Here is a 248,934-nt window from a genome sequence, read left to right on the forward strand (position 1 = left end):
TACGATTTGGGAGAGTGTCCTATCCAGAATGCACCCATAATCTCTTCCTCTCGAGTCATAGCCACTGAGTTCTGGGACGTAGATGTGGACACCCGCCAGGCTCTGTAGAGGGAGCCCGCGCCCACTACCTGTCCTCCTGAGCATATCTATGTTCCCATGGGGATAAGGGATTGACTGCTGACCTGGGCGCACACAGTTGTCGTTTCTGGACATCCAGGTATTTCTTGCATCCCCCAATCTATCTCTGAGAAGTATTGGTGGCCTAACTTGGCTCAGGACGTTAGTCGCTACGTCAACTCCTGTTCTGTATATGCTCAAACCAAATCCCCCTGGCACACTCCAGCAGGGAAACTCCTTCCCCTTCCCGTGCCTCAGCGTCCCTGGTCTCATCTATCCATTGACTTTGTCACTGATCTCCCCTCTGAAGGTTTCACTACCATTTTGGTGGTTGTGGATATATTTTCTAAATCCTGTCGTTTCATCGCTCTCTCTGGTCTCCCTACCGCTCTCCAGGTCTGAGGCACTATTCCAGCAGGTCTTCTGGCATTATTGCCTTGTGGAGGACATCGTCTCAGACCGTGGCCCTAAATTCACCACACGGGTATGGAGAGCCTTTATGGAGAAGCTAAGGGTCACGGTCAGCCTCACTTCAGGGTACAGGCCTCAGTCCAACGTGTAGGTGGAGAGGATGAACCAGGAACTGGGGAGGGTCATGAGGAATCACTGCAAGGACCGGTATGGAGAGTGGGCCCGATTCCTTCCATGGGTGGAGTACGTGCAGAATTCGTTACATCACTCCTCCACCGAAGCTCCTGCGGTTGATGAGTGGTTCAGGCGCACAGAAGAAGTGTGGAGCAAGGATCACGTGAGACTCCAGCACGCCGTCCACCGTCAGAAGGAGCAGACAGACCGCCACCGCAGTGAGACTCCTGTGTTCCATCCTGGGGATTGTGTCTGGCTCTCTACCAGGAACCTTCCAATCCGCCTGACCTGCAAGAAGCTGAGCCCCTGTGCCGTCAGATCCCTACTGGACTCCCGACGTCGTGGGGGTCGGCTCCAGTACCTGCTAGACTAGGAGGGCTATGGCCCAGAGCAACAGTGTTGGGTTCCGGTGGAGGACTTTCTGGATCCCAATATCATCTGTGATTTCCATCTTTGCCAACCAGACCGGCCCGATACTCGTCCTCGGGGCCGTCTCTCTGCGCGGCGTCATCCTATGGCTGGAGCCGGGGGGGGGGTTACTGTCACGTCTAATCCCAATCCTGCCCTCCAGCATTCGACGTTGCCGGTTTGCTAACAACCGGTCCTCAAAACCATCATTACGCACACCTGGCATTCATCATTACACGCACCTGCGCTTCATCATTAGGCACACCTGGGCTCCATTACCTCCCCTTTATTTGGCACTCCCTTAGGTTCTTTCCCCAGGCAGTATTGTTTCTGTTGTTCATGTCTAGACCCTACTCCTACGTTGTATCGTTTCATGTTTGTTATATTAAACTTACCACCTGCTTCTCGACTCCCAACGTCTACGTTACAATACTGTATACTCGTTGTTGGGACTGGCATGCGGTCCGTGGGTGGCTTTTGACAATTTATTTGGATTTCTCATGTCTTACTCATTGTTAGAAAAAAGTTTGGTCCAAATCAGATGTTAGGTACTATATTTATTGAACATTATAATAATCCTATAAATTAAAATGGCCAATTTGGGTACAATCAATTAGCTTAATTTCTCAGATCTAATTATATTTCAACAAAATAATGTTTCAGGAATGATAATATTATCTGTTTCTAATGACCGAAACAATTTCAGAACAATGTGTGATTGGTGGGTGTCATGGCTTGCTGAAATTACATGGAACGACCCAGCACACAAGCACACATCAAAGTCCTTAAAAAAAAATGTTTAATTGGGCACAAAAATCCACATTTTGCAATGGCCGTCCCAGTCTCTGGACTTAACTCATTGAAACCTGTGGTTTGAACTGAAGAGGGCAGTTCATAAGCGCAGATGAAGGATATCAAAGATCTAGAAGGATTCTGTTTGAAGAAATGGTCTAACATCCTTCCCAATGTGTTCTCCAACTCATAAAACATTAGAAAAAGGGTCAGTGCCGTTATCCTCACAAGGTGAGGTATTGAAAAGTACTGAAAACAGGGGTGTCAAAAAAATTTACCCCTTACTTTTGAGAAAAAATATTATTACTTGTTAAACAAAATATTTCTCTGAGCAATTGTATTAGTATAAAATATCATTCCCCTTTATTTTGCATACTTAGCTCACTATTTGAATAATTTATTTTATATAGTCATTTTTGCTAATCTTTATCAAGGATGTCAATAATTTCAAACTCCACTGTATATATGAAAGTTTGTCTTTGGTTCTTAAATTAAATCATTGTTAGAACAGGGATGGCTTTGGTTCTCAGTTAAAGTGTTGAGAAATCATTTTTAAAATGAAATATAAATGTCATATATCAAACTGTTAATTCAATTACATTGCGATCACTGACAATAAAAATAATAACTATGTCAATGGCATTACGCAAATCCAACTAAATCTTTCTGAACAAATTATGCAACCAAATAGACATAGCGGCCTTGATTAGAGGGGATTACATGGGGCCAGTCCAACCCAGGTAGCTAAGCCTTCACTTCCTCCCTGAGAGAGAGAGAGGCCTGACCTCTGGGATTCAATCCAACCAACCATAACAATGTTTAAACAGTGTCTCTGTTTACCTACTACTACCCATGCACACTCTGTATTCTGGAAGTATCTACCTGTGAGGGTCTCTACCCGGGCTGGTAGTGGTGGTAGTATGTTTTTAACGTAAAACCTGTCATTTTATTTGAACATGGGAAACATAACTAATGCCCTTAAAGGAAGTATAGCTGTCTTCAGACTCAAGCCATCTATCAGCCCAGCCAGCAGAGCTGACCGTTATGTGTGGCCACTCAGGGCGTATACTCCAACCCTGGCTAATCACCTCATCAAGTGGTCACACCCGGCAATTTGAGGCCAAAGAGGCGCAAAACCAGCATGACTGTTGTTATCAAGTAGCCCTGTTTGCATCTTAAGCTTAACAACAAGCCCCAAGTTATGTTGTTTTCCTTCAGGGGGAGATGGTTATTGCATCTCTCACAGAACTAAGCAAATGAGAGGTTGTATGGGAAGCGCTTTCTCTTGTGTTAGAGTAGAAGAGGACTCCTTATTTTAGATTATTTAATTTATTGATACCATGGAGAAGACTGTTTCTTTGAATTGACAATTGCGCATTGAAAATAGAAACAAAGTCTCTTGGGGCTGTTTTGAATCAATAGCGAGAGTGGAAGGTTTGCATGCATATATAATACGTCATCCACACAACTGAAAGGTTGCTGGTTTGAATCCCCGAGCCGACTAGGTGAAAAATCTGTTGATGTACCCTTGCCCAAGGCACATAACACTAGTGTTGCTCTGGATAAGAGGGTCTGCTAAATGGCGAAAATGTAAAAAATGTTCAAAGAAGTATGTCATGAATCTTGCATGAGGGCAAATTAGTTAGTATTGTATAATGACTGTTTCAACCAACAGGTATGTTCTGTTTTTTTATTGTAGATAAGTGGCACCTGGAACTTTTCCCAAATACTGTGATATCATGAATGTAATTTAGCTCTGGCAAATCCTGACCAAGGTGGCCCAGATCCTAGGCATAAACATCCAACATAATCCTGATAATGTCAACGGCCTGTTCTGTGTTTCTGCTCCCCAAATACAAGTATATGATATGATCAATAACCCTAACTGTTTTACTGGACTTTTTTGTACAATTTAATGGCCCAAATATATCACTTTGCTCAGACACGTTCAGCAACTCTTGGCATGATCTTATCCCAACTCTTATGCTAACATCACTCTTATGAAATATAACTCATATGTCAACATTCTATAACATCACTAGTCATAGTGACTCATGAGATACATGGTGGTAAAACGTGCATAGCGTACTGGGAGGCCTTTCCACTCTGTCAGTGAGTTTCATAACAGTGAGTTTCTTCCTGAGCGGGAATCCTATAGATTACTCTTCTTAACCAGAATCTCAGATTAGCCACGGACAATTTTAAAAACATAGCGATGCATTCACAGATTTCACAACACACTGTGTGCCCTTAGGCCCCTACTCCACAACTACCACATATCTACAGTACAAAATCCATGTGTACGTGTGTGAATAGTGCATATGTTATCGTGTGTGTGTGTATGCATGTGTCTGTGCCTATGTTTGTGTTGCTTCACAGTCCCTGCTGTTCCATAAGGTGCTTTTTAATCTGTTTTTTAAATATAATTTTACTGCTTGCATGAGTTACTTGATGTGGAATAGAGTCTGTTCTGTTCTTGGGGATTGTGAAGAGACCTCTGGTAGCATGTCTTGTGGGGTATGCATGGGTGTCCGAGCTGTGCACCAGTAGTTTAAACAGACAGCTCGGGGCATTCAACATGTCAATGCCTCTCATAAATACAAGTAGTGGTATTTGGTATTTAATTAGGATCCCCATTAGCTGTTGCAAAAGCAGCAGCTACTCTTCCTGGGGTCCATACAAAACATGAAACATAATACAAAATGACATAATACAGAACATCATTAGACAAGAACAGCTCAAGGACAGAACTACATACATTTTTAAAAGGGCACACGTAGCCTACATATCAATGCACACACACAAACTATCTAGGTCAAATAGGGGAGAGGCGTTGTGCCGCGAGGTGTTGCTTTATCTGTTTTTTGAAACCAGGTTTGCTGTTTATTTTAGCAGTATGAGATGGAAGGAAGTTCCATGAGATAAGGGCTCTATATAATACTGTACATTTTCTTGAATTTTCTCTGGATTTGGGGACTATGAAAAGACCCCTGGTGGCATGTCTGGTGGGATAAGTGTGTGTGTCAGAGCTGTGTGTAAGTTGACTATGCAAACAATTTGGGATTTTCAACACATTAATGTTTCTTATAAAAAGAAGTGATGCAGTCAGTCTCTAATCAACTCTTAGCCAAGAGAGACTGGAATGCATAGTGTTAATATTAGTCCTCTGATTACAATTAAGAGAAAAACGTGCCACTCTGTTCTGGGCCAGCTGCAGTTTAACTAGGTCTTTACTTGCAGCACTGGACAATAATCAAAATTAGACAAAACTAGTGCTGTTAAGAAGGTAGAGCAGCGCTTTATTAAGGACAGACTTCTCACCATTTTAGCTACTGTTGTATCAATATGTTTTGACCATGACAGTTTACAATCAAGGGTAAATCTAAGCAGTTTAGTCACCTCAACTTGCTCAATTTCCACATGATATTACAAGATTTATTTGAGGTTTAGGGTTTAGTGAATGATTTGTCCCAAATACAATGCTTTTAGTTTTAGAAATATTTAGGATTAACTTATTCCTTGCCACCCACTCTGAAACTAACTGCAACTCTCTTCTAACCCCCCCTTAAAAGATTTAGATGCACTATTGTAAAGTGGTTGTTCCACTGGATATTATAAGGTGAATGCACCAATTTGTAAGTCGCTCTGGATAAGAGCGTCTGCTAAATGACTTAAATGTAAATGTAAATGTAAGTGTTGCAGTCATTTCAGTCGCTGTAGTAGTTGGCATGTATAGTGTTGAGTCATCCGCATACATAGACACTCTGGCTTTACTCAAAGCCAGTGGCAATTCATTAGTAAAGATTGAAAAAAGTAATGGGCCTAGACAGCTGCCATGGGGAATTCCTGGTTCTACCTGGATTGTGTTGGAGAGGCTTCCATTAAAGAACACCCTCTGTGTTCTGTTAGACAGGTAACTCTTTATCCACAATATAGCAGGGAGTGTAAAGCCATAACACATAAGTTTTGCCAGCAGCAGACTTTGATCGATAATGTCAAAAACTGCACTGAAGTCTAACATAACAGCCCCCACAACCTTTTTATCATCAATTTCTCTCAGCCAATCATCAGTCATTTGGGTAAGTGCTGTGCTTGTTGAATGTAATTCTCTATAAGCATGCTGAAAGTTTGCTATTTTACAGTAAACAAATTGACAACATTGTATCTGGTCCAACACCATTTTTTCCAAAAGTTTACTAAGGGTTGGTAACAGGCTGATTGGTCAGCTATTTGGGCCAGTAAAGGGGGCTTTTCTATTCTTAGGTAGCGTAATGACTTTTGCTTCCCTCCAAGCCTGGGGGCACACACATTCTAGTAGGCTTAAATTTCAAATATGGCAAATAGGAGTGGCAATATCGTCCGCTATTATCCTCAGTAATTTTCCATCCAAGTTGTCAGACCCTGGAGGCTTGTCATTGTCGATAGACAACAACAACAAAAATTCACCTCTTCCACTCTAACTTTACGGAATTTAAAGTTACAATGCTTGTCTTTCATAATTTGGTCAGATATACTGGGATGTGTAGTGTCAGCATTTGTTGTTGGCATATCATGCATACATTTGCTAACCTTGCCAATGAAAAAAATCATTAAAGTAGTTGGCAATATCAGTTGGTTTTGTGATGAATGAGCAATCTGATTCAATGAGTGATAGAGCTGAGTTTGCCTTTTTCCCAAAATGTAAATTAAGGTGCCATTCCTTTTGCCTCATCCCTCTCAATCATACAAGTTTTCAATTCCTCACCAATCCACGGGGATTTAACAGTTTTTACAGTCATTTTCTTAAATCGGTGCATGCTTATTAGCAACTGGAATAAGCAATTTCATAAATGTGTCAAGTGCGGTGACTGTTTGCTCCTCATTACACACCACGGACCAACAGATATTCAATACATCAATTACATAGGAATCACTACAAAACTTATTGTCTGACGTCTTATACAATATATTAAGCTCAGCCTTTGGAACTTTGGTTTTCCTAGATATGGCTGCTATATTGTGATCACTACATCTGATGGATCTGGATACTGCTTTCAAGTAAATTTCTGCAGCATTAGTAAAGATGTGAGCAATACATGTTGATGATTTCATTCCTGTGCAAACTACCCTGGTAGGTTGACTGATAACCTGAACCAGGTTGCACGCACTGGTTACAGTTTGAAGCTTTTTCTTGAGTGGGCAGCTTGATGAAAGCCAGTAATAATTAAAATCACCCAGATCTCACATACAGTAGAAGTCATAAGTTTACATACTCTTAGGTTGGAGTCATCAAAACTCGTTTTTCAACCACTCCACAAATTTCTTGTTAACAAACTATAGTTTTGGCAAGTCGGTTAGGACATCTACTTTGTGCATGACACAAGTGATTTTTCCAACAATTGTTTACCGACAGATTATTTCACTTATAATTCAGTGTATGACAAATCCAGTGGGTCAGAAGTTTACATACACTAAGTTGACTGAACCTTTAAACAGCTTGGAAAATTCCAGAAAATGATGTCATGGCTTTAGAAGCTTCTGATAGGCTAATTGACATAATTTGAGTCAATTGGAGGTGTACCTGTGGATGTATTTCAAGGCCTACCTTCAAACTCAGAACCTCTTTGCTTGACATCATGAGAAAATCAAAAGAAATCAGCCAAGACCTCAGAAAAGAAGTTGTAGACCTCCACAAGTCTGGTTCATTCTTGGGAGCAATTTCCAAATGCCTGAAGGTACCACGTTCATCTGTACAAACAATAGTACGCAAGTATAAACACCATGGGACCACGCAGCCATCATACCGCTCAGGAAGGAGACACGTTCTGTCTCCTAGAGATGAACGTACTTTGGTGCGAAAAGTGCAAATCAATCCCAGAACAACAGCAAAGGACCTTGTGAAGATGCTGGAGGAAACAGGTACAAAAGTATCTATATCCACAGTAAAACGAGTCCTATATCGACATAACCCGAAAAGCCGCTCAGCATGGAAGAAGCCACTGCTCCAAAACCACCATAAAAGAGCCAGACTACGGTTTGCAACTGCACATGGGGACAAAGATTTGGAGAAATGTCCTCTAGTCTGATGGAACAAAATAGAACTGTTTGGCCATAATGACCATCGTTATGTTTGGAGGAAAAAGGGGAGGCTTGCAAGCTAAAGAACACCCTCCCAACCGTGAAGCACGGGGGTGGCAGCATCATGTTGTGGGGGTGCTTTGCTGCAGGAGGGACTGGTGCACTTCACAAAATAGATGGCATCATGAGGAAGGGAAATTATGTGGATATATTGAAGCAACATCTCAAGACATCAGTCAGGAAGTTAAAGCTTGGTCGCAAATGGGTCTTTCAAATGGACAATGACCCCAAGCATACTTCCAAAGTTGTGGCAAAATGGCTTAAGGACAACAAAGTCAAGGTATTGGAGTGGCCATCACAAAGCCTTGACCTCAATCCTATAGAAAATTTGTGGGCAGAACTGAAAAAGCGTGTGCGAGTAAGGAGGCCTAGAAACCTGACTCAGTTACACCAGCTCTGTCAGGAGGAATGGGCAAAAATTCACCCAACATGTGGGAAGCTTGTGGAAGGCTACCCAAAACGTTTGACCCAAGTTAAACAATTTAAAGGCAATGCTACCAAATACTAAATGAGTGTATGTAAACTTCTAACCCACTGGGAATGTGATGAAAGAAATAAAAGCTGAAATAAATCATTCTCTCTACTATTATTCTGACATTTCACATTCTTAAAATAAAGTGGCGATCCTAACTGACCTAAGACAGGGAATGTTTGCTAGGATTAAATGCCAGGAATTTGTGAAAAACTGAGTTTAAATGTATTTGGCTAAGGTGTATGTAAACTTCCGACTTCAACTGTACATTATCAAGCATTTCACACCTGTTATCCAGATACTTGCACTTGGTGATCTATAGCAGTTTATCACCAGAATGGGCTTTAGGTGAGCCAGATGAACCTGAAGCCATATTACCTGCCTTTAGGTAACAGACTGTATCTGTTGACAGTAGGTGCACTTGATTCAGCAGCCCTAGTGCCAGGAAGGCTATGTTTCCAATTTTAACCATTTAATGTGTCTGAAGGTAGAATTCTACCTACCCGGAAGGCCCATAGAACAAATCAAGTGTACCTATTCGCCTATCTCTGGCCAATTAGATAGCTCAGATCATCATGTCTACACAGTTTCCTCATGCAATAGACTGGGAAATGAAGCCTGGAACGCACATCAAAGTTGATAATGTGAGATTTCAAAACTTTTAAAAACCCTGACTACAGAGTGACTCAACAAATACAGCAACGAGCTGCTATTTGTATGAGTAAGTTCATGTTTAAGTTGTTATTCAGCACTGTCAACACTTCAACAGTTTTATAAGCCATAAAATGTGTGTGTTTCAAAAAATCTTGCATCGTTATTATTGGCGGCTTGTGTATTTTTTAATATCGAATATTTCACTTTCTCTGGTCATAGGAGTAACAAAATGAATTGGTGCATGATGCAGAAGAATTGCAGTGCGACTTAAGTTTGCCATCAGCTGGAAGACTGTCCCATTTTCTCAGTGGAGGGAGGGAGGGAGCAGTGGTGGTTCTAGACCATTTCAAATGGGGGGGCCAAGCTGGGGCCAGTTGTACTGTTAGAGGGGCCAGTTACAATAGATGTTATTGTTGTCATATCGTTTTGCATGTGGTACGATACTGTTGTGTTCCGCCTAAAGCCGTCCCTCTAGAAAATGTGTGGGTTAAATTAGTGTTCCGCGTTGCCACTGTCTAATAATGGATGTAAAAAAAGAACGATACCAAAAATTAGTTATGTAAAAATGATTTCATACTCCACATTTAGGGGGGCCAAAAGGGGGTCCAAAATTGTTGTCACAGGGGCACCCCCTGGCCCCCCTCCCCAGAACCGCTAGTGGGAGGGAGGGAGAGAGGAGGGATGGTGAGTACGGTGAGAGGCAGCCTCGCTGCTGTTCCCTCCCTCCCCTCAGACGGACCATCAGATGCAGGCCATCAGTCCAGTAAAAAAAAGTTTGGAAAACACCTACTCATTCAAGTAGCCACCATTTGCCTTGATGACAGCTTTGCACACTCTTGGCATTCTCTCAACCAGCTTCACCTGGAATGCTTTTCCAACAGTCTTGAAGGAGTTCCCACATATGCTGAGCACTTGTTGGCTGCCTATCCTTCACTCTGCGGGCCAACTCATCCCAAACCATCTCAATTGGGTTGAGGTCGGGTGATTGTGGAGGCCAGGTCATCTGACGCAGCACCCCATTACTCTCCTTCTTGGTCAAATAGCCCTTACACAGTCTGAAGGTGTGATGGGTCATTGTCCTGTTGAAAAGCAAATGATAGTCCCACTAAGCTTAAACGAAATGGGATGGCGTATCGCTGCAGAATGGTGTGGTAGCCATGCTGGTTAAGTGTGCCTTGAATTCTAAATAAATCACAGACAGTGTCACCAGCAAAGCACCCCCACACCATCACACCTCCTTCTCCATGCTTCACGGTGGGAACCACACATGTGGAGATCATCCATTCATCTACTCTGCGTCTCACAAAGACACGACTGTTGGAACCAAAAATCGCAAATTTGGACTCATCAGACCAAAAGACAGATTTCCACCAGTCTAATGTCCAAATCCTTCTGTTTCTTGTCCCACGCAAGTCTCTTCTTCTTATTGGTGTCCTTTAGTAGTGGTTTATTTGCAGCAATTCGACCATGAAGGCCTGATTCACGCAGTCTCCTCTAAACAGTTGATGTTGAGATGAGTCTGTTACTTGAACTCTGTGAAGCATTTACTGGGGCTGCAATCTGAGGTGCAGTTAACTCTAATGAACTTACCCTCTGCAGCAGCGGTAACTCCAGGTCTTCCTTTCCTGTGGCGGTCCTCATGAGAGTCTGATTCATCATAGCGCTTGATGATTTTTGCGACTGCACTTGAAGAAACTTTCAAAGTTCTTGAAATGTTCCGGATTGACTGACCTTCATGTCTAAAAGTAATGATGGACTGTCATTTCTATTTGCTTAATTGAGCTGTTCTACAACACAACTGATTGGATCAAACGCATTAAGAAGGAAAGAAATTCCACAGATGAACTTTTAACTTGGTTTCTCAAATTATTCCCTCGCCTGGTTCTCCAACTACTTCTCTGATAGAGTTCAATGTGTCAAATCGGATGGCCTGTTGTCCGGGCCTCTGGCAGTCTCTATGGGGGTGCCACAGGATTCAATTCTTGGGCTAACTATTTTCTTTGTATACATCAATGATGTCGCTCTTGTTGCTGGTGAGTCTCTGATCCACCTCTACGCAGACGATACCATTCTGTATACTTCTGGCCCTTCTTTGGACACTGTGTTAACAACCCTCCAGACGAGCTTCAATGCCATACAACTCTCCTTCCGTGGCCTCCAACTGCTCTTAAATACAAGTAAAACTAAATGCATGCTCTTCAACTGCTCGCAGCCTGCCCCTGCCCGCCCATCCAGCATCACTACTCTGGACGGTTCTGACTTAGAATATGTGGACAACTACAAATACCTAGGTGTCTGGTTAGACTGTAATCTCTCCTTCCAGACTCACATCAAACATCTCCAATCCAAAGTTAAATCTAGAATTGGCTTCCTATTTCGCAACAAAGCATCCTTCACTCATGCTGCCAAACATACCCTCGTAAAACTGACCATCCTACCGATCCTCGACTTCGGCGATGTCATTTACAAAATAGCCTCCAATACCCTACTCAATAAACTGGATGCAGTCTATCACAGTGCCATCCGTTTTGTCACCAAAGCCCCATATACTACCCACCATTGCGACCTGTACACTCTCGTTGGCTTGCCCTCGCTTCATACTCGTTGCCAAACCCACTGGCTCCAGGTCATCTACAAGACCCTGCTAGGTAAAGTCCCCCCATATCTCAGCTCACTGGTCACCATAGCAGCACACACCTGTAGCACGCGCTCCATCAGGTATATCTCTCTGGTCACCCCCAAAGCCAATTCCTCCTTTGGCCATCTCTCCTTCCAGTTCTCTGCTGCCAATGACTGGAACGAACTACAAAAATCTCTGAAACTGAAAACACTTATCTCCCTCACTAGCTTTAATTACCAGCTGTCAGAGCAGCTCACAGATCACTGCACCTGTACATAGCCCATCTATAATTTAGCCCAAACAACTACCTCTTCCCCTGCTGTATTTATTTTGCTCCTTTGCACCCCATTATTTCTATTTCTACTTTGCACTTTCTTCCACTACAAATCTACCATTCCAGTGTTTTACTTGCTATATTGTATTTACTTTGCCACCATGGCCTTTTTTTGCCTTTACCTCCCTTATCTCACCTCATTTGCTCACATTGTATATAGACTTATTTTTCTACTGTATTATTGACTGTATGTTTGTTTTACTCCATGTGTAACTCTGTGTTGTTGTATGTGTCGAACTGCTTTGCATTATCTTGGACAGGTCGCAATTGTAAATGAGAACTTGTTCTCAACTTGCCTACCTGGTTAAATAAAGGTGAAATAAATCAAAATAAAAGATGTGTGCCATTCAGAGGGTGAATGGGCAAGACAAAATATTTAAGTACCATTGAACAGGATATGGTAGTATCTGTCAGGCTACCGGTTTGTGTCAAGAATGGCAATGCTGGTGGGTTTTTCATGCACAAACAGTTTCCCGTGTGTATCAAGAATGGTCCACCACTCAATGGACTTCCAGCAACACAATATTAGGAAGGTGTTCTTAATGTTTTTTATTAAGTGTGTATAGTTCCATATTCAGGAAAATAACCCTGATTGTTTCACAATATGTGATGTGAGCAATCAACACAGTGTTACTATGACAGATGGATTGTGTCATAGACTAGACAGGTCAAACAAAATGAGAGACTTTTAAAGAGTTTACCTTGAGGGGTGCAACAACTGTGTGATATAATCTTAAAACAAAACATTCTCTCTGAAAGATAAAGGATGTATCTTCCCTGTACTTTCGTAATGTGATTATTCCTATTTTCTTTGTTTAGTTTAGACCATTGAGATGGGTAGAGCAGCAGCCAGTTGTTTACGATTCATGAGGCCCCCCTTACAAGGGCCGAGCAAGCGCCCACCAGATTACTTCCTGTACTCCTACACATGGGGGAGACTGAACATTTTGTGAGTTTTATAACTAATCTCATGCTATAAAAAAAATCCCATGAGGCTGATAGAAAATGTTGCCGTTTTAAAGCTAATTTCCTGTTATTCTAAACATTTTGCCAGTGGCAGCATCATCGTACGAATGCGAAACGTTGGGAGATGTAAATCATCATAAAAGCGGAGCCTTTTACAACTTTCAAATTACACAAAAGCTATTGTTACCTGGCTGAGAGATGGAGAGAGGAAGAGTTAGGGAGACGCTTCCACAGCCATTACAAAATTATACATTTTGTAGCTACTTAGCCTGCTATCTGAGTTGGTCATATTCTTGTTATTATCATATCGAATAATGCCTAAAGTTTCTGTTTTGAAAATGGCATCCACCAGCAATTCTGACCACATTTTCAAAGGATAGGATTACAGTTTTCCGTGTCTTTTAAATCACTGCAATATGTTTTGACAGTGTTCTCAAAACAATTGTAAGTGTTATTCTCGCTTTGCTTCTCATGTAAAGGATTACATAAAACAATATATCCCACCGGTTGTTACATGAATTGAGTGCGGGGTGATTTACAATGTTGATGGTATTGGGGTATATACAATGTGTCGTAACCATATAATGGACCAATGACGTTTCACCAAGTAACGACACGTGCTTATGTGTGCGGCGATGCGTCTCTGAAATTGAATTCATCAACTGAACAGCAAGATACCTGCCTTTTAATTGTATTTTTCCTAACAGTTAGAAGTTCATTTGGCCATTTAAACGGAGTAGGACATTTGCAAACCTCCGATGAAGGATTTGTGCTGCCAACAATGTTTTACAGACCGCCTTCTTGCTGTGTTTTGAGGAGGCGTAGCTAGCGAAGTTAACGTTATGTCACAGATTGGAGGTTTGGTTATGTCAGCCACCTAACGTTAGGCACATGGGAAATGGGCATTACGGTGCTGTAATGCAGAATCGGTATATATAGGTTGACAAAATGGGAAGTCTTCATACGAGCTATTTTGACGTTAGTCACCAGCTTGGTGCGTGTTCTATTCGGCTCTCGCGGAATACGGCCTACTAGCTCTTCTCTTGGAAAACAACACGGGTCTTTCACAATGGCACATGTAAAAGAGTCTGAATTATTTTTCTGATGAGTAAGGAGTGTTTTTGTCCGATTATCAGCTAAGTTGTCAACACTGCTAGCTAGCTAGCTATACGTTTATAGTCCGAGACGAAAATGGAGACGGGAATCCAAGCTCATCAGTTTGTCCACGCGTTATCCAGCCCCAGAGCAGCGGGTATATGCACTGAAATGCTCGAGGTGGCAGCGGAAGCAACCCGGGCAGGTGACTACGACCTTGCCGCGGAAATCTATAGCTCTCAGCTGGTGGACCTCCAGCATCCAGACCGGGGCATCTGTTTGCTCAAAGCTGACGCTCTTGCCCAGGCCGGGCGGATAGCGGAGGCGCTTGACTCGTACTGCACCGCGGCCAACATTGGCAAACTTCGGCCGGACGAATTGCAGCTTTTGGTTGTAAACATAGCACGGACTCTTCGCGAGAAGGAGCTAAACATTCATGGGAAGGCAACGAGTTGTCATAAAAGTGGGAATGGAGACGATGGTGTTGAGGGCGATACAGAGGCATTTGAGGACGAACCCCTGGACTTGTTTTCGTGCCGCCTTTGTAGGTGTTTACTGTCCGAACCAACCACCATGGAGTGCGGCCATACGTTTTGCAAACATTGTTTAGAAAAAGAATCTGTCAAAGACTGCATACAATGCAAACATAAACTGAACAAAAAAGACGTACAGATCCTACCCATTGGGCTTAGAGTAAATGTCATCCTCAGTAGTTTGTTGGATAAATGGTTCGACTCTGAAAGTAAAGCCAGGAGGCATTGGATAGAAGGTGAGGTCTCACAGAAGAAGAACGACTACTCAGATGCTTTGGAGAAGTACAACAAAGCCTTAGAACTGGGTAAGATAATGTAACATTTACAGTTGGGATAAGCAATTGTCTGATTCTTATGTTTTAGAACAGATTATGTATTTTATGTAACCCCTTTACCGATTTAAAACCAGATAGATCTGGTAGACCAGATGACCTACTTCACTATTTCACATCGTGTCACCGATAGGGGGCGACACTGCACTGCATCTTTCGAAGCAATTATTTCATAAACCCAGTAGTCCCCACTCCCCGATTACCTAACCCACATTTCTACTCCGACTCCGAGTCTCATACCCCATGGATTGATATATTCATTACATAATGGTTGTGCTGTTACATTAAAATTGACTGAACTCCATTCAGTCTTTCCCTCACCAGCTATCATTTTACCAACATACTCCATGTGTTTCTTATTTAGGGAAGCTGCCAGGATTTAGGTCACTCCCTCCTCCTTTCTACCTTTGAAACACCCGATCAGCGTTGAGCAGTTCACTCCCCATAGATATGGACAGGAGTTGTTTTCCCCAACTGTGTGACCCGAGTTTGACCAAGAAAAACTCAGGCCCCTAATTAGCCCCTTAGAAAAAAACTTGTGTCCTGACCCTTAATACAGAGAGAGCATTGAGTCACAGTCAGGAGTGAGAGTGAGCCAGCATCAGTGTGATTAAGTCCTTTGGCGTTTCTGTGGAGGCTGGCCACACAGCAGCTCTGACTGACTCCATTCTTTCTGCTTTAATGTCAGCTACTGACCCGGTTGTGTAAATTGGGGCACAGCGGAGTCATGTCATCCACAGAGATTAGCCAAAAATAGGCAATCATTAATCAGAATGTTGACCTTTTCTCCCCTCCCCACTAGCCAGAAGGGCGATACATGCTATTGTAGGCCTAATTCCCAGCACAGATTGTGCATGGGAGATTACAGTGCAATATTCTAATTGAAGGAAAATGTTTTCTTCTGTTTGCACATGATAAAAGCATTTGGTTTTCTGACTCACTGTAGGATTGTCTGTGCATTTACAGGCTGGCTGCCTGCCCAGTAGCAAATGTCATACTGTGATTAACATCCAACGTCACAACAATGTACCTGTTTGAAAAGGTGTAAACTACATTTTCTCATTCTGCTTGTTCTCTCTGTTGTGCAGCGCCATCTGTAGGTCGGCTACTGGGACAGCGTGCTGAGCTGCACTTAGAGAGTAAGAACTACAGCCAGGCCATCCAGGATGCAGAGAGCCTGTGTAGACTCAACCCTCTCTGGCCAAAGGTGAGAGAAATAGATATGCAACTCAATCTACTCAGCAGAGTATAGACCACTAGATGGTCTCTGTATATGTGGGCCTAAAATATTCATGTCTCTCTCTAGTTATTCACATTTGACATTTTAGTCATTTAGCAGAGGCTCTTAACCCTAATTGCTCCTGTAAGTCGCTCTGGATAAGTGCCTTGCTCATGGGCACATCAACATATTTTGTACTTAGCCGACTCGGGGATTCGAACCAGCAACCTTTTGGTTACTGACACAACGCTCTTAACCGCTAGGCTACCTGCTGCGGTTATGTAATGAACACCAACTACCTCTCCACAGCCACAGGCTGACCCAGCTAACACCCAACACATTATACATGCTTAGGACTGTGTAGCTATGTATGTGTTAAAGTATGATTTGGAGGCTGCTGTGTGTGTGTTCACAGGTGATATAGGATGCTACACGCTTGTGTGCATGTTAATATGCAAATTACCACTGCTGACAGAGAGAACAGAAACCCAGGCACTGTGAATAGGGAAGAGCTTATCTTGACCTGATTGAAGAGCTCCTGGATGTTATGACAATAATTACCAAGTTGGGGATTTAATTCCCATGTTTTGCCGTTTTTAAAAAGTTTTTTTAAATTGTTTAGGAAGGGCACTAACAATACGTTATCAGTGTTTTGAATATATACTTCAGCGGTATAATTGAAATGCCAATAGAGGAGTTCCTATTCTCTTTTTGTGTGTCCCTACTCAAAATGTTTTTCCTCTCGCTGTGTTTTCCCAGGCCCACTACATCAAGGCCTCAGCCCTGAGTAAACTCAACCGCAACGATGAGGCCTTAAAGGAGTACTTCATGTGTGTGGCACTGAAACCTGATTGGATGATGGTGAAGCTGGAAGCCCAGAAGGTAATACACAATTTTACCCCCCCTTCAATTCAGCATTCCTGTTGAAGCTAGTTCAAAAATGTAAGAAGTTTCACTCTTTTGTCCATTTTATTTCCATTAGACAGGATCAACCACAAACATAATGCCCTTAATGTCACATCACAATAGTATAAAAAAATCACAGTACAATTGCTATGGTACTAATGCAGTATCACTATGTACGATATGACAGTGTAAATCTGGCTCTATGCTTACCAGACAGGATTAGTTTGGTTTTAAATCCTGCTCCACAATAGGTGATGACGCAATGCCCCCATTCCAGCTGTCTTAGCTGGGGAGCTATGCCAACCCTATCCACTGCTGTCACTGTGGCCTGTTTTAGTATCTCCACTGCTGTTACATATTCACTGCAATATGTACTGTCACTATGACAAGACCATCTGTTCAGTATGTGAGCCATGTCCTTTATTTCCACTGTCACATATTCCCTTTACACTATGGATACTATTTCAACTTCCAAGTTTTTATTGGCACTTGCACAAGTACAATAAAACACCTTTCTTACAGAGAGAGTATTGAGGCAAGTCAGGAAGGAGAGCGAGCCAGCGTCAGAGGGTGATTAAGAGTTATAAGCTACTTATGAGTGCTATGACATTGTATGAGCGTACTTACTGACAGTGTGTGTTCTCTGTTTTTGTAGGTGCTTAGTGAGCTGTTCTCGTCAGTGTTTGAGAAGGATGGTCAGCCCACTCCCATACATCCTCTACAGGGTGGTCCCTCCACTCGCCTCCTCAAGCCCCCTGCCCTGTACGGCTCTCTAAACCCCTTCACCACGCCACAGAGGCCTGGCTGCACCTTACAGGTCAGTACGTTCATACATACATGCGCGTGCACACACACATTTACACTCCCACACACCTATTTCTCATAGTAACCCCTCTCCTTTTCCATTCTCCAGGACTTAGAGTTCAGAGTGAGTAAGAGTTCTTTGTGCGATGGTCCCTCAGACTCCAAACATCCCCTGTCCCCCAGCAGTGAAGCTGAGAAGCCCTTGCTAGAAGACGCCAAGAGCCTGGCCAGTGTCCTGGCTGCCCAGCCTGCCCCCCCAGGCAGCCTCAAGAGACGACACAGTGGGGACGGCCTAGCCTTCAGCCCTCCCTCCAAACTTCTCAGACCAGATGAAGCCTGCTCCTCCACTCACCTTCCTGTTGCTTCCCTCTGGGGAAGGACGGTGTCCTCAGACCTGCTCGACAGTAGAGATATGGAGTGCTCCCTCTGTATGAGGTAAGAGGACCATCAACCAACCACCACACAATTATATCTTTACGGTTAGCTACTCAGGATGTTTGATTTTCAGTCAATAGTGATAATTACCTCTACTGATAAAGCTCCTGTTATTGTGTTGATTCTTCCAGGCTGTTCTTTGAGCCTGTTTCCACCCCCTGTGGACACACCTTCTGCCTCAAGTGTCTAGAGCGCTGTCTGGACCACAACCCCAACTGCCCTCTCTGCAAAGAGAACCTCTCCGAGGTGTGTGTATATATATATATATATACACATACACACACACACACACACAGAGGAAGTAGCTGTGCTCTATATGTGTATGGAAGGCTTAGGGCAGAGCTGGTGATTATGAAAATTATGGCTGTAATTTCTGTCTTGTGTGATAAAGATTTAGTGTGACAAAAACAAAGTTGGCACAAAGCTTCCTCTGACACAGGTATTAAGCTAGGATATTGGACCAATATAAAATGTAAAGAAAAATGCACAAAAGACATGGATGATCCAATCAAATGTAAATGTCCTATTCCACTGTAATTCCAGTATCTGGCCACTAGAGGGTTCAACAAGACCCTGCTGATGGAGGAAGTGCTGCAGCGTTACCTGGGAGATGAGCTGGCGGAGAGGAAGAAGATCCACGAGGAGGAGATGAAGGAACTGGCAAAGTGAGTCACAGATTTCATCATTTTACTTAGCCATTGACTTAATGGTAAATTAATCCTGTAGTCCTGCTTTCTATGCTAATCACTGACCAATCTCGTGTCCCTCCTTACACCCTAGCTTGAACCAGGAAGTGCCGATCTTTGTGTGCACCATGGCCTTCCCCACCATCCCCTGTCCACTGCACATCTTCGAACCGCGCTACCGCCTCATGATCCGCCGCTCCATGGAGACCGGCACCAAACAGTTTGGCATGTGCATCGCTGACGAGTTGAAGGGTTTTGCTGATTACGGCTGCATGCTGGAGGTCCGGGACGTCAAGTTTTTTCCTGACGGGAGGTCTGTGGTCGACACCATCGGTGTGTCCCGCTTCAAAGTACTGAGCCACGGCCAGAGAGACGGATACAACACGGCCAAGATCGAGTACCTGGAGGATAAGAAGGTGTGTACTGGCAAACGCTGTGTGTGAGGAAGGTCATGTATGTGGATACAAAAAGTGCGTTATAGATATTCGTATCCTCAGTTTTGTAAGTTTGGTGTGATTAGAGTGTGTGTGTGCTAACTGTTTTATATTGTGTGTGGTCAGGTGGAGGGCCAGGAGTTAGTGGAGCTGCAGAAGCTTTATGTCTCTGTGTATGACCAGGCCAGCGGCTGGTTCACCTCCCTTAAAGACAACATGAAGAGTCAGATAATCAGCCACTTTGGACACCTACCCGGGAAGGACCCTGACCCACAGGTACGACACTAACCTAAACATCTCTCTTCACACACACACACACACACACACACACACACACACACACACACGTCTGTCTTGGTGAGACTCACGCACTCATGTCATATAGTGATTGAGTGTGTTGCTGTTATCAAGTTGACTTCCTCCCTCTCCCTCCAGGGTAATCCCAGTGGTCCAGCGTGGGCTTGGTGGCTGTTGGCTGTGCTGCCTCTTGACAACCGTGCCCAGCTCACCATCCTGGCCATGCCCTCCCTCAAGGACCGCCTCATTGCCATCCGCAGGGTCCTGATCTTCGTCACGCGCAAGAGACCCCGATGACCGCTCAGCCACCACCACAACCACTTAGACCATGCATGGTCATTCACTCAATCAGTAAACCCACTCAGCTTTCATATGAGGGAAATGCCTTTGACTCCTTTACAAATGGCACTCTCTGAATCTGAAGACATTGGGTTGGATTGTAGAGGGTGGGATAGGGAGGTCATTGTTTCTGGTTACCCATCCATCCACCTATCAATGTCCAGTTCACCTGTCCTCTGTCACAAGAACTCACTGGAATTATGGACTTCTGTCACGCTATCTCTCAACTTCTTATGTCCCCTCTCTCAAGGGAGGGAATAAGAGAGCGCAAAAATCAGACTGGTGACTGTCATGATGTGCCAGAACTTGGCTGACCATTTTAACGGTGTTGGGTCCACAATGTGACTTGGTGTACTTTTTTCTTTTTTTTAAAGAAAAATAAAGACCTGTCAAGTAACCAATGGCGAATGTATTGGGTTGTCTTCAGTTTGGGTGTTATGTTTCTGTTTAATCCCTGCTGACTATGGTGAGACTCATATAAAACCCAGAGTGATAGAAACCTCCAAATGGAGTAGAAGGTGTACATATGAGAATCTGCTCCTGCTTAAATGGCCTCTTCATTTCTACATGGCTGGGGAAATGGATGCAAAACCAGAAGTTTTGCATCTAGCCCAGTCATATGTACAGTTGGAAGTTTACATACACCTTAGCCAAATACATTTAAACTCAGTTTTTCACAATTCTTGACATTTAATCCTAGTAAAAATTCCCTGTCTTAGGTCAGTTAGGATCACCACTTTATTTTAAGAATGTGAAATGTCAGAATGATAGAATGATGTATTTCTTTCATCACATTCCCAGTGGGTCAGAAGATTACATACACTCAATTAGTATTTGGTAGCATTGCCTTTAAATTGTTTAACTTGGGTCAAATGTTTCAGGTAGCCTTCCACAAGCTTCCCACAATAAGTTGGGTGAATTTTGACCCATTCCTCCTGACAGAGCTGGTGTAACTGAGTCAGGTTTGTAGGCCTCCTTGCTCGCACATACTTTTTCAGTTCTGCCCACACATTTTCTATAGGAGTGAGGTCAGGGCTTTGTGATGGCCACTCCAATACCTTGACTTTGTTGTCCTTAAGCCATTTTGCCACAACTTTGGAAGTATGCTTGGGGTCATTGTCCACTTGGAAAACCCATTTGCGACCAAGCTTTAACTTCCCGACTGATGTCTTGATGTTTCTTAAATATATTCACAATCTTCCTCCATGTATTTTGTGACGTGCACCAGTCCCACCTGCAGCAAAGCACCCACCACAACATGATGCTGCCACCCGGTTGGGATGGTGTTCTTCGGCTTGCAAGCATCCCTTTTTCCTCCAAACATAACGATGGTCATTATGGCCAAACAGTTCTATTTGTTTCATCAGACCAGTGGACATTTCTCCAAAAAGTACGATCTTTGTCCCCATGTGCAGTTGCAAACCGTAGTCTGGCTTTTTTATGGCGGTTTTGGAGCAGTGGCTTCTTCCTTGCTGAGCGGCCTTTCAGGTTATGTCGATTATAGGACTCGTTTTACTGTGGCTATAGATACTTTTGTACCTGTTTCCTCCAGCATCTTCACAAGGTCCTTTGCTGCTGTTCTGGGATTGATTTGCACTTTTTGCACCAAAGTATGTTCATCTCTAGGAGACAGAACGCATCTCCTTCCTGAGCGGTATGACAGCTGCGTGGTTCCATGGTGTTTATACTTGCGTACTATTGTTTATACGGATGAACATTGTACCTTCAGGCGTTTGGAAATTGCTCCCAAGGATTATTGACTTGTGGAGGTATACAATTTTTCTTCTGAGGTCTTGGCTGATATCTTTTTATTTTCCCATGATGTCAAGCAAAGAGGCACTGAGTTTGAAGGTAGGCACTGAAATACATCCACAGGTACACCTCCAATTGACTCAAATGATGTCAATTAGCCTATCAGAAGCTTCTAAAGCCATGACATTTTCTGGGATTTTCCAAGCTGTTTAAAGGCACAGTCAATTTAGTGTATGTAAACTTCTGACCCACTGGAATTGTGAAATAATCTGTAAACAATTGTCCTAACCGACTTGCCAAAACTAGTTAGTTAACAAGAAATTTGTGGAGTGGTTGAAAAAAGAGTTTTAATGACTCCAACCTAAGTGTATTTAAACTTCCGACTTCAACTGTATGTGCCTCAATAATAGTGGTAAAGTTATAATCGCGCATGTCAAAGAAATGCTAAAGAGTCCTAAAATTGGTTTAAATGTAGATTGAAGAGATTTGGGGTGAAACTCATATTGACATTTTTGGAAACTTTCAGTAAAATAGACATGTGTTTCTCCACTGTAATTTGACATTGTTTATGAACATACTTTTGTATGTAGAGACCTATTAAAATTAGTGGATTAAGCTATTTCAGGGGTGTAGAGAGCAGCGCTGGGGTCTTGAGGTTGCTAGTGGAGGGACCACCCTGCAGAGGATGTATGGGAGTGGGCTAGCGAGGGTGTATAAAATCAAGCACACAGCCATGCAATATCCATAGACAAACATTGGTAGTAGAATGGCCTTACTGAAGATCTCTGTGACTTTCAACATGGCACCGTCATAGGATACCACCTTTTTAACAAGTCCGTCAAATGTCTTCCCTGCTAGAGCTGCCCCATTCAACTGTAAGTGCTGTTATTGTGAAGTGGAAAAGTATAGGAGCAACAACGGCTCAGCCGTGAAGTAGTAGGCTACACAAGCTCACAGAACCAGACCGTTGAGTGCTGAAGCCTGTACAAATAGTCTGTCCTCGGTTGCAACATTCACTACCGAGTTCCAAACTGCCTCTGGAAGCAACGTCAGCACAATAACTGTTAGTCGGGAGCTGAATGAAATGGGTTTTCATGGCTGAGCAGCCGCACACAAGCCTAAGATCACCATGCGCAATGCCAAGCGTCGGCTGGAGTGGCGTAAAGCTCGCCGCCATTGTAGTCTGGAGCAGTGGAAACGCGTTCTCTGGTATGATGCTTCACCATCGCAGTCTGATGGACGAATCTGGATTTGGTGGATGCCAGGAGAACACTACCTGCCCGACTGCCTAGTGCCAACAGTAATGTTTGGTGGAGGAAGAATAATAGTCTGGGGCTGTTTTTCATGGTTCGGGCTAGTCCCCCTTAGTTCCAGTGAAGGGAAATCTTAACGCTACGGCATATGACATTCTAGAGCAGGGGTGGGCTACTCCAGTCCTCAGAGGCCTGATAGGGGTCGAGAAAAAGTGTGACACCAAACAAACACAGAAGATGAATCAAATTGCATTCCAAACTGAATATCACGATTAGGTGATTATTGGAGTCAGGTGTGTTAGCTGAGGCTGGGGCAAAACTGTGACACCAATCAGGCCGTTGAGGACTGGAATTGCCTCCCCTGTTCTAGACAATTCTGTGCTTCTAACTTTGTGGCAACAGTTTGGGGAATGCCCTTTCCTGTTTCAGCATGATAATGCCCCCGTGCACAAAGCGAGGTCCATATGGATTTTTTGTTGTTATGAGATCAGTGTGGAAGAACTTGACTGGCCTGCACAGAGCCCTGACCTCAACTTCATCGAACACCTTTGGGATGAATTGGAACGCCGACTGCGAGCCAGGCCTAATCTCCCGATCTCACTAACGCTCTTGTGCTGAATGGAAGCAAGTCCCCACAGCAATGTTCCAACATCTAGTACAAAGCCTTCCCGGAAGAGTGGAGGCTGTTCTAGCAGCAAAGGGGGGGACCAACTTCATATTAATGCCCATGATTTTGGAATGAGATGTTCGAGCAGGTGTACACATACCTTTGGTCATATAGTGTATCATAGTTTAATGTAATCAAACTATGATAATCCAAATGATAGTCCAAAGCAACGATAATGTACTGTACGTGTATAATTATTTTGTTTCACCTTGATCTGTTTGAAACATAACTCATTTTTGGGTGGTGATATGACATGCTGTATTCCCCATGTATATTTGTAAAAGTAGCTGCATCAATTTTGTATCTGGAATAATAAAACACTCATGTTCAGATATGTCTGAAGTGTATTTTGTTTCTGATTGTTTTGCTTGAAGTGGTCAAAAGATTAATTGTCGGCATATCATTGTGATGTTATCTGCACAGGAAGCTGAACCAACTAAGTCACAGTAGAGATAATGGATTGAGAGCATGTTTTGCAGAGACAAACACAGAGCACATTACATGCAAATTACTCTCATTGAGGAAAATAAGTCTCCTATAATATTTATTCAGATCTTTGTAGAATATCCCCAATTTTAGCACCTGTAGGTATAATTGTATTTTATATTACTTGATAAAATATTGAATTTGGCCTTTACTACTATTTTACACGTTGAATAACACTTTCATAAATGGCAAAACAGACAAGTCAAATAAATGATAAGGAATAAGGTTTCGAAGTGTTTACTATATCTAGGAGATGTAAGAAAGGTCAGGATATATATATATACTGCTCCAAAAAATAAAGGGAACACTTAAACAACACAATGTAACTCCAAGTCAATCACACTTCTGTGAAATCAAACTGTCCACTTAGGAAGCAACACTGATTGACAATACATTTCACATGCTGTTGTGCAAATGGAATAGACAACAGGTGGAAATTATAGGCAATTAGCAAGACACCCCCAATAAAGGAGTGGTTCTGCAGGTGGGAACCACAGACCACTTCTCAGTTCCTATGCTTCCTGGCTGATGTTTTGGTCACTTTTGAATGCTGGCGGTGCTTTCACTCTAGTGGTAGCATGAGACGGAGTCTACAACCCACACAAGTGGCTCAGGTAGTGCAGCTCATCCAGGATGACACATCAATGTGAGCTGTGGCAAGAAGGTTTGCTGTGTCTGTCAGCGTAGTGTCCAGAGCATGGAGGCGCTACCAGGAGACAAGCCAGTACATCAGGAGACGTGGAGGAGGCCGTAGGAGGGCAACAACCCAGCAGCAGGACCGCTACCTCCGCCTTTGTGCAAGGAGGAGCAGGAGAAGCACTGCCAGAGACCTGCAAAATGACCTCCAGCAGGCCACAAATGTGCATGTGTCTGCTCAAACGGTCAGAAACAGACTCCATGAGGGTGATATGAGGGCCCGACGTCCACAGGTGGGGGTTGTGCTTACAGCCCAACACTGTGCAGGACGTTTGGCATTTGCAAGAGAACACCAAGATTGGCAAATTCGCCACTGGCGCCCTGTGCTCTTCACAGATGAAAGCAGGTTCACACTGAGCACGTGACAGACGTGACAGAGTCTGGAGACGCCGTGGAAAACGTTCTGCTGCCTGCAACATCCTCCAGCATGACCGGTTTGGGGGTGGGTCAGTCATGGTGTAGGGTGGCATTTCTTTGGGGGGGCCGCACAGCCCTCCATGTGCTCGCCAGAGGTAGCCTGACTGTCATTAGGTACCGAGATGAGATCCTCAGACCCCTTGTGAGACCATATGCTGGTGCGGTTGGCCCTGGGTTCCTCCTAATGCAAGACAATGCTAGACCTCATGTGGCTGGAGTGTGTCAGCAGTTCCTGCAAGAGGAAGGCATTGATGCTATGGACTGGCCCGCCCGTTCCCCAGACCTGAATCCAATTGAGCACATCTGGGACATCATGTCTCGCTCCATCCACCAATGCCAAGTTGCACCACAGACTGTCCAGGAGTTGGCGGATGCTTTAGTCCAGGTCTGGGAGGAGATCCCTCAGGAGACCATCCGCCACCTCATCAGGAGCATGCCCAGGCGTTGTAGGGAGGTCATACAGGCACGTGGAGGCCACACACATACTGAGCCTCATTTTGACTTGTTTTAAGGACATTACATCAAAGTTGGATCAGCCTGTAGTGTGGTTTTCCACTTTAATTTTGAGTGTGACTCCAAATCCAGACCTCCATGGGTTGATAAATTGGATTTCCATTGATTATTTTTGTGTAATTTTGTTGTCAGCACATTCAACTATGTAAAGAAAAAAGTATTTGATAAGATTATTTCTTTCATTCAGATCTAGGATGTGTTTATTTATCCCTTTATTTTTTTATATATATATATATATATATATATATATATATATATATATATATATATATATATATATATATATATATTTAACCCCTTTTTTTGTGGGGGGTGCAAAAATACTTCCATTCATTTTTGGTACTGGTACTGGGTTACCTTCATACTAGTCCCGTGACACCTGTGGGGGTCATAGAGCAAAACGGAGAACACCATCTTGTTTGTGAGAGTGGTATAGTAGTTTGGATGCTACAGACGTTTTCGTGAGAAGACCGATTTTCGGGATGTCTCTAAAAGGCGCTGCATGGTCTGACGTCTGCGTTGGCCGTGCAGTATTTACGGTGATATGGCCTCTGCAAGAGTCAGGGCATTCATACGTATTGTGCTTAGAGCTGTTGTGGAGGAAGTTCTCAAGGAAGTGAGTGGGCCTCCTGCCCTCACCTACCTTCAACCAATCATGTCAGTATGGAGCCCTCCGCATTGTTACAAAATTTGAGAGGCGCACAGCGATGCGGTACGGAGGTCAATTTGGCCTCTGGATGCCTCCGGGGGCTCCGACCACATTTACAGATCAAGCTTAAATTGTCTTTTAGTCTGACAAACAATGCTGTAGCTCTGCCTTTTTCCACTGCAGATGCGCAAGGCCGACATAGGCGGTTGTGACAGACATTTTGTATTATGTTAATTAGATTTAATGATTAAATAAAAAATCTTCTGTTTTGAAACTCTGATCTTCTGACATAATCTGCTGCTACCTTTGGCTTGTCCCTCTTAAATATCTGTTTTTATAACATGTTTGCTTGGTGTTGTCTGTTTATCCTGGAAGGGTTTATGAAATGTTATTTTCTGGCCTTGATGTGGACCCTCTGCTTTTACAGGCAAAGAATTTTACACCAAGGTTTCTGTGCCAATGCACCACACTGTTGACATAAGAGTGTAAAAGCACCAGCAAATCAGCTCCAAGTGATTTTAATTTGAGAAATCTGTTCCAAATTATTCCCACACAGAGAGACATACAGTAGGCTATGTGATCGTATACAAATGTAAGCAAGGTTTGAAATGATTATGTTTTAGTCAAATATAGTGCTGAGCGATTAACCAACATTTTTGGGGGGTTATTAAACAACTAATTGACCAACATCGGTTCAATTACTTGAATTCCATTTAGGTCGGGTTTTGTGAGCCCAACGCGCCGTTTCTCTAGAGAGAAATCAAATCATTCAAAAGAGAAATCAACTCTAGAGCTATGTGGGACGTTGGGCTGAAGGGAGTTGTAGTTTTCATTAAACAAATATTCAACCTAGTTCAGCACAGAAATGTGGTAATTAACTACAATGACCATAATCCACTGCTCCATTTCCCCCGGCTCGGCTACGTGTCAGAGGAAAAGGCGAGGCTAAAGGTTTCTCTCTCTACAACATCTGTCCAAGATAATCCCAATTCGTCTCTATTGTTTTATTTTGGGTCTAAACTTGTTGCCTGCCTTCCTGCCAACGACTCCCATACAGCCCCTCAGTGGAGGTGTCATAATACCCATAAAACCTAGTGGTCAAACAGGGAAATTGTTCCAAATTGTTTTTCCACCATTCATTTTTCCCATAGGGGATTTTTAGAAACTCTTCAAATAAGGGCTGTGCTTTATGTAGGCAGAGCCCCACTTGTTTTGAGCCTCACATATTTTAGCAAGGCTTGCCTGTTTTACATGTTATTTTGGCATTAACACGTGTCACAAATCACTTTGCAAACAATGTAAAATATATATATATATATCATTGAGTTAATAAAGCTGCAAGGCAGCTCCAAAAGGCAGCTCCAAAATGCAGGTGTTTCAGCCTAGCTCAGTGCTTTCTGTGGTGGTGGGGCAAGCCAGAAGAAAATACAGAGCATTGTGCTGTGATTGGCTCAGTGTTCTGTCACTCATGGAGACAATACATCACTGCCAAGTCTAAGGGTAGTGCTCGAACATTCAAGCCCGTTGAGTGCTGCCATAGAGATATATTAGAAGTGCCCATCCAAGAAGGCTCAAGGTCATTGGCCACAGATGACAACAAATCATGTTATATGTATAGTAGCTTTGATTGGACTGATCATGTTAACATCATACTTTCAAAATCTTAGCTAGCAGTCATCATCATCAATCAAGTTGACAATCTACTGGCAAATCCTTTTTAATCCTTGTCATATGAAGAGAAATAATGAAGAGAAATTATAGATGTATCGGTGCTCATTGGCCATTGGCTCATCGGCCAAGTTGGAAATTGCAAATTCAACAATGAGTGGTTTGGAAGGAATCAGTGGCTAACTGTAAGCATTGCAAAGCAATCATTAGCCTGCTATTCAGTAGAGTGGCTGTGTGTTCCCAAGATTAAGGTTCTCTTTTCCAAGTTTAAAATGATAAACATTCAACATTGGCCATGCTGTCAATGAAGCATGATTGCTCGAAACAACTGTTAACTCTGAACTGCAAAATCTGACTTTAGTGAGTTCAAGACAACTGGGAATGTTTTGAACTTTTATCCAACTCGGAATTGTGAACTCGGGCCTCTTTGTAGAGCTACGACCTGAAGATCACTGACGTAATCATGATTCAACCTTTTTCTTCCAGTTCCCAGTTGTCTTGAAAGCACCATAAATCCAGAGAATGCTAGACTTTGATGACAAAGTTTGCCCACAAACGACCGCCACGCCACCTTCCTGTTCAAGTGGGCACAGCACAACAAGGTGAGTCCAAAAATGTATTGTATTCTGCTGCATAAATTATGTATTATGCCAGGGAGATATGTGTACTGTAGCTAAGAAAGTAATACTAAGTGTATGTTGTGTTTTAAGTTGTTAGTAGCCCATGTGCCTCACCTTAATTATTTGGTATATTTTCACCTCTTAATTTCGCCTAATGTTCTGACTTGGTGGTGCACACGTAGCCTATAACCTATTTTTGAGAAATGTAATCATCTAATATTGTAAGAGCTTTCATTGGCTGCTTATATGCCACCTTTATTTATCCTATGATTCTGACATGGAGTACAGGAATAACACTGTAAGAACGGCACATGTTCTGAATTCTATCGCTATACATTTCAAAAGTGATGAACAAATAGTTATATTGACTACGTCCGTCCTATCTCGCTCATTAATGTCTTAATTGAAATTACAGATTGCCTCTAATCCGCTTGTCGTCCCCTTATGCCAGTTTGTACATCTCAATTGTCAGTAGAAACCACATTTTTTTAAGCAAGTCAGCCATATCAGTTATGTTTTTTTAAAAGGCATTAAATGAGGCTGAATGAACAGTTTCGATGCCAGACAAGGCTCCGCTGATAGCCAGGTGTAGCAGTGGTAAGATGTTGGGACTGCTGTTGGGACTCTGCTATTGGGACAGCTGTATGTAGGCCCTAACAGTTTGTGGGCATCGTTTGCCACCGTTATAGTGCAATTAATTTAGTGTTGTGGCTTTGCTGGCATGCATCCCACATTATTATTTTTTTGCTCCACCAAGATTTACATGCTAAAATCGCCACTGGTAAGTCCATACAAAGCTCAGACCTTGGTTAGAAAATACATAATAAAAACTATAGATTGACTCCCAATGATGTACAGTGGCTTGCGAAAGTATTCACCCCCCTTGGCATTGACCCCCCTTGGTATCTAGCCACTGGGATTTTTGCCCATTCTTCAAGGCAAAACTGCTCCAGCTCCTTCAAGTTGGATAGGTTCCGCTGGTGTACAGCATGTCATACCACAGATTCTCAATTGGATTGAGGTCTGGGCTTTGACTAGGCCATTCCAAGACATTTAAATGTTTCCCCTTAAATCACTTGAGTGTTGCTTTCAGCAATATGCTTAGGGTCATTGTCCTGCTGGAAGGTGAACCTCTGTCCCAGTCTCAAATCTCTGGAAGACAAACAGGTTTCCCTCAAGAATTTCCCTGTATTTAGCACCATCCATTATTCCTTCAATTCTGACCAGTTTCCCAGTCCCTGCCGATGAAAAACATTCCCACAGCATGATGCTGCCATCACCATGCTTCACTGTGGGGATGGTGTTCTCGGGATGATGAGAGGTGTTGGGTTTGCGCCAGACATAGCGTTTTTCTTGATGGACAAAGTACCTTCATCTGACCAGAGTACCTTCTTCCATATGTTTGGGGAGTCTCCCACATGCCTTTTGGCCGAACACCAAACGTGCTTGCTTATTTGTTTCTTTAAGCAATGGCTTTTTTTCTGGCTATTCTTCCATAAAGCCCAGCTCTGTGGAGTGTACGGCTTAAAGTGGTCCTATGGACAGATACTCCAATCTCCACTGTGGAGCTTTTCAGCTCTTTCAGGGTTATCGTTGGTCTCTTTGTTGCCTCTCTGATTAATGCCCTCCTTGCCTGGTCCGTGAGTTTTGGTGGAAGGCCCTCTCTTGGCAGGTTTGTTGTGGTGCCATATTCCTTCCATTTTTTAATAATGGATTTAATGGTGCTCTGTGGGATGTTCAAAGTTTTGTATATTTTTTTATAACCCAACCCTGATCTGTACTTCTCCACAGCTTTGTCCCTGACCTGTTTGGAGAGCTCCTTGGTCTTCATGGTGCCGCTTGCTTGGTGGTGCCCCTTGCTTAGTGGTGTTGCAGACCCTGGGGCCTTTCAGAACAGGTGTATATATACTGAGATCATGTGACACTTAAATAAAGTCCACCTGTGTGCAATATAACTAATTATGTGACTTCTGAAGGTAATTGGTTGCACCAGATCTTTTTAGGGACTTCATAACAAAGGGGGTGAATACATGTAACACACGCACCACTTTCCGTTTTTAATTGTTTAGAATTTTTTTAAACAAGTAATTTTTTTTCATTTCACTTGACCAATTTTGACTACTTTGTGTATGTCCATTACATGAAATTCAAATAAAAATCAATTTAAATTACAGGTTGTAATGCAACAAAATAGGGAAAACGCCAAGGGGGATGAGTACTTTTGCATGGCACTGTATTCGGCCCAGGAGCTTTCCTGCTCAGGTACACCTACATGAATATGAAGACTACAGTAAAGGGAGATGGATCATTTATTTTCCATAAGTCTTTTAGATTTAGCTCCAGTCACACTTCTGTTTTTGGGTAAAGATTATATGAGCAGGTCATTATGAACAACTTTAGCATTTTAGCTAATTAGCTACTATGCAACTACATAGCATGTTAGCTAACCCATCTCCTAACCCTTTCACCTAATTCCCAACCCTAAACTTAACCCCTAGCCTAGCTAACGGTAGCGTTAGTCACCTAGCCACCTTGTTAACTTTAGCCACAACAAATTGGAATTTGTTACATATCATACATTTTTGCAAATTTCAGAACAGATTGTACAAATTGAAATTCGTTACATATTGTAAGAATTGCAATATGTAACATATCATACGAAATGGATGATGGTCATAAACAAATGAATATATACCATATGAAACATAACATATCATACCAATTGAAGTGCCCCGGCTTTCCAGAGCCCTATATTCTCCTTTAACTGTGTGTTTTCTCCTTTCTAACCTCTAACCGTGTCTCTGTGTGCAGTATCCTGTGAGGCCCAGAAAGTCAGTGCTCAGATGGAGTGCGGTAGCAATGCTGGCCTGGTGGCATGGGAACAATGAGAGCTCAGGCGGCTCCCGAGTGGCGCAGCGGTCTAAGACACTGCATATCGGTGCAAGAGGCGTCACTACAGACCTGGTTTGATTCCAGGCTGTATCACAACCGGCCGTGATTGGGAGTCCCATAGGGCGTCGCCCGGGTTAGGGCTTGGCCGGGGTAGGCCGTCATTGTAATTAAGAATTTGTTCTTAACTGACTTACCTAGTTAAATAAAATATTTAATAAAAAAATGTCTTCCTACCTGGTGCGTGCAGTTGGCCCAGACTGCCACTGGACCCATTGTGACAGCAACTCCACCAGCTGCAGTATACCCAGCATGCACTGTGGTCAGCACCACAACCTGACAGTCACAGCCCAGGTGTTCGTAATGTTTTGTACACAGTGTATAGTTAGTCTGCAATGTGGCTGTTGCTGGGCAGTGACGTTGAGCTCTTAGCTGTTGGTAGCCTGCAGTAATGTTGTTTGACCACCGGGTGGTAGTGGAGACTTACAGTAGATGAGTCACTCAGTGTGGTGATTGTTGGGGCACTGAGTTCACAGACACTCAGACAGACAGACAGACTCCTCATGTTCTCCCTTTGTGACAACAACAACAGACAGAACACACCTGTCTGCCTTTGATGGTCACCTAGATGCTGAGCACAGATGTCAATATAAGGCCTTGATCCATGAGGTGAATATGTTGATTCAGAACCGTAATATATTTCCCAATAGATCGATCGAAGTAATTTAATATTTTTCCAAATTTCATGTGCTGTGTTAGTCTGTGTTTACATCAATCAGCTTGAGAATGTATAGCCTACAGCTATCTGCGTGTATGGTTTATCTGTACATGTTTATACATGGTTTAAGGTATATCTGACGGAAGGAACAGGTTTGAGGATGTCTCTGTAAAGTAATTTTTGCCATGTAATGTCGTAGAGTTGTTTTTGTTATGGTAGGTGACTTAACTAAGTCATCATCCAGCTGGAACTCCAGGTCTTTGCTGATCCTGTCGCAGCCCTTACGAGTTTGTAAAACACACTCAAGCACTCAGGTGTGCGCACACACACACACACACACACACTTGTGGTGCATGACAGTACAGAAGCCTGGAACTGTATCATCGTATCACATGATGCTTGAACCAACAGATCCCGTGAGATATTATGTTTGTTGGCATCTCATTTCATTTAGATTATCTTTTTGTAATAAACCTATCCCCTGGAGGTGCGTGAAATTGGCTGAGGCTTTTGAGTTACACACACACATCCTGTATATTCTCCCCTCCTGTATATTCTCCCCTCAAACACCATACACATCTTATCTGTAAATATGAAACTAGTTGTGTAACTGGGTTGTACCGGAATTACAACGCAGACACGAGGAGTATTTGCATAGTAATTTGAGTATTGTCACAACATTGTTTTCTAGACCAGAGTAACTGAGGTACTGTCTACTCAGCAGGAGTATAAGATGGGTTGCATTTGTTTAGAAGGGTGTCCAAAATGTTATCCTTGTCTCTAGTGTATATTATGGGGTAAAGGGCCACGGAAAACTCTTCATATCGTTCACCTGCCCATAAAACCCCTCCCTCCCTCCCTCCCTCTTCCTCACCTCAGTGCAGACCATCTGTGAAAGTGTGTGATTGTGTCTGGAGTGCTGTGGTAGCTGGATGGGTCCTGAACAAACATTGTCTTTTTGCCCACACCTGCCGCCTATATATTGTATGCAAACGGTTTTGCTTTTCTCTGTGGCCGGAGGAGGAAGCAGTGTTTGTGTGTGTACAAGCACAGTGTGACAGGTATCAGACACCACAGGTTGTAAAGGTGGTTAACTGTAATACTGAATAAACAGGAAGAATTGAATGGCTCTGCTTTTGCACTTCCAAGTCTTTACCTCCCTCTTCAATGTGTCTGCTCTTGTTTTCCACTTTTGCGCCCGAGGCAAGTAGGCAAACACGCACGCACTCACACACACACACACACACACACACACACACACACACACACACACACACACACACACACACACACACACACACACACACACACACACACACCCTGAGGTGAATCTCTTCTGTTTACCCAACCAGCTCTAGTGTGTAGGGGGAGGTATGAGGTTGTTAGGACAGACAATATTTAAATATTCTGTTTGGATGCTCAAATATTGAACTTTACTCTACTTTTATAGACTGCAATGGTTAATGAGAGATTTTGTTTTGGGCATATTTGGATCTGCTTACATGAGAGAAATCACACAGACTGAGTGATGAGGAAATGTTTAGGAACCGAGGAACTGTTTACTTCCCATATTGCCAAATTAGATTCTGTGAGGGAATGCAATTTGGAAAGTGATATCATTGTAATGTATAGGGTGTTGGCATTAAAGAAACGTACATTACATACACTGAGTGTACAAAACATTAAGAACACCTGCTCTTTCCATGACACAGACCAGGTGAATCCAGGTAAATGCTATGATCCCTTACTGATGTCACCAGTTAAATCCACTTCAATCAGTGTAGATCAGGGTTAGGCAACCCTAGTCAAGTTTTTAACCGACCTAGAAGACCAGGTGTGTTGAATTTAGGCAATCACTGAACTGATCAATTAGCTCAGTTGGTCAGGTGTGCTGCCTAGTTGGAACACAATCCTGCAGTATCTGTGGCACTCCAGGAACAGGGTTGCCTACCGCTGGTGTAGATCAAGGGGAGGAGACAGGTTAAAGAAATGTTTTCAAGCCTTGAGACATGGATTGTGGATGTGTGACATTTACAGGGTGAATGGGCAAGAAAAAAGATTCAAGTGCCTTTGAACGGGGTATGGTAGTAGGTGCCAGGGACACTGGTTTGGTGTCAAGAACTGCAACACTGCTGGGTTGTTCACACTCAACAGTTTCCTGTGTGTATCAAGAATGGCCCACATCCAGCTAACTTGACACAACTGTGGGGAGCGTTGGAGTCAACATGGACCAGCATCCCCCTTGGAACGCTTTCGACACCTTGTAGAGTTCATGCCCAGACAAGTTTTTAGGCTGTTCTCAGGGCAAAAGGGTGTGCAACTCAATATTAGGAAGGTGTTTGTAATGTTTTGTGCACTCAGTGTATATGAGATAGAGTAACAACTGACTGCAATATGAGTGGTATTACAGTGCAGTGCAGATGCAGAATAAAATGCTCTTATGTTACAATAAGGCCCTTTTGACTGAGGTGAACTAATCATAAAGGCCATGTGATGCCAGAGAAATATAATTCACATTCAACAAAAGAGCAGGGATAGATGCTCTATAGAACATGGTGAAAAGGAAATGTATTGAATAGAATTACTGTGAAAATATACAAAACTGTTCAAAAGTTTGGGGTCACTTAGAAATGTCCTTGTTTTTTAAAGAAAAACACATTGTTTGTCCATTAAAATAACATCAAATTGATCAGAAATACAGTGTAGACATTGTTAATGTTGTAAATGACTATTGTAGCTGGAAACGGCTGATTTTTTTAAATGGAATATCTACATAGGCATACAGTACAGAGGCCCATTATCAGCAACCATCACTCCTGTTTTCCAATGGCACGTTGTGTTAGCTAATCCAAGTTTATCGTTTTAAAAGGCTAATTGATCATTAGAAAACCCTTTTGCAATTATGTTAGCACAGCTGAAAACTGTTGTCCTGATTAAAGACGCTGGAGCATCAGCATTTGTGGGTTCAATTACAGGCTCAAAATGGCAAGAAACAAAGAACTTTCTTCTGAAACTCGTCAGTCTATTCTTGTTCTGAGAAATGAAGGCAATTCCATGTGAGAAATTGCCAAGAAACTGAAGATCTCGTACAACGCTGTGTACTACTCCCTTCACAGAACAGCGCAAATGGTCTCTAACCAGAATAGAAAGAGGAGTGGGAGGCTCCGGTGCACAACTGAGCAAGAGGACAAGTACATTAGCGTGTCTAGTTTGAGAAACAGACGCCGCACAGTCAACTGGCAGCTTCATTAAATAGTGCCTGCAAAACAGCAGTCTCAACGTCAACAGTGAAGAGGCGACTCTGGGATGCATTAACAATGTCTACACTGTATTTCTGATCAGTTTGATGTTATTTAATGGACAAAAATGTGCTTTCTTTCAAAAACAAGGACATTTCTAAGTGACCCCAAACTTTTGAACGGTAGTGTATATACTCAGAGACTTGTCCCGAAGCCACTCCTGCATTGTCTTGACTGTGTGCTTTGGGTTGTTGTCCTGTTGGAAGGTGAACTTTCACCCCAGTCTGAGGTCCTGAGTGCTCTGGAGCAGGTTTTAATCAAGGATCGCTCTGTACTTTACTGCATTCATCTTTCCGTTGATCCTGACTAGTCTCCCAGTCCCTGCCGCTGAAAAACATCCCAACTGCATGATTCTGCCACCACCTTGCTTAACAGTAGGGATGGTGCCAGATTTCCCCCAGACGTGATGCTTGGCATTCAGGCCAAAGAGTTCAATTTCAGTTTCATCAGACCAGAGAATCTTGTTTCTCATGGTTAGAGTCCTTTAGGTGCCTTTTAGCAAACTCATAGGGGGCTGTTATGTGCCTTTTACTGAGGAGTGGCTTCCGTCTGGCCACACTACCATAAAGACCTGAAGACCTGAACTCTGGAGCTCTGTCAGAGTGACTATCGGGTTCTTGGTCACCTCCCTGACCAAGGCCCTTCTCCCCCGATTGCTCAGTTTGGCCGGGCGGCCAGCTCTAGAGACTTGGTGTTTTCAAACTGCTTCAATTTAAGAATGTCACTGTGTTCTTGGGGACCTTAAATGCTGCAGAAATGTTTTGGTACCCTTCCTCAGATCTGTGCCTCGACACAATCCTGTCTCGGAGCTCTACGGACAATTCCTTCGACCTCATGGTTTTTGCTCTGACATGCACTGTCAAATGTGGGACCTTATATAGAGAGGTGTGTGCCTTTCCAAATCATGTCCAATCAATTAAATTTACCACAGAATGATCAATGGAAACAGGATGCACCTGAGCTCAATTTTTATTTGTAATAAATTTGCTAACATTTCTAAAAAACAGTTTTCACCTTGTTATTATGGGCTATTGTGAGTAGATTGATGAAGATTTTATTTTATTTAATCCATTTTAGAATAAGGCTGTAATGTAACAAAATGTGGAAAAAGGGAAGGGGTCTGAATACTTTCCGAATGCATTGTACATACTTCCATGTACATACTTCCACTGTCATATATTTCTTCCCACAGTCCAGGGCCTCAGCGGCCCGCTCAGACAATACCCAGCAGTCAGACGTACGTATAGCAGTAAATAATGTACATGTCCTATTTCTGGCAGCTAGAAGAACTGTGACATTGCCACATTGTAAAGACAGCTGTGGCCGGAAGAAATAGGGAACCATTTTAATGATGGCAACAAGATAAACACATTTACAAACTTTAGTACTGTGATGTTGATGGTGGGACAGCATGACTAACCTAGTTCTTCAGCAGCAATGACTGCTGTTATATACAGGATAATTTGGGGCCTTCATGGGCCTGTCTTAGTTGAGTCATGGGGCATGGATAGGAAACTGATCCCCACAAAGAGCACCTTGCTTTGGGACACAGCCTGGACAAACAGCCTGCTCACTGACATTTCAGTCATTGCGTATGACATGAAAAGAGTTTGCAAAAAAGTCTGCTGATATTCAGTGGTGTTGGAAGCAATGGGATAGAACCCAACAACAATACCAGGGTTGACAGCAGTGGTGAAATATTTATCACTGCTTCCATTTCACATGCTCTAATTAACTGTTCATCTGACATAGAGAGCTGGAGGTTGGCGACATTCACCACGTTACTGTGTTGCCTACAGCACAGGCCTCAGAGAAAGATGGAGGGTGTTTTCATAGATTTATAAAGAAGGTTTGTCCAGCTTTTGTTGGTTAAGTCAATGTTTTGAGAGGATGTATTGATTCAGTACAATTCAGCCGTTTAGCTGATCTACCACTGTAAACATTGTCTGCACTAAAGCTACAAAACGTCCTTTTTAGGAATTACAGGCTATTTGTCATTGTTAAAGACTAATGAGTTAACTGACCGAAAGCCTTATCTAACAAACTGACAGACAGCAGAAAGAAGAGAGAGCCCTTGCAAGCACATAAACACATTTTGGCTACACCTTACAGTAATATAGTAAACAGTTTATTTATCCATCATAAACATGAATAAATCCAAAAGGTGACACTGATCTCCACTTCAATCCCTCTCCCACCAATACAATTTGATTAACAGACCCAGGGTCAAATAAAGATTGTGTACTTGCATGGATGTGGTTTTATGAAGACTACAGGAAAACAACAATGCTCAAAAAGTCATTATTATGAGTTTAGCAGCAGGGTACACGAATTCAGCATGTTTGGATTAATTTCTGATGGGGAGCTCTTCACTATTATTCTCTCCATCCACTCCCCCCTGCACCTGCAGCGTCTTTCTCTCGGTCTATCTGTCTCTCAAACACTGACTGATTCTGCTTCCTGTGTTGGTGAGGCTTTAGAGTGGAGTGAGTGGGAGAGCGAGAACGAGAGATAAAGCTCTTAAATTGAATTGAGAGCGAGAGAGGGGCAGGGCGGAGAATTGAGAGGAGCAAGCTCACTGCCAACCGTGGTAGCGCAATATGGAGTAATCGCGTCCGCTCGACAACGACGGGAGTAGTTTACAAAGAAAAACCCGCTTTTGATCGACATTACATTAGTAAGGAATAAGATAACAATTTCAATTATGAGATTACGGCATTGCATATAGACAATTGACTTGAAGAGACTAAAATAGACGTTGCAATTTCTATTTATTATTGAAAAATGGCGAACGAGTCTCCAGCTAAAAGTCTAGTGGACATAGACCTTGCCGCTTTGCGGGTGAGTGTAATGCATGTTATGCGGATTTGTGTTATTTGCTGTTCAAATCCTTGTATTGCAATTTTATTGACGCCACCATGGGATAAACCCTGGTAAAATGTGTCACAAATAGTATGTGTTGTTCTTGTTGTGGATACCGTTAGATGGCTGAGTTCCTATCATTCTTTTGTTTGTAATGCTCTGGGATATGAGGCAATTCGGTCGAAACCACCTGATTTAACGGGTTGTAACGTGGCCCATACTAAACCATCCCTCTCTCACAAACAGTTATTTGGTAAATGTTAACCATTTGATCATTTAATTTTATAGGACCCAGCTGGTATTTTCGAACTGGTGGAAGTGGTCGGCAATGGTACCTATGGACAAGTATACAAGGTTTGTTTGGATTTTCATATTCCATATAGGCTATATACTCGAAATAGGCGGAAACTAGCTCAAACATGTATTTTTCTCCCTGCTCAAGAGAAGCTGCAATTATAGACCGTTGGACCAGTGCGGACTGGATTAGTAATGCGCTGAGATGTAAAGGCCAACCTATATAACTGTTCCTTTTATTTTCTTAACGATTTTTTCGTGTGTTTTATTGTGTTAGGACTTACCAACTGTTCGTTTATTTATCCGTCAACAACATGTAAGCCAAACCAGACCCTCATTTTCCTGCCAATGCTTAGGCTATCATACGCGCCTGACAAACTTCTCCCGTTGCGCTACTGGGTGTGCACGTTTGCGCATTCTAGTTAGGCCTACTGTATACTCAGATCCGATGCCGTGATAGGCAAATTGACATGCCACTGTAATAACAGTCGACTAGCTCAGCATGGGATTCGATGTGGAGGAGATTGCGCCTACAGTATCCAGCTACCGTCACCCCTTCCCCATGTCACTGGAGAATGGTTAGAGCAGCCTACCTACATCACATCCTGTTGTTTTGAAGCTGCTGTTACCTTGTAGAAAGAGAGAATATGTCCAGACTTGTTCAAAATAGACGACTTGCATCACCCAGTTGTCGCCTGATTTTATTGGTCACATGGATTCCAATGGAAGACTATTAGACCTGGGTCAAATATATTGTTTGAAAACTTTCAAATAGCCAATTTGATTATGATTTAGCTTGCCTGGTAGCATATGCAATGGGATAGTCTCAAAAGTGCCAACTCAAAGCCAAATAAATTGCGCTATATAGATTATGTAATTAATTACATATGTCAAATACATAAACTTATTTCACATAAAACGATCTGTAAAACTAACATTTGGACAAAAGAGTCCTCCGTGGGTGGAAACACTCCAACAAACACATGGATTCACAGTGTACACTACTACACCCTACTGTATACAATGACCGGGCTGACCAGGACTGGAAACACTCCAACAAACACATGGATTCACAGTGTACACTACTACACCCTACTGTATACAATGACCGGGCTGACCAGGACTGGAAACACTCCAACAAACACATGGATTCACAGTGTACACTACTACACCCTACTGTATACAATGACCGGGCTGACCAGGACTGGAAACACTCCAACAAACACATGGATTCACAGTGTACACTACTACACCCTACTGTATACAATGACCGGGCTGACCAGGACTAGAAACACTCCAACAAACACATGGATTCACAGTGTACACTACTACACCCTACTGTATACAATGACCGGGCTGACCAGGACTGGAAACACTCCAACAAACACATGGATTCACAGTGTACACTACTACACCCTACTGTATACAATGACCTGGCTGACCAGGACTGGATCAGTGCAGATCACACAGGGGCCTAGTGATGAACTGAGTCAGTCGATATCCAGTGATACAGTGATCCAAGCTGACCTCCATCAGCTCTACATAGCTGTTCAGCAGGGTATGATAGAAACATGTAATAATCAGAGGACAAGTCAGAGGTTCAGTGTGAGGATACACAGTGGTGTGTATTCATGGACGCCAACGGAAGCCAGGTGTCCCAAAAATATCTATCTTTTGTCTCTCATACATTTTCAAGAGGCTGAATGTATCTCACTGGAGAAAGCATCCCTCTGTCTCACTATGTTTTTTTTTAACAGGTAAGTTGACTGAGAACACATTGTCATTTACAGCAACAACTTGGGGAACAGTTACAGAGGGATGAATGAGCCAATTGTAAGCTGGGGATGATTAGGTTACCATGATGGTCAGATTGGGAATTTAGCCAGGACACCAGGGTTAACACCCCTACTCTTACAGTAAATGCCATGGGATTTTTAACAACCACAGAGTCAGTCCACCGTTTAACATCCCCCTACACAGGGCAATGGGATATTTAATTTAGACCAGAGGAAAGGGTGCCTCCTACTGGCCCTCCAACACCACTTCCAGCAGAATCTGGTCTCCCATCCAGGGACCAACCCTGCTTAGCTTCAGAAGCAAGCCAGCAGTGGGATGCAGGGTGGTATGCTGCTGGCGAAGGCTAGCTGTGTAGCATATCTATCTGATGTCTGGTCAGAAAGAGTGTGACATTGTTGCCACCCGTATCATTGAATGCATGGGAAGCCAGCGAGCATTTGGCATCCCTTGATTAAAATAATAGCCAATTAGCGTTGAGCTAAACTGAGTGAGCTCAGCTGTGAATGGTCCTGGCGCACCCCAAAAAAATGATCAAGGGAAGCCAGTTTGGGTTTGGCTTCAGACCAATCACAAGCCAAATGTCATTATTGCGGAAAACAAAAATTAATTTGTTGCATTTCAATGTGTTGTTGTCCTCTGGTGGCTAGCTGGCTAAAATCGTCCCTTTTTCTAAATTAGCCATGGATGGAGATAGGGATTTGGATTTGTGATTTTACTTAATTCTCCGTACTGGCTAATGATTATAATGGCGATTCTGATCAACCGTAAATTCATACATTGTGCCCCTGGCCTGAGAGGATGGAAGATCAACATGTAGCTAGATATAGTATGCTAATGTTATCTAGCTGGCCTGGCACATCGTTGCCCATGAAAGGAAGTTAGTCTAGTGAGCAAGTATTTTAGCCAGGTAGTCTAGGACAAAAAAAACTAAAAGCGTGTACTGTATGACCGAGTGATAGACCGTTTAGGCAACATGAAAGAGGGGAATGGTATTGGCGTATCTCTACATGTAGAGTGAGTCAACATGTTTTTTCTACTTACACACACACAGAAATCAGTACCATGGACAGCCACATCATATTTCGCTTACATTGATGGGACTAAATCGTTTTTGCTATCTTTTAGTTGCCATTGTATTAGACTAAGCATAGGTGATTAGATGTTGAAATGGTGCCGGAATAGTGGAAGCAGCTCCCGTTTTCTTTGTGACTTGCGGTAACTCTCCATGGTTCTAAATCAATAGTTGATTAGTAGTCTGAAAATTTGTCAAAAACATTACTTTGCTTGACCATGCCTATGGCATGTAACTGTTTGTTACATGCAATATGTTTTGTGGACTTCACCGGACAGATGTTGCTCTCCGGTTTTGTGATGAAAGAAATGTGTGGTTGAATTTATTCTGTCACGGTTTTCTTATTGTCTCGGCCTTTAGGCCTATATATCACGGTGTCCAGGCATATGAACTAACAGGTTATAGAGCAAACAACCCAATTATCACAACACAGGTTGTAATATATGCCTTTTCTTCTGCATTGGCTTCCCCGGTGATTTTACCCACACACAGCTACTGAAGATACAGGCCCCTCCTCCCTCCAGGAATCTACAGAATGTCAACATCAAGATACAACCAAGATTTTTCTGTAGTGTGTCATTATCTTGATTCTGTCTAAAACCATCCACTCTGCATTTGGGTGTGTGCTGACAGATTGTCTTCCTTTTAGGGACTGTTGCAGATATTCTCTGTACATAAATCTAAAAACATACATTCTGTAGCAGCCATTTTCTCTTGAACAGATGATATTCTTGACTGAATCAACTTGTTTTATATGAAATAATTTCACCATGAGTAGCTAGCTACAATGTCTTCTTAGATCTGGGGACTGGCACATAAACAATTTGCTATATATAAATAACTAGGCATAAAGAAATGTTGCATCAAATCATATTGTTTAGGGACTGCCAACGTTATGAAGGCTGCCGGTGGATTAAGCCTACTCGGTCATTAAAATAGAGAGTTTCCCATATCCCACATTCATTTAGTGCCTCAGTCTTGGTGTGTGTTTGGGGTTTGCATATGTTTTGATCTACAGCTGTGTGTGTTTGTGTTAGGATCTGCATGTGTATATTCGATCTACAGCCCTTTTTGATTGGTCATCATATTCAGACGTGCTAATGCCTTTTTTTGTAGCTGTGTGGACAGCAGCTGTTGTGGTGGAGAGAGAGATTTCCCTCAGATTACACAGACCCACAAAGAAAACAAATCCAATTTTGATAAACTCCCAAATCCAGTTTTGATAAATTCCCATGTCTATTAGTTGAAATACCACAGTGTGCAATCACAGCAGGAATATTTGTGACCTGTTGCCACAAGAAAAGGGCAACCAGTGAAGCACAAACACCATTGTAAATACAAACTACACTTAGTATGCAACACATTACGAAAATGACAGACTGACCAGGTGAGTCCAGGTGAAAGCTATGATCCCTTATTGATGTCAATTGTTAAATTCACTTCAATCAGTGTAGATGAAGGGGAGGAGACAGGTTAAATAAGGATTTTTAAGCCTTGAGACAATTGAGACATGGATTGTGTGTGTGCCATTCATAGGGTGAATGGGCAAGACAAAAGATTTAAGTGCCTTTAAAAGGGGTATGGAAGTAGGTGCCAGGCACACCAGTTTGTGTCAAGAACTGCAACGCTGATGGGTTTTTCATGCTGAATAGTTTCTTGTGTGTATCAACAATGGTCCACCACCCAAAGGACATCCAGCCAACTTGACACAACTGTGGGAAGCATTGGAGTCAACATAGAGAGAGAATCTCATAATCAAAGGTGTTTTTGTTTAGAGCAGGAGTTGTAATGGGACATTCTGCATGCATGTCTCACACCCTCTAGTCCTAAAAACATCCTACCCACACTGTCAGTCAACGAGTAAGTCTAGCATTTCCCCCGTGGGGGTAAATATTTTAACCCAATTATAACCCCTGATAATAACTGTCTGGTCCACTCTACAACTGGTCAACGGTTCAGTTAATTCTAGTTAGTCTGACATGGTTATTTTCAAGGAACTTGATATTGTTTGCTTGGTCATCAGCTTTGCTGTAGAGAGCTGGTGGATGTTAGTCAGACGTGAGGAAGTATCAAAATGGCAGAAGTCATCATGTAATGATGAGAAGTTGGTGGCTTGAGCGGTGTACGGTGTATACCGGGGTATTTGGAAATAGCCACGGGATGGTTTTTCCTTACCGTCTATACCGTTGAAATGATTTCTTTGAAGTTTTTCAATACATTTGGATATTTATAGATATTTTTTTTCAACTTGTGCAATGCGTTAGGAGATAAAGTAGATTGTGTTTTTCATTTCACCTGTCACATTATTTCACATTATGAAGCTTACGTAGTTACCCAGAACAGCTGAACCAGTCAGGTGATTGTAAATAGCACAACGGGAGAAGGGTTTTAGTTTTATATTGAAAGTCAAGTGTTTTTTTGCTTCTATAGAGTGATTAGGGACATGCAACTATAGTTTTCCTTAACAGAAAATACATTAGTGCAACACGTTCAGAAAATTGATGAATTTTCATCAGATGACAACAGAAGTGTATTTGACTGCCAGCCACACAAGTAAATGAGCTTACAATGAAAAAGCAAGGTCTTTCTTCTAATGTTTAGACCTGTCATATAAAGCCAGATATATTTCCTAATGTTTTTCTTAAAGTTAATCTTGCATTTTACTGGAGAAAAATGGTCTGGCTTCACCGAGAGGAGAAAAGTAGCTAGACATCAGTCAGAGTGCTGTCAGCTGATAGAATGCCGTTCGTGAATTCTCATCTGAGTTTAGAAGTGAAACTGAAGCACAAAAATTGTCTGATGCTGAGCAGAAATTACAATAAGAAGCATTTTAGATCTGCGTTTACAAAACGCAGCAAGATATTTCTCGGCCGTCTGCTCCTCCCTCTTCTTCGAGCAGAGCATGTCCAAACTCACCAAAGTCTTCGGTTAGCTCCTCCCTATAAATGTCTAACTTTATGAGCTGGATTGCCTGTCTTTGCAATTAGTTTATTTTTGTTTGTGCTTATTTAGCTAGCAGCCTCCATGGAAATGTTCTATTACTTGTGCAAATTTTGTTAGCATTCTGGTAATAGATGCCCAGTGGTATTTTTAGCGTTTTTGGCGCCCCCTTGTGTACCAAGTCGGTAAAACAGTAAATCCCGGGGTGACAGAAGGACGGTATGACGATATGAAAATCTGGATACTACCAAACCCCACACTGTTTGATGCAATGTCAATCTGAAGTTCCATTTTGGACACAGAGAAAGATGTCGAATGAGTCTGATTGCTTATTTGAGCTGGCTCAAACGCATTAAGAAGGAAAGAAATTCCACAAATTAACTTTTAACAAGGCACACCTGTTTAATTGAAATGCATTCCAGCTGACTACCTCATTAAGCTGGTTGAGAGAATGCCAAGAGTGTGCAAAGCTGTCATCAAGGCAAAGGGTGGCTACTTTGAAGAATCTCAAATATAAAATATATATTGATTTGTTTAACAATTTTTGGTTACTACATTATTCCATATGTGTTATTTCATAGTTTTGATGTCTTCAGTATTATTCTACAATGTAGAAAATAGTAAAAATAAAGAAAAATCCTTGAATGAGTAGGTGTGTCCAAACTTTTGACTGGTACTGTATGTGCCTCACCCATACCTATGCATAACACATTCCTTTATGGCTGCACCTAAAAATCAGCTCCTGTAGCTATCATTAAGTTTACAAGGGACATCTTTGGATCATGGCGGAAGGAAGGTTCTGTGTCAGTCCATCTTTTCCATTCGTTTGAAGCACCTAGGCATGGTTGGCTGAGCTTTCTTTTTGAACTCTGGCTTCTTCTTCTCCTTCTCTCTCCGGGACCGAGGGCTTTTATCAGGTGGATGTTTGGGTTGGGCATCAATACCTTACATCAGAGTAAATACTGGCAAAGACGGAGAGACAGCGTTGCAGCACTTTACAGATGGGCCAGGGGGAATTTTGGCTTGGCTCTGCAGGAGCTGGCTGCTTTAGAGATCTCCCCCTGCCCTGACCCTCCACCACCTCCTCCTCCATCTGCCCTAGGTTTACAAGAGATGAGAGAGAATAAAGATGAGAGAGCGAGTGAGGAACAGGGTTATGGTCCATGGTGGGAGGTGTGATGCGGTGCAGTGTCCATGTAGTTTGTAGTGGGCACCTACACTTACTTACAGTAGCTTAAACGTACTAGAAGCCTGGCAAGAAGTATGGCCTGATTTTTCACCTGACTTTCATTTCCACCCTCTGCTGATTCAAACCATCATCCCTGCTGGTGTCTTTAAAAAAACTGAAGGAAAGTGTACATTTAACACTGGATTGCTCCTTCTCACAGTAATGTCAGGCACACCAGTCCATGGCATTAGCTACCACCTAATTAAAACACTGTTTGTGGTTAACACCTAGTTTCCCCTCATTACCTGCTCCAGGTGTAGGTCCTTCATGAACATACCGACATTCTACCCAGATGAAGTCACTGCTACTGCGAACTGAAACGCTGGCTCGACTCTCCCTAAACAAGAGTTTAATAGAGAGACTGCAGTTGTCCTTTCCTTCCCAGAGCCCGGCCACCCAAGCACATGGGCTCGGCCTAATGCTTAGCCCCCTGGCAGCTTGCTGTGAATGGTGGAAAAAGCTGCAAAACATACAGCAGTCCACCTCTTTCCTCTCCCTCTGCTCTGGCAGTAGTGGATAAGCCCTCATTGTGGAATGCAAGGCCTGGGCTGTGTCCATGAGAATTAAGAGGGGGGGGGGGGGGGGGGGGGGGTGAAGAGGGAGCGAGAGAGAGACCTGGCTTTTGGCCCCAGATTGACTTGACACCCCTCTGACTGCCCTCAGGGTCAGGTGGCTGGCTGGCCCATTATCCAGCCATGCATAGCCATGTCTAATTGGCAGCTTATGGCCATGATGTGACTGGTCGGCAACTTTACCCCCTCATTTAGATCTTGTCCATTTACCTCCTCCCCCTTTTTAACTTGTCACCCTGATTATTAAGCTAGCTTTAGTCCTTCCATCTACCCAGCTAGCCCCCAGTGCGCCATGCCCACCCAAATGAAGACGCAGTGACGGGAGTTGAGACCTGATCAATAAGGGCTAAGTGTTGTTCTTCGCTTGCGTGCCTCAAACAAAATACAATCATCACAAGCACCAGCTGCTTGTTTGTCCTGATCGCCTTCAGACTCATTAATTTCCAAACCATAAGCATCTTTATGTCCCCTGTGAAGAGACAGATTGTTATACAATGCACTCAGTATGTGTTCATGCTCTGTTATAGGGCGGCCCAATGGCTAAAACATTCAGACAATGGGGTAAATAGACAGCCATTCTAGCTCCCAGAGACAGTGACAGCACTGATCTTTTTGAGTGCATTTCTGTGAAAACACTATTTCCTCTGTGTGGGTTTGACAGCTCACTGGATACTTTCTTCACAGATACAACTTTGAAGTCCACAATGCTATTTTGCAAGGCTTGCATTGTTTCATTGGTCTGAAGAAGACATTACAGTATTATGTCTATGTAGTGTGTAGAGAACAAGTGTGCTATGCTGGCTTTTAGGTCTTTCAAAATGAGGCTGCAGCTCTATCCCTAAAGAGGGTTATTTTTATTTTATTTTTTAATTTCACCATTATTTAACCAGGTAGGCTAGTTGAGAACAAGTTCTCATTTACAACTGCGACCTGGCCAAGATAAAGCGTAGCAAGTCGACACAAACAACAGAGTTACACATGGAATAAACAAAACATACGGTCAATAATACAGTAGAACAAAAGAAAACAAAAAGTCTATATACAGTGAGTGCAAATGAGGTAAGTTAAGGCAATAAATATGCCATGGTGGCGAAGTAATTACAATATAGCAATTAAACACTGGTATGGTAGATGTGCAGAAGATGAATGTGCAAGTAGAGATACTGGGGTGCAAAGGAGCAAGATAAATAAATAAATAAATACTGTATGGGAATGAGGTAGGTAGATAGATGGGCTGTTTACAGATGGGCTATGTACAGGTGCAGTGATCTGTGAGCTGCTCTGACAGCTGGTGCTTAAAGCTAGTGAGGGAGATATGAGTCTCCAGCTTCAGAGATTTTTGCAGTTCGTTCCAGTCATTGGCAGCAGAGAACTGGAAGGAAAGGCGGCCAAAGGAAGAATTGGCTTTGGGGGTGACCAGTGAGATATACCTGCTGGAGTGCGTGCTACGAGTGGGTGCTGCTATGGTGACCAGTGAGCTGAGATAAGGCGGGGCTTTACCTAGCAGAGATTTGTAGATAACCTGTAGCCAGTGGGTTTGGCGACGAGTATGAAGCGAGGGCCAGCCAACGAGAGCGTACAGGTCGCAATGGTGGGTAGTGTATGGGGCTTTGGTGACAAAACGGATGGCACTGTGATAGACTGCATCCAGTTTGTTGAGTAGAGTGTTGGAGGCTTTTTATAGATGACATCACCGAAGTCGAGGATCGGTAGGATGGTCAGTTTTACGAGGGTGTGTTTGGCAGCATGAGTGAAGGATGCTTTGTTGCGATATAGGAAGCCGATTCTAGATTTAATTTTGGATTGGAGATGCTTAATGTGAGTCTGGAAGGAGAGTTTACAGTCTAACCAGACACCCAGGTATTTGTAGTTGTCCACATATTCTAAGTCAGAACCGTCCAGAGTAGTGATGTGGACGGGTGAGCAGGTGCGGGCAGTGATCGATTGAAAAGCACGCATTTAGTTTTACCTGCGTTTAAGAGCAGTTGGAGGCCACGGAAGGAGAGTTGTATGGCATTGAAGCTCGTCTGGAGGTTAGTTAACACAGTGTCCAAAGAGGGGCCAGAAGTATACAGAATGGTGTCGTCTGCGTAGAGGTGGATCAGAGAATCACCAGCAGCAAGAGCAACATCATTGATGTATACAGAGAAGAGAGTAAGCCCGAGAATTGAACCCTGTGGCACCCCCATAGAGACTGCCAGAGGTCCGGACAACAAGCCCTCTGATTTGACACACTGAACTCTATCAGAGAAGTAGTTGGTGAATCAGGCGAGGCAATCATTTGAGAAACCAAGGCTGTCGAGTCTGCCAATAAGGATGTGGTGATTGACAGAGTCGAAAGCCTTGGCCAGGTCGATGAATACGGCTGCACAGTAATGTCTCTTATCGATGGCGGTTATGATGTCATTTAGGACCTTGAGCGTAGCTGAGGTGCACCCATGACCAGCTCTGAAACCAGATTGCATAGCGGAGAAGGTACGGTGGGATTCGAAATGGTCGGTAATCTGTTTGTTAACTTGACTTTCGAAGACCTTAGAAAGGCAGGGTAGGATAGATATAGGCCTGTAGCAGTTTGGGTCTAGAGTGTCACCCCCTTTGAAGAGGGGGATGACCGCGGCAGCTTTCCAATCTTTGGGAATCTCAGACGATACGAAAGAGAGGTTGAACAGGCAAGTAATAGGGGTTGCAACAATTTTGGCAGAAAAATGTAGCTAGACATGCAGGAGTCTTTTCTTAGTTATTCTATCTAAACCAAGAAGGAGACCAGTAGATGGCTATGAGTCATAGATCTACACAGGAACGCACCCACGTCCAATGGCACACATGTCATGTCACTGTCAGTTCATCAGTCATGCGTGTTCGATGTGTCCTGATAGGTGTCCCGTGGTGTGGGGTAGTAGGTTTAGCTTAGTCAGATGTCGCTCTCCGTCTCCCCCTCTCTCTCTCTCTTTCTTCCTCTTTCTTGCTCTCTCGCTCGCCTGGCTGTATTGATTCTAAACAGAGAGCCTGGTGCTAACTGGCCTCACAGACAACAGCTCATTCATTCTGCTATCTATTTCTGACCTCCTTCTGACTGATAAGGCCTAGAGAAGAAGGCCTCTCTGTTCCACACCAAAATGTCCGTTGTGGACGGCCAGCTGCCATCAGATCCGTGTGTACCGGACAGACAGAAGGGCAACTGTGAGCGGGCGGGCTCTGGAGAAACCCCACAATGCTACACTCTGCCTGAGAGGGGTTTAGACACAAGGAGATAGTATGACTGTCTTAAGTATTCTGTCTATTAGTGTAGTCAATCAAGCAAGGTCCGATGAATGGTGGTACTAGCAGATTAGGATGAGAGACATTGTCTTGTGGCTTCTGGCTGCAAGACATTCACTAGCTCTTAGGTATATATCTTCAGGTTCTGTGTCTTGAAAGGTCTGACTCGGTGTGTTGTGTTTGTTCTTAATGACAGTTGTGGCTTGTCTGAGCCTTTAGGGTTTAGCATGCTACTGTATGGGAGGCCATCTGGACTGGGTATAGGGGATATAAGGATGGGGGGGGGGGGGCAGGCTGAGGCACTCTGTCTGATCTGTGTGGGCACAAGGTTTTAGGGAGAGATTGGGGAATGTAGCATAAAAAGAATACAAAAAACAGCAGGTGTCCATTGGAATAGCTTATGGAATAGCTTACTCTCAGTAGTGAGACTGTTGGTATATCAGGCTGTATTCACTTTAGTTTAGGGGTATCAAACATATGGCCTGCAGGCCAGTGGTTTGAGTAATTAAATAACTTTATACTTTAAAATGACAAAAACCAAATTCAACTGTGTAAAAATGTTAATGGACCTGCAGTCATACAGTTTATGTCCAGCTCGCTAATAATCATCTAAATGACATCTAGAGAGTCGGGGAACATCATAAAAAAGGACTATCTTTTGCAAATTTTGATGGCGAGGAAATTTCAGTGTGGCCTTCCGGCCCTCATTGAAGACCAGATGCGGCCCCTGAGACAAAATGTGTTTGACACCCCTGCTGTAATGTTGTACCTCACTCTTCTTTGTTTTAATGGCTTTTTGTATTGCATAAAAGTTGTATCTCCTCCAAACACATTTCTGACCATGGCCCTATTGTCTTCCATTTCGATTTAACCTTAAATGTATCTATCAGTTTGTATCAGTGTGTTTATTTATACAAAGTTTAATTTGTCTTATTTTGAAGTTTTTCTTCACTTAAACTCCCCCCCCACTTCCCACACACACTCACTTAACACACACTTCCATGCAATCTCCATATGTCCCTGATTCTTATAATGGCTGTTTTTCTTCATTGGGGGCTGCCTCTTTCCTTTCACTCCCTTCCCCTCCACTTTCAGGGCCAGGCAGCTGGTTAGACTGACTGACTGGCTGGTTGAACTGAATGACTGGCTGACTGAATGACTGTGGGCCTCATTAAGGTTGTTTTAATCTGATTCACAACGCTTGAGTGCTGCCCAAGTCACCTGACTAGAACACAGGTCACCTGACTAGAACCTAGGCCTGTGATTGGAGCAGAGCACCAGAGCACTTCCTCCTGTAGCTGGGCAGACTCTCTAAACTCCCGAGAGAATGTGTACTTCAAACGCACAAATGCACACAAAGATACGTCCTCATAGTCTATCTAACACATGCGTACTTCCACACACTGATGGAGATTCAGAGTTGAACCCGGACGTGCTACCTCTCCCAGACCTGCTGTTTTCAACTCTCTAGAGACAGCAGGAGCAGTAGAGATACACTGAACGATCAGCTATGAAAAGCCAACTGAAATTTACTCCTGAGGTGCTGACCTGTTGCACCCTCGACAACCACTGTGATTATTATTATTTGACCCTGCTGGTCATCTATGAACATTTGAACATCTTGGCCATGTTATAATCTCCACCCGGCACAGCCAGAAGAGGACTGGCCACCCCTCATAGCCTGGTTCCTCTCTAGGTTTCTTCCTAGGTTCCTGCCTTTCTAGGGAGTTTTTCCTAGCCATCGTGCTTCTACACCTGCATTGCTTGCTGTTTGGGGTTTTAGGCTGAGTTTCTGTAAAGCACTTTGAGATATCAGCTGATGTAAGAAGGGCTTTATAAATACATTTGATTTGAACACTGACACTTTCGCATGCACTGACTGTACACATACACAGGCTTGTGTTGAGACACTGACTTTCACTTTCTCTCTCCCGTATCACATTTAAATTATTTGAATACCCTGAGGAACACACACATACAGTACCAGTCAAAAGTTTGGACACACCTACTTATTCAAGGGGTTTTCTTTATTTTTACTAGTTTCTACATTGTAGAATGAGAGTGAATATGTCAAAACTATGAAATAACACATATGGAATTGTGTAGTAACCAAAAAAGTGGTAAACAAATCAAAATATATTTGAGATTCTTTAAAGTAGCCACCCTTTGCCTTCATGACAGCTTTACACTCTTGGCATTCTCTCAACCAGCTTCATGAGGAATGCTTTTCCAACAGTCTTGAAGGAGTCCCCACATATGCTGAGCACTTGTTGACTGCTTTTCCTTCACTCTGCGGTCAAACTCATCCCAAACCATCTCAATTGGGTTGAGGTCGGGTGTCACGTCCTGACCAGTAAAGAGGTTATTTGTTATTGTAGTTTGGTCAGGACGTGGCAGGGGATGTTTGTTTAATGTGTTTCGGGTTTTGTTGGGCAATGTTCTATGTTAGTCTATTTCTATGTATGTCTAGTTTATCTATTTCTATGCTTAGTTTATTGGGTTGACCTTCAATTGGAGGCAGCTGTTCCTCGTTGCCTCTAATTGAAGGTCCTATTTAGTAGGGGTGTTTTTTCATGGGTTTTTGTGGGTAGTTGTTCCGTGGTTAGCATTTAGCCTGACAGGACTGTCTTCGTCGTCATTGTTTGTTATTTTGTTTTGTGTTCACGTTCCTTCTAATAAAGAAGATGAGTTTCCACATTCCCGCTGCATTTTGGTCTAATCCTTACGACGAGCGTGACATCGGGTGATTGTGGAGGCCAGGTCATCTGATGCAGCACTCCATCACTCTCCATCTTGGTCAAATAGCCCTTACAGTGGTTCCTCCTTTAAAAGTTGCAAACTTACACCGCAGGACTTAGAGGTAATTTGTGGTTTAGTACGGTGCCCTGCGTCACCACTTCATTGCGCCAGACCAGCGCAAGGGGGAGTTAGAGCACTGATTATGCTTTTGGGGCCTACTGTGTCTCTGACAATGAATGGGCGACATAAACCTAAATAGAAACTGACAATTGTGCATGACTTCTGTATTACTTACTAAAACTGTTGTTACACTAAGGTTTTTATAATTTTATTTTGTTAGGATTATTTTGCTCTTACTGTAGTACTGTAGCCCACTCCTGACCAGTCACGTTGTACAGCGCCTGAGTCGGTCTAAGACACTTCATAGCAGTGCAAGCTGTGTTGCTACAGATTCTGGTTCAGTATCAGTATTTTCACATCCGGATAAAAAACGTACCCGATTTACTCTGGTTATTACTACTGCCCAGAAACTAGAATATGCATATAATTGTTTGATTTGGATAGAAAACACCCTAAAGTTTCTAAAACTGTTTGAATGGTGTCTGTGTGTATAACAGAACTCATATGGCAGGCCAAAACCTGAGAAGATTCTGTAAAGGAAGTACACTGTCTGACCATTTCTTGGCCTTCTTTGTCATCTCTATCCAAAACAGAGGATCTCTGCTGTAACGTGACACTTTCTAAGGCTCCCATAGGCTCTCAGAAGGCGCCAGAACATTGAATGATGACTTTGCAGCCCCTGCCTGAAAAACGGTAGCGCATTTGGATAGTGGTAGATCTGAGAACAATGAGACGGTGTGCGCATGCACGTGAAGAGGCCATTTTACATTTTCAGTCTTTGAATGAAAAAGATGTCTCCCGGTCGGAATATTATCGCTATTTTACGAGAAAAATTGCATAAAAATTGATTTTAAACAGCGTTTGACATGCTTCGAAGTACGGTAATGGAATATTTTGAAATGTTTTGTCACGATACGCGTCCGCGCGTCACCGTTCGGATAGTGTCTTGAACGCAAGAACAAAACAGAGGATATTTGAACATAACTATGGATTATTTTGAACCAAACAACATTTGTGGATGAAGTAGAAGTCCTGGGAGTGCATTCTGACGAAGAACAGCAAAGGTAATCAAATTTTTCTTATAGTAAATCTGAGTTTGGTGAGTACCAAACTTGATGGGTGTCAAAATAGCTAGCCCATGATGGCGAGCTATCTACTCAGAATATTGCAAAATGTGCTTTTGCCGAAAAGCTATTTTAAAATCTGACACCACGATTGCATAAAGGAGTTCTGTATCTATAATTCTTAAAATAATTGTTATGTTTTTTGTGAACGTTTATCGTGAGTAATTTAGTAAATTCACCGGAAGTTTTCGGTATGTTTGCTAGTTCTGAACGTCACATGCTAATGTTAAAAGCTGTTTTTTGATATAAATATGAACTTGATTGAACAAAACATGCATGTATTGTATAACATAATGTCCTAGGAGTGTCATCTGATGAAGATCATCAAAGGTTAGTGCTGCATTTAGCTGTGGTTTTGGTTTTTGTGACATTATATGCTAGCTTGAAAAATGGGTGTGTGATTATTTCTGGCTGGGTACTCTCCTGACATAATCTAATGTTTTGCTTTCGTTGTAAAGCCTTTTTGAAATCGGACAATGTGGTTAGATTAACGAGAGTCTTGTCTTTAAAATGGTGTAAAATAGTCATATGTTTGAGAAATTGAAGTAATAGTATTTCTAAGGTATTTGAATATCGCGCAACTCGATTCCACTGGCTGTTGACTAGGTGGGACGATTTCGTCCCACATACCCTAGAGAGGTTTAAAGAACAAATTCTTATTTTCAAGGACAGCCTACTCCTTCCTCCCCTTCGGGGAATTGAACCCCGGTCTCCCGCAGGACACTGGATTCTTTAGCTAAATAGCCCAGTACTCTACTCCCGACCATCACGTTGTACAGCGCCATATTTTCCGTTCCATCCTAATGGAAACCCAGAGGGTTTTTCGTTTTCCTTGGAAAAGAAACACCATAATATTAATCAAATTAATCCCAAACTAAAATTATAAAAGTAATTGGAAAGGTAGATACAAATTATTTGTGACATTGTGGTTACAATAAAGAATGTAAACAAGGTGCTGTGTTTTTATTTACGGTAGTGATGGACAGCTGGTGGCATTTTGAAAACAGGTTTTCAAACACTTGTGGCCAGATTAGCAGGACAATAGACTCTTTATAACCCGGCTACTGTAGGTGTGAACATCCCCCTACCTGCAATGTATTCAATGCTTAAGTACTCTGAAGTGTTACATTTCCAACTCAAAACAGCAGTAGAGTATTTCTTCATCAACATCTTTATGCTTTCGTTAATAAAATAATGATAAAAAATACTCTTTCAAACTGCTGATATTTATTTAGTTATGGATCCATAACAAATTTACTATGGGAATAAATATCAGTGAATTACAGAAATATTGGAACAAAGTTGTCTAATGAAGGTAAACAAATTGTTGCTTACTGGAAAATACTCTTTCAAACACACGGTCACGTTGTACAGTGCCATTATGGCTATTAGCAGAGCTATATTTTGGCCTTTATGGGAGACGCACAATTGGCCCAGCGTTTCTCTCCCTCTAAAAACAGAAAAATATTTTTTCCTCTACAAATATTATTTTGGCATTTATTCAGATTGCAATTGCTCTCTTCCATTTTTTTGAAGACGAAATAACCTCCAAAATATCATTATATATTATCAAGTTGATGACAGTCATATAGTCAGCACCTACATAAAGCTGAGTGACTCACTCACTCATGGCTTTGGATCAAAATAAATACATACCAACATTCTTTCTGATAGTCTTTAACCTCTCTGGGCTAGGTGGGACTACTCAACAGCCAGTTGAATCCTGTGGCGCGTTATTCAAATACCTTAGAAATGCTATTACCTCAATTTCTCAAACATATGACTATTTTACACCATTTTAAAGACAAGACTCTCGTTAATCTAACCACACTGTCCGATTTCAAAAAGGCTTTACAACGAAAGCAAAACATTAGATTATGTCAGCAGAGTACCCAGCCAGAAATAATCAGACACCCATTTTTCAAGCTAGCATATAATGTCACATAAACCCAAACCACAGCTAAATGCAGCACTAACCTTTGATGATCTTCATCAGATGACAATATTAGGACATTATGTTATACAATACATGCATGTTTGTTCAATCAAGTTCATATTTATATCAAAAACAGCTTTTTACATTAGCAGGTGACTAGCATTCCCACCGAACACTTCCGGTGAATTTACTAAATTACTCATGATAAACGTTCACAAAAAACATAACAATTATTTTAAGAATTATAGATACAGAACTCCTATATGCACTCGCTATGTCCGATTTTAAAATAGCTTTTCGGTAAAAGCACATTTTGCAATATTCTAAGTAGATAGCCCGGCATCACAGGGCTAGCTATTTAGACACCCAGCAAGTTTAGCACTCACCAAAGTCAGATTTACTATAAGAAAAATGTTATTACCTTTGCTGTTCTTCGTCAGAATGCACTCCCAGGACTTCTACTTCAATAACAAATGTTGGTTTGGTCCCAAATAATCCATTGTTATATCCAAATTGTTCGTGCGTTCAAGACACTATCCGAAAGGGTAAATAAGGGTGACGAGCACGATGCATTTCGTGACAAAAAAATTCTAAATATTCCATTACCGTACTTCGAAGCATGTCAACCGCTGTTTAAAATCAATTTTTATGCCATTTTTCTCATAAAAAAGCGATAATATTCCGACCGGGAAATAGTTTTTTAGAACAAAGAGAGCGAAAGTAAAAGCAATGGATCACCTCATGCACGAGCCTCAGTCTGATGGCCCTCTGATAGAGCACTTGCCAAAAGCGCTAATGTGTTTCAGCCTGGGGCTGGAATTACATCATTCAGCTTTTTCCCGGGTTCTGAGAGCCTATGGGAGCCGTAGGAACTGTCACGTTACAGCAAAGATCCTAAATGTTCAATAAACAGAGGCAAGAAGCCCAAGGAATGGTCAGAGAGGGTACTTCCTGTTTGGAATCTTCTCAGGTTTTTGCCTGCCATATGAGTTCTGTTATACTCACAGACACCATTCAAACAGTTTTAGAAACTTTAGGGTGTTTTCTATCCAAAGCTAATAATTATATGCATATTCTAGTTTCTGGGCAGGAGTAGTAACCAGATTAAATCGGGTACGTTTTTTATCCAGCCGTGCAAATACTGCCCCCTATCCCCAACAGGTTAATAAAGAAATGTCTTAGTTATCCTGACCTGGACACCATGTATAGTATTATAATAGCCAATTATGGGCTATTAGCAGGACAATATACCTTTACCAACACCTCTCTATTTTGATACTTTGCTCTGGAATGGATGGGCATTGCTACAGATGCAGGTACGATACCCGTGCCGGCCATGAAGGCCTGACCCATGAGGTGGCTTTTGGTTTGAATTTAGAATCCTCCAATCCTCTATATGTAATTATTAGCGGAGAGTCATGTCATTTTTTTACGATATACTGTAGACCTACCGTAGGCGACATGAGTCTCACTAGTGTTGAGTAATGTGCTGTTAAAAGTGGTGTAGGTCTTATTTATTTAAAGAGCATATTGAAGTTAGAAGCATTAGGATTTTAGCGCTGCTCTGAGACGAGCATGGGGACTGGTCTTGATAAATCAATGAGATTTTATTTTCACTTAATCTCCGTTTGGGTATTGGTTAGACTAGAATTTGAAAAATAGGGTGCAGAAATGTAATGCTCTTAGTGTAAACTTTATTTAACGAGACAAGTCAGTTAACAACAAATTCTTATTTACAAGGACAGCCTACTCCTTCCTCTCTATCGGGGAATTGAACCCGGTCTCCTGCGGGCCCTGCCCACACGAAACAAGGATTCTTTAGCTAAATAGCCCAGTACTGTACTCCTGACCGTCACGTTGTACAGCGCCGTATTCACCTAGTCTGTGCCTCACAATGACACAGCGGTTGGAACCAAAAATCTCAAATTTGGACTCATCAGACTAAAGGACAGATTTCCACAGGTCTAATGTCCATTGCTAGTGTTTCTTGGCCCAAGCAAGTCTCTTCATATTTGTGTCCTTTAGCAGTGGTTTCTTTGCAGCAAATCGATCATGAAGGCCTGATTCACGCAGTCTCCTCTAAACAGTTGATGTTGAGATGTGTCTGTTACTTGAACTCTGTAAAGCATTTATTTGGGTTGCAATCTGAGGTGCAGTTAACTCTAATGAACTTGTCCTCTGCAGCAGAGGTAACTCTTGGTCTTCCTTTCCTGTGGCGGTCCTAATCAGAGCCAGTTTCATCATAGCACTTGATGGTTTTTGCGACTGCACTTGAAGAAACTTTCAAAGTTCTTGACATTTTCCGCATTAACTGACCTTCATGTCATAAAGTAATGATGGATTATAATTTCTCTTTGCTTATTTGAGCTGTTCTTGCCATAATATGGACTTGGTCTTTTGCCAAATAGCGCTATCTTCTGTATACCACCCCTACCGTGTCACAACACAACTGATTGGCTCAAACAAATTCACTTATAACAACGCACACCTGTTTATTGAAATGCATTCCAAGTGACTACCTCATGAAGCGCTGGTTGAGAGAATGCCAAGCGTGTGCAAAGCTGTCATCAAGGCAAAGGGTGGCTACTTTGAAGAATCTCAAATATTAAATATATTTTGATTTGTTTAACACCTTTTTGGTTACTACATGATTCGATGAGTAGGTGTGTCCAAACATTTGATTGGTAGTGTGTGTATATGCACATATACACAACCAACACACACTCACCACCCTGTTTGCTACAGTGGAGGTGAATAGTGAAAGCCTTGTCTCATTGTAGTTGTGGATGCAGCCGTGGGCATTTTGACAAAAGGCACGAGAAGGGCAGCCTCGTTCTCTCTCCTCCTCCTCTCCTGTCTGTGCCAACTCTTTGCTCTGAGCTGGAAGACTCATTAGCAAGGTGTTCTACATGCCAACACTGCCTTTAACAAGACGGAAAGAACTGATGCAATCCTCTCCCGCCAGCGAGCTTATATACAGCACTGGGACCCCCTTCCCAAGTGTACTGCTAAGGTATTGAACTGACTTCACAAAGACCTTCCCCCTCTCTCCACAAAAGCCTTGCAGTTCCGACTAAGTTTGTCTCAGTTGCACAGGTGTATTCATTGAGGGGAAGTGGGTGGTAGGTTAGGGGGGGTGCGGTATAGTTGTCATGGCGATGAGTTGCCATGGTTTTGTCTCAGGGTTCTGGACAGTATGGTACTTCATTTAAACTCTGGTTCCCTGGTGTGTGTGTGTGTGTGTGTGTGTGTGTGTGTGTGTGTGTGTGTGTGTGTGTGTGTGTGTGTGTGTGTGTGTGTGTGTGTGTGTGTGTGTGTGTAAAGGGTCATCTGTTTCCAGTTCCACACAGCGATTCTCAGTGTAGTGAAAGTCAGGCTTTAACTGACTTGGTGACCTCTCCACCCCCTCTTCCCCAAAAACAAAAGCACACTTTCACCCTTCACCACATACTGTAGGGCAAGTCCAGACAAAGAGGAGGGCTAGCACGTGCTCCCCTCGTCTCTCTTTCTGCAGGTAAGCTCATCTGATGCCTGTCATGCTTAGCCCATATCAGTTTCATGTGGAGCAGGGCCGTACCCTGAGGAAACAGGGAGGTAGAGGGGTTTAGGCAGGTCTTTAATAGCTGGGCTCAGGACCAGCTGGCAGATGATGGGATGGGAGGGCAGGAGAGAGCCCTGGGTGGTGTAATAGAGAGAAGATGGACCAGGGTATTTTTGGATAGAAGTGTGTTACTGGTGGTTAATCCCTAGCTCTACTGAATGAATGGCCATGAAGGTGCCCCAAGACTTCTGTCTTGCTGGCTTTTAGTTTTCACCTATCTCTCTGGCTCTCTCTGATCTCGTCTGTCTCTTGCACTCTTTCTTTCTAAATCCCCATCCCCATTTCTCTCTCCCTTCCCTCCTCCCTTTCTTCTCTCATCCCTACATAGGGTTAGCTGTGCCACATGTGTAAGTTATGTGCCAGACAGTGGTGGGTTAAGGCTGAGGGTGAGCGTCCTGCCTTAAATCAATTGGCCTACTTTTGCACTGCACTCAGCTCAGGGGCTGTGACTGGTGTGTGCTTTAGGGATGGGCATTTGACATTTTTAAAACACAAGGCCCACACTAGGAAAAAAAATGTGTGCATTTGTCTATACGCCAACAGTGCACAACAATGCCTAATTTGTCATAACCATTACAGATATCAAATCCTAATTGCTAAATTGCAATATATGTACAGTTGAAGTCAGAAGTTTACATACACTTAGGTTGGAGTCATTAAAACTTGTTTTTCAACCACTCCACAAATTTCTTGTTAACAAACTATAGTTTTGGTAAGTCGCTTAGGACATCTACTGTGTGCATGACACAAGTAATTTTTCCAACAATTGTTTACAGACAGATTATTTCACTTATAACTCACTGTATCACAATTCCAGTGGGTCAGAAGGTTACATACACTAAGTTGACTGTGCCTTTAAACAACTTGGAAAATTCCCGAAAATGATGTAATGGCTTTAGAAGCTTCTGATAGGCTAATTGACCATTTGATTAAATTGGAGGTGTACCTGTGGATGTATTTCAAGGCCTACCTTCAAACTCAGTGCCTCTTTGCTTGACATCATGGAATAATCAAAAGAAATCAGCCAAGACCTCAGAAAAGAAATTGTAGACCTCCACAAGTCTGGTTCATCCTTGGGAGCAATTTCCAAATGCCTAAAGGTATCACGTTCATCTGTACAAACAATAGTATGCAAGTATAAACACCATGGGACCACGCAGCCGTCATACCACTCAGGAAGGAGACGCGTACTGTCTCCTAGAGATGAATGTACTTTGGTGCGAAAAGTACAAATCAATCCAAAAACAACAGCAAAGGACCTTGTGAAGATGCTGGAGGAAACAGGTACAAAAGTATCTATATCCACAGTAAAACGAGTCCTATATCAACATAACCTGAAAGGCCGCTCAGCAAGGAAGAAGCCACTGCTCCAAAACCACCATAAAAAAAGCCAGACTACGGTTTGCAACTGCACATGGGGACAAAGATTGTACTTTTTGGAGAAATGTCCTCTGATCTGATGAAACAAAAATAGAACTGTTTGGCCATAATGACCATCATTATGTTTGGAGGAAAAAGGGGGAGGCTTGCAAGCCCGAAGAACACCATCCCAGCTGTGAAGCACGGGGGTGGCAGCATCATGTTGTGGGGGTGCTTTGCTGCAGGAGGGACTGGTGCACTTCACAAAATAGATGGCTTCATGAGGAAGGAAAATTATGTAGATATATTGAAGCAACATCTCAAGACATCAGTCAGGAAGTTAAAGCTTGGTCGCAAATGGGTCTTCCAAATGGACAATGACCCCAAGCGTACTTCCAAAGTTGAGGCAAAATGGCTTAAGGACAACAAAGTCAAGGTATTGGAGTGGCCATCAGAAAGCCCTGAGCTCAATCCTATAGAACATTTGTGGGCAGAACTAAAAAAGCGTGTGCGAACAAGGAGGCCTACAAACCTCACTCAGTTACACTAGCTCTGTCAGGAGGAATGGGCCAATATTCACCCAACTTATTGTGGGAAGCTTGTGGAAGGCTACCCGAAACAGTTGACCCAAATTAAACAATTTAAAGGCAATGCTACCAAATACTAATTGAGTGTATGTAAACTTCTGACCCACGGAATGTGATGAAAGAAATACAAGCTGAAATAGATCATTCTCTCTACTATTATTCTGACATTTCACATTCTTAAAATAAAGTGGTGATCCTAACTGACCTAAAACAGGGAATTTTTTCTAGGATTAAATGTCATGAATTGTGAAAAACTGAGTTTAAATGCATTTGGCTAAGCTGTATGTAAACTTCCGACTTCAACTGTATGTACTGTATATTCAGTCAATGAAAAAGCCAATGCCTTTCAAGATGAATTTATCTAACCCGTAATATCAACTGGTTATATTATATTATGGAACTCAATCTTCAGAAAGGCAGTAACCTCAGCAGTGGTGCTTGCTTGAAGAAGCCTATGGCTGTGCAGTGGCATAGCCTTGTTTTGTTAATTTAACAGACAACACACTGTTATTTCCCAAGCCCTTATCACAGCCAGACCAACCTATTTTATTGTAAAAACATGATGTAATATAGAACAGAATATTTTTTCAAATGATAAAAGTTGCAAGTGTGAAGTGACGCGCGTCTGGAACAGTTATTCTCAAAGAGTGATCATTTGAAACTGGGCTCAATTGGGCAAGTTAATATAAAAACATTGCAGGGTTACAAATGAAAATCGGTCTTTTCGCCATACAGAGGTTTGATCTAGATTATTCTGCCATCTTGTTTTTTATGTTCTGAGTGGATGAACAGCTCCACATTGAACAGTGCATGGTGATGAATCACAGCCAGGACATCTGTTTGGTGAGAAGGACTATGCTTAATGATTCTGATGAAAATACGCTCTTTGTCAAACTAATGTTTTAGCATGTTTTCAGTGTGTAACCCGTCTAGCTAGCCTAGGCTAACCAATTGTAAATGGCATTAGCAGTTCGAAAAGTAGCATCTCATCCCTAATCTGCGTGTGTGCCGTGCACACACATATTTGTAGGTCAGACTGATAAGAAGACATACGGACAGACTGACAGTGCATGTCTTCAGAATGACATGATACAAGCCACCATATTGTGTGTGCACATACATTAGGTGGCTCACGTGATGTCGTGTGAGAAGGTGACTTTATCTCGTTGGTATTGACTTGAGGTGTTAGAAGAAACTCTTCAGATGACCAACTGTGTTAGCTGATGTTATTCATTAGTTCCACAGGTTCACTTTTTCCATACACACACACACACACACACACACACAAACACAATCCCACTTATGAATGAGGAAAAATCAGACCCCAGATTGTGACACTAAAGGGTGGGTCAGGGATGTTACTCAACAACAGTAATGCATCACAGTAAAATATTCTGTTCATCACTGTGGTGTGTGTGTGTGTTTGTGGCGTGTGTGCATGAGTGTATGTGTGTCAAGTGGAAAAAGCATCAATGGTAGTCAACAACAGTACACAACACATAAATGCCTTGGATGCACGGAAGATCTGTGTACTCATAAAACTCTCCCTCTCTCGCTCTCCCTTATTCCCTCTCTTTCATCATCCCTCCTAGGGCTGGGGATGAGACGATATGTATTGTGCATATCGGATATGCATTGCGTCTCCCGATTTTATATGTACTGAGATTGCAATTATTGCAATTTGATGTTCGAAACATTTTGCTCACTATATATCTTCTGCAGAGAGGAGAGAGAGCAACAGAAAAGTCAGGGAAATAACAGTGCTGAAAACATGTTGGCTCACTTTAAAAAGAGAACAAGGTATAGGATGAAAAATACTGGAGTTTTGGTGCCAGTACAGCCGACTAGCCCTAGCTAACGCTACCTACAGTAGTAAAAAATATGATACATGTATGAAATATATATAACAAATCGATACTTGGAGTCAAATATCGATATAATATCCTCCAAAAATATTGCGATATGTAACTATATCAATGTTTTCCCCATCACTACTACCTCCCTTCCCCTTCTTCCTACTTGGTAAATATCTCAGTCTCTCTGTGAAGGCCTCATTCTTTCTTTTATTATCATGGCATCGCTCTGCACTGTAATCATTTTGTAATTGCTCTCTCCCTCCCTCTTTCTCACTCTCTTTTTCTTCCTGACTAACACCCACCATCCCCTCCATATGATTAAAACAAGCCCTTGGCAACCATGGTCCCATGGCAACTTGTGAGGCAGACAGGTATAGCTGCTATATTAGGCCGCTCCGAGCTAGTGAATCAGCTGATCTGTGTCAGGCCCAGTAGGAAAGTGTTAATGGCTTCAGTGGTGTTAATGGCAAAGTCTTGCCGAGCTCTATCTCTCTTATGAGTGCTGTTGTGCACAGTTGCTTTGGGACAATTTATGAGCTTGGGCCTCACAAGCCCACAGTGCTTTATAGGGGAGTTTGTTTGTTTTTGTACCGGCAGTGGTCCATTGCTGAGAATCAGGTTACCCCCCTAAAAATCACAATAATGTAATACTCTGGCGAGGCAGTAACAGATTGCGTAAAATAAAGCTATTTATCATGTCGTGCTGATTTGGCTCCTATTCTGTCTGCTCTCCTGCTGACTAGTGGCTAATGCTGTCCTTAAAAACACCTTCCAACCACCAATCTGTTTTACCATCAGCAGTTTTCTTCCCTTCCATACCATTATAATCACAGCCAAACTTCTCTCTCCTTGTGGACTGTAGCTCAGGCCTATTTTTAGGAAGGATTTGTTATTTTCTTCTGTCGTCTCATGCAAAGCATTCTGGGAGGATAAAGCATAGGGGGGCATCATAATGGAGAACAGATAGATGGAGGAGTGGGAATTGAGGACAGACCGAGGCTGATGATGCTGATGAGGATGCAAGGGAGAGGCAAGTTTACCTTAACAGAACCCTACGACAGGGTTTACAGACTGTTGCCTGGATGGGCATATGGTTAAATGTTTTATTTTTCCCTCTCTCCCTTTTTCTTCTCCCATCTCTCTATTGTCTTCTCTATCCTCTATTGTAATCCCCACTCTCGTTCTCCTAGCCATCTAAATAAATGATCCCCTGTTTCCTGAATGTGTAGCCTAAATGACAGAAGGTTTTGTCAGACCAGATGCAGGAGGCTGGGAGCTCATTAACCCCAGCGCTGCTGGTATCTGGCAGACTGGCACGTGAAGGGTTAAACTGCTCTCTCTGTCTGCCTCTCCTCTCGCTGTGGATTAACAGCTATTTTTGTAGCTCAGCAGGGCTGCATTGTGGGTTAGTATGTGTTTCAGGCAGAGGCAGGGGGCTGCAGTCATATGTGATCTGGTTAGTGGTTCAGGGTGAGGCCTCCACGGCGCTAGGCTAGCCCAGGAATCAGAGTTTTGCGCTAACAGCCCTTCACAGCCTCCAACTGTTTGCTCAGTTTAAGAGCGTTCAACATTCAAATCCATCTTTCTGCTGAGTCCTCCAACCACGATAACACGCATACGGTCTTTCATAGGCATACACACTATTAATACACAGGCATATTTTGTTTTAGTACACACACACACACACACACACACACACACACACACACACACACACACACACACACACACACTAGAGCTGGTATGATAAACTGAAAAGTATCGACAAGTGACCATACGATCACTTATTACAGGCATTTTGCTGATATCGTTCATAAGAAATGTGAAGTTTGACATGAAATAAGGTTGACAATCTGGGAGATTGTTAATGGGACAATTGATGGCTCCAACCATCTAACTAGTTGTTTAAAGGATAAATAAACAAAACTGTGGGGCAGATTAATGTTCTATTTATCGTTATCGCATCAATTCAAGCAATTTACCGCAATATGGATTTCTGTCCATATCACCCAGCTCTCTCTCTCTCTCTCACACACACACACACACACACACACACACACACACACACACACACACACACACACACACACTGAAAGAACCCTTGCACTGCGTACATGTTCACAGAAGGAAGAAGCCGGTGGAGCTCTGCTCCTGCATTAGGGGTCTGAATAGCGGACAAAATGCTGTCTGCTATTATTAGCCTTGGATTGTGTGTTTATTATGATTGGTGATATGATTAGTATTAAAATACACACAGAGACCTAATCTAAGACAAACACAGGTTTCAGCCTCCTGAGTGTATAGCTAACAAAGCACACAATAGTCAGCTTTTGTATGTTCGTTGTATGACCTTGTGCTTTGACTGTATCCTATTCTGTAAACCCCCACCTTAATGAGTGGTACCAGTACAGATCCCGGAGGTACACCCAGTCTGAGGCCTTGTTTTTGGGCTACTCCCCTGGAACAGGAGGTGGATGGGTGTTGAATGTGTCACCCTCTCACTAAGAGGGCTGGGGTTAGACCCGGTGCGACAACAAGCATTAATGTCTCCTTGTTGACATGTTGGTATGTGGGGTTGTTTTGGAACTGAGAGGGTGGATAAGATTTTTTGTAAAAGAGGACCCATACATTTTTGGCTTTCCAATGCCATTGCCCGAACAGAATGCTCTCTTCTATTAAAACTTCTATGGTTCACACAACTTCACAGCACTTTTGCTGACCATGTCAATGCTTGTCCAGTTCTTTCAAAGAAGGTCAACTTAAATCATTTGGGCTGTCCATGGCGTTGCCGGAGCAGAATTCTGTGTCCTGCAGCTGCTCAGCTTTGGGGAAGAAGCTCTTCTCTGAAGCGGCTCATTGTGTCAGGCTAGCCATCATTGCGTGCCGTGAGAAAGAAAATGTTGACGAAACAACACCGGGCACTGTGTTCTTCTCAAGAACTGTTATCCAATCTCCAGTGTAATGTTTCTCACTCCCCGGTTCTCTTTTTCTGGCATTTGTTTTTACTGGCGGTTAAAACAACTCTCTCTTAATTAACTGAGCCTCGCCCTTCCCTGCACCAAAGAGGCAGTCTTTTATTACTGTGAATATGAAACCTCCTCATCACAAGGATATATATTTATCATAACCCCGGCCCTTTGAGGAGGTGATAAAAAAGACTGTGTAAAAAGTTCCAGTGGTTTAGATATCACCCCACTTGTTCCCACAAAATGGACGGTTATGGAGCCATGAGGAGGCCTGGTGGACTCAAAGGCCCCGACAGCAGCTTCCTGTCTGGGAGACGTGGAGAAATGACCGAGCAGGATAGATCCTAGAGAGTTTTTTTAAATTTGTTTTTCAGAAGCATTTGACTCTCCCTGTCAAGATGCTTTCATGGACTAGGCTATTGGAGCTCATTGCTAGTTTTCCTTTAGCATCCACCTACAAACACATCCAGAATAGCTCCTCTTTCTTTCTGACGCATAGTTATCCAGGATCCTATCCACTCCTTTGAGAATGACGAGTCCAAAGACTTTACATGGATGAGTCGTCAAGGGGAATGGAAGGAAGCAGGAATCCCTGGTTTATCATTGGCTGGAGTGTCTTTGATATCATACTCCATACGATCCTCTGTGATTGGAGCTTGGCGTGTGTGGTGATGTTACTGCTCAGTGCACTTAAAGGAGCTGGTATGGGAGGGTCTCCCCTTGGCCCTGGGAAGGTTGGTGTGTGTGTGTGTGTGTGTGTGTGTGTGTGTGTGTGTGTGTGTGTGTGTGTGTGTGTGTGTGTGTGTGTGTGTGTGTGTGTGTGTGTGTGTGTGTGTGTGTGTGTGTGTGTGTGTGTGTGTGTGTGTGTGTGTGTGTGTGTGTGTGTGTGTTTGGGCATCTCCGGCGCGGCCCACGCTTGGATTGCGTCCTACCTGACAGGTCGCTCCTACCAGGTGGCGTGGCGAGAATCTGTCTCCGCACCATGCGCTCTCACCACTGGTGTCCCCCAGGGCTCTGTTCTAGGCCCTCTCCTATTCTCGCTATACACCAAGTCACTTGGCTCTGTCATATCCTCACATGGTCTCTCCTATCATTGCTATGCAGACGACACACAATTAATCTTCTCCTTTCCCCCTTCTGATAACCAGGCGGCGAATCGCATCTCTGCATGTCTGTCAGACATATCAGTGTGGATGACGGATCACCAGCTCAAGCTGAACCTCGGCAAGACGGAGCTGCTCTTCCTCCCGGGGAAGGACTGCCCCTTCCATGATCTCGTCATCACGGTTGACAACTCCCTTGTGTCCTCCTCCCAGAGTGCTAAGAACTTTGGCGTGATCCTGGACAACACCCTGTCGTTCTCCACTAACATCAAGGCGGTGACCCGATCCTGTAGGTTCATGCTCTACAACATTCGCAGAGTACGACCCTGCCTCACACAGGAAGCGGCGCAGGTCCTAATCCAGGCACTTGTCATCTCCCGTCTGGATTACTGCAACTCGCTGTTGGCTGGGCTCCCTGCCTGTGCCATTAAACCCCTACAACTCATCCAGAACGCCGCAGCCCGTCTGGTGTTCAACCTTCCCAAGTTCTCTCACGTCACCCCGCTCCTCCGCTCTCTCCACTGGCTTCCAGTTGAAGCTCGCATCCGCTACAAGACCATGGTGATTGCCTACGGAGCTGTGAAGGGAACGGCACCTCCATACCTTCAGGCTCTGATCAGGCCCTACACCCAAACAAGGGCACTGCGTTCATCCACCACTGGCCTGCTGGCCCCCCTACCTCTGAGGAAGCACAGTTCCCGCTCAGCCCAGTCAAAACTGTTCGCTGCTCTGGCACCCCAATGGTGGAACAAGCTCCCTCACGACGCCAGGACAGCGGAGTCAATCACCACCTTCCGGAGACACCTGAAACCCCACCTCTTTAAGGAATACCTAGGATAGGATAAAGTAATCCTTCTAACCCCCCCCCCCTTAAAAGATTTAGATGCACTATTGTAAAGTGGTTGTTCCACTGGATATCATAAGGTGAATGCACCATTTTGTAAGTCGCTCTGGATAAGAGCGTCTGCTAAATGACTTAAATGTAAATGTAAATGTGTTTGTGTGTGTGTGTGTGTGTGTGCTGCAGCCTCTCGCTGTGTGTAATTGGTAGTCATACAGGCCAACCAGTGAAACAGATTATAAACCCAGCCGGCCGAGTGGAGTGGACGGGGCAACCCTGTCTCTGTCAAACTGCGCCTATATACACCACCAGGACCACCATGCAGCGCTCTCCATCTTTACCTGTCCTCTGTCTTTCCATCACATTAATGCCACTCAATGATGCATGAATACAATACATATGATTAGAAATAGTGTGGATGTTTGGGTAGGTTGGAGACCTTTCTGACCTTTGACCTCTATAGATTGGTCTTTATGACAGAGCTAAATCAGGATTATGATGTTGGCTTGTTTCCATGGTGATGCAATCCTTGCACTCTGTAGTGCAACCAGAAGTTTATGTCTTATGGGAATGAGAATATGCACACCACGCCACCCCTGCACTGTTGTGTGTCCAGTCAAGAAGATGACACACACACCACACACACACACACACACACACACACACACACACACACACACACACACACACACACACACACACACACACACACACACACGTTTTGTTCTTCTATCCTCATGGGGACCTACAATTTATTTCCGTTGAAAATCATTTTTTCCCTTAACCCTAACCTTAACTCGTAACCCAAACCCTAAACCTAACCACTAACCCTTTACTCTAAACCTAATTGGTAACCTAACCGCTAAGCTTAAAATAGCCTTTGTCCTCATGGGGACGTGGGAATTCTCCTTGTTTTACTATCCTTTGGGGGATTTTAGGTCCCCACAAGGATAGAAAAACCAACTCTCACACACACACACACACACACACACACACACACACACACACACACACACACACACACACACACACACACACACACACCCCCCTCCCTCCCTCCCTCCCTCCCTCCCTCCCTCCCTCCCTCACACACTCTTCCAGATGTACACTTCTCCATTCACACATTCATTAACCTTACGTAGCAGGCGTAAAATAAACGCCTGAGTGGGATTCCCCACATCCTGGTCCTGACGAGAGAAAACAAATACTATCGGGAGATTCTCTTCTGTTCAACCAATCCAGTAATTGTGGAGGAGAAGTTAAGATGGATTGTCGCCTTGTGAACGTCCACAAGATCTCTTCCATCTCCCCTAAAAACCGGATGTATCCGATTCCGATTGTTTCTGTCCTCGCTAAGGGTGCACATTCATGCAAGAATGCACTGATGCTTTACACTATGCATTTGCATAAGAGCTGCGTATAGGCCTACTCTACATTCACAATCACACACACACACACACACACACACACACACACACACACACACACACACACACACACACACACACACACACACACACACACACACACACACACACACACACACACACTTCCCCCCGAGGCTTGATAAAGAATACATATGCTTTCTGTATTAACCCCTGTAACCCAATGGAATGGAAAGAAAAAAGGAGTAAAATACTGCTGTGTGTGTCTCTCTCCAGTGCTCATGTACTATGTAGCTCTCTTAGATACGTCATTTGTACAGTATTCAGGCATGCTGCATTTAGAAAGCAGCAGAGGCTAATAGATTTCTGTAGAAGTGCTCTTCTTGCATCACTACCCAGCCAGAGAAACTAGGCCTTTTGACTTTTCACATACAGGAAGGCAAATGAGACCAGGCAGGCTGAACAACTGATCACTATTGAAGTCGAGTCAGACAACAGACATTCGTCTGTGTTGTTTCATAATGGTTGCCTGTAGCTATAACTAGCTGGCTGCACTGTATTCGATGGACTGTCTGTCCTTGAAATGGTTGGTGTGTAAAATGATTCTGAGACTCCATTATCTGCTCGTGTTAACGGTGCTGTGAGATGATCTGTTAGTTGACTGGTAGGGCTGTATTTTGGGTTGCTCAACAGTGCAGTAGGTAAGTAGCTAGTTGGCATTGACAATATCCATCAGTAGTCATGTTTTTCTGGGTTTTCCTGCATTTCTAAGCATAGTTATAATAGTCTCATAATGGTCTGGTTTTATTGAGTTCCCCCATCCGGATGTTATCTAAGGTAATTGTCACTCCCCATAGCAATAATGAATCCTAATATCAGAGCTTGGAGTATAAATCATAACTGGAAGCCAGACCTAGCAGCTCATCTTATTCGCTAATAAGAGCTAGGCTAGTTCAGCCATTAGCGCTCCCCATCCGTTTAAGAGGGCAGATAGGCTAATAGCTAACACAGACAGCTCCCGCTAATTCAGTTACCGCTTTCCCCTGCTGTCCCCTCTCTGATTAACCGTAGCATTGGTTCCAGGTTTGGTTTGGTTTGGTTTTATCAGGTTCTGGCGCCTAAGAGGATAATTAAAATTAGCTATAGCTGGGCTAATAATTCACTTACTAGCAAATATAAGGAAAAAATGTGCACACGTGGCTACATGCAGCTCTCGCTTGGATCTCAAAACAAGAGCATCTACTCATGACCACTCATGCTGTAAACGCAATCCAGTTCAAAGGAATGGCACAGATCCATATATGGCAATGATCTATTTGCATAAAGGGATACTGCATCTGATTGGTTGTCGCACCTGTCTGTAGAGTACAGCTGAGTCGTGCTTATCAATGCAATAGAATCCCCCATCCGGTGCATTCTGCCTACAAGAAAATCTCTTGCATAGTTATGTTTCGCTATGTTGCATTGCAATTGCTAATATTGGCAATTCCTACAGTAGAGGGAAATGTTGATAGTGTTAACTAAAGGGAAAGTGAAGTTCAATCTCGTGCTTCTTGCGCGGGCTGATATTTCTTCTGCGCTGCAGTCCTAGGGGAGCTGCATGCAGCTTAGAGGGAACGTTGACTGTAGTTTTGTCTCGGTCCGTTAGTACATTAGTCACATGTGATATCTCAGACAGCACTGGCCCAATTTTGAATAACATGGGTGAATGATGTGTCTTGCCATAAAGATCCTGCATTTACACTATTACACTGATTGGCCAGATGGTGGCGCTATAACAAGCGATTGACAATTACAACTTTGAAAAGTCATGAAATTAGGTAAACTCAGCAAAAAAAGAAACATCCTCTCACTGCTAACAGTCAGTATCTGGTGTGGCCACCAGCTGCATTAAGTCCTGCAATGCACCTCCTCATGGACTGCATCAGATTTGCCAGTTCTTGCTGTGAGATGTTACCCCACTCTTCCACCAAGGCACCTGCAAGTTCCTGGACATTTCTGGGGGGAATGGCCCTAGCCCTCACCCTCCGATCCAACAGGTCCCAGACGTGCTCAATGGGATTGAGATCCGGGCTCTTCGCTGGCCATGGCAAACACTGGCATTCCTGTCTTGCAGGAAATCACGCACAGAACGAGCAGTATGGCTGGTGGCATTGTCATGCTGGAGGGTCATGTCAGGATGAGCCTGCAGGAAGGGTACCACATGAGGGAGGAGGATGTCTTCCCTGTAATGCACAGCATTGAGATTGCCTGCAATGACAACAAGCTCAGTCCGATGATTCTGACACACCGCCCCAGACCACGAAGGACCCTCCACCTCCAAATCGATCCCGCTCCAGAGTACAGGCCTCGGTGTAACGCTTATTCCTTTGATGATAAATGCGAATCCGACCATCACCCCTGGTGAGACAAAACCGCGACTTGTCAGTGAAGAGCACTTTTTGCCAGTCCTATCTGGTCCAGCGACGGTGGGTTTGTGCCTATAGGCGACGTTGTTGACGGTGATGTCTGGTGAGAACCTGCCTTACAACAGGCCTACAAGCCCTCAGTCCAGCTTCTCTCAGCCTATTGCGGACAGTCTGAGCACTGATGGAGGGATTGTGCGTTACTGGTGTAACTCGGGCAGTTGTTGCCATCCTGTACCTTTCCCGCAGGTGTGCTGTTCGGATGTACCGATCCTGTGCAGGTGTTTGTTACACGTGGTCTGCCACTGCGAGGACGATCAGCTGTCCGACCTGTCTCCTTGTAGCGCTGTCTTAGGCGTCTCACAGTTCGGACATTGCAATTTATTGCCCTGGCCACATCTGCAGTCCTCATGCCTCCTTGCAGTATGCCTAAGGCACATTCACGCAGATGAGCAGGGACCCTGGGCATCTTTCTTTTGGTGTTTTTCAGAGTCAATAGAAAGGCCTCTTTTAGTGTCCTATGTTTTCATAACTGTGACTTTAATTGCCTACTGTCTGTAAGCTGTTAGTGTCTTAACGACCGTTCCACAGGTGCATGTTCATTAATTGTTTATGGTTCTTTGAACAAGCATGGGAAACAGTGTTTAAACCCTTTACAATGAAGATCTGTGAAGTTATTTGGATTTTTACAAATTCTTTGAAAGACAGGGTCCTGAAGGGGGGACGTTTCTTTTTTTGCTGAGTTTATATAGGTCTCTCACAAATAACCAATTTGCGACTCATAAGGTACGCCATGATGGATTTTCCGCCATTTACAATTTTGTGAAAAACACTTAAAGCGCTTCTCTTCTGGCACCGAATTACTGATTTGTGCAATACCTGATTTGTGGCATCTGTGGACAAAAGGTCTCAACGCAATATTTTCCAGACTAGTACCTAAAATATTAATGTGGACGTGCTGGCACATAAATGTATATAAATCAGTCATGGATATTCGTATTGTAACAAAAGTGGGTATACATGTTGCAAACACTGTCAGGACTCAACATATTCAAGAACATTCATATCGACTACATGGTGGCGCTCTAACGGGCACGTTTATCTCTTGACCTGTTTGATTTGGCACACATGCCCAGGGATATGAGTATAGCTAACCCACGCGATATCTCAGACACCACTGGCCCGATTTTGACAACTTGGGTGAATGATGCATCTTGACATAGCGATCCGGCATTTACAAAATGACACTGATTGGCCCAGGATGGATGCTATAGTAATCAACTGTACGTACACTACTGTTCAAAAGTTTGGGGTCACTTAGAAATGTGCTTTTCTTTCAAAAACAAGGAAATTTTTTGTCCATTATGTCACGAAGCGGCTCGGAGTTCGAAACAAAAGGGAGACAACGTGGAGACAAGGAATAACAAAATATATTTATTAAATAAAGTAAACTAAATACAATTAACAATGGTGTGTGTAATCAGTAGTGTAAGTGAGTGTTTGCATGCGTAAATGTGATAATGCGGGGTGTTGAAAGGTGCCAAAATAAACAAAAGGCCACCAAAAATACCACAACAAAATCTATAAATGTGTCTGCATGGAGAGAGTCTCCTCCATGAATGGGGAAGTGGTGTATTTATCCTGGGACACACACGGGCCCAGGTGTGTCCCATGTCGCTGACGACCCTCCCGGCTCCGCCCACCGGCATCCTAATAAGGAAAACGAGAGCAAAGAGAAAGAATACGGCAGACAGAGTGGGAGTGTCGTCACTATTAAAATATCACCATATTGATCAACAATACAGTGTAAACATTGTTAATGTTGAAAATTACCATTGTAGCTGGAAAAAGCTGGTTTTTAATGGAATATCTACATAGGCGTACCGAGGTCCATTATCAGCAACCATCACTCCTGTTTTCCAATGGCACGTTGTGTTAGCTAATCCAAGTTGATCATTTTTAAAGGCTAATTGATCATTAGAAAATCCTTTTGCAATTATGTTAGCACAGCTGAAAACTGTTGTCCTGATTAAAGAAGCAATAAAACTGGCCTTTAGACTAGTTGTGTATCTGGAGCATCAGCATTTGTGGGTTCGATTACAGGCTCATAATGGCCAGAAACAAAGGACTTTCTTCTGAAACTCGTCAGTCTATTTTTGTTCTGAGAACAAAGTACATTAGCGTGTCTAGTTTGAGAAACAGATGCCTCACAAGTCCTCAACTAGTAGCTTCATTAAATAGTACCGCAAAACACCAGTATCAACGTCAACAGTAGAGAGGCGACTCCGGGATGCTGGCCTTATCGGCAGAGTTCCTCTGTCTGTGTTCTTTTGCCCATCGTAATCTTTTCTTTTTGTTGACCAGTCTGAGATATGGCTTTTTCTTTGCAACTCTGCCTAGAAGGCCAGCATCCCGGAGTCACCTCTTCACTGTTGACGTTGAGACTGGAGTTTTGCAGGTACTATTAGTAGCTGTAATGTTACAGGGATTTTTGTGTTATTTATGGTGAAAATGCCATTTAAAAACATTATGATACAGATTATTTATAGCTTTTTTGGGGGGGCAAATTTTAACATTGTGATTAACTAATGCCATTAACTCGATTTTGAATGAATTTAAATTGTTTGAGAGCCCTAATTCTGGACGATGGATATGATTAGCATCTAGCTAGCCACTTTAGTTTGTAACTTCCTCAGGCTCCAAATCCTCATTGTTTCCCCCCCCAATGTTAGTCTAAGAAAGCTTTCCTTTGAGCCCCTTTGTTTTGTGGATTATTTGATTTGTTTCTCTGTAATTCACTCACCCCAGATCCACACGCTCTGAATGAGTTTATGAAATAAAATCATCAACGCTCCCCTTCTCTCCCTCTGGACAAGATGGATCTGACAGGGCGAGGCAGAGCTCCAGATGATAGTGCTCCGTAATAACATGAATAATGGCGTCGGACAGCGCGGTAATCCTCCTGTGTGCCCAGGGATTCACTTGGCTTTATTCAGGGGCTCAGGCCTGGCTCTCTGGCCCGGGGGGGGGGGGGGGGGTGAGAGCAACACTGCCCCTGCCTATCTAACACCTCCAGCTCCACTCCCCTGGCTGTTTTTACTAGTGATTCTTCTGCTTCAAATGAGGAATGTGAGGGGGGGATGGGTGTATGATGGAGGAGAGGGGAGGGGGGATCCTCTGTCTGTCTGTAAGCTAACACCATAAAGCAGGGAATGCATAGCGGAGCTGCAGTATTTATCTAGCTTCTGGCTCCCGATGAATGCTAGATGGTTGAAGCAATGTTTCTCTATAAGATTCTAGGCAGGACAAACAGCTAAGCAAAGCAGCGAACTGGGCCTATGGGACCAATATATTCACTGGTTTGAAGATACCAGTCATGCCTTCAGAAAACAAAGCATCCATTTTGCTTTGTCATGTACTGTCAGCCAGTCTGTGAACTCACTGTGTTTAAAGCCCATGCAAAATTGACCCAGTGTCGTCCGGGTTTGGATGGGGTAGGCTGTCATTGTAAATAAGAATTTGTTCTTAACTGACTTGCCTAGTTAAATAAAGGTTACATTTAAAAATGGTTTAACCTGTTTTACTGTCTCCAAATGGTCTTATGTTTAGATTTGAAGGTGTTATGCTTAGGTCTCTCTGCGGCACGTCTGGAGGAAGCGTGGAGATTTACTTCACACTATCCAGAGTGCTGATTTTGGAGAACCTTTCATATTGTAGTCTATCACCACTTATAAACCGTATCCATGCCTGTGTGTGTGTAACTCAAACCCCAGTGGATCTAAATATGTGCTGAGCACCCTTAGGTGTGGGAAAGTTGTGCCACTGCGCAGAATTTAACTTCTTACTTACTAGTACTTGACCTGATGGTATGTGCAAGACACACTTACACCTACGGCTGTGAAGGTCATGGAATTTTGGATGACTGTAATTGGCCAGTCCAAAAGACCGCAGTCTCCGTAATAACAAAAGGGCAACAACAACAAAAAGTTGAATATATATATATATATACACACACACTTGAAGTCAGAAGTTTACATACACTTAGGTTGGAGTCATTAACAAACAGATCCGACCATTTTGAATCCCACCGTACCTTCTCCGCTATGCAATCTGGTTTCAGAGCTGGTCATTGGTGCACCTCAACCACGCTCAAGGTCCTAAATGACATCATAACCGTCATCGATAAGAGACATTACTGTGCAGCCATATTCATCGACCTGGCCAGGGCTTTCGACTCTGTCAATCACCACATTCTTATCAACAGACTCAACAGCCTTGGTTTCTCAAATGATTGCCTCGCCTGGTTCACCAACTACTTCTCTGATATAGTTCAGACTGTCAAGTTCGAGGGCCTGTTGTCTGGAACTCTGGCAGTCTCTATGGGGGTGCCACAGGGTTCAATTCTCGGGCGACTCTTTTCTCTGTATACATCAATGATGTCGCTCTTGCTGCTGGTGATTCTCTGATCCACCTCAACGCAGACGACACCATTCTGTATACTTCTGGCCCTTCTTTGGACACTAACCTCCAGAAGTAATACTAAATGCATGCTCTTCAACCGATCGCTGCCCACCCGTCCAGCATCACTACTCTGGACGGTTCTGACTTAGAATATGTGGACAACTACAAATACCTGGGTGTCTGGTTAGACTGTAAACTCTCCTTCCAGACTCAAATCAAGCATCTCCAATCCAAAATTAAATCTAGAATTGGCTTCCTATTTCGCAACAAAGCATCCTTCACTCATGCTGCCAAACATACCCTTGTAAAACTGACCATCCTACCGATCCTCGACTTCAGCGATGTCATTTACAAAATAGCCTCCAACACTCTACTCAACAAATCGGATGCAGTCTATCACAGTGCCATCCGTTTTGTCACCAAAGCCCCATATACTACCCACCACTGCGACCTGTACGCTCTCGTTGGCTGGCCCTCGCTTCATATTCGTCGCCAAACCCACTGGCTCCAGGCCATCTACAAGTCTCTGCTATGTAAAGCCCAGCCTTATCTCAGCTCACTAGTCACCATAGCAGCACCCACCCATAACACGTGCTCCAGCAGGTATATCTCACTGGTAACCCCCGAAGCCAATTCTTCCTTTGGCCGCCTTTCCTTCCAGTTCTCAGCTGCCAATGACTGGAACGAACTGCAAAAATCACTGAAGCTGGAGACTCATATCTCCCTCACTAGCTTTAAGCACCAGCTGTCAGAGCAGCTCACAGATCACTGCACCTGTGCATAGCCCATCTGTAAATAGCCCATCCAACTACCTCATCCCCATACTGTATTTATTTATTTATTTATTTATTTATCTTGCTCCTTTGCACCCCAGTATCTCGACTTGCACATTCATCTTCTGCACATCTACCATTCCAGTGTTTAATTGCTATACTGTAATTACTTCGCCACCATAGCCTATTTATTGCCTTACCTCCCTTATCCTACCTCATTTGCACATACTGTATATCAACTTTTTCTTACTGTATTATTGACTGTATGTTTGCTTATTCCATGTGTAACTCTGTGTTGTTGTATGTGTCAAACTGCTTTGCTTTATCTTGGCCAGGTCGCAGTTGCAAATGAGAACTTGTTCTCAACTAGCCTACCTGGTTAAAAAAAGGTGAAATACATTTTTTTAAATAATTAAAACTCGTTTTTCAACCACTCCACAAATTTCTTGTTAACAAACTATAGTTTTTTTTTGTTTTTTCTACTTTGTGCATGACACAAGTAATTTTTCCAACAATTGTTTACAGACAGATTATTTCACTTATAATTCACTGTATCACAATTCCGGTGGGTCAGAAGTTTACATACACTAAGTTTACTGTGCCTTTAAACAGCTTGGATTCAAGAAAATGATGTCATGGCTTTAGAAGCTTCTGATAGGCTAATTGACATCATTTGAGTCAATTGAAGGTGTACCTGTGGATGTATTTCAAGGCCTACCTTCAAACTCAGTGCCTCTGTGCTTGACATCATGGGGAAATCAAAATAAATCAGCCAAGACCTCAGAAAAGAAATTGTAGACCTCCACAAGTCTGGTTCATCCTTGGGCGCAATTTCCAAACGCCTGAAGGTACCACGTGCATCTGTACGAACAATAGTACGCAAGTATAAACACCATGGGACAATGCAGCCGTCATACCGCTCAGGAAGGAGTTCTGTCTCCTAGAGATGAACGTACTTTGGTGCGAAAAGTGCAAATCAATCCCAGAACAACAGCAAAGGACCTTGTGAAGATGCTGGAGGAAACGGGTACAAATGTATCAAAATCCACAGTAAAATGAGTCCTATATCGACATAACCGGAAAGGCCGCTCAGCAAGGAAGAAGCCACTGCTCCAAAACCTTCATAAAAAAGCCAGACTACAGTTTGCAACTGCACATGGGGCCATAGATCGTACATTTTTGAGAATTGTCCTCTGGTCTGACGAAACAAAAATGGAACCGTTTGGCCATAATGACCATCGTTATGTTTGGAGGAAAAAGGGGAAGGCTTGCAAGCCGAAGATCTCCATCCCAACTGTGAAGCACGGGGTGGCAGCATCATGTTGTGGGGGTGCTTTGCTGACTGGTTCACTTCAAAAAATAGATGACATCATGAGGGAGGAAAATTAAGTGGATATATTGAAGCAACATCTCAAGACATCAGTCAGGAAGTTAAAGCTTGGTCGCAAATGGGTCTTCCAAATGGACAATGACCCCAAGCATACTTCCAAAGTTGTGGCAAATGGCTTAAGGACAACAAAGTCAAGGTATTGGAGTGGCCATCACAAAGCCAATCCTGTAGATCCTCAACCCTATAGAACATTTGTGGGCAGAACTGAAAAGTGCGTATGCGACCAAAGAGGCCTACAAACCTGACTCAGTTACACTAGCTCTGTCAGGAGGAATGGGTCAAAATTCACCCAACTTATTGTGGGAAGCTTGTGGAAGGCTACCCGAAACGTTTGACCCAAGTTAAACAATTTAAAGGCAATGCTACCAAATACTAATTGAGTGTATGTAAACTTCTGACCCACTGGGAATGTGATGAAAGAAATAAAAGCTGAAATAGATCATTCTCTCTACTATTATTCTGACATTTCACATTCTTAAAATAAAGTGGTGATCCTAAAACTGGGAATTTTTACTCTGATTAAATGTCAGGAATTGTGAAAAACTGAGTTTAAATTTATTTGGCTAAGGTGTATGTAAACTTCCGATTTCAACTGTGTGTGTATATATATATACACACACACACACACACACACACACACACACACACACACACACACACACACACACACACACACACACACACACACACACACACACACACACACACACACAGTGCCTTCAGAAAGTATTCAGAACTCTGAATCTCTGTCAGTGACCATTGGGTTCTTGGTCACCTCCCTGACCAAGGTCCTTCTCCATCGATTGCTCAGTTTGGCCAGGCAGCCCGCTCTAGGAAGAGTCTTGGTGGTTTCAAACTTCTCCCATTTAAGAATGTTGGAGGCCACTTCGTTCTTGGGGACCTTCAATTCTGCAGCCATTTTTTTGGTACCCTTCCCCAAATCTGTGCCTCTACACAATCCTGTCTCAGAGCTCTACGGACAATTCCATCGACTTCATGGCTTGGTTTTTGCTCTGACATGCTCTGTCAACTGTGGGACCTTATATAGACAGATGTGTGCCTTTCCAAATCATGTCCAATCAATTGAATTTACCACAGGTGGACTCCAATCAAGTTGTACAAACATCTCAAGGATGATCAATGGAAACAGGATGCACCTGAGCTCAATTTCGAGTCTCATAGCAAAGGGTCTGAATACTTATGTAAATACGGTGTTTGTTTTTTATTTTTAATACATTTGCAAACATAAAAAAAGTTTTTCGCTTTGTCATTATGGGGTATTGTGTGTTGATTGCTTCGGATTTTTTATTTAATCAATTTTAGAATAAGGCTGTAACGTAACAAAATGTGGAAAAAGTCAAAGGGTCTGAATACTTTCTGAAGATGCTGTATATGTGTTTTCCTCTGCTCCTGACTGCATGTGCTACCATAGATTCTATTTCTGTGTCCTGCTGCTGAACCTTTCTATGTGTGCTCGTTTGCTACAACACCTTGCTTGTTTCAGCAAGGAGCAACAGTGTCATCACGTTAAGAATCCATGTTACTGCAGAAACGGATTCAACCGCACGGGTGCCCGGCTGTCCCGTCTTCAGTCAGCAGTTTGATAAAATGTTTTATGCATTATTAAACAACTAATTGACTGATGTCGGTTCAATTACTTGAATTCTATTTAGTTTATTTAAAAAACTTTATTTTAAGCCTAACACGCTGTTTCTCTAGAGAAATCAAAAAATTCATGAGAGAAATGAAGTCATTAACTAAATGGGATGCTGGGCTGAAGAAAGTTGTAGTTTCATTAAGCCAATATTCAACCTCGTTCAGCATAGTAACGTTGTATTTAACTACAACGACCATAATCCATTGAGCCTGCTATTTTCCGTCTCGGACAGATATGGATACACTTTTAGGCATGCTACGTTAGGTTAGATTACACACATACCGCATATGTACACAACACAATGATGAGAAAGGGGGATAGAGAGAGTTTGTGAAAGTATGCCTCATCTTCTTTCAAAAACGAGTTAAATGATTGTTAGACAGCTCTTCAACACTTAGGAAGGCTAGCCTAGCAAAATTGGATGACTAAAGACAGTACAGTATGGAGAGAACAGAGATCATGTTAGATGGTTGGCTGGTTGGCTGCTACTGCCTGAGCAGAGATGAGCTGATGACTTTAAGGAATGAGAAATGATATAGTCATCAAATAAAAGTAAGTAATATACACAACTGAAATATGTTATTTCATAGTAATTTCTTTTCTTTTGTCTACCCAGTGTGGATCTGACAGAGACAATTGAATATTTTCAATGTTTTGGCAGTTGAATGTTCAACATTTTTGGCTTTAGAATTTCCATGAAAAAGCTCTAATCATTTTAATCTCATTATTTCATAATGCATTTAATGTTTAAAATAAATGATTGAAAACGGATTATTTTTTTTATAATCGAACCTAAACCTAACAACGTCAAAAAGCACTAATCGCTCAGCACTAGCCGATACTCCTGGCTTATTTCAGATGTACTGCAGCGATCAATAGATGTTTATTATTGACCAGCAGGACCAGCAGCACCCCTCCATTTTCTCTCTCTTGATTTCTCTTTCTCTCTCTTTCTCAATCTCTCCCTCCAGAGCAGGGCTGTACAGTCATAGCCAAAAGTTTTGAGAATGACACAAATATAAATTTCCACAAAGTTTGCTGCTTCAGTGTCTTTAGATATTTTTGTCAGATGTTACTATGGAATACTGAAGTATAATTACAAGCATTTAATGAGTGTCAAAGGCTTTTATTGACAATTACATGAATTTGATACAGAGTCAATATTTGCAGTGTTGACCCTTCTTTTTCAAGACCTCTGCAATCCACCCTGTCATGCTGTCAATTAACTTCTGGGCCACATCCTGACTGATGGCAGCCCATTCTTGCATAATCAATGCTTGGAGTTTGTCAGAATTTGTGGGGTTTTGTTTGTCCACCCGCCTCTTGAGGATTGACCACAAATTCTCAATGGGATTAAGGTCTGGGGAGTTTCCTGGCCATGGACCCAAAATATCCAAATACCCAAAATATGTTTTGTTCCTGGAGCCACTTAGTTATCACTTTTGCCTTATGGCAAGGTGCTCCATCATGCTGGAAAAGGCATTGTTCGTCACCAAACTGTTCCTGGATGGTTGGGAGAAGTTGCTCTCGGAGGATGTGTTGGTACCATTCTTTATTCATGTCTGTGTTCTTAGGCAAAATTGTGAGTGAGCCCATTCCCTTGGCTGAGAAGCAACCCCACACATGAATGGTCTCAGGATGCTTTACTGTTGGCATGACACAGGACTGATGGTAGCGCTCACCTTGTCTTCTCCGGAAAAGCTTTTTTCCGGATGCCCCAAACAATCGGAAAGGGATTCATCAGAGAAAATGACTTTACCCCAGTCCTCAGCAGTACAATCCCTGTACCTTTTGCAGAATATCAGTCTGTCCCTGATGTTTTTCCTGGAGAGAAGTGGCTTCTTTGCTGCCCTTCTTGACACCAGGCCATCCTCCAAAAGTCTTTGCCTAACTGTGCGTGCAGATGCACTCACACCTGCCTGCTGCCATTCCTGAGCAAGCTCTGTACTGGTGGTGCCCCGATCCCGCAGCTGAATAAACTTTAGGAGACGGTCCTGGCTTTTGCTGGACTTTCTTGGGCGCCCTGAAGCCTTCTTCACAACAATTGAACCGCTCTCCTTGAAGTTCTTGATGATCCGATAAATGGTTGATTTAGGTGCAATCTTACTGGCAGAAATATCCTTGCCTGTGAAGCCCTTTTTGTGCAAAGCAATGATGACGGCACGTGTTTCCTTGCAGGTAACCATGATTGACAGAGGAAGAGCAATGATTCCAAGCACCACCCTCCTTTTGAAGCTTCCAGTCTGTTATTCGAACTCAATCAGCATGACAGAGTGATCTCCAGCCTTGTCCTCGTCAACACTCACACCTGTGTTAACGAGATAATCACTGACATGATGTCAGCTGGTCCTTTTGTGGCAGGGCTGAATTGCAGTGGAAATGTTTTTGGGTGATTCAGTTAATTTGCATGGCAAAGAGGGACTTTGCAATTAATTGCAATTCATCTGATCACTCTTCATAACATTCTGGAGTATATGCAAATTGTCATCATCCAAACTGAGGCAGCAGACTTTGTGAAAATTAATATTTGTGTCATTCTCCAAACTTTTGGCCACGACTACATTCTTGGCCTATTTACACAAAGGACACACCTCTCTTGCTCGAGATGGAAAGTTGTAGTGGTGTATTCCCCTGCGTGTTCTTGCAAATAAGTCTACATCACAGGCCTTTTACAGAGTTGGGCTGCACTAAATTGCTTGGTTGCATGGTGTGTTGGTGGTTTTCTGTGTCAGTGTGGTTGCATTGTTGTTCGTAAGTGTACATCTGTTCACGTGTAAGTGTGTGTGTACATGAGATTGAAACGTATATCAGAAAAGCAAAAAAAAAAAAAAAGCATTCTGGTTTGCTAATTCTGTTCTGGTATCTCGAATGCAGTGCTTCAACATTAATTCCTCTGCTCTGGTTCTCTCGTCTCTTGTCCCCCTCCTCAGTGTGCTTGGGCGGGCTGGATTGCTCTGTATTGTGTGTGTGTGTGTGTGTGTGTGTGTGTGTGTGTGTGTGTGTGTGTGTGTGTGTGTGTGTGTGTGTGTGTGGTTGTGGTTGTGTGTGTACCTCCAGTTTTTGGGACAAGGGGTTCTTTATTGCACCCCTCTAGGCTTGGGGAACGGGACAAGAGGGCCAGGTGCGGGCATGGAGCACTACTACTACAGACACACACACACACACACACTTTGTCTCGCTTTTTCTCGCTCTTTCTCGCTCTCTTTCGTGCTCTCTCTTTCACTGCTCAGGGCCAGTTTCCAGTCATAGACATTTATTTTTGCATGGTGGCATTTCGGGTATTGATAGACACAGAAAAACAGGAATGTGTATAGGCTCCTGAGTGGCGCAGCGGTCTAAGGCACTGTATCTCAGTGCTAGAGGCATCACTACGGACCCTGGTTTGACCCCGGGCTGTATCACAATAGGCCGTGATTGGGAGTCCCATAGGGCGGCGCACAATTGGCCCAGCGTCGTCCGAGTTAGGGGAGGGTTTGGCCGTGGTAGGCCGTCATTGTAAATAAGAATTTGTTCTAACTTGCCTAGTTAAATAAAAATGTGTGTGAGAAGCTTCACATTTGTGTGTGCTGGAACAGGATGACTCTACTCCCCTGGTATTTCCTCAGGGAAGTGGCTCTCTTGTGTCTGTCTTATCTGTCTTTTATCTTCACACACTTCCTATACTCTACAGCTTTATTAACTTTTCACTCTTTTTCAGTTTTCAGCTTTGGTTTGTTCTGTACTTGATATACTACTGCTTTTGCATTCTGTTGCATTCTTTGTTTTGATTGATTTCATCCTAGTGTGTGTGTGTGTGTGTGTGTGTGTGTGTGTGTGTGTGTGATTTCCTCCTAGTGTGTGTGTGTGTGTGTGTGTGTGTGTGTGTGTGTGTGGTTCCGTTCTACAGTAAGTCTAATGGGTACGTTCTATTGGCTGCAACAGTAAACAACAGACTGACACATTAATGCTAGTCATCGTCACTGACATCATTGTCTCATCACTTTTATGGTCCCTAACATCATCAGTAGCAGCACTGTCATTGCCATTACGACTACGCATCTGTTCCATTCTTTCACCTTAACTAGTTCCAGTCAGTCTTTGACTGTCACCATTATTTACTGCATAGGAGAATAATTAATGTTCCACCATTTGTTGACATTTGTAGAGAAGAGGTGAGGTTAGTTAGTTCGGAATGGGTGTTGGGTTATGGTTTGGGGAGGTCGACCAGACAGGAAGCCAAATGGTGCTCTGGTCCTTTTAATGAGGACTCTAGATTAACCCCTTGTGTGCTGGGGTCAGAGGTCAGACTCCCAGAATGATTATCTTATTAACTGAAGGGGTCTGGTCCCCATAGTCCTAGAAGGCTTAATTACCACATCTCCTTCCATTGGTGATTACTGGATTGGGAGTAGAAGGTTGAAGGAAAACAGGCCTTTCAAGACTATTGGAACATGACCAAAGTTTTGTGAAATTACTATTATGGAGGAAGTCACTCCAAAATGGTTTGCTTGTGGTCAAAGATGTAAGTTTTGCACAGTCAACTGAGACGGTGGACTTTAGTCTATTTTATGTAATTTGTTTTTATTCATTCAAGCCTCAGGTAAGACAAACTAACCACTACTTCCTATATTTCACTGACTAGAGGCAGAGAGTACAGACTGGAAACTTTTCAGTAGGGTTGGGTAGAGAAGATATATTATGATACAGCACAGAGACTGGTCATAGAGCAAGTTATGGGGAAGTTAATGCACAGAAAATAGAAACACTCACATGATGGGGGGGTTATTGTCCTTTTTGTGTGTGTGTGTGTGTGTGTGTGTGTGTGTGTGTGTGTGTGTGTGTGTGTGTGTGTGTGTGTGAGCATGCTCCTGTTTGTGTGTGTGCATCTGTTTGTTTTAGGCAGACAGAGGGCAGACTCAAGATTGTCTAGAGTAGAGGAGGATGATGTCATAGTGAAGTTGGCCTCCGGTGATTGGTCTGAGAGAGAACACACACACACACACATGCACGCACGCACACCTCTGAAAGTGAGCTGGTTGGGTGCCAATCATTTGTGGGTTATTTTACTTCAAAGAGGCCTGAAACCAAACCCCTCGAAGCAGAGAGCAAGGGAAAGAGTGAGCGAGTGAGAGACAGCTCATTGAGACACAGCCAAAGGCTGACACTGACATCATGACAGTCAGAGCACCTATATCAGCCCTGCCTACCGTATGCACCCAGTCTGTGGCGGTATCTGAGAGTTTGTGCATGTTTTTGTGTGTGGGGAGGGGCTGTGATTAGGTCCAGTCGACACACTCTTTTCCCAGATTCTGCCGGAAAACCTCTTAGATCAGCAGAAAAACTTGGCCTTCCGCCTCTTTTTCTTCCTTCTGTTTTTCCCTTTCCCTCTCCTCCCCTGCCACCTCTCCTCCACCTCTCTTCCCCCACCACCTCTGTACCCCACTCTCTCTCTCTCTCTCAAACTCATATACACTTAAAATTGCAAAAAAGCCTTTGGAGAGAGATAATGTGTTCTACAAATTCTCAAGGTGAGGGAAAGAGGCTAGACTGAATAGGCAATAAGCACAGGATATTGCTTTGTAATGGGTGTGTGTGCATGCTCATAGTGTGAGAATGTGAGTGCATGTTATGTGCGTCTATGTATGTATATACAGTACCATCAAAAGTTTGGACACCTACTCATTCCAGGGCTTTTCTTTATTTTTACTATTTTCTACACGGTATAATAATAGTGAATACATCACAACTATGGAATCATGTAGTAACCAAAAAAGTGTTAAACAAATCAAAATATATTTGATATTTGTGGTTCTTCAAAGTAGCCACCCTTTGCATTAATGACAGCTTTGCACACTCTTGGCATTATCTCAACCAGCTTCACATTGAATGCTTTTCCAACAGTCTTAAAGGAGTTCCCACATATCAATTTGTCAAATTGTATTAGTCACATGCACCGAATACACCTTACAGTGAAATGCTTACTTACGAGCCCCTAACCAACAGTGCAGTTTCAAAAATATGGATAACAATAAGAGAGAAAAGTAACAAGTAATTAAAGGTGCACTGCAAATAGTCTGGGTAGCCATTTGACTAGATGTTCAGGAGTCTTATGGCTTGGGGGTAGAAGCTGTTTAGAAGCCTCTTGGAAGAAGACTTGGCGCTCCGGTACCACTTGCCATGCGGTAGCAGAGAGAACAGTCTATGACTAGGCTGGATTCTTTGACAATTTTTAGGGCCTTCCTCTGACACCGCCTGGTATAGAGGTCCTAGATGGCAGGAAGCTTGGAAGCTGGTGCAGCTGTAGAACCTTTTGAGGATCTGAGGACCCATGCCAAATCTTTTCGGTCTCCTGAGGGGGAAAAGGTTTTGTCGTGCCCGCTTCACGACTGTAATGATGTGCTTGGACCATGTTAGATTGTTGGTGATGTGGACACCAAGGAACTTGAAGCTCTCAACCTGCTCCACTGCAGCCCCATCGATAAGAATGGGGGCGTGCTCAGTCCTCTTTTTCCTGTAGTCCACAATCATCTCCTTTGTCTTGATCACGTTGAGGGAGAGGTTGTTTTGTTGTCACCACATGGCCAGGTCTCTGATCTCCTCCCTATAGGCTGTCTCGTTGTTGTTGGTGATCAGGCCTACCACTGTTGTCATCTGCAAATTTAATGATGGTGTTGGAGTCATGCCTGGCCATGCAGTCATGAGTTAACAGGGAGTACAGGAGGGGGCTGAGCACGCACCCCTGAGGGGCCCCTGTGTTGAGGATCAGTGTGGCGGATGTGTTGTTACCTACCCTTACCACCTGGGGGCGGCCCATCAGGAAGTCCAGGATCCAGTTGCAGAGGGAGGTGTTTAGTCCCAGGGTCCTTAGCTTATTGATGGGCTTTGAGGGCACTATGGTGTTGAATGCTGAGCTGCAGTCAATGAATGGCATTCTCACATAGGTGTTCCTTTTATCCAGGTGGGAAAGGGCAGTGTGGAGTGCAATAGAGACTACATCATCTGTGGATCTGTTGGGGCGGTATGCAAATTGGAGTGGGTCTAGGGTTTCTGGCATGATAGTGTTGATGTGAGCCATGACCAGCCTTTCAAAGCACTTCATGGCTACAGACGTGAGTGCTACAGGTCAGTAGTCATTTAGGCAGGTTACCTTAGTGTTCTTGGGCACAGGCACTATGGTGGTCGGCTTAAAACATGTTGGTATTACAGACTCGGACAGGGAGAGGTTGAAAATGTCAGTGAAGACACTTGCCAGTTGGTCAGCGCATGCTCGCAGTACACGTCCTGGTAATCCATTTGGCCCTGCGGCCTTGTGAATGTTGACCTGTCTAAAGGTCTTACTCACTTTGGCTGCGGAGAGCGTGATCACACAGTCTTTCGGTACAGCTGGTGCTCTCATGCATGTTTCAGTGTTTTTTCCCTCGAAGTGAGCATAGAAGTAGTTTAGCTCATCTGGCTCGTGTCAGCGGTGCTTTCCTTTGTAGTCTGTAATGGTTTGCAGGCCCTGCCACATCCGACGAGCGTCAGAGCCGGTGTAGTACAATTAGATCTTAGTCCTGTATTGATGCTTTGCCTGTTTGATGGTTCGTCGGAGGGCATTGCGGGATTTCTTATGAGATTCCGAGTCTCGCTCCTTGAAAGCGGCAGCTCTAGCCTTTAGCTCAGTGCAGATGCTGCCTGTAATCCATGGCTTCTGGTTGGTGTATGTACGTACGGTCACTGTGGGGACGACGTCATCTATGCACTTTTTGATGAAGCCAATGACAGACGTGGTGTACTCCTCAATGCCATTGGAGGAATCCCGGAACATATTCCAGTCTGTACTAGCGAAACAGTCCTGTAGCTTAGCATCTGCTTCATCTGACTACTTTTTTTTTATTGATCTAGTCACTGGTGCAGGAGTCGGGAGGATAGAATTATGGTCAGATTTGCCAAATGGAGGGAGAGCTTTGTATGCATCTCTGTGTGTGGAGTATAGGTGGTTGAACATTTAATATGCTGATAGAAATTTGGTAAAACTGATTTAAGTTTCCCTGCATTAAAGTCCCCGGCTACTAGGAGCTCCTCCTCTGGGTGAGCGTTTTCTTGTTTGCTAATGGCGAAATACATCTCATTCATTGCTTTCTTAGTGCCAGCCTCTGATTATGGTGGTATGTAAACAGCTACAAAGAATACAGGTGAAAACTCTCTCGGTAGGTAGTGTGGTCTACAGCTTATTATGAGAAACTCTACCTCAGGCAAGGAATAGCTCGAGACTTCCTTTGATATCGTGCACCAGTTGTTGTTTACAAAAACACATAGACCACCACCCCTTGTCTTACCAGATGCCGCTGAGCACTTGTTGGCTGCTTTTCCTTCACTCTGCGGTCCAACTCATACCAAACCATCTCAATTGGGTTGAGATCGGATGATTGTAGAGGCCAGGTCATCTGATGCAGCACTCCATCACTGTCCTTCTTGGTCAAATAGCCCTTACACAGCCTGGAAGTGTGTGTTGGGTCATTGTCCTGTTGAAAAACTAATAATAGTCCCTCTAAGCGCAAACCAGATGGGATGGCGTATCGCTGCAGAATGCTGTGGTAGTCGTGCTGGTTAAGTGTGCCTTGAATTTAAAAAAAATCACTGACAGTGTCACCAGCAAAACACCATCATACCTCTTCCTCCATGCTTCACGGTGGGAACAACACATGCAGAGATCATCCGTTCGCCTACTCTGCGCCTCACAAAGACACGGCAGTTGGAACCAAAAATCTCAAATATGGATTCCTCAGACCAAAGGACAGATTTCCACCGGTCTATTGTCCATTGCTCGTTTTTCTTGGCCCAAGCAAGTCTCTTCTTCTTATTGGTGTCCTTTAGTAGTGGTTTCTTTGCAGCAAATCGACCATGACGGTCTGATTCACACAGTGTCCTCTGAACAGTTGATGTTGAGATGTGTCTGTTGAACTCTGTGAAGAATTTATTTGGGCTGAAATTTCTAAGGCTGGTAACTCTAATGAACTTATCCTTTGCAACAGAGGTAACTCTGGGTCTTCCTTTCCTGTGGCGGTCCTCAGGAGAGCCAGTTTCATCATAGCGCTTGATGGTTTTTGCAACTGCACTTGAAGAAACGTTAAAAGTTCTTGAAATGTTCCGGATTGACTGACCTTCATGTCTTTAAAGTAATGGACTGTCATTTATTTCTATTTGCTTATTTGAGCTGTTCTTGCCTTAATATGAACTTGGTCTTTTCCCAAATCAAAATCTATCTTCTGTATACCACCCCTACTTTGTCACAGCACAACTGATTGGCTCAAACACATTAAGAAGGAAAGAAATTCCCCTATTTAACTTTTAACAAGGCACACCTGTTAATTGAAATGCATTCCAGGTGACTACCTCATGAAGCTGGTTGAGAGAATGCCAAGAGTGTGCAAGCTGTCATCAAGACGAAGGGTGGCTACTTTGAAGAATCTAAACTATATTTTGATTTGTTTAACACTTTTCTGGTTACTACATGATTCCACATGTTTTATTTAATAGTTTTGATGTTTTTTGTATTATTCTACAATGTAGAAAATGTAAAAATAAAGAAAACCCTTGAATGAGTAGGTGTGTCCAAAATGTGACTTGTTGTGTGTGTGTGTGTGTGTGTGTGTGTGTGTGTGTGTGTGTACATAGTGGTCACTCAGAGTGAAGGACGCCAGTGGTCAACTTCCATCAGCTTCCATTTAACGGCAGCATCCATCTTCCTCAAGCATGTGTGGCCATTATACCAGCTTAGCTGAGTCATCCATTCACACACACACACACACACACACACACACACACACACACACACACACACACACACACACACACACACAAACACACGTGAGCCAAATGAGTCCACTGAAAGCCTCACAGCACACCGATAGGAGTTAGAGAGACTCGTGACTGGAGTGGCCTCAATGATAGAAGCCATTTACTGGACTTTAGCCAAGCCTTCTCATACTAAAGGTCTTGTCAAGGTAATAACATCGCTGGGTAATAACACCGCTGTTAGATGACCATTCTGCACCATTATCGAAAGACCAATTCAATACATGAACAGTTTTGGAATTGTAACTCTGCAATTTAGTTTTATGTAGTTGTTGGTATGTAACAGTGATGGGACTTTTTCTGTTATGCTTACAACAGGCTGCTCTTTGTGTTGTACCTATGTGTGTTTGTGTAAATGTGGACTGGTGAGACATTCTTTAATCCCCACAGTCCTTAGACAGATCTCCAGATTAGATTACCCCCTCTCCCAGACAGGACCCCCCAGGACCACAGCTGCCCTACACCCTGCCTGTCATTAAACAGGGAAATAGTTAGTCCAGTTCTGTTTGATAGGGAGTGTGTGGTTCATTTATAGGGCCTTTCTGGTCTGGCGTATCCCTGGGCAGCCCAAGGGTGTTGTGGTGCAGTCTGTATGGTAGCTGGCAGGGTCCTCGTTGGGTCCTGTGCTGGGAGGTCCTGTGTTGCTGCTGCCTGGCTGAGATCCCTGCCCTCGGTGGGGTGTCTTTGTTAGAGTCCTCTCTCAGCAGAGCTTTTAAATCTGTGTCCTGTCTAGTGCGACTCAGGCAGGGTTGCCAAGCCCTGAGGATGGACACACACACACACACACACACACACACTCACTAAACCTGTCACTCCTCTACTTCAGCCTTCTCTCCTCCCTCTCTGTTAAAAGCTGTGGTAGGACAGGTTGTCATGGTGATTGCTCCAAGCAGGGCACTGAGGAGACTAAAGCATTCTGGGATAAAGACTAGCACTGTGAGACTGACTCCCAAACTCAGCACTGACATATGGCCCATACAACTGAGCTGTCGTGACTCTGGGATTCTCTGTTTCTCATCTCTCTCTCTCTCTTACAACTAGCTTACTGTGATTATGATTTTTAAGCCGTAGAAAATGCAATGTTTTAATGCAAGGTTGTGAACCCACTTCTTTCTTTGTTCTAGTCATCCTTCTAGTCTGCTTCCAGTCAGACCAACAAAGCCTGTGACCCCTCATTACCCCCTCCCCCGCCGAGCCGAAGTGGGTTAATCCCTCATCACTCAGCGCCCGGACTCTCCCATTTTAGACAGGGGGGGTCAGGTCCAGCTCAGGTGTCGCCGGTTCAGACAAAGGAAACCCAATCCTGCAGCAGTGTTATTCCCCTACCCTTCACTGACCCTCTCTCTCTCTGGCACTTTCACTGCAGAGTGGTCCCCTCTATTCTGCTGCTTCCTCTGTTAACAGAAAATATGATGTCCTTGAAGTCTGCAGTGGTTAGAGTCATTCACATTGTGAGGTAACTAAAGACTGGTTTCAGCTGAAAAGAGAAAAGCATGGCGCTGATGATATGGACTGGGTTGTTGCTTTGGTATCTGATGTCTGGTGTTTCCATGATCATCATGTAGAGTTATAACTTATGGTTAGGAATCACCAGTACTTAGTCTAGGATCAAGCATTCAAGGTCTTTCTGACTGAAACTACGTCACGTGGATACTTTGCATGTCAGGGTTGATATTACGTCATTAATTCATCCCTTTTTCTCTCTGCAGGGCCGACATGTCAAGACAGGACAACTGGCGGCCATCAAGGTCATGGACATCACAGAGGTAAGCTGGTGCTCGATTGGGAGAGGTTTGTGTGTGATTTAACAGAGAGCTGGTTTGACTGACAGATTTACTTGGTAGTCGCCATAGCTTTACTTGGTTGTCCATTTGCTCCCACACATTCACTTCCATTCATTAACAGTTCCATTTTGGTTCCCAGTGTTGTTAGACTACTTCCTGAATAATCTGTTGATTTATAACATCACGGTCTAATCCTTCCTTGGACTCATTCTAGACTTTATATTCCCTCCAATAGACTCCTCAGAGAGACATTTCCTTTTTAAGACCCAAACCATTAGATACACAAATTACATCCCTTGTCAGACGTTATGTCAAGACCAAATCAAGTAAAAATCTGGATCACAGAATAGATCTTTAGTACTTGACTCAATGATCCAGCTATGCTTAATAATAAATACTTTATAGCCACATTCTAGCCCATGTAGATTTGGGACATATCCCAAGTTGAATTTTATTGCATCCGCGGCCCTAGATACAGTATGTCTTTAATTTGAACCAAAACACAAATACTGTAGCAGGATAGCAACAGTCGCCAAGATAAACCTCCACCACCCCCTGCTCTCTCTCCTTTCCCCAATTCCCCTGGTCAATATTTTCCCTCCTAAAATAGCCATAATATCAGGCTTATATGAATCTAGGGCTTCAACCTCCGTGTTTTTCCTCTTCATGCCACAAAGCTGAGTTTGTGTTTGGAGCTGTATGGAGGTGGTTTTATGTAGCCCAGGGCAGCATTAGGCAGTGCTGAGAGGTCTGGTGTTCAGATGCTCTGGAGGAGGGTTGCACACAGCCTCTATGGACCCCCAGTCATGTCTTGTGAAGTCAGCCTGCCTTCGAGGTGTGTGTGTGTACTAAGTGTCTGCCTCCACCCATTTGCCTTAACAGTGTCTCTTATGGTGCCTGAACAGAAAGACAGACCCAGGCTATTGTCACTAAGCAAATGTTAGACTGTATTTGTCTACATGACAAAGCATCTTCCTACCCTGTCTCTAATAATTGATTTGATAAGACATCTGAGCACAACCCTTTCACTTCTCATGTGAACGTTGCAAAATAGAGACTAAAGAAAAGATGGAATAGCGATTAGGACAGGGAGAAGGATGGATAGTCCGTAGGAGCACAGAGAATGAGAGTATTGCCGTGTGGCTATACAGTCCTGCTGGTGATCTACACATGTTAGAGATATTTTACACACATCAGCTCTTTTCTGAGAGGAGGGTTTTTTAAAGCCGTTTTGTAAAATAAACAATTCAGTTGCGGTTTGGGTGTTTGCCAGGAGCGAGAGTTAGTTGGGTTGGAGTAGCTTGTTTATTTTTGAAAATATTCTCTGGTTGTCCTGCAGGGGGGTAGATAAGCTAGTCTAGTGAACCGACAGGACATATGATATGTGCCATCCAGGAACTCCTGGTCAGCAGAAAACATCTGTTTGTGAGCTATGACTTGAGGTATTTTCGGTATATTTTGTTGAACTGTGTTGTTGTAGCCTACTACTTGAAGAAACAGGGTCAGGTAGCATCATTGAGGTGTGTAGCGGTGGTGCACACCAGTTATAGGGTCTATGCCTAGGATGGAAACATGCCTAGGATGGAAACATGTATTGTCAGCCTAGTACTTCTGGCCAAGCTCCCTACCATGTACGTGTGTTCCTGTATAGAACATACTACAGTAGATCTAGAGACAGCTCCAGTATAGTTCTAGCTTCACTTTACTCTACAGGCTCATCTCAGCATATGTGCCCTGACCCAGATACCACATCCTGTTCTACATACAGCACAGAGAGGGGGAGGGAGGTTGAGTTTGTTTTTCTTTCCTCCTCCTCTCAGAAGGTTCAGTTGAAGTGCAGTGGGATTATGGGAGGGGTCTAAGGCGCACAGCCGCTTGGCTCTCTTCACCTCTCTTGACCACTGTCTCGCTCTTCTGTCCCTCTCTCTCTCCCTCTCTTCCTATCGCTGCCCTTTTTCTCTTGGTTGCTTTCCCTCACACCCTCTGTCTTGCTCCATCTCTCTCCGTCTTGCTCTCTTTCCCATCACTACCCATCTCTCCTCTCTCTCTTCCTCTCTTGCTCTTTCTCTACCTACCACTCCTCTCCCTGCCTCTCTGTGTCTCGCTGTATAACTTCTAATCACATTAGGTCTACTTGCGGCAGAGCAGAGGGCTGGCTGTACTATCTAGAGGCCTGCTCCCCTAACCTAGCAGAAAGGCTACTGTTGGTGGCTATCATTCACTGTGATTCAATGGTAATCAGAAGTTCTTAGTAAAAGCCCTGATACAGACACAGTCTCTCCATCTTTCCACTCTCTCTTGTGCTCTCTCTCTTTCTCGTGCTTTCTCTCTCTCCTCTCTCTCCCAGCTGAATATCTTTACAGTGTAGAAGGTGAGAAAATGGTTGGCGGAGGTGTTGCATCACTCTCTGCACCCAGTAAAAAAAAAAAGGGTTGCACATCACCCTTATTTGTTCCATTGTGTGATACTATCTGTATGATGGCTGATTCCACCTTCTCCCACCATTTCATGAGTTAGAATGGTGATTATAGCATCAGGACAATGAGGAAAGTGGGGCATACGAAGGACAGAGTGAGAGAAGATGGGGTGATGAGAGATGAGGTTATGGAGAGTGCAGACTGATGTGAAGGTGAGATAGAGGAGAGAGATGATGTCATATTTCCTTGCCTGAGCAGCTGTAACCCAGACACCCAACCGCTTCTGTCTGTCAGCTCCTCTCTGTCTCTGTCTCTCTCTCCCCCCTCTCTGAATGATAAAACCAGGCATGGGAAATGTCACGTCATTCTACCAACAGGAAGACCACATGTTGAGGGAGTATTGTTAAAAATGACACTGAATTGATGTTTTCTCATCGAATGGATGCCTGACATGGTTTATGAGTGAATCCTACACACTGTGTGTGTGTGATATTGGTTTATTAGTCTCCATTATCTTGTACGATATAGAATGTGCTGTTTTCACTGCCATGCTCTTCAACAGTCTCGGTTTGACTGAATATCAATAAATTGTGGTATTTACTAGGCTCATAATGTGGTTGAATAAATACCAGCCTGTTCTGTTATTGTTGTTGTCATGATTACAATAAACTTACGGTCTGAAGAATGCCAAGAGTGGTAAACAGCCATGGAATGTCATCTCATAAGTCATCATAAACAAAACAAATAGCTTGTTAGGAAGTGTGTGTGTGTGTGTGTGTATGACTGTGGTTGGTTGGTTGGTTGTTTGTTTGTCTTGGGGGCTCCCAGATTAAACTGTTATCAGGTCATCTGGGAGCCATTAACTCAATTAATGGTCTCCCTCATTCGCTCTCCTGCGCTCTTTATAGGATGAAGAGGAGGAGATTAAACTGGAGATTAATATGCTGAAGAAGTACTCCCACCACAGAAACATAGCCACCTACTACGGAGCCTTCATCAAGAAGAGCCCCCCAGGACACGACGACCAGCTATGGGTAAGTTGGTTTACCTCCCGCTTTCCCTCAGCCCCAGGGGTTAAAGTTCTCCGTCACTGCGGCGGATTTACATCATATGGATGACTCGAGGTTTAGGTAAAAAACACACTCCAGGCCACACTAAAACTAGGTAGAAAGTATTTAGAAATGAAATGTATGTTTTTACCACAGCATTGTTGACACTCATTTCTGATTGGATGGACGGGCATTCTAGAATGGATATTAACACCAGATAACGGGACAGTTGGAAAAGATATCGGGACAACTTGCAATCATGACGCAATATGCGCCTACACATGCAGACCGTACTTGCTACAAAATTACAGAATGCTAAATCAACAACCACACAAACCGAAATTGGATATCTTATCAATGCAGGTCCAACAGGGAAAAAAGGTAGCTCGCTAAACAACCAAAAGTATACCACAAGAGCATTAGTGAGGTTGTTCACTGATGTTGGGTGATTAGGCCTGGCTCGCAGTAGGCGTTCCAATTCATCCCAGAGGTGTTCGATGGGGTTGAGGTCAGGGCTTTGTGCAGGCCAGTTGAGTTCTTCCACACCAATATCAACAAATAATTTCTGTATGGACCTCACTTTGTGCACAGGGACATTGTCATGCTGAAGCAGGAAAGGGCCTTCCCCAAACTGTTGCCACAAAGTTGGAAGCACAGAATTGTCTAGAATGTCAGTGTATGCTGTAGCGTTAAGATTTCCCTTCACTGTAACTACGGGGCCTAGCCCGAACCATGAAAAACAGCCCCAGACCATTATTCCTCCTCCACCAAACTTTATAGTTGGCACTATGCATTTGGGCAGGTAACGCTCTCCTGGCATCCGTCAAACCCAGATTCGTCCGTCGTGCTGGCAGATGGTGAAGAGTGATTCATCACTACAGAGAACGCGTTTCCACTGCTCCAGAGTCCAATGGCGGCGAGCTTTACACTGACGCTTGGCATTGTGCAAGGTGATCTTAGGCTTGTGTGCGGCTGATTGGACATGGAAACCCATTTCCTGAAGCTCCTGCCAACAAGTTATTGTGCTTACATTGCTTCCAGAGGCAGTTTGGAACTCCATAGTGAGTGTTGCAACCGAGAACAGACAATATTTACGCTCTTCAGCACTCGGCAGTCCCGTTCTGTGAGCTTGTGTGGCCTACCACTTCGCGGCTGAGCCGTTGTTGCTCTTAGACATTTCCACTTCACAATAACACCACTTACAGTTGACCGGGGCAACTCTAGCAGGGCAAAAATTTGACAAACTGACTTGTTGGAAAGGTGGCATCCTATGACGGTGCCTCGTTGAAAGTCACTGAGCTCTATAGTAACACAATTCTACTGCTAATGTATGTCTATGAAGATTGCATGGCTGTGGGCTCTAATTTTATACACCTGTCAGCAACGGGTGTGGCTGAAATAGCCGAATCCACTAATTTGAAGGGCTGTCCACATACTTTTGTGTGTATATATAGTGTTGCTAGCATTGCTTTGTTTTTGCAGATACATCTTTTTTTGGACCATCTGATGACCTAACATGGTGATTGATGAACATGAATTTCTCTGGTCCCTATGTTGCAGTCATGACGCAAGTGGCGCTATGCTATCAAATACTCCTACATGTTTCTAGTTTGACCAGCTGTTTTCAGCAACTGGTATTTTTTTAATTTGGTTGTCATATTGGCAGGTTTGCTAGCAACAAACTATTTCGCTAGCTTCTAGCCTAGTGTTTGATATGCAATGTGATCTCCTCGTAATGAACAGTGTCTGAGTGTCCTGACGAGAAGGCAGACTTTTCTAGCTATGCCAGGCAAAAGCAGGCCTCATCAGCTCATTGTTATGGATGTATGCAAATGATTGTAAATAGAGAAAAACTTAAACACAAATGCAGCTACATTGTTGTTATTCTGGCTGCAGAGTTTGTGACTGTGTTAGGCATAGCTAGTTGGCTAGATTGCAAGCAAGGGACAAGAATGTTGCCAGCGAGCATGTGGAAAAATCTATTGAGTCGCATCCATAAATATCAAGCTAATCGAACGAATGACTGGGTCACGTCTCTAGCAACCAAAATATGAGAAAGTATGAAATGAAAATATCTTATCATCAAAATGTTATTTCTAATGGTAATTGTGTGCTTTAGTATTGCTTTCTTTCGTAATTGTGGTATAAATCTTTCCCGCCGATCTGATATTGACTTAAGTTTGTAATGGAATTTTTTTGGGTTGCTTTATCCCCTACAGCCTAAATTACCCACCTACAAACGTTAGTATCACTATGACAAAGATGGATACCATAGCTGCCTCCAACCTAACTCCAACCCACTCATATCCCTCCTCAAGTGAGTGGGTAGTGGGTACATGTATACCACAGGAGGTTGGTGGCACCTTATTTGGGGAGGATGGGCTCGTGGCAATGGCTGGAGCGGAATAAGTGGAATGGTATCAAATACATCAAACGCAGGGTTTCCATGTGTTTGATGCCATTCCAAAGGCTCCATTCCAGCCATTATTGTGAACTGTCCTCCCCTTAGCAGCCTCCACTGATGCATACCCTCCACAAAAGGCCCTTCCTTCTCTCCTCCAATCCTCTAAAGGTTGGGTGAAGTTTGAACTCCTCCTTCCTCACCTCCCTTCTCTCGGAGTCAGTCCCTGTGTGTTTGCCTGAAAGTGCTACCTTTGATGGCCCCTGTCAAACTCGGTGGATTTTTGTCTCTCAGAGGTGGAGGTGCATCAAGAGACTAAAGGGGGGAGAGGAGGAGGGATGGAGTAGGGGAGAGAGGGATTTATCTTGCTATAATTTGCCCGGTTTATTGACAACCATCTATAGTTTTCTTAGAAAGAGAGAGGGAGAGAGAAGGAAGGAGAGTGAGTGGTTCTCCCAGTAAAGACTCAAGTACTCGGTCTAGTGTTTTCACAGCTGTGACTCTAATCTTTCACATCTACACTGTTAAAATAATGGCTGCATAGTGTGTTTTGTGTGTGCTTGTGTATGTATGCACGTTACTCTAACTCTCTCTCTCTCTCTCTCTCTCTCTCTCTCTCCTCTCTCTCTCCTCTCTCTCTCTCTCTCTCTCTCTATGGGTCTCTAGCTGGTGATGGAGTTCTGTGGTGCAGGCTCCATCACAGACCTTGTGAAGAACACCAAGGGCAACACACTGAAGGAGGACTGGATCGCCTACATCTCTCGTGAGATCCTCAGGGTGAGTCCACATTTACGCCCTACAAGTTCCCCTGCTGTTGCATGCTGGGATCTGTAGCTTATTTTTCTTTGTTTATGTAGCCTTTATTTTGAAAGGGAGTCATGCTGAGACCAAGGTCTTTTACAGATGAACCTTCTATCAGACATACACATGAATATACATAATACACTAATACACATAATACACATAATACACATCAATATACACGAAAAGCAAAACACTATATAAAACAAACACTTTCTTCAGTAAAAAGTTACTCAATCAGCTGCCTGAATTGCCCTAGAAGCCCCAAGTCTTCCTATTTTTGAGCTTTGGAGATTCTACAAGGTTAAAAAACAATAAATGACTGTTATGAATGTGTGTCTCCTCAGGGGTTGGCTCACCTGCACGCCCACCATGTGATCCACCGTGACATCAAGGGCCAGAACGTGCTGCTGACTGAGAACGCAGAGGTCAAACTAGGTGAGTTCACTGATTTAAACTGGTTTCAAATGGGCCTGATTGGAACTGGGACTGCTTTATTACTGGTTTGAACTGGTTTAAGCTGGCTTAAACTGCATGGGGCTGGTTTGATATGTGGGGGTTAAACTAGTTTGAACTGGTTCTGACCGGTTTACTCCCCCCTCCTCCAGTGGACTTCGGTGTGAGCGCCCAGCTGGACCGGACAGTGGGTAGGAGGAACACCTTCATTGGTACGCCCTATTGGATGGCGCCCGAGGTCATCGCCTGCGACGAGAACCCAGACGCCACCTATGACTACAGAGTAAGATGCGCTCAATAAAACCATGCTGCTTTCTGTCAGTGTCCAGCGGTGTGTCGAGTTGGTGGATTGATAGCTGTTTGCGTTTGTGCCATTGTATGTGGCTGTGTAGGCTGATGGGACAGTACAGTAGCAGGTTGGGGCTGATGTTGTCAGGACCAGAGAGGGTGGTAATTACCATCCTATAGACGTATGCATGCATAGATTTACGCACACACACACACACACACCACACACACACACACACACACACACACACACACACACACACCACACACACACCACACACACACACACACACACACACACACACACACACACACAATGGTAGCTGTGTCCATATCTTTCATAGTGTGTTTTCTCCTGCAGAGTGACTTGTGGTCCACTGGAATCACAGCTATAGAGATGGCTGAGGGAGCTCCTCGTAAGTACAGCCACTCTTACTATTGGACTTCTACACTACAATTTGTCCCAGAGGGCAAACCTGGTTGAAATTATGTTTGTTTTCCTCTGGCTGACCTGTGTTTGGTCTTGTCTTCCAGCGCTGTGCGATATGCATCCAATGAGAGCTCTCTTCCTCATTCCCAGAAACCCTCCTCCTCGACTCAAGTCAAAGAAATGGTGTGTGACTAATCTCTGCCGTTATGATTTCAGACATTTAAGCCACCATTTTACAATCCCACTGTGAACAATGACACTGGTGAAACTCCTTCATACCCCAGTAGCAGAGCAGTCTAAGGCACTGCATCTCAGTGCTAGAGGCGTCACTACAGACCCTGGTTTGAACCTGGGCTGTATCACAACCGGTCGGGAGTCCCATAGGGCGGCGCACAATTGGCCCAGCATCGTCTGGGTTAGGGGAGGGGGTAGGCCGTCATTGTAAAATAAGAATTTGTTCTTAACTGACTTGCCTAGTTAAATAAAGATTAAATAAAAACAATAGCTAAGCTGACATCCCCTGGTAGATATAGCATAAGCTCATAAAAGTAACAAATGCCTCCTCTCCTCAGGTCTAAGAAGTTTTGCAGCTTCATCGAGGGCTCCCTGGTGAAGAACTACACCCAGCGGCCCCCCACCGACCAGCTGCTGAAACACCCCTTCATCAGGGACCAGCCCAACGAGAGGCAGGTCCGCATCCAGCTCAAAGACCACATCGACCGCACCAAGAAGAAGAGGGGGGAGAAAGGTGAGTCTTAGACATACTAATGCACACACTTCTCCAGAACCTCTTCTTCACAAGATCTTTTTTTTACTTAAACATTCTCACCGTTCCTCTCTTCTCTAGATGAGACCGAGTATGAGTACAGCGGGAGTGAGGAAGAGGAGGAGGAAGCTCAGGAGCAGGAGGGGGAGCCCAGGTAATTAACCCACATGTACCTGTGGCAAAAACTAGCCAACATACTAATAGCAAATGCGTTAGCTAAAGTGTCTGTTTGGTCCATAGCTCCATCGTGCTCCATACTAACGTATGTCTTTTTCCTGTAGCTCCATAGTGAACCAACCAGGGGAGTCAACCCTGCGTAGGGATTTCATCCGTCTGCAGCAAGAGAACAAGGAGCGCTCAGAGGCCCTGCGCAGACAGCAGCTCTTACAGGAGCAGCAGCTCCGGGAGCAGGAGGAGTACAAGCGCCAACTACTGGCAGAGAGGCAGAAACGCATCGAGCAGCAGAAGGAGCAGAGGAGGAGGCTGGAGGAGGTATGAAAGAGTGTGTGTGTCTAAGATTGTTTGTGTGTGTTCCCTCTCCCTGTCTAATGGTGTGTGTTTGTTCCTTTTACTCTGCAGTCTGCACCCATAAATTGTGTATGTGTGCATAACGTGTGTTTTGTGTGTGTGCTAAAGCAGTCAACACACTCCTCACAGACGTCTCCCCCCTCTGTGTTGTGTTTATAGTAATGTGTAGTGATTAGTGTATTTGTGTGCAGCCTCTGGCCCTCTGGGCTGTGTTTCCTAATTGGCCTTTATCTCTCTGAGGAAGACCACAGGGCTCTGTGAGTGAGTGTGAGTGTGAGTGTGAGTGTGAGTGTGTTTTAGTCTGCAGAAAACGGCACAGCCAATTCCCTGACCCATGCCTTATATGCAGTAGTCCCCATGATATTACCATGTCTAAGTTATCTGCTTGGAACCTATTTAAAGACACATAACCTGTACAATTGAGTCAGAAAATATAACAGCGGAGTGCTCCTCCGGTGTAGAATAGTTCAAAATCACACATTTTCCCATAGTTTTTCCATACAGTTTCCCATACACAAGGGTTAAAGTTCTCCGTCACTTCGACAGATTTCCGTCATATGGATAATTTATTGAACTTTTTTGTTTGTTACATTTTTTTTGTTGGATTTCTAATTGGTCAAATTCACAGTTTAATACATGTACAAAAGGATCCTCTTTCCCTAAAAGAAGGTCAGGAATGTTTTACATGAAATGGGAGTGTAACTTCGCCCCACAGACAATCAAAATGTGACCGACTTGTTTCAGTCATGTTTTGTTGTTGTTGCATTAACCTCTGCATACACTTTCCTACAGTTTCAGGCTTTTTTCTGATTCATGAGAAAGTGCATTAACCAATCATATACTGTAGGGTCAGGGAATCCTCTTGGGCGAGTTGACCAAGGGGCATGAGAATTATATGGCATAGTCCATGTTTAAAGGTTAAATACGGAGACATGCTTTTTCATGATGCAGCCAGGGACCACCACAGGGTAATTAATGGAACTAGGGACCACATCTAGTGCAGGTCTTATTCTACTTAAGTGATAATGCCCTCGAAGCCGGAGTTTGGAGGATATATTGGCATGGGTGTTGTTAGGCCCGAGCCAATATATCCTCCAAACACCAGCTTCGAGGGCATTATCACTTTTATACAACAGGTTACCAACAAATTCACATAATGATTGACATATTTTCATTAAAAACATTAGTTTGATCAATTTATTCATACTTTTTCATCCTTCCAGAAGATATAATCCCGACACAAATCTAGGGTTGCTAGAGATGCGTCCCAGTCATCGTCTTTTTGTTCTCGATCTATGGACGCAACCCAGTCGTTCGTTCCAAATGTTCCATTGCCATACTGGCTGGCAACGTTCTTATCCCTTGCTTGCTAGCTAGCCAACGACAGCTAACTTACAGTCGTGTCAAAAAGTTCAGCCAGAATAACAGCAAAGTAGCTGCATTTGCATTTGTTTAAGCTGTTTTCTAGTGACATTTGGATACATCCATAACAATAAGCTGATGAGGCGCGACTTCGCCTGGTATAGAAAATGTGCTCACTCGTCAGGACACTGTCGTTCAGAGGAGCTAGCTCACAACATAGCTACAGTAACACAATCACTTCAAACTGAAGCTGGAAAGACTGCAAATTAGCTGCGTTTCATTTTACCATTTCTCAATTAACATTTTGGGGGATATTTCCATAAAAATGATGGCAGCTGAATCATAATTTTGACTGGCTAAGAAACGCTGCCTGCCTGTCTGTTTCGTCCCGACTCACGACAGCTAATTACTATGGGACAGTAGGAGATCGAATTTGAATATTGAAACAATGTTGCAAATGTCAGAGAGACAGACAGCAAGGTTTATACAAGTCTCCGCAGTTGAAAATTAAATGTTAGTCTAAAATAAATGTGAGATAATGTCTAGATGCTTTTTATAGTGGAGATCAAGTTTATAAATTGCCTGGCTGGGTTGATGAGACCGTGGATTGCGCAGTCAGATGGAACAGAGTAAATAGGCATTTTAACGTCATAGATTTAACCGGTGGCAACTTGTGGAATAGACACCGGCTGGAATGCGGTTTTAACCAATCAGCATTCAGGATTAGACCCACCCATTTTATAATGGTGTAGAGCTACTTACTGTAAATCAACACTAATTAGCCAACTGAGAAGCCTGCCAGTATTACTGAAGTGGTGATGGTAAGCCTACAGGTAAAACTTGTCACATACGTAGTGTAGTCCACCAACCGTGAACCCTGGGAAGTGAGACTAGCATCTCACATCCTCACAATAAGAAATGGCTAGCTTGTCTCATAAAAGCCAGATATGGTGACCAGAAACAAGAGAGCTAGCTAGCTCAGAGTGATAATGCATAGTGATGTCTGCTCCTGACGCCTGCTCTGTCGCCCCCTATGGTCGTCCACAGCAACAACGTCGTGAGCGGGAGATGAGGAGGCAGCAGGAGCGAGAGCAGCGTCGCCGGGAGCAGGATGACAAGAGACGCATGGAAGAGGTTGAACGCCGGCGTAAAGAGGAGGAGGAGCGCAGGAGGGCTGAGGAGGAGAAAAGGAGGGCTGACCGGGAGCAGGTAGGAGAACTCTCTATCGACAACAGTTTCTTTCATGATACTTGTAGTCTACCCCTGACACTTGCTTGTGTGTGGTTTGATTGACAGGAGTACATCCGTTGCCAGCTGGAGGAGGAGCAGAGGCACCTGGAGATCCTGCAGCAGCAGCTGCTCCATGAACAGGCCATGCTACTGGTGAGACCAAACTCTGTAAGCCTATCTATCTTCTTCTATCCATCTGTATATCTCCCATTATCCATCTGTTCTTCTAGCCTTTAATACAGTACCAGTCAAAAGTTTGGATACACCTACACATTCAAGGGTTTTTCTTAATTTGACTATTTTCTACATTGTTGAATAATGGTAAACACATCACAACTATGAAATAACACATATGGAATCATGTAATAACCCCAAAAAAGTGTTAAACAAATCAAAATATATTTATATTTGAGATTCTTCAAAGTTGCCTTGATGGCAGCTTTGCACACGCATGGCATTCTGTCAAACAGCTTCACCTGGAATGCTTTTCCAACAGTCTTGAAGGAGTTCCCACATATGCTGAGCACTTGTTGCCTGCTTTTCCTTCACTCTGTGGTCCAACTTATCCCAAACCATCTCAATTGGGTTGAGGTCGGGTGATTGTGGAGGCCAGGTCATCTGATGCAGCACTCCATCACTCTCCTTCTTGGTCAAATAGTCCTTACACAGCCTGGAGGTGTGTTGGGTTATTGTCCTGTTGAAAAACAAATGATTGTCCCACTAAGTGCAAACCAGATGGGATGGTGTATCACTGTAGAATGCTGTGGTAGCCATGCTGGTTAAGTGTGCCTTGAATTCTAAATAAATCAGTGTCACCAGGAAAGCACGCCACACCATCACACCTCCTCCTCCATGCTTCACAGTGGGAACCACACATGCAGAGATAATCCGTTCACCTACTCTGCATCTCACAAAGACACGGCAGTTGGAACCAAAAATCTCAAATTTGGACTGATCACTCCAAAGGACAGATTTCCACCGGTCTATTGTCCATTGCTCGTGTTTCTTGGCCCAAGCAAGTCTCTTCTTATTGCTGTCCTTTAGGAGTGGTTTCTTTGCAGCAATTCAACCATGAAGGCCTGATTCACGCAGTCTCCGCTGAACAGTTGATGTTGAGATGTGTCTGTTACGTGAACTCTGTAATGAACTTATCCTCTGCAGCAGAGGTAACTCTTGGTCTTCCTTTCCTGTGGCGGTCCTCATGAGAGCCACTTTCATCATAACGCTTGATGGATTTTGCGACTGCACTTGAAGAAACTTTCAAAGTTCTTGAAATTTTCCTGATTGACTGACCTTCATGTCTTAAGGTAATGATGGACTGTCGTTTCTCTTTGCTTATTTGATCTGTTCTTGCCATAATATGGACTTGGCCCTATTTGGTAAAAGACTATCTTCTGTTTACCACCCCTACCTTGTCACAACACAACTGATTGACTCAAGAAGGAAAGAAATTCCACAAATTAACTTTTAATTAACAAGGCACACATGTTAATTGAAATGCATTCCAGGTGACTACCTCATGAAGATGGTTGAGAGAATGCCAAGAGTGTGCAAAGCTGTCATCAAGGCAAAGGGTGGCTACTTTGAAGAATCTCAAATATAAAATATATTTAGATTTGTTTTACCACTTTTTTGGTTACTACATGATTCCATATGTTATTTCATAGTTCTGATGTCTTCACTATTATGCTACAGTGCAGAAAACCCTTGAATGAGTAGGTGTGTCCAAACTTTGGACTGTTACTGTATATCCCCCCATTATTCATCTGTTCTTCTAGCCTTCTAAGTCAGTGGTTTGCAGTCTATGGGTTTTGCTCTGTAGTAGGGTGTTGAAAAATGGATTTATTATCACACCCTACTCTTAATATCCAGTTAGAGTATATCACAGTGTATCTGAATGGAGCTAACTATTGAGGTTGGAGTTATTCATTCTCTGGGCAAAGTTGGGGAAGCCAGAATGTTTATTACAGTCCTTAATTGAGGATGTCACCAGGATGTGGGAGTGTCCTACCAACAGGAAGAGAAGGTTTTCATTGTTTCTCTACCAATGTTCCTAACTCTGCTGAGATGGTGTGTCGTTAGCGGATCTGCGTGGCAACATGTTAACACTGTGTATGTTGTTGAAGGCCTCTGTTCCTCCAGGGGTTTGATGAGGACATTAGATAATGTGAGGATATGATCACCCACATCCCTTCAACTTCACACCACCGTTGCTTGTCATCGTTTCTCTCTCTCAACCAATGTCTTAATGTCTCCCTCATGTCTTCTTACGCATCATCAGCTTTTAGCTCAGTCATTTTTCCTTTTTACATTTTAAACCAATATTTGGCCTATATTGTAATAGTAAATATTTTCTAAGCATTTAAACACTTAACTGGGTCCCAGTGAAAATACAAACCCACTCAACATTTCCCTCATTACATGGATACAGCTTGTTTATACAGAACGACTTCAAATAGAACAGCACACACCATGCTTCAGTGGGGGGGCCACGTTTAGATGATGATGCACCACCACACCTCCTTGCACCCAGTAGAACAAGTGTTGGGAGCTGGAGGAGCAGCGTAAAGGCCCTGAAGCAGCTATAGCAGGAGCAGACCTATCTACTGCTCCTCCAACAGCAGCCAAAACCCATGCAGCCAGCCACCAACAGGTCTCAGTATCCACAACTACTATTGATCCAAGAGAGGACCAAGTCCCCACAGCTGTTGATCCAGGAGAGGACCAAGTCCCCACAGCAACTGACCCAAGAGAGGACCATGTCCCCACAACAACTATTGATCCAAGAGAGGAACATGTCCCTACAACAACTATTGATCCAAGAGAGGACAAATTCCCCATAACAACTATTGATCCAAGAGAGGACCATGTCCCCACAGCTGTTGATCCAGGAGAGGACCAAGTCCCCACAGCAACTGACCCCTGACCCCAAAGGCCCCACGCCTGGGCCAATTGGAGAGGTGAACCCAAGCTTCATTGCCATGACGCTACTGTCGAATGCTGCTTTTGCTTGTGCTGCTGCTGTAGTCATAAACTGCTGTAAGGTGTGCATTTTTATGTGGGCTGTGTGGCTTGATTTCTGGTGTGAGGGTCTTTCACTTTAGTGATCATGTTACTATTCCTGCTCAGGATGAGGCCTCTATAGAAACTACAGATACAGCCCTGGGAAAATGCATGTCCAAGCTACCTACCCATATCCTTTCTACATTCAGATGGCAATATATTAGCTTTTCATCAATCTGTCCAATCAAGTGTACATGGAAGTGTCCTGTTTGGGTTTTGTTGTCAAATGGAGACCCCTGTTGTCAGATGGAAGTACAGCACCTTGGAAAAATGAAAACTCTTCTTTATATTTATTTGTCTCTTCTCCAAACTAAATTATTATGAACATAAAACATTAAACGCCCAGTGCAGTCAAAAACGTGATTGTCCTGTGTTTTTATATATTTCCACACTGAGGTTGGAATAATACTGTGAAATTGTGAAAATTATGATAATGCCCCTTTAGTGTAACAGGTATTTCAAAAGACCACCTGAAATGTCTTACTACTTACTGCTGCTGTGGCTCGATCCTCTTTGTCCTGATGATGGTTAATGACTCCGTCCCCCTCTCTCTGTCCCTCCAGGCTGATGAGAGGTACCGTAAGAACATCCAAGGTTCTCCTCAGGCCGCCCAGGTTAAGGTTCAGCCCCCGGTTCCTCCCCGCGCCGCCGAGACCATGGCCAATGGAAACGCCCCCATTGCTGTCCAGCCTGCCATGCAAAGGCCCATGGAACCCCAGGTAACCACAACAACCAAGATGGCCGATCGCCAGTTTCTTATTCCTCCTTTCGTTACTCTGCCCTTTTCCGTAGCTCTACTTTTTCCAATCCCTTCTTCCTTCCAGGTAGTTCTAACAGGGTGGTCTCTCTCTCTCTCGCTCTCTCTCTGGGTTGTGTATCTGCAGTAGTGGTGTCTTTCTACCTACAGTAGATTTTTGTTCTTGTGTTTACTATCTCTTCCCCCTCGCTAACTCTCTTCTAGCCTCTGTTCTAGCTGAATTCTTTCACAGTGTGGAGAAATGTGGGTGTTGTTCTCTGTCCCTTACTGATGACATAGTTGACCTTTTCTAGTCCCTTAATAGGTAACTCCATCGTCTTTGATACTTCCCTGGGTGACAGCCTATCCTCCACCACTGTGTTATTAGGAGGTCCAAGCTGCTTGCTTCTATACTGGCCACTCATTGCTCAATACCAGCTTTACCCACTCGCTCTACCTCTGACTGCTTTCTCTATTGTGTGAGTGTGTGTGTACATTGCCAGGTTGGTGACTCCTTTTATAAAGGTAGAGCTGTTACATGTACATCTTGACTGTGTGCTAAACAACACAAACACATCCATAATTTGTCTTTCTGATTTCATAGTGACTCAGTATATTACTAATATCATTTGCTCGGAGACTCAACCAACCCAGTGTGAATACAGTCATTAATGTCACAGGGCACCATTCAGGGCAACATTGTGTTTTTGGGTAATGTCATGGTAATTAGATGTAACAGTGTGGAATTGGGTGATGATGATGATGTAATTGATTGCTAAATGATTTAGCAGAGCCATTAAATGCATTAGTCACTTTTCTCTCGTTAGTGACACGTCATTAGAGACAGATATGAGGCGTGTTGGGCTTGTTACAGAAAACTCATTTGTTGAGTGATTCATCTTTTTGGGGTTTCCTGTCTGAGCGCTTCTCAGTACATATTTGAAATAAATTGGAAAGGGAATAAATTCAGTCATAAACCTAGTATGGATATGTCCCTATTGGATTATACTCCTCTTAGTTACTTGTACCAGAAAAAGTTTTCTTGAATGTGTGCATGCCGTTATGTGAGTGTTTGTGTCTAACTGTCTATGCATGATGCTACAGTAGCTGATCTGTGTATGCCTTGTTTATGTGATCCATGCTCATTCTCACAACTGGTGATGAGACTGAAGCGTCATGAGCATCAAAACGGGTGGAGCAGTCATTGGCTGTCTGTGATGTGAAACAATCAAATGCTTCCTAAGACTTCCCATTGGTCTCAAGACAACTCTGCCCATTTTGATGCTTCCTGAAGTTTCAGTATCCAATCACTGTCTGCTGCTTGGGTTTGTGGTCTTGTTCTCTTTTCTCCCTCCTCCTCCCCCAAACCTCCACACTCCTCCCAATGTGTCCTCCCCCTCTGACAGCACCCGTCTGTCTCTGTCCCTGGAAGGTCCAGTGGTCCCACCTGGCCGCTTCCCCCGTCGTCTCATGCTCCCATTCCTTCAGTGAGCCCATCGTCCCTAGCTTTGCACACCTCCACCTGTGCTCTCAGGAGCAGCACCATCACCCTGCACCATCATCACCCGCACGCACTGACCCGCAGTCCAACCCCCAGCCCAAGGCCCTGCCCCTTGACAAGGCCCCCACAGACGACACCCCTCCCAGGGTAAGATAGGCCCATCCTCTGGCAAAGTCGGGTAAACTGGTAGTCATTAGACGGCTTTGCTAGGAAGTCTGAACTGTAGACCGGTATACTAGTAGTCACTAGATGCTGGAGAGGACAACATTGGAGTGAGTGAGCAGAGTGACAGTTGTCATAGTAACATTTCTAAGACGGAGCGACCTCCTCCTCACCCTAGCCTGCTGAGAGGATTCAGAGAGAGCATAACGTTATGAAAGGATTAGATGCTCGTTCTCTATTCCCCCTCTGTCTCTCCTCTCAGAACCCTCCCTCGTTCAGCCTCCCAGACCTCCATAGCAGACTGATGTAAAAATACCAGACAAAAGAAAGCTGCAGCAGCAATCACTCGACAGCTGAGTGCTTTTGCATTTCAGCATTTTAGAGATGCTCCCAAATCAATGGGACGCTGGAGGCTGTCACAAATAAAGGGTAGGATTCAGACTGTTAGAAACGTTCTCCAAGGAAAATATTCCTCATGTTGAAATCGTGACCTTTTTTTGCCCCCCATCTGCACAAATTAGAGGTGGTATTGTTGTCCTCTCTTCACATAGGGCCTACCTATCAAACATCACTTCCTCTTCTTTGGTGAGGTATGAGTATGCCATTTCCTGTTCTGCCCCCTCCTTCCTGTGTAAGCCTTTGGTAGTGTCTCATATCAATGTCAGTGTTAGTTAGCGTTCCATCTGAATGGAGTGGCTTTGTTCCGCCCTGCTTTGCTTTGGATGCTGCCCCCTGTTCCTTCTTAAGCTGTTCTCCCTCCTGTCCCCTGGAAACTACTAACAAGAAATGCTGAAATCTATAATATAACTTTAAAGCTGTTTTTGTGTTAAGCCACCCCACTGAAAGAGAGAGTTAGGTCTGACACAGCAAAAGACAGCGTTATATCCACACGCTTGCCTTATCAACCCCTGTGTGGGCGCGCAGCTCCCCGGAACTGCCGCGCAGAATAAATATTCATGTGCGCAGAGAAGCTCATCGGACTAGGATTCTATTGCATTGACAGGCACGGCTCTACACAAACCTGTGCACCATAACCAATCAGAGCTGCAGTAGACCTATATGCAAAAATACCATTGCCATATATGGATCTGTGCCATTCACTTTTAACTGGACTGTTTTTACAGCATGGGCGGTTGTGAGTAGATGTGCTTGTTTTGAGATCAAAGCGAGAACTATGTGTAGCGACATGTGCACATTTATACATTTGTTCATATCCTTAGTGAGTTATTAGCCCAGTTATAGATCATTTGTTCATATCCTTAGTGAGTTATTAGCCCAGTTATAGATCATTTGTTCATATCCTTAGTGAGTTATTAGCCCAGTTATAGATCATTTGTTCATATCCTTAGTGAGTTATTAGCCCAGTTATAGATCATTTGTAGTCAGCAATGGGGGAGTGATTACTTCCTGCAAGAGCACAAAACGTGTGCATTTCTAGACGTCTTTGAAAAGCAAGTTAGCTAAAGCGCATTTTCTTGTGTTAAAGGGGGCAGTGTTGTATTTTGAGATAGGTTTGAATAAGCTAAGTAGCCAATAGGCAGAGGGTAGCATAATTTGTCTGATTCTCTGCAATAATGGTATGGGATTAATTATGCGTTTTATTTAGTAAAATGATTTCTTCCATCAAACAACACAACATTTTCAGTCACCTCCTTGTCTGAAGGAGGACAAATAGACACCGGCTGGAATGCGGTTTTAACCAATCAGCATTCAGGATTAGACCCACCCATTTTATAATGGTGTAGAGCTACTTACTGTAAATCAACACTAATTAGCCAACTGAGAAGCCTGCCAGTATTACTGAAGTGGTGATGGTAAGCCTACAGGTAAAACTTGTCACATACGTAGTGTAGTCCCCCCCCCTTAAAAGATTTAGATGCACTATTGTAAAGTGGTTGTTCCACTGGATATCATAAGGTGAATGCACCATTTTGTAAGTCGCTCTGGATAAGAGCGTCTGCTAAATGACTTAAATGTAATGTCATGTAATGTAATGTAAATGAAGGACAATAATGTCAAGCCCTGCATGTTTTTTTTCAAAGGTCTCATGGAATGTAGGCCTACTACATTGAACACCACACATTGGCTGCTACTGTAGGCTGAACGATAGAATAGCAATTTCCATGTAAAAATGTTATGGGATGCATTTTCTCCATTGTTTTTAATGGTAAGCCACTCTGTGGTAGGCCTACGTTATGATCAAATAGCCACAGTAGCCTACTTGACCACTGTTAAAATTAACTTAAAGCGGGTACAGCCTTAGTGTTCACAGTAAAAGCGCGCACAGAATTTTCTGCGCTCAGCAGACCTGAAATTTGCTCAGTGATGAAAAACATTTGAGGGAAGATTGGTGTGGATACAATGCTGTCTTTTGCTGTGTCAGACCGATCTCACTTTCAGTGGTTTGGCTTTACGCAGTGTGAGTACGCAGGGACATAGTTTGGACGTTGTAGAAACGTTTTGGGGACTTTCTAAGGACATCTTAACAATGTGTGTCTAGCTTTTGTGCTTCTGGCACCCCTATGTCACACTCTCTTGTACACATACGCCCTCCGAGAGTGTGTATGTGCCCGTAGAGTGTGTTTGTGAGCAGGCATCTGTATGTGTGGAAGGTTCCTGTGAGGACAACGTCCAGGTCTCCAGTACTGTCACGCAGGGACTCTCCTCTCCATGGCAACTCCAATGCCACGCCTAACAACCCGGCGGGCCAGAGGAACACCTGCAGGTACCTTTTCACGTCCCTCCATTTATCTTTTTCTCTGTCTCGTTTTCTTTATTTCTCTCTTTCGATCGATCCTTTTTGCTTTATTTTGTTGTCGCTCTGTCTGTCTCGCCCTCCGTCTGTCCCTCTGTTCACCATCTCCACTTCTATTCGGGTTGTTAGTACTGGGAGGCAGGTAGTCTAGCGGTTAAGAGCTTTAGGCCAGTAACCGAGAGGTCGCTGGTTGGAAACCCTGAGTGGGCCCCGGTGTGATAACCTTCTGTTCTGCCCTTGAGCAAGGCAGTTAACCCCCAACAACTGCTCCCCAGGTGATGATGATGTGGATCTCGATTAAGGCATCCCCCCACACCTCTCTTATTCAGGGAGGTTGGGTTAAATGCAGAAGACAGATTTTGGTTGAATGCATTCAATGTGCAACTGACTAGGTATCCCCTTTCCCTAATGTAAAACCTCTACATTGTGTGTCTATCTGTTCTCTGTAGAGCCCTCTTCTCAATGTGTGGATACTGGGTTGGATTTATGTAACATTACTTACTGTTCTGCCATGCTTAACATATCCTTGTCTCCTATGTGTGTGTGCACACTGTCACACACACTCTTCCCTTCTTAGCATGTCTCTATAATGCTGAGCTTCATCTCCTTTGAGACTGTGCATGTCTGTGTCTATGGAAATGTATGTGTGTTTCTTTATGGGTCTGTCTATTAATATGTACTGTATGTATGTGTATACATGTCTATATGTAAAGAATATCTGTGTATGTAAAGTATTATTAGGTACACCCATCTAGTACCGGGTTGGACCCCCCCTTTGCCCCCAGAACAGTCTGAATTCTTCGGGGCATGGCAACATTGCTCAATTGGTATCAAGGGACCTAACGTGTGCCAAGAAAACATTGCCCACACCACTGACACCAGCCAGTACTGTTGACACCTGTCAGGATGGGACCATGTACTCCTGACTATCATCAGCATGACTCAATTGGAACCGGGATTTGTCGGACCAGGCAATGTTTTTCCACTCCTCAATTGTCCAGTGTTGGTGATCTCGTGCCCACTGGAGCCACTTCTTCTTGTTTTTAGCTGATAGGAGTGAAACCCGGAATGGTCATCATCTGCAATAGCCCATCCATGACAAAGACTGATGAGTTGTGCGTTCCGAGATGATGTTCTGCACACCACTGTTGTACTGCGCCGTTATTTGCCTATTTGTGGCCCGCCTGTTATATTGCACGACTGCCATTCTCCTTCAACCTGTCAACAAGCTGTTTCACCCACAGGACTGCCGCTGACTGGATGTTTTTTGTTTGTCACACCATTCTCTGTAAACCCTAGACACTGTCGTGCGTGAAAAGCCCAGGAAGCCGGCGGTTACTGAGATACTGGAACCAGCGCGCCTGTCACCGGTCATACCACACTCAGTCGCTTAGGTCACTCATTTTGCCCATTCTAACATTGAATCGAACAGTAACTGAATGCCTCGAGGCCTTTCAGCCTGCTTTATATAGCAAGCCACGGCCACCTGACTCACTGTCTGTAGGAGTGAACGGGATGGTGTAGCTAATAAACTGACCACTGAGTGTATGTAAAGTACTGTGTGTATGTAAAGTATGTGTCTATACAGTATGTAAAGGTTGTGTGTCTGTCTATACAGTATGTAAAGGTTGTGTGTCTATACAGTATGCAAAGGTTGTGTGTCTATACAGTATGCAAAGGTTGTGTGTCTATACAGTATGCAAAGGTTGTGTGTCTATACAATAACAACCCCTCTGTATTTCTCTCCACAGTGCTGCAGCGGAGCCGCGTCTGCTGTGGGAGCGGGTGGAGAAACTGGTTCCCAGGCCAACGAGTGGCAGTGGTAGTACTTGCAGCTCCTCTGGCTCCAGTAACTCCAGCTCCCAGCCCAGCTCTCACAGTGGCTCAGGGGAGAGGTTCAGAGCCCGCTGTGAGTCTGATATTCCCCTGATACACACATGCATTCATAGTCTCACGCATAGTTTCCTACATGCACACTCTCAAGACACACACACACACACACACACACACACACACACACACACACACATAATTAATGTTTACAAAGTACTCACATTTACAATTAAATTCTTGGCACAATTCTCCACATAGCTCTTTAATTTACTGACTGGTATCCCCCATTGTCCCTCTCTCAGCCTCATCAAAGTCTGAGGGTTCTCCCCTCCAGCATCCAGAGCATGCTGGGAAAAAACCTGAGGAGAGGAAGGAGTCGGTCAGAACTAACCGACTGGCGGTGAGACCTTACCCCCGTGAAACTAGTGGTCTAGCTAGTGTACTAACTAGTGTTGAACTACACTTAGTGTTGAACTACACTAAGTGTTGTGACACTTCAGAAAGCGGTGGAATTAAGTTTTGAGTGGGAATGATGGTTTTACAATAATCTGACATAGTTCTTTGTGTGTGTGTTTGTTTCGCCCTCTGCGCTGTGGATTACCGGTACTTGTGAATTCTGTAGGGGGAAGTGGTAAGCTAGAATGAAATGGGGTGTGTATTTGTACTGACGATCTCATTGGCTGAAGGGTTCTGTACTAATGGCTTGCCTCTCTCCTGATTGGTGCTATTTTACTCATGTTCCTTTTAACCTCAATCTCCTCCCCTCATACTTGTTATTTATTTTTATTGGATCATTCAATCACTCACATACTTGCAGCCCCTTCCTTCCTTGTGTGCTCGGGTCTGGTCACTTGATGGACTCACTAACCTCTTCCAGCCTTGTGGACACATTGGCAGTATGGCAGCAGTGTATGTACTTACTCATCTCTTTTCTCATATCCTATTGGCTTTGCTACTCACCGGCCGGCTCTTCATTGGCTGGCGCACCTGTGACCTCACTTCTTTCCCCAGCAGCTTCCTGCATCCTGTCTCCTGCATTTAACCCTGCGAGTGACCTGGCAACACATCCACAACCCGGAAAGAGAGCTAAAAAAAGAGAGGGAGATCAAGACTGAAAGAAAGAGAGAGAAAGGGATGGAAGCATAGTTTGACCTCTGACCCCCCCCCCTCCCCCAGGATCTGACCGCGCTGGCCAAAGAGCTGCGTGTGGTGGAGGACGTGCAACGCCCCCACAAGGTGACGGACTACTCCTCATCTAGTGAGGAGTCGGGGACCACGGATGAGGATGAGGATGATGAAGAGGTGGACCAGGAGGGAGGAGAGGAGTCTACCTCAGGACCAGAGGACTCTCATGCTGTGTATGTAGAGGAGGACACTAGTGACCATGTTATTTATGGGATAACTATTTGATTCTTAGATCGGACATATTAAAGTGTGTATATGAAAACTATTTCTAAGATGCATACTTTGTTTTTCCGAACTCACTTCACTCGCGCAAAAGAAGGAAGCTTGCGCTGCTCGTGCTAGCACATGCACAGATCAGCTGCACAGCTGGAACTCTGATTAAGGCATTTACATGTCCTAATAATTAGAAAGACTGCTCAGAAAACCAGGTGTTTAATCGTTGTATGCTTACTTCGATTATGACCTTACACTGATTTAAAATGAGCAGTTAGGTGTTTACTTGACTATTGCCATACTCAGCCTAGTGCCATAATCTGTTTAATATCCAATTATTGGTGTGCATTTAAACGTACTCAATGACATCATATTGCAATGCCATTTGAGCTTGTGATTGCAATGAAGGAAAAGTCCGGTCATTATAACTAGGACTGCCAGGGACCTCAAGATACGATAATATCACCATACTTCGGTGCCAATATGATGTGTATTAGGATTCTATATGTATTGCGATTCGATGGTCTAGACCATACGTCTGCTGCAGAGAGACGAGAGAGAGCCTTGAGAAAACGAGCTTTGATCAGTCATGGAAATAAAAGTGCTGAAAACAAATTGGCTCCCTATTTAAAAAGAAGATGGAGAACAAGCTATGAAGGAAAAATACTGGAGTTTTGGTGGAGGAACAGAAAACTACTGCAAAAATAATATTGCCATATTGTGAAAACGATACCATATATCATCAAAAATAATATCCCGATATGTAACTGTATTGATTTTTTCCCCCAGCACTAACCATCTCCCTTGTTCTCTGTTTATTCGACCTCCTCCACCAGCTCCTCCAGACTAAGCAACGGAGAGATGGAATCGGTGAAGATCTTGATCGTTCACGACAAGGGCGAGAGTGACTGTAAAGATGACACTCTGATCGTCAGACCGGTAAGGCCAACACCCAGGCCATGCCGTCCACCTCTCTTATAAAAACATATCAGTCACACACTGTAAACCTTTTAGTTATTTTATTGTGGTATTTCATTTACTAATTCGTCCCCTTATAGTTTACCCACTGTGTTTGATATTGTGTTGGACCTCATCTTATTTGTTCTGTCATTGTTTACTTTGTGTTGCTGGTGAAGGGGTTTGGGTTAGAGTGGAAAGGGGTCGGTTAGCCTGGAGAAATTGACCTACTCCCAGTATTAACCACCCGCTCCCCCATTAGATGACAGTATAAAGGCTAGATGGTAGTCCTGCAACAGATTGAACATCATAAAATGGCTCCACTAAAGTCATAGAAATTATTTATTAATACATGTAAACTAAATTATTACACTTTTGGTGTCTGTTGACCATTTTCTTATACTTAATCCTCAATTGAATGTGTCTGAAGTCTCTTACAGTAGTAGACTGTAGCTTCAATAGACTACTTTACTAGACTACTTTAGTAGACTAGTCTTCCCTTAACACAATAGCCAATAGAATCCCTTCCACCGCAGAGAAAGACATCTAGACCCAAAGTGTGCCCCTGTTCTTACTTCCAGAGTACAGGTGACAACAAAAAGCGACCTGCCCCCAGCCCTGGTCATGGCCCTGTCCCTGGGTTTAACACCAGCCCCGGGCTGATTCACCCTGCCCTCCAGGGCCTTCCCGGCCTTCAAGGCCACCCTGGTCTCCAAGGCAACCAGGAGAAAAATGGCTTTGTGGGCCGCATTCACCTCCTGCCTGACCTGATCCAGCAGAGCCACCACTCCCCCTCCTCCTCTGCCTCCTCCTCTCCCTCCTCCTCCAGCATGGCGAGCCCCACCATGTCCATGTCCCCCCAGAGCCCACTGGACAAGCTCAGCATACTCCTGGAGGTATGTCCCTCAGCCCCCCTCTGACCCCTGGCCCTCCTTCAGGCCTGGGTCTGCAAGGAGCACCCTCTGCTGGTTGCATCTGCTCTCTCTCTCTGGCCACCTAGTGGTGCTCTTTATCGTTTCCTTTTTCTGAGTGCAACGACTAATCTAGTTTCCTCCAAGCTCTGTAGGTAAGGTGATGTGGTGATGGATCATTTTTGTTGTTCCCTCTGAAACAATATTATTTTGAAAATTTTTAGCAAGTTTCTGGTATTTGACATAATTTCTTCTTTTTGAGACTATATTAGGTTGCACTGGCTTACATGTTCTTGGAGGCCCATTACAGGTATTCCTTTAGCCCTAAGATCTCTATCTCTGATTATTATTTGTTTATTTTAATCAGTCAGATCGTTAAAGACATTCCAGAAACCCTCTCAAGACTAGGCTACAACATAGCGTATTTCATGAATAAGCACTGGCAATTGCTTTACCATAAAAAGCCATTTACCCACCACCATAGAGACCTCTTGTTTTTGCCTTGTTCACTTTACTTCAATGTGTGATTTTGTGAATTTTTCCCTATGCCTGATAGCTGCATGCTCCTTACATCTGCCTCAGTTTCTTGCTTCCGTCTTTCAACATTTCTCTTTGGTAGTCTTTGAACTTTATATTGAACTTATACAGTGCCTTCGGAAAGTATTCAGACCCGTTGACTTTTTCCAAATTGTTGTACGTTACAGCCTTATTCTAAAATGTATTAAATAAAATCATGACAAACTGAAAACAGGTTTTTAGAAATTGTATTTATTTACATAAGTATTCAGCCCCTTTGCTATGAGATGCAAAATTGAGCTCAGGTGCATCCTGTTTCCATTGATCATCCTTGAGATGTTTCTACAACTTGATTCGTGTCTGTCTGTGGTAAATTCAATTGATTGGACATGATTTGGAAAGGCACACACCTGTCTGTGTAAGGTCCCACAGTTGACCGTGAATGTCAGAGCAAAAACCAAGCCATAAGGTCAAAGGAATTGTCCATGGGGCCCCCGAGACAGGATTGTGTCAAGGCACAGACCTGAAAATAGCTGTGCAACAATGCTCCTCATCCAACCTGAGAGCTTGAGAGGATCTGCAGAGAAGAATGGGAGAAACTCCCCAAATACAGGTGTGCCAAGCTTGTAGCGTCATACCCAAGAAGACTCGAGGCTGTAATCGCTGCCAAAGTTTTTTTTTTTAATACATTTGTTAACATTTCTAAAAACCTGTTTTTGCTTTATCATGATGGGGTATTGTGTGTAGATTGATGAGGGGAAAAAAACATTTAAAACATTTTAGAATAAGGCTGTAATGTAACACAATGTGGAAAAGTCAAGGAGTCTGAGTACTTTCTGAAGGCACTGTATATTTCATATTGCACACACTGCTGCCATTGTTGTCTTGGTCTATGAGTTGGCAGGTAAGTCAATGTCATAATGGTAGAAATACATGTGATTCTATGTATCCTCATTGTTGTTCTATTCTCCTGCTCCTCTAGAGTCATTCTGTCAGCAACACAATGCAGAAACACAAGTCCTCCTCCTCCTTCACTCCTTTTATCGATCCACGCCTCCTCCAGGTCTCTACATCCGGCGCCGCTCTCAACAACCTGGGTAAACCCATTCTCCCAGCCCCCTTATTGGATGACAAGTCCCCTTCAGTAGTATCCGAGTGGTTCCCTCCAGTGTCAATCAACCTGGTGTTAGATTCTGAGGCAACACCAGAGAACACCTGTTTATAACTGACAAAAGTTATATAAATGTATACTAAATATAACTGAATCTATATGATAGTAAAACATAATCTGCTTGTATTTACACTCAATCCCTTCCTTGTCCTCTGTAGCTTTTGGGAACGATGCCAGGCTGGCGGAGGCACTGAGGGCGGACCCGTCACGTAAAGGCTCCGTGGTCAATGTGAACCCTGTCAACACACGGCCGCAGAGCGACACCCCAGAGATCCGCAAGTACAAGAAGAGGTTCAACTCTGAGATCCTGTGTGCTGCGCTCTGGGGTGAGTTGTCACAATTATCTCTGCTATGTAGTTATCTCAGTCATATCAGTCTTCGCCACAGGTGGCAGCAAACTAAATGCGAAAGTGTTTGTAGGAGTGAACCTGCTGGTGGGGACAGAGAGTGGTCTGATGCTGCTGGATCGTAGCGGTCAGGGGAAGGTGTATCCCCTCATCAGCCGACGCCGCTTCCAACAGATGGATGTCCTGGAGGGACTCAACGTCCTGGTTACTATATCAGGTTTGTGCACGCTATACATATAGTTACTACACACACTATACATGCACAGTTACTACACATACAGTTGAAGTCGGAAGTTTACATACACTTAGGTTGGCGTCATTAAAACTAGTTTTTCAACCTCTCCACAAATTTCCTGTTAACAAACTATAATTTTGGCAAGTTGGTTAGGACATGTACATTGTGCATGACACAAGTAATTTTTCCAACAATTATTTCACTTATAATTTACTGTATCACAATTCCAGTAGGTCAGAAGTTTACATACACTAAGTTGACTGTGCCTTTAAACAGCTTGGAAAATTCCAGAAAATGATGTCATGGCTTTAGAAGCTTCTGATAGGCTAATTGACATCATTTGAGTGAATTGAAGGTTTACCTGTGGATCAGGGGCGAAAATCTGATATCAACTTTGGAGGGGACAATTACATGACATTTTCTCAAGAGCAATTCCTGAGGGGGACACCAAAAGTAGTGCTGTAACACATAGCCTACATTGTAATATGGTAAATGTATATTGAGGAACCAAAGAAATAAGGTGTTTGCCCGTACTCCTAACTACCGGTACCCAAAACTACACAACTAATCACAACAGCAATACCATTGCCTTTAACAAATCTTAGTTCAGTCACCAGTTTAAGTTGAGAGTGGGGGTATCCATGGCATTTTCCAATTATGTTCCTATTTTACAAGTCAAAAAAATTGAGAACCTTTCATAATGTTGCCAAACAAAGACTCAACAAACTTACCTGAGACTCCCTGTCTCTGCCAGTCTGTCCCTGCATAGCTGTCCCCAACTCTGCTGTCTGTGTGCCATCTGTTGCCTGCTCTGCCTAATGACATCATTGTGAAACATTTCCATTAGAATTTAATTTCTTTCTTATGAACATTTTATCAACTAGTCTGAGATATTAGGCTACTAGGGTTCTTACTTTGCGTTTTGGTGTACTGAAAAATACTCTGATGTCCGTCTTTTATTTTTCTGCCATTTTTCTACCTGGCTGGCTGGCCACACACACACACAGTGTGTAGGTTATTTACAGTAGGAGATGGGCTTCTATCATCTTCTATCATTCTATTTGGGCTTCGATCTAAAAGGTAGCTAGCAAATGTGAAACGGATTAAAATGACAAGAGTTGACAGCTGTATGAGTTCACCATTTACACAACATATGCTGCAACCTTTTGTAATTTTAATAGTTTGTTTCATATTGGCTGGCTTCCAACAATAGCTGAATTTGCAAAGCTAGCGAGCAACAATTCAGTTTCAGTGGTTTCAGTTTGCTATAATCTTTGCTACCCGGGTTAAATAAAGGTGAAATAAAATAAATAAATAAATAAAAGTTCCCTTGCGACAATTTAGCTTTTGCAACGAGACCATTAAATATATTTAAGACAATGGTAGAAGAGAGTGTAGTTCTGTTCAGTTTGGACTTCAGTTTATCGCTAACCTTATCACAGGGACTTTGAAGCACTAACTTACATCATCTGCATGCTGATCTTGGAATAAATTGACGATAGCAAAGATTCCATCTTTGACGACGCCACATAAATGGAATAGGTACTAGCTAGCTTAATAGTTAATATTTGCGCGCTAGCTCTGCATATTCAGCTAGTGTGTGTGCGCGATTGACTGGATTAACCTTACGTCAGTTACGTTCATTGAGTGCCTTTCAGACAGTAGACACGACCCCTCTGTTACCTTCCCAACTAAGGAACTGGCAGTGGATCAAACCATTGTGAGGCAAAGGGTGGGGGGGTCGCAATCTTTTAAAACTTAAAAACGCGCTATTAAGTGTCTATAATCAGCACAATTGCTTTCATTGCGTATTATTAATATTATTTAAATTACATAGTTATGTTTCAGTGATATATTGGGGGGGACAAATCATATTTTTCCCAGGATGGGGGGGGTCGTGTCCCCCCCGTCACCCCCGGGATTTCCGCCCCTGCTGTGGATGTATTTCAAGGCCTACCTTCAAACTCAGTGCCTCTTTGCTTGGCATCATGGGAAAATCAAAAGAAATCAGCCAAGACCTCAGAAAAAAATGTGTAGACCTCCACAAGTCTGGTTCATCCTTGGGAGCAATTTCCAAACGCCTGAAGGTACCACGTTCATCTGTACAAACAATAGTACGCAAGTATAAACACCAACGGACCATGCAGCCGTCATACCGCTCAGGAAGGAGATGCATTCTGTCTCCTAGAGATGAACGTACTTTGGTGCGAAAAGTGCAACTCAATCCCAGAACAGCAGCAAATGGCCTTGTGAAGATGCTGGAGGAAACGGGTACAAAAGTATCTATATCCACTGTAAAATGAGTTCTATATTGACATAACCTGAAAGGCCGCTCAGCATGGAAGGAGCCACTGCTCCAAAACTGCCATAAAAAAGCCAGACTACGGTTTGCAAATGCACATGGGGACAAAGATCGTACTTTTTGGAGAAATGTCCTCTGGTCTGATGAAACAAAATAGAACTGTTTGGCCATAATGACCATCGTTATGTTTGGAGGAAAAAGGGGGAGGCTTGCAAGCCGAAGAACACCATCCCAACTGTGAAGCACGTGGGTGGCAGCATCATGTTGTGGGGTGCTTTGCTGCAGGAGAGACTGGTGCACTTCACAAAATAGATGACATCATGAGGGAGGAAAATTATGTGGATATATTGAAGCAACATCTCAAGACATCAGTCAGGAAGTTAAAGCTTTGTCGCAAATGGGTCTTCCAAATGGACAATGACCCCAAGCATGCTTCCAAAGTTGTGGCAAAATAGCTTAAGGACAACAAAGTCAAGGTATTGGAGTGGCCATCACAAAGCCCTGACCCCAACCTGTAGAAAATTTGTGGGCAGAACTGAAAAGGCATGTGCGTGCAAGGAGGCCTACAAACCTGACTCTGTTACACCAGCTCCTTTAGGAGGAATGGGCCAAAATTCACCCAACTTATTGTGGGAAGCTTGTGGAAGGCTACCTGAACCGTTTGACCCAAGTTAAACAATTTAAGGGCAATGCTACCAAATACTAATTGAGTGTATGTAAACTTCTGACCCACTGGGAATGTGATTAAAGAAATAAAAGCTGAAATCCATCATTCTCTCTACTATTATTCTGACATTTCACATTCTTAAAATAAAGTGGTGATCCTAACTGACCTAAGACAGGGAATTTTTACAATGATTAAATGTCAGGAATTGTGAAAAACTGAGTTTAAATGTATTTGGCTAAGGTGTATGTAAACTTCCGACTTCAACTGTACACGGGAAAACACAGACATGCAAACACTGTCGTGTGAAATTCAGTACTGAGAGAGACTTGGTCATTTATTCAAACAATCATCTTTATTTAATATCATTTAATTATTACAATAATGAAACCATCAGCCCAACAATCTTGTTCTGACTGTTAGGCTGAGAGCCTAACTGAAAATGAAAATAATAATATTTTATCGGACCTAAAAATGCTTAGTCACAATGGTTCCATCTCCCATAAGCCATCTTGGTTATCTACACAGGATGGTGTTTTACCCCCAACCTGGCTTTGTTTCCCAGATGCCAGGAAGAATAGGCAATGAGGGATTGTTCTAAACTCTTCCAGGCTATCTCTATCTCAGGTCACACACGCCACATCTTGTCTATGGAATGCCAGATTTTAGGTTTTTATCACCAATTGTCAGCTTCAAGCTATCTCTAGTAAAACCCATGTCCTCAACAACCAGACTAGCTGCAAGGTGCTAGAGTGGAGACCATAAAACACAGCATTAGAAGGACAGAAATATCTTACTGTTTTGTTAAGTAAATAATTGTTACATATCCAACAAATAAGGTGAATACATCATTTTTCTATCGCAACACATACACACACACACACACACACACTTTTAAGATGTCTAGGTGATCTCTCTGATGAGACCGTTCGTGCAAAGGTGTCGGGCGGTGTCTGACTGTAGGTTCCTGCTTCTCTTTCCTGTGCTGTGGTCACGTCATTCATTCACTGTAACAACCAACGCTGGTTGCTCTGGTGTCACCCAACAGACATTCAGCCAGAGGAAATCGAGTAAATGGCTAGTTAGAGTGTACCACATCATATATTTGTATTGCATGTCCACTGACACACACGCAAAGGTTTCCACGGTGGAAGCACAGAAACACACATAGATGCAGTGTCATCTGTCATTTTGATGTCATTTTGCAATGAATGAAGAAAGGGTCCATGCTCAAAAGAGACGTTGAGACAATTTGATGTTGCTTCTTCAGTTTTTAGCTTAGATAGAAATACATATTTTTTATTCTTCAAGTCATTGTACTTTATCATTCTCAGTAGATGAATATAAAAGTTGTGTGTGTGCCGACTTGTTGGTCAGTTTACAGAAAATGTTGTCTTTCAATTTGACCTTGACCTAAATTTACAAACACAATATTCCGTTATGTTGCAATGTGTTGTCAAATATTCAGTACAGGTTCTACAACAATACAGACCCTGTCATTGACTCAGCATATCCTCTGTACTAGTATTGATAATGATGTCTAATATAATACCAGTAATTAAATACATAGTAAAAACTCCAATAATACCTTTATTCAATGAATAAAGACGCTTCCTCCACACATTACATAGGAGTAGGGTGAAGTTGCCCCTACATGCTGATCTTAGGTCAGTTTGGGATTTTCCCCACTAATGGTTAAGTTTAGGATTGGGGAGGGGAAGCTGATCCTAGATCTGTACCTAGGGAAACTTCACCCCCTGTGCCATTACATATGGATTATATATCGTAGGTACCCTGACTCTTGACCTCTCCCGCTTGTCTGACCCTGTCCCGTGAAGGCAAGAAGAACAAGTTGCGTGTGTACTATCTGTCCTGGTTGAGGAACAAGATCCTGCACAATGACCCTGAGGTGGAGAAGAAGCAGGGCTGGGTCACTGTGGGAGACCTGGAGGGTGCTGTTCACTACAAAGTTGGTATGTCCCATCTCCAGCATGCATCTGGCCAATGGAGTTGAAAGGATGGGAAGTTCATTTTTGCGGAGAAAATTGAGGACAGTTTTTGCATAGAAATTGATGTTATGGTCAAATGAGTCTGCACCCATGTTTAGGAACCACTGTTTTATAAGTCAGCACTTCATGTCATGACTGGAACATGTTGGAAGGGATAAAGTCCAGAGTTTGGTAATGAAATCTACAGCAGCGTACGAAATACCCTCTGTCTACCCAGCAAACACCATGTCCCAATTCTGCACTGTCACATCTCTGAGTAAGATAATAAGACTGTAATATATGTCAACTAATAGCATTTTGGTAGAATTTGATTTCCTACTACATATAGTATCTGGGACAGAGAACTTAAAAACAATAAGGCTACTGTGTCATTAAACGTCTTGAGGATGCTCTGAATTGACCCTGTTAGTTGGTGCCTCCTTATGGCAACATCCTCATGTGTCCCAACTGGTTTATTCCCCAGTGAAATACGAGAGGATCAAGTTTTTGGTTTTGGCGCTGAAGAACTCGGTGGAGGTCTATGCATGGGCACCGAAGCCCTACCACAAGTTCATGGCTTTCAAGGTGAAACCTTCGATGCCCCTGCTTATGCATGACAGATATTCACTTCCATCTATTCAATTAGTCATGCAGCTATTGTGAATTGTCATGACAATGATAAAATGACTCCCAGACACACATGCACACACTACTGTACTGTATGTGAATAACCTTTGCCTCCTGGTTGACCCCTGCAGTCATTTGGTGACCTGGTGCACAAGCCCCTGCTGGTTGACCTGACGGTGGAGGAGGGTCAGAGGTTGAAGGTAATCTATGGCTCCAGTAACGGATTTCATGCTGTGGACGTGGACTCAGGGGCCGTCTACGACATCTACCTGCCCACCCATGTAAGAAACACACTCATGTCTATGGAACCTCTCATCCCCTTCTCTTCCTCCTTTTTTTTCAAGGATATCTTCATTATTGAATTAATAATTTCTCTCTCTCCCCCTCTTTTGCTCTCTCTCCCCCTCTTTTGCTCTCTCTCCCCCCTCTTTCGCTCTCTCTCTTATCCTTCTTCTCTTCTCTTCCCCTCTCTCTTTCTCTCTCCCTCTCGTGCTCTCTTTCTCTCTGTCTTTGTGTCTGTCTCTCTGTAGATCCAGACCAGTATCCAGTCCCATGCCATCATCATCCTGCCCAACACAGATGGCATTGAGCTGCTGGTGTGTTACGAGGACGAGGGTGTCTATGTCAACACCTACGGACGCATCACCAAGGACGTGGTGCTGCAGTGGGGCGAGATGCCCACTTCTGTGGGTAAGTGGACACAGACACACTCACACACAATAGGTCCTTAAATGAAGTATTTAAACATGTTAACTCGGTTGCCATCCCACCGACTCACTGCCCTATCCCCCTCTTTGTCTTTCTCTGTAGCCTATATCCGTTCTAACCAGATAATGGGCTGGGGGGAGAAAGCCATAGAGATCAGATCTGTGGAGACTGGACATCTGGACGGAGTCTTCATGCACAAGAGAGCCCAGAGACTCAAGTTCCTGTGTGAGAGGAACGACAAGGTGAGACCCCTGGACATGTACGCACACATTTGGAGGTACTCTCCCCAGGTCTGTTTACATGAATAACTCTGTCAAAATCAAATTTTATTTGTCACATGCGCCGAATACAACAGGTGTAGACCTTACCGTGAAATGCTTACTTACAAGCCCTTAACCAACAATGCAGTTCAATAAATAGAGTTAAGAAAATATTTACTAAATAAACTAAAGTAAAACATTTTATAAGCTATATAAAGGGGGTACCGGTACCAAGTCAATGTGTGGGGGTACAGGTTAGTCGAGGTAATTTGTACATGTAGGTTGGGGTAAAGTGACTATGCATAGATAATAAACAGCAAGTAGCAGCAGTGTAAAAATAAAGGGGGGGGGGGGCAATATAAATAGTCCGGGTGGCCATTTGATTCATTGTTCAGCAGTTTTATGGCTTCGGGGTGGAAGCTGTTAAGGAGCCTTTTGGTGCAAGACTTGGCGCTCCGGTACCACTTGCCTTGCGGTAGCAGAGAGAACAGTCTATGACTTGGGTGACTGGAGTCTTTAAAATTAAAAAATATGGACCTTCCTCTGACACCGCCTAGTATATATAATACCAGTCAAAGGTTTGGACACACATACTCATTCAAGGGTTTTTCTTCATTTTTACTATTCTCTGCATTGTAGAATAATAGTGAAGACATCAAAACTATGAAATAACACAAAGGGTTTGAATACTTAATGTCATATTTCAGTAAAAAAAAATGAAATGCACAAAAATCCAAAACTCTTTTTGCTTTGTAATTATGGGGTATTATGTGTTGATAGATAAGGGGGGGACTATTTAATCCATTTTAGAATAAGGCTGTAATGCAACAAGATGTGGAAAATGTTGCAGGGTCTGAATACTTTCTGAATGTACTGTATACTTCTGGGAAGTTGTTAGAAATTCTCTGGCCTCTGGATTGTCTATCTTGGGTTTGACTTCCTGGTGGTTGATATAGCTTTACCATAGCAAAAACTGCCTAGAAAGGCAGGAACCTAGGAAGAAACCTAGAGAGGAACCAGGCTCAGAGGTGGCCAGTCCTCTTCTGGCTGTGCCGGGTGGAGATTATAACAGTACCAGGCCATTGAGGCCTGATTGTTCTTCAAGATGTTCAAACGTTCATAGATGATCAGCAGGGTCAAATCAGAGTAATCAGGCCAGGTAGTCCTGAGACATAGACCTTAAATTCACACAGGACACCAGATAAGACAGGATAATTACACCAGATATAACAGACTGTCCCTAGCCCCCCGGAACATAGACTATTGCAGCATAGATACTGGAGGCTGAGACTGTGGGGGTGTCAGGGGACACTGTGGCCCCATCCAACGATACCCCCGGACAGGGCCAACCAGGCCCGGATATAACCCCCACCCACTTTGCCAAAGCATTCCCCCCACACCACTAGTGGGATATCATCAGACCCCAATGTACTACCCTGAGACAAGGCTGAGTATAACCCATGAAGGTATGTATGGCAGGACCAAACCCTTATGAATGTATGTACGGCAGGACCAAATCGGAGAGATGGGTAGGAGCAATCTCATGTAATATTTGAGGTTAGCAGTAAAACCTTGAAATCAGCCCTAGCCTTAACAGGAAGCCAGTGTAGAGAGGCTATCACAGGAGTAATATGATCAAATTCTTTGGTTCTAGTCAAGATTCTAGCAGCCGTGTTTAGCACTAACTGATGTCTTTTTACTGCTTTATCCGGGTAGCCTGCGAGTAGAGCATTGTGGTAGAATAATCTAGATGTGACAAAAGCATGGTGTTGTGGAATTATTCCAGTCAAAGGAGAGAGACTTTTAGATTTCTTCAAAACAATTGAACTTTATTTTTTAATTACTGCAGTAATGGAGTTGGTCGGTAACCACCCTTAAGGTAATCACTGAGAACTCTACGAGCAGGACTAAGCCACAGCATTTTATAGTTAAAACACATCAACCTGAATACGGGACAAACAACAGATTTGTGAAATTATACAAAGGTAGATTGTGCTCTCATGCAACAGACAGCAAGATTTACATTGCACCAGGTTTCTGTCTCTAGGTCATTTTCTACTTGTTTATACAAAAATACTAATACAACATAGAACACCAGGTCCTTCGCTTAATTTATGAAGTCCAGTATTCATCTGCCATGTGGGAGAAATAAACTGGAGGGAGGGTATGCCTGGTACTGGCAGACAGGCACACAGACACTAATCATGGAATGGAATGCAGTCTTTAGGTTTTATCACCAAGGCATCGTAAATCAGCTGTCAGCGTTAAGCCTCAGGGACTCCTCTCAGGACAGACATTGTGAAAATACTAATATAGGAATACATTCTAATATAAAAGTAATGTGATTAACATAATGTTGTAATTCTACCACATCATTTTTGAAATGTTACGAAGATGGAATAAAGTTGTCCTTGAAATATTATTGGTCCTTCACTGTTTTGAGACTGTACAACCTTCAAGATGTATTGTCAGATCCAACAGCAGATCTCTTTGTTTCTTGGGACCTAGAACTAGCATCTCTGTTTTTTCTGAGTTTAAAAGTAACACATTTGCCACCATCCACTTCCTTATGTCTGAAACACAGGCTTCCAGGTAGGCAATTTTGGGGCTTCACAATGTTTCATCAAAATATACAGCTGTGTGTCATCCTCATAGCAGTGAAAGTTGACATTGTGTTTCCGAATGACATCACCAAGAGGTATAATAATGAAGAGGTTCGATATAGGCCGATTTTTACATTTTCCGGGTCAAGGTTTAGCTTTTTCAAGAGAATTTATTACTGCCGCTTTTAGTGAGTTTGGTACACATCCAGTGGATAGGGAGCCATTTATTATGTTCAACATAGGAGGGTCAAGCATAGGAAGTAGCTCTTTCAGTAGTTTAGTTGGAATAGAGTCCATGCAGCTTGAAGGTTTAGAGGCCATGACTATTTTCATGAATGTGTCAAAAAACTTGTCTCCATTGATCCAAGGTTCTGACAGTCTTTGCAGACTCAGGACAACTGAGCTTTGGAGAAATACGCAGATTCAAAGAGGAGTCTGTAATTTACTTAAGTTGCAATTAGGTTGGACAAATTGGATGATTGAGCAGCAGTGAGGACTCTTCCGATATTGCACAGTACTGTCTTTCCAAGCTAGTCGGATGACTTCCAATTTGGTGGAGCGCCATTTCCGTTCCAATTTTCTGGAATCTTGCTTCAGGGCCCGGGTATTTTCTGTATACCAGGGAGCTAATTTCTTGTGACAAATGGTTTTTGTTTTTAGGGGTGTGACTGCATCTAGGGTATTACGCATTGTTAAATTTAGATCCTCGGATAGGTGGTTAACCAATTTTTGTACTCTGACGTCCTTGGGTAGGTGGAGGGAGTCTGGAAGGGCATCTAGGAATCTGGGTTGTCCGAGAATTTATAGCACGGCTTTAGATTATCCTCGGTTGGGGTCTGATCAGATTTGTTAACGATTGCAAACGTAATAAGATGGTGGTCCGATAGTCTGGGATTATGAGGAAAAACATTTAGATCCACAATATTTATTTCATGGCACGAAACTAGATCCAGGGTATGACTGTGGCAATGAGTAGGTCTGGAGACATGTTGGACAAAACCCACTGAGTCGATGATGGCTTCGAAAGCCTTTTGGAGCCTTTTCCATGTGAATATTAAAGTCACCAAAAATGTTAATATCTGCCATCACTACAAGGTCCGATAGGAATTCAGGGAACTCCATGAGGAACGCTGTATACGGCCCAGGAGGCCTGTAAACAGTAGCTATAAAAAGTGATTGATTAGGCTGCATAGATAACTGGTCGCTCACTAGTGTAACCAGGAGGAGAGGCCTCATTTAACACAGTAAATTCATCAGGCTTAAGCCATGTTTCAGTCAGGCTGAAACACATCAAGATTATGATCAGTGATTAGTTCATTGACTAAGACTACCTTGGATGTGAGGGATCTAACATTAAGTAACCCTATTTTGAGATGCGAGATATCACAATCTCTTTCAATAATGACAGGAATGGAGGAGGTCTTTATTCCAGTGAGATTGCTAAAGTGAACACCGCCATTTTCTGTTTTCCTCAACCTAGATCGAGGCACAGACACTGTCTCAATGGGGATAGCTGAGCTGACTACACTGACTGTGCTAGTGGCAGACTCCACTGAGCTGGCAGGCTGGCTAACAGGTTGCAGGCCAGGCAGCAGGCTATCTCATTGTGGAGCTAGAGGAGTTAGAGCCCTGTCTATGTTCATAGATAAGATGAGAGCACCCCTCCAGCTAGGATGGAGTCAGTCACTCGTCAGCAGGCCAGGCTTGGTGCTGTTTGTGGGTGAGTCCCAGAAAGGGGGGCAATTATCTACAAATTCTATCTTTTGGGAAGGGCAGAAAACAGTTTTCAACCAGCGATTGAGTTGTGAGAGCTCATCACTCCCCCTAACTGGGAGGGGGCCAGAGACAATTACTCGATGCCGACACATCTTTCTAGCTGATTTACACGCTGAAGCTATGTTGCGCTTGGTGACCTCTGACTGTTTCATCCTAACATCGTTGGTGCCGAAGTTGATAACAATATCTCTATACTCTCTACACTTGCCAGTTTTAGCTTTAGCCACCCTCTTCAGATTAGCCTTAACGTCGGTAGCCCTGCCCCCTGGTAAACAGTGTATGATCGCTGGATGATTCGTTTTAAGTCTAATACTGCGGATAATGGAGTCGCCAATGACAAGGGTTTTCAATTTGTCAGAGCTAATAATGGGAGACTTCGGCAGCTCAGACCCCGTAACGGGTGGAGGAGAGACCCTGACTCCGACTTGCTGCTTAATGGGGAGAACCGGTTGAAAGTTTCTGTCGACTGAATGAGCGACACCGGTTGAGTATGCCGACAGCATTTCTTTCCAGAAAATTGTCCGGCTGCGGGTACTGTGTGGGGATATTTATACTACTATCTGTACTTACTGGTGGCACAGATGTTGTTTCATCCTTTCCTACACTTAAATTGCCCTTGCCTAACGATTGCATCTGAAGCTGTGCTTGCAACACAGCTATCCCCACCATAAGGCGATAGTTCTCCTGTATATTATGAGTACAGCTACTGCAATTAAATGTCATAGTGTTAATGTTACTACTTAGGTTCGGCTGGTGGAGGTCCTGTAGAACCATGTCCAGGTAAAGCGTCCGGGGTGAAAAAGTTGAATGAAAATAGTAGAGCGAGGTAAAAACTAAGACATTGGTAAATGTGTTAAATGCAGATTTTGATTAAACGGTTAGTAAAAGTAAAAACCAAAAGGTTGGTGGGTAGCCAAGTAGCAACAAACAGCACAGCAGCATGGAGACAGGTCCACAGGTTGTGACTTTGTGGCAGTGGTAACTAACCGATTTATGTTTTTATTTATTTACTTATTTATTTTTATTTAACCTTTATTTAACTAGGCAAGTCAGTTAAGTTCTTATTTACAATGACGGCCTACCAAAAGGCAAAAGGCCTCTTGCGGGGATGGGGGCTGGGATTAAAAATACAAATATTGGACAAGACACCACAACACTACGTAAAGAGAGACCTAAGACAACAACATAGTATGGCAGCAACACATGACAACACAGCATTGTAGCAACACCACATGACAACAACATGGTAGCAACACAACATTGCAGCAGCACAACATGGTACAAGCATTATTGGGCACAGACAACAGCACAAGAAGGTAGAGACAATAATACATCACGCAAAGCAGCCACACTGTCAGTAAGAGTGTCCGCGATTGAGTTTTTGAATGAAGAGATGGAGATAAAACTGTCAATTTTGAGTGTTTTTTGCAGCTCGTTCCAGTCACTAGCTGCAGCGAACTGAAAAGAGGAGCGACCCAGGGATGTGTGTGCTTTGGGGACCTTTAACAGAATGTGACTGGCAGAACTGGTGTTGCGTGTGGAGGATGAGGCCTGCAGTAGGTATCTCAGATAGGGGGGAGTGAGGCCTAAGAGGGTTTTATACATAAGCATCAACCAGTGGGTCTTGCGACAGGTACACAGAGATTACCAGTTTGCAGAGGAGTATAGAATGAAGTGATGTGGGAAATCTGATGGCCAAACGGTAAAGAAAATCTAGCCGCTCGAGAGCACCCTTACCTGCCGATCTATAAATTATATCTCCATAATCTAGCATGGGTAGGATGGTCATCTGAATCAGGGTTAGTTTGGCAGCTGGGGTGAAAGGAGTGATTACGATAGAGGAAACCAAGTCTAGATTGAACCTTAGCCTGCAGCTTTGATATGTGCTGAGAGAAGGATAGTGTACCGTCTGGCTATACTCCCAAGTACTTGTATGAGGTGACTACCTCAAGCTCTAAACCCTCAGAGGTAGTAATCACACCGGTGGGGAGAGGGGCATTCTTCTTACCAAACCACATGACCTTTGTTTTAGAGGTGTTCAGAACATGGTTAAGGTCAGAGAAAGCTTGTTTGACACTAAAAAACCTTTGTCGTAGAGCGTTTAACACAGAATCCGGGGAGGGGCCCGCTGAGTAGAAGACTATCGTCTGCATATAAATGGATGAGAGAGCTTCCTACTGCTTGAGCTATGTTGTTGATGTAAATTGAGAAGCGCGTGGGGACTAGGATCGAGCCTTGAGGTACTCCCTTGGTGACAGGCAGTGGCTGATACAGCAGATGTTCTGACTTTATACACTGCACTCTTTGATAGAGGTAGTTAGCAAACCAGGCCAAAGACCCCTCAGAGACACCAATACTCCTTAGTCGGCCCACAAGAATGGAATGGTCTACTCTATCAAAAGCTTTGCAGTGAGAAACTTTGTAGCGGGGCAGGGGAAAAAGAAGGAGGAGCATCGGGGTTAGTCGCATTGGAAGGGGTGGGAGATGAGGAAATGTTGGACGGGCAATGGCTGAGTCAAATAGGAATCCTGACTTAATGAAGTGGTGATTAAAGAGCTCAGCCATGTGCTCCTTGTCAGTAACAGCCACATCATCAACATTAAGGGACATGGGCAGCTGTGAGGAGGAGGGTTTATTCTCCAGGTCTTTAACCGTTTTCCAGAACTTTTGGGGATTAGACCCACAGAGAGAGAACTGCTCGCCTGAGTGTACTTATTTCTAATTTTCCTGAACTAGAGCCAGTCAGCCTGAGTATGCGTGTGCTGAGCCTTTCGCCAAATGGAATTCTTGAGGTGGAGTAACTCTGCCAGATCACGGTCTAACCAGGGTCTGAACCTGTTTTTAATTCTCTTTTTCTTTATGGGGGCGTGTTTGTTAACAATACCACTGAAAATATCAAAAAAGAAGGTCCAAGCGTCTTCGACAGAGGGAATCAAGCTGATTCTATACCAATTTACAGAGGCCAGGTCATGAAGGAAGGCTTGCTCATTAAAGTTTTTTAGCAAGCATCTGACAAATCAGGACAGGTCGTTTAACTGAGCAGCCATTACGAACACAGGCTGTAAAACAGTGATCACTAAGGTCATTACTGATGTCACTGATTTGTTTCATTATTGACTGACGTGTGTGCATGTGTTCCCATCCGCAGGTGTTCTTTGCCTCAGTGCGATCCGGAGGAGCCAGCCAGGTGTACTTTATGACCCTGGGGCGCACCTCTCTGCTCAGCTGGTAGAGAGACTATGCCCCCTCTACACTGGAAACCAACCAACCATGTTTTACCCGACGTTCAGCGATGCCAACGGACAAAAGCCAACCACCTCCGACATAATCATGACCTTCGACCCGGAGCATCGTGCTATATTGAGGATATACAACATCCAGATGACGTCGCCCCAGCCGTGAATACCAGATATGAGAATTGTAAAAAATGAAGTTAATTGATTATAAATCAAATAAAAAAATGTGAAGAAAGGTGGTGAACAGTTTGCCCCACTTTGGTGCTCAACAGATTGTGGACACACGTCTGTGCGGGGCCGTTGCCCTGAAGGCGTGTGTGTGTGTTGTTGTGCTGTGTGTGTGTGTGTGTGTGTGTGTGTGTGTGTGTGTGTCATTCCTAGTTCCTGACTGTGGTATGGGCTTGAAGTCTACTACTAACTACTCTGTGCATCTTCTGCTCCTATTTCAGGAGCCCCTCCACCCCTTTCCTTAGCGAAGGAGGGGCAGGGGGCGGAGCATACAGTGTTAATGCTACAGTAGTGTGTGTCAATGTCTTTCTGTTTGGTCCAATGATTGCTGACTGCAGGGGGGGGGGGGGGGCAGGGGTTGAAGCTGTCAGTCAAGGAGGAGGCGGGAATAAAGAAGCTGAGCAAGGGAGCCAATTGGTTCTAGGCTCAGTGCTGTCATGACACAGTGTGTGGGAAGGGCCTATGCATTTTACCGTAAGTCTGTTATCTGAGAGGACTCAGCTGGAGTGTGTTGATAGTTAGGACAGCTACCGTATTTTAATGGGCAGGTTCATGGAAAAGGATTTGAACCAGATGGACTTTGAAATAGTGATTTTTATTTTATTATGATTCTCTAAAAAAAAGTTTAACTATTTGGAGTTAATATTTCTTTTACCTTGGTTTTAAAAATCCCAATGCACATAGCCTCCAGTTTTCTTTGCTTTTATTCCAACCCACAACACATTCAAATGCTTTAGGAGTCAGAGAGTGGGTGGGTAAAACATTTAAATAGTATCTATGTATAATAAATATTAATTTAATATCATTCATAGTTTCAATGGTCATGTTAGTGGAATCCTCAGTCCAACATGACGCTGTGATCCGGCTTGGACCATCAGAGTCCAGGATGGAGGACATTGTCCTGATGTGAATAGACAGATATAATAAAAGAGAGTGGAGAAGGTTCAGGTCATATACAGTATGTGTGTGGTTGTAAAGGGGCCAATAGATGAGAGAGGAGGGGTGTCAATGTAAGTTTTTGTAGCAGAAAGGTTACACATGGTCAGCAAAACTCAATGGACTCATAGTCGGTGGATGGAAAAAACGGTGGTGTTTTCTTGTTTTTCATTAATATCTTTTTATGAATGCAATGCACTAAGTGTCAAGAATGTAGAAAGAAATATACTGTTTGGTGGTCAAAGGCATGATCATTTTATTTTTGTTCCTTGTCACAAGTGATCAATTTCAAGTTGACACAAGTGAATATTAAGCAATGGAGGCTCTAAGGAAGATGTCGGTTTTTGGGGCAATTCTGAATCGTTTCTGAGACTAGGTTGTGACTCCTTTCACAAACTCAATGTTTTAAAGTGAATCGGGGCTTGAGCGTTAACAGCTCTGAGTTGAGAAGTTGCTAGGCTACAGTAGTTTCCTGTGGGGAAAGTATGCTCACAGTAGCTTAATCAACCTGATGCGCTAACAGGGCTTAGACCTCAGTGTTTAACTGTAAACAACATTGCCAGGCTCAATAAAGAAGTCTTGAGCTCTACTTCTTGTCCTTCTCGTGTGATGTGTCAGCTTGTTAATGGAAGGCAAAACAAAACCGCTGTTTGAAATCAGAGGAGAGCAGACTGGTCATCAGGAGCCAGAACATGGGTGATGGGTGATTCTACAGCTCTCTGAAGGTGTTCACCACAGAAACCCACTTTGGGAAGAATCTTTTTTGTTGTTGTTCACTGTTAAAGGGTATAGTCTGTAATTCTGTACATCTGAAGACTATTCAAAACACTGCAATATTCCCTGCCACGGCTCTCTCACGACAGGGTATCCCACCTGCCTAAACCATGGTGACAAACAACATTAATAATATTATTTTCCTGAGGTGGATTACCCGACTTTTCCCAAGGAACACAAATGTGTTTTAATGGTGATGATGGATCAAAGCTATTTCACCCAAGGGGACAGATTCTCTACTCTAACTGTGTGTCAGACTCCATGGTGGGTCAATCACTTTCTGAGTTGGGTCTTTCTCCTACTAACTGTCATGCCATTCATTGTGTGTAGGGCTGTGGGAAAGGCACTGAAAATTCTACATCACAGAATTGTTTCACAAGCCAACCTTTTTTATATATGGAAAAAGAAACCAGTTTGAAAAGTGAACCCCAATGCTGTATGTGTGTTTGTTGAATAGCCCCCCCCCCCCCCCCCCCAGCGCTGTTCCACAATGTCTTTCTGGTTACATCAAGGCCTTCATGAGTGGCATAAGTGAGTTTATTAAGGTTATGGTTATTGATATTCTATTAATGGAAAAATGGACAACAATTTCTTCGCAATCTGAAAAGCAGTCGCTTGCTGATTTTATGTTTTATAAAAGTGCCAAGATGGCAACATTAAAAGTGTAAAAGGAATGACGAAACCACTATGTTGATATATATACTTTTTTAAGATCTCACTTGAAGCGTTAAGTTTTAGACTTAGTTAAGAAGCTTAACAATAGTTTATGTACTCTGCAGTGGTTGAATATTATAACGCTCATGTTAGGTTGAGAAAATGGCAATGTTTACAGAGGCAATGTTTTGTTACACTAATGTGTATCATGATATTAGTTTTTTTAGCTTGTTTTATATTGAACATTATTTTCGTCAATAATCCTAAATTATGCCATTTTTTTGTTTTTGTTTTTCTCAAACAACTCAAAACACAATAAAGAATACACATGCAACATTTGATTTTCCAGATGATCCCATAACGTCGTTCCCAGCATTGTGGGGACATTGTAGAGACATAAAGTCCGTTCCTTGCAGGCTTGGACGTCAGTCAGGCTTGGGTGTTTTTCTCCAGTGTTTCTGCCATGCTACTCTAACTTATGTGCTCTCTGTGTATGACAGGAAGTCTTGTATTTTCCTGAAGGTCTTTTCTCTTTGAATAAACTCTAAAGTAATTTAAAGATTTACTGTAGTCTTTTGTCTTGTCCCCTCTCTGACTGACTGAATTCTTGAAGTGGAGAGATTGAGAATGTCATCATGCATTATCCGATAGTATGTCCCTGATGGTAAGAAATATTTTCTACAACAAATACATTATATACAAAAGTATATGGGCAGCCCTTCAAATTAGTGGATTTGGCTATTTCAGCCACACCCATTGCTGACGGGTATAATAAAATCGAGCACACAGTCATGCAATCTCCATAGACAAACATTGGCAGTGACTTTCAATGTGGCACTGTCATAGGATGCCACCTTTCCAAAAAGTCAGTTTGTATAATTTTTGCTCTGCTAGAGTTGCCCCGTTGAACTGTAAGTTATGTTATTGTGAAGTGGAAACGTCTAGATTCTAGAAGCAACAACGTCTCAGCCGCGAAGTGGTACAGTAGGCCACACCAGCTCACAGAACGGGACCGCAGAGCAGACACTGAACATCCCTTTGAGCATGGTGAAGTTATTCATTACACTTTGGATGGTGTATCAATACACTATTACTTCAGATATATTATGGACATTTTCTGAAATTAAGATACAAAAAAAATCCCATGTGTAGCACCTTTAACCAGTGATAACTAGAGAAGTAACTTTAAAGCTAGAATTCTTAATTGAAATGAGGGGTGGGCCTGGAGAAATGTAAGCGCTCAAATTCATGGACACAGCTTTCGATGCAAGCACTGACCATCCATGATATCAACATTTGAGTTTTAGCCGTGTTTTGAGGCTATACAGTGTTTGTTTACATTTACATTGGTTACAAACATTGGAGTAAAACGAGCTTGTATTTTGGTTCTGATGGTGTACGACAGTTGAACTAAGCTCATGAGGGATTTATAAGTTATATCCTTTAAGAGTCAATGGGTATACAGTATATCATTAATTTATGACTATATCATGAATGTATGCTAAGAATGTGTTAGTTGTTGCTGCCAGTTAGTACTCTGTATGATCATGGAGTAAAAAGCATGGGCCATGCACGTATTAAAGAGTGTGCAGAGTTGTGGCTCTGCATGAGTAACCTGCTAAAGTCAACTGTGTCAACCCCAGGAGTGGAATATTCGAGGGTGTTTAGTGGTGTGTGTGGTTGACTTCTGAGTAAAGTGTTGACTAGGGTTCAGTCAGGTAGTGACATTTAGAGTTTTTTTTTATTGTATTTTGTACTGCCTTGATGTTCTTCCCCGTTACGTTCTTTTGTGAGTCACATTATCTTGTTTTGCATTTCACGTTATAATCCCTTCTGTTGCGTATGAAAGTAGTGTAGTGGATCATGCACAAAGTAGCCTACACAATCACAAAGCATGTGAAATATAGTTGATAAACTAGTTTCAGTGGAATATCATCTGCAGGCAGCAAGAGCGCTCAGCTCTTAACTAGTTGTAGCATGGAGCAGCTCACAGAAGAATGACATCGGTATCCGGTAGGTAGGAAATACGTTTCTACGTATGATATCTACCAGTAAATGCTAACTATGGCAACAATGGGTATGCAAATCAGGTATTGAACAAGTTTTGGCCTTAGTCTTGGTTAGTAGGCTATTTGCGATGTGCAATCCATTCACCATGCACTGTTTGCATGAACATTTCTAAAGGGTTTCCCCCAAAAACTTTCCAATTAAATGTTGACTGCAATGTAGGCCTACCTGACAGAATTATATAATGCTGAGTTGTGTCAATGGGGAGGTCATTTGTTTTTCTCAAGTGAATTAAAGGGCAACTACACCCACACAAGTATATATTTTTTAGATTTTTCCCCAGACCTCAATAATGGTGTCCTGATGTGGTTTAAGCATTGTTGTGGACTTTTTATTTTTTTAAAGTGTGATCTTGAGAGTGAAAAACTACACCACTGAATAGGGCCGATGGAAAGACAGCAGTCAATTCACTTGGACATAATAAGCCAGTAGGTCCCAATCATAACAATACAAAAACACAACCATTAGGCTAGGCATTTTCCAATCTGAATGTCCAACTATTTCTTCCCATTGCAAAAACCTTTCTCATTTAGCACACAAAGTAACCTGGGATTTTAAGTTTAAATGCAACAATGTTTCACACACATACACTACATAACCAAAAGTATGTGGACACCTGCTTGTCGAACATCTCATTCCAAAATCCTGGGCATTAATGAGGAGTTGGTCCCTCTTTTGCTGCTATAACAGCCTACACTTTTCTGGGAAGGCTTTCCGCTAGATGTTGGAACATTGCTGCAAGGACTTGATTCCATTCAGCCACAAGAGAAGGCCTGGCTCACAGTCAGCGTTCCATTTCATCCCAAAGTTGTTCGATGGGGTTGAGGTCAGGGCTCTGTGCAGGCTAGTCAAGTTCTTCCACACCGATCTCGACAAACCATTTCTGTATGGACCTCGCTTTGTGCACGGGGGCATTGTCATGATCAAACAGAAAAGGGTCTTCCCCAAACTGTTGCCACAAAGTTGAAAGGACAGAATTGTCAAGAATGTCATTGTATGCTGTAGCGTTAAGATTTCTCTTCACTGGAACTAAGGGTCCTACCCGAATCATAAAAAACAGTCCCAGACCATTATTCCTCCTCCACCAAACTCTACAGTTGGCACTATGCATTGGGTTAGGTAGTGTTCATCCATCGGACTGCAAGATGGGGAAGCGTGATTCATCCCTCCAGAGAACACGTTTCCACTGCTCCAGAATCCAATGGCGGCGAACTTTACACCACTCCAGCCGACTGTTGGCATTGCGCATGGTGCGCATGGTGAGCATGCTCAGCCATGGAAACCCATTTCATGAAGCTTCTGACTAACAGTTCTTGTGCTGCCGTTACTTCCAGAGGAAGTTTAGAACTTGGTAATGAGTGTTTCAACCGAACAGATTATTTTACGCGCTATGTGCTTCAGCACTCGGCTGTTTCGTTCTGTGAACTTGTGTGGCCTACCACGTTGCCGCTGAGCCATTGTTGATCCTAGACATTTCCACTTCACAGTAACAGCACTGACAGTTGACCGGGGCAGCTCTAGCAGGGCAGAAATGTATTTGACGAACTGACTTGCTGGAAAGCTGGCATTCTATGACAGTGCCACATTGAAAGTCACTGAGCTCTTCAGTAAGGGCACTCTGCTGCCAATGTTTGTCTATGGAGATTGCATGCCTGTACGTTCGATTTTATACACTAATACACTAATTTGAAGTATGATATTGTGTATTTTGTGTATGATATATCCTACCAGCTCTCACAGTCTCACATCATAATTAGATGTTCATCCATGTTTCTCAAACGTCACATTTTGAAGTTGTTCCAAACATCAAATGTCAAAGTGTTTAAGGTTAGGTTTAGGCATAACTCTGAAATGTTAAGGAAAGGTATACATTTTGGGATATGCTTAAAACAAAAATATTAAAAACAACTTTCTTTTTCTGGATTCAAACTTGCAACCTTTGGAACAGAGGCAGATGCTTACACCTTTCCAACATCCCTGTCCACAATGCTGTAGCAAAACCAAAACCTGCTTGAATGTAACAGCGCTCACTGTTGCCTCTATTGGCCGGTTTCCAAGTCATCTCCTGGTGTCCTCAGACATGGATGGACGTCAAATACTGACTTGTATGACGGGTGACCAGGCTGGATTTATCACCACCTTCAAGAAAAGTCACTTTGAATATGTCAAGATAAGAGAATATTCTGTGTCATTACCGCAATGGCTATAACTATTTTAATATGTCTCATTATGTTGTGGTTGGAATTCATGAAATGATAACTGATCATGTTAACTAAGTAAATCTTATGGCCTGGCAGTTAAATCCCAAGATTGTGCAAATTGTTATTACCGACACTGTCATCACAACCACAAAATGTGTTTGTAATGATGATTTCCAGGTTATTACCATCAGAAAGTAACCATTTTTATAAATATATTTACATATGAAATATCACTCTTCTGTCTACTTCAAGAGTTAAACGCTTGTTCCCAATATAAAATTAGATTTTTTTTATAGATAAGCATTTGAACAAGAAATTGCATTGTTGGTGGTAGCCTTCATGAATGTATACAAGCACAGCCAGCACAGGCATATATTTATGGATTAAGCAATTACAATTATTATTTCTTAATGTTGTAGTCCCAAATCCTATATACAAATAGTCAAAAAAACCATTGTGTTTCTCATTCAGCTTTAAACTAAAATGTAATGTTTTATGATGAGATGGTAATGACATCTGAAGAAAACTGAGTTAAATTGACACACCTACTCCCCCTTTCTCGCTCTGGCGCTCGACGTCACAGGTTTACTAATCACCGGTCCTGGCAATCTATCATTACGCACACCTGGACTTCATCACTACCTTGATTATTCCCTCTTTATCGAGCACTCTGTAGCCTCACTCATCAGGCAGTATTGGTTCTGTTTTCTTGTCTATATGTGTTGCTTGTTTAGTGTCTCGCCATGTTCGTTATTATTAAACTCACCTACTGCACCTGCTTTCTAACTCCCTGTGTTTCCGTTACAGAATACTGCCTCTACAAATGGAAGCAGCAGGTAATCAAGACATCTCCCTGATGGTCGGTGAACAGGGACACCTACTTCGCCAACACCACGACCAGCTGGCCAACCGGGGACAGCTATGGATGAGGTCCTCAGCGTTCTTCAACGCCTCGACATTACCCAAGGGGCATCACCTCAAACTAGTGAAGGATTCTCTACGAGTCGACCCAACGAGCTAGCACCCCAGCCCATCCAGCAGTCCGCCAGGTCAGCGATGCCTGATTGTCGGACAAATATGACGGGACTCGGTCTAAATGCTGTGGCTTCTTACTCCGGTGCTTCCTCTATTTTGCCCATCAGATGGAGCTCCCACCACCTTGAGGTCCAAGGTTTCTACGGTTATTTCCCTGCTGACCAGACCGGCATTGGAGTGGGCTATGGCCAACGACAGAGTCCCACTTCCCTCTCATTGCACCAAATTATTACTTCCTATCACTTCCTATGATCAAAAATGACAAATAGTCCTTCTAGGTTGATTCAGGGCTTAACGTAGTGATTTTTATCATTTGGTCAGTATAAAGGCCATTTGGACATTTCTTATGCCATTTGGACATGGTTCACTGACTTTTGGGTTTGGAAGCCGACTTCCTATGATCATATATGGCAAATGGACATAACATCCTGATTTGGTACTTTCAATGCTTATGTATGGCATTTGGACATTTCTTATGCCATTTGGCCATGGTTCACTGACTTTTGACTTCCTATGATCATATATTGCAAATGGACAAAACATAGGCCTTATGGACAAACTCAATAATATAAGACATAGGTATGTTCATATGGTTGTTATATATGTATAATTGACATAATCTTTTTTTTTCTTCGAAAAACGGTCCAGAAAGCACTTTTTAGAGGGGGTTGTATTTTTGTTTAAAATGTTCACAATTTGACCCTTGGTCTTGACTTTGTGTCCATTTGCAATATGAAAATCTACGGTGGAGCACGCTCACCATCTTTGGGATTTTTGTTGTATGACATTTGGCATTTGCCATATGTCACTTGCCATAAGGTTTGGATGAACTGCCATCCATTTGAGTGGTATTTGCGATTGTGTATATGTTTGACCCAGTTGCAATAAGTTGCCATTCATTTTTGTCCATTTCATGGGGGTCTTCCTTTACCTGCATAAATGACAACCGACCCATAGCACTCACGTCTGTAGCCATGAAGTGCTTTGAAAGTCTTGTCATGGTTCACATCAAAACCATTATCCCAGAAACCCTAGACTCACTTCAATTTGCATACCGCCCCAACAGATCCACAGATGATGCAATCTTGATTGCACTCCACACAGCCGTTTCACACCTGGACAAAAGGAACACCTATGTGAGAATGCTATTCATTGACTACAGATCAGCATTCAACACCATAGTGCCCTCAAAGCTCATCACTAAGCTAAGGACCCTGGGACTAAATACCTCCTTCTGCAACTGGTTCCTGGACCTCCTGATGGGCTGCCCCCAGGTGGTAAGGGTAGGTAACAACACATCCGCCACGTTGATCCTCAACACAGGGGCCCCTCAGGGGTGCGTGCTCAGTCCCCTCCTATACTCCCTGTTCACTCATGACTGCACGGCCAGGCACGACTCCAACACTATCATTAAGTTTGTCGATGACAAAACAGTGGTAGGCCTGATCACCGACAATGACTAGACAGCCTACAAGGAGGAGGTCAGAGACCTGGTCATGTGGTGCCAGGACAACAACCTCTCCCTCAACATGAACAATATTAAGGAGATGATTGTGGACTACAGGAAAAGGAGGACCTCTATACCAGGTGGTGTCAGAGGAAGGCCCTAAAAATGGTCAGACTCCAGCCACCATAGTCATAGACTGTTTTCTCTGCTACCGCACGGCAAGGTGTACCGGAGCACAAAGTCTAGATCCAAGAGGCTTCTAAACAGCTTCTACCCCCAAGCCATAAGACTCCTGAACATTAAATCAAATGGCTACCCAGACTACAGTATTTGCATTGCCCCACCCTCTTTTATGTTGTTGCTACTGTGTTTATTATCTATGCATAGTCACTTTAATAACTCTCCCTACATGTCCATATTACCTGCATTACCTCGAGTAACCAGTGTCCCCGCACATTGACTCTGTACCGGTACCCCCCTGTATATAGCCTTGCTATTGTTATTTTACTGCTGCTGTTTACTGCTGCTGTTTAATTATTTGTTACTTTTATTTGTTTCTAGGTATTATTCTTAAAACTGGATTGTTGGTTAAGGGCTTGTAAGTAAGCATTTCACCGTTTGTATTCAGCGCATGTGACAAATACAATTTGATTTGATATCCATATGGTATCCATATGCAACTCCTTTACGAACTCGGGAGAGGCAGGGGTTGAAAGCAATGCATCCTCCGAAACACGACCCCGCCAAGCCACACTGCTTCTTGACACACTGCTTGCTTAACCAGGAAGCCAGCCACACCAATGTGTTGGAGGAAACACTGTACAGCTGGCGACTGAAGTCAGCGTGCATGCGCCCGGAGACGTCGCTAGAGCGCGATGGGACAAGGACATCCCAGCCAGCCAAACCCTCCCTTACCCCGGATGATTCTGGCGCAATTGTGTGGCGCCTCATGGGTCTCCTGGTCTCAGCCGGCTGCGACACAGCCCAGGATCAAACCCGGATCTGTAGTGATGCCTGTAGCACAGCGATGCAGTGCCTTAAACTGCTGCACCACTCGGGAGGCCCCATATACAAACATTATTTGGGTAGTGTTTTATCTATTGCTGGATTCATACATTTAAGTTGACCTACTTCCATTGAGATCAGCAAGACTAAAATGAAACCAAAACGAGAGACGAAGATAAGAGAAAGTTGGTGGTTGCATAGTTTCCCTACACCTGTGTTTGAGCGAGAGTCCATGTGCACCCGTGGTTGTGTGACTGCACAATAGGTTCCAAGAAGTGCATCTACATGATGTTGCTGTGAATCTCTGAGGTAGAAGTCACTTCCTAGCTCTAAGAGAGAAGGCAGGGCCCCTAAAAGGTGTGGGTATCAAACATCTTCTGTCTCACTCCTGTACCTCTGATTGGTTAGGACTGGGGATTCTCAAATCCAATGGGGGAAAATCCAGCTGAGGTTTCACACCTCAAGAAAACAACCCACAGCATTGTTTTGTCAACCTAAAGAGTTTAACTTAAAATCACACTTCGGCGAACCTGAAACCCCTCCGTGTGAAACGAAGTGAAGAGGAGCACCTTGGGTTTATCATCTCTAAGAAGGTAAATGTATTCATATACATACTGCAATTGTTACTACAAACTATTGGTAGACTTGGGCTTATTATGTATGTGGCCATTAGGAAGGATTAACAGCAGGTTTCAAATTAGTTCTGATAATAGAGTAAAGTGTTATCCAGAATGGTCCAGCAGCTATGTCATGAGGCCCACCTTGCTACCACAACAGACTGACTATAGTAAGGTTTGTGGTCCCTACGATTAAGCTATGATGAGTGTAAAAGTGTGTGTGTTTGTGTTGTGTCGGTATAGCTGTGTTTGTGTTGTCGGTATGCGTGTGTGTGTTATTTATGTATGAGTATGTAATGCGTGTGAATGTGTGTGTATATCATGGTTCCCAAACTGGAGGCTCACTAGCTGAATTTGGCCAATAGATTACATTTTTATATACTATATATATATATATATATATATATATATATATATATATATATATATATATATATATATATATATATATATATATATATACACACAGTACCAGTCAAGTCTGGACACACCTACTCATTCAAGGGTTTTTCTTTATTTTCACTATTTTCTACATTGTATAATAATAGTGAAGACATCAAAACTATGAAATAACACATATAGAATCATGTAGTATCCAAAAAAGTGTTAAACAAATCAAAATATATTTAGGACTTTAGATTATTTAAAGTAGTGAAGCCACCCTTCTGCCTTTTTCGACATCTTTGCACACTCTTGGCATTCTCTCAACCAGCTTCACCTGGAATGCTTTTCCAACCATCTTGAAGGAGTTCCCACATATGCTGAGCACTTTTGGCTGCTTTTCCTTCACTCTGCGGTCCATCTCATCCTAAACTATCTCAATAGCTTCCCTGTGGCTCAGTTGGTAGAGCATGGTGTTTGCAATGCCAGGGTTGTGGGTTCAATTCCCACGGGGGGCCAGTACAATTTTTTTTTTTTTAAATGCATGAAGTGTATGCATTCTCTACTGTAAGTCGCTCTGGAAAAGAGCGTCTGCTAAATGACTAAAATATGTAAAATGTAATTGGGTTGAGGTCGGTTGATCTGATGCAACACTCCATCACTCTCTTTTTGGTCAAATAGCCCTTACACAGCCTGGAGGTGTGTTGGGTTATTGTCCTGTTTAAAAACAAATGATAGTCCCACTAAGCAGAAATCAGATGGGATGGTGTATAGTTGCAGAATGCTGTGGTAGCCATGCTGGTTAAGTGTGCCTTGAATAATAAATAAATCACAGACAGTGTCACCAGCAAAGCACCCCCACATCATCACACCTCCTCCATGAATCACGGTGGGAACCACACATGCAGAGATCATCCGTACACCTACTCTGCATCTCACAAAGACATGGCTGTTGGGACCAAAAATCTCACAGTTGGACTCATCAGACCAAAGGACAGATTTCCAATGGTCAAATGTCCATTGCCCATGTTTCTTTGCCCAAGCAAGTCTCTTCTTATTATTGGTGTCCTTTAGTAGTGGTTTCTTTGCAGCAATTCAACCATGAATGCCTGATTCACGCAGTGTCCTCTGAACAGTTGATGTTGAGATGTGTCTGTTACTTGAACTCTGTGAAGCATTGATTTGGTAGTCTGGTAAATCTAATGAACTTATCCTCTGCAGCTGAGATAACTCTGAGGCTTCCTTTCCTGTGGCGGTCCTCATGAGAGCCAGTTTCATCATACCGCTTGATGGTTTTTGCGACTGCACTTTAAGAAACTTTCAAAGTTCTTGAAATGATCCAGATTGACTGACATTCATGTCTTAAAGTAATGATGGACTGTCATTTCTCTTTGCTTATTTGAGCTGTTCTTGCCATAATATGGACTTGGTCTTTCACCAAATTGTCACGTCCTGACCATAGAAAGCTGTTATTTTCTATGATAGAGTAGGTCAGGGCGTGACAGGGGGGTGTTCTAGTGTAGTTTTTCTATGTTGTCAGGTTCTAGTTTTGTATTTATATGTTGGGTTTTGTTTGGGATGATCTCCAATTAGAGGCAGCTGGTCCTCGTTGTCTCTAATTGGAGATCATACTTAAGTAGGGTTTTTTTCCAGCTGGCTTTGTGGGAGATTGTCTTTGAGTTAGTGTATGTTTCACCTCTGCATCACGGTTTGTTGTTTTGTTATTCAGTTTATTTATATGCATGCATAGTTTCAGAGTGAAAATAAAATGTGGAACGACACACACACTGCACTTTGGTCCTCTCCTTCCTACGACGGCTGTGACAGAATCTCCCACCACCAAAGGACCAAGCAGCGTGTAATGGACGGGAAAGGACCCTGGAGGCAGGCTGGGGAGTATCGACATCCTAAAGAGGAGATTGAGGCAGCGAAAGCGGAGCGGAGATATTACGAGGCATTATACCAACCACGAGGCAAGTGCGAGAGGCAGCCCCCCCAAAAAAAATTGGGGGAGGCACACGGGGATATTGGCAGAGTCAGGGTGGAGACCTGAGCCAACTCCCCGTGCTTACCGTGGGGAGCGAGTGACGAAGCAAGCACCGTGTTATGCGGTGCTTGGGCTGTGAATGCGCACTGGCGACACAGTGCGCATTCACAGCCCAGTGCGTCCTGTGCCAGCGCTCCACGTTTGCCGGGCGAAAGTAAGCATCCAGCCAGGACGGGTTGTGCCAGCTCTACGCTTGAGACCTCCAGTGCGCCTCCAAGGCCCAGTATATCCTGTGCCTGCTCCACGTACCCGGCCTCCAGTGAGTCTATCCAGCCTGGTACACCCAGTGCCTGCTCCTCGCACTTGCCCTGAAGTGCATGTTACCAGTCTGGCGCCACCTGTGCCAGCCCCACGCATCAGGCCTCCAGTGCACCTGCCCAGTCCGGGGAGTCCTGTTCCTGCTTCCTGCACTCGCCCTGAGGTGTGTGTTACCAGTCTGGCACCACCTGTGCCAGCCCCACGCATCAGGCCTCCAGTGCGCATTCCCAGTCCGGTGTGTCCTGTTCCTGCTCCCCGCACTTGTCCTGAGGTGCGTGTCACCAGTCTGGCGCCACCTGTGCCAGCCCCACGCATCAGGCCTTCAGCACGCCTGCCCAGTCCGGGGTGTCCTGTTTCTGCTCCCCGCATTTGCCCTGAGGTGCGTGTTACTAGTCTGGCGCCACATGTGTCGGCCCCACGCATCAGGCCTCCAGTGCGCATTCCCAGTCCAGAGCTTCCGGCGACAGTTCCCAGTCCAGAGCTTCCGGCAACAGTTCCCAGTCCAGAGCTTCCGGCAACAGTTCCCAGTCCAGAGCTTCCGGCGACAGTTCCCAGTCCAGAGCTTCTGGCGACAGTTCCCAGTCCGGAGCTTCCAGCGACTGTTCCCAGTCCGGAGCTTCCGGCGACAGTTCCCAGTCCGGAACCTCCTGAGACGGCCCACGGTCCGGAACTTCCTGAGACGGTCCGCGGTCAGAACCCTCCAGCGACGTTCCGCGGTCCAGAGTCTTTGGCGATGGCCTGCGATCCAGAGTCTTTGGCGATGGCCTGCAGTCCAGAGTCTTTGGCGACGGCCTGCGGTCCAGAGCTTCCGGCAGCGGTCTGCGGTCCCAGTCCAATATGAGACTACCTAAAGCAGTGGTTCCCAACCTTTTTATAGTCCCGTACCCCTTAAAACATTCAACCTCCAGCTGCGTACCCCCTCTAGCACCAGGGTCAGCGCACTCTCAAATGTTGTTTTTTGCCATCATTGTAAGCCTGCCATATGCACACTATATGATACATTTATGAAACACAAGAATGAGTGAGAGTTTCTCACAACCCGGCTCGTGGGAAGTGACAACGAGCTCTTATAGGACCAGGGCACAAATAATAATATAATAATCAATGATTTTGCTCTTTATTTAGCCATCTTACATATAAAACCTTATTTGTTCATTGAAAATTGTGAATAACTCACCACAGGTTAATGAGAAGGGTGTGCTTGAAAGGATGCACATAACTCTGCAATGTTGTGTTGTATTGGAGAGAGTCTCAGTGTTAAATCATTTTCCACACACAGTCTGTGCCTGTATTTAGTTTTCATGCTAGTGAGGGCCGAGAATCTACTCTCACATAAGTACGTGGTTGCAAAGGGCATTAGTGTCTTAACAGTGCTATTTGCCAAGGCAGGATACTCTGAACGCAGTCCAATCCAGAAATCTGGTAGTGGCTTCTGATTAAATTCAATTTTCACAGAACCGCTTGTTGCAATTTCGATGAGACTCTATTGTTTAGATATTGGTAAGTGGACTGGAGGCAGGGCATGAAAGGCATAATGAATCCAGTTGTCTGTGTTGTCCGTTTTGGAAAGTACCTGCGTAATTTCACACCCAACTCACTCAGGTGCTTTCCTATATCACATTTGACATTGTCCGTAAGCTTGAGTTGATTTGCACACAAAAAAACATACAATGATGGAAAGACCTGTGTGTTGTCCTTGTTAATGCAGACAGAAAAGAGCTCCAACTTCCTAATCATAGCCTCAATTTTGTCCTGCACATTGAATATAGTTGCAGAGAGTCCCTGTAATTCTAGATTCAGATCATTCAGGCGAGAAAAAACATCACCCAGATAGGCCAGTTGTGTGAGAAACTCGTCATCATGCAAGCGGTCAGACAAGGGGAAATTATGATCAGTAAAGAACACTTTATTCTCATCTCTCAATTCAAGAAAACATGTCAATACTTTGGCCCTTGATAAGCAGCACTATTCTGTATGTTGTAAAAGCGTTAAATGGTCGCCTCCCATATCACTGCATAATGCAGAAACTACACAAGAGTTCAGGGGCCTTGCTATAACAAAGTCAACCATTTTCACTGTAGTGTCCAAAACATCTTTCAAGCTGCCAGGTATTCCCTTGGCAGCTAGAGCCTCTCGGTGGATGCTGCAGTGTACCCAAGTGGCATCGGGAGAAACTGCTTGTTCTCCCGTTTCCACTCCACTATGTCTCCCTGTCATGGCTTTTGCTCCATCAGTACAGATACCAACACTTCTTGACCACCAAAGTCCATTTGATGTCACAAAGCTGTCCAGTACTTAAAAAAGATCCTCTCCTATTGTCCTGGTTTCCAGTGGTTTGCAGAAGAGGATGTCTTCCTTAATTGACCCCCCATAAACGTAACGGACAAATACCAGGAGCTGTGCCAGGCCCGCCACATCTGTTGACTCATCCAGCTGTAACGCATAGAATTCACTGTCTGGTATGCAAAGCAGTAATTGTTTCAAAACATCTCCTGCCATGTCACTGATGCGTTGTGAAACAGTGTTGTTTGATGCAGACACTGTCTGTATAGTTTTTGGGGCCTTTTCCCCCAGCATAGTCCCAGCCATATCCGCGGCAGCAGGAAGAATTAAGTCCTCCACAATAGTATGGGGCTTGCCTGTCCTAGCCACTTGGTAGCTCACCATATAAGATGCTTCTAGCTCCTTCTTTTTTTATTTTATCTTTATTTAACTAGGTATGTCAGTTTAGAACAAATTCTTATTAATTGTATCTATTGTTTTATACATGTCTTACTACTCGAAAGTCATCTTAATTCTCGCTCAAAACCTCCCGTGGCTTATTTTTAAGTTTGGCATGTTTTGTTTCTAAATGTCTGCGCAAGAGTGAAGGTTTCATCGAGTTGTGAGATAGTACTTTTGCACATATAACACACTGTGGCTGAGGAAATGCACTACTCCCAATATAAGTGAACACCAAATCAATGTAGTTCATCATATTTGCGCCTCTTGGATGGTCCAACGTCCCTGTCTGTTGTTCTGTGCTTTCCCGGGTAAGGGGGGAGTAACTCTTCGGCTGCATCAGATTCACAACTGTCAGTGTCCATGCTAGCTGGGCTAACAACAAATGTAGAATTTCTGATGCTAGCATTGGATGTGCTTGTGGAAGCAGAACAGCTTGTGTTGTCGACAGGTGCAGGTGTAGTACTGCTGCTATGTGTCTCTATGGATGCGGACCTTACTTTTTTTAACCATTTATCCATTTTCGAGCAAACGGAATGAGCAGCAGCTACGTTTGACTACATACGGACTGGTATTGGAATTCCTGCGAGAGAGTAACGGTTAATGTGATTGGATGTTAATTATTTGACTAGGCTACCTGTATTTGACATCGTGTTGTTATTTCGCTGAACACTAGATGGTTTAATTTTATTTTTGGCAGTGAAACGAGGCTACTAAGGTGAGAACGAAAAACCTCACCCAAGTCTATAGCCCCGTTGGAAAATATAAATGGACTGTTTGAAAATGTGAATCACATTTATATTTGGCGTACCCCCGACGGCATTGTACATACCCCAGTTTGGGAATACCTGACCTAAAGCATCTTGTGACGCTCGTCGTAAGGAGTAGACCAAGGTGCAGCGTGTTGAGTGCTCATAATAAATATTTATTTTAACTCAGAACACTAGACAAAACAATAAACAAAGGAAAAACGAATGTCACGTTCTGTAGGCTTCACAGAGCAATACAAAAACAAGATCCCACAAAACCAGGTGGAAAAAAACCCTACTTAATTATGATCTCCAATTAGAGACAACGAGGACCAACTGCCTCTAATTGGAGATCATCCCAAACAAACCAACATAGAAATACCAAAACTAGAACCTAACAACATAGACATAGAAAACATAGAATAAACCCACCTGTCATGCTCTGACCTACTCTACCATAGAAAATAACAGCTTACCATGGTCAGGACGTGACACATCTAAACTGGAACAACCATTTCAGTAACTGGCGCAATAAATCCAAGTAACACGTCGGCTTAGTTTGGAAAACGTATGACATTTATATTTGAGATGCATAACATTAATTAATCATTGTACTTGCAATTTTAAATCAACCTGAAATAGAGCACGCTGTGAAATATGATTATGATGGGTGTGGTTTTGGTTCAACTCTGGTTATTAACACCAACACTGGGGTTATTTTACAACAATGAGTGTTAATTCAACATTTAATTGTTATGTTCAGAGTAGGCCCTTAACATTATGCCATATGAAAAATGTATTGTATTGTGTTAAATAATAAACCATTTATGGACCTTGGACTGAAAATATATATTTTTATTTTATTTTATTTCACCTTTAATTAACCAGGTAGGCAAGTTGAGAACAAGTTCTCATTTACAACTGTGACCTGGAATAAACAAGCGTACAGTCAATAACACAATAGAAAAAAAAGAAAGTCTATATACAGTGTGTGAAAATGGTGTGAGGAGGTAAGGCAATAAATAGGCCACAGTAGCTAGTAATTACAATTTAGAAAATTAACACTGGAGTGATAGATGTGCAGATGATGATGTGCAAGTAGAAATACTGGTGTGCAAAAGAGCAGAAAAGTAAATAAAAACAATATGGGGATGAGGTAGGTAGATTGGATGGGCTATTTACAGATGGGCTATGTACAGCTGCAGCGATCGGCTAGCTGCTCGGACAGCTATTGAATGCAACAACACTGTCTCTGTTACTAACACATACAGTCTTGGATAGTACTGTATCTCCACAATTCACTTGAAAGGCAATGCACTCTAGGAAAAAGTACAAATAAATAAAAAATAAGGCTTTACACCAAGCAGTGTGTTTATTTAAAATGTTCCAGTGTCTATAGGGGTACACACTTTCAGTGTTATTTTAACACTCTCGGTGTTGATTTAACACTGGATAATTTGTGTAGCTGTGGAGTGTGTTTGTGTGGGAGACAGACATTCAGCTGACAAGTAAGGGATCCAGTGGATGATTAGAAAGAGGCATGATAATATTGTATGTGAGATCATCTTGCTTGCTGAAGATTTTGGACAGTGTGATGTGACCCTTGATTCTGATAGTTTGTTTGAGTCTATTATGGCAATCCGTGACTAAAACTCACGAGTGATTCTGTGTGTCTCTTTGTTTCAGCTATGGATTGGAGTCAGAGGTTGCAGCTCTTGCTCTTCTCACTCCTCTGTCTCACTGGCAGCTCCAAGGCAGTGGGAGGTAAGTAGGATGAACTTTACCCACAGAATTCATCAGCCATCAATCAATCAATCAACAAATCAATCAACCATGTTACGAGGACAGCTAGAAGTACTGATTGAATTAAACTGGATCAAGTTAACAGCTCTATATCCAGAAACATGGTCCTTCACTTTGTCATGACTTAAGTCTGACCTCTGGGGGGTGTTGATGGAATAATATAATTTTATAAAGCAACGCTGCAAATATCTGCATGCAGTTTTAAACTACCCTTCCCCCCCTTTTGTTCCACGCTGGCTGAAGACCTGGCTAGCCAGTAACTAGCTAACACCAGACAGACATGAAAGGGGAAACATATAAGAATATTTGCCATAGATTAATAGGGTAAACTTGTAATTATATTTGCTGACATCATTCAGTCACATTTTGGCACCAGTAGAGTAGCTATCTAGCTATATAAACCATGCCCCTCTGCAAACATGTCTTCTCCAATGTTGGTTAAAAGATGATAGTTATTTAAATTAGGTAAGAGAATATCATGGTACAGTACCATTGGTGTATTAAAAGAAGAGTTAACGTGACGTCACATTGTCACCTAAATAATTCATCTAAGTGTTTGACGTGGGGGAGGGGACCAGTAACATTATGATATAACTTTATCAATGTAGAATCTACAGTCATTTTTCATACCTTGATCATCATCATTTGATCTGGTTTCCTTCAAATATCATCCAATTTCATGAAAAACATAATTTTAACTATTCATGACCTTTAAATCAACACTGAAAGTGTTGTCTATGGACCCCATATAAAAACCGTAACGGTGTTAAATTAACTTTCTGCTTAGTGTAAAGCCTTATTCAAATATTTCCCAGATTGTCTTGCCTTCTGAGTAAATTGTAGAGTTACCACCCATGACAATATTTGTTATTAACAGAGACATGGTTGTTGCATTCATCCATTTTCAGTCGTATGGACTTCACCCAGTATTATGTGAGATCATCAGTGAATGTTATCATAAAATATATATATTTAACACAATACCATATGTCTTTCATAAGGCCTTATTTTGAGGGCCTAGTTTTACCCTAATACAGGGGCCTGAAACTCATACACATCACTTTGAATCTAATCTACGGCCGGCGTATGCTGTTTTGCAGGTTAATATTTTAGAATTGTTTGTTTCAATATCTATGTTTGTGCACGTACATTGATTGACTGATTTATCGTATACTACACAAAGATAAACTACATATATTTTTCTAAACTAATCCAATCACTTAGTTCAAATTAGTTAGTTCCGAATGTTCCTAACCCTGGCAGTCATTCTGAATGCAGGTTGCAGATGAATTCATTTTCAAACTGTTGGATCGCCACCCACTGATTGGATTTCAATAGGAATTACACATCACCTTGTAAGCCAGCATAATGTGATTTGCAGGCCTGATGTGGCTTGTAAAACATGGATTTCAGGCCCTTGTATTACACTCTCAGAAAAAAAGGTTTACATTTGTTGCTAATGGGCTACAAACACTTAATCAATCAATGTACCAATGTACCTGCACAAACAGATATTGAAACAAACAATTCACCTTGAACCCCTGTATTTGGTTAAAACTATGCCTGCAAAATAAGGCCTTATGAAACACATTTGGCATTGTGTTAAATATAACTTTTTTATGACAACATATTCATTTAGGATCTTACTTTTTTAAGTCTACGTGACAAAAAATGGATTAATGCAACAATTATGTCTCTGTCACAAAAAAAAAACATTCACGGGTGGTAACTCTACAATTTCCTCGAAAGGCAAGGCACTGTGGGAAATATTTGAATAAGGCTTTACACTAATCAGTGTGTTCATTTAACACTGTTCTGGTGTCTATGGGTCCACAGACTCAACACTTTCAGTATTGATTTAACACCATCAGTGTTAATAAAAAAATGAACACTGGAGAATTTGTTGTGAAGAGATATATTTTGAAGGGACCATCTCTGTAAAAACTTTGTCTATGCATACTACATGACACGTGTAAAAGTTGCATTATTTTTTGGTGTGCATCATTTCCCCAACATATTTTGTTCTTTAAGAGGTGGCCTCATTAAATAAGATGGTGGTTCTCAAACAGTCCCTGTACTGCATGTTTGTCTTTACTCTATATACTCTTTGTGTGCAGAGCTCTGTGTGGACAACGGACGAGAGACTGAGCGGGTCTTTTCAGTTTCTGGTGATGCTGCCATGTTGACATCCACCCTGGTGGACCTCAACGTGTCTGACAACCGCAGCATCCCCTATAACATCTCATGGTATGACCCAAGGACTGGGATAGAGCTGTCCAGGGAAAAAGGAAAGACTCTGGTGCGGGGGAAGACACTCTGGATTTTTAACATCACGATGGAGGATGCTGGAGACTATGAGTGTGTTGTGAGGTAGGGGCTATACTTTTGTCTGCTGTGTGTGTGTGTGTATATGTGCGTGTGTGTTGTGAGGTAGGGGCTATACTTTTGTCTGCTGTGTGTGTGTATATATGTGTGTGTATATGAGTGTGTGGTGTAAATCTTTCCTGTTACCTTTGATAAGACTACCCACCGAGTGCTACAAGAAGGTGGCCTTACTGATTGTGAACCACACCAACCCAGAAGAATGCGGTCGACCAGAAAAGGCCCAACAGGTCCTGACCAACACAGCCACATCTTTCCTGAACTGCCCATTGAGTGACCATATCAGGGAAGTGGACAATTACTCCATCCAGTGGTACAAGGTGAGTCCAATGGGGTAAACAGACAGTGCAGTGCAATAAGAGAGTGTTGAGAGGGGACGCCTGACAGCAGGGGCGGACTGGCCAAATGGCATTTCGGGAAAATACCGAATGGGCTGGTCCAATGGGAACGTCTAACTTTTTTTTTTGTACAGAATTATCATTATCTGGCTGAGAATGGGGGCCACAGAGACAAAAACTGGCCTTTTGGGGGCTTCAAGGAAAGAAAATCGGCCAATGTCAGGGCCTCAATGGAAAAAGGGTCTGGTGTGTCAGAATTGCCCAGGCGGATTTCTGGTCCCATGCCTGACACTGCTGGAAAGCCTGTTTGAAATCTTTATTTTCAGTCATTCAGTCCATTTCTATGTCTGCTTAATTTGTGTTTAAAACTATATGAATGTAGGGTTATTACTACTAGTGACTAGTCAGGTTTCAAGACTGGGCATTCAACTGAGACTGCTCTTCTCTGTGTCATGGAGGCTCTCCGCACTGCTAAAGCTAACTCTCTCTCCACTGCTCTCATCCTTCTAGACCTATCTGCTGCCTTTGATACTGTGAACCATCAGATCTTCCTCTCCACCCTCTCCGAGTTGGGCATCTCCGGCGCGGCCCACGCTTGGATTGCGTCCTACCTGACAGGTCGCTCCTACCAGGTGGCGTGGCGAGAATCTGTCTCCGCACCATGCGCTCTCACCACTGGTGTCCCCCAGGGCTCTGTTCTAGGCCCTCTCCTATTCTCGCTATACACCAAGTCACTTGGCTCTGTCATATCCTCACATGGTCTCTCCTATCATTGCTATGCAGACGACACACAATTAATCTTCTCCTTTCCCCCTTCTGATAACCAGGCGGCGAATCGCATCTCTGCATGTCTGTCAGACATATCAGTGTGGATGACGGATCACCAGCTCAAGCTGAACCTCGGCAAGACGGAGCTGCTCTTCCTCCCGGGGAAGGACTGCCCGTTCCATGATCTCGCCATCACGGTTGACAACTCCCTTGTGTCCTCCTCCCAGAGTGCTAAGAACCTTGGCGTGATCCTGGACAACACCCTGTCGTTCTCCACTAACATCAAGGCGGTGACCCGATCCTGTAGGTTCATGCTCTACAACATTCGCAGAGTACGACCCTGCCTCACACAGGAAGCGGCGCAGGTCCTAATCCAGGCACTTGTCATCTCCCGTCTGGATTACTGCAACTCGCTGTTGGCTGGGCTCCCTGCCTGTGCCATTAAACCCCTACAACTCATCCAGAACGCCGCAGCCCGTCTGGTGTTCAACCTTCCCAAGTTCTCTCACGTCACCCCGCTCCTCCGCTCTCTCCACTGGCTTCCAGTTGAAGCTCGCATCCGCTACAAGACCATGGTGATTGCCTACGGAGCTGTGAAGGGAACGGCACCTCCATACCTTCAGGCTCTGATCAGGCCCTACACCCAAACAAGGGCACTGCGTTCATCCACCACTGGCCTGCTGGCCCCCCTACCTCTGAGGAAGCACAGTTCCCGCTCAGCCCAGTCAAAACTGTTCGCTCCCTCACGACGCCAGGACAGCGGAGTCAATCACCACCTTCCGGAGACACCTGAAACCCCACCTCTTTAAGGAATACCTAGGATAGGATAAAGTAATCCTTCTAACCCCCCCCCCCCCTCCCCCTAAAAGATTTAGATGCACTATTGTAAAGTGGTTGTTCCACTGGATATCATAAGGTGAATGCACCATTTTGTAAGTCGCTCTGGATAAGAGCGTCTGCTAAATGACTTAAATGTAAATGTAGTGACTACATTTGAGACAGTGTTACTTCAGACACAGTATATACACTTTCATTGTTCGTTGCTCTCACACATTGTACTGCATTGAATTGTTCTGAGAGTTGGTCTTCTAGGGTAAGACATTATCAGAACTTATCTGTAATTGTGTATTCATTTAGTACTACTAGCCATATTCCATTACCACTATCTTTCAGTGTGCATTTCTATTTGAACCCTGTCAGGGCTGTGAACCCATTGTGGAAGATGATCCCTTGTGGAAGAGGTTTAGCTATGTCAGTCACAATGCTATGGAGTTACTCCGAGTAGAAGTGGTCACCCTTGAGGACCATGCGTTCTACACCTGCACCATGACCTTTACCTTGGAAGGGCTCAGCGGCAGGATCTCAGAGACCATCAACGGTTTGGTGGACGGTGAGTATTGCTGGTACAGCTCATAAAAGTTGTCCCTAACCACAGATCTAAGATCAAATTATTACCATATACCCCCAATCCTTACCACAGCCATTACAGAGATACAGTGCCTTCAGAAAGTTTTCACACATCTTGTTGTGTTTCAAAGTGGGATTAACATTTATTTAATTGTCCTTTTTTGTTAACGATTTACACAAAATACTTTGTAATGTCAAAGTGTAACAGAAATTCTAAAATGTTTTTAAAATATATAAAAAATAGGAGACTAATATATCTGATTACATAAGTATTCAACTCCCTGAGTCAATATATGTTAGTATCACCTTTGTAGTGATTATAGCTGTGAGTCTTTCTGGGTAAGTCTCTAAGAGCTTTCCACACCTGGATTGTGCAACATTTCCCCATTATTGTTTTAAAATTCTTCAAGCTCAGTCAAACTGGTTACTGATCATTGCTAGACAACCATTTTCAGGTCTTGCCATAGATTTTCAAGCACATTTAAGTCTAAACTGTAAATCGGCCCCTCAGGAACATTCACTGTCTTCTTTGTAAACAACTTCAGTGTAGATTTGGCCTTGTGTTTAATGTTATTGACTTGCTGAACAGTGAATTCATCTCCTAGTACCTGTTGGAAAGCAGACGGAACTAGGTTTTCCTCCACGATTTTGCCTGTGTTTAGCTGAATTCCATGTATTTTTTATAATGAAAAACTCCCCAGTCCTTAACAATTACAAGCATACCCATAATGCGATGCAGCCACCACTATGCTTGAAAATAGAGAGAGTGGTAGTCAGTAGTGTGTTGCATTGGATTTTCCACAGACATAAGACTTTGTATTCAGGACAAAAAGTGAATTGCTCTGCCACTTTTTTTTTAGTTTTATTTTAGTGCCTTGTCGCAAACAGGATGCATGTTGTAGAATATTTATATTCTGTATAGGCTTCCATCTTTTCACTCTGTCAATTAGGTTAGTATTGTGGAGTAACTACAGTGTTGTTGATCTATCCTCTGTTTTTTCCTATCACATCCATTAAAGTCCATAACTGTTTTAAAGTCACCATTGGCCTCATCGTGAAATCCCTAAGCAGTTTCCTTCCTCTGACAACAGAGTTAAGTAGGACACCTGTATCTTTGCAGTGGATGGGTGTATTGAAACACCATCCAAACTGTAACCATCCAAAGTGTAATTAATTTTACTCCTGAACTTATTTCACCATGCTCAAAGGGATATTCACTGTCTGCTTTATTTTTATTTGACCCATCTAATAATAGTTGCCCTTCTTTGCAAGGCATTGGAAAACCTCTCTGGTCTTTGTGGTAGAAACTGTGTTTGAAATTCACTGCTGTACTGAGGGACCTTACATGTAGTTGTGCTGTATGTGTGGGGTACAGAGATCAGGTAGTCATTAAAACATCATGTTAAACACTATTGTTGCACACAGAGTGAGTCCATGCAACTTATTATGGGACTTTTTAGGCACATTTTTACTGCTGAACGTATTTAGGATTGCAATAACAAACGGCTTGAATACTTATTGACTCAAGACATTTCAGCTTTAAATATTTTATTAATTTGTAAACACTTTGAAAAACATAATTCCACTTTCACATTATGGGATACTGTGTGTTGGCCAGTGATACAAATATTTAAATGTAATACATTTTAAATTCAAGCTGTAACACAACAAAATGTGGAAAAGGTAAAGGGGTGTGAATACTTTCTGATGACAGTGTACAGTACATGCCCCTGAATCAGAGGTTATGATTTCATAGAGGCTGCTTTGAAACTTTGCTCTGTGAGAGCTTAGAAATGCTTGTGTTCAATAGGGTCATGTGACTGCATTTTTCTGTGTCTGTCTATGATGTTTATGAATCATTGTCATAATTTCAGTGGAGTATTGCCTGGAGCCCAAAGTGGTTGAACCTGCCAATGAGATCATCAAAGCAGATTTGGGTGAGTAAGCCACTATAAAACATGTACTGTATATGTGTGTGCGTGTGCGTGTGCGTGTGCGTGTGCGTGTGTGTGTGTGTGCGTGAGTTTGTACAGTTCTTTAATTCATGATGCAAATAAAGAATTCAATGTTTGCCCCCTAGGTTCTTCCTTCAGTAAGATGTGTCGGGTGTTTCTCCCGAGTGTGGGGAATAAACATTGTGCAAATTTGAATTGGATAGCGCGAGAGAACTCAATTTCCAAAATTGTCTCAGAGCGCGGCGTCTTTCAGGAATCACAAAGGTAGGTTGAGACAACACAACAGCATCACAATACACAATGGAAGAATTCTACAGTTCTGTGAAGAAGTATTTGCCCCCTTTCTGATTTGCTCTTTTTTTGTATATTTTTGATACTAAATGTTATCAGATCTTCAACCAAAACCTAATATTAGATAAAGGGAACCTGAGTTTACAAATAAAAGTATCAAAGTTATGCACCACCCAATTCCCCTGTGCCTCAGAACCTGAACAACTTTCTGTCCATCTGTCTGTGAGTTGAAGCTGAAGCGCAGCTTGGTCATGCAGCAAGACAATGATCCAAAACACACAGTCAAGTCTACATGAAAATGGTTAAAAAACAACAAATGTGAAGTTTTGTAATGGCCAAGTCAAAGTCCAAACCTAATCCCAGTTGAGATGTTGTGGCAGGACTTGAAATGAGCAGTTCATGCTTGAAAACTCACAAATGTCGCTGAGTTAAAGCAATTCTGCATGCAAGAGTGGGCCAAAATTCCTCCACAGCGATGTGAGAGACTGATCAACAACTACAGGAAGCATTTGGTTGCAGTCATTGCAGCTAAAGTTTGCACAATGAGTTGTAGACTGTAAGGGAGCAATTACTTTTCACACTTGCATAACTTTAATTAAATAAATGAAATAAGTATATATATATTATTTTTGTACACTCAGGTTCTCTTTATCTAATATTAGGTTTTGTTTGAAGATCTGATAATATTCAGTATAAAAAATATGCAGAGAAAATCAGAAATACTTTTTCATAGCACTGAATATGCCTGTCTTGTCACGCCTGCTACCACTCTCTCGCGCCAGGCTGCCCAGCACTGTGCACTCCTGCCACCATCATTACGCACACCTGCTTACCTCATCGCGCGCATCAGCAAATTATTGGACTCACCTGGATTCAATCACCTGTGGTATTACCTCCCCTATATCTGTCAGTTCCCCAGCTCTTTTCCCCTCTGCTGCATTAATTGTCATATGTCACCATGTTACCTGTGTGTTGCCGCTGGTCCATGTCTGTTCCTTATTCAATGTTTACTCCCCGTACCTGCTTCTCTACTCCGGCGTTGGTCTTTACGTGTATTCTGTGTCATCCAGGTAGATGTTCTACTGTATAGTATCTAAACTGTTGGAACCATATCAGGTATAGCGCTAAGATTACAATTGGATCCATATACCTGAATACATACAGTAGTGTTTGCTTTGAATGGAACTTAACATAACATACAATGCTATTTTGTGAACTGTGGCCATGATGGTTTGATTGTGCGTTCACAAGGGGGAACTTGTCTGTCTTCTTCCCCTCCCCCTAAACCAGGGAGTGGAGAGAAGAGAAGGGTGTATGGTTGGAGCTTAATTTGACTTTCTTGATGGTGGAAGAGGAAGACTTTTACATCAATTACACGTGTAAGGTTTCCAGCGATAGAGGCAGTCCTTCAGCCTCCTTCACACTACAGCCTACAGGTTAGACAACACTTCCTGGAAGATAACATTTTTATGTTTCAGAAGAGATCACACACAATTATCCTGGCCAGTTACTTGTTTTGATAGTGTATTATAACATCTGTCACCTCACCACTTTTGAAAAAACAGGTTGAAGAATTGAAGCCAGTCAGCTTGACCTTGGGTAAAAACTGTTATAAATGCTGTTATAAATGCTATCTTCTCTCTTTTTCTGCACAGATCCAAACAACCTGCTCCCTATTGGGGTACTACTGACTAGTCTGGTATTGGTGTTTACTGTTAGTGTTGTTATTTACCATCACTTTAAGATTGACATTGTGCTGTCGCTAAGGAGGGTGTTCCTGCTTCTCTACACAAACACAGGTACACAATGAGAGACACTTTACCACACAAATGTTGCCCAAGCACACTCAAGGAAACATGAATAGAAACATACCTGAGCTCGCACACGCAGACATGCACACACACACACACACACACACACACACACACACACACACACACACGCACACATACACACTATCTGCAGACTCATTGCATGGTGTGCATTTACAGAATGGAAACTTGCACTAACATAAACATACATTCCTACACCAGATACAGACAGTAATGCACATACAGCATGTCTCCCCACAAACCTCCAGGCCCACATTTAAACCCACACACGAATGTTGCTTTGCTTGTTTCCCACTCCCCACCTGACCACAAGTAAAATCAGTAGCAAATGTAGCAAGGTACTGTAGCACATCCCACAGCTGCAGTATGTAAGCACGGCATTTCCATGACAGAGGAAACAGAGAGAGTTTCATAAGAGGCACTGAATAGGCCATGTTACCATGAAACACAATCAACTATGGTGTCATAAATAACCAAGCCTCCTCTGTTAGGCAGGTTTGTGGAGACTTTTGTTCCAGCCCAGCACTAACACACCTATTTTGTTTTACATGTCCTTGTCCTGCATGCAACAGACTCTGATGGGAAGCTATATGATGCGTACGTGGCGTACCCCCGTCTGTTTGGGGATGGGGATGGGGGCAGGGCCTGTGGGGAGGCAGAGATGTTTGCCCTCCACACGTTGCCCCAGGTTCTGGAGGGGAAGTGTGGCTACAGGCTCTTCATACTGGGCCGGGACAGCCTACCAGGGGAAGGTAAGACATCTCGGTTCGACCCTGGGGCTCCAGGTTCCACAAGATTATCTTAACATTGGCATTAGCACACATGTAACATGATGATGAAATATGTGGAATCTTTCTGAAGTCATAAAGACCTTCTGAAACCATCTTAATTGTAAATCAATGTTTTAATAACCATTTTCCATGCTCCCTTTCCCCCTCTCCCTCTTCTCCTCCCTCCTCTCTTTCCCCCTTCCCCTGTTCTTCTCCCTGCCCCCCTCTCCCTCTTCTTGTCCCTCCTCCCTGACCCCCCTCTCCCTCTTCTCCTCCCTCCTCCCTCCTCCCTTCCCCCCTCTCCCTCTTCTCCTCCGTCCTCCCTGGCCCCCTCTCCCTCTTCTCCTCCCTCCTTCCTGCCCCCATCGCCTTCTTCTCCTCCATTTCTCTCTTCTCCTCCGTCCTCCCTATCCCTCTCTCCCTCTTCTCCTCCGTCCTCCCTTCCCCCTTTCCCTCTTCTCCTCCCACCTTCCTGCCCCCATTTCCTTCTTATCCTCCCACTCCCTTGTCTCCTCCCTCTTCCTTTACCCCCTCCCTCTTCTCCTCCCTCCTCCCTCCTCCCTGCCCCCCTCTCCCTCTTCTCCTCCCTCCTTCCTGCCCCCCATCGCCTTCTTCTCCTCCCTCCTCCCTCTCTAGCCGTAGTAGATGCTGTGGAGAAGAGCATGCTGGCCAGCCGGCGTCTCCTCCTGGTCTACTCTGGCTCTACGTTCTGCAGTGGAGGCCACAGTGACAGCAGCAGCGGTGTCCTGGAGGCCTGGCAGAGCTTCGAGAGTCAGACGGCCATGCACCGTGCCCTGCTGGAGGGCTCCCTTAAGGTGGTCCTGGTGGAGCTGGAGGAGGTCACCCCTACACAGCTGGCCCTCTTCCCTGAGTCGGTGCGCCGCCTCCGGGAGCGCCAGGGCGCCGTCTGCTGGTGGAAGAGTAGCAGGACAAGGAGGACCAAAGGGTTGAGGTGTGGGAGGTGGAGAAAAGAGGAGGTGGAGGAGAAGAGAGGGGAGCTGGCTTCGCCCCCTCTCTCCTCACCCTCTCTTTTCTTGTCCTCACGCTTCTGGAAGGAGCTGAGGTATTATATGCCAGTGAGGGGCATGAGGACGAGGTGCCCAGAGAAGAACAGCCTGTTGAACTTGTGATGGGATTGATGGGCTTTGGAGAGGACAGTGATAGACATAAGGAGGAAATATGTTGAATGAAAGGACTTCTGATACCATGGAGAGTATAAAATGTTGATCCTGACTCTCACAACACATTTTTATGAAATATTCTTGAATCAGACTTTGCAGGACTGATCCTCTGGGGTGAGATTTATTTGATTAATGTTGTAAAATGCACATTAAGAGCTTTAATAAAGAGAGCCCAGTACATTCTATACAATGTATTTGATGTCTTTGTTTGTCTACTTAAAAAATGTTCCCACCAAAATGTTCCTTTATTTATTTAGGATTGTTATAATAATAATTTTTTCAGATTTGTTAATCCTCCATTGAGATAAGCTATAAGTGTTTAAGCTAATATTTATGGATGCAGTTATTTGTTATGAGGCCAAAGTATTTATGAACAGCTTACTGACATTTACTATTAAATGTTTCCTAAATGGTGAGCTGACTATTAACAGATACCTTATATGATTTATTGAAGGACAGTCCTGGAATTTCCCAGACACTTCCCAGAAAGGGTGTGGCGATTTGCACAATTTGGTTGCATGTTAGCTCTTCTGTTATGTCTATCTTACATACAGGTAGGACTGGCTGTGACTGGTAACCTGCTTTACTGTAATCCAATGTGATCATAGGCCATTTCAAAGAAAGTGTGGTTAGGAGTACTGGGGATTCTAAAATCCAATGGGTGAAAATCCAGCTGAGGTTGTTTCACACCTCAAGAAAACGTTCTCCAGCATTGGCTTGTCAAACTGAAGAATCTTCCTTAAAATCACACTTCCGCAAGCCTGAAACCACTCAGTGTGAAACAAAGTAAAGAGGACCTTGGGTTTATCATCTCTAAGAAGATTCATGAATCCATGTAAGTATTGTAATTGTTACTGCAAACTGTTGGTACACTTGGGCTTATTATGTAGCATGAAGGTAGCCATTAGGAAGGATTTACAGCTGGTTTAAAGTTAGTTCTGATAAAAATAGTACAACTTTATAGATTTTTGAATGGTCCTGCAGCTATGTCATGAGGTCCACCTGGCTACCACAACACAGTGTCTTCAGTAAGGTTTGTGGTCCTCACGGAGAAGCAACTCCACCATGGGGCTCATGTTGTGTCCCAATTGCAATGGCTCATTAGCTAGTCCCCACTATGCAGCTCTGCCTGGAGGCCCTCTAAAGTCTTGTTCACACTGCAGGCCTTAAAAGGATACTTTAGTATTTTGGCAATGAGGTCCTTTATCTACTTCCCCAGAGTCAGATGAACTCGTGGATACCATTTTTATGTGTCCAGTATGAAGGAAGTTAGAGGTAGTTTCACAAGCCAATGCTAACTTGCGTTAAGGCAATTACTGGAAGTCTATGGGTATCTGCTATTGTGCTAGTAGATATCTATAGATCCCCTACACTATTTCGTGTTTGTTTTCTCACATGAATAAAAATTGAGCAAGCAGTGTAGAATCTTTACAACCAGGAATTGACAGAGGGATTTCTACTAGATAACACAGCCACCAAGTCAGAACAGCTTTCCCATTTTGACAACAGATGTCACTCCGGCGGGAGAAAACAATAAGCAAATATCACAGCCAATCACAACACTGGTGGGTAAGTAATACTGTGAAACACTATCGTTCCACTATTACTGCAGATATATTATGGACATTTTCTCAAATTACAATCCAAAAATCCTAAGAAATCCTATGTGTAGCACCTTTAACCAGTGATAACTAGTTAATAACAAAGTGGACCCCCCACCTGAGGGGTGGGCCTGGAGAAATGTAAACGCTCAAATTCATAGACACAGCTATGGATGCAAGCACTGACCATCCACGATGTTTACATTTACATTGTTTCCAAACATTGGAGTAAAACAAGCTTGTATTTTGGTTCTGATGGTGTACGACAGTTGAACTAAGCTCATGAGGGATTAATAAGTTATATCATTTAAGAGTCAATGGGTATACAGTATATCATTCATTTATATGTCCAAAAATGGATGTAGCGTCTAAGGATTCCAGCTTTAACCATTAGTTTCTTGTAAGATCCATCCTTTTGAAGTTTCAGGATTTTGAGGAACTCCCTCTCCTGGTTTTATAACTCTTATCACAAACGGCACGCTTCATGATGTCATTTATATGCTCGGAGATAATTGTGTTGAAGGCTTGAATTCCTCCTTTCCTCAGTCAGGAAGTTGTGCTATGTGTTCAAGTGACAGAAAGATGAACCTTATCTGTCTTACCATGTGCGTTGCTATAGTGCTAGGAACGTGTTAGTTGTTGCTGGTTAGTACTCTGTATGATGATGGAGTAAAAAGCATGGACCGTGCACGTGTTACAGAGATAGCGTGCAGAGCTGTGGCCTTGCATGAGGACTAAAGAGTAGCCTGCTAAAGAGTATGTCTTAGTGGTGTGTGTGGTTGGCTTGGGTTCAGTCAGTTAGTTGACTTTTTTATTTTTTATTATTGTATATTTTGTACTTCCTTGATGTTCTTCTCTGTTGCGTTCTTTTGTGAGTTGCATTATTTTGTTTTACACTCTGCTGAGTTTTTCACTCCAAATCTTCTCTTTGTTTTGGCTCTGGTTATTAAAGTCTCTAACATCAGTAATCAGATTCATTGTGAGAGGTCAATCATGTCAGATATGAGTAATTACATTGACACCGTGTGTGAAAGTAATTTTCATAAATGTTCCCCTATGCCGGTTTTGGCGATCGTCCAGTAATGAAATGACTTACTATAACCATCATAATACTGTTCTTCTCTCACCAGAAAGCTTTTCCACCATCCATTTGCATGGGTAGAAATTCTTACTGTAGCTGGTTGACTAAAGCCGTTAATCAGACATTTCGCTCAACACTTTACAGTAGTCTTTACTGTGTCTTTATTGATGAAGCCTTTATAACAGCTATATTACACATTATACCAAATGTCATAAGCTGTCATAAGTATTTTTAAATAGTAATGAGTAACGGCATAACATGTTATAAAACTAGTTAATAATGGGTTTTATAGATGACTGTTCATCCTGTTGTCATATTCTCTAATGTCAACTGTTAGTAACAACTGCTATTACACAGTCTGCATAACAACTTATGTTATATGTTATTACATGCTACCTAAGAGTCTACATACCAGATGTTATAACATGTTATGTAATTGACCAACCTCTGTGTCACATTATTAAATTGAATGGAATGACGGACGTCATAACCTTGTCATATGGCTTCATAGTGTGTGCACAGACACCTTCAGTATAGTGGCATTCATTTGAGGTGTTATGAAACAGTTACTGTATGAATGTGCTTAAACCACCGGATGAGTTGAGTATCACAAAATGTTACCATTCAAATGATCTCCAAGAAACATGGGCAAATGGGAGCACAGATGTAGATTTGATTCTGACGCCTACTAGCACCGTTGTCTCCACATCTTGTAGTACTTCTGTCAAGGCACAGCCTTATCACTGTAGCCTAGCAGTTAACAGTGCTGGGCCAGTAACTGAAAGATCGCTGGTTTGAATCCCCAAGCTTACTAGGTGAAAAATCTGTGTGTTCCCTTGAGCAAGGCACTAAACCCTAATTGCTCCTGTAAGTCGCTCTGGATAAGAGCATCTGAAAAACAACAAAAATGTAAATGCATATTGCCAATGGCACATTATCCAGAATAGACACTATGTTGTTACACGATATAAAGCAAATATATCATACAAAACTTCAGACAAACTCCATGTAGAAGCACAATGTACATTTGATATCACTCTCATTACAAGTGGACATAAGTAGTGTGACACCACACAGTTGATAACTTAGTTATGTCATGATGTGGCCCTTTCTGAGTATAGATCATGGCTTCTCACTCTCTCCTACACCCAGGTTCTGTTATCTCAGGTTGTAAATTCCTGGCGGAGACCCATTCCCCCTTTTCATGCAGAGAGAGAGACCACAGAGTGAACAAGGGATTTCACATGGCAGAACTCCTAAAGCTCCAAAAATGGGAAAATTAAACTAATTGTCCACTTGTGAGAATGTGGGAAATGTCCGTGGACACTTAAGGGACAGTTATGTTGAGTGTGTTTCATTTGGTGAGCTCACGAAGGACAGGAGACACACATAACTAAGTCATTGGCCCGCCCCCGTGATCACAGACATGATCAGGCGTCATAGAACCACCTTTTCTATTGTTATGAATTAAAGCCCCTGTCACGAATTCCGCCAAAGTCGGATCCTCTCCTTGTTTGGGCGGCGTTCGGCGGTCGACGTAACCGGTCTTCTAGCCATCGCCGATCCACCTTTCATTTTCCATTTGTTTTGTCTTGTTTTCCCACACACCTGGTTTACATTCCCTCATTACTTGTCGTGTATATAACCCTCTGTTACCCCCATGTCTGTGTGTGGAATTGTTTGTTGTAAAGTATTTGTGCACTCTGACTGGTTCGCGATGGGTTATTTTGTACCCATATTTTGTTGTTCTGGGTGCCATTGGTTTTGCATATTAAACTGCTCCGGTTATTACCCAGTTCTGCTCTCCTGCGCCTGACTTCCCTGCAGCCAGTCACACACCTCTTACAGCCCCTCCCAAGAAAATCCTCTTTAGACTGAGCAATGAATTTAAGCTCCCCTTACACTCAGGGTTGTTTGGATGACCCAACTGCTGGGTTGCAGGCAATGGGTCACTTAGTTTGGTTGTTTTTTAAAAAGATCAAGGTTGGTTTGGTGATGATGGGTTGTTGAGATATGACCCAGAGGGTCAAATCAGAAGTATGGAGGCTTGGAGTTGTAGGGGCGTGGCTTTAAGGAAGTTATTTTGGGCCACTCGTGAGAGTAAATCTAATTCCTGTTCATCTGTTCTGTTGAATTGTTGCGACATGTTACAGCTGAATGCTGACATTTCTGTAGCTTTAATTATGCCTGCAGAAGTTAATGAATTATTTAAAAGCCTATGCAAATCATAATGCTATATCCCCAATGGGTTTGTCACCACTTTAGTGCAATATGTAAATAATAATGTTCATATTTTTGTGTTTGAATATGTGATGTGAAATAATATTAAATGAAAATGTAAAATTGCTGTGTACAGAATTAACATGACTAAGCGGAATTACATTTAATCTCACAGATAGCCAAAAATAACTATCTAAAAGCCACACCTCCTGAAAATAACCTATGGATTTCAATAAAAAGACCAGGCTGCTTGGTCAACCAAGAAAGAAAGTGAATAAAAACCCATCTGATGATTAAATGAACCCATGTTTGGATAATCACACAACCTGTCACATTATGCTGGCTTGCAAAATGATGTCTAATTCTGGTAAAAATCCAGCCGGAATGGGGATATCCAACCTTCTGAATTTTATATCACCCACAACCTGCATTCATAATGACTGCCAGGGTTGGGAAAACTGAAATATGAGACTACCTAAAGCATCTAAATTGGAACAACCATTTCAGTAACATATCGGATTAGTTTAGAAAGTGTATGACATTTGTATTTGAGAAGCATAACATCAATGAATCAATGTACGTTAAAAAAACATAGATCTTGAGAAATAAAATCTTAAAATCAACCTGAAATAGAGCATGCTGTGAAATATGATTATGATGGGCGTGGTTTTGGTTCAACTCTGGTTATTAACACCAACACTGGGGTTGTTTTACAACAACGAGTGTTAATTCAACATTTAATTGTTATGTTCAGAGTGTAGGCCTTTAACATTAAATGGGCGGCAGGTAGCCTAGTGGTTAGAACGTTGGACTAATAAACGCAAAGGTTGAAAGATCGAATCCCAGAGCTGACAAGGTAAAAATCTGTTGTTCTACCCCTGAACAAGGTAGTTAACCCACTGTTCCTAGGCTGTAGTTGAAATAAGAATTTGTTCTTCACTGACTTGCCTAGTTAAATAAAGGTAAAAAAAACCCATTTTTGATGGCATATTCACTAAGGATCTCACTTGGTGAAGGCTATAGGACTGAAAATGGATGAATGCAACAACTATGTCTTTGTCACTAACAGATACAGTCATGGATAGTGCTGTAACTCTACAATTCACTTGACACGATAGGCACTTTGGGAAATTAAATTAAAATATATATATATTCTTTACACTAAGCAGTGTGTTAATTTAAGACTTTCCAATGTCTATAGGGGTCCACACTTTCAGTGTTAATTTAACACTGGATAATTTGCTATGTAGCTCTGGGGTGTGTTTGTGTGGGAGACAGACATTCAGTTGACAAGTAAGGGATTAAGTGGATGGTCAGAAAGAAGCATGGTACTTTTGTGTGTCTGATCATTTTGCTTGCTGAAGATTTTGGACAGTGTGATGTGACCCTTGGTTCTAATAGTTTATTTGAGTCTATTATGGCAATCCGTGACTAAAACTCACAAGTGATTCTGTGTGTCTCTTTGTTTCAGCTATGGATTGGAGTCAGAGGTTGCAGCTCTTGCTCTTCTCACTCCTCTGTCTCACTGGCAGCTCCAAGGCAGTGGGAGGTAAGTAGGACAAACATCTGGTGGGACTTCCCCTCTGGTGGGTGTTGATGGAATTATATCCTTTGATACAGCAACCCTGAAAATATTTGAGTAACTGTTTCTTGTGTTCTCAAAGGTATAGCACACAGCAAATTCTCCTGTGTTAAAAAAACACCGTTTTAAAGTTCCTGAACAGTCATTCTGAAAAGTACTTTTTATCTCATGGCTAACTAACAGGAAGTTTAAAAAGACAGGCTGAGTGGGCGGTGAGATTATATTAATTAATTCGCCTTGACTGATAGCTCTTTGAAACACCTATGTCAAGTAACTTGGAGGAAGTGAAAAGTGATACAGTAAAATCCTCTCAAGCAAATTTGGTGACACAAAAAGCAACTCAAACACCACTGAAATTGCATCAATGATATCATTTAAATATATATACAGTGGGGGGGAAAAGTATTTGATCCCCTGCTGATTTTGTACGTTTCCCACTGACAAAGAAATGATCAGTCTATAATTTTAATGGTAGGTTTATTTGAACAGTGAGACACAGAATAACAACAAAAAAATCCAGAAAAACGCATGTCAGAAATGTTATAAATTGATTTGCATTTTAATGAGGGAAATAAGTATTTGACCCCCTCTCAATCAGAAAGATTTCTGGCTCCCAGGTGTCTTTTATACAGGTAACGAGCTGAGGTTAGGAGCACACTCTTAAAGGGAGTGCTCACAACCGCAGCTTGTTACCTGTAAAAAGGTCACCTGTCCACAGAAGCAATCAATCACATTCCAAACTCTCCACCATGGCCAAGACCAAAGAGCTCTCCAAGAATGTCAGGGACAAGATTGTAGACCTACACAAGGCTGGAATGGGCTACAAGACCATCACCAATCAGCTTGGTGAGAAGGTCACAACATTTGGTGCGATTATTCGCAGATGGAAGAAACACAAAATAACTATCAATCTCCCTCGGCCTGGGGTTCCATGCAAGATCTCACCTCGTGGAGTTGCAATGATCATGAGAACGGTGAGGAATCAGCCCAGAACTACACGGGAGGATCTTGTCAATGATCTCAAGGCAGCTGGGACCATAGTCACCAAGAAAACAATTGGTAACACACTACGCCGTGAAGGACTGAAATCCTGCAGCGCCCGCAAGGTCCCCCTGCTCAAGAATGCATATACATGCCCATCTGAAGTTTGCCAATGAATATCTGAATGACTCAGAGGACAACTGGTGAAAGTGTTGTGGTCAGATGAGACCAAAATGGAGCTCTTTGACATCAACTCGCCGTGTTTGGAGGAGGAGGAATGCTGCCTATAACCCCAAGAACACCATCTCCACCGTCAAACATGGAGGTGGAAACTTTATGCTTTGGGGGTGTTTTTCTGCTAAGGGGACAGGACAACTTCACCGCATCAAAGGGACGATGGATGGGGCCATGTAGCGTCAAATCTTGGGTGAGAACCTCCTTCCCTCAGCCAGGGCATTGAAAATGGGTCGTGGATGGGTATTTCAGCATGACAATGACCCAAAACACACGGCCAAGGCAACAAAGGAGTGGCTCAAGAAGAAGCACATTAAGGTCCTGGAGTGGCCTAGCCAGTCTCCAGACCTTAATCCCATAGAAAATCTGTGGAGGGAGCTGAAGGTTCGAGTTGCCAAACGTCAGCCTCGAAACCTTAATGACTTGGAGAAGATCTGCAAAGAGGAGTGGGATAAAATCCCTCCTGAGATGTGTGCAAACCTGGTGGGCAACTACAAGAAACGTCTGGCCTCTGTGATTGCCAACAAGGGTTTTGCCACCAAGTACTAAGTCATGTTTTGCAGAGGGGTCAAATACTTATTTCCCTCATTAAAATGTAAATCATTTTATAACATTTCTGACATGCGTTTTTCTGGATTTTTTTGTTGTTATTCTGTCTCTCACTGTTCAAATAAACCTACTATTCAAATTATAGACTGATCATTTCTTTGTAAGTGGGCAAACGTACAAATTCAGCAGGGGATCAAATACCTCTTTTCCCCCACTGTATATATACAGTTGAAGTCAGAAGTTTACATCCACCTTAGCCGGACTTAATGATGGCGTTGTAGTCGTGCCTGGCCGTGCAGTCATGAGTGAACAGGGAGTACAGGAGGGGACTGAGCAGGCACCCCCGAGGGGCCCCCGTGTTGAAGATCAGTATGTCGGATGTATTGTTACCTACCCTTATCACCTGGGGGTGGCCCGTCAGTAAGTCCAGGATCCAGTTGCAGGTGGAGGTGTTTAGTCCCATGGTCTTTAGCTTAGTGATGAGCTATGAGGGAACTATGGTGTTGAACACTGAGCTGTAGTCAATGAATAGCATTCTCACATTCATTTGAAGTCGGAAGTTTACATACACCTTAGCCAAATACAACTCAGTTTCCCTGTCTTAGGTCAGTTAGGATCACCACTTTACTTTAAGAATGTGAAATGTCAGAATAATAGTAGAGAGAATGATTTATTTCAGCTTTTATTTCTTTCATCTCATTCCCAGTGGGTCAGAAGTTTACATACACTCAATTAGTATTTGGTAGCATTGCCTTCAAATTGTTTAACTTGGGTCAAACGTTTCAGGTAGCCTTCCACAAGCTTCCCACAATAAGTTGGGTGGATTTTGTCCCATTCCTCCTGCCAGAACTGGTGTAACTGAGTCAGGTTTGTAGGCCTCCTTGCTCTCACACGCTTTTTCAGTTCTGCCCACAGGTTTTCTATAGGATTGAGGTCAGGGCTTTGTGATGGCCACTCCTGTCACACCCTGACCATAGAGAGCCATTGTTTCTCTATGGTGAAGTAGGTCAGGGCGTGACTGGGGGGTATTCTAGTTTATTATTTCTATGTGGGGTTCTAGGTTATTATTTCTATGATTCCCAATTAGAGGCAGCTGGTAATCATTGTCTCTAATTGGGGTCATATTTATGTAGCTGTTTTTCCCACCTGTGTTTGTGGGATATTATTTTGTATTTTGTGTTTTGTGCATGTGCACCACTTAGTCACGTTCCGTTTATTCTTTATTGTTTTGTGCGGTTCACTTAAATAAAATATGTGGAACCCAGATCATGCTGCACGTTGGTCCGAGCATGCTTCCAGTTCGTACAACGAGCATGACAGAATATCCCACCAACACAGGACCAAGCAGCGTGCTACGATGGGGAAAATAAGTTGGACCTGGGAGGAAATAATGGAAGGACAGGAGATCCTTCTTTGGCAGGAGTCACAGAGGACGGAAGATTATAATGGAGGTCAGCGACGACATCGGGGTTCGCGACTACATAGAAAACCCAAAAAACAGCCCACATTTTTTTTTGGGGTGGGGGGCACAAGGGGTGCTCGGCAGAGCCGAGGAGTGAACCAGAGCCAGTGTGGGAGAAGAGGGAGAAACTGGAGGAGAGTGAACGGAGAGAATCAGAGACCGTCAGTGAGTTGAGGGAGAATTTGGAGGAGAGAGAAATGAGAGTTATTGAATTGGTGGAGGATGCACGACATTTGCCCTAAGGAGCGTGTTATCGGTTTAATGCCACCTGAGTCAGCTCTCCGTACTCGTCCTGAAGAGCGTGCTATCAGTCTGGTGAAAGTTGTACCGGCTCCATGCACCAGGTCTCCAGTACACCTTCCCAGCCCTGTACGACCTGTGCTAGCTCTCCACACTCGCCTTGAGGAGTGTGTCATTTGTCCGGAGCCATGTGTGCCGGTTCTAAGCACCAGGTCTCGAGTGCTCTTCCACAACCCACTACGTCCTGTGCCAGCTCCACGCACCAGGCCTCCAGTGCGCCTCCTCAGTCCGGTACGTCCTGTGCCCGGCCCCACGCATCAGGCCTCCAGTGCGCCTTCACAGTCCAGAGCTTCCGGCGACAGTTCCCAGTTCAGAGCTCCTGGCGACAGTTCCCAGTCCAGAGCTTCCGGAGATGGTACCCAGTCCAGAGCTTCCGGTGACAGTTCCCAGTCCAGAGCTTCTGGCAACGTTCCACAGTCCGGAACCTCCAACGACGGTCCACAGTCCGGAACCTCCAACGACGGTCCACAGTCCGGAACCTCCAACGACGGTCCACAGCCCGGAACCTCCAACGACGGTTCACAGCCCGGAACCTCCTGAGACAGTCCACAGCACGGAACCTCCGGCGATGGTCCACGGTCCGGAACCTCCGGCGACGGTCAACGGTCCGGAACCTTCAGCGAGGGTCAACGGTCCGGAGCTTCCAAACACGGCATCCAGTCCAGCTCCATGGCAGGAGCTCTCCTCTGCACCGATATCCAGGTCAGGGCCGGTGTCCAGTCCCGCTCCATGGCAGGAGCCTTCCTCGGCATCGAGATCCAGTCCAGGCACAGTGTTCAGCCTGGGTCCATGGCTGGATCCGCGGGATGAGCGGTTTCTTCGGCCCCACCAGAGCCACCACCACAGATGGTGGATCCACGGGATGAGCGGGTACTTCGTCCCGCACCAGAGCCGCCACCGACACTAATCACCCCCCACCCCCACCCTCCCTATTTGGTTTCAGGTTTTGTGGCCGGACTGTCACTCCCTGACCATAGAGAGCCATTGTTTCTCTATGGTGAAGTAGGTCAGGGCGTGACTGGGGGGTATTCTAGTTTATTATTTCTATGTGGGGTTCTAGGTTATTATTTCTATGTTGGTTATTTGTATGATTCCCAATTAGAGGCAGCTGGTAATCATTGTCTCTAATTGGGGATCATATTTATGTAGCTGTTTTTCCCACCTGTGTTTGTGGGATATTATTTTGTGTTTTGTGCATGTGCACCACTTAGTCACGTTTAGTTTACTCTTTATTGTTTTGTGCGGTTCACTTAAATAAAATATGTGGAACCCACATCACGCTGCACGTTGGTCCGAGTATGCTTCCAGTTCGTACAACGAGCGTGACAACTCCAATACCTTGACTTTGTTGTCCTTAAGCCCAAGTATGCTTGAGGTCATTGTCCATTTGGAAAACCCATTTGTGACCAAGATTTACCTTCCTGACTGATGTCTTGAGATGTTGCTTCAATAAATCCACATAATTTTCCCTTTCTCATGATGACAACTATTTTATGAAGTGTACCAGTCCCTCCTGCTGCAAAGCACCCCTACAACATGATGTTGCCAGCCCCGTGCTTCACGGTTGGGATGGTGTTCTTCGGCTTGCAAGCATCCCCTTTTTTCCTCCAAACATAACGATGGTCATTATGGCCAAACAGTTCTATTTTTGTGTCATTAGGACATTTCTCCAAAAAGTACGATCTTTGTCTCCATGTGCAGTTGCAAACCATAGTCTGTCTTTTTTATGGCGGTTTTGGAGCAGTGGCTTCTTCCTTGCTGAGCAGCCTTTCAGGTTCTGTCGATATAGGACTCGTTTTAATGTGGATATAGATACTTTTGTACCTGTTTCCTCCAGCATCTTCACAAGGTCCTTTGCTGTTGTTCTGGGATTGATTTGTACTTTTCGCAACAAAACACGATCAACTCTAGGAGACAGAACGCGTCTCCTTCCTGAGCGGTATGACGGCTGCGTGGTCCGTTGGTGTTTATACTTGCATACTATTGTTTGTACAGATGAACTTAGTACCTTCAGGCGTTTGGAGATTGCTCCAATGAACCAGACTTGTGGAGGTCTACAATTCTTTTTTTAAGGTTTTGGCTGATTTCTTTTGATTTTCCCATGATGTCAAGCAAAGAGGCACTGAGTTTGAAGGTAGGCCTTGTAATACATCAACAGGTGCACCTCCAATTGACTCAAATTATGTCAATTAGTCTATCAGAAGCTTCTAAAGCCATGACATTATTTTCTGGAATTTTCCAAGCTGTTTAAAGGCACAGTCAACTTAGTGTATGTAAACTTCTGATCCACTGGAATTGTGATACAGTGAATTATAAGTGAAATAATCTGTCTGTAAACATTTTTGGGAAAAATGACTTGTGTCATGCACAAAGTAGATGTCCTAACTGACCTGCCAAAACTATAGTTTGTTAACATGACATTTGTGGAGTGGTGGAAAAACGAGTTTTAATGACTCCAACCTAAGTGTTTGTAAACTTATGACTTCAACTGTAGGTGTTCCTTTTGTCCAGGTGGGAAAGGGCAGTGTGGAGTGCAATAGAGATTGCATCATCTGTGGATCTGTTAGGGTGGTATGCAAATTGGAGTGGGGCTAGGGCCATGACCAGCTTTTCAAAGCACTTCATGGCTACAGACATGAGTGCCACGGGTCGGTATTAATTTAGGCAGGTTACCTTAGTGTTCTTGGGCATAGGGACTATAGTGGTCTGCATTGAAACATGTTGGTATTACAGACTCAGACAGGGAGAGGTTGAAAATGTCAGTGAAGACACTTCTTAGTTGGTCAGCACATGCTTGGAGTACACGTCCTGGTAATCCATCTGGCCCTGCAGACTTGTGAATGTGGACCTGTTTAAAGGTCTTACATCGGCTGCGGAGAGCATTATCAGACAGTCGTCCGGAACAGCTGATGCACTCATGCATGTTTCAGTGTTACTTGCCTCGTGAGCATAGAAGTAATTTAGCTCATCTGGTAGGCTCGTGCCACTGGGCAGCTCGCGGCTGTCCTTCCCTTTGTAGTCTGTAATAGTTTGCAAGCCCTGCCACATCCGAAGAGCGTCGGAGCCATTGTTGTATTATTTGATCTTAGTCCTGTATTGACCCTTTACCTGTTTGATGGTTCGTCGGAGGGCATTGCGGGATTTCTTATATGCTTCCGGGTTAGAGTCTCACTCCTTGAAAGCGGCAGCTCTACCCTTTAGCTCAGCGCAGTTGTTGCCTGTAGTCCATGGCTTCTGGTTGGGGTATGTACGTACAGTCACTGTGGGGACGACGTCATCGATGCACTTATTAATGCAGCCAGTGACTGATGTGGTGCACTCCTCAATGCCATCGGAAGAATCAGTCCTGTAGTTTAGCATCTGCTTCATCTGACCACTTTTTTGTTGACCGAGTCACTGTTGCATCCTGCTTTAATTTTTGCTTGTAAGCAGGAATCAGGAGGATAGAATTATGGTCAGATTTGACAAATGGAGGGTGAGGGGGAGCTTTGTATGGGTCTCCGTGTGTGGAGTAAAGGTGGTGTAGAGTTTTTTTCCTTCTGGTTGCACATGCCGGTGTAAATTTGGTAAAACGTATTTAAGTTTCCCTACATTAAAGTGCCCGGCCACTAGGAACGCCGCCTCTGGATGAGCATTTTCCTGTTTGCTTATGGCGGTATACAGCTCATTGAGTGCAGCCTTAGTGCCAGCATCGGTCTGTGGTGGTATGTAGACAGCTGCAAAAAATACAGATGAAAACTCTCTAGGTAGATAGTGTGGTCTACAGCTTATCATGAGATACTCTACCTCAGGTGAGCCAAACCTCGAGACTTCCTTAGATGTCGTGCACCAGCTGTTGTTCACAAATACACATAGACCATCAAATAAAAAAGACAAGGGGTGATGGTCTATGTGCATTTGTGAACAACAGCTGGTGCACGATATCTAAGGAAGTCTCGAGGTCTAAGGAAGTCTCTTCGGAGGACAAATATCTTAGTTTTTTTACTACTTTTTTGCTACAAACACATACATTTTACCTATACATTTAACATACATGGTACTTTTATGTATAACAACAATACATTACCAAACAAAAACTTTAATCCCAACCTTCAGCCACTCTCAGCCTATCCCACCTATCACCATAGACCACCCTTGTTTGGTTTCCATGTTCCATATATTTTTCAATTGTGCTTTAATATTTTACAAAATGTTTGAATCTTTCTAATCGGATATTATCCACAGGTTGTGAGCTGAAGATGAAAACCTTTCCTATGAGTATTATTCAATTATTTATTGACTGGCTATGGCTTTCCAGATCGCCCTACTGCTGTTTGTAAGGTTAATTTTAAGTGCATGTTGTGATTTGTTTTACCATTCCTGAACCTGTGACTAGAAACAAGCTACATAGGGACAATACCAGAATAAATGACCTACTGACCCTTGCCTGTTTCTGGACTCTGTACCCGCCTGCCTGACCATTCTGCCTGCCTTGACCACGAGCCTGTCTGCCACTCTGTACCTCCTGGACTCTGATCTGGCTTTGCCCTTTTGCCTGTCCATGACCATTCTCTTGCCTACTCCTTTTGGATTTATAAACATTGTAAGACTCCAACCATCTGCCTCCTGTGTCTGTATCTGGGTCTCGCCTTGTGTCATGATAAGAATTCTATATAATAATTTAAATTTAAAAACTCTTAAATAGCCCACCCAACTACCTCATCCCCATACTGTTATTTATTTTTTTGCTCCTTTGCACCTCAGTATCCCTACTTGCACATTCATCTTCTGCACATCTGTCACTCCAGTGTTTAATTGCTAAATTGTAATTATTCCGCCACTATGGCCTATTTATTGCCTTACCTCCCTAATCTTACTACATTTGCACACACTGTATATAGATTTTTCTATTGGGTTATTGACTGTACGTTTGTTTATCGCATGTGTAACTCTGTTGTTTGTGTCGCACTGCTTTGCTTTATCTTGGCCAGGTTGCAGTTGTAAATGAGAACTTGTTCTCAACTGGCCTACCTGGTTAAATAAAGGTGAAATATATATATATATATATATATATATATTATTTTTGAAGTAGCAAGATTGGAATTCCTTTGTTACAGAGACATTTTGCGCCCCAAAAATTCCAACGGCCAAAGAATGAACTTTGTAACAATATTCATAAGATAGGAATGTTAAGAATGGTCCGTGGGGATCTAAAGAATAATCCTGTCATAATGTTTATTATTTTGTGACCTCATTAAGGATGGTATAACGAAATAACTGTAACTTGGAAAGTGTACATATTTTATCTGTATAGTTTCCATCCCATAGGATGTTAATACAACATGAAGAACAATGAAACAATTTTTGAACAGATAGAAATATGATTTTAGTCTTCACATTAACTAAACCCCGTCCCTAATGAGGTCAGAAGAGCGTGTCAGTGTGATGGAACCGCCTTTCCGATCAGAGTGCTTAAAAGGACTCACTAAGAATGAACATATTCAGACCAGAAAGTGTGGAGCGGTGGCTACACGGCTGAAAATGGTGAGACCAGTACATTGCTGGGTTACTACTGGCGTGTAAAGTGGTCAGGAGCTGAACCCTGAATAATCAATCATTGAGACCAGCAGACGAACGGCGTGAGATGGACGTTACAAATGGTTGAAACTACCAGACCAGCCGACGGGAAGCGCGAGCTGTACGTTATGAAATGGTTGGAAACTCTGAAAACCAACACGAAGTGAGAAGATAACCTCCACTACGAGACCATAAACATTCAGTTTGCAGCTGTGCATGTAAAAGTGTACCTAGAACTTTTACAAAGACACCAGGTGGAAAGGAAAACATCCCATCTCATACAATCGTTGGTGCATCTAAAGTATCTGGCCTAACAAACACTTCACTACCAGAGAAGCTCTACAAAGAAGAAGGACATTGTGACCTCTTGTGGACAAGCCGAGCCTTAGACCGAATGGCACACTAAAGACAACGAACCCCTTTCCCATAGAATGATCAATCAAGTCCAACAGAGAGACGACGAACAAAGACATCTACACATAAATACGTTGCATTCCTTACCCAAATGAGCAGTGGTTCTTGAGCAAAGTATTATTATTACTTTGAAGGTAGTTTCCAAATGTACGATACGTTTGACTCTCTTTGTCTCTCCCTCACTTTATCTACCCCTCCCTCTGCATATGTGTAACAAGCTGTCATATCTTGTCAGTCCACTAGGGACTCATGTAAGTGTGTATGTATTCTGTGTTATTATTTAGTTAGTTAGTAAAGAAATAAATAAGCCAATTTGCATATTGCTGATTCGTAAGTGAGGTTAGGGTTCTTTCAGATATCAAGGAGTCTGCAACATTCAGAATGACACTGATGTGAGGTAATGATTACTAAGTGACTGTTATCCATATATCATTTATATATCTTTGAGTTTATTTCAGGAGATGCTAACTTGTTAAACAACTTCTTCCATGGTGTCCCAAATTCATAATGAGTTAATTGTTCCATGATTAATTTAAATCGAGGAACAATTGAACATAGTTTGTTGATTCGATAAATAACAGTCATCACATTAATGATAGTCAAGTCACAACAATATTGAAACAAAAAATTAAATAAAAGAGTAATCCTGAAATAGAGCATGCTGGAAAATATGATGATGGACATGGTTTTAGTTCAAAGTGACGTGTATGAGTTTCAGGCCCCTGTATTAGGTTAAAACTATGCCTGCAAAATAAGGCCTTATGAAACACTATTTTTTTATGACAACATATTCACTTCGGATCTCACTTTTTGAAATCCTAAGGAACAAAAATGAATGAATACAATAATAATTTCTCTATCACTAACAAACACAGTCATGGGTGGTAACTCTTCAATTTGCTTGAAAGGCAAGACACTGTGGGAAATATTTGAATAAGGCTTTACACTAAATGGTGTGTTAATTTAACACTGTTTTGGTGTCTATACGGGTCCACAGACTCAACACTTTCAGTATTGATTTAAACCATCAATGTTAATCACTTTATTAACACTGGAGAATTTGTTTAGATTAGATATATTTTGAAGGGACCATCTCCATAAAAACTTTGTCTATGCATACTACATGACGCGTAAAAATTGCATAATGTTTTTGCAGTGCATCATTTCCCCAACATATTTTGTTCTTTAAGAGGTGGCCTCATTAAATAAGATGGTGGTTCTCAAACAGTCCCTGTACTGCATGTTTGTCTTCACTCTATACACTCTTTGTGTGCAGAGCTCTGTGTGGACAACGGACGAGAGACTGAGCAGGTCTTTTCAGTTTCCGGTGATGCTGCCATGTTGACATCCACCCTGGTGGACCTCAATGGGTTCAACTAACGCAGCATCCCCTATAACATCTCATGGTATGACCCAAGGACTGGGACAAAGCTGTCCAGGGTGAAAGGAAAGACTCTGGTGCGGGGGAAGACACTCTGGATTTTTAACATCACGATGGAGGATGCTGGAGACTATGAGTGTGTTGTGAGGTAGGGGCTATACTTTTGTCTGCTGTGTGTGTGTGTGTGTGTGTGTGTGTGTGTGTGTGTGTGTGTGTGTGTGTGTGTGTGTGTGTGTGTGTGTGTGTGTGTGTGTGTATATGTGTATATGTGTGTGTATATGTGCATATGTGTGTGCGTGTGTGTGTGTGTGTGTGTGTGTGTGTGTGTGTGTGTGTGTGTGTGTGTTGTGAGGTAGGGGCTATACTTTTGTCTGCTGTGTGTGTGTGTGTATATGTGCGTGTGTGTGTGTATATGTGCGTGTGTGTTGTGAGGTAGGGGCTATACTTTTGTCTGCTGTGTGTGTGTGTGTATATGTGCGTGTGTGTTGTGAGGTAGGGGCTATACTTTTGTCTGCTGTGTGTGTGTATATATGTGTGTGTATATGAGTGTGTGGTGTAAATCTTTCCTGTTACCTTTGATAAGACTACCCACCGAGTGCTATAAGAAGGTGGCCTTACTGATTGTGAACCACACCAACCCAGAAGAATGCGGTCGACCAGAAAAGGCCCAACAGGTCCTGACCAACACAGCCACATCTTTCCTGAACTGCCCATTGAGTGACCATGTCAGGGAAGTGGACAATTACTCCATCCAGTGGTACAAGGTGAGTCCAATGGGGTAAACAGACAGTGCAGTGCAGTAAGAGAGTGTTGAGAGGGGACGCCTGACAGCAGGGGCGGAGTAGCCATCTGGCATTTTGAGAAAATGGCGGATGGGCTGGTCCCTTTTTAGCCCAATGGAATTGTCTAACTCGTTTTTTGTACAAAAATATCATTATCTGGCTAATAATTGGGGCCACAATGACAAAAACGGGCCTTTTGGGGGCCTCAAGGAAAGAAAATGGGCCAATGTCGTGCCTCAAGGGAAAAATGGTCCAGTGTGTCAGAAACGCCTGGGCGGATTTCTGGTCCCAGTCTGCCCCTTCCTGACAATGCTGGAAAGTCTGTTTGAACTCTTTCTTTTCAGTCATTCAGTCTGTCTCTATGTATGCTTAATTTGTGTTTAAAACTATAGGAATGCAGGGTTATTACTACTAGTGAAAACTTGTGACTACATTTGAGACAGTGATCCATCAGACACAGTACTGCACATACCATTTACATTGTTCATTGCTCTCACACATTGTACTGCATTAAATTGTTCTGAGAGTTGGTCTTCTAAGGTAAGACATTATCAGAACTTATCTGTAATTGTGTATTCATTTTGTACTACTAGCCATATTCCATTACCACTATCTTTCAGTGTGCATTTCTATTTGAACCCTGTCAGGGCTGTGAACCCATTGTGGAAGATGATCCCTTGTGGAACAGGTTTAGCTATGTCAGTCACAATGCTATGGAGTTACTCCGAGTAGAAGTGGTCACCCTTGAGGACCATGCGTTCTACACCTGCACCATGACCTTTACCTTGGAAGGGCTCAGCGGCAGGATCTCAGAGACCATCAACGGTTTGGTGGACGGTGAGTATTGCTGTCACAGCTCATAAAAGTTGTAAGTCTCTAAGAGCTTTCCACACCTGGATTGTGCAACATTTCCCCATTATTCTTTTCAAAATGCTTTAAGCTCTGTCAAATTGGTTATTGATCATTGCTAGACAACCATTTTCTGGTCTTGCCATAGATTTTCAAGCAGATTTAAATCTAAACTGTAAATCGGTCACTCAGGAACATTCACAGTTTTCTTTCTTAGCAACTTCAGTGTAGATTTGGCCTTGTGTTAAAGGTTATTGACCTGCTGAATGGTGAATTCATCTCCTAGTGTCACTTTCGTCTGAATGGACAAAGGTGCAGCGTACTTAGAGTTCCACATGTTTAATAAATATGAAACTCACCAAAAACAATACAGAAGAAAACGAAACGTGACGTTCTGGGCTGCTCACAGGCAGCTACACAAAAACAAGATCCCACAATCACAGGTGAGAAAAAGGGCTGCCTAAGTATGATCCCCAATCAGAGACAACGATAAACAGCTGCCTCTAATTGGGAATTGATTGGGAACCATACTAGGCCAACAAAGAAATAGAAACCTAGATATCCCCCCTGACCTAACAAAATAGAGAATAAAAAAGGCTCTACGGTCAGGGCGTGACACCTAGTGCCTGTTGGAAAGCAGACGGAAACAGGTTTTCCTCCACGATTTTGCCTGTTCTTAGCTCAATTCCATTTCTTTTTTATAATGAAAAACTCCCCAGTCCTTAACGATTACAGGCATACCCATAACATGATGGACCACTATGTTTGAAAATAGGGAGAGTGGTAGTCAGTGATGTGTTTCATTGGATTTTCCACAAACATAACACTTTGTATTCAGAACAAGAAGTGAATTGCTTTGCCACATGTTTCGCAGTATTACTTTAGTGCCTTGTCGCAAACAGGATGCATGTTTTGGAATATTTTTATTCTGTATAGGCTTCCTTCATTAGCCCTGTCAATTAGGTTAGTATTGTGGAGTAACTACAATGTTGTTGATCCATCCTCAGTTTTTTCCTATCACATCCATTAAACTCCGTAACTGTTTTAAAGTCACCATTGGCATCATGGCGAAATCCCTAAGCGGTTTCCTTCCACTCCGACAACCTGTATCTTTGCAGTGGATGGGTGTATTGAAACACCATCCAAACTGTAACCATCCAAAGTGTAATTCATTTTACTCCTGAACTTATTTCACCATGCTCAAAGGGATATTCACTGTCTGCTTAATTTTCAGTTTTTTTTACCCATCTACCAGTAGTTGTCCTTCTTTGCGAGGCATTGGAAAACCTCCCTGGTCTTTGTGGTTGAATCTGTGTTTGAAATGCACTACTTGACTGAGGGACCTTACATATAATTGTACTGTAATGTATGTGTGGGGTACAGACATGAGGTAGTCATTCAAACATCTATTAAAATGTATTATTATTATTATTGCACACGGAGTGAGTCCATGCAACTTATTACGTGACTTGTTCAGAAAACGTTTACTGCTGAACTTAGTTATGCTTGCCATAACAAAGGCATTGAATACTTATACTAAAGACATTTCCACTTTTCATTTTTTGTAACCATTTCGAAAAACATAATTCCACTTTGACATGATGGGGTATTGTGTGTAAGCCTGTGATACAAAAATCTAAATGGATTCAATTTTAAATTCAAGCTGTAATACAACAAAAAGTGGACAAAGTCAAGGGGTGTGAATACTTTCTGAAGGCATTGTATATGACCCTGAATCAGAGGTTATGATTTCATAGAGGCTGCTTTGAAACTTTGCTCTGTGAGAGCTTAGAAAGGGCAGTTTTCAATAGGGTCATGTGACTGCATTTTTCTGTGTCTGTCTATGATGTTTATGAATCATTGTCATAATTTCAGTGGAGTATTGCCTGGAGCCCAAAGTGGTTGAACCTGCCAATGAGATCATCAAAGCAGATTTGGGTGAGTAAGCCACTATAGAACATGTACTGTATGTGTGTGTGCATATGTTCGTGCGTGTGTATGTGTGCGTTTGTACAGTTCTTTAATTCATGATGCAAATAAAGAATTCAATGTTTGCCCCCTAGGTTCTTCCTTCAGTAAGATGTGTCGGGTGTTTCTCCCGAGTGTGGGGAATAAACATTGTGCAAATTTGAATTGGATAGCGCGAGAGAACTCAATTTCCAAAATTGTCTCAGAGCGCATCTTTCAGGAATCACAAAGGTAGGTTGAGACAACACAAAAGCATCACAATACACACTGTAAGAATTCTACAAATGTGTTGCTTTTCAACAATTTTCATGTAGACTTCATTGTGTGTCCTGAGGCATACCCAAACATCTAAATACCACCACATGCTTGCCCGTTGGTATCAAATGAAGTCAAATGTTATTTGTCACGTACCGAATACAACAGCTGTAGACCTTACAGTGAAATGCTTACTTACAAGCCCTTAACCAACAATGTAGTTTTAAGAAAAATAAGTGTTAAGAAAGTATTTACTAAAATAAACTGATGTAAAAAATAAATAAAACATGTATATTGTTTTAAGAAGAAAATAGAAAAATAAGAAAATAATGCAATTAGCCCGGGTAGCCATTTCATTAGCTGTTCAGGAGTCTTATGGCTTGGGGGTAGAAGCTGTTAAGGAGTCTTTTGGACCTAGACTTGGCACTCCAGTACCGTTGCTGTGTGGTAGCAGAGAGAACAGTCTATGACTTGGGTGACTGGAGTCTTTGACAATTTTTTGGGCCTTCCTCTGACACTGCCTAGTATATAGGTCCTGGATGGCAGGAAGCTTGGCCCCAGTGATGTACTGGGCTGTACGCACTACCCTCTGCAATGCCTTGCAGTCGGAGGCTGAGCAGTTCCCATACCAGGTGGTGATGCAACCAGTCAGGATGCTCTCGATGGTGCAGCTATGATGTTCTTACTGTGTAATGCAGTGTCTGCTGCTTTTTCGCCAGACATAATGGGACCCATGTCGTCCCAAAGTTTTGACTCAAGTTTGCCAAAAAGCACCTGGAAGCACCTGGATGATCATGAAGATTCTTCTAAGAATGTTCTATGTAGTCAAAAGTATAATTTTTGGACGACATGGGTCCCATTATGTTCTACAGGAGAATGTCGGGCCCTCTGTCTGTGCTGAAGCTGAAGCGCAGCTGGGTCATGCAGCAAAACACTTAATCAAGTTTACTTGAAAATGGTTAAAAAGCATCACATTTGTAATTTACTTGTCAACGCCCAGACCTGTTGGAATCGTGTTTGGCCATGGAGTCGTGGGTGAACAGGGAGTACAGGAGGGGACTAAGCACGCACCCCTGAGGGGCCCCAGTGTTGAGGATCAGCATGGCAGATGTGTTGTTGCCTACCCTTACCACCTGGGGGTGGCCTGTCAGGAAGTCCAGGATCCAGTTGTAGAGGGAGGTGTTTAGTCCCAGGGTCCTTAGCTTAGTAATACGCTTTGTGGGCACTATAGTGTTGAACGCTGAGCTGTAGTCAATTATCAGCATTCTCACATAGGTGTTCCTTTTGTCCAGGTGGGAAAGGGCAGTGTGGAGTCCGATTGAGATGGCGGTATGCGAATTGGAATGGGTCTAGGGTTTCCGGGATGATGTTGTTGATGTGAGCCATGACCAGCCTTTCAAAGCACTTCATGGCTACCGACATGAGTGCTACGGGGCGGTAATCATTTAGGCAGTTTACCTTCGCTTCCTTGGGCACAGGGACTGTGGTTGTCTGCTTGAAACATGTAGGTATTACAGACTCGGTCGGGGAGATGTTGAAAATGTTAGTGAATGATGGTAGAAATTAGGCAAAACGGATTTCAGTTTGCCTGCATTAAAGTCCCCGGCCACTAGGAGAGCTGTTTCTGGATTAGCATTTTCTAGTTTGTTTATGGCCTTATACAGCTCGTTGAGTGCGGTCTTAGTGCCAGCATGAGTTTGTGGTGGTAAATAGATGGCTACGAAAAATATAGATAAACTCACTTGGTAGATAGTGTGGTCTACAGCTTATCATGAGGTACTCTACCTCAGGCGAGCAATACCTTAAGACTTCCTTAATGTTAGACATCACACACCAGCTGTTATTGACAAATAGACACACACCACCACCCTCGTCTTACCGGACGTAGCTGTTCTGTCCTGCGGATGTATGGAAAACCCAGCCAACTGAATATTATCCTTGTCGTCGTCCAGCCACAACTCGGTGAAAAATAAGATATTCCAGTTTTTAATGTCCATTTGGTAGGATAGTCTCAAACCGATCTCATCCAGATTATTCTCCAGTGATTGCATGTTGGCCAATAGAATGGATAGTAGAGGCAGGTTACTCACTCGCCAATTAATTCTCACAAGGCACCCCGATCTCCACCCCCTGTACCGCCGTCTTTTCTTCACGCGAATGACGGGGATTTGGGCCTGGTCTCATTAAAGAAAAAATCTTCGTCCAGTTCGAGGTGAGTAATCGCTCTTCTGCTATCCAGAAGCTCTTTTTGGTCATAAGAGACCAATGTACAAAATAAGTAGCAAAAAAACACAAGTAGCACAGTTGGTTAGGAGGCCGTAAAATGGCAGCCGTCCCCTCCGGCGCTAATAACAGTATATGTTATCTTAACTGTGGCCATGATGGTTTGATTGTGTGTTCACAAGGGGGAACTTGTCTGAAGAGAAGGAGGGTGTATGGTTGGAGCGTAGTTTGAAGTTCTTGATGGTGGAAGAGGAAGACTTTTACATCAATTACACGTGTAAGGTTTCCAGCGACAGAGGCAGTCCTTCAGCCTCCTTCACACTACAGCCTACAGGTTAGACAATACTGTCTGGAAGATAACATAAAGGTGTTTCAAAAGAGATCACACACATATTATCCTCTCTTTACCCTTGTTTTGATGGCGTATTATAACATCTGCAACCTCACCACTTTTGAACAAAAATGGTTGAAGAATAAAGCCAGTCAGCTTGACATTATGTATTATAAATGCTATCTCTTTTTTTCCTGTACAGATCCAAACTATCTGTTCCCTATTGGGGTACTACTGATCACTCTGGTATTGGTGTTTACTGTTAGTATTGTTATTTACCATCGCTTTAAGATCAACATCATGCTGTCGCTAAGGAGGATGTTTCCGCTTCTCCACACAAACACAGGTACGCAATGAGAGACGCTTTACCGCATATATACTTTGCAAGAACACTCACGGAAGCATTAATAGAAACATGCCTGAGCACGCACACACAGACATGCACACACACACACTATCTGCAGACTCATTGCATACTGTGCATTCACAAAATCGAAACTCGCAATAACATAAACATACATTCCTACACCAGATACAGACAGTAATGCACATACAGCATGTCTCCCCACAAACACCCAGGCCCACATTTAACCTGTCTGGGAACGTGGGACCCTAGTCAACAGCCAGTGGAATCGAGTCGCGCGAAATACAAAACCTCATAAATGCTATAACTTCAATTTCTCAAACATATGACTATTTTACTCCATTTTATAGATACACCTCTCCTGAATCGAACCACGTTGTCCGATTTCAAAAAGGCTTTACAGCAAAAGCAAAACATTAGATTATGTTAGGAGAGTACCCCAAAAAAATCACACTGCCATTTTCAAAGCAACTAGCATGCATCACAAATACCCAAAACACAGCTAAATGCAGCACTAACCTTTGACAATCTTCATCAGATGACACTCCTAGGACATCATGTTACACAATACATGCATTTTTTGTTCGATAAAGTTCATATTTCTATATAAAAACAGCAGAAAATATTTTCCCTCAAATGCTTCCGGTGAATCAGCGCTACAATTTACAAAATTACTATTCGAAAACATTGTTAAAATGTTATATTGTCATTCAAAGAATTATAGATTAACATCTCGTGAATGCAACCGCATTGCCAGATTTAAAAATAACTTTACTGGGAAATCACACTTTGCAATAAACCATGTGGTATGCTCAGAAAAATAGGCTAGGCGATACATGTTAGCGCCATCTTGGAACCATCTAAAATCAAATATACTATTGTAAATATTCCCTTACCTTTGATTATCTTCATCAGAAGGCACTTCCAGGAATCCCAGGTCCACAACAAATGTAGTTTTGTTCGAAAAAGTTAATAATTTATGTCCCAATAGTTCCTTCTTGTTAGCGCGTTCCGAAGTCTACTCATAATGCACTGAAGCGCGCGGGACTTGTCGTCACGAATGTGCAAAAAATATATATTTACGTTCGTTCAAACATGTCAAACATTGTATAACAAATCTTTAGGGCCTTTTTCAACCAGAGCTTCAATAATATTCAAAGCGGACGATTGCATTGTCTTACTAAACGTTTCGGAACAAAATGGTTCCCATGGGCGCCCACGTCATAGTAGTAATGGCCCTCCCCCTGTGACCAACTTCCCAAGCCTCTCTTTGGGTCAGTTTCTACCATAGACTCAAACCACTTTGTAAAGACTGTTGACATCTAGTGGAAGCCTTAGGAAGTGCTAAATGATTAATAAGTCCCTGTGTGTTTCAATGACAAAGGTTTGAAGTGATTCCACACATCAGATTTCCATTTCCTGTTAGGATTTGTCTCAGGGTTTTGACTGCCATATGAGTTCTGTTATACTCACAGACACCATTCAAACAGTTTTAGAAACGTTAGTGTTTTCTATCCAAATCTACTAATTATATGCATATTCTAGTTACTGGGCAGGAGTAGTAACCAGATTATATCGGGTACGTTTTTTATCTGGCCGTGCAAATACTGCCCCCTATCCCCAACAGGTTAAACCCACACACACACATGAATGTTGCATTGCTTGTTTCCCACTCCCCACCTGACCACAAGTAAAATCAGTAGCAAATGTAGCAAGGTACTGTAGCACATCCCACACCTGCAGTATACAAGCACAGCATTTTCCATGACAGAGGAAACGGAGAGAGAAAGTTTCATACGAGGCACTGAATAGGCCATGTTACCATGAAACACAAGCAACTATGGTGTCATAAATAACCAAGCCTCCTCTGTTAGGCAGGTTAGTGGAGACATTTGCTCCAGCCAAGCACTAACACACCTATTTTGTTTTACCTGTCCCTGTCCTGCATGCAACAGACTCTGATGGGAAGCTGTATGATGCGTACGTGGCTTACCCCCGTGTGCAGAAAGACGAGGTGCCCAGAGAAGAACAGCCTGTTGAACTTGTGCTGGGATTGATGGGCTTTGGAGAGGACAGTGATAGACATAAGGAGGAAATATGTTGAATGAAAGGACTTCTGATACCATGGAGAGTATAAAATGTTGTATCTGCCTCTCACAACACATTTTCATGAACATTTATTGAATCAGACTTTGGAAGATTGATCCTCTGGGGTGAGATTTATTTTTGGCGGGATGATGATTGATCGTTCTGCCGATGGAAAATGCACAATTAAGAGTGTATTAATTCTGACCATATTGGCAGAGCAACTCAAACACACACGCATGCAGACACACACATACACACAATTTACCACCATGATGTACATACACACCACATCTGTGAGAGAGCTTTAATAAAGGGTGTCCAGTACATTTTATACCATGTATTTGATTTGTCTTTGTTTGTCTACTTTTAAGAAATTGTTGAAAGAATTATTTTTCAGATTTGTTAATCATCCATTGAGAGAAGCTATAAGTGTTTAAACTAATATTAATGAATGCAGTTATTTATTAATAGGCCAAAGTATTTATGAACAGCTTACCGACATTTAATATTAAATGTTTTATAAATGGTGAGCTGACTATTAACAAATACCTTATATGATTTATTAAAGCACAGTCCTGAAACTTCCCAGACACTTCCCAGAAAGGGTGTGGCGGTTTGCAGAAGTTGATTGCGTGCTAGCTCTTCTGTTATGTCTAGCTTACATACAGGTAGGACTGTCTGTGACTGGTAACCTGCTTTACCTTAATCCAATGTGATCATAGGCCATTTCAAAGAAAGTGTGGTTAGGAGTACTGGGGATTCTAAAATCAAATGGTTAAAAATCCAGCTGAGGTTGTTTCACACCTCAAGAAAACAACCTCCAGCATTGGCTTGTCAAACTGAAGAATCTTCCTTAAAAATCACACTTCCTCGAGCCTGAAACCACAGTGTGAAACAAAGTGAAGAGGAGGACCTTGGGTTTATCATCTCTAAGAAGATACATGGATTCATGTAAGTATTGTAATTGTTACTGCAAACTGTTGGTACACTTGGGCTTTTTATGTAGCATGAAGGTAGCCATTAGGAAGGATTAAGCTAGAGATGTTTTGCATGAGCTGTGTCTCAATCCGCCAATGTCGGCCTTCCACATCTGTGGAAGAAAGTGACCGGGCTACAGCGGTGTTATTCAGACCATGAGATGTCTCGAAAATCAGTCTTCTCACAAAAATGTCTGTAGAGTCTGAACAGTTTGGCCTTATCAATATGACCACTCTATGGAAAGATGAGACTCACGGGCACGATGATGTACTCTGTTTTGCTCTAGGACCCCCACAAGTGTCACGACTCATCTGAAGGCAACCCATACAAATGAATGGAAGTAAAGAGGTAGTTTTGTGCTTACAAATATAAGAGGTTAAATATTTGTCTATAAAAACAAAAATATTTCCAGAGGTTTCTTATATCTCCTAGATATAGGACAGACATTTCAAAACCTTATTCCTTATGATTTTTCTTTACTGTATTTTTTGCCATTTATTCATGTTTATTTGATAGTAGTAAAGGCCAAATTCAATTTTTTATCAAAACATTTTTATATGCCTACAGCGGTACCAAAATTCAAAATCAAATATCTAAATGATTCCTGGCATGACCATCTTAAAACAATTCCGTGTGTGTGTGTGTTGGAAATATACATTTCCAGAGTGAATTTGACTTATCTGATGTCCTGGAGATATGAAAGCCACAGAATAAACTGGCTGGGGTAAATGCCTGTCAATCGAAACAGTCAGCAATACAGATGCCAGGTAGACTAATTATGAGTGATAACCGCTGCTACAGAAGATCATCAATCAACATAATGAGTATGATCGATATATATATATATACACATACAGTACCAGTCAAAAGTATGGACACACCTACTAATTCAAGGGTTTTTCTTTATTTGTACCATTTTCTACATTGTAGAATAATAATGACGACATCAAAACTATGAAATAACACATATGGAATCATGTAGTAACAAAAAAAGTATTAAACAAATCAAAATATTATATATTTGAGATTCTTCAAAGTAGCCACCCTTTGCCTTGATGACAGCTTTGCACACTCTTGGCATTAACTCAACCAGCTTCACCTGGAATGCTTTTCCAAAAGTTTTGAAAGAGTTCCCACATATGCTGAGCACTTGTTGGCTGCTTTTCCTTCACTCTGCTGTCCAACTCATCCCAAAACATCTCAATTGGGTTGAGGTCAGGTGATTGTGGAGGCCAAGTCATCTGATGCAGAACTCCATCCCTCTTCTTCTTGGTCAAATAACCCTTACACAGCCTGTAGGTGTGCTGGGTCATTGTCCTGATGAAAAACAAATGATACTCCCGCTAAGCGCATCCAGATGGGATGGCGTATCGCTGCAGAATGCTGTGGTAGCAAAGCTGGTTAAGTGTGCCTTTGAATTCTAAATAAATCACTGACAGTGTGTCATAGACATTTGGTGGTTGGTTCAACCACCCTCATACAGACCAAGGAGCATCATAAGCCACTCTGGGTTCATCCTGTCATTATCTGCACGTGGGTTATTACTGCATGGTCGGAACTAGAAGCACAAGCATTTCGCTACACTCGCATTAACATCTGCTAACCATGTGTACAGTTGAAGTCAGAAGTTTATACATACACTTAGGTTGGAGTCATTAAAACTAGTTTTTCAACCACTCCACAAATTTCTTGTTAACAAACTATAGTTTTGGCAAGTTGGTTAGGACATCTACTTTGTGCATGACACAAGTCATTTTTCCAACAATTGTTTACAGACAGATTATTTCACTTATAATTGTAACGGTCGTCGTACGTCATGGACCAAGGCGCAGCGGGTTGAGTGCTCATCTTAACTTTATTATAACACGTAACAAACAAAGCAAGAAAACGATCGAACGAACAGTGTTGCAGGCTAACACACAGTAGTACAACAACAACTTACCACAAAGGGACAGGTGAAAACAGGGCTACTTAAGTATGACTCTCAATTAGTAACAATGATGTACAGCTGTTCCTGATTGAGAGCCATACCAGGCCAACACAAAGAAATACACAACATAGAAAACCATAGAAATACAAAACAAGAACATTACCCAAAAACCCCAGAACACATAAATCAAACCCCCCTCTTACATAAATACATATCCCATAAACCCAGAACCACATAAAACAAATACCCCCTGCCACTTCCTGACCAAACTACAATAACCCCTTATACCCCCCCCCCCCCCCCCCCCCCCAAAGGTGCATACCCCGGATGCACCTCACACAAAAATAAACACAAAATAAACCCCCCAAACTAAAGGGAGGGAAGGGAGGGTGGCAGCTGTCACCGACAGTTCCCGTGCTACACCCCCCCCTCCCCAATCCTCCTACTGTGGAGGTGGCTCAGGCTCTGGCCTTAGTCCACCACCTAACCTGTCCACCCCCGCTGAATACCTCTGGCTGAGGCACGTCGCTGTAGACCTCGGGCTGACGCACTTCGCTGTAGACTTCAGGCAGAAGGACGATTCTGGGAGCTCCGGACTGTAGGGTGACTCTGGGAGCTCCGGACTGTAGGGCGTCTCACTCGGTTCCGGACTGTGGGCCGTCTCACTCGGTTCCGGACTGTGGGCCGTCTCACTCGGTTCCAGACTGTGGGCCATCTCTAGACGGGGCACTGTCGTCGGAAGCTCTGGACGGGGAACTGTCGCCGGAAGCTCTGGACGGGGTACTGTCGTCGGAAGCTCTGGACGGGGACTGCGCACTGAAAGCCTGATGCGTGGGGCTGGTAGTGGAGGTACCAGACTGGAGACACGCACCCCAAGGCTAGTGCGAGGAGCAGGAACAGGACGAGTTGGACTGGGCTTATGCACTGGAGGCCTGGTGCGTGGGGCTGGTACTGGAGATGTCAGACTGGATACACACACCCCAAGGCTAGTGCGGAGAGCAGGAACAGGACGAGTTGGACTGGGCTGACGCACTGGAGGCCTGGTGCGTGGGGCTGGTACTGGAGATGCCAGACTGGATACACGCACCCCAAGGCTAGTGCGGGGAGCAGGAACAAGACGAGTTGGACTGGGCTGCGCACTGGAGGCCTGGTGCGTGGGGTTGGTACTAGAGATGCCAGACTGGATACACGCACCCCAAGGCTAGTGTGGGGAGCAGGAACAGGACGAGTTGGAGTGGGCTGACGCACTGGAGGCCTGGTGCGTGTTGCTGGCTTTGGATGTGCCAGACTGGAAACATGCACCTCAGGGCTAGTGCGAGGAGCGGGAACAGGATACACTGGGCCGTGAAGGCGCACTGGCGGTCTTGAGCGCAGTACTGGCACCACCCTTACTGGCTAGATGCCCGCTTTCCCCTGACAAATGCAGGGCGCTGGCACCGCGCACACCGGCCTGTGAATGCTCGGCCTCAACGCCGTGCGCATCACCCCATAGCACGGGGCCTGACCAGTAACAAGCTGCCTCCGATAAGCACGGGGAGTTGGCTTGGGGCTTAACCCTGGCCCAGCCAAACTACCCGTGTGCCCCCCCCCCAAAAAAATGTCTTGGGGCTGCCTCTCATGCATCCTACGGTGGGCCCGCTCTTCGCTCCACTTTCGCCGTTCCTCCCTCGCTGTCTCTACCTGTTTCCATGGCAGGGTCTTGTCCCCTGCCATTACCTCCTCCCATGTCCAAAATGTCCTCCACTCCCTTCTCTCCTTGGCCCAGGATCCTTCCTCTTCCTAGGCCCGCTGCTTGGTCCGTTGGTGGTGGGAAGTTCTGTAACGGTCGTCGTACGTCATGGACCAAGGCGCAGCGGGTTGAGTGCTCATCTTAACTTTATTAGAACACGTAACAAACAAAACAACATAACCAATAACCCCTTATACTGGTCAGGACGTGACAATAATTCACTGTATCACAATTCCAGTGGGTCAGAAGTTTACATACACTAAGTTGACTGTGCCTTAAAACAGCTTGGAAAATTCCAGAAAATTATGTCATGGCTTAAGAAGCTTCTGATAGGCTAATTGACATAATTTGAGTCATTTGAAGGTGTATCTGTTGATGTATTTCAAGGCCTACCTTCAAACTCAGTGCCTCTTTGCTTGACATCATGGGAAAATCAAAAGAAAAAAGCCAAGACCTCAGAAAAAAAATTGTAGACCTCCACAATTCTGGTCCAACACCTGAAGGTACCATATTCATCTGTACAAACAATAGTACGCAAGTATAAACACCATGGGACCACGCAACCGTCATACCGCTTAGGAAGGAGATGCGTTCTGTCTCCTAGAGATGAACGTACTTTGGTGCGAAAAGTGCAAATCAATCCCAGAACAACAGCAAACGACCTTGTGAAGATGCTGAAGGAAACAGGTACAAAAGTATCTATATCCACAGTAAAACGAGTCCTATATCGACATAACCTATAAGGCCGCTCAGCAAGGAAGAAGCCACTGCTCCAAAACCGCCATTAAAAAGCCAGACTACGGTTTGCAACTGCACATGGGGACAAAGATCGTACTTTTTGGAGAAATGTCCTCTGGTCTGATGAAACAAAAATAGAACTGGAAAAAGGGGCAGGCTTGCAATCCTAAGAACACCATCCCAATCGTGAAGCACGGGGGTGGCAGCATCATGTTGTGGGGGTGCTTTGCTGCAGGAGGGACTGGTGCACTTCACAAAATAGATGGCATCATGAGGTAAGAAAATTATGTGGATATATTGAAGCAACATCTCAAGACATCAGTCAGGAAGTTAAAGCTTGGTCGCAAATGGGTCTTCCAAACAGACAATGACCCCAAGCATACTTCCAAAGTTGTGGCAAAATGGCTTAAGGACAACAAAGTCAAGGTATTGGAGTGACCATCACAAAGCCCTGACCTCAATCCCATAGAAAATATGTGGGCAAAACTGAAAAAGCGTGTGCGAGCAAGGAGGCCTACAAACCTGACTCAGTTACACCAGCTCTGTCAGGAGGAATGGGCCAAAATTCACTCAACTTATTGTGGGAAGCTTGTGGAAGACTACCTGAAATGTTTGACCCAAGTTAAAAAAATGTAAAGGCAATGCTACCAAATACTAATTGAGTGTATGTAAACTTCTGACCCACTGGGAATGTGATGAAAGAAATAACAGCTCAACTAAATCATTCTCTCTAATATTATTCTGACATTTCACATTCTTAAAATAAAGTGGTGATCCTAACTGACCTAAGACAGGGAATTTTTACTCTGATTAAATGTCAGGAATTGTGAAAAACTGAGTTTAAATGTATTTGGCTAAGGTGTATGTAAACTTCCAACTTCAACTGTATGTGACCATATTTTTTTAATTTGATTTGGTTGTTATCTTAACCCCATCCTGGCTTAGTTTCCCAGATGCAAGGATGTATTAGAGACAACAAGGAATTGTTCTAAACTCCTCCTGAATATCTCTTATCTCGATTATATCCACCACATCGTGTCTATGTAATGCAGTCTTTCACTCATTTAACATCTGAAGCCATCTCATGGTGACCATACGCCCAGATTAGCTGCAGGGAACTAGAGTGGAGACAAACACAGACACTAACAGGACAGAAATATCCTCCTATTTGTTAAGTATTAATTGCTAACTATTAATATCAAACAAATCAGGTAAATATGTAATTTTTCTATCACAAGTGTCACCAGCCAAGCATACCAACACCACCACAGCTCCTCCTCCATGCTTCATGGTGGGAACCACACATGCAGAGATCATCCGTTCACCTACTCTGCGTCACACAAAGACACAGCGGTTGGAACCAAAAATCTCAAATTTGGACTCATCAGACCAAAGGACAGATTTCCACCGGTCTAATGTTCATTTCTCATGTTTCTTTGCCCACGCAAGTCTCTTCTTCTTATTTGTGTCCTTTAGTAGTGGTTTCTTTGCAGCAATTCCACTATGAAGGCCTGATTCACACAGTCTCCTCTGAACAGTTGATTTTGAGATGTGTCTGTCACTTGAACTCTGACGCATTTATTTATGCTGCAATTTCTGAGGATAGTTAATCTAATGAACTTATCCCCTGCAGCAGAGGTAACTCTGGGTCTTCCTTTCCTGTGGTGGCCCTCATGAGAGCCATTTTCATCATAGCACTTGATGGTTTTTGCGACTGCAATTTAAGAGTTCTGACCTTCATGTCTTAAAGTAATGATGGACTGTCATTTCTCTTTGTTTATTTGAGGTGTTCTTGACATAATATCTACTTGGTAACTTACCAAATAGAGCTATCTTCTGTATACCACCCCTAACTTGTCACAACGCATTAAGAAAGAAAGGAATTCCACAAATTAACTTTTAGCAAGGGACACCTGTTGATTGAAATGCATTCCAGGTGACTACCTCATGAAGCTGGTTGAGAGAATGCCAAGAGTGTGCAAAGCTGTCATCAAGGCAAAGGGTGGCGACTTTGAAGAATCTCAAATATAAAATATATTTTGATTTGTTTAACACTTTTTTGGTTACTACATTTTTCCATATGTGTTATTTCATATTTTTGATTTCTTCACTATAATTCTACAATGTAGAAAATAATAAAATAAAGAAAAACCCTGGAATGAGTAGGTGTGTCCAAACATTTGACTGCAACTCATTATACAGTATGTTTCTTGTTGTGGAACACTGTATAGCCTACAGCTCAAAAACACTTAATGATAAGGTTGCTTTATGAAGTCGATCAAGGGAATCAGAGGGATACAGGCCTATCAGGGTACAATGAGACATGCAGAGAGAGATGGAGAGAGAGAGATGGGGTGATTTTAAACCTAACCCTAACTTTAACCGTAACGTTAACCACACTACCAAGCCTAACCTTAAATTAAGATCAAAAAGCAAATACATTTTTACGATATCGTTTTTGTGGCTGTGGTAACCATTGGTGGTAACTAGTGACAACCGTTATGGGCAGGGGCTCTGTTTCCGGACGTGATTACGTCACTCAACCACCGTGAAGATTCTTGTTAGTTTAGCCAACTCAACGCTTACCACCCGGCGACTCCCGGACCCAAACCCGGATAAGAAGTGGGCCAACAATTCACTCGGTCAAGGTAACGTTAATTTGCAAGATTTCAGAGTATGTGCATTTAATAGATAATGCGCATTGAAAAGATCTGATCTCAATGATGAGGTAGGTAGCTGCAATAACGTTAACTTAGCTAGCTAACGTTACTTGTTAGGCAGCTAGTGTGGGCTCTGTACTGATAGAGCTAGCTAGTTCAGCTAGCTTTACAGAACCGCTTTTAAAGAAGTAATTGATTTTATGATTATGATCTGGCGTTCCTGCAAAGAAACAATAATCTGATTTAAATAAGTGTTACATCTGTGTTCATAGCTAGTTGGCTAGCTTCATTTGTTTTAGCTTGCTAACTTGGCACATTTTGTCACCATGTAATCATGTCTCTAGTTGAGAACTTTCTGAAAAATCACTTTGGAATTATTTTGATATTTCACTCCATAGACAGACTGCAAAACATACTGGGGTTCCTTATCCTACCTGGCGTGAGGTGTGTGTGTGACACTAACAACTTCAGAGATTCAGCACTGAAACACTGTGTTTACTGAGACCTGTGGCAATGGAATCTCTACCACCAGCAAAATCACGACAAGCTTGTCAAGTTCAGAATCAGCAGATGCCTTGGAGCAGAATGTTGCTGGGATCACTGATTTTCTTCAGTTGTCTGGTTGCTTCTGTGTCCTCTGATGAGGATTACTATAAGTTATTGAAGGTGTCCAGAGAAGCCACAACCAGAGAGATACGACAAGCCTTCAAAAAGCTAGCTCTGATCATGCACCCGGATAAAAACCCAGTGAGTAGCCTGCCCTATAGATATACACTACCGGTCAAAGGTTTTAGAACACCTACTCATTCAAGTGTTTTTCTTTATTTTTACTATTTATATGTTGTATAATAATAGTGAAGACATCAAAACTAAGAAATAACACAAATGGAATCATGTAACAAAAAGTTAAACAAATTAAACAAATCAAAATGTTTTAGATTCTTCAAAGTAGTCACCCTCTGCCTTTGACCGCTTTGCACACTCTTGGCATTCTCTCAACCAGCTTCACCTGGAATGCTTTTCCAACAGTCTTGAAGGAGTTCCCACATATGCTGAGCACTTGTTGGCTGCTTTTCCTTCACTCTGCGGTCCGACTCAACCCAAATTATCTCAATTTGGTTGAGGTCGGGGTGATTGTGGTGGCCATGTCGTCCGATGCAGCACTCATCACTCTCCTTTCTTGATCAAATAGCCCTTACACAGCATGGAGGTGTGTTGGGTCATTGTCCTGTTGAAAAACAAATGGTAGTCCTACTAAGCACAAACCAGATGGGATGGCATATTGCTGCAGAATGCTGTGGTAGCCATGCTTGTTAAGTGTGCCACTGACAGTGGCACCAGCAAAGCACCCCACACAATCACACCTCTTCCTCCATGGTTTACGGTGGGAAATACACGTGCGGAGATCATCCGTTCACCCACACCGCGCAGTTGGAACCAAAAATCTCAAATTTGGACTCCAGACCAACGCACACATTTCCTACGGTGTAATGTCCATTGTTCGTGTTTCTTGGCTCAAGCAAGTCTCTTCTTCGTACTGGTGTCATTTTAGTAGTGGTTTCTTTGCAGCAATTCGACCATGAAGGCCTGATTCACACAGTCTCCTCTGAACAGTTGATGTTAAAATTAGAGGTTTACCAATTAATCGGCATGGCCGATTTAATTGGGGCCGATTTCACGGTTTCATAACAATTGGTAATCGGCCTTTTTGGACGCCGATTACGTTGCAATCCATGAGGAAACTGCGTGGCAGGCTGACCACCTGTTACGCAAGTGCAGCGTCAAAAGGACCTTGTGGCTACAAGGAGCCAAGGTAAGTTGCTAGCTAGCATTAAACTTAACTTATAAAAAACAATCCATCTTCACATAATCACTAGTTAACTACACATGGTTGATGATATTACTAGGTTGACTAGCTTGTCCTGCGTTGCATATAATCAATGCCGTACGCCTGTTAATTTATCGAATCACAGCCTACTTCAACTTTGCCAAACGAGTAAAGATTTAACAAAATTGCACAACCGTTGCACAAATGTACCTAACCGTAAACATCAATGCCTTTCTTAAAATAAATACACAGAAGTATATATTTTTGAGTTAAAAGAAATTGTTAGCAGGCAATGTTAACGGGAAATTGTTTCACTTCTCTTGCGTTCAGTGCAAGCAGAGTCAGGGTATATGCAACAGTTTGGGCTGCCTGGCTCATTGCGAACTGTGTGAAAACCATTTCTTCCTAACAAAGACCATAATTCATTTGCTAGAATTTTATGTAATTATGACAAACATTGAAGGTTGTGCAATGTAACAGCAATATTTAGACTTGGGGTTGCCACCCGTTCGATAAAATACGGAACAGTTCCGTATTTCACTGAAAGAATAAATGTTTTGTTTTCTAAATGATAGTTTCCGGATTTCACCATATTAATGACCAAAGGCTCGTATTTCTGTGTTTATTATAATTAAGTCTATGATTTCATAGAGCAGTCTAACTGAGCAGTGGTAGGCAGCAGCAGGCTCATAAGCATTCATTCAAACAGCACTACTGCATTTGCCAGCCGCTCTTAGCAATGCATGATATACAGCGCTGTTTATGACTTCAAGCCTATCAACTACCGAGCTTAGGCTGGCAATACTAAAGTGCCTATAACAACATCCAATAGTCAAAGGTATATGAAATACAAATGGTATAGAGAGAAATAGTCAACGTGTCATAATTCCTATAATAACTACAACCTAAATCTTCTTAACTGGGAATATTGAAAACCTGGGAATATTGAACCACCAGCTTTCATATGTTCTGAGCAAGGAACTTAAACATTAGCTTTTTTACATGGCACATGTTGCATTTTTACTTCTCCAACACTGTGTTTTTGCATTATTTAAACCAAATTGAACTTGTTTCATTATTTATTTGAGACTAAATAGATTTTAGTTAAAATGTGTTCATTCAGTATTGTTGTAATTGTCATTATTACAAATATATATTGTGGCAAATCTCTTCAAGATTAGGAGCGTTTGTCACAAATTAAGTGGGAAACTGTCACCAAAATCACTGCAGAATGAGAGTTATTTCGAACTGGACAGTACCTGTGTGTTTGTTTCTCCGTCCTGGTCCACCCAGGCAAGGTCAAGGATAGCAGGGTTCGGTACACGAATCGGGTTTTCTATAGGTCCAAACGCCAACCGGTAAGTCCAAACAGTTCAGCTCATACACGGTAAATCCAGCATATATATATATATATATATATATATATATATATATATATATATATATATATATATATATATATATATATATATATATATATACTGCTCAAAAAAATAAAGGGAACACTAAAATAACACATCCTAGATCTGAATGAATGAAATAATCTTATTAAATACTTTTTTCTTTACATAGTTGAATGTGCTGACAACAAAATCACACAAAAATAATCAATGGAAATCCAATTTATCAACCCATGGAGGTCTAGATTTGGAGTCACACTCAAAATTAAAGTGGAAAACCACACTACAGGCTGATCCAACTTTGATGTAATGTCCTTAAAACAAGTCAAAATGAGGCTCAGTAGCGTGTGTGGCCTCCACGTGCCTGTATGACCTCCCTACAACGCCTGGGCATGCTCCTGATGAGGCGGTCTCCTGAGGGATCTCCTCCCAGACCTGGACTAAAGCATCCGCCAAATTCCTGGACAGTCTGTGGTGCAACGTGGCGTTGGTGGATGGAGCGAGACATGATGTCCCAGATGTGCTCAATTGGATTCAGGTCTGGGGAACGGGCGGGCCAGTCCATAGCATCAATGCCTTCCTCTTGCAGGAACTGCTGACACACTCCAGCCACATGAGGTCTAGCATTGTCTTGCATTAGGAGGAACCCAGGGCCAACCGCACCAGCATATGGTCTCACAAGGGGTCTGAGGATCTCATCTCAGTACCTAATGGCAGTCAGGCTACCTCTGGCGAGCACATGGAGGGCTGTGCGGCCCCCCAAAGAAATGCCTCCCCACACCATGACTGACCCACCGCCAAACCGGTCATGCTGGAGGATGTTTCAGGCAGCAGAACGTTCTCCACGGCGTCTCCAGACTCTGTCACGTGCTCAGTGTGAACCTGCTTTCATCTGTGAAGAGCACAGGGCGCCAGTGGCGAATTTGCCAATCTTGGTGTTCTCTGGCAAATGCCAAACGTCCTGCACGGTGTTTGGCTGTAAGCACAACCCCCACCTGTGGACGTCGGGCCCTCATACCACCCTCATAGTCTGTTTCTGACCGTTTGAGCAGACACATGCACATTTGTGGCCTGCTGGAGGTCATTTTGCAGGGCTCTGGCAGTGCTTCTCCTGCTCCTCCTTGCACAAAGGCGGAGGTAGAGGCCCTGCTGCTGGGTTGTTGCCCTCCTACGGCCTCCTCCACGTCTCCTGATGTACTGGCCTGTCTCCTGGTAGCGCCTCCATGCTCTGGACACTACGCTGACAGACACAGCAAACCTTCTTGCCACAGCTCGCATTGATGTGCCATCCTGGATGAGCTGCACTACCTGAGCCAAGTGTGTGGGTTGTAGACTTCGTCTCATGCTACCACTAGAGTGAAAGCACCACCAGCATTCAAAAGTGACCAAAACATCACCCAGGAAGCATAGGAACTGAGAAGTGGTCTGTGGTCACCACCTGCAGAACCACTCCTTTATTGGGGTGTCTTGCTAATTGCCTATAATTTCCACCTGTTGTCTATTCCATTTGCACAACAGCATGTGAAATTTGTCAATCAGTGTTGCTTCCTAAGTGGACAGTTTGATTTCACAGAAGTGTGATTGACTTGGAGTTACATTGTGTTGTTTAAGTGTTCCCTTTATTTTTTTGAGCAGTGTATATGTATGTATGTACATACATACATACATACATACATACATACATACACATCTCGTCTCTTTCTCTATGGTTCACAGATCCTTCCAGCTCTTTCTCTCTCTTCCTGGTTTGTCTTGACCCCTTATCTGTGGATCGGCCCCACCTTCTGAGGGTTCCCCTTGCTTCTGGGAATTGTTTTGGCTGTCGGCCATTTTGTGATCTGTAGTTCTGATCGAGGTGGCCATTTTAGTGATAGGGCAGAGGCCATTTATTAGTTCTGCTCTCACATATCTGCCATTTATCACTCGACCACCTTCTTTGCCAAACATCTCCCCCTCTAGATCCGACCCCCTAGGTCGGTCTACCGCAGCAAAATATGCGTGCATGCAGGATAACCCATCCACATTTCCCATTTCCTTCCCTGCTCTGTGTTTTAAGTCAAAGTGAAACAGCATTCTTCTCTTTAGCCCAGTGCATCCAGGTGAGTGGGGCATGGTCACTAATGAGGGTGAAGTGGCGCCCCAGCAGGTAGTATTTCAGGCTTTCTAGAGCCCACTTTACTGCCAGCGCCTCTTTCTCAACAACTGAGTAGTTTGTCTCCCGTGGTTCCAGCTTCCTGCTTAAAAACAGGATGGGGTGTTCCACCCCTTCTACCTCTTGGGATAGCACTGCTCCCAAGCCCACCTCTGAGGCATCCGTCTGAACCACGAACTCGCTCTCAAAGTCTGGTACTACCAGCACTGGATTATAGCAGAGAGCCTCCTGTAATGTCCTAAAGGCTTTGGTGGCCCTTTCATCCCATTTCACCATGTTTGGCCCTCTGGCTCTAGTCATGTTGGTGAGTGCAACCCACTGTGGCATAACTTGGGATGAATTTCTGGTAGTAACCGGTCAGCCCTAGGAAGGCTCGAACCTGCTTCTTATTTACTGGTTTCGGCCATTCTCTAATTGCCTCCACCTTACGTTGTGGTTTGATTAACCCTCTTCCCACGGTGTATCCCAGATACTCTGTTTCCTCTAACCCCACGTAACACTTGGCAGGGTTCGCCGTGAGCCCTGCCTTTCTAAGGGCGACTAACACTGCCTGTACCCGGGGTAAGTGGGATTCCCAATCTGGGCTGTAGATCCCCATGTCATCTAATTAAGCTGCGGCGTACGCCTGGTGCGGTTTTAGGACCTTGTCCATTAGCCGTTGAAAGGTGGCTGGGGCCCCGTGTAGGCCGAATGGCATGACGGTGTATTGAAACAAACCGTCAGGGGTTGCAAAGGCTGTCTTTTCTTTGGCTCTGGGGGTCAGAGGAATTTGCCAGTACCCTTTGGCTAGGTCCAGGGTCGTAATGTACCGAGCTTTACCAAATTTTCTCCAGTAGTTCATCTACTCGGGCATGGGGTAGGCATCAAACTTGGAGATTTAATTTACCTTCTGAAAGTCGTTACAGAACCGCAAAGACCCATCGGGCTTGGAGACCATCACAATTGGGCTAGACCACTCACTATTTGACTCTTCGATCACTCCAGCTGCCAACATTTTCTCCGTCTCTGCTCTAATCGTGGCCTGTCGAGCCTCAGGTAACCGATATGGCCTCATGCTCACTTTTCTCCCTGGTAGGGAAACGATATCATGAGCCGTAAACTCAGTTCGGCCGGGTACCTCAAACACAAGTCTGTTTTTCTGGATCAGGGTCTTTACTTCCTGTACTTGTACTGGGGACAGAGTAGGTGAAATATTTACTTCGGCTGTCTCCTGAGTGTGTGTGGGGTACGTGACCATTAGTGTTTCTCTCTCTTTCCATGCTTTTAACAGGTTTATGTGATAGATCTGTTCCTGGGGCCGTCGACCTGGCTGTCGGATCCAATAATTAACTTCTCCTATTCTCTCCAGTATGTCATATGGTCCTTTCCATGTGGCTGGTAGTTTGCACTCTACCGTGGGGATCAGCACTAACACCTTATCTCCCGGTTGAAATTCCCTCGGGGTAGCCTGCCGGTTATAAGTGTGCCGCTGGTGCTCTTGTGCTTGTCTCATGTGTTCTCTGACGATTGGCATGACTGTGGTTATCCTGTCTTGCATTGCCGTGACGTGCTCTATGACACTCTTATACGGGGTGGATTGGTGCTCCTAGGTTTCCCAGGCGATGTCTAAGACTCCCCGGGGGTGCCTCCCATATACCAGCTCAAAGGGGAAAAACCCCAGCGAGGCATGAGGAACCTCGCTAATGGCAAACATCAGATACGGCAACATGTAATCCCAGTTTTTCTCATCCTTATCGATTACCTTCCTGAGCATTGACTTCAGGGTAAGGTTGAATCTCTCAACCAGCCCATCTGTCTGAGGATGGTAAACCGATGTCCTCAACTGTTTCACCTGCCACAATTTACAAAGGTCTGCCATAAGGCGGGACATAAAGGGGGACCCCTGGTCAGTAAGGATCTCCTTCGGAACCCCTATCCTGGTGAACAGGAGCACTAATTCCTTGGCGATATTTTTGGAAGCCATCGTCACAAGGGGATTGACTTTTGGGTAGCGAGTGGCATAATCTAGAATGACCAGAATGTATTGGTGCCCTCTGGCTGATTTGGGTAGTGGGCCCACTATATCCATTGCTATCCTCTCAAATGGCGTTTCGATTATGGGGAGTGGCACTAACGCGCTTCTAATAGCTGGTCGGGGAGCTGTTAACTGGCACTCTGGGCACTCTCCCCAATGCCGAGCCACTTCAGCCTGAATTCCTGGCCAGTAAAACCTCCTTACAATCCGGTCTTGGGTTTTATCGATACCAAGGTGTCCACCCAGAATGTGCCAATGAGCTAGATCCAGTACTGTCCTCCGGTACCGGGTGGGGACCAACAACTGTTCCACCACATCAACCCCTATTTTTGAGAGACTGTACACCAAAACCTTTTTCATGATTAAGTGGGGAAAACTATTAGGCATCATCCCATCATTTATGGGAGTACCATCTACAACCTGCACATTTGCTCTGGCTTGCTGCAGGGTTGGATCCTGGTTTTGGGTCATTACGAAATTAGTCAGGGACCCTGCCAGGTCTGCTGGTTCTAGATAGTCGTCCTCTGGATTCAGATCAACCCCAGCCCCACTAGTACCGGGCTGCTTGTTATCGACGAGGTCTGCCACTTCTTCCGCATCCTCCCTTACTAGCACCTGTGAGGTTGGCCCCTGGGAGACCTCTTTTCTTGGCTTTGGTTGATGGCTACATGCTACTTCCTGCTTGGTCAGGGTTGTTGGCTTCTCAAATATGCCGTTCTTTTGGCCTAACTTCGCAACGTTAGGAAAGTATTTACCCAGTATTACATCATATGGCATCTTTGGGACCACGCCGACCTCATCCAGCAGACCGTCCTCGGGTTTGTATGCTCACTAAAGCTGTGGGGTACAGACGGGTATCCCCATGAATGCACGTAACACTGATATTCTGACTTGTATCCAGTTTGAGTCGGCACTAGGTTTGCAACGACCAGGGTTAGCATACAGCTGCTCTCTTTCCCCTCCAAATGTTGGGACAGTCTTACCCTGTTCGCCTGGGGAATGGGGATCTTTCCTCCTGTTCCTGCCGTACAATACCGTTCAACCAGGCCCACGAGATGGTCGGCCGAAAGTACCTCGTTCTGGCCAACCCATCGTCGAACTTCTTGAGGTAGACCTCACTGAAACTGGTCGAGTACGATGGTCTCGACGATCTCGGCGGATGAACGGGTCTCCGGTCGCAACCATTTCCGTGCCAGGTGAATCAAGTCGAATATCTGTATTCAGGGGGGTTGTCCAGGTCGGTAGGACCACTGGTGGAAGCGGTGTGCCCTCACGGTATCGGTCATTCCCAGTCTAGTCAGAATCTCTCGCTTTAGTTTATCGTAATCCTGTGCATCTTTCAACTCCAGGTCGAAATACGCTTTTTGAGCGTCCCCTGCCAGGTATGGTGCCAGAAGCCCTGCCCATTCTTCTTTCGGCCACTTCTCCCTCTCTGCCGTACTTTCGAAGTTGGTGAGATATGCTTCCACATCATCCTGCTTTGTCATTTCTTGAAGAAAATGATTGGCCCGCTTCTGTGTATTTGCAGCTGGTAACTGAGCCCCAATTTGGGTTGCTAGCTCCTGCAGGCCTTCTCTTAACTCCCGGGTGTTTCTCACTTGCTCCTCTCTGAGCATCTTGTTGGTGCGGTGCTGGACCTGTAACGTGTCCTGATACATTCGCATTGCGTCCTGATGAGCTATTTGTTGAGCTCTAATTGCCTCTTGTTGGGCGGCCGCCGCTTGTAACAGGGCCTGTATGGCTCCCTCCATACTAATTTTCCCCGGAAAACTGTCCTAACCAAACAAATCCACACAAAAAAACCTTACTCCCATTTGGAGTGCTAAGTGAACATTTTTTTTCTCTCTACCTAACCAGCGGTATGGTTAGTCCATCTGCCCGCTTTCTGCACCACGTGGCAAATCTCTTCAAGATTAGGAGCGTTTGTCACACATTAAGTGGGAAACTGTCACCAAAATCACCCCAGAATGAGAATTCTTTCGAACAGGACAGTACCTGTGTTTGTTTCTCCGTCCTGGTCTACCCAGGCCACAGGCAAGGTCAAGGATAGCAGGGTTCGGTACACAAATCGGGATTTCGGTAGGTCCAGGTCCAAACGCCAACAGGTAAGTCCAAACAGTCCAGCTCCTACACGGTAAATCCAGCCGATACATATCGTCTTTTTCTCCATGGTTCACAGATCCTTCCAGCCCTTTCTCTCTCTCTCTCTCTTCCTGGTTTGTCTTGACCCCTTATCTGTGGATCGGCCCCACCTTCTGAGGGTTCCCCTTGTTTCTGGGAATTGTAGTTTTGTGAGTCGGCCGTTTTGTGATCTGTAGTTCTGATCGGGGTGGCCATTTTAGTGATAGGGCAGATCCCATTTATTAGTTCTGTTCTCACATATCTGCCATTTATCACTCGACCCCCTTCTTTGCCATATATATATATATATATATATGCCGATTTCATCGGTATCTGCTTTTTTTGGTCCTCCAAAACTAGGTATCTGCATTGAAAAATCATAATTGGTCGACCTCATGTTGAGATGTATCTGTTACTTGAACTCTGAAGCATTTATTTGGGCTGCAATCTTGGGTGCAGTTAATTGCAGATTTCCGAGGCTGGTAACTCTAATTGGACGTATCCTCTGCAGCAGAGGTAACTCTGGGTCTTCCTTTCCTGTGGCGATCCTCATGAGAGCCAGTTTCCTCCTAGCGCTTGATGGTTTTTGCGACTGCACTTGAAGAAACTTTCAAAGTTCTTGACATTTTCCAGATTGACTAACCTTCATGTCTTAAAGTAAAGATGGACTGTCGTTTCTCTTTGCTTATTTGAGCTGTTCTTGCCATAATATGGACTTGGTCTTTTACCAAATAGAGCTTACTTCCTCATACCAACCCTGCCTTGTCAAAACACAACTGATTGGCTCAAATGCATTAAGAAGGAAAGAAATTCCACAAATTAACTGTTTAACAAGGCACACCTGTTAATTGAATTGCATCCCAGGTGACTACCTCCATGAAGCTGGTTGAAAGAATGCCAAGAGTGTGCAAAGCTGTCATCAAGGCAAAGGGTGGTTACTTTGAAGAATTGTTTAACACTTTTTTGGGGTTATTTCATAGTTTTGATGTCTTCACTATAATTCTACAATGTAGAAAATGGTAAAAAATAAAGAAAAACCCTTGAATGAGTAGGTGTGTCCAAACCTTTTGACTGTGTTTAACATGTTAAAATGTAATTTTTATCATATGTTATAGCCTATCACAACATACTGGTGATTTCCTAGTCTGGTCCCAGTTCTGTTTTTGCTGTTTTTCTTAATTCTATGGTCCATTGTCACAACAAAATAGCACAACCACGTCTGGTAGCAGGCTAGGTATTTTCCACAAAGTCCAGTACTTGATTTGTTGCTCTCATTGTCCAGCATGATGAAACTGCCCACGACAAGTTCCTGAAGGTAACCCGAGCCTATGAAGTTTTGAAGGATGACGATCTGAGGAAGAAGTATGACAAGTATGGAGAGAAGGGTCTGCAGGACGAGCAGCAGGGAGGAGGACGATATGAGAGCTGGAACTACTATAGAAATGAATTTGGTAAATCATTTTTTTAGGGTAGTCTAAGAATGTGAAATGTAAACATTGACAAGAAATATGAAGTGGATTGATGAGCCACTGCTAACATGCAACAATTTCAGTCATTTCCTCAGGATGTTGATGTGACTTGTCATCTTACTCTTTCTGCAGGTATCTACGATGATGACCTAGAGATTGTCACTTTAGATAGGGGAGACTTCGGTAAGTGATGTCACACTATTCCGAACCTTCAGAGCCATCTTTTCTTGTTGGGGTATGTTTGTTGTTATGATACTGGCTCTACTACCATAGATGCAGCAGTGAACTCTGGGGAACTCTGGTTTGTCAACTTCTACTTCCCTCGTTGTCATCACTGTCACGAGCTGGCTCCCACGGTAATACTTTCCTCACTCACTGTAAAAGTGCATTCTGCAATATTTACTGCTATTCATTGGTTGTTTCATATACTTCATTAAAATGTCCATTGAACAGTGGTAGATATTGCAGATGGTACCTTTTTTTTAAGTCGTCTTTATTTATCTTTTGATAATTGTTATCTATGTTACTCTGTGTGTCTGCAGTGGAGGGAGTTTGCTAAGGAGATGGATGGAGTGATCAGGATAGGAGCAGTGAACTGCGGAGACAACAACAGACTGTGTCGCAGCAACGGCATCAACAGCTACCCCAGCCTCTACATTTACAAAGCTGGAATGGTAGGAGAAACGTCACAGCTGTCTTTTAGGATAGCTCTGTCATGCATCACGTAGCCTTGTTTTAGCACATCATTCAATCTGTTTTAAACAGGCTACGTATCACTCACTGATCACGGTGTTAGGAACAACCCTCTAAAACGCATCCCTTTCTGTCGTCCCAATAGAATCCAGAGAAATACTTTGGAGATAGGGCCAAGAAGAGTTTGACTAAGTTTGGCATGCAGTTTGTGAAGAGCAGAGTTACAGAGCTGTGGCAAGGCAATGTCTTCACCGAGATTGAGGCAGCATTTTCATCTGGAGTTGGATGGCTGATCACCTTCTGTGCTGACTCAGGAGGTAAGACAGGCTGTTAAGGGTTATGTTGAGATGCTTTGTCATGTTTACAAATAGAGACTTTTAGTCAGAATTAGTGAAACCAATATGGTATGAATTTTATTTTCTATACAGTTAAAATATGCTCTGTGTTTGATCTCTTCATAGACTGTCTAGAGTCACAGACGAGGCAAAAATTAGCAGGAATGTTGGTAAGTCCTCATTGATCCCATGCTGTATGTTTACCTTCCCATGAGCATACATTATTACTGTGACTGAAATATGTCTCTTCTCTTGTGTCCTCTTCAGGAAGGTCTAGTGAACGTGGGCTGGATGGACTGCTCAACACAGGCTGAGTTGTGTGACAGCTTTGAGGTGACCACCAGCACCACAGCCTTCTTCCCCCCTGGCAGTTCACTGAAGAACAAGGGCAGCGTGCTGGTAAGAGAGGCCCAAAGGATAACATGAAATGTATTTGTAAGTGAGAAGGAGAAACCCAGGATGGGTTTATGAAGAAGCCGCACCATACATGGCTAAGAGAACACTTTTATATTTTATTGACATGAGATGATAGAATCGTGACTGTTCTGAAATCCCAGTTTTACAACAAACATTGGTTTCATCACAACAACAGTTCCTGCAGAGTTTGGATACCAGAGAGATCTATGGAGAGGTGATGCAGCATCTGCCTGACCTAGAGCCTCTTACTAAGGAAACCTTCCAGGTACAGTAATAATAACCCAATAATCAAATCTAAGGTACAGTAAAAATCATCTGTATTGCCATCTCGTACAACCATATGTTTATTGTGCCTCATTGGGGGTTATGTCTTAGTGCAGCGTCCTCTGTGCTGTCCAATCTGTGAGAGGCAGACTCAGTTGTCACAGTTGGAGGCTGGCTCGAATGTTGTGGATGTTCTTTCCTCTTCCTAGTAATAATATACCTACCTACTAAAAATAACCACATATAGTTGACATGAAATAATCTGTTGTCTGACATGATTTCAGTTGAGGAAAACACCTTTAGTGGTGATGCTGAAATATTTAGGAAAAGTACAGTTATTCTGTCCTATTCTATTGTGTTCTATTCTATTCTCCATCGGTCTCTGTAGAGTAAACTGGCCCATCATCGGTGGCTGGTCAGTTTTTCTTTCGGACAGAAGACCATGGCATCTCATGAGTATAAGAAGCTCAAGGCTCTTCTGAAGGCAGCCAACATACTGGTAAGGTCTGAAATCCACAATGAATATCGCTCTGATTCACTGTTCATTCACGTCACTGATTCAGTCTGGATGTTTAATACTGCCAGTACTCTGTGCTTTTTCTCAGGTGGGAAAGGTGGACTGCCTTACTGACTCAGAACTATGCGCCTCCTTCTACATTCAAAAGCCCTGCATCGCTGTCTTCAAAGGCCTTGGGATTCATGACTTTGAGATACACCATGGTAAGTCAACGTCTTATTCGAACTCAATCGATTTTGGTATTTTATCTCTGTATTTCACTTGGCATTCCTTTTCACTGGTTGTTGTATACATATGCACATTTTGTATATTTACTCGGGGGGGGGGGGGCTCCCGAGTGGCGCAGTGGTCTAAGACACTGCATCTCAGTGGTACCTGGTTCGAATCCAGGCTGCATCACATCCGGCCATGATTGGGAGTCCCATAGGGCGACGCACAATTGGCCCAGTGTCGTCCGGGTTTGGCCGGGGTAGGCTGTCATTACAAATAAGAATTTGTTCGTAACTGACTTTCCTAGTTTAATAAAGGTTAAATAAAATGTATTTTGTTATTCTTGTTTTGTTTTTCATGAGAGCTTGAGTGAGTAAGATTTCCAATATATTTCTTATAAATGGGAAACTATTTCTGTTCTCGCAGGGAAGGATGTGCTGTATAACATCATAGCGTTTGCTAAGGAGAGTGTCAGCGCCCATGTCACCACTCTGAGACCAGAGAACTTCCCCAGTGATGGAAAGGAGCCCTGGCTAGTTGACTTCTTTGCTCCTGTAAGTATCAGCCTAATGTTAGTGACTAATACTCTACTTGCTTATCGATGTTCACAGTTGACTACGTGTTGACTACGCGTTTGTCACATGCGCCGAATACAACAGGTGTAGACCTTACAGTGAAATGCTTACTTACAAGTCCTTAACCAACAATGCTTACAAGCCCTTAACCAACAATGAAAAAATAAGTATTAAGTAAAAAATATAAAAGTAACAAATAATTAAAAAGCAACAGTAAAATAACAATAGCGAGGCTATATACAGGGGGTGCCGTTACAGAGTCGATGTGCAGGGGCACCGGTTAGTCAAGGTAATTGAGGTAATATGTACATGTAGGTAGAGTTAAAGTGACTTTGCATAGATAATAAACAGAGTAGCAGCAGCATAATAGAGGGGTCTGGGTAGCCATTTCATTAGCTGTTCAGGAGTCTTATGGCTTGGGGGTAGAAGCTGCTACGAAGCCTTTTTGACCTAGACGTGGCACTCCGGTACCGCTTGCCGTGCGGTAGCAGAGAGAACAGTCTATGACTCGGGTGCCTGGAGTCTTTCACAATTTTTTGTCCCTTTCTCTGATACCACCTGGTATAGAGGTCCTGGATGGCAGGAAGCTTGGCCCCAGTGATGTACTGGGCTATACGCACTAACCTCTGTAGTGCCTTGCGGTCGGAGGCCGAGCAGTGATGCAACCAGTCAGGATGCTCTCGATGGTGCAGCTGTAGAACCTTTTGAGGATCTGAGGACCCATGCCAAATCTTTTCAGTCTCCTGAGGGGGAATAGGTTTTGTCGAGCCCTCTTCATGACTGTCTTGGTGTGCTTGGACCATGTTAGTTTGTTGGTGATGTGGACATCAAGGAACTTGAAGCTCTCAACCTGCTTCACTACATTTCCTGTAGTCCACAATCATCTCCTTTGTCTTGATCATGTTGAGGGAGAGGTTGTTGTCCTGGCACCACTCTACCAGGTCTCTGACTTCCTCCCTATAGGCTCTCGTCGTTGTCGGTGATCAGGCCTACCACTGTTGTGTCATCGGCAAACTTGATGATGGTGTTTGAGTCGTGCCTGGCCATGCAGTCATGAATGAACAGAGAGTACAGGAGGGGACTACAGGAGCACTCACCCCTGAGTGGCCCCCGTGTTGAGTATCAGCGTGACGGATGTGTTATTCCTTACCACCTGGGGGCGGCCCGTCAGGAAGTCCAGGATCCAGATGCAGAGGGAGGTGTTCAGTCCCAGGGTCCTTAGCTTATTGATGAGCTTTGAGGGCACTATGGTGTTGAACGCTGAGCTCTAGTCAATGAATAGAATTCTCACATAGGTGTTCCTTTTGTCCTGGTGGGAAAGGGCCGTGTGGAGTGCAATAGAGATTGCATCATCTGTGGATCTGTTGGGGCGATATGCAAATTGGAGTGGGTCTGGGATAATGATTTTGATGTGAGCCATGACCAGCCTTTCAAAGCACTTCATGGCTACAGATGTGAGTGCTACGGGTCGGTAGTCATAAGGTAGGTGTGGCTATTAAAATAATAATCTGTTGGTGACTAACATTAATCCCTGAAAGTAAACAGACATTATTGTTGTGTAAAGTGGACTAGATCCTGTTGAGCTGGCTGAGACATTGGGTGAGGTCCATGAACAAATACTAATATACTGTTTCCTTGTAGTGGTGTCCGCCCTGTCGTGCTCTCCTCCCTGAGCTGAGGAAAGCCTCGATCCAGCTGTTTGGTCAGATGAAGTTCGGAACGCTGGACTGCACCGTGCACGAGAGACTCTGCAGCATGGTGAGTGTCGGGAGAACATACCAAACGTAAATCCAAACCCCCTAGATGTGCTATTCTTCTATGTATTCCACAATATCTGCCTAGATGTATTGAGGGAGCCTGGTTGCCAGTCTGTTTAGCTAGCATTCCACTTCTTGTATTCCATGTCGTGTACATATGATGCGGTGTAATATGAGTGGAATGTTAGCTAAGAAGACTGCCAACTAGGCTAGTATTGAGGAGCCAGCCATGCAAGACAGAGTTTAACTATGTCCCCAAATCATGGCCCTGCTTGTATGACATCATTTCTCACTATAATGAAGGTATTTATGATTTAAGTAAATAATATGCGTTTCATCCAATGGACTTAGTATGACTCACACATATCAACAAAGCCGTTTTTATTTATTCCGGTAGCACTGCTTTCCTCTGGGCTGTATGGCATACAGGCATAGTAGAGCTGTCATTCCTCTGGGCTGTATGGCATACAGGCATAGTAGAGCTGTCATTCCTCTGGGCTGTATGGCATACAGGCATAGTAGCCAGGCGTGCTCATTCCTCTGGGCTGTATGGCATACAGGCGAGCGTCACCCGGCGTAGGCCAGGCGTCGCCGTCATTCCTCTGGGCTGTATGGCATACAGGCATAGTACAGCCGTCACCTGGTCGGGCTCGGCGTCGCGCCCGGCTGTATGGCATACAGGCATAGTAGAGCCGTCATTCCTCTGGTCTGTATGGCATACAGGCATAGTAGAGCTGTCATTCCTCTGGCTGTATGGCATACAGGCATAGTAGAGCTGTCATTCTTCTGGGCTGTATGGCATACAGGCATAGTACAGCCGTCATTCCTCTGGGCTGTATGGCATACAGGCATAGTAGAGCTGTCATTCCTCTGGGCTGTATGGCATACAGGCATAGTACAGCCATCATTCCTCTGGCTGTGTTGTAGCAAGGCTAGGTGTAGGGCCGTCATTCCTCTGGCTGTGTTGTAGCAAGGCTAGGTGTAGGGCCGTCATTCCTCTGGCTGTGTTGTAGCAAGGCTAGGTGTAGGGCCGTCATTCCTCTGGCTGTGTTGTAGCAAGGCTAGGTGTAGGGCCGTCATTCCTCTGGCTGTGTTGTAGCAAGGCTAGGTGTAGGGCCGTCATTCCTCTGGCTGTGTTGTAGCAAGGCTAGGTGTAGGGCCGTCATTCCTCTGGCTGTGTTGTAGCAAGGCTAGGTGTAGGGCCGTCATTCCTCTGGCTGTGTTGTAGCAAGGCTAGGTGTAGGGCCGTCATTCCTCTGGCTGTGTTGTAGCAAGGCTAGGTGTAGGGCCGTCATTCCTCTGGCTGTGTTGTAGCAAGGCTAGGTGTAGGGCCGTCATTCCTCTGGCTGTGTTGTAGCAAGGCTAGGTGTAGGGCCGTCATTCCTCTGGCTGTGTTGTAGCAAGGCTAGGTGTAGGGCCGTCATTCCTCTGGCTGTGTTGTAGCAAGGCTAGGTGTAGGGCCGTCATTCCTCTGGCTGTGTTGTAGCAAGGCTAGGTGTAGGGCCGTCATTCCTCTGGCTGTGTTGTAGCAAGGCTAGGTGTAGGGCCGTCATTCCTCTGGCTGTGTTGTAGCAAGGCTAGGTGTAGGGCCGTCATTCCTCTGGCTGTGTTGTAGCAAGGCTAGGTGTAGGGCCGTCATTCCTCTGGCTGTGTTGTAGCAAGGCTAGGTGTAGGGCCGTCATTCCTCTGGCTGTGTTGTAGCAAGGCTAGGTGTAGGGCCGTCATTCCTCTGGCTGTGTTGTAGCAAGGCTAGGTGTAGGGCCGTCATTCCTCTGGCTGTGTTGTAGCAAGGCTAGGTGTAGGGCCGTCATTCCTCTGGCTGTGTTGTAGCAAGGCTAGGTGTAGGGCCGTCATTCCTCTGGCTGTGTTGTAGCAAGGCTAGGTGTAGGGCCGTCATTCCTCTGGCTGTGTTGTAGCAAGGCTAGGTGTAGGGCCGTCATTCCTCTGGCTGTGTTGTAGCAAGGCTAGGTGTAGGGCCGTCATTCCTCTGGCTGTGTTGTAGCAAGGCTAGGTGTAGGGCCGTCATTCCTCTGGCTGTGTTGTAGCAAGGCTAGGTGTAGGGCCGTCATTCCTCTGGCTGTGTTGTAGCAAGGCTAGGTGTAGGGCCGTCATTCCTCTGGCTGTGTTGTAGCAAGGCTAGGTGTAGGGCCGTCATTCCTCTGGCTGTGTTGTAGCAAGGCTAGGTGTAGGGCCGTCATTCCTCTGGCTGTGTTGTAGCAAGGCTAGGTGTAGGGCCGTCATTCCTCTGGCTGTGTTGTAGCAAGGCTAGGTGTAGGGCCGTCATTCCTCTGGCTGTGTTGTAGCAAGGCTAGGTGTAGGGCCGTCATTCCTCTGGCTGTGTTGTAGCAAGGCTAGGTGTAGGGCCGTCATTCCTCTGGCTGTGTTGTAGCAAGGCTAGGTGTAGGGCCGTCATTCCTCTGGCTGTGTTGTAGCAAGGCTAGGTGTAGGGCCGTCATTCCTCTGGCTGTGTTGTAGCAAGGCTAGGTGTAGGGCCGTCATTCCTCTGGCTGTGTTGTAGCAAGGCTAGGTGTAGGGCCGTCATTCCTCTGGCTGTGTTGTAGCAAGGCTAGGTGTAGGGCCGTCATTCCTCTGGCTGTGTTGTAGCAAGGCTAGGTGTAGGGCCGTCATTCCTCTGGCTGTGTTGTAGCAAGGCTAGGTGTAGGGCCGTCATTCCTCTGGCTGTGTTGTAGCAAGGCTAGGTGTAGGGCCGTCATTCCTCTGGCTGTGTTGTAGCAAGGCTAGGTGTAGGGCCGTCATTCCTCTGGCTGTGTTGTAGCAAGGCTAGGTGTAGGGCCGTCATTCCTCTGGCTGTGTTGTAGCAAGGCTAGGTGTAGGGCCGTCATTCCTCTGGCTGTGTTGTAGCAAGGCTAGGTGTAGGGCCGTCATTCCTCTGGCTGTGTTGTAGCAAGGCTAGGTGTAGGGCCGTCATTCCTCTGGCTGTGTTGTAGCAAGGCTAGGTGTAGGGCCGTCATTCCTCTGGCTGTGTTGTAGCAAGGCTAGGTGTAGGGCCGTCATTCCTCTGGCTGTGTTGTAGCAAGGCTAGGTGTAGGGCCGTCATTCCTCTGGCTGTGTTGTAGCAAGGCTAGGTGTAGGGCCGTCATTCCTCTGGCTGTGTTGTAGCAAGGCTAGGTGTAGGGCCGTCATTCCTCTGGCTGTGTTGTAGCAAGGCTAGGTGTAGGGCCGTCATTCCTCTGGCTGTGTTGTAGCAAGGCTAGGTGTAGGGCCGTCATTCCTCTGGCTGTGTTGTAGCAAGGCTAGGTGTAGGGCCGTCATTCCTCTGGCTGTGTTGTAGCAAGGCTAGGTGTAGGGCCGTCATTCCTCTGGCTGTGTTGTAGCAAGGCTAGGTGTAGGGCCGTCATTCCTCTGGCTGTGTTGTAGCAAGGCTAGGTGTAGGGCCGTCATTCCTCTGGCTGTGTTGTAGCAAGGCTAGGTGTAGGGCCGTCATTCCTCTGGCTGTGTTGTAGCAAGGCTAGGTGTAGGGCCGTCATTCCTCTGGCTGTGTTGTAGCAAGGCTAGGTGTAGGGCCGTCATTCCTCTGGCTGTGTTGTAGCAAGGCTAGGTGTAGGGCCGTCATTCCTCTGGCTGTGTTGTAGCAAGGCTAGGTGTAGGGCCGTCATTCCTCTGGCTGTGTTGTAGCAAGGCTAGGTGTAGGGCCGTCATTCCTCTGGCTGTGTTGTAGCAAGGCTAGGTGTAGGGCTATCATTCCAGCCCTGTCACCTGTGATTGTGTGGTGAGCTCAGTATCCACTTTTCCTGGCCAAAATAAAGATGTTCTATTTTATATCCTGATCACATCCCTGAGTATGAACCAAATGAAATGTGTTTGTGGTTTTGATGGTTAACTGAAAGTGGCAGTGGCTACCACAGTTATGTAACGTACTGTATGTCCTATGTGGCTGTTTTCAGTCCACGCCTACGCAACCACTGTGATATTTAATCAAAAGTAGTACTAGCTACCAGTAATGTTGTGTTTGTGTTTTCAGTATAATATCCATGCTTACCCGACCACGGTAATCTTTAACAAGTCCTCCATCCATGAGTACGAGGGACATCACTCTGCTGACGGAATCCTGGAGTTCATACAGGTGAGAAGCTTACCATTGGCCTAGTTCACAGTATCGGGCCATCTCCTTTCGAGCCAGTGCTTATAGTGCCACAAAGGTTTAAAACTAAGAGACTCAACATAGTTACTTCCTGTACCTTGTGGAGGAAATGTAGCACTCTCCCATTGCCAATAGTCTGAATTGTCTGTTACTGTTATACAGTACATCCCTACTGTAGTGACTCTTCTTTCTCCCCACTCTTCCAGGACTTGGTTGACCCCACTGTGGTGTCCATGGACCCAGACAGCTTTGCAGAGCTGGTGAAGAGGAGAAAACACAGCGAGACCTGGATGGTGGACTTCTATGCCCCGTGGTGTGGGCCCTGTCAGGCCCTGCTGCCTGAGTGGAGGAGGATGGCACGGGTAGGTAGTGGATTGTAGGGTGGTAGGCTATAGGCTGTATAGAATACCTACTAGGTAATAGGCAGTAGGATGGTAGACTTCTTTGCCCCGTGGTGTGGGCCCTGCCCGGCCCTGCTGCCGGAGTGGAGGAGGATGGCACGGGTAGGGCAGTAGGTACAGCAACAGAGCTAACACTGACGTGTTCTCTGGATATGGGGGGCTTGAATCTAGCATAGAGGGAGAGAGATGCATGATATCTATCAAGATAAAATATTAGCATTATCTCATTTTATTCTAGGGTGGGTGGGTGTAATCAACAAATCCAACTTAATGCATTTGTCAAGAAGATTTTCTAAATGTTAATCCACTCTAGCGAAAATTTAGTTTTCTCCCTGGTTTTCTGTCTGCTGATGTCTCTTCTCAGGCGGTAAATGGTATGATAAAGGTGGGCACGATAGACTGTCAGAAACACCACTCCTTTTGCCAAGGAGAGGGTGTCAGAGCCTACCCTGAGATACGCCTCTACCCTCAGAACGCCAACCGACGAGACATATACCAGTATGTACCTTACTGTTCTTTCAGTCTTACTATAGTTACTGTTTACGTGTTCTACAGGTTACACTAAGTTTACATGTTTTAAAGTGTACATATGGCTTACATTTTGTAAAGTTTACAGTAAGTTATGTTGTAAAATGTACACTAAATTATATTGTAACGTTTACATTAAGTTATGTTGTAAAGTCTGTAAATAAGAGTGCTGTTTTTATTTCTTTCACCAGGAGTTACAACGGCTGGCACAGAGATGCTCACTCTCTCAAAGTCTGGGCTGTGGGGTAAGTTCTCGCCTGTGTTTCTGTCCTAGCCTTTTAACAGTCACCATTATTGGAACATTTGTATCTGATTTGTAGTCAACAGAAAGGAATTCATACATTGTCCGTCTGTGTCTTAGTACTCTCCCAAGAGCATCAGTGGATCTGACTCCAGATGACTTCAGGAACAAGGTAATAGGAGGGACGGATCACTGGGTGGTGGACTTCTATGCTCCGTGGTGTGGACCATGCCAGCACTTTGCCCCAGAGTTCGAGGTCCTCGCTCGGGTAAGATATCTTCTCCACTCCTCCATGTTTCTTGACCCGTTTTCATAAAGCATCAGAGTAGGAGCGCTGCTCTAGGATCAGGCACCCCCTGTCCATGTAGGCTGATCTTATTTATTATGATATAAATGGCTCAACTGATCTACTCTGAGACACTTCATGAATATGGCCTCTATTCATGGTTATAATATGAATACATTGTTATTTTCATACTAGAGCGAAGTTATTGTACTTTATACAACGGGTGGATCTAATCCTGAATGCTGATTGGTTAAAACCGCATTCCAGCCTCTGTCTATTCCACAAGTTACCACTGGCTGAATCTATGAAGTTAAAATGCCTATTTACCTTGTTCCATCTGACTGCGCAATCCACTGTCTTGTCAACCCATCCAGGCAATTTATAAACTTGATCTCCACTATAAAAAGCATCTAGACCTTCTCACATTTCTTTTAGACTAACATTTAGTTTTCAACAGCGGAGAGCATATTTTCTATGCCTGGCAAAATCGCGCCTCATCAACTCATTGTTATGGATGTCTAAACAAATGCTGCTACTGTTGTTATTCGGGCTGCACTGTTTGAAGTGACTAAGTTAACCGTAGTTGACTAGCAAGCAAGGGATAAGAAATTTGCCAGCCAGTATGGCAATGGAACATTTAGAACAAACGTCCATAGAGACAGATCAAAAAGACCGAACAACTGGGTCGCGTCTCTGGCAACCGAACGGATAGAAGGAACGACAGGCCGCATTGGGTAGCAAACCTAGATTTGTGTCGGGATATATCTTGTGGTAATAGTAGGAATACATTTATGAAAATATGTTACGTTAAATCGTTATTTCAATATGTTGATAACCCGTTGTATAAAAGTGATAATGCCCTCGTAGCCTTTGTTTGGAGGATATATTGGCACGGTTTACTGGCCCTCGACGAGCCGTGCCAATATATCCTCCAAACACCGGCTTCGAGGGCATTATCACTTAAGTATCTCCCTCGCCACACACGTGCTGTGCTTTGATCACTAGGCTGGTAACATTATCACAGTAACAATGGAGGGCCTTGTGTGTCTCTGCTCTGAATAATGTAATGGTTCTGAAGTGTCTGAGCCACTGGGCAGCCACCTCTTTGTCTGTGCCCAAATGGCACCCTATTTACTATTATAAAATTCATCGTTTGATTGCTGATTGGTTGAGTTTGATGTGATTGTGTTAGCTTTAGTTGACTAGCAAGCAAAGCCTTTGCCAAATTAGAACGTTAGTCAGCCTGCACTTTTGTCTAGCAACCTACAGCTGGGCCTTATGACCAAAATATCATATCACGGTATAAAATGTTAAAGACGATTTGTCGGTATTTTGTGTTTTTTTAATAATAAAAGTTCTACATTTGTTTTATGAGTAGTGCGTGACCCAAGGGTGGCAACACATACATGCTTAGTGATTTCAATAGGTCTTTCTCCATTCTGATTGTATTATACTGTTCAATTCAACACAAAATAATTTTCAGCATTTTCATCAGCTTTCTGCACAAATTTTGGATAATTTCGACACTGTTTCCTAGGGGACCCTATAATCTTAGGCTACATTTAATGTTTTCTCTAAGCAACAGTTGAAGTCGGAAGTTTACATACGCTTTAGCCAAGTACATTAAACTCAGTTTTTCACAATTCCTGACATTTAATCCCAGTAAATCTTCCCTGTTTTAGGTCAGTTAGGATCACGACTTTATTTTAAGAATGCGAAATGTCAGAATAATAGTAGAGAGAATGATTTATTTCAGCTTTTATTTCTTTCATCACATTCCCAGTGGGTCAGAAGTTTACATACACTGAATTAGTATTTGGTAGCATTGCCTTTAAATTGTTTAACTTGGGTCAAACATTTCAGGTAGCCTTCCACAAGCTTCCCACAATAAGTTGGATGAATTTTGGCCCATTCCTCCTGACAGAGCTGGTGTAACTGAGTCAGGTTTGTTGGCCTCCTTGCTCGCACAAGCTTTTTCAGTTTCTATTGGATTGAGGTCAGGGCTTTGTGACGGCCACTCCAATACCTTGACTTTGTTGTCCTTAAGCCATTTTGCCACAACTTTGGAAGTATGCCTGGGGTCATTGTCCATGTGGAAGACCCATTTGCGACCAAGCTTTAACTTCCTGACTGATGTCTGGAGATGTTGCTTCATTATATCCACATCATTTTCCCTTCCTCATGATGCAGCAAAGCACCCCCCACAACATGATGCTGCCACCCCCGTGCTTCACGGTTGGGATGGTGTTCTACGGGCTTGCAAGTCTCCCCCTTTTTCCTCCAAACATAATGAGGGTCATTATGGCCAAACAGTTCTATTTTTGTTTCATCAGACCAGAGGACATTTCTCCAAAAAGTACGATCTTTGTCCCCATGTGCAGTTGCAAACCGTAGTCTGGCTTTTTTATGGCGGTTTTGGAGCAGTGGCTTCTTCCTTGCTGAGCGGCCTTTCAGGTTATGTCGATATAGGACTCGTTTTACTGTGGATATAGATACTTTTGTACCTGTTTCCTCCAGCATCTTCACAAGGTCTTTTGCTGCTGTTCTGGGATTGAGTTGCACTTTTCGCACCAAAGTACGTTCTTCTCTAGGAGACAGAACGCGCCTCCTTCCTGAGCGGTATGACGGCTGCATGTTCCCATGGTGTTTATACTTGCGTACTATTGTTTGTACAGGTGAAATCGGTACCTTGAGGCATTTGGAAATTGCTCCCAAGGATGAACCAGACTTGTGGAGGTCACCATTTTTTTTTTTTTCTGAGGTCTTGGCTGATTTATTTAGATTTTCCCATGATGTCAAGCAAAGAGGCACTGAGTTTGAAGGTAGGCCTTGAAATACATCCACAGTTACACCTCCAAATGACTCTAATTATGTCAATTAGCCTGTCAGAAGCTTCTAAAGCCATGACATAATTTTCTGGAATTTTTCAAGCTGTTTAAAGGCACAGTCAACTTAGTGTATGTAAACTTCTGACCCACTGGAATTGTGATACAGTGAAATAATCTGTCTGTAAACAATTGTTGGGAAAATTACTTGTGTCATGCACAAAGTAGATATCCTAACCGACTTGCCAAAACTATAGTTTGTTAACAAGACATTTGTGGAGTGGTTGAAAAACAAGTTTTAATGACTCCAATCTAACTGTATGAAAACTTCCGACTTCAACTGTACTTCATGTAGCTAACATAATAGTGCTTTACATTTTTCCTCGTTGATTTAGAAGATACTGTTGCACAAACAATATACTGATTTAGGTGGTATTATCCCTCATTAAAATGCAAATCAATTTATAACATTTTGACATGTGTTTTTCTGGATTTTTGTTGTTGTTATTCTGTCTCTCACTGTTCAAATAAATCTACCATTAAAATTATAGACCTATCATTTCTTTGTCAGTGGGCAAACGTACAAAATCAGCAGGGGATCAAATACTTTTTTCCCTCACTGTATGTAAGAATGCTGTTCATTGACTATAGCTCAGCATTCAACACCATAGTACCCTCCAAGCTCATCATTAAGCTCGAGGCCCTGGGTCTGAACCCCGCCCTGTGCAACTGGGTCCTAGACTTCCTTATGGCAGCCCCCAGGTGGTGAAGGTAGGAAACAATACCTACACTTCGCTGATCCTCAACACTGGGGCCCCACAAGGGTGTGTTCTCAGCCCCCTCCTGGCCTCCCTGTTCACCCATGACTGCGTGGCCCGCACGCCTCCAACTCAATCATCAAGTTTGCAGACGACACAACAGTACAGCAGAAACCCCCCCTATCCACATAGATGGGGCCGCAGTGTAGAAGGTGGAAAGCTTCAAGTTCCTCGGCGTACACATCACTGACAAACTGAAATGGTCCACCCACACAGACAGTGTGGTGAAGAAGGCGCAACAGTGCCTCTTCAACCTCAGGAGGCTGTAGAAATTTGTCTTGGCACCTAAAACCCTCACAAACTTGATAGCATTCTGTCAGGCTGTATCACCGCCTGGTACGGCAACTGCACTGCCCACAACCGCAAGGCTCTCCAGAGGCTGGTGCTGTCTGCACAATGCGCCACCGGGGGCAAACTACCTGCCCTCCAGGACACCTGCAGCACCCGATATCACACGAAGGCCAAAAAGATCATCAAGGACAACAACCACCCGAGCCACAGCCTGTTCACCCCGCTATCATCCAGAAGGCGAGGTCAATAAAGGTGCATCAAAGCTGGGACCGAGAGACTGAAAAACAACTTCTATCTCAAGGCCATCAGACTGTTAAATAGCATCACTAGCACATTAGAGGCTGCTGCCCTATATACATAGACTTGAAGTCACTGGCTTTAATAATGGAACACTAGTCACTTTAATAATGTTTACATATTTTGCATTACTCATCTCATATGTATATATTCTATTCTACTGTATCTTAGTCTATGCCGCTGTGACATTGCTCATACAAGTATTTCTATATTCTTAATTCCATTCCTTTATTTAGATTTGTGTGTATTGTTGTGAAATTGTTAGATATTACTGCACTGTTGTAGCTAGAAACACAAGCACTTCGCTACACCTGCAATAACATCTGCTGAACACGTGTATGTGACCAATAACATTTGATTTGAACATTGTTGCATGTCCTACATTGACCGTGCAGACTGAACGCCAGTTTCCCGTGGTGGTTGAAGAACAACAAAGGTGCTCCTTGAGTCACGGGTTGGGGCTAGGTCTGTGTGGAAAGTGCATGGCGAGAGAGAGCGGAGAGAGAAATGACTCAAGTAGTGAAGTCAACTATAAAAATTGACTTTAAACACGGCGTATCCCATTTAACAAACTAAACATTCAAATACCGTTATAGAAGGTAAAGTAAAAACCCAAACCGGTCCGTGCATCAATACCGGTATATCATCAAATGTGGTATACCGTCCAGCCCTATAGCAACCTCAGAAATGGAACTACCGACTGGCTTTTGTCCAGACTATAACCTCTCGTGAAAGGATTAAATTAAATAAAATTTACTCATTTAAAATAACTTTTTACTGAAAACATGTCCTTCATCTTTGTGTAATATGTTGGGAACCGTTTCATAAAATAGATACGGCACTGGATCCAGTGATTTATCATGAATAATACTCCGCTTCGCAGCTAAGAACAGCCCTTAGTTGTGCGCTATTCAGTAGTGCATTACTTTTGACCAGAGCCCTATGGATAATGTAGTGGTTCTAAAGTGTTGATTCACTGGGCGGCCATGTCTTTGGTTGCTTCCCGAATGGCACCCTATTCACTATGTAGTGCACTGATTTTGACCAGAGTGCTATGGGTCTCCCTATGGGCCCTGGTCAAAAGGAGTGCGCTACATAGGGAAAAGGGTACTTTTTCTGACGCAATCTTTCTTTTTCTAGATGGTGAAAGGGAGTGTGAGGGCAGGGAAAGTAGACTGTCAGGCCCACTACCAGACCTGTCAGTCAGCTGGCATCACAGCCTATCCCAGCGTCCGATTCTACCCACACCTGGGCACTAAGAAGGTAAGAGACTGCTGATTGGTAACTTTTTTTAATGGGTTAGTTATTTATCCAGGTACGGTTTTTAGAAGACAACACATTATCTTTCATATTAACGACCTGACAAAGAGGGGGCAATGATAGTTTGTTTTCATCATAGCAGCTTATCGTTATCTTGCTTATTCCTGTCCTTGTTAGAGGACAAGCTACAAGTTGTAAGTTAAATACATTTGAATACTATGTATCAGAAGTTCCAGTAGTTAGATATTCTTATTGAAACTTGTTTAACTGTATATTTGATTTAGTATTTTTCTTTGAGGACCTCTTGCCTAAAGTTGTTTACCATTTAAATTATTAGAGAGATTGAGTCAGTCCCCCAGAGCACTGTGCCCTAACTAGTCCCTCCATCCATCCCTTTACCACTCCATGTCCCTCCATCCATCCATCCTTCCACCCCTTCCTCCTTTCATCCCTCTGTCCCCAGCGCGACCAGGGAGGGGAGCATGTCAACAGCCGGGATGCTAATAACATCGCAGACGTCCTCCGCCAGAGGCTCCAGCAGTTATCTCCATGGTTACAGGGCAAGGCGGACAACTTCAAGGTAAGCTTCTTACTCAATTCAGCAACTCTGCAATCACCGTTTTGCTTTTTAATCTTAGTAGCTATCGCTTACCTTTGCAGTCAAGCGGAAATATATTATTTTCTGGCACAGACTTTTAGGTGAGAGTTTGTGTTTTGGGCTTTGGCTTACCTAATTCAGGCAAGATGACTGCTAACAGTTTTTATTTCAATGTATTATTATTATTATTATTATTATTTAAAAAATTAGGCCCATCCACCACTTCCACGACCCTCTTCGGAGGACAAAAATAAATGTTTTTACTTCTTTCTTTTTTGTTACGTATTCAGAGCCCTTGACTTTTTCCACATTTTGTTATGTTACAGCCTTATTGTAAAATTGATTAAATCGTTTTTTCCCCCTCGTCAATTTACACACAATACCCCATAATGACAAAGCTAAAACAGGTTTTTACCAAAATAAAAAAAAATAAGTATTCAGACCCTTTACCCACTATTGCTCATCTTGGCCGGGCGGCCAGCTCTAGGAAGAGTCTTGGTGGTTCCAAACTTTTTCCATTTAAGAATGATGGAGACCACTGTTCTTGGAGACCTTCAATGCTGCAAAAGATTTTTGGTACCCTTCCCCAGATCTGTTCCTTGACACAAACCTGTTTCGGAGCTCTTGCTCTGACATGCACTGTCAACTGTGGGACCTTATATAGACAGGTGTGTGCCTTTTCAAATCATGTCCAATCAATTGAATTTACCACAGGTGGACTCCAATCAAGTTGTAGAAACATCTCAAGGATGATCAATGGAAACAGGATGCACCTGAGCTCAATTTCTAGTCTCATAGCAAAGGGTCTGAATACTTATGTAAATAAGGTATTTCTAAATACCTGTTTTACCTCTTTGTCATTATGGGGCATTGTGTGTAGATTGATGAGAAAAAAACCCCCATATTTCATTCATTTTAGAATAAGGCTATAACGTAACAAAATTTGGAGAAAGTGAAGGGGTCTGAATACTTTCCGAGTGCACTCTACATTCTACACACATTTTACATATGTGGCTTTTAATTTTTTTTTACAGTAGTTACATAGCAATAATAAAGTATTTTGATATACGTTACATCGAAATAGTACTTACACATTATACATGTTTTCACTCACAACTATTATAGAATATTAACTTTTAAACCCACCCCTCAGCTACTCTGTCCATCCCACCTGTCTCCATAAACAGCTCTCTTATGATTTCCATGTGCCATATCTTTCTCAACTGCTAATAGGTAGTTGAAGTGACTTTGGATTGTGTTGTCTCAGTGTATCAAACCACAATCACATTCTCTCTCTCTTTTTGTTTTTCTCTCTCTTTCTGCAGGATGAATTGTGAGTTCAAGGGGGTCGATTCCACTGAGATGGTTTTCCTTATGGTAACATAAAGGATGGTCAAACACACACACACACACACACACACACACACACACACACACACATTTAACAAACAAAAAGACTCTGAGAAGAGATTTGTTTCTGCAAGGAGGATTACTGCCAAGGAAAGAAGACGTTATTGAAAGGTTACCTCAGTATTGTCGTACTGTCAAAACAAACCTGTTTCTCAACTGATTCAACGATAAGGGAAGACTCTGACTCGCTGTCTTAGGTTTTACTAGTTCTATAGATGGAGTGTGTCCATATGGTAGGTGTCGACCTGCCTGATATCTGAATGTACTGTCTGATGTAGGTTGGGGACAAGATATTTTATGCCTATATTTATGATACAAAATGGCAGTTTATCAGTTGATAATGGGCCTGCCAATGTCAATGCTTCGTGTTGATTCAACTTGAACCATTTGAGTGTAGCGAACAGTGTTTTATTCATTCCGTGAAGTGACCACACTGTACTGGCTGTGTTGGTTGTATTATTATGATGATACCAATCTATTTATCTGCTGATAGTAGCCTAAGGGTTCAGTATGCAACCTCTGTATACAGTAAAACACAAACAAGCACACTTTAGAAAAGACATCCTGTACACTGAAAACAATTAACAGGACATATATTACCAATTCACTCCAAATCATTCATGAATATGTTACTGTTTGCCATCACTGAAATGTGAATGGAAATTGTTTGATTAGTTGTGGGATGATGCAGTCTTGCAAAAGTTCTGTCATACCAGAAATGTGGGAAATCTAGCACGGTTTTATATAATGTCTTTGTAATCTGGTATTTTCAACTCAAAATACAATACTATCTTTGGATGATGTTTGATAGTAACTTATGTGGGAACTTGTAGTCTTAAATTGAAAAACTACAATGCTGAATAGTGTCCCTTTTTAAGACACTCCAAAGGGGTATCCTTCTTTTCCTTTCAAGTTGTTTTGCACGGACTCTTGTATTAAGTAAATATCACGTAAAAAAAAAAAAAAAAAAATATATATACAGTGGGGAGAACAAGTATTTGATACACTGCCGATTTTGCAGGTTTTCCTACTTACAAAGCATGTAGAGGTCTGTAATTTTTATAATAGGTACACTTCAACTGTGAGAGACGGAATCTAAAACAAAAATCCAGAAAATCACATTGTATGATTTTTAAGTAATTAATTTGCATTTTATTGCATGACATAAGTATTTGATACATCAGAAAAGCAGAACTTAATATTTGGTACAGAAACCTTTGTTTGCAATTACAGAGATCATACGTTTCCTGTAGTTCTTGACCAGGTTTGCACACACTGCAACAGGGATTTTGGCCCACTCCTCCATACAGACCTTCTCCAGATCCTTCAGGTTTCGGGGCTGTCGCTGGGCAATACGGACTTTCAGCTCCCTCCAAAGATTTTCTATTGGGTTCAGGTCTGGAGACTGGCTAGGCCACTCCAGGACCTTGAGATGCTTCTTACGGAGCCACTCCTTAGTTGCCCTGGCTGTGTGTTTCGAGTTGTTGTCATGCTGGAAGACCCAGCCACGACCCATCTTCAATGCTCTTACTGAGGGAAGGAGGTTGTTGGCCAAGATCTCACGATACATGGCCCCATCCATCCTCCCCTCAATACGGTGCAGTCGTCCTGTCCCCTTTGCAGAAAAGCATCCCCAAAGAATGATGTTTCCACCTCCATGCTTCACGGTTGGGATGGTGTTCTTGGGGTTGTACTCATCCTTCTTCTTCCTCCAAACACGGCGAGTGGAGTTTAGACCAAAAAGCTCTATTTTTGTCTCATCAGATCACATGACCTTCTCCCATTACTCCTCTGGATCATCCAGATGGTCATTGGCAAACTTCAGACAGGCCTGGACATGCGCTGGCTTGAGCAGGGGGACCTTGCGTGCGCTGCAGGATTTTAATCCATGACAGCGTAGTGTGTTACTAATGGTTTTCTTTGAGACTGTGGTCCCAGCTCTCTTCAGGTCATTGACCAGGTCCTGCCGTGTAGTTCTGGGCTGATCCCTCACCTTCCTCATGATCATTGATGCCCCACGACGTGAGATCTTGCATGGAGCCCCAGACCGAGGGTGATTGACCGTCATCTTGAACTTCTTCCATTTTCTAATAATTGCGCCAACAGGGTTGCCTTCTCACCAAGCTGCTTGCCTATTGTCCTGTAGCCCATCCCAGCCTTGTGCAGGTCTACAAATATATCCCTGATGTCCTTACACAGCTCTCTGGTCTTGGCCATTGTGGAAGTTGGAGTCTGTTTGATTGAGTGTGTGGACAGGTGTCTTTTATACAGGTAACGAGTTCAAACAGGTGCAGTTAATATAGGTAATGAGTGGAGAACAGGAGGGCTTCTTAAAGAAAAACTAACAGGTCTGTGAGAGCCGGAATTCTTACTGGTTGGTAGGTGATCAAATACTTATGTCATGCAATAAAAAGCAAATTAATTACTTAAAAATCATACAATGTGATTTTCTGGATTTTTGTTTTAGATTCCGTCACTCACAGTTGAAGTGTACCTATGATAAAAATTACAGACCTCTACATGCTTTGTAAGTAGGAAAACCTGCAAAATCGGCAGTGTATCAAATACTTGTTCTCCCCACTGTATATATATATATATATATATATATATATATATATATATATATATATATATATATATATATATATATTAGTGCATTTGGGAAGTATTCAGACCCCTTTTTCTAAATTTTGTTGTTACAGCCTTATTCTAAAATTGATTAAATAATTTTTTCCCCCCTCGTCAATCTACACAAAATGCCACATAATGACAGCAAAAACAAGTTTTTAGAAATATCACATTTACATAAGTATTCAGACCCTTTGCTCAGTACTTTGTTGAAGCAACTTTGGCAGCGTTTACAACCTTTTCTTCTTGGGTATGACGCTACAAGTTTGGCACACCTGTATTTGGGGAGTTTCTTCCATTCTTCTCTGCAGATCCTCTCAAGCTCTGTCAGGTTGGATGGGGAGCATTGCTGCACAGCTATTTTCAGGTCTCTCCAGAGATGTTCGATCGGGTTAAAGTCGGGGCTCTGGCTGGACAACTCAAGGACATTCAGAGACTTGTCCCTAAGCCACTCCTGCATTGTCTTGGCCATGTGCTTAGGGTCGTTGTCCTGTTGGAAGGTGGACCTTCACCCCAGTGTGAGGTCCTGAGCGCTCTGGAGCAGGTTTTCATCAAGGAGCTCTCTGTACTTTGCTTCATTCATCTTTCCCTCGATCCTGACTAGTCTCCCAGTCCCTGCTGCTAAAAACATCTCCACAGCATGATTCTGCCACCACCATGCTTCACTGTAGGGATGGTGCCAAGTTTCCTCCAGACGCTTGGCATTCAGGCCAAAGAGTTCGATCTTGGTTTCATCAGACCAGAGAATCTTGTTTCTCATGGTCTGAGAGTCTTTTAGGTGCCTTTTGGCAAACTCCCAAGTGAGCTGTCGTGCCTATTATTGAGGAGTGGCTTCTGTCTGGCCACTCTACCATTAAATAACTGATTGGTGGAATGCTGCAGAGATGGTTGTCCTTCTGTTAAGTTCTCCCATCTTCACAGAGGGACTCTGGAGCTCTGTCAGAGTGACCATCAGGTTCTTGACCAAGGCCCTTCCCCTCCGATTGCTTAGTTTGGCCGGGCGGCCAGCTCTAGGAAGAGTCTTGGTGGTTCCAAACTTCATCCATTTTAAGAATGATGAGGCCACCGTGTTCTTGGGGACCTTCAATGCTGCAGAAATGTTTTGGTACCCTTCCCCAGATCTGTGCCTCGGCACAAGCTTGTCTCGGAGCTCTACGGACAATTCCTTCGACCTCATGTCTTGGTTTTTGCTCTGACACACACTGTCAACTGTGGGACCTTTTCATATAGACAGGTGTGTGCCTTCCCAAATCATGTCCAATCAATTCAATTGACCACAGGTGGACTCCAATCAAGTTGTAGAAACATCTCAAGGATGATCAATGTAAACAGGATGCACCTGAGCTCAATTTCGAGTCTCATAGCAAATGGTCTGAATGCTTATTTACATAAGGTATTTCTGTTTTTAATTTTTAATACATTTGCAAAAATGTCAACCTGTTTTTGATTTGTCATTATGGGGTATTGTGTGTAGATTTATGAGGAAAAAAATGTATTTAATCTGTTTTTAGAATAATGCTGTAATGTAACAAAATGCTGAAAAAGGGAGGGGGTCTGAATACTTTCCAAATGCACTGCATATTTAAATGCCATTTAACTTTATCAGTTCCAAAAGTATCCACTAGATGGCAACAAAACAATGTATTGGTCTTCTCATGCTTAGCTCAGATTACATTTTATTTTATTTTATTTGTCACTTGCACCGAATACAACCTGTGTAGACTTTACCGTGAAATGCTTACTTATGAGCAATTTCCAAACAATGCAGAGTTAAAACGTAAGAAAAACTTGCTTAATAAAAAAAAGATGTCTAATAAAATGTTTCTACAGTTGCTGACTGTCTTTTGCTAATTCCATCTCTGATTCAGAGGGGTTGGGTTAAATGCCCAAGCCACATTTCAGTTGAATGCATTGTTGTACAACTGACTAGGTATCCCCTTTACTTTCAATGCAATTACTGGGATAATTAGGAATATGTTCTTATTTATGCCAACAATCTTTTGCTTATTGTAAGAGGATTCTGCAAGCCGTGGTTGGTACAAAGTTTGAGAATACATTTGTACTTTGGGATACACATGTTCTGTATGTTGTCTATTTGAGCTATTTCAAAAATAGGATCCCAACTATTTTAAGCTGACTGTACTTCTGTGTAAGTCAAAGTACTAGCTACAAAATGAGGAATTCATCCATAATGTCTTTGAGCAGTTTATTCTAGCCATGTTTTGACTGAGTTGGTTTTGAAACAAGAAGTTGGTATTTCCAGGTTCAGAGGGCACATGGGCTGAGTTTAGACAGGCAGCCCAATTATCATCTTTTTTCAGTAATTGGTCTTTTGACCAATCAGATCGGCTCTCAAAATGATCTTCTGTTGAGTTAATATATATATTTTTATCTAAATACACCCAGTTTCCCTTCCAGGGGAGATTACTTTGTGCTTAAATTATAGACTGTTATTGTATCACTTTTGATAGAAGAGAAGCCAGAATTACAGTACAATGTTACCAGTGTCATGTCCGTTCACGTTTGCGTTACACACTCCATGGTCCTGTTGCTTCCAGGAGATCTTCTTCTCCCACCCTCTCTCTATCCTTCTCTCTATTCCTCTTGGATGACAAATGAAGGTGGCCTGTCATCTGTGCAGTGTTATCAAATCTCTGCTAACAAAAGGTTGCCTGCTCCCAGAACCCTGACTCTGACTGTCTGTGCTCCATCTACAGTCCTCTCTCTGCCAGACAGTGGTGAGAAAGTGCATGAAAGAATAACTGACCTCCAGTATTTCACACGCTAAGGAACTGCTGACAAGAAAAACTGTCCTCCTGGGTCTCTTTTCCCTTCTTCATTTCCTGTGACACCGTAGGGTAGGCTTTCATGAACATCATGGGCCCTTATCAGAAACACATGTCCTAAAACCTTCAACACTCAAATATAATATGATTGAAATTGTAGTTTTACTGTAGGGGGATGCACAAATCGATGGCTAATGTACATGGTGGTATTGTTTCAGGTGTGCCTTTGTTAGCACACAATACATTACGCAAAATCACCCAAAAGTTACACTGATTAGTGTTAACAGAAATCCCATGCAGCCTTATTTACATGTTGGAACACTGGAACATGAGATGTAATTTACACCCCCATTAGGATGATAGAAACCCTCATTATTTCCTTTAATGATTTTCTATTATGTAATTATTTCTATACAGCCTACACTTTCTCCTTCTGAACTTCTAATGCAAGTGGGGCAGGTGTGGCTTTCTGACAATGATCGCAAGAACAACTGCTGACCGATTTGAGGGCTCCAATGCATCACCCCAAAACATCTGCTGTCACTTGTTAACGCTTGATCTGATTGAATCTAGGCCTAACAGTGCATTTCCACATAACACCATCCGGGCGACGAAACAACGGAGTCCCATTCATTTTCAATGGAGTGAAGTGGGCGGGGATCGTTGGGCGATGTGAGCATGACATGTGAACAGGGCAGGACCAAAGTTGGGGAAAGCTGAACCTTATGCAAATACTCTGTGATATTGTGATGCTATTGACCAATTGAAGCTCACTACAGCTTCCAGCCCCTATTGATACCTAGCACTACCTACATTGCTTGCTAGCACCCACATGAGGGTGAAGCTACCATAGCTATCCAAATGATCGTGTTATGCGGAAATCCCCTCTTAGGGCACTATTCAATCTATACATCTGAAGATCCGCTTTATAGTGTGATTGACAATTGGAAGCTATGTTCCCGTGGTTAACACTGCATTAACACTGAATGCTGCATAGGTCAACTCAATCGGAAATTACCTTTACATTTTAACGCGGATCTTCTGCAATACTTCGCAGAAATAGATTGAATCCAGCCCTAATTATTATAAGGCTGTTGTTTGTAAATTTAGGATGTCAATTTGAATTTCCCTGTAACTCTTTACTCAACACAGTTCTAATTTCATAAAGTCATTATTTTACCTTTCTGGCAGACACACAGACGTTTTTGTCCTTGATACATGGGTAATCTGTTTCTCAACTTGTCTTAATCGGTGTATACATATTCCAAGAAACGTTAATTAAAGTTAGCACGCAAAAGGCTATTTAAAGTCAAAGTAAAGCCAAGAGTCCCATATGAGTAAGCAGAGTAACCTTTTGCTGCAGCGAGTTAAAACTCTCCCTGTTTCCAACATGGCAACTGTTACACAGGAGTTAGCATAAACATCATTACTGTTCAGCTCTATTATTTGCACGATAAGGAAATGTCTTTGTTAAACACAATGTCGTTTTTAAAACTTCAGATCGCTCCTCCACCAATGTTTCATCCCTGGCTGCTACAGTAGTTATTTAATCTGGCTTTCAGTCCACGGCTGGCCTTCGTTTCTGTGATTCCAGCAGTAGACAATTTTGCTTGCTAATTTCTCCTACAATTTCATGTGAATGTTTTCTCAGGTGCTGATTGTTCACTGCCATGAGTGTAATGTTTTCAGTGCTACTGCCGAGGTAGATCCAGGCCCCTCTCCTCCATTTTGTTAGGGCCTTTTCCTCTGTGAGACTAATGTAATGCTCCACATGCATGCGCGCGCACACGCGCACACACACACACACACACACACACACACACACACACACACACACCACACACACTACCAAAGCAATCCCCCTTCGATCTGATCTAGAGAGCCACAGCTCATGTGGGTGATGTGGGAGGGTTTGATTTAAAGTACCATAAACCTTCACTCCACCATGCCACAGCAGATAACTAATTGTAAGCACTTTCACATGTGCCCAGAGCTGTGCTAGCTGTATGACGTAATGCATGCCCTGTCCCTGGACATGCATTACGCCTACATGCACGCCTACAGTACCAGTGGGCTGGACAGGAGGATTATCCCTGGTCACAATGGACATATTGTGAGAGTTTGAACTAAACATCAAGGGCTTGTAGCATGACATCAACAAGAACAAAAGGAAAATGCAGACTAGGCAAACCCTGAGACTCAAAAGAAACCAAGCATCAAAAGAAATCCCTTTGAATGTAGTGTACAAATCATCTCCACACACTTTTGAAAATACTTACAATATACATGTAACTGACAAAATAAAGGAAACACTTGAGTAAATGAGGGATACACGTTATGTTGGTGTTTTCTTTATTTTTGCAGTTACCTGTAGGCTGTAGAGAAAATATGTGTTTGATTCAACCAGGGTTTCTGTCAATTCCATTTCAATTCAGTCAATTCAACCCTGATGAGCCCATTGCAGTCGTGATCTGGGTTCTGGGAGAGAAGAACTCATGTCTGCCTCCTTGTCTGGCCCTGCAGGTGCACTCTCTTGAGAATAGGAGGGGTGTGTGTGTGTGTGTGTTTGTGTGTTGAGCTCCAAATCCACCTGAAATATCTCACAGATGTGTACTGTATTCACTCTGACAGGCTGCCAGGCCAGAGTGTTAAAACAGCTGTACCTGCTGTAATGGCCCAGTCCCCCAGTCTGCCACAGAATAACAACATACCCTTTTAATGAGGTGAAAACCAAGTGGACTTTTCCTGAGTAGCCTACCCTACTATGTGTAAGGGCATTCATATCCATAATTGCACTAAGAGAGGCTGGAGCACGTATGCCCTGACTAGCTGTCTTGGGCATTAGTACGGTGGGGTTGGGGGGAGTGGTTGCTGTGGTCTGTCAGGTGTCAGCTGGTGTAGCTACATGTCAGTACCTCTGTAATGTGTCATGTTCAAGAGCTGAGGAAGTATGATTGATTGAAGACTTAGGAGAGTCATGGGAGACTATGCCAACAAGCTCTCAGTCTCACTGCAGAATCCGACTTTTGTCCATAAACGTCAAATTTCGAAGGTTAAGTTTAAGCATTAATTCTTTAATGGTTGACGTAAGGATTAAGGTTTGGAATAGGGTTAAAACAAATTGAACATGTGACACTCAGAGCCAGAGCTCACAGCTTATGCCCATTCACCATCCCCGTCCACAATGGCCTAGCAAACCCCAAGCCTATTTAATGGTAATAGCGCTCACCATTGCCCCTAGTGGCCAGTTTTGAAGTCATATCCCGATGTCCTGCTTACCAGGACAGATGTCAAATTTCGCAGTGGACCTTGAACAACTTGGCTGGACAAGGCTACCATTCAGGCCACCTCCCGTCCAAGTGTCTATTCGGCCAGCCATAACCCTAACTTGTAGGCTTAGGTTATACAATGCATTACTTTTTTGGACAATACTATACTTCGACAGCCTAGTTTTCACCTGACTGGGCCAGTAACCGGAAGGTTGCTGGATCAAATCCCTGAGCTGACCAGTCAAAAATCAGTCATTCTTCCCCTGAGCAAGGCAGTTAACCCACTGTTCTCCCGGGTGCTGAAGATGTGGATGTTGATTAAGGCAGCTCCCCGCACCTCTCTGATTCAGAAGGGTTGGGTTACAGTTGAAGTTGGAAGTTTACGTACACTTAATTTGGAGTCATTAAAACTAGTTTTTCAACCACACTAGTTTTTCAACCACAACCACTCAACCAACTAGTTTTTCAACCACATTCTTGTTAACAAACTATAGTTTTGGTAAGTCAGTTAGGACATCTACTTTGTGCATGACACAAGTAACATTTCCAACAAATATTTACAGAGATATTATTTCACTTATAATTCACTGTATCACAATTCCAGTGGGTCAGAAGTTTACATACACTAAGTTGACTGTGCCTTTAAACAGCTTGGAAAATCCCAGAAAGCCAGTTATCATGGCTTTAGAAGCTTCTGATAGGCTAATTGACATAATTTGAGTCAATTGGAGGTGTACCTGTGGATGTATTTCAAGGCCTACCTTCAAACTCAGTGCCTCTTTGCTTGACATCATGGGAAAGACCTCAGAAAAAAAAGTCTGGTTCATCCTTGGGAGCAATTTCCAAACGCCTGAAGGTACCACGTTCATCTGTACAAACAATAGTACGCAAGTATAAACACCATGGAACCACGCAGCCGTCATACCGCTCAGGAAGGAGACGCATTCTGTCTCCTAGAGATGAATGTACTTTGGTGCGAAAAGTGCACATCAATCCCAGAACAACAGCAAAGGACCTTGTGAAGATGCTGGAGGAAACAGGTACAAAAGTATCTATATCCACAGTAAAACGAGTCCTATATCAACATAACCTGAAAGGCCGCTCAGCAAGGAAGAAGCCACTGCTCCAAAGCCGCCATAAAAAAGCCAGACTACGATTTGCAACTGCACATGGGGACAAAGATCGTACTTTTTGGAAAAATGTCCTCTGGTCTGATGAAACAAAAATAGAACTGTTTGGCCATAATGACCATCGTTATGTTTGGAGGAAAAAGGGGGAGACTTGCAGTGGAAGAACACCATCCCAACCCGTGAAGCACGGAGGTGGCAGCATCATGTTGTGGGGGTGCTTTGCTGCAGGAGGGACTGGTGCACTTCACAAAATAGATGGCATCATGAGGCAGGAAAATTATGTGGATATATTGAAGCAACATCTCAAGACATCATTCAGGAAGTTAAAGCTTGGTCGCAAATGGGTCTTCCAAATGGACAATGACCCCAAGCATACTTCCAAAGTTGTGGCAAAATGGCTTAAGGACAACAAAGTCAAGGTATTGGAGTGGCCATCACAAAGCCCTGACCTCAATCCCATAGATATTTTTTGGGCAGAACTGAAAAAGTATGTGCGAGCAAGGAGGCCAACAAACCTGACTCAGTTATACCAGCTCTGTCAGGAGGAATGGGCCAAAATTCACCCAACTTATTGTGGGAAGCTTGTGGAAGGCTACCTGAAACGTTTGACCCAAGTTAAACAATTTGAAGGCAGTGCTACGAAATACTAATTGAGTGTATGTAAACATCTGACCCACTGGGAATGTGATGAAAGAAATATAAGCTGAAATAAATCATTATCTCTACTATTATTCTGACATTTCACATTCTTAAAGTAAAGTGGTGATCCTAACTGACCTAAGACAGGGCATTTTTACTCAGGAATTGTGAAAAACTGAGTTTAAATGTATTTGGCTAAGGTGTATGTAAACTTCCGACTTCAACTGTAAATGCGGAAGACACATTTCAGTTGAATACATTCAGTTGGACAACTGACTAGGTTTCCACTGTGAAACTCATGGTTTGCAGCACATATCGGCAGTTGTATTTTGCTGGCTTTCAAAGCGTTATATCATTCCTATTGGAATCCAGACAGAATTAGGATATCTAATGATTGGAACTTTTGATCACCCGCAATCTGCAGTTAGAATGACTGTCAAGGTAGGGAAGACTGATATATGAGACTACCTAAACCATCTAAACTGGAACAACCATCTCAATAACGGATGAAATAAGTCTGAACATTTACAGATTGGATTAGTTTAGAAAAATGTAATCAGAGGGTGGTTTTAACCTTCCAGACTTGGAATTGTATCAACTCACCACCCAAGGCTTTTACTTGCGACATGTTGTTAAATGCACTAAAGAGGAACAATGGGTACAATTGAAGATGTGCATGCTCATCCCCAGAATCTTTACACTTCATAGTTACATTTACATTTTAGTCATTTAGCAGATGCTCTTATCCAGAGCAACTTACAGTAGAGTGCATACATTTTATTACATTTTTAATTACTTTATTACATTTAGAACACTATAACAATATGGAAGAAAATGAAACGGATTCTACAAGAACCAATATCACTCCCTAAAAACACACCCATGTGGAACAATCCTTGGATAGCTTTTCAGAATTCACAGATAAATTGGCCCACATGGAAAACTAAAGGCATAAAAACCATAAATGACTTGGTAATAGGAAATACATGTATTTTCATGACAGAATTAAAATGCAATTTTGGACTGATTAATGTAGACATTTTCAAATATATGCAGGTTAAAAGTTTTGTACCACGAAATTTCGAACTGAATGCTTTTGGACATCAGAGCAATGTTGAGGGAATCCTTTCTGCCAGAAAGATATATTGATGTGATAGGTAATATATAAAAAGGTTTGCAGAGAGCCTATCCAACTGACAATTTATTAGACAAAAAAGAAACTATTGGAAACAACTATTGTAAAAAAATAAAAATCTACAAAAAAGTACAATAATAATATTACAAAAGAATATAATTAAATGTATGCTATTTATCTTTGTGTATTATAAGCTAAATGAATCAGTCAATGTGCATGCAAAAACATACTGTAAATATTAAAGCGTTCTAAAAAGCAACCTGCTGCAAAGCATTCTGGGAAATATGATAATGAGGCCCCTCCAATATATTTTTCACTCTGAGGGCTCAATTCAATCTGTAAAACTGAAGCGTTACAGATTTTGCAACATACATTTTAAGGTACTTTCCAACTGAGTTGACATAAGTAACATTTACTGTGAATACAGTTTCCGCTCAACTAAAGCGGGAACATTGCCTTTAAATTTCAATCACGCTGTAAAGCTGAATTGACGCAATGCGGATTGAATGGAGCCCTGAGAGAGTTAACGGAAATTAACTCAACACAGTTGAGTAACAACACCAATTAACTCCTTAGAGTCAATATCCTCGCCCTGGCGGAAATACATTAGATCTGCCTGTTTAAGCTAGATATATCAGTTTTTTTTGCATGGCAGAGCTAAAGCTGTGTTTGACTCAGTCTTCTCACGGAAACACAAGCGTCACGGCAGTCATCTGAAGTCAGTACCGCTGATCTGCCAACTTCTGACTGTAGCGTCCGAACAGTTTGGGCTACACACTTATATGACTCCACCATCGAAAGGTGAGCCTCTCACGAACAAGTACATGTCCACAAGCCTCACAAGACTAGCCTGAAGGTAGCCCGGTACCAGTTTTAAAGAATTATCGAAGTATATATGGAAGTACTTCAGTGCCAAAAAAAGGGATTAAATATGGGTCTCTCAGATTTAGGACAGACACTTCTAAACATTTTATACTTATAGGAGTCCTAAAACTGAAAATAGCTAAATGATCCTTAGTATGACTATCTTAAAACAATTATATATGTTAGCTTAGTAGAAACCCAGCCCCAGGCCTTAGACCTTTAGCACACAGCAGGAACACAGCTGTTTACACAGGGCTGACTCAGGCACGGTGTGTGTGTGGTGTGGGGTGGGGTGGGGTGGTTTGGGGTGGGGTGTGGTGTGGGGTGGTTTGGTGTGTGGTGTGGTGTGGGGTGGGGTGGGGTGGTGTGGTGTGTGGTATCCTGGGGGGCTAGAGAAAAGGCTAATAGATAATAATGACATGTATCTCTCTCAACAAGGTCCCCTCACAGCTGGATTACTTTACATCACTTAGGTTTCATCTGTACTTTCACCTGTATATGTTCATATCCATTTTCTTCGCATACATTTTTAAAATATTTTTCTTAAACTCAACTTCATCATACTCTCCTGCAACCCCCCTCACCCAATGTGGTATGGATCTGCTATTTACTTTACTTTAGAACCGGAACCCCTGACAGAGGCTAGCCAGCTAACTAGCTATTAGCTAGTAGTCAGCTAGCCACTGCTAGCGGTCATCAGCTAACCTTTAGCCCGGACAACTCCTGCCAGTCTGCACAGCATGATTCAACACAGAGCATATCGGACTTATTCTTCTCCATATCTTTGGATTCCTACCGCAAGCATCTGGATCATTGCAGCTAGCTAGCTGCTATACGAGTGGCTACTCCTGGCTAACGTTTCTGTCCCGAAGCAAGCACCAGTTAGCTAGGAACTAGCCTATGCTAGGCCCATCTCCCGGCTAGCTGAAGAGGTCCATCAGCCACTCCTTGGGCTACAATACCTATTTTGCCAATTGGACTGGACCCCTTTTACTGCCGATATGGAGACTCGCCGATTCATCACGACTGGACTACCGACGTAATCCGCCCGAGGGGGGTTTTCAACAGGCTCCTCCGTCGCAACGTCCCCTGAATGCCCATCTGCTAGCCGTGGCCCGCTAGCTGTCTAGAGCATATCGGACTGTTAGCTGAAGAGGTCCATCAGCCAATTTCTTGGGCTATTATACCTATTTTGCCAATTGGCCTGGACCCTTTTACTACACGGACCCTGCTGATCCATCACGACTGGTCTGCAGACGTAACCGCACGAGGGGGGCTACAACAGACTTCTTCCGTCGCGACGTCCCTCTAAGGCCCTTCTGCTAGCATGCTAGCCCCGGCCCGCTAGTTGTCTGAATCGCCGTGTCTCCAACCCGCCTAGCTACTCACTGGACCCTATGATCACTCGGCTACGCATTCCTCTCCCTAATGTCAATATGCCTTGTCCATTGCTGTTTTGGTTAGTGATTATTGTCTTATTTTACTGTAGAGCCTCCAGCCCTGCTCAATTTGCCTTAGCTAACCCTTTTGTTCCACCTCCCACACACGCGGTGACACCTGGTTTAAATGGTGTATCTAGAGACAATACCTCTCTCATCATCACTCAATGCCTATTGTTTACCAACACTGTATTGACATCCTGCCATACCTTTGTCTGTACATTATGCGCCCAGAAACCTGCTCCTCTTACTCTCTGTTTCGGACATACTAGATGACCAGTTTTTATAGCCTTTAGCCATACCCTTATCCTACTCCTCTGTTCCTCTGGTGATGTAGAGGTTAATCCAGGCCCTGCAGTGCCTAGCCACTCCCATTCCCCAGGCGCTCTCATTTGTTGACTTCTGTAACTGTAAAAGCCTTGGTTTCATGCATGTTAACATTAGAAGCCTCCTCCCTAAGTTTGTTTTATTCACTGCTTTAGCACACTCTGCTAACCCGGATGTCCTAGCCTGTCTGAATCCTAGCTTAGGAAGGCCACCAAAAACCCTGACATTTCCATCCCTAACTATAAAATTTTCCGACAAGATAGAACTGCCAAAGGGGGCAGAGTTGCAATCTACTGCAGAGATAGCCTGCAGAGTTCTGTTTTACTATCCAGGTCTGTGCCCAAACAATTTGAGCTTCTACTTTTAAAACTCCACCTTTCCAGAAACAAGTCTCTCACCGTTGCCGCTTGCTATAGACCACCTTCTGCCCCCCGCTGTGCCCTGGACACCATATGTGAATTGATTGCCCCCCATCTATCTTCAGAGCTCATGCTGTTAGGTGACCTAAACTGACCACAATCTAAGCTTGATGCCCTCAATCTCACACAAACTATCAATGAACCCACCAGGTACAACCCCAAATCCGTAAACACGGGCACCCTCATAGATATCATCCTAACCATCCTGCCCTCCAAATACACCTCTGCTGTCTTCAACCAGGATCTCAGCGATCACTGCCTCATTGCCTGCATCCGTAATGGGTCTGCGGTCAAACGACCACCCCTCATCACTGTCAAACACTCCCTAAAACACTTCAGCGATGTCACCTTATAACCTGTAAAGGTGTTATTTGTTAGTGTTTTGTTTGGTCAGGACGTGGCAAGGGGTATTTGTTTTGTGGTTCAGGGTGGTTGTGTGTATGTGTCCATGTGAGAGGGGTATTTGATTTATTAGTCCAGGGTTTTGGTTATTGTTCTGTTAGTTTATTTCTATGTTCTGTCTAGTCATTTGTATTTCTATGTTTAGTTAATTGGTGTTGGGGCCTTCAGTTGGAGGCAGCTGTCTATCGTTGCCTCTGATTGAAGGTCCTATAATTAGGGGTGTGTTTGTATTGTGGATAGTTGTATTCTCTTTTGTGCTTGTTACCTGACAGAACTGTTGGTGTCGTTTCTGTTAATGGTATACATGGTTAATATGTTACTCCTTATTATATATTAAAAAGAGAAGATGAGTATACACTTCCCTGTTGCGTCTTGGTCCTCCACACACACGACACTCGTTACAGAACTGCCCACCACAACCGGACCAAGCAACAGAAGAGGGAGCAGCCAAGGAAGCAGGAGAAATACAGGGAATCGTGGTCATGGGAGGAAATCCTGGCGGGAGAAGGTCCATGGCGAAGGAACGGTGAGGACCGGGAGAAGTACGTTGGGACGAGGCTAGCAAGGAAGCCTGAGAGGCAGCCCCAAGGGCACACGGGGTGGGTGGCTGGGCAAAGGATGCCTCTGAAACCAACACCTCGTGCTTATTATGGGGAGCACATGGAGTGGAGAGCGCCGAAGTACGAAGAGGTACACAAGATCTCGCCCATGCGCACGCACAGTCCGGTGCGTGTGATCTCAGCCCCAAGCAAAGGCCGTGCTAGAGTGGGCATCCAGTCTGGAAGGAGGATGCCAGCCCACCGGTAAGCCTCCGAAGTCCAGGCTACAGAACACCTCCTCTACGCACGGCGACCATCAGGCCCCTGCATAGCCCAGTCTGCCCTGTACCAGCACCCCGAACGTACAGGGCTACTACTGCCATCCAGCCAGGACGGGTTGTGCAGGAGGTGAGCTCGAGACTTCCAGTACTCACCCAAGGCCCAGTGTATCCTACTCCTGCTCCTCATAGAAGCACACAGGTGCGTGTCTCCAGTCTGTCTCCTCCGAAGCCAGCACCGCGCACCAGGCTTCCCGAGCAGCAGCTCAGTCCAGCTCGACCTATTCCTGCGCCACGCACAAGCCTACAGGTGCGTGTATCCAGTCTGGCTCCTCTGAAGCCAGCACCGTGCACCAGGCTTCCCGAGCGGCAGCCTAGTCCAGCTGGACCTATCCCTGCTCCCCGCACAAGCCTACAGGTGCGTGTCTCTAGTCTGACTCCCCTGAAGCCAACACCACGCACCAGGCTCCCAGTGCGGCAGCCCAGCCCAACTCTTCCTACTCTTGCCCCTAGCACTAGCCCTGAGGTACGTGGGCCTAGTCCGGCATCCCTTACGCCAGCCCCACGTACCAGGCCTTCAGTGCACGCGCCTCGTCCAGATGGCACAGCGACAGCGTCTCGCCCAGAGTGCCCAGCGACAGCGCCTAACCCAGAGTGCCCGACGACAGTGCCTCAGCTCGAGTGTCCGGCACCTATGCCTGAGAGAGAAGTGTCCCACAGTCCGACGCAGCCAGAGTCGACCTCCAGTCCGACGCAGCCAGAGTTGCCCGTAGCGAGGATCCCAAGTCCGAGGTCGACAAAGAGGGACCTCGCCCCAGAGACTGCAAAGAAGAGGGGTGAACAAGTGGCATAGCGAGGGATACGTCCCGCTCCAGAGCCACCTCTGTAGGGACTAGTATGCGGGAAGGGGGGAGCGTTGCAGAGGCATCGTCGGTGACGGTGGCCGCCCTCCCTTCCCTCCCATATAAGCTGGGAATTTTTGGGTTTTGGGGTTTATTTTTGTATTTTCTTTTTGTTAGGTGCATCCGGGGTTTGCACCTTTGGGGGGGGGGGGGGGGGGTACTGTCACCTTCTGACCTGTAAAGGTGTTATTTGTTAGTGTTTAGCTTCGTCAGGACGTGGCAGGGGGTATTTGTTTTGTGGTTCAGGGTGGTTGTGTGTGTGTCCATGTAGAGAGGGGTATTTGATTTATTAGTCCAGGGTTTTGGTTATTCTGTTAGTTTATTTCTATGTTCTGTCTAGTCATTTGTATTTCTATGTTTAGTTAATTGGTGTTGGGGCCTTCAGTTGGAGGCAGCTGTCTATCGTTCCCTCTGATTGAAGGTCCTATAATTAGGGGTGTGTTTGTATTGTGGATTGTGGGTAGTTGTATTCTGTTTTGTGCTTGTCACCTGACAGAACTGTTAGTGTCGTTTCTGTTAATTGTATACGTGTTTATTTTGTTTTGCCTTCTTATATATTAAAAAGAGAAGATGAGTATACACTTCCCTGTTGCGTCTTGGTCCTCCACACACGACAATCGTTACAAGCGAGCAGGCCTTTCTAATCGACCTGGCCTGGGTACCCTGGAAGGATATTGACCTCATTCCGTCAGAGGATGCCTGGTTATTCTTTAAAAGTGCTTTCCTCGCCATCATAAATAAGCATGCCCCATTCAAAAAATGTTGAACCAGGAACAGATATAGCTCTTGGTTCACTCCAGACCTGACTGCCCTTGACCAGCACAAAATCATCCTGTGGCGTACTGCACTAGCATCGAAAAGCCCACGCGATATGCAACTTTTCAGGGAAGGTAGGAACCAATATATACAGGCAGTTAGGAAAGCAAAGGCTAGCTTTTTCAAACAGAAATTTGCATCCTGTAGCACAAACTCCAAAAAGTTCTGGGACACTGTAAAGTCCATGGAGAATAAGAGCACCTCCTCCCAGCTGTCCACTGCACTGAGGCTAGGAAACACTGTCACCACCGTTAAATCTGCGATAATTGAGAATTTCAATAAGCATTTTTCTACAGCTGGCCATGCTTTCCACCTGGCTACCCCAACCCCTGTCAACAGCCTTGCACCCCCCACAGCAACTTGCCCAAGCCTCCCCCATTTCTTCTTCACCCAAATCCAGATAGCTGACGTTCTGAAAGAGCTGCAAAATCTGGACCCCTACAAATCAGCCAGGCTAGACAATCTGGACCCTCTCTTTCTATAATTATCCACAAATTGTTTTGCAACCACTATTACTAGCCTGTTCAACCTCTCTTTCGAATTGTCTGAGATCCCCAAAGATTGGGAAGCTGCCGCAGTCATCCCCCTCTTCAAAGGGGAGACACTCTAGACCCAAACTGCTACAGACCTATATCTATCCTACCCTGCCTTTCTAAGGTTTTCAAAAGCGAAGTTAACAAACAGATCACCGACCATTTCGAATCCCAGCGTACCTTCTCCATTATGCAATCTGATTTCCGAGCTGGTCATAGGTGCACCTCAGTAACGCTCAAGGTCCTAAACGATATCATAACCGTCATCGATAAGAGACAATACTGTGCAGCTGTATTCATCGACCTGGCCAAAGCTTTCGACTCTGTCAATCACCATATTCATATCGGCAAACTCAACAGCCTTGGTTTCTCAAATGACTGCCTCGCCTGGTTCACCAACTACTTCTCCGACAGAGTTCAGTGTGTCAAATCGGAGGGCCTTTTGTCCGGACCTCTGGCAGTCTCTATGGGGGTGCTACAGGGTTCATTTCTCGGGCTGACTCTTTTCTCTGTATCCATCAATGATGTTGCTCTTGCTGCTGGTGATTTTTCCTCGATCCGCCTCTACGCAGACGACACGAATTCTGTATAATTCTGGCCCTTCTTTGGACACTGTGTTAACTAACCTCAATACAACTCTCCTTCCGTGGCCTCCAACTGCTCTTAAATGCAATTAAAACTAAATGCATGCTCTTCAACCAATCGCTGCCCACATCTGCCCGCCCGTCTAGCATCACTACTCTGCACGGTTCTGACTTAGAATATGTGGACAACTACAAATACCTAGGTGTCTGGTTAGACTGTAAACTCTCCTTCCAGACTCACATTAAGCATCTCCAATCTAAAATTAAATCTAGAACCGGCTTCCTATTTCACAACAAAGCATCCTTCACTCATGCTGCCAAACATTCCCTCGTAAAACTGACGATCCTGCCAATACTTAACTTTGGCGATAGCCTCCAACACTACTCAGCAAATTGGATGCAGTCTATCACAGTGCCACCCGTTTTGTCACCAAAGCCCCATATACTACCCACCACTGCGAACTGTATGCTCTCATTGGCTGGCCCTCGCTTCATATTCGTCGCCAAACCCACTGGCTCCAGGTCATCTATAAGTCTTGGCTACGTAAAGCCCCGCCATATCTCAGCTCACTGGTCACCATAGCAGCACTCACCCGTAGCACGCGCTCCAGCAGGTATAGTTCACTGGTCACCCCAAAGCCAATTCCTGCGTTTTGGCCGCCTTTCCTTCCAGTTCTCTGCTGCCAATGACTGGAACGAATTGAAAAAATCACTGAAGCTGGAGACTCATATCTCCTTCACTAACTTTAAGCACCGGCTGTTAGAGCAGCTCACAGATCACTGCACCTGTACATAGCCCATCTGTAAATAGCCCATCCAACTACCTCATCCCCATACTGTTATTTTCTTTGCTCCTGTGCACCCCAGTATCTCTACTTGCACATTCATCTTCTGCACATCTATAACTCCAGTGTTTAATTGCTAAATTGTAATTATTTCGCCATTATGGACTATTTATTGCCTTACCTCCCTTATCTTACCTCATTTTCTCACACTGTATATAGACTTTTTATATTGTGTTATTGACTGTATGTTTGTTTATTCCATGTGTAACTCTGTTGTTTGTGTCGCACTGCTTTGCTTTATCTTGGCCAGGTCGCAGTTGTAAATGAGAACTTGTTCTCAACTAGCCTACCTGGTTAAATAAAGGTGAAATAAAATAAATAAGTCCTTGTTTTGTTCTCAATGTAGCCGGTGTGAAATGCCTAGCTAGTTAGCGATATGTAGCGTTCAATCGCTGATGCCACTCGCTCTGAGACCTTAATGTGGCTGTTTCCTTTGCTCTGCAAAGGCCATGGCTTTTGTGAACAGATAGGTAACGATGCTTCGTGGGTGACTATTGTTGATGTGTTCAGAGGGTCCCTGGTTTGAGACAAGGAGAGGGATGGAAGCAATACATGAAGATTGAAAATGCTATTCTATTCTTCCTCAGTGGAATCCAGTGTGAAGTTACAGCCTGTGGGTAACTTTATAGGCGCTCTAATTGAGAATGTAAGTCAGGCACTTGATGGAGAAAAGCCATTAACTTTAATAGAGGGCTCCTGGGTATAACTAACCACTATGTGTAACACATAAACAGATAGGATAGGGGCCACACGGGACCCCCCGTGTACGTTACTTAGCCTGACACTTTTTCATTGTGTGAACCAACCTTTTTCAGTCTTGTTTGTGACTGCTGCACACAGTTTGAGCAAATTCATTTAGGAACGTTACTACAAATAAAAACCAAACTCTCTCAGTTGTACTATTATCCAATGAAATTATAAAGCTTATATCACAAAACAAAATTCCAATATTTTTTCTAATGGTTATTTCAAATGACGTACACTTTCAAAGTTATATTGTGTGTTTTCCGTGAACTTCAATGTTCCCCTCATAAAAACCACACTGTGGTTATAAGGTGTTACAACTCACTGACGCCAGAAATGGTGGAAGGGCTGCCAGCTCTACATCGCTCCACAGCTCTCCGCTCCAACCCATTCCAGTGGGTTGGTGGGGTTTTTCCACCTCTCAGAGGAAAATAAACATGGAGCAATCATTCAGTCACCCCGAGGCCCAGCAAACAGGCTCAGCGAAGCTTCGTTGAAGCCAGCCATCAGCAGGGGAAGTAGAGGTCATCTCTCCAGGGGGAACATTAAACACGCTGAGCCTGGGCAACAAGCAGAACAGCAGCAGCACAGAACCTGTCTCTATACATCTACCCAAACTTCATGTTTCACACTTCTAACGCCCATGGTCTGGCCCGTTCACACGTCTACCAATGATAAACCACAAGATAATCAATTAGGGTCTGTTGCAGCCTGGTAAATCTTATCTGAGGCAAGTTAGTTTGCATTGGACATGGGACAAAAGCAACCATGGAACCAGCTGGGACACTGGTTAAACACATTTTGTCCGGTCTTGATATGCTTCCTAGCTAATTCTTCTAACATGTGGCTCTTCTACTCATAAAGCCAGAGGATGAGGACGGAACAGATCAGCCATCTCCTCCAAAGGGTCCGAAGGGGTCGCTTGTGGTGATGAGAGATTTTGTTCCAGTGTGTTCTCTCTGTGACGGTGGTCGGTGCGTACCGCAAACCGGTGAGGACAGAGAAAACAGAGGTTTCTGACAGAGAGAAAGAGAGAGAGCAAGAGAGAGAGAGAGGGATGGAGAATAGATGGAGAGAGAGAGCAAGGGAGATGGAGAAAATATGGAAATAGAGAGATGGAGAAGAGATGGAAAGAGAGAGAGAGAGATGAGTTTGATGTGTTGTCACTGTGTTGTCATCCCTGGACCGTTTCATCCCTCTCTCTCTCCAGCCACAACCTCTGAGCATTGAGCCAGGGAGGGCTTTGACCCAGGGTTCTCCCCATCCCCTCACCTCCCCCTGCCTTCCCCTGAGCTCCAGCACAGGAAACAGGGCTGCTGAGCTTTCATGGGAAACGAGTAGATACTGCCTCAGTCTCCCCAGCGAGGTAGAGGAGAGGAACAGATAGAAGGAGAGCAGATAGAGGTGAATAGCCTGGAGTCAGGGAATAGTTTCTCATCATGCATCATTGCATTGTTTTATTCTACAGGAGAACGACAAATGGCAACTCTAATGAAATTGTTTCAGAGCTGATACATAATTTCATTATTGCAAAGTCATAATGTGAAATAAAATCACTCCTTTTGTGGAGTGAAGAGTGATTAAAAGTGCACTTTATCTGGCCTATAGTTTCATCTTTCAGCCGAGAGGTAGCAGGTACAGTAGGGCTTGATGGTGTGTCACTCACTGCGCTCTTATGGAAGTCATTAAATATGTGTCTTATAAACCCAGTCAGTAATGTATTTAGGGAAGCAGGAAGGCGCTGGCCTGGAACAGAGTGGTGCCCCTTCCATGATCTCACACCACTTGATCTGTGTCCAAATGACACCCTATTCCCTAGATAGTGCACTACTTTTGACCCTGGCCCATAGGGTAGTGCACTATAGGGAATTGGGTGCTATTTGGGACACACCCCAGCACTGAGCGGCTACGCCGGAAAACAAGATTTACATCTCTCACTGCACTGTACTGGGATTTGATGGTTTCCATATGGTGCATAATTTACGTGAGTGAAATGCAGGAATTGGGACAGATTAATTATGAGAGCGATTTATCCCAAGAGTCAGGTTGCAGTAAAACAAGTCAGAGGTAGTAGTGTGTGTGTGCACCTGTGCATGCTTGCATGTGTAAGGCTGAAGATGGCCTCCCAATTCATAGACCTAACATCGAGGTGGGCTTGTTATAACAAGTTCATTTTGTGTTCATTATCTCATAAAGTCACCACAGACAGTCCATTATTAAGTTGTCTCCTCACTCATATATTCCTCCCATACACTTCATCTCTGCTCACCTGTAAATAAGGTCCCGGCAGCACCCGACAGCATGACGTTGTTATAGAAATAGAATTATCATCATTCTTAGTCTACGGACTTCACATAGGGAGATTTAGAATCTTTGATGACGTACAGTAGTGTAGGCCAGGAAGCATTCAAGACCTCAGTATTATCGCTGACCTGGGTGACAAATAATAAACTATCCACTTTTAGATTTAGTTTTATATGACAAGTAAGCAACAGTAAAATAGTTAAATTATGGATTGTATTCTTGTTCTATTGTGCATTTTTTACTATGCACTCTATTCTTCATTTG

The 248,934-nt window shown here is 43.5% G+C and overlaps 4 protein-coding genes and 1 pseudogene across 12 annotated transcripts; all 5 read left to right on the forward strand.

The window, feature by feature from the left end:
* Window positions 1–13,964: 13,964 nt before the first annotated feature.
* On the forward strand, window positions 13,965–20,376 carry LOC106582255 (LON peptidase N-terminal domain and RING finger protein 2). The gene is made up of 10 exons (XM_014165139.3): window positions 13,965–14,998; window positions 16,114–16,232; window positions 17,004–17,126; window positions 17,806–17,967; window positions 18,064–18,389; window positions 18,521–18,635; window positions 18,933–19,054; window positions 19,170–19,491; window positions 19,636–19,785; window positions 19,945–20,376. Exons 1-10 carry the CDS (start codon window positions 14,257–14,259, stop codon window positions 20,101–20,103), a joined length of 2,340 nt encoding a protein of 779 aa, XP_014020614.1. The 5' UTR covers window positions 13,965–14,256; the 3' UTR covers window positions 20,104–20,376.
* A 17,870-nt stretch (window positions 20,377–38,246) lies between these two features.
* Window positions 38,247–136,326, forward strand: LOC106582256 (mitogen-activated protein kinase kinase kinase kinase 4). 8 transcript variants are annotated; one of them, XM_014165141.3, is made up of 31 exons: window positions 38,247–38,613; window positions 38,923–38,988; window positions 91,624–91,680; window positions 95,024–95,149; window positions 98,232–98,342; window positions 98,714–98,804; window positions 98,975–99,105; window positions 99,472–99,526; window positions 99,645–99,723; window positions 100,113–100,288; window positions 100,388–100,460; window positions 100,588–100,798; window positions 103,244–103,405; window positions 103,493–103,594; window positions 107,053–107,208; window positions 108,658–108,873; window positions 111,501–111,613; window positions 113,395–113,552; window positions 113,779–113,876; window positions 114,653–114,834; window positions 115,711–115,813; window positions 116,413–116,727; window positions 118,241–118,355; window positions 118,588–118,755; window positions 118,850–118,993; window positions 123,816–123,950; window positions 124,450–124,550; window positions 124,724–124,873; window positions 125,123–125,282; window positions 125,403–125,542; window positions 133,088–136,326. In XM_014165141.3, exons 1-31 carry the CDS (start codon window positions 38,557–38,559, stop codon window positions 133,169–133,171), a joined length of 4,035 nt encoding a protein of 1,344 aa, XP_014020616.3. In that variant the 5' UTR covers window positions 38,247–38,556; the 3' UTR covers window positions 133,172–136,326. The 8 variants fall into 8 exon arrangements, with proteins under 8 accessions (XP_014020616.3, XP_082823251.1, XP_082823252.1 ...); XM_082967125.1 differs by having other exon boundaries at window positions 103,493–103,579; XM_082967126.1 differs by lacking the exon at window positions 123,816–123,950.
* Window positions 136,327–143,760: 7,434 nt separating this feature from the next.
* On the forward strand, window positions 143,761–163,227 carry LOC106582258 (interleukin-1 receptor type 1). Its single transcript, XM_014165149.3, has 11 exons — window positions 143,761–144,115; window positions 151,982–152,059; window positions 154,216–154,468; window positions 154,620–154,800; window positions 156,787–156,976; window positions 158,868–158,930; window positions 159,074–159,212; window positions 160,530–160,675; window positions 160,895–161,038; window positions 161,644–161,823; window positions 162,478–163,227. Exons 2-11 carry the CDS (start codon window positions 151,984–151,986, stop codon window positions 162,969–162,971), a joined length of 1,866 nt encoding a protein of 621 aa, XP_014020624.2. The 5' UTR covers window positions 143,761–144,115; window positions 151,982–151,983; the 3' UTR covers window positions 162,972–163,227.
* Window positions 163,228–173,701: 10,474 nt separating this feature from the next.
* On the forward strand, window positions 173,702–189,562 carry LOC106582259 (interleukin-1 receptor type 2-like; annotated as a pseudogene). The gene is made up of 7 exons (XR_014381983.1): window positions 173,702–173,804; window positions 180,279–180,531; window positions 180,880–181,147; window positions 181,759–182,002; window positions 183,890–183,952; window positions 184,078–184,214; window positions 186,629–189,562. The product of XR_014381983.1 is annotated as an interleukin-1 receptor type 2-like (transcript).
* Window positions 189,563–197,167: 7,605 nt separating this feature from the next.
* Window positions 197,168–226,107, forward strand: LOC106582260 (endoplasmic reticulum disulfide reductase DNAJC10). Its single transcript, XM_014165151.3, has 22 exons — window positions 197,168–197,266; window positions 197,677–198,025; window positions 208,076–208,244; window positions 208,395–208,445; window positions 208,536–208,618; window positions 208,805–208,936; window positions 209,101–209,272; window positions 209,417–209,460; window positions 209,558–209,689; window positions 209,883–209,972; window positions 210,360–210,470; window positions 210,577–210,691; window positions 211,125–211,252; window positions 212,915–213,031; window positions 217,013–217,114; window positions 217,339–217,494; window positions 217,898–218,031; window positions 218,253–218,306; window positions 218,423–218,570; window positions 223,960–224,082; window positions 224,543–224,659; window positions 226,003–226,107. The coding sequence occupies exons 2-22, from the start codon at window positions 197,792–197,794 to the stop codon at window positions 226,012–226,014; spliced, it is 2,424 nt and encodes an 807-aa protein (XP_014020626.2). The 5' UTR covers window positions 197,168–197,266; window positions 197,677–197,791; the 3' UTR covers window positions 226,015–226,107.
* The last annotated feature ends 22,827 nt before the right edge of the window (window positions 226,108–248,934 follow it).

This window comes from Salmo salar, chromosome 21 (genome assembly GCF_965601325.2).
Source record: "Salmo salar chromosome 21, fSalSal1, whole genome shotgun sequence".
Classification (NCBI taxonomy): domain Eukaryota; kingdom Metazoa; phylum Chordata; class Actinopteri; order Salmoniformes; family Salmonidae; genus Salmo; species Salmo salar.

What these genes read in the sequence shown, in the direction of transcription:
- LOC106582255 (XM_014165139.3), top strand. Translation starts at nt 14,257, where the DNA reads ATGGAGACGGGAATCCAAGCTCATCAGTTTGTCCACGCGTTATCCAGC. An exon ending in GCAAAGAGAACCTCTCCGAG is followed by an intron (nt 18,636 to 18,932) that starts GTGTGTGTATAT and finishes CTGTAATTCCAG; the next exon opens with TATCTGGCCACTAGAGGGTT. An exon ending in GAGATGAAGGAACTGGCAAA is followed by an intron (nt 19,055 to 19,169) that starts GTGAGTCACAGA and finishes CTTACACCCTAG; the next exon opens with CTTGAACCAGGAAGTGCCGA.
- LOC106582256 (XM_014165141.3), top strand. Translation starts at nt 38,557, where the DNA reads ATGGCGAACGAGTCTCCAGCTAAAAGTCTAGTGGACATAGACCTTGCC. An exon ending in GATGGCTGAGGGAGCTCCTC is followed by an intron (nt 99,527 to 99,644) that starts GTAAGTACAGCC and finishes CTTGTCTTCCAG; the next exon opens with CGCTGTGCGATATGCATCCA. An exon ending in AAAGGCCCATGGAACCCCAG is followed by an intron (nt 107,209 to 108,657) that starts GTAACCACAACA and finishes TGTCCCTGGAAG; the next exon opens with GTCCAGTGGTCCCACCTGGC.
- LOC106582258 (XM_014165149.3), top strand. Translation starts at nt 151,984, where the DNA reads ATGGATTGGAGTCAGAGGTTGCAGCTCTTGCTCTTCTCACTCCTCTGT. An exon ending in GACTATGAGTGTGTTGTGAG is followed by an intron (nt 154,469 to 154,619) that starts GTAGGGGCTATA and finishes ACCTTTGATAAG; the next exon opens with ACTACCCACCGAGTGCTACA. An exon ending in CATCAACGGTTTGGTGGACG is followed by an intron (nt 156,977 to 158,867) that starts GTGAGTATTGCT and finishes TCATAATTTCAG; the next exon opens with TGGAGTATTGCCTGGAGCCC.
- LOC106582260 (XM_014165151.3), top strand. Translation starts at nt 197,792, where the DNA reads ATGGAATCTCTACCACCAGCAAAATCACGACAAGCTTGTCAAGTTCAG. An exon ending in TTACTAAGGAAACCTTCCAG is followed by an intron (nt 209,973 to 210,359) that starts GTACAGTAATAA and finishes CGGTCTCTGTAG; the next exon opens with AGTAAACTGGCCCATCATCG. An exon ending in TGAAGGCAGCCAACATACTG is followed by an intron (nt 210,471 to 210,576) that starts GTAAGGTCTGAA and finishes GCTTTTTCTCAG; the next exon opens with GTGGGAAAGGTGGACTGCCT.